The sequence below is a fragment of the Ranitomeya imitator genome, chromosome 5 (assembly GCF_032444005.1).
Source record: "Ranitomeya imitator isolate aRanImi1 chromosome 5, aRanImi1.pri, whole genome shotgun sequence".
Classification (NCBI taxonomy): domain Eukaryota; kingdom Metazoa; phylum Chordata; class Amphibia; order Anura; family Dendrobatidae; genus Ranitomeya; species Ranitomeya imitator.
The window spans coordinates 93,314,095-93,602,452 of NC_091286.1; the positions used below are offsets into that span (position 1 = coordinate 93,314,095).

Consider the following 288,358-nt stretch of genomic DNA (forward strand, 5'->3'; position numbering starts at 1 on the left):
TTCAGGCATTCCCAGCAAACAGCGCCCGTGATCGTTCTCACACGAGCTGCAGGGGGCAGCAGACCAGAGGTGTTAGAGGTGCAGAAATCAGAAGTGGCATTGGACAGAGGGGTTTTCTGACCAGGTTGTGGAGTGATTTTGCTATGACCGCAGACAGGACAGGTACTGCAGCATCAATTCAAAGTGACAGGAGACAACATTTGTCCAGTATGGTTACTAACTATTTTTCATCCCTTATCGATGTTCTCCCTCAACCATCATTACCATTTGATTACTGGGCATCCAAATTAGACACCTGGCCAGAATTGGCAGAATATGCATTGCAGGAGCTTGCTTGCCCGGCAGCTAGTGTCCTATCAGAAAGAGTATTCAGTGCTGCAGGTTCAATATTAACCGAAAAAAGGACTCGTCTGGCTACCCAAAATGTTGATGATCTAACCTTCATTAAAATGAACCACAACTGGATTTTGAATTCTTTTGCCCCACCTTGCCCGGCCGACACCTAGCTTTCCTATGAAAAGGTCTTGCCTGTGGACTACTCTGAATGACTTTACCAATCTCGTAATTTGCAGCAGCTGATTGTCCAGCATACGACATGTTTACACCTCCCTAAATGGCCAAACTCCCCACATGGGGCCATGGTATCGCCACTTGGCGCAAGCACCCGTGAGAGTGCTGTTTGTCTGAAGAGGTGGGTGTGCCCGCTTTTGGTCGACGGCACTGCCACTGGGTCCCTCATAGTACAATAAAGTGTCTCTGGCGGTGGTGGTGCGCACCCAACGTCAGACACACTGTTGTAACATGAGGGGCCCTGGGCCTGTACCGCTGGCCACAAGAGAGTTCCCCCACCCCCAGCTCAAACATTGCTCTACCACTTGCACAATTATCTCTCACAGTTCCACCAAAGTTTAGTCTATGCGCTGACATCCTTAAATTCCTGCCACTGACAATACAATTGTGTTGACATGTATGATGGTACTTAACATAGTCAGGGGCAGTGTCCTATATTTACCCAAGTAAATACTTGTGCCAAATTACTAGGTCTGAAACTACGCAGAGGAGCACACCCCTGTACCTAATGATTGCACCCTTTTGTGTTTTCGTTTTGTTGTAATGCGAGACATTAACATGTATTTATTGTTTGGGACTACTAACTGGCAGACACTCATTACAATCGGCCTCCGCTGACAACACCAATGCTGCCTGTGTACCCCTGCAATAGAATTCCAAGTGTCTACAGCCAAATTTTATTATGTTAGGCCTACTACGCCTGTCTGCGGTCCCTCCTTCCAATACTCCTCCTCCACTGACCACACCACTGCTGTCCGTGGACCCCTGGAACATATTTTTAATTGCATAGAGCATCCTTTTTTAATAGTAGGCGTACAAAGTCTGTCTGCGGTCCATAATTGAAATTGTCCTCCACTGACCAGACCAATGCTGCCTGTGTACCCCTGTAACCTTTTTTAAACTGCATTGAGCCACATTTTTGGTTTAAGGCCTAATACCTGTGTCTGTCTGCGCCACTCAATACAGCTGTCCTCCTTTGAAAAAAGCTGAGCGTCAATAGTCTGGTTTTCAGCCTCTAGGAATTTGAAAACTGCATTGGGGCTACTACTTCGGTAGGGCCTACTAACGGTGTCTGCTGCTCCAAGGTGTTCCCCAGGTTTCCTCTCCATTGCTTCGATCTTCTGACACTCGTTTAGTAGTTGTTGAAAACTACACTGCATTAGGCCTACAAATTGGGTATGGGGTGTAGAGACGGTGTGTTCCACTCCAAGTGTTCCCCAGGTTTCCTCTCCATTGCTTCGATCTTCTGACTCTCGTTTAGTAGTTGTTGAAAACTACACTGCATTAGGCCTACAAATTGGGTATGGGGTGTAGAGACGGTGTGTTCCACTCCAAGGTGTTCCCCAGGTTTCGTCTCCATTGCTTCGATCTTCTGGCTCTCCTTAAGTAGTTGTTGAAGACAACACTGCATTAGGCCTACTAGTTGGGTTGGGGCCTTCTATCTGTGTCTGCCGCTCCTTGCTGTTCTCCTACAGTGAACAAAGCTGTGCCGCCGGTTTACTACTGTTGCCAATTTTGAACTGCATTTAGAATACTTACTGATTTGGGCCTACTCTCTGTGTCAGCCTCTCATTCCAGTTGTCCTCCACTGAACAAAGCAATGCCCCCTGGTTAGTCCTGTTACCAATTTTAAACTGCATTTAGCCCACTTTATTCTTTGGGCCCATATCTGTTTCCCCCTCATCCTGCCCATTGCCCAGCCAGTGATAGATGAGTCTGCTGGTACATTAACCCATAACGCAACATTCCCCGTGCATGCTACACTGCAAGATTGTGACCCTGCTGAAAGTCAGGTCCCCCTTCCCGCATACCATACCACATTACACGGGGACAAAGAGGAAGGTGCAGATGAAGGTGCAGGTTCCTTCATCAGGTGGGGGGAGGAATACTCGTTGGTGACGTCACTGGCACAGGGCCTCTCATAGTACGCAAAAGTGTTGCTGCCGGTGGGAGGCGCCCCCGCTGTGCAAACACACCGCTGTACTTTGAGGGGCCCTGTGCCAGTGCCAATGCCAACGAGTGGGCCCCCCCTGCTTGCTCAGGATCACAGCACTTGCAAAGTTGAAATACTTACCTCTCCCTGCTCCACTGCCGTGACGTGGTCCAGATGTCCTGGGCCCACTAATTGCTTGAACCAGCCCTACCCCCCACAACTTTAGCCAAATGACCCCCAATTTCAAATGCCTTACAATTGTTATAAGCTAAATTACGATTGACAAGCTTCAGTAGCAAGAATGGATGTTTTTGCCAATACAATGGGCTCTGTACATGTTTTCCTGGCCTCTACTCACTGCCGACTATGCTCCCCCATTGACTTGCATTGGGTTTCGTGTTTCGGTCGATCCCCGACTTTTCGCGATAATCGGCCGATTCCACTCGACTCGACTTTTGAGATAGTCGAGTTTCGCGAAACCCGGCTCGACTCTAAAAAGGTCAAGGTCGCTGAACTCTACAGCCAACGTAGCATGTAACACAGCCCACGTAGTATATAACACAGCCAATGTAGTATATAGCACAGCCATGTAGTATATAGCACAGCCCGCATCTCCCCCCCCCGAGAATGACCCCACAGTCTAGTACAAACAAAAAAGCACACTTCTCACCTCTCCTTGTGCCCCGTGCTGCTCCCTGCTCCTGTCTCAGCGGCTGCTCTGCCTGGCACACAGTGAGTGCGCGATGACGTCATCGTGCACCCGCAGTGTCAGAGGCAGAGCAGGGAATGATGGGAGAGGGAGTGTCAGCTGATGTTCTCTCCTCCATCATTGCTTTGAACTGTACCGGCAGACGCCAGTATAGTTCAATGCGGCAGCGGTGGGGGAGTCGGCGCTGGCAGCAGGCGGACCCCCTGCCTCACAGGGGCCCCATAGCTGCTGCATGTGCCGCTAGCTGAGGGCCCCTGGGGGAGCGGGGGCCCTAGGCAGCTGCCTGCCCCTAATGCTGGCCCTGACTGCAGGAGCCCCCCAAATCTTCATTGTACAGTACCGTGAATGGGCCCCCCATCTCACCAGGGCCCCGGCACTTGCCCGGGTGCTCACGTCGGCCATGCTTCCCCCTTTAGATGTGGATGAATTGGACCTTAAACCCTTGCGGTCCAGTGAAGGAAGGAACAACACTGGGTGAGATTGTTCCTTTTCTGTGTCTTTTTACAATTAATACATTGATGTGTCTTTTGTTGCCTTCAAGAAATCGTGCCTATTTGTCATTTTAGTAGGGTATATGCTTGAAGTGGTAATTTTCCATTGTCCCTATCTATTGCTTTTACTTTGCATCACTGGGGTGAGTGTTGTTTATGTGATTTGTCAGTGCGTTGTCCTTGTTGATATTTTTTTTTAGCAAGTTTATGAACCCTACAGGTTCTTTTAGTAGTGGAATAATAAAAGTTACATTTTGAAGCTTTTTGTCACCCCTTATAGTGTTGTGTATACATTTCATTTGGCCTCCCATTGAATCTAATGGGGTTTGGGGACGTTCATGAAACAGGTCAGCAAACATGTTCGGCGAATGTCTAACATCTGTTGAATCGAAAGGTTCACTCATCTCTATTCTGCACCCCCCACCTGCGGCAATACTGTGCATTGAACTGCTGTGTTTACTCTGCACCCCCACCTGTGGGAGTACTGTCATTTAAAGGGAACCTGCCACCCCAAAAATCGAAGATGAGCTGCGGCCACCGGCATCAGGTGCTTATCTACAGCATTCTGTAATGCTGTAGATAACCCCCCGAATGTATCCTGAATGATGAGAAAAAGACGTTATATTATAGTCACCCGGGGCGGTGCCGCTGCGGTTTGGGTCTGATGGGCGTCGCAGTCCGGTGCCCAGCTTCTTACGATGACGTCCTCTTCTTGTTTTCGCACCGCAACTCCGGCGCAGGCGTACTTTGTCTACCCTGTTGAGCAGGGTGGATGGACTGGATGGACAGATGTATGCACCTATCTGTGATCACACCTCCTGCCGTGTTAAATACATTTTCTGACAGAACCCTTTCTGTAGGGCAGGCCAGCACTTCCAAAGTGTAAAGGGCAAGCTCAGGCCATGTGTCTAATTTGGTGACCCAGTTAAATGGGCCAGACCCATTAATCAGTATGTAGAGACATGTGGACATATACTCTTCCACCAAGTTGTTGTAACTGTCTTGCTCATGGATTTTATCCCTTGAGCTTGTGTTTTGTGGTCGGCTTCTCTTTCTGACGAACCATAGAAGACACACATTTTCTCTGAGTGTTTGAGTCTGTTATTTGGCTGCAGTCTTTCTAGCTTAACACAAGTGTATTCCTTTGTCCATCTATCACCTTTTGGGTGCAGCTTTATATTCTATCCCCCCAGAGGGTGTTTCCTCCTGATGATTGATTCATTTAGATGCTCTGACATTGTGTTGATGTCTGTGAGCTTTAGGCTAAGAATTTTCACCTTTTTTTCTTGCTATACTTTGCACCTCTTTATGTCTACACCTCTCTTCTGTTTAACTTTAGTAAGTAGGCTGTATATTTGCTAAGAGTGATTGCTTTATTATTTTATTGGTATTTTGTTTAATTTACTCACTGTAACATCTTTCCTTTGTTCAGCACACTTCTCCTCTTGAAGTTAGTTCACAATGTGTTGTGCCCAGGGCCGGCGGTAGGGGCAGGCAGACCAGGCAGCTGCCTGGGGCCCCTGCTCCCCCAGCTAGCGGCAAGTTATGCAGCCGCTATGGGGCCCCTGTGAGGCAGGGGGACCTGCCTGCCACCAGTGCCGAGTCCCCCGCGGCAGGGGGGCCCGCCTGCTGCCAGCGCCGACTCCCCCGCTGCATTGAACTATACCGGTGTCTGTCGGCACAGTTCAAAGCAATGATGGAGGAGAGAGCGTCACCTGACGCTCCATCTCCCATCATTCCCCGCTCTGCCTCTGACACTGCGGGTGCGCGTCATCGCGCACTCACTGCGTGCTAGGCAGTGCGGCGGCAGCCGCTGACAGGAGTAGGGAGCAGCGCGGGCATGAGGAGAGGTGAGGAGCTTGTGTTTTTTTTTTACTGGACTGTGGGGCCATTCTCGGGAAGGGAGAGGAGGGGAGGGATGTGGGCTGTGCTGCATACTACTGTGTAGGCTGTGCTGTATACTACTGTGTGGGCAGTACTGTATACTACTATGTGGGCTGTGATGTACACTACTGTGTGGGCAGTGCTGTATACTACTGTGTGGGCAGTGCTGTATACTACTGTGTGGGCAGTGCTGTATACTACTGTGTGGGCAGTGCTGTATACTACTGTGTGGGCTGTGCTACATACTACTATGTGGGCTGTTCTATATACTACTATGTGAGCTGTGCTATATATTATGGGGGTATATTATATTCTATGGGGGAGGCTGTGTTTATATACTATGTGGCTGTGTTATATATTTGGGGGGTACATTATATTTTATGGAGGAGGCTGTGTTATATACTATGGGGGCTGCATTATATTCTGTGGGGGGCTTTATTAGATTGTATGAAGGTTGATTGCATCATACTTTTTGATGGGGCTACATTATATTCTATGGGGAGGTGGGCTGTATTATATCCTGTTCGGGGCTACATTATATTCTATGGGGGGCTGTATTATATTTATATTCTATGAGGGGTGATTGCATCATACTCTATGAGGGGGCTACATTATGCTATATGGGGGGGCTGCATTATATTCTATGGGGAGGTTATATTATACTCTGGGGTGGCTGCATTATACTCTGTGGGGTGGTGGCTGCATTATACTATATGTGGGCTGAATTATATTGTATCGAGGACTATGGGGAATACATTATACTATATGAAGAACTATGGGGTGCATTATACTATGGGAAGTGAATTGTACTACATGGATGACTATGGTGGTGCATTATACTATATGGAGCACTGTGAGGAGTGTATTATGCTATATGGAGGACTGAGGAGTATATTTTAATATATGGAGGACTATGAGGAGTGTATTATACTTTATGGAGGACTATGGAAAGTGTATAATACTATATGGAGGACTATGAGGAGTGAATTATACTATATGGAGGACTATGGGGAACATTATATTATATGGAGGACTATGGGATGGGCATTTTACAATATGGAGGACTGTGGTGCACATTATAATATATGGAGGAGTATTGGGTGTATTATACTAAACAAGCAAAATGCTGAATATTTATTGGGTGATTGGATTGTTTATGCCGGAATAAAAATCACTGTTCTCAGCAAGACATCGGCGGTGTAAACTGTAGATGTGCTGCTGATAACATGATACTGTATGGTGATCTGTTAGTGATCGTTCTGTCCCCATCATTCTTTCTCAGACGGTGGAAAGAGGCCGGGAAACAAGTGTCCAACGACTTCAGTATTGCCAATCACACTCATTTAGTGGCCTGAGATCAGCGCATGTAAATTCAACCAAAATGCTTCTGTGTGATGTGCAATATGTTAGCGTTTGGGGCCCCATTTTAATCTTTGCCTAGGGCCCCACTTTGCCTAAAACCGGCCATGGCGGTGCCCTCTGGTTCTTTAGGAGGAACATGAAGCTACTTGATGGGCGTTAAGGTCTGAGTTGCCATCCAATAGTTCTTTGGTTAGGGCTATCTCTGTACCCACAGACACCACTAGGGACTGTGGTGAAAGGATATCTAGTCCGTACAGGAACAGGCAGGCTCATTTTTTGTGTGTGTCTAACCTATTATTCCCGAGTGAGTTGCTACACAGGCAGAACATAAACACTGCCCCCTGCTAATACAGATATCATCAGATGATGTTGCTGGATGTTGTGACATGCCAAGTAAAGTTTTACACAATTCTGTCATACCAACCTTCTCTTCCCAGCTGCATTGGGGACTTACTCCTCCTCTGTGCTTCCACTAAGCCCCCGCTGTAAGGTGAGGACACCGTCAGTAGTGCGCCTATCAGCGTGTGTCTGTATTTTCGCATTTTAGTATCACGCTCTAGTGACGGAAATGAGGATGGCATGTTGTGCTTGTAGTGGGGATCCAGTAGATTGACCACAAAGTAATCAGCACTTGTAACAATCTTGCCAACTCGGTGGTAATTGCACAGGCACAGCAGCATGTATTGCCTCACGTGTGCCAGGCTACCCAAGGCAAAGAGAAGCTGTCCTCAGTGGGAAGTGTATCATCTGTGTCCTCTCTATCGTCTGTATCCCTGCACACACACGCTAGTGAAGCACATGAGCTGTTTTGAGTGCCACCCTACTCTGAACACTATTATTCCTCATCCTCCTTCTCATCCTGCAAAACTGTCCCCTGGTGGACATTGTGTACCTTGCCACTGTTAGTATAGGAACTCATCCTCAAAGTCGTGTGGGCGCCTTGCCCAGGGGCGGATTATCAGAGGGTCAATATGGGCGGTAGCCCAGGGCCCAGTGGTCTGGGGGGGCCCTGGGCTACCGCACTGTTGACCCTCTGATCATCTGTTATTCGAATGCCGCTGCCGGCGGCCGCCGCCGGCATTTATGTGCCCGCCCCCGGCCCCCTGCCGTAGCCGGTGGGCAGAGAGAGGGGGCCCGCATGGGGCCCCTTCTCATCTGCTCACCGGGCCCCTTCCGGCGCTGCCTGCGGCGGTTTCCTATTGACGTGCGGGCACGCGCCCGCACGTCAATAGTTAACACCAGCCGCCAGCCAATTGGAGGCTGGCGGCTGATGTCGGCCGCAGGCGCACACGTCGCCGGCGTCTGACGTCATTGTCAGTCGCCGGCGAGTGTGCTCTGTTGGAGGGAGCTCACCGCGGCGCTGGAGCGAGGACAGGTGAGGAGACTTTGTTTTTTTTTTTTTTTTTTTTTTACAACGGTGGACTGGACACACTGAGGGCAATGCTGGAGGACACTGGGGCAGATTGCTGGAGGACACTGGGGCAGATTGCTGGAGGACACTGGGGCAATGCTGGAGGACACTGGGGCAGATTGCTGGAGGACACTGGGGCAGATGGCAGGAGGACACTGGGGCAGATGGCAGGAGGACACTGGGGCAGATGGCTGGAGGACACTGGGGCAGATGGCTGGAGGACACTGGGGCAGATGGCTGGAGGACACTGGGGCAATGCTGGAGGACACTGGGGCAGATTGCTGGAGGACACTGGGGCAATGCTGGAGGACACTGGGGCAGATGGCTGGAGGACACTGGGGCAGATGGCTGGAGGACACTGGGGCAATGCTGGAGGACACTGGGGCAGATTGCTGGAGGACACTGGGGCAATGCTGGAGGACACTGGGGCAGATGGCTGGAGGACACTGGGGCAGATGGCTGGAGGACACTGGGGCAGATGGCTGGAGGACACTGGGGCAGATGGCTGGAGGACACTGGGGCAGATGGCTGGAGGACACTGGGGCAATGCTGGAGGACACTGGGGCAGATTGCTGGAGGACACTGGGGCAATGCTGGAGGACACTGGGGCAGATGGCTGGAGGACACTGGGGCAGATGGCTGGAGGACACTGGGGCAATGCTGGAGGACACTGGGGCAGATTGCTGGAGGACACTGGGGCAATGCTGGAGGACACTGGGGCAGATGGCTGGAGGACACTGGGGCAGATGGCTGGAGGACACTGGGGCAGATGGCTGGAGGACACTGGGGCAGATGGCTGGAGGACACTGGGGCAGATGGCTGGAGGACACTGGGGCAATGCTGGAGGACACTGGGGCAGATTGCTGGAGGACACTGGGGCAATGCTGGAGGACACTGGGGCAGATGGCTGGAGGACACTGGGGCAGATGGCTGAAGGACACTGGGGCAGATGGCTGGAGGACACTGGGGCAGATGGCTGGAGGACACTGGGGCAGATGGCTGGAGGACACTGGGGCAGATGGCTGGAGGACACTGGGGCAATGCTGGAGGACACTGGGGCAGATTGCTGGAGGACACTGGGGCAATGCTGGAGGACACTGGGGCAGATGGCTGGAGGACACTGGGGCAGATGGCTGGAGGACACTGGGGCAGATGGCTGGAGGACACTGGGGCAGATGGCTGGAGGACACTGGGGCAGATGGCAGGAGGACACTGGGGCAGATGGCTGGAGGACACTGGGGCAGATGGCTGGAGGACACTGGGGCAGATGGCTGGAGGACACTGGGGCAATGCTGGAGGACACTGGGGCAGATTGCTGGAGGACACTGGGGCAATGCTGGAGGACACTGGGGCAGATGGCTGGAGGACACTGGGGCAGATGGCTGGAGGACACTGGGGCAATGCTGGAGGACACTGGGGCAGATTGCTGGAGGACACTGGGGCAATGCTGGAGGACACTGGGGCAGATGGCTGGAGGACACTGGGGCAGATGGCTGGAGGACACTGGGGCAGATGGCTGGAGGACACTGGGGCAGATGGCTGGAGGACACTGGGGCAGATGGCTGGAGGACACTGGGGCAATGCTGGAGGACACTGGGGCAGATTGCTGGAGGACACTGGGGCAATGCTGGAGGACACTGGGGCAGATGGCTGGAGGACACTGGGGCAGATGGCTGGAGGACACTGGGGCAGATGGCTGGAGGACACTGGGGCAGATGGCTGGAGGACACTGGGGCAGATGGCTGGAGGACACTGGGGCAGATGGCTGGAGGACACTGGGGCAATGCTGGAGGACACTGGGGCAGATTGCTGGAGGACACTGGGGCAATGCTGGAGGACACTGGGGCAGATGGCTGGATGACACTGGGGCAGATGGCTGGAGGACACTGGGGCAGATGGCTGGAGGACACTGGGGCAGATGGCTGGAGGACACTGGGGCAGATGGCAGGAGGACACTGGGGCAGATGGCTGGAGGACACTGGGGCAGATGGCTGGAGGACACTGGGGCAGATGGCTGGAGGACACTGGGGCAATGCTGGAGGACACTGGGGCAGATTGCTGGAGGACACTGGGGCAATGCTGGAGGACACTGGGGCAGATGGCTGGAGGACACTGGGGCAGATGGCTGGAGGACACTGGGGCAGATGGCTGGAGGACACTGGGGCAGATGGCTGGAGGACACTGGGGCAGATGGCTGGAGGACACTGGGGCAATGCTGGAGGACACTGGGGCAGATGGCAGGAGGACACTGGGGCAATGCTGGAGGACACTGGGGCAGATGGCTGGAGGACACTGGGGCAATGCTGGAGGACACTGGGGCAATGCTGGAGGACACTGGGGCAGATGGCTGGAGGACACTGGGGCAATGCTGGAGGACACTGGGGCAATGCTGAAGGACACTGGGGCAGATTGCTGGAGGACACTGGGGCAATGCTGGAGGACACTGGGGCAATGCTGGAGGACACTGGGGCAGATGGCTGGAGGACACTGGGGCAGATGGCTGGAGGACACTGGGGCAGATGGCTGGAGGACACTGGGGCAGATGGCTGGAGGACACTGAGGCAGATGGCTGGAGGACACTGGGGCAGATGGCTGGAGGACACTGGGGCAATGCTGGAGGACACTGGGGCAGATGGCTGGAGGACACTGGGGCAGATGGCTGGAGGACACTGGGGCAGATGGCTGGAGGACACTGGGGCAGATGGCAAGAGGACACTGGGGCAGATGGCTGGAGGACACTGGGGCACATGGCTGGAGGACACTGGGGCAGATGGCTGGAGGACACTGGGGCAGATGGCAGGAGGACACTGGGGCAGATGGCAGGAGGACACTGGGGCAATGCTGGAGGACACTGGGGCAGATGGCTGGAGGACACTGGGGCAGATGGCTGGAGGACACTGGGGCAGATGGCTGGAGGACACTGGGGCAGATGGCTGGAGGACACTGGGGCAGATGGCTGGAAGACACTGGGGCAGATTGTTGGAGGACACTGGGACAATGCTGGAAGACACTGGGGCAATGCTGGAGGACACGGGCAGATGGCTGGATGACACTGGGGCAATGCTGGATGACACTGGGGCAGATTGCTGGATGACACTGGGACAGATTGCTGGATGACACTGGGGCAGATTGCTGGATGACACTGGGGCAGATTGCTGGAGGACACTGGGGCAATGCTGGAGGACACTGGGGCAATGCTGGAGGACATTGGGGCAGATTGCTGGAGCTGGAGGACACTGGGGCAATGCTGGAGACACTGGGGGAAATGCTGGACTTACTGGGGCAGATTTCTGGACACACTGGTGGTAATATTCTGGACACACTGTCTGGGGGCAATGCTGGACGCACTGGGGCAGATTGCTGGACACACTGTCTGGGGGCAATGCTGGACACACTGGGGGCAATATGCTGGAGACACTGGGGCAGATTGCTGGACACTGGGGCAATATGCTGGACATACTGGGGCAGATTGCTGGACACAATGGGGGCAGGACTGGAGGCATGGGCAGAATGTAGACACGGGGCATGATTGGAGACACGGGGCAGAATTAAAGACATGGGGCAGGATTGGATCATGTGGCAGGATGGATACGATGGAGACATATGGGGCAGGATGTGGAGATCATATGGGGTAGAATGGATACTCATGAGGGCAGGATGCGAGAACATATGGCTGGAGCCAGGAATGAGACACACGGGGCCAGGATGTGGAATATTATTACCATAGGGGCAAATTTAGGGATATTATTACTGCAGTGATGTATTTATTTTATTTTTTGAGTATACTGTTTTAAATGGGGGGCGGTCCTGTTACTGTGCAGAGTGACACTATATCACCTTTTTTTCTTCATGTGGTGTAATGTAGAAGTTGTGAAAATTAAGTAATGTGTTCTGCAAGCGGAGCTCGAGATAACTGTGTTATTTCCTGCAGAAACGAGTCCTGGCTGGGAGAAATGATGGCGGTCTGTGCTGGCTGAAAGATGAAGGACTTCACCTAGAGACGTCACTGGTGAGTCAGTGTTACCTATACACTGACACTATACAATGTATACTATATTGAGCTCCTGTGTATAATACCACCAGTGATCTCTGTATTACCTCTACACAGACACTGCATACTAAGTACAGATCTCCTGTGAATACTGGCACTTATGGTGATAGTATTGTGTTGTTGTTTTTTACTGATCAGTATTGTAGTATTCAGTCACTATGTGGTGGTAATATGTGGTCTGGAAATGGTGTTGTGGTATTTGTCCCTTGTATGTGATATTATTCGATCACTGTGGTTGTAATTTGTGGTCTGGTCACGGTGCGGTGGTATTTGTTCCTTGTATGTGATATTATTCGATCACTGTGGTTGTAATTTGGGGTCTGGTCACGGTGCGGTGGTATTTGTTCCTTGTATGTGATATTATTGGTCAAAATATACCTAAATTGTATTGCAGATTCTAACAAATATTTAATAGGTTACAGTAGAGTAGGGCCCGGCCATTTTTCTGGAATAATCTGGTTCGGGTATATCATGACCCCCGTCACATGACCCCGTCACATGACCCCCGTCACATGACCCCCGTCACATGACCCCCGTCACATGAGCCCCGTCACATGACCCCCGTCACATGACCCCCGTCACATGACCCCCGTCACATGACCCCCGTCACATGACCCCCGTCACATGACCGGGGGGGGCCCACAGTGTCTGAACAGCCCGGGGCCCTGGCTACCCTTAATCCACCCCTGGCCTTGCCTGATAATGTTGTGAATGTTTCCTGTTCCTTATCTTCCACTTGTGCCACCATTTCATCCATCATCGCCTGAAGCTTTGTTTTTCTAGGAGGCATAGAACTGGGATAGTAATGCTAAGGAAGATGGCATCATCAGCGCTGGCCAGGTTGGTGTACTTGAAGTAGCGCAGCACAACACACATCCCGTATGGAAGGCCACTCGTTCGTTATGAAGTGACAACTTACCCATTCGTGCTGCATCTAAAACTCCAGTAATGCCTGCTGTTGCATGCACAGTGCACAGTCTCTCCAGCATATACAAGGTGGAGTTCCACCTTGTGGGTAAGTGATGTAAGATGCGGAGAGTGGGAAGGCAAAAGTGAAGCTGCAGCGCAGACAGGCAAGCAGCAGCAGGGTGAGAACTCCAAAAGCGCATATAGACTGCCCACACTTTCTGACCGAATGAGGTGACGGTGGAGGAAGCGGAGGAGTAGGCAACAAGGACAAAAACAGCTGACTTAACGGTTAGAGGCTGGCTGCGGTATCCAGTAGCAGCCAACTTAATAGCTAGGGGCCAGCCTCAGCGCTTTTGGTCCCCGATCCCTCTTTTGCTGTGCAGCTGGAACAGCATGACCACCACATCTTCCTCTGAACTGCCCTCATCACTCAGATGGTCTTGACTCAATGAGGGTTCTAGAACCTCATCATTCCCCATGGCATCATCGCACCTCTCCAGTCTGTCCTTAACTCTACAGCCCTACTAATCCACTTCTGTCCTCGATACTTCTCCCCTCTGCTAATCCCTTCATAGTCTCCCAGTTCCACAATGTATCCACTTCTAGGTACTAAAACTGACCTACAAAGCTGTCCATAATCCCCCATATATTGCTGGACTACGCTCACGATATCTCCCACCATGTAATCTCCCCCCCCCCAAGACTTCTTTGTGTCCACCACAATCGTACATTCCTCATCCAATCACCTGCAAGACTTCTCCCGAGTATCCCCCATGCTTTGGAATTCTATGGTACAAAAAGTTCAATTATCTACTACATTCTGAAATTTCAAGTGGATCTTAAAAGCCCATGTCTTCAGAACAGCTCACTACCTGCAATGACCCCGCTGCCACCTTACCACAGCAGAGCTGCTGCAGTGTCCGAGCCTACTGTTCCCTTTACCCTGTAGAATGTAAGGCTGCAAGGGTAGGGTCCTCACCCCTCTGTACCTGTCTGTCCCTATTATTTTGTTCATTGCAATTTCTATTTGTGTTTTGTATGTAACCTCTCCTCATATATAGCACCATGGAATCAATGGTGCTCTAAAAAAAATTACTCATAATAATTATCCTCTGCATGATGTTCCACCTAGTCCTCACCCATGCCTTCCTTGCCAGACTAAACATATCAGAAAGCTGCAGCAGTTGGCACCTGTGTTTCACCATCATCACATGTGCTGCGGTGGTCCGCTGGCCGTTTGCACTACCCTCCCATGTACTCCTACTCCAACATAACAAGTGGTTGGGCATCAGTGCATTCAATTTCTTCCAACAGTTCGGCAGGGCCAGGTGGATGGCTCATGAAACCACAGCCAGCAAAGTAATCAAAAAGCAGAAGTGACTGCAAGACTTGGGGCTCTGACTGCTTGCCTGATTTGCAATGGGGTGAGGTGGAAGACAAATGCCCATGGGCCTCAGGTGCAAAATCTGCGCTTTCAGCAGGAGACCGGGTCAAAGACCAAGAAAAAGAACTAAAGGCACTCTCCGCCAACCAATCCAAAACCACATCTACTTATTCTGACCTCACTTTTTGTCCAGTGATACTTATGCCTATAAAATTTACACAGAACGTCCTGACTCCTGCATACACCAGAGGAAGATGTTTCATTTGGGCACATAGCAAGCAGGGTTGTGGCAATGGTAAGCTAAACCTACGACTCCTGAACCCCCACAACAAAAACAAAACCAGTGTTAGCTACCTCCTCCTCATCCTCCTCCACCTCAATCTCCTCCTTCAACTCCTGGTTCTAGATTATTATTTTTTTTATTCTATGTTCTTTTAAGTCTGTTCCCTAAAAAACAAAAACAAACAAACACTAAAACAACGTTGAATACTTCCTCCACTGCCTCTTCCACCTACACAGCCATGTCCACCACCTCTACTTGGACCTCCGCCTCCTGGTTCAAGATTATTATTTTTATTCTGTTTTATTTTAAAATAATTTCCCTATACACATTTGTTTGCAGGGCCATTTTCAAGCACTAAAGTTTGGGTCCCCATTGACTTCTATTGGGTTCGGGTTCTGGTCCAGGGTCAATTTCGGACCCAAACCAAACTTTTTAGTGTATGTTCATCAAAACCGACCATCCGCAGGTTCGCTCATCTCAATTCACTGTCCTTTAAAAGCAGCAATATTACATCTAATAATAAAATATACACAGGTTGATCATTTCAAAATGCTAACTTGTTCAATAACGTACAATGGCGATATGCAGAAACCTAATGTGACCACGGTGTTGGAGAGCCAAACAAACAAGAGTAACTTAAAGAGCTTGTCCACTCCTGGTGAAGTGTCTGGCAAGTAATAATCCACACACCGTGAGGACTCTGCTGCCAGATCCAGCAATTTGCATACTGCCAACTAGAGTGTCAGCTAGGTCTCTCAAAAGAACACTGTGACACATGGCTGATACTCATGTCAGCACGTGACCACAGACATGCAAATCACATTCTTACAGTTAGGTGATGACTGCTAGAACAAGCAAGCAGCCAGTAAAGACCCAGCAAGCTGCAGAGATTACCTAAGGTTTCACCAGGTGTAGACAACCCCTTTAAAGGAAATCTGTAACCAGCTTTTTGCTACCTCATCTGAGTACAGCATAATGTAGGGGCAGAGACCCTGATTCCAGCAATCTTACTGGGCTGCTTACTGTCATTTTGATAAACTCACTGTTCTATCTGCTTCAGATCTTGTTGCTCTCTGAATGCTGAGCCCTGTCTAACCCCATGCACACCACTGATTGGCAGTTTTCTGATCATATATCGGCAGAAAACAGCCAATCAGTAGTGTGAGCGGGGTTATACAGAGCTCATGAATATGCTTGATTACCTGGCAGCACGTTAACTAGTCCTCTAGTGATAATTTCCTACTGATGTAATGTAGTTTTGATTAAGCGGCCCAGTAAGTGACACAATGGTGGAATCAGAGTCTTTTTCTCTACATTATGCTGCTCCCAGATTAGGTGGCAAAAACCTTGTTACTGATTTTCTTTAAGGCACTGGAGGTGCTACAGACTGTGCAGCAGTATACATGTCACATGCAGTGGGACTAAATCACTGTGCACCAAGTCCTCTGAGAAATGATTATATGAACCCCTTTACTACCATTCCCAATGGATTCTTTTTCGAGAGGAGACACAATTTTTCTCTATTTGGGGGGCTTCTGCACTTATGCATACTGCTCCGCTAATCATCCTCACTGCTGTCCAGCTCTTTTCATGACACGGAAGGTTTGAACATCATAAATACAAGGATCAGCACAATCTTACATTGTAGTTTGTTTTGATTACCTCTTTTTACGGCTTTTATTATTTATTACATTCTAGTTCTAACACTTCTCTAGCTTTGTCTTTGTTAGTTTATCATAAGCACTGCTCACATCGCCCTAACTTTTTTGTACTGATTCATAATATTTTATCCACTCCTTTGGGGTTCAGTTTCTATAATTGGTTTCAGCCTTCGATAGAGATCTTGAAGGATCTCACGTTAAGCTTTTCTGATGTCTCCTTTTTCATCTCACTAATTGGCACAGTCACATTTAGTCATGCTGTGTTTCTAGTTTTTTTTTATATGGTTTACTTTCATAGCAATTCTAGATAAATAGTACAGGATCGGTTGGAAATCCAGAATGATATTCAGAATTCATAGGTCCTGTTAATGATTTCACATTATGCCTTTTATACTTTTTTATACTATTTATCTTATGGGACTCTTGTACTGCACGCCCTTAAAAGGGATAAAAAAAATGATCTATCAGTGTGAAAATCGACAGCTTTTTTTTTTTTCCTTTTATTCCCTTCATGCAGTAAAAATTTCATTTTTTTCCTCCTCTTTTTCACATAGCCATAACTTTTTGATTTTTCGATCCACCTAGCCATATGAGGACTTGTCTTTTGCAGAACTAATTTTACTTTTGACTGACACTATTCGTGTTTATCATGTGATGTACTGCAAGGCAGGAAAAAAAATTCCAAGTGCACCAAAATTACAAAAAATAGTGTAATTCCAAAACAGTTTTGTGATTTTCTTATTTTCCATGTTCACGGTATGATAAAACTGACCAGGAAATATGATTCTCTAAGTCAAAACGATGACGCACATACCAAACATGCATACATTTTTTTTTATTTAAATGGTGGAAAAAAATAAATAAATAAAAATATCGAAACTTTTTTGATCGGTGTTACTATTCTCCGAGATCCGTAACATTTTTGATTTTTAGGATCTGGGGCTGTGTAAGGGCTTATCTTTTGCGCCCTAAGCAAATGTTTTCATTGTTAAAATTTTGAGGTAGATACAATTTTTTGATCGCCTCTTATTGAGTTTTATTGCACTGTTGCGGCGGCCATAAAATCGTAATTCTGGCATTGCAAGGTTTTTTTGTTAAGCTGTTTACTGATTGGATGAATTTACTTTATATTTTGATAGAACAGACTTTTACGAAGGCAGCAATACCAAACAAGTGTATTTTTTTTAATTGTGTAATTTTTACTGAGGCAAAAAGTGGGGGTGATTTGAATTTTCATATTTTTATTTATTTTTTAAACATTTTTTTTCTTCACTTCTTACTGTACTTTTTAAACCTTTTGTAGAGACTTGAATCTGTAGTCATCCTTTACTTGTACTATACACAGCAGTGCTACAGTACTATGTATAGCAAAAATCATGGTCTCCTATGAACGCCAGCTACAGGCTGGCTTTCACAGGGGTACAGTAACGATAAGCATGGGTGGAGGGGTCTTCAGCAGATCCCCAGCTTTGACGGAAACCCATCAACGTCCCACTATCACATCTAGGACTAGTGGATGGGCTCATAGAATGACATGCCCTCCAGCCGACGTGCGTTGAATGTTGGTGTCAGAAATTAGCAGCGACATTTAACAGGTTAACAGCCATGGGTGGAGCTCTGCTCCACTCGCAGCTATTAGGGGCAGATGATGGCCGAATAATTCAGCAATCATCTGCCAGGAAATATGTGGGCCCGGCTTGCAAGTCCGCATCAAAGTCAGGGAGCCGGCCTATGACGTAACTGTACATCATATGTCGGGAAGAGATTAATATAATGATATGAAACATTACAAGAAAATAAAAGATACCTTTAGCATAGAAACCTGATTTAAACAAGGGGTTATTTTTTAATGGGTCACTTTTAATGACACATCTCCTTTAAGGAAATCCATTGATTTTTGTTGTGGATGCAGCTGATTTCATAATGGACTGAAGATAAGATTGGGTGGTCTTAGTTCTCTTCTCTGGACAGCTACCATTTGGAGAAACCCCATACATATAAAACATTTAAATACAATAATCAAAAAGCACGATCTAATTTCAAAGGCCGAGAGTATAGTACAATTTTAACTCTCCACAAAAATGTATAAAAAAATATTATCAGGTGAAGTACTCCAATGATAACAAAATCAACACAAGAAAAAGGAGTAAACAAAAACACCACCAAAATAAAAGAAATGTTTTATTAAATAGTCAGACAAACAATCACATGTAACATAGCCGAAAAATCAAAATAAGAAAAGGAGGAAACAAAACAGGTACACTAAGGGAATGTTACAGGTGTAAAGTATGATATGGGGTAGCAAAGGTAATAGGCAGTCACATCCAGGTGCAGAGCATCATGCACATAGTATCACATATACTGTATACCACCAAGAAGTGTGATGCACCTATGTGCTGCCCAAACATAAACCGCTGCATTAAAGGGAACCTGTCACCCCGAAAATCGCGGGTGAGGTAAGCCCACCGGCATCAGGGGCTTATCTACAGCATTCTGTAATGCTGTAGATAAGCCGCCGATGTTACCTGAAAAAGGAGAAAAAGACGTTAGATTATACTCACCCAGGGGCGCTGCTGGTCCGGTCGGATGGGTGTCTCTGGTCTGCTGCGGCGCCTCCCATCTTCATTCCAAGACGTCCTCTTCTGATCTTCAGCCACAGCTCCGGCGCAGGCGTACTTTGTCTGCCCTGTTGAGGGCAGAGCAAAGTACTGCAGTGCGCAGGCGCCGGGCCTCTCTGACCTTTTCTGCGCCTGCGCACTGCAGTACTTTGTTCTGCCCTCAACAGGGCAGACAAAGAACGCCTGCGCCGGAGCCGTGGCTGAAGATCAGAAGAGGACGTCTTGGAATGAAGATGGGAGGTGCCGCAGCGGACCAGAGACACCCATCCGACCGGACCGCAGCGGGACCGCCCCTGAGTGAGTATAATCTAACGTCTTTTTCTCATCTTTCAGGTAACATCGGGGGCTTATCTACAGCATTACAGAATGCTGTAGATAAGCCCCTGATGCCGATGGGCTTACCTCACCCGCGATTTTCGGGGTGACAGGTTCCCTTTAAATGAGATGCTTGCCCATAGTAAGTCAGGACCTGAGGACGACCTTCCCACAACCCCTGATGCGCGTTTCGCGTGCTCGCTTTCTTTTTCTCACTTTCTGCCTATTATCTTTGCTTCCCCATGTCAAACTTTAGACATGTAACCTTCCCTTAGTGTACCTGTTTTGTTTCCTCAATTTCTTATTTTGATTTTTCAATTATGTTGCATGCGATTGTTTGTCTGACTATTTAATAAAATAGATTTCTTTTATTTTGGTGGTGTTTTCGTTTACTCATTTTTCTTGTGTTGATTTTTTTACATAAAACATTTAGCTGATTTATGAAATCACTGAATTTATGAAGTTGACGTTTTAACCTATGTAGTGTCAACATTATTTTCAGATCTGTTAAGGACTTAAGCACTACCAGAGATCTGGACAACATGATATGAATAAGGCTGGAGTCACACCAATGTATCACATCCGATGCGAGAGCATCGGATGCGATATGCTGATGACCCTAGGCCAGGGGTGTCAAACTGCAATCCTTAAGGGCTGCAAACAGGTCATGTTTTCAGGATTTCCTTGTACTGCACAGGTGATAATTTAATCACCTACACACATAATGATTACAGCACCTTGTGCAAAGCTAAGGAAAAATTGAAAACACGCATGGTTTGCGGCCCTCGAGGAATGCAGTTTGACATCCCTGCCCTAGGCTCCTGCTCTGCTCCGAGCAGGAGCCGAGTGTCATGCTACCGTGCTCCAATCATCTTGCACAGATAGGATCTGCGGAGGAGGAGGTGGAAAACTTAATTTCTCCATCTCCTCCACGGCCGGCGTTGATGTATATTGCACCTCACACTCGGATGATATCCGAGTGCTGTGCGTCGTGTTACTTGCACCCATAGACTTATATGGGTGCGAGTGAGCCGTGACTCGGCCGAGTGTCGGTGCAAATCGCAGCATGCTGCAATTTCGCTTGCACGCCAACTATTTCAGAGAAAAAATACGGTGATCTGGATTGTCCCATAGAGTAACACTGGGTCGAGTACTAGAACGATGTTTTATTCCATAGCACGCGGCTGTATTGTGCGGTAGTGTGTCTCCGGCTTTACAATACAATCCTACATTGGTTTTGTAGTTTAGGATAATCTTTTGTCTTACCTTTTTGTAAGTACTGGTAAAACCAAACAGAACATATGTGGTGGAGGCACAAGGCTAAAATCCACAGCAACTAGAAGCTGCTGGTCATCAAATAGATGATCACTTGATTTTGCAGGGGAACAGATGTTTTACTCGCAAAACAGTGCACTCATCACAATCGGCTGTGTGGTTTTGATAGTGAAACAGCGGTCTGCACAATCAATTGCTTTTAAAACCATGACAAAATAGCAGCGATTAATAGCTGCTGCTTTTTCCCTATTGTAAAACCATATTCACTAGTGAATGAAGCATGGACTGTGCTCTGATCGCAACACCTGGCCTGACCAGAAAGACACCGGACTTGAAATTAACGCCTCATAAGCAAATGTAAGGGTCTGAAGTCCCGCTGGTCTGGCAGGTATTGGGATCCAAACACGGTCTGGGCATCGCTGATGTGTGAATTCAGATGTTACAGAACCCCCAGCACCAAGAATATGTTATGCAGTATATATTATGTATAATAGGTTCCATGTGAAATGCATCAGTCCACAGGCTGCGCCCCTGGGCAGAGAGGACAAGATATTCCCCTTCTGTCCTCCCCCACCTTTGTAATTCCCCCAGTAAATATCAGCAGGCTCCGGCCCCCTGCGGCTATTGTAATGTATGTCTGGCCTGCTTTTTCTATTGGCCTGCCCTGTGTATCTGTGTTATATATTCTGTGTGCTGTAAATAAAGTGTGTTTTTTTAGACTGGAAATACGTGGGGTAACAGTCAGATTTTATATGCTCTCACCTAACCAAGGAATTCCAGCCAGCGTCCTTCATTCAGAATCCAGAAAAAGCAGAGTGGACCTCCTGAAACACGGGGTGGTACTGAAAGAGGTATCCCAGCTTGTTAGACCCTGTTACATCAGATGAGCAATGAAATCTGCAGACCAGTCCCATCCACAAATTGTGGACGTGATGCTCCATGTGCATTGAGTGGACTGATGCAGGAGCTGCCTACTATTTACATGCACTAAAGACACAAAAGAGAATGGTAAAACCAAAAACACTCAGTTTGAAAAAATGTTTGCAGTAATCCGCAAGTGCTAGTAAAAGATGTAAATAACAGGGTATTTGGTTGATACGTTTTTTGCAAAAAATGTATACTAAGCTGCTCTACCAATCTTCACGGTATACCCATATCAGAGCAGTCCTAACTAATGTATGCAATCCCTATCTGATGTATTTAAAAACCTGATCATCTGTATATTACCTGTGTGAACAGGGTTCAGAGAGGAAAAATCCATGTGTGCATACATTAGTATTTTTAAATACATCAGATAGGGATTGCATACATTAGTTAGGACTGCTCTGATATGGGTATACCGTGAAGATTGGTAGAGCAGCTTAGTATACATTTTTTGCAAAAAACGTATCAACCAAATACCCTGTTATTTACATCTTTTACTAGCACTTGCGGATTACTGCAAACATTTTTTCAAACTGAGTGTTTTTGGTTTTACCATTCTCTTTTGTGTCTTCAGGTTTCTTGGTGGTGTGTGAACATGTTCTTACAGACTTGTTCACTGTGCAAGTAGCCCATGTGTTCCTGTTTCCATGATTGTTCTCTTGTGTCTACAAGACTGGGGAGTTCCACCACTCCTCTTGGGCTAGCTGCACAAAAGCTGTTCTGCCCTGTATGCACACATGGATTTTTCCTCTCTGAACCCTGTTCACACAGGTAATATACAGATGATCAGGTTTTTAAATACATCAGATAGGGATTGCATACATTAGTTAGGACTGCTCTGATATGGGTATACCGTGAAGATTGGTAGAGCAGCTTAGTATACATTTTTTGCAAAAAACGTATCAACCAAATACCCTGTTATTTACATCTTTTACTAGCACTTGCGGATTACTGCAAACATTTTTTCAAACTGAGTGTTTTTGGTTTTACCATTCTCTTTTGTGTCTTCAGGTTTCTTGGTGGTGTGTGAACATGATCATACAGACTTGTTCACTGTGCAAGTAGCCCATGTGTTCCTGTTTCCATGATTGTTCTCTTGTGTCTACAAGACTGGGGAGTTCCACCACTCCTCTTGGGCTAGCTGCACAAAAGCTGTTCTGCCCTGTATGCACACATGGATTTTTCCTCTCTGAACCCTGTTCACACAGGTAATATACAGATGATCAGGTTTTTAAATACATCAGATAGGGATTGCATACATTAGTTAGGACTGCTCTGATATGGGTATACCGTGAAGATTGGTAGAGCAGCTTAGTATACATTTTTTGCAAAAAACGTATCAACCAAATACCCTGTTATTTACATCTTTTACTAGCACTTGCGGATTACTGCAAACATTTTTTCAAACTGAGTGTTTTTGGTTTTACCATTCTCTTTTGTGTCTTCAGGTTTCTTGGTGGTGTGTGAACATGTTCTTACAGACTTGTTCACTGTGCAAGTAGCCCATGTGTTCCTGTTTCCTATTTACATGCACTACTCTACTTCATAAATCACAGATTAGCGCGTGATGTGATTTTTTTCCCACATGGATCTTTGATATGAATGAAAACCATCCCATGTGCACTAGTGCATAAGCTAGTGTCAGAACTTGTGCAATTTGTTTCGTACACAAACAGCCAACGGCCCAAAATTACTGACTTTTGTAAAAGGATTGATCAAGGACTTGTGTGCAATCACTTCTTGCCTTAAAGGGGTATTCTCATCTCCAAGATCCTATCCCAATATATAGTAGGTGTAATAATCATAATATTAGCAAATACTTTTAATTTTGAAATGTAGAATAGTTTTTCCAATTCGCTATGTCTCTTTTCTCATGTGCAGGCATTGCAGGACCTTAGGTATACATGGTTACGACCACTAGCTAACGGTCACTTCATTAGTGAACGTAACCATGGATACCTAAGGTCCTGCAATGCCTAAACTTTATTATTATTATTTTAGCGTCATTTATTCTATGGCGCTTTACATGTGAGAAGGGGTATACATAATAAAAAAACAAGTACAGTAATCTTAAATCATACAACTCACGACTGGTACAGAAGGAGAGAAGATCCTGCCCACGAGGGCTCACAATAAACATGAGGAAAGAGACATAGGAAATAAAAAAAATATATACTATATTACTAATTGGAGGTATCTGCTAATATTATTATTATTACACCTACTACATATTGGGATAGGATCTTGAAGATGGGAATGTCTCTTTAAGACTGCGTTCATGCATGGGTTGAAGAAATCCGTACTGTGGTTGTTGGTTTGAAGTTTTCAGTTAATGAGATTCTCGTACTGTGGGGCGGCCTGTGAGCAGGGCTTTAATTGGTGCTCCCTGGCCTCATTTTACTGGTTGTGGGCCTAAATGACAGATCCCTGAACTTTCAGTTACCTGCCTCCCACTTGAAGTACAGTGCTTGCGCAATTTATCTTGTGGTCTTTACTAGTGATGAGCGAATATACTCGTTACTCGAGATTTCTTGAGCATGCTCGGGGGTCCTCCGAGTATTTTTTTAGTGCTCGGAGATTTAGTTTTCATCGCCTCAGCTGAATGATTTACATCTATTAGCCAGCATAAGTACATGTGGGGGTTGCCTGGTTGCTAGGGAATCCCCACATGTAATCAAGCTGGCTAATAGCTGTAAATTATCCAGCTGCGGCAAAGAAAACAATCTCCGAGCACTAAAAAATACTCGGAGGACACCCGAGCGTGCTCGGGAAATCTCGAGTAACAAGTATATTCGCTCATCACTAGTCTTTACAACAAAATATTAACTCCTGCAAAATGGCGCCGGTGGCTAAATTGAATTTTGTCCCTCATTTCAGTTCATTTTGTATTTTATTCCCCATTTTATAGTACATTGTATCGAAAAATGAATGGCATCATTCAAAACGATAATTCATCCTGAAAAAGACCAGCCCTGATATAGTTATGTCAACAGAAAAATAAGAGTTAAGACTCCTGAGAGGGTAGGAAAAAATAAAAACAAAATAACCGAAAATTGCCCAAAGTGGGAAATGCCTCATTCAGACATCTGTTTTTCACGTATGTGTTCTGTGATTTTCACTGATTGAATACGGATCTATTATAAAGCTATGAAGTTTTTCACATGTTCATATTTTTTAGCGGACCGTAAAAAATCATAGAGACATGGTGGCATCAGTGTAAAATCCTGCTCATGATTAACACTGTAATCATTTTTTTTTCATGTGTGAACATCACTGATGAAAATCTTGATGGTAGAAACTGACCAAACACTGATGACACTCATGTCCAAAATACCAATGAAACTGAAAAATCACCGATGCCTGAATGTAGCCAGTTTTGCCTATAATGCCTGTATGAAACTGATAATGGAGAGGTCCGTCCTGTACATTCGACTGATATACATATGCCCTTGCTTGATATTTTACACAACGGTCATTTTCTTACACTTCTTTCTCAATGCAATAATTAGGCTTCAAGTTAATGAATGAGAAATGCAATATAGCTGTTTGACCAGCAATATGTCAATGGCCTGGCGGTTCCCAAAGAAAAGTCAAATGGTAAATTCTACCCACTGTTAATCCATGTCAACAACCAACTTCCACAGGCTGTCAGAATAAGAAAAAAATGCTAGGCACTCTTGTCCTTGAGCCGAGTCTGGTATTACAGCACATGCTGCTCATTTAAGGAGGACCTGTCGACGAATTTTAAATCGTGTGTCCAATTCATGGTAGCTGCATAATTTCATCTCACACACTGAGAAACCTGTTTTAAGCTATTGTGGGGTGTGTTCTTTCTCAAGTGTATTGCTGCCTGCTCATGATTGGTCAGAATCACACAGAGGGAAGAAGTACACACCCCCAGAGAAAACTCTGATAACACACACTTGGACTTAAATTTAATTGATTTTTAATACCTTCGCAATGGAGAGGTGAGCGTAAAAGAAAACAAAAGACATTTCATTGCGCTATGCAAAATGAAAAATCCACTTTAAGGAAATCAGCAACACAGGAACAACACTGACCAAGAAAATAATGAAGCCTAAGTAAAACGCTAAAACAAGTCTATCAAACATAAAATGTTCATTCTCAGAGTTCTGTCCTAATTGAAGAAGTCATCAAAGTCATCGCCCACAACGTGATTTGCTTGAGGTCTTAGAATGGCTTCAATATCAGAGCTGCTGTCGTCCGATTCCCCCCAAAACGCTGCACAAAAGACATAAAACGGATTAACAATGTAACACAACAATGAACAATACTTGGGTGTATTAATGCATAAACACATAGAAAACTAAGGATTTTTGTCAGTCATGTCTAATAAAGCACTAGAAAACCTGAGAAAATACAGCAAATGCCTAGGTTCCTTGCAACATCTTATCACCTAGACAGGCTATGAATTACCTTGCTTCCCAAAAGCAAAAATGATAGTGTTGTAAGGTCACACTTGTAAGAATTGGAAAATAACTAGGAAACTGCTGAACACAATGCAAGGGAGCGTGTCACTCAAATAGCTGTACTATTATCCCACTGAGATTACACAGAATACGACTGAGTCGGTAACAAAGGAAATGTGCCCCTTACAATTAGGGCAGGATAACATGAAACGTTACTACCCTTGGAGACTGATGACAGACATTTGATATTTATTGTGTCGGGGGAACTATTTTAAATCCTAAGAAAGTGAAGGTATGAGCAGAAATGTGAGGATCACACGCAGAGAGGAATTCAGGGACAGACGGAATTCAGAACTAATAAAATAGAACATTATATACTCGAGGCTCTCAGACACACACAAAGCAGAGTTGGAGGCTAGCATCTTGTCATTGTTTCTTATTACATTACAACATTTTAGAAGTATGACTTATTGTTGCAGCAGAATAACCTAGATAACAAAGAGCTGGCGTCACATTACAGCCCATAAAAATATTAATTAGAAGCCGACATTTCTCTGAATAGGACAAAGTCTGCTTATGATGGAGATAATACAGTAAGGGAAATGCTTGGAGCAGCCACTTACTTACCAACCGATTGTTGGCCTTATGTACGGTCCAGCATTAATGCAATTTCTAGATTTACTAAAACAATCTAGGAATAAATGCAATGGCTTCCTCCATTTGTAGTGAACACGAGGTGATTAATAGTTCTGGCAATTTTCTTTCCAAGTGTTTTATTCATGATTTATCAGCTACATTCTAGTGTTCCAAGTCACATACAGGCATTTATGTGTGAACATAACATCAGTCTCTCTAGCCATTCCTATGAGATTAAAGGTCCCGCTCTCAAATTAGACAAAAGTATATGTGAGCACCGGACAATCCCCCAACATAAATAAGGATCAGGTGATTGGAAATCTTTTGTCTAATCCTTTTGTTCAGTGAGGAGATAAGTTGCTGCCAGATTATTCTGGCAGCAGCTCTTTCATAGAGAATAAAGGAATGCTCAGTTAAGCCAAGCGTTCTCGTGTTAAGGTGAGATGGGAGAATTAGCTGTCAACTTAAAATGGATGTCGAGTACTTGGACAACCCCTTCTTAAATACTATATTGCCCCGTGTCAAACAAAAATACTTTATACCCATCTCCCGTGCAAGTGACTTGCCAGCAATGTCGGATGTCCAGGAGAGATGTGAGAACGCAGCCCCAATCTGAGACCACTAATGGGCTGTAGGGCTCACATCTCTCCTAGACACCCGAGGTTTGTCCAAAATAAGTGAGAGCACAACAGTTCAATAGCACACGATAATTGGCTGCAGGGCTCACGTGGCATAACAATGTCACAGGAGCCCTGGAAGGAGATCCATCACCAACATCGCTGAATCGGTGCCGGCACAGCAGGCGAGTATATCTTATTTTTATTTTACATTGGGGAATTATTATAAAAATATCCTTTTTATATGATATGCTTTAATAAAGATTGTAAGTTGCAATCAAAATATGAACCTTACTTCTGGGACCATTGTACAAAAAGCCCCCAATGTAATAGAATTACCCGGATTTCCAAGATTTTACAAAATCTGCTAATCAGTAGAGTAGTGAAACAACCAGTATTTACTGCTTTATCTAGTGAATCCCCCGCAGCTGCGACGGTCCCACCGGTCCGAGCTGCACCATAACTCAGTCATCATACATATGACTCCTGCAGCTGATCACTGGTCTTAATGGTCACATACTGGAGTGGCTAATGTCACCACTGAGGCCAGGTATTGGCTGCAGCAGTCACACTACAAAAGTTATTACTGCAGGATCAGCAGAGAGCACCAGAGCGGTAGCACTTGAGTGGCGGAGGAATCAACCGGCAAGTAATGGTTATTGATTTGTGGAATATATATATATATATATATATATATATATATATATATATATATATCACTTCACAAATGCTCTTGTGTGAATCGGCAAAAATTCAGACATTCCAGAATCTTGTAAAAAGCCTACCCAAAAGATTGGAAGCTGTTTTACCTGGAAAAGAAAGAGGGACAACTGCATATTGATGCCCAGGTATTTAGAATGGGATGTCCTAAAAGCTCTTTTGGCTGTAATGTGTAGGTATCCCCGGAATTTTGCTTACCTGTATGATAGATGTGGGCTCCACCATTGGGGCTCTCATCAATAATGTTGCCTTGACATGCACCGACGTCAGTGGAGATGCAGCTGAGCATTCAAGACTAACTAAAATGATTTGTATGGGACTGCCGAAAATTGGTGATCATGATAATAAGATCACCTTGTCCCTTTGCAGCACAACTAACAAGGGAGCTGCAGAAAAGGACAAAAGGACAATAAACCTCATATTGTATTTTTCTACTGGCCAGTGTGAAAACAGAAATGGCTCAAGATTCTATATATATATATATATATATATATATATATATATATATATATGTATACACATATATACTGTGATGCACTGACCCCTGTTGCAGCTAGGGGGCGCTGTGTGTGCTCCTCAGGATATGAATGGAGGCGTATCTGTGGTTATAATGATGGTGAAACAGTGACTAGCAGAGTTGTAAATGACCAATATGTGTCGCAGAGGGAGTCTGCGCTGTAAGCCTGAAGTAATGTTGTTGTTCTGGGACCTGTAGTCCCACAAGTGTTTGTATATTAGTGAAGGGAGGCTTATTGGGCTAGTTCGAGAGCTGGGTGGGTTAAACTAGCCACATACACCTCCCAGGGAGTGGTTACAACTACATAATGTGACCATGGTGTGGTCACATGGTCGGTAGTGGTTCCTGTGTATGGACCTGAGTGGTCTCTGTAATGGACACTGTGTAGATTCTGGACGGCTTGTGTGTTGGTCCTGTGTGTGGACCGGATCCTTGAACAGCGCACTCTGAGGCCGTGGATCTGAAGACAGTTGGGACATCCTGGGAGTAGGATCTGATCCCTGAACAGCGCACTTAGAGACTTGTGTGTTGGACGGTCCCAAGTGGGGACGGACGTCCTGAATAGCGCACTGAGTGGCCTGTGTTGGAAGTCCTGGGAGTAGGATTCCTGAAGAGCACATGGGAAGGAGTGGATGCAGAGTCTGCAACGGCACTGCACTGGGGAGCAACAGAGTCTGAGGATCTGGACTGTCAGGTGGCCTAGTGAGCAAGGCATTGTCAGGGATGGTGATCCCAGTTCGGCAGTATCCCTGGAAGAGAGAGGGCTGACATCTCATCTCGGTACCTAATGGCAGTCAGGCTACCTCTGGTGAGCACATGGAGCGCTGTGTGGCCCTCCAAAGAAATGCCACCCCACACTATTACTGACCCACTGCCAAACCAGCCATGCTGAAGGATGTTGCAGGCAGCAGATTGCTCTCCACGGCGTCTCCAGACTGTCACATGTGCTCAGTGTGAACCTGCTTTCATCTGTGAAGGGCACAGGGCGCCAGTGGCGAATTTGCCAAACCTGGTGTTCTGTGGCAAATGCCAAGAGTCCTCCACGGTGTTGAGCTGTGAGCACAACCCCCATCTGTGGACGTCGGGCACTCAGATCATCCTCAGGGAGTCAGTTTCTAACCATTTGTGCAGACACATGCACATTTGTGGCCTGCTGGAGGTCATTTTGCAGGGCTCTGGCAGTGCCCCTTCTGTTCCTCCTTGTACAAAGGCTGAGGTAGCGGTCCTGCTGCTGGGTTGTTGCCCTCCTATGGCCGCTCCACGTCTCCTGGCCTGTCTCCTGGTAGCGCCTCCAGCCTCTGAACACTATGCTGACAGACAAAGCAAATCTTCTTGCCACAGCTCGCATTGATGTGCCATCCTGGATGAGCTGCACTACCTGAGCCATTTGTGTGGGTTGTAGAGTCCGTCTCATGCTACCACGAGTGTGAAAGCACAACTAACATTCAAAAGTGACCAAAACATCAGCCAGAAAGCATTGGTACTGAGATTTGGTCTGTGGTCCCCACCTGCAGATCCACTCCTTTATTGTGTGTCTTGATGATTGCCAATAATTTCCATCTGTTGTCTATTCCATTTGCACAACAGCATGTGAAATTGATTGTCCAATAGTGTTGCTTCCTAAGTGGACTGTCTGATTTCACAGACGTTTGATTTACTTGGAGTTATATTCTGTTGTTTAAGTGTTCCTTTTACTTTTTTGAGCAGTGTACTTTTCATGTAAGCTTCTCCTACTTATTAAAGAAAGTAAAAAAAATAACACAGACCCCACTACGATGATGCTAAACAGATATCATCTGAGTGCTATCAGTTTTCCCATGAACCTTTTTGACTGGAATAGGCGATTCTGAGCAGATTTTCAAAAAAATTTACAGACATCGGTCAAAAAAAAGAAAAGAAAGGCATTTAAAACATTCAGCTAAACTGTAACGGACACATGTCCTGCCTGTGAAAAACAGGAATAAATAACAAAAGTGAAACAGACATGTAAATGGGGCCTCACTAGTGGAGTATCACAGAGATAGAAGTGATGGGTCCTTTTCTTTTAAATTCATCTTGTAGAGGACTTACAAATAAAATTTCAACATCTAATAACTTTACCAAACTCTTGAAGATAATGAACACACAAGATAATACCAAGTTTCTGCCATCCATCTGAGAGCAGCTTAATGTATGTGAATTAAGCCGATTCCAGCGATGTATCACTTACTGGGCTACTAGCTGTCATTTTGATAAAATCCATATTTTATCTGCGGCATCTCTTGCAGTACTCTGAATGCTGAGCTCTGTATAACTCCGCCCCCAAACCACTGATTGGCAGCTTTCTTTCCATATACAGTGTACACAAAAAGCTGCCAATCAGTGGTGGAAGAGGGGTTATACAGAGAGCATGAATATAGAGGACTACCTGGCAGCAGGTTTACTAGTCCTCTAGTGATAATCTGCTGATAAAACAGTGATAATTATAAAACTACAGCAAACAGCCCAGTAAGTGACACATCGCTGGAATCAGGGTCTCTGTCTCTACATTATACTGCTCTCAAACTAGGTGGCAAAAAACCAGGTGACTTTTAAAGAGGGATTAGCACAAGTTAATGGTTTTGATGGAAAAGAGGTAAAGCAAGATTTTTTTTTTACTAACTTACAAATTACAGCCTCTTACATTAAATTAACAACTGTAAATCAATAATAAGAAGATATCTAACTTTATCAGCAAAAACTTATACAAACAGTTGTCAAAAAAAGATTTAAAAAGCCCAATTAAAAACCCAGATGGGGCAGATTGGTCATAAGGCCCACATAAACACCTAGCACGGCTGTAACTAACCAATATAACAATACCAGAGTAAACACAGGTCCACAAATAAGGGGATATTAGATATAACACCTACTAAACGCCATGTCAGGGGACCTTGTCACACATTGCCCAGTAACCCAAGTGGTCATGAGTACCACAGACATGACGTTTGGTGGGTGTTATTCCTAAGGTCCCCTTCCCTTTGGACTGATATTATAGTGATTAGCTATAGGCGAGAAAAGTGTTTAGTACACATGGGAGACTTGATTAGCAGGACACTGGCCCATCAGCCACGTCAGTACTCTGTGATCACTGGACAGGAGTTTATTATATTTTATATTATATGTTAACCGCAACTCTAATTCCTTTACATTCTAAGTGTAATAAAAGTGTATTTTGTGGTTTAAGGGTAATTTGTAGGTTACCATATACTCATCATTGGGACCCATTGCTATTAGTTTCTGCAGTAGTTACTTCTAATGAGGCTTTTAGTCCAGTGTTGGTTATTAAAGGGAACCTGTCATCCCCAAAATCGAAGGTGAGCTAAGCCCACCAGCATCAGGGGCTTATTTACAGCATTCTGTAATGCTGTAGATAAGCCCCCCGATGTAACCTGAAAGATGAGAAAAAGAGGTTAGATTATACTCACCCAGGGGCGGTCTGGTCCGATGGGCGTCGCGGTCCGGGGCCTCCAATCTTCTTACGATGACGTCCTCTTGTAGTCACGCTGCGGCTCCGGCGCAGGTGTACTTTGTCTGTCCTGTTGATGGCAGAGCAAAGCACAGCAGTGCACAGGCGCCGGGCCTGTCTGACCTTTCCCGGCACCTGCGCACTGCATTACTTTGCTCGGCCGTCAACAGGGCAGACAAAGAACGCCTGCCCCGGAGCCGCAGCGTGACTACAAGAGGACATCATCGTAAGAAGATTGGAGGCCCCGGACTGCGACGCCTATCGGACCGGACCGCCCCTGGGTGAGTATAATCTAACCTCTTTTTCTCATCTTTCAGGATACATCAGGGGCTTATCTACAGCATTACAGAATGCTGTAGATAAGCCCCTGATGCTGGTGGTCGCAGCTCATCTTCGATTTTGGGGGTGACAGGTTCCCTTTAATTGGGTGTGCATTTATTAGTCTGTAATGGTTCTATACCCTCGTTTTCTTATCTTTCAGGTTGCGTATTAGGAGGAAAGGAAAGAAACAATACCTAATTTTTTAATTAATTGAATAACTTTATTTTCTCCTTTACCTTTATTTTATATTCTTTTTCTGAATACAGAATATGTGAACTAAAGGTCATGATCCCTTATAACATAAATGCCACATTTTTTCAGCTGAATTTTTGTGCAGAAAATCTGATGTGTTGTTACCAATTCAGGTGGATGTGATATCACAAAAAAAACTCATGTTCTCTCCGTGTTTGCATGGGTTTCCTCCGGGTACTCCTGTTTCATCCCACACTCCAAAGACCTACTGATAGGAAATCTAGATTGTGCGCCCCATTGGGGACAGTGATGATAATGTCTGTAAAGCGCTGTAGATTTAATGGTGCTATATAAGCAAAGCATAATAAATAAATAAAATAAATAATGTCTACTTCGAGTTTAAAGGGGCCTGAAAAAAAAGCACTTTTTGGGGGAGTTTCTTTACCTTATTGGCAGAACTAAAAATCTGATTTGTAATTTCTTAACAATGGTGTATTTCTATGATACACAAAATGTAAACTGAGAAGTTACATTACTTTATGCAGTGCAAAGTGGGTTATCTGTGGTGAAAATCTGCCGTATAAGCCGACATGCTGAGAATGTAAAATCTGCACCACAGGATAGATTCTCTGTGCAGATTGCTTTACTGTGTCTGAATCAGATTTGTTAAAAAAATATCATCCACTTTGCTGGTGCTGTAATATATTAATGCCCCTGTGCAGATATTTTTATATGTTCACACTGTCTTATATTTCATCTATGTTTGTGTCACTTTGCATTCCCCCCCCTTCAAGTCGAAAACATAGGTAGTCTAGCTTGTAGAAAAAAAAAAATGTACCGAGGGATAAAATTTGCCAATTTGAAGTAAGACAGTGTCAGTTACCCATGTGTGGGTACATACAGTGACAATAAAACCTCATTTACAATGGTGATGAATAATTGTATTTAATAAACCACCTTCTTCAAATTCTATCTAAAGTTTTTTTAAAGGGTTCAAGTCAGGAGACTGACACCACTCCAGAATCTTCCAGAACTTCTTCTAAAACCAAGTCATCATGGACTGTGAGGTACGCTTGTGATTGTCCTTTTGGAAAGTTCAATGACGCCCAATTTTCAGCTTCCCCACAGAAGTCATGACGTTTTCTTGTAAGGTTTTCTGATACTTGATTGAATCCATCTTGTCCTCCACTTGTTGTAGGTTTCCAGTGCAGAGGAAGAAAAGCAGCCCCAGAGCATCACTGAGACCCCACCATGCTTCACTGAAGGCATCAAACTACCGCCATGTTCCACTGTAGGCAGCGTGTTTTTTTCAGCTTATACTCAGCCTTCTCCAGAAGTACTGCTGATCCAGAACCAGAAAAGTTCCAGTTTTGTTTCACTGCTCCACAGAATAGGATCTTAATACCTAATGTGCTTTTAGGTCAGTAGAGATGTACAGCCTGAAATTCAGGCATGGATACCTTCAGCGTTAGGGCTTGTTCAGAAGAGCATATCATACGTATGTGTGCTTTCTGTGTGTACCACAGACTGTACAAGGAAAGCACACAAACCTATTATAGCCAGTGCACATGGACGATTTTCCACACAGACCAATGGCCTGCAAGGTGAATAGATCATTGCATGCATTATTCTGGTCCAATTTTCGGTCAAGACTAATGCATGCAAACAGAATGCAGCTCTTACACTTGTCGACCACATGAACGAGCATACAGAGCTACACATGGAGCAGGAATTTATAGACTGGCCTGGTATTTAGTAGAGCTGTCTGAATCCCGAAATAACGTGCAAACTGAAACCTCAGTGCTTGCTGTCAACAAATCTGGCTGCAGGTCTTTTGCAGTCATTTTTGGGTGCCTCAGGAATCAGGTGGCCGCCAGTGACAGCTTACACTTTCTGACACATCCAGGTAGTATAGCTAGTGTTACTTTAAAGAAGACCTTTCACTGGATTTTATAATTTAAAGGGAAGGTGCCATCAAAAAAATTTTTTTTCAGAAATTGTAAAAATGTAAAGAATTAATGATTACATTTTCTTAAAAAATATTATCATTTGTTTATAATTTAGTAAAATATAAAAAATAATTTGAAAAGTTTTGGAATTTCCACTTTTAAACACTAGGGGGAGCAGCTGCTGAAATTTCAGAAAAACCTAGTGTACAACTAGCTCACATTACTGCACTGCAGTAATTATGGGCGGAGTCTGCTGACGTGTGTGATGTCTCCTCTCCTTCCCTTATGGGTGTTTGCTAAGGGATTAGAGAGGATGATATTCAGGAACCCAGTGAGCAGCCATTTTGTTGGTGACTGCAGAGTATGGCTGCCGTCACACTATCAGTATTTGGTCAGTATTTTACCTCAGTATTTGTAAGCAAAAACCAGGAGTGGAACAAATAGAGGAAAAGTATAATAGAAACATGTGCACCACTTCTGCATTTATCACCCACTCCTGGTTTTGGCTTACAAATACTGAGGTAAAATACAAACCAAATAATGATAGTGTGAAGGCAGCCTTATACTGACAAGTAGACAGTCACCAAGGATGGCAAGCAGCAAGGATTCTGGGAGATATGTCGTGGAGGGAGCAGGGTGACAGGAGCACAGAGTATTTCAGGAGAGCAGTGTGCTGGTCTATAGGGGCCCCCTGTTTGGTGCGCGGAGCAGCCAGGGATTGTACATAGAGCGCTGTCTTTTATACACATGGATGGACCGTCTGCTCCACAGAAATCCAGGAAACATTTCTGCGGATTGATGGCCTGGTCTGATCCAGACTTTGCATGCAGACCCCATTCCCCTCCTCAGATCCTGTCTTCCCCATCCTGTCCTGGTGATGTGTGAAAGCGAGGCGACAGGCGCAGTCTGGGGTGACGCTGGGAAGGAAATGTAGCCATATAGTAACGATAAAAATGAGACCCCTCTCTTCAGCTGCCTCACCAGCCTTCCCCTGACTGCACCTAACTGGAGGTCACGCTGCCCCCTCTATTACCCCAGACCCGCGTGCAGGTGCTCAGCCAGAACCACCATAGAATGGGTCCGCTTTCTGAAGATAATACTGCCATAGTGTTCTCACATAATACCGCCATATAGATCACACACAATACTATCAAATAGATCACACAATACTGTCATACAGTTCTCACATAATACCGCCATATAGATCACACATAATACCGCCAGTGTTCTCACATACCACCATATAGATCACACATAATACCGCCAGTGTTCTCACATACCACCATATGCTTCTCACATAATACCGCCATATAGATCACCCATAATGCCGCCACATAGATCTCACATGTATTGTAAATAAAGACTCGGCCAGAATAAAGTCCTTTATTAATCTTTTTTATACCATACCGAACGCATAATCCTCGACTCCCTCATCTCCCACAACAAAAATAATAAACCACAATGGGGAAAGACATGCAGGGGGGAGAGGAGTGCATAGGAGAGGATTAGATACTGACTGCTGAGCCGTGTATCTAATCCTGTCCTGTGTGATACTGTGCTGCACCGTGTATCTAATCCTATCTTGTGTGATACTGTACACAGGACAGGATTAGCTACACAGGACTAGATTAGCTACACAGGACAGAGGTAGCAGTGGTAGATGGTATATAGAGGCAGGCAGCAGTGGTAGATGGTATATAGAGGCAGGCAGCAGTGGTAGGTGGTATACAGAGGCAGGTGGCGGTGCTATACAGAGGCAGGTAGCGGTGCTATACAGAGGCAGGCAGCAGTCGTAGATGGTATATAGAGGCAGGCAGCAGTGTTAGGTGGCATACAGAGGCAGGTAGCGGTGGTATACAGAGGCAGGTAGCAGTGGTATACAGAGGCAGGTAGCGGTGGTAGGTGGTATATAGAGGCTGGTAGCAGTGGTAGGTGGTATATAGGGGCTGGTAGCAGTGGTAGGTGGTATATAGGGGCTGGTAGCAGTGGTATATAGGGGCAGGTAGCAGTGGTATATAGGAGCAAGTAGCAGTGGTATATAGGGGCTGGTAGCAGTGGTATATAGGAGCAGGTAGCAGTGGTATATAGGGGCAGGTAGCGGTGGTATATAGGGGCAGGTAGCGGTGGTATATAGGGGCAGGTAGCGGTGGTATATAGGGGCAGGAAGCGGTGGTATATAGGAGCAGGTAGCGGTGGTATGTAGGAGCAGGTAGCGGTGGTATATAGGAGAAGGTAGCAGTGGTATATAGGGGCAGGTAGCAGTGGTATATAGGAGCAGGTAGCAGTGGTATATAGGGGCAGGTAGCAGTGGTATATAGGGGCAGGTAGCAGTGGTATATAGGAGCAGGTAGCAGTGGTATATAGGAGCAGGTAGCAGTGGTATATAGGGGCAGGTAGCAGTGGTATATAGGAGCAGGTAGCAGTGGTATATAGGGGCAGGTAGCATGGGTATATAGGGGCAGGTAGCGGTGGTATATAGGAGCAGGTAGCGGTGGTATATAGGGGCAGGTAGCGGTGGTATATAGGGGCAGGTAGCGGTGGTATATAGGAGCAGGTAGCGGTGGTATATAGGGGCAGGTAGCAGTGGTATATAGGAACAGGTAGCAGTGGTATATAGGGGCAGGTAGCAGTGGTATATAGGAGCAGGTAGCAGTGGTATATAGGGGCAGGTAGCAGTGGTATATAGGGGCAGGTAGCAGTTATATAGGGGCTGGTAGCAGTGGTATATAGGGGCAGGTAGCAGTGGTATATAGGAGCAGGTAGCAGTGGTATATAGGGGCAGGTAGCAGTGGTATATAGAAGCAGGTAGCAGTGGTATATAGGGGCAGGTAGCAGTGGTATATAGGAGCAGGTAGCAGTGGTATATAGGGGCAGGTAGCAGTGGTATATAGGAGCAGGTAGCAGTGGTATATAGGGGCAGGTAGCAGTGGTATATAGAAGCAGGTAGCAGTGGTATATAGGGGCAGGTAGCAGTGGTATATAGGAGCAGGTAGCAGTGGTATATAGGGGCAGGTAGCAGTGGTATATAGGAGCAGGTAGCAGTGGTATATAGGAGCAGGTAGCAGTGGTATATAGGGGCAGGTAGCAGTTATATAGGGGCTGGTAGCAGTGGTATATAGGGGCTGGTAGCAGTGGTATATAGGGACAGGTAGCAGTGGTAGATGCATAAGAAAATAAAAACTCTGTACTTACCTTCAGTCTTCTTCCAGGAAGTGCTGAGTCATGTTCAGGGCAGAGCAGTGTGACGATCTCCCTGCTCTGCTCTGAACAGGTCGGCAGTGAGCAGTGATTGCAACCTGTGCTGTAATAATAAGTACAGGCTGCAATCTCAGCTCCTGGCTGCAGATACTCACCCCGAACCTCTCTTCCCAGCAGCAGCTTCTCTCTGGCAGCTCCTGTCATCGCACACACTGAGCTGTGTGTGCGATGACAGAGGAAAAAAACAAAATGGCCACGATCTCCTCTCACAGCTGTGACGTAGCAGCCCAGGGGGCGTGCCCAAGTCACAGCTGAGAGGCAGGAGAAGCGGTCGGAGCCCGACTGTTGGCTCCTATGCCCATGGCTGCCGTAAGTGAGGTGTGCAAGTGTCGTGCCCAGACACTTACACCCACACTAATGAAAATGGCGGCCTCCAGTGGCAAAAGTAAAAATGAATAAATCAAAAAGTATTAAAGTAGTACATTTACTTTTGTATTAAAAATAATTGATTATATAATCAATAATTATTAATACAAAAACTAAAATCACGGCACCCTCCCTTTAAGACGTGTCCCATTTCCAGTTGGTGCTACTACACTGATACTAAAACAGCTTTTCTTTTTCTTCTGAGCTCCTCAGTTACACAGTTATGGCCATGGAAATATAGGTGCAAATTTTCCCTTCAATCAACTAGGCATTTACCACAGAACAGTGGGGTGTTTTCTTTTTCTCCTCTAATGCTTGCCTAGCAAAACACTGCCTGCTACCATAGAGAAGTTCTGTTGTATACACCTAGTTGATTGATGGAAAAATTTGCACATTTACTTTCAAGGGGCTTAACTTTGGAATGGAAGCGCACAAAAGAAAAAATATGACTTGTTCCAGAATCAGTTGAGCAGCGGCAATAAAGGAGGTAAATTAAACTATGCTTACACTACTATTAATGCCTTTGTATCCTTGTTTTGGTTACCTTTTTAAAGGGAACCTGTCAGCAGTTTTGGTCGATATAAGATACGACCATCACCTTTCAGGGCTTATATACAGCATTGTAGAATACTGTATATAAGCCCCTGACCCGTAAGAACTGAAAAATAAGTTTCATTATAGTCACCTATGGTGCGGTCTGGTCCGATGGGTGTTGCTGGTCTTGGTCCAGTGCCTCCCATCTTCTTATGATCACCGCCCTCCTTGCTTCTTGTGGATGATGCCACCTTGCATCATCCACACAGACTCCCCTTTTGAGCGCAGAGCAAAGTACTGCAGTGCGCAGGTGCTGGAAAAGGTCAAAGAGCCCCGGCACCTGCGTACTGCAGTACTTTGAATTTGGAGAAACCACTTGTTATATTAGTTGTGGAAGAATTTTATATGTTCTTATTTGACGGTTTATTGCAAACAGCAGAAAGTTTGTAAATTTTACTAATAAACCCAATTCTCAAAGGTGCTTGAATAGTTTTGACGGGAACTGTACAGTCTCTGTAAATTACAGATATGGGGGTATAATACTCACCTTTAGACTTGATATTCTTTGGTCCTTTGGAAATCATCAGATTTGATGCCACCGTACTAGTGTTTTCTTTTCTGTAGAGAAAGATAACAAAAAACAGGGTGTACATTTAAAAAAAATGATTAATGTACACTGAGTTCAGCTAAAATTACATATAACACAATTTAAAGTTCATGTATATTTGTTTCCTCAATTTCATAATCTACCTTTACAATGGCCCAAGTTCCTTTCCTACACAGCATCTTCATGTCTCACAGTCATCATTATACATTTCAGGAGTCAGTGAATTTTCTTGTACACAAAAATAAGGTCCGATTTTCATCAGTTTTTGGTCTATCATCAGGGATTAATTTTTTTGTGTGTACAAGATTTTTCTCCAAGCTTCCACTATCCCAAATATGAAAATCAGACAACACACACAGATGGCATCCAAGGGCTGTATGATTTGTGCTCATCCATGCATTTGCGAGCCCAAAAATGTCAATGGACATGCCAACAGCCACTATATGAACTATATGGGTATAAAAATTACAGAAAGAACTTATACATGAAATACCAACATACGAGGGGCGATCCAAAAGTAATGATAATCGGTTATTTCTATTGCACACAGAAATTAAAATAAAATGTTTTCTTCTCTCTTAGGTACCCACTAGTCCAGGAAAAAAAAATTACTTAAATAGACCACGATTCCCGGGAGCTACATTCATTTGAATATGAACTGCCGAGGAGTGAACATCAAAATGGAAAAAAACGAGCTCAGAGCTGTCATCAAATACCTCTGCTTGAAAAAAATGACTTTCAAAGACATACACAGCGACTTGGTGGAAACATTGGGGGACTCTTCTCCTCCATATTCCACAGTTGCACGCTGGGCCAAGGAATTTAAGCTGGGAAGAACATCGACGGAAAATGAACATCGTGAAGGACGCCCATCCACGTCCCTCAATGAAGAAAACGTGAAAAAAGTTGAAGTTGTATTGGCAGATCGAAGAGTGACTATCAGGCATGTAGCTGAGGTCACAGGGATCTCATATGGCAGTATTCAAAGAATCCTTGCAAAAGAATTGCATATGAGAAAGGTCTCCGCGCGTTGGGTGCCAAAAATGTTAACCGACAAACAAAAGAAGAAACGAGTTGACATTTCAATAGCAAATCTCGAAAAGTTCCAAGCAGACAAGGAAAATTTTTTGTCACGTTTTTTGACCATGGACGAGATCTGGATCCACCACTTTGATCCCGAAACTAAACAACAATCGATGACATGGAAACGAGCCGACGAACCGACGCCGAAGAAATTCAAAGTGTCAAGCTCAGCAGGGAAGGTTATGGCGTCCGTTTTTTGGGACGCTGAAGGAATTATTATGGTGGACTATTTGGAGAAGGGAGCCACTATTACGGGCTCCTACTACGCAGAACAAATAAGAAGATTGCGGGAGGCTATCAAGGAGAAAAGGCGCGGCAAACTGCGGGCTGGAGTGTTGTTTCACCAAGATAACGCGCCGGCTCACAAAGCTGCTGTTGCCATGGCTACCATTCAAGAAGCGGGCTTTGAACTGGTGGAACACCCCCCCTATTCACCAGATCTAGCCCCCAGTGACTTCTTTCTCTTTCCTCGGCTTAAGGAACACCTCCGGGGCAAGAAATTTGACGACAATAGCGACGTGATAACCGCTGTTGGGGATTTTTTTGAGGGTCAAGATCAAGAATTTTTTTCGAAGGGAATTCTAAGTTTAGAAAAGAGATGGACTAAATGTATAGACTTGTTAGGAGACTATGTAGAAAAATAAATTTATTTTTTGACTATATTCATTGTGTTTAGTATTGAATATCATTACTTTTGGATCGCCCCTCGTATGAAAGGGGACAGATAAATGTCTCATCACTGCGGGCCACACTCCCTTGGCCCCCACCATCCTGATTGATAGTTTAACCAGTGCCATCGTTGCGCTGCTGGACTGAATTGTGCATTCCCTGACGCTGCAAGCAGAGGCAATTTTGCCTCTGCAGGGTCAGACAAATTCTCAGGCACTGAAGGTGGCCACATCCTGCCATCTGGTCAGCTTCAGAGCAGTGATTACATTTGTAGAAAAGAGCTTATAACTACAGCACTCCTTACCTAGGAGTCCGGCCACCACTAATATACTGCTGCGGTGGCAACAAGCCGTAAACAATAGCATTAACCCCTTCATGACCCAGCCTGTTTTGACCTTAATGACCTGGCCGTTTTTTGTAATTCTGACCAGTGTCCCTTTATGAGGTAATAACTCAGGAACACTTCAACGGATCCTAGCGGTTCTGAGATTGTTTTTTCGTGACATATTGGGCTTCATGTTAGTGGTAAATTTAGGTCAATAAATTCTGCGTTTATTTGTGATAAAAACGGAAATTTGGCGAAAATTTTGATAATTTCGCAATTTTCACATTTTGAATTTTTATTCTGTTAAACCAGAGAGTTATGTGACACAAAATAGTTAATAAATAACATTTCCCACATGTCTACTTTACATCAGCACAATTTTGGAAACAAATTTTTTTTTTTGCTAGGAAGTTTTAAGGGTTAAAATTTGACCAGCGATTTCTCATTTTTACAACGAAATTTACAAAACCATTTTTTTTTTTAAGGAACCACCTCACATTAGAAGTCAGTTTGAGGGGTCTATATGGCTGAAAATACCCAAAAGTGACACCATTCTAAAAACTGCACCCCTCAAGGTGCTCAAAACCACATTCAAGAAGTTTATTAACCCTTTAGGTGCTTCACAGCAGCAGAAGCAACATGGAAGGAAAAAATGAACATTTAACTTTTTAGTCACAAAAATCATCTTTTAGCAACAATTTTTTTATTTTCCCAATGGTAAAAGGAGAAACTGAACCACGAAAGTTGTTGTCCATTTTATCCTGAGTACGCTGATACCTCATATGTGGGGGTAAACCACTGTTTGGGCGCACGGCAAGGCTCAGAAGGGAAGGCGCGCCATTTGACTTTTTGAATGAAAAATTGGCTCCACTCTTTAGCGGACACCATGCCGTGTTTGGAGAGCCCCCGTGTGCCTAAACATTGGAGCTCCCCCACAAGTGACCCCATTTTGGAAACTAGACCCCCCAAGGAACTTCTCTAGATGCATATTGAGCACTTTAAACCCCCAGGTGCTTCACAAATTGATCTGTAAAAATGAAAAAGTACTTTTATTTCACAAAAAATTTCTTTTAGCCTCAATTTTTCATTTTCACATGGGCAATAGGATAAAATGGATCCTAAATTTGTTGGGCAATTTCTCCCGAGTACGCCGATACCTCATATGTGGGGGTAAACCACTGTTTGGGCACACGGCAAGGCTCAGAAGGGAAGGCGCGCCATTTGACTTTTTGAATGGAAAATTAGCTCCAATCGTTAGCGGACACCATTTCGCGTTTGGAGAGCCCCTGTGTGCCTAAACATTGGAGCTCCCCCACAAGTGACCCCATTTTGGAAACTAGACCCCCCAAGGAACTTCTCTAGATGCATATTGAGCACTTTAAACCCCCAGGTGCTTCACAGAAGTTTATAACGCAGAGCCATGAAAATAAAAAATAATTTTTCTTTCCTCAAAAATGATTTTTTAGCCCGGAATTTCCTATTTTCCCAAGGGTAACAGGAGAAATTGGACCCCAAATGTTGTTGTCCCGTTTGTCCTGAGTATGCCGATACCCCATATGTGGGGGTAAACTACTGTTTCGCCATTTGGCTTCTTAAATGGAAAATTAGCTCCAATCATTAGCGGACATCATGTCGCGTTTGCAGAGCCCCTGATGTGCCTAAACAGCAGAAACCCCCCACAAGTGATTTCATTTTGGAAACTAGACCCCCAAAGGAACTTATCTAGATGTGTGGTGAGCACTTTGAACCCCCAAGTGCTTCACAAAAGTTTATAACGCAGAGCCGTGAAGATAAAAATATTTTTTCTTTCCTCAAAAATAATTTTTTAGTCCGCAATTTTTTTATTTTCCCAAGGGTTACAGGAGAAATTGGACCCCAAAAGTTGTTGTCCAGTTTCTCCTGAGTATGGTAGTACCCCATATGTGGGGGTAAACCACTGTTTGGGCACACGTCGGGGCTCGGAAGGGAGAGAGCACCATTTGACTTTTTCAATGCAAAATTGGCTGGAATCAATGGTGGCGCCATGTCACGTTTGGAGACCCCTGATGTGCCTAAACAGTGGAAACCCCTCAATTCTAACTCCAACACTAACCCCAACACACCCCTAACCCTAATCCCAACCCTAACCCAACACACCCCTAACCCTAGTCTTAACCCTAATTCCAACCCTAACTCTAATTCCAACCATAACCCTAAGGCTATCTGCCCACGTTGCGGATTTGTGTGAGGATTTTTCCGCACCGTTTTTGAAAAATCTGCAGGTAAAACGCACTGTGCTTTACCTGCGGATTTACCGCAGATTTCCAGTGTTTATTGTGTGGATTTCACCTGCGTATTCCTATTATGGAGCAGGTGTAAAATGCTGCGGAATCCGCACAAAGAATTGACATGCTGTGGAAAATACAACGCAGCGTTTCCGCGCTGTACTTTCCGCACCATGGGCAAAGCGGATTTGGTTTTCAATAGGTTTACGTGGTACTGTAAACTTGATGGAAAACTGCTACGAATCCGCAGCGACCAATCCGCTGCGGATCCACAGCCAAATCCGCACCATGTGCACATAGCCTAATTCTAACCCTAATTCCAACCCTAGCCCTAATTGTAACCCTAACCCTAATTGTAACCCTAACCCTAATTCTAACCCTAGCCCTAAGTGCAACCCTAGCCCTAAGTGCAACCCTATCCCTAGGTGCAACCCTAACCCTAAGTGCAACCCTAAGTGCAACCCTAACCCTAAGTGCAACCCTAACCCTACCCCTAACCCTAACGGAAAAACAAAAATAAATATATTTTCTGCATTTTATTATTGTTCCTACCTATGGGGGTGATAAAGCGGGGGGTTTATTTACTATTTTTTTTATTTTGATCGCTGTGATAGAACCTATCACAGCGATCAAAATGTACAGGGAACGAATCTGCCGGCCCATGCGAGAAGACCGAAGACACCGGGAGGGACACCGGGACTAGGTAAGTATGGGGGAATGCGATCGGACAGCAGGGGGGGGGGGGTGGTGGAGGACGGCGGTGGGTCGGAGCGGCTGCAGATCACCGCCGTCAGTCGTGGGGGGGCCAGATTGGGGTCTCCAGCCATGGCCGATGCTATTGCAGCATCGGCCATGGCTGGATTGTAATATTTCACTAATTTTCATAGGTGAAATATTATAGATTGCTCTGATTGGCTGTTTCACTTTCCAATCAGAGCGATCGTAGCCACGGGGGGGGGGGAGGAAGCCACCCCGCCGGGCTAAACTACAACTCCCCCTGTCCCTGCAGATCGGGTGAAATTGGAGTTAACTCTTTCACCCGGCCTGCAGGGATGCGATCATTCTGTGACACAGCATATGCGTCACAGGTCGGATTGGCACTGACTTTCATGACGCATACGCTGTGTCACAGGTCGGGAAGAGGTTAAAAATTCTTTTGCTATTGGGAACAGATTTTAAATAAGTGAATTGCTTGGTGGCTCAGTGGATAGCACTGCAGACTTGCAGCGCTGGGGTCCAGGGTTCAAATTCCACCAAGGACAACATCTGCAAGGAGTTTGTATGTTCTCCCTGTGTTTGCGTAGTTTTCCTCCGGGTTCTCTGGTTTCCTCCCACATTCCAAAAAAAACATACTGATAGGGATTCTAGATTGTGTGCCCCATTGGGGACAGGGATGATAATGTGAGCATGCAAACTGTAAAGCGCTGCAAAATATGTTAGCGCTATATAAAAATAAAGATTATTATTATTATTATAAGCACTGTGCAATTTTACCCATTAAAGCATCACTGCAGCGTTTTTTTTAATTTTACCGCTGGAGTGGTGCTTCAAATCTAAGTCCTCTGCCCCGTTTTGTACTCGACTTCTGGCATCTTCATCTGTAATCACCGCTGCACCTATCGGTCTCCAGTAGTTTGTGAAAAATCTACTGCCAATACGGATGTGTTGGCAGGAAAGACGCCACTTAAAATAAGAACATTTTTATGTATATTTTGGATGTGTTGAAGCGTACTTGGGTTATGCAGCAGTAGAGTGATCCAAAACACACCAGCAAGCCCACCTCTAAATGGCTTAAGAAAAATAAAATTAAGACTTCGGAGAGGCCTAGTCAAAGTACTGATCTTAATCCAGCTGAGTTGCTATGGCATGACCTTAAAAAGGCCTTTCATTCTCGGAACCCTCCAATATGGCTGAATTACAACAATTCTGCAAAGATGAGTGGGCCAAAATTCCTCCGGAACGTCATAAAAAACTCATTGTCAGTTATCATAAACGTTTTATTGCAGTTGTTGCTGCTAAGGGTGGCCTAACCAGTTACTAGGTTTAGGGGGCAATCACTTTGTCACACAGGGCCCTGTAGGTTTAGATTTATTTTCCCCTTAATAATAAAGACCTTCCTTTAACCCCTTAACGACCACTGATACGCCTTTTAACAGCGGCAGTTAAGGGAGCTAATTCTTGAGCACCACTTTTTAACGCGCTGAGAAATAAGGGTATAGCGCTCCCCGGCATTGGAATCTCTCTGGAAAACATGATCAGGTTTTTACGTTTCCCTGTCATGTGATGGCCATTATTTACCAAATAACGGGGATCACAAAAAAAAAGTCTGATTTAAAATAACATTTTCTCTCCTCTGATATAATCTAGCATATCAGAGAAAAGAGAAATGGGGTCCCCCGAGCCTTCCGGTACTTCCTGCTCCGTCCCCCAACATTATCTTCCCGGAAAAAAATGCCCAGTGTGCCCGAGATCTGCTGGCCGGTACCCGGCAACAATATGGAATTTTTCTTGTTGGTTCCTTTCAGGGTGGATTTGATTTAAATCTAACTGATTTAAATCATGATTTAAATCACGATTTAAATCACTAGTCAGTAAGGCTTGATTTAAATCAGTGATTTAAATCAAAGTTTCTACCTAACTGAATTTGACTCCGCAGAGGTCCCAGCCTCTTCTTCACGGCAAAAATGTTACAACATGAACAGAGTTGAGAAAAAGACCTTAATCCTATTGTTCTACAAACCTATGAATACAGAATCAACCCCTTCAGTGCCAAGTCCAAGAAGTTAGACAATATGTTTCTGATTGTTTGGAGTGGAATAGATCTGCACAACACAAGAAGAATGTGAATCTAAGTGTGAGGAGGAGGAAGGGCAAGCAGACAAGAAAATGAAAGTGAAACTTTGAGCACAATACTGCAGCATAGCCACAGACAGACAAGTCTGGATCTGTTTGTGTGTACGATCTGAGGTTTATTACATTCTTTCCTTATAATGGCAGCAGGCCGTAAAAGAGACCCAGTTTGGGAATATTTTAATGAAGCTCCTTCGCCTATCAGTAAGGCAGTCATGCGTGCAAAATGCAAACGATGCAACAAAGAGATGCAAGGCCTGGTGGCGCAAATGAGGCAACATCATGAGAAGTGCGGTGATGAAGATGAGGCATCTTCATCACCGCACTTCTCATGATGTAGTACATCTCATGATGTAGAACATCTCATGATGTAGAACATCTCATGATGTAGAACAATAGGATTAAGGTCTTTTTCTCAACTCTGTTCATGTTGTAACATTTTTGCCGTGAAGAAGAGGCTGGGACCTCTGCGGAGTCAAATTCAGTTTTGAGAACTGCGTAAGTAAAGCGAGCGTCTGTGATAATATAGGAGAGAAACTGCCCACTAATCCTACAGAAACCTCTGGAAGAGCATGGCATTGTGAATGTTACACATATACAGCCTTTATTCTACTGAGTTAAACAACTCCGCTTTATCTCATGATGGAAGAACCTTTGGATGGTAAAATACTTTCCTCAAAAAGCAGTTTATTGAAAAAAAAATCCGATTTAAATAAAAAAAATCCGATTTAAATAAAAAAAATCAGATTTTTTTTTATTTTTTTTTTTAAAAAAACATTGATTTTTACCCTGGTTTTGATCACTGTGATAGACCCACAGTGGGTACGGAAATTATTCAGACCACTTTAAATTTTTCACTCTGTTTCATTGCAGCCATTTGGTAAATTCAAAAAAGTTCATTTTTTTACATTAATGTACACTCTGCACCCCATCATGGCTAAGAAAAACAAACAAATGTAGAAATTTTTGCAAATTTATTAAAAAAGAAAAACTGAAATATCACATGGTCATAAGTATTCAGACCCTTTGCTCAGACTCTCATATTTAAGTTACATGCTGTACATTTCCTTGTGATCCTCCTTGAGATGGTTCTACTCCTTCATTGGAGTCCAGCTGTGTTTAATTAAATTGATAGGACTTGATTTGGAAAGGCACACACCTGTCTATATACCTCACAGCTCACATGTCAGACCAAATGAGAAGTCAAAGGAACTGGCCAAAGAGCTCAGAGACAGAATTGTGGCAAGGCAGAGATCGGGCCAAGGTACAACAGAATTTCTGCAGTACTCAAGGTTCCTAAGAGCACAGTGGTCTCCATTATCCTTAAATGGAAGAAGTGTGGGACCACCAGAAGTCTTCCAAGACCTGGCCATCCAGCCAATCTGAGCAATGGTGGGAGAAGAGCCTTGGTGAGAGAAGTAAAGAAGAACCCCAAGATCACTGTAGCTGAGCTCCAGAGATGCAGTAGGGAGATGGGAGAAAGTTCCACTAAGTCAACTATCACTGCAGCCCTCCACCAGTTGGGCCCTTATGGCAGAGTGGCCTGACGGAAGCCTCTCCTCAGTGCAATGCATAGAGTTTGCTAAAAAAAAACACATGAAGGACTCCCAGACTATGAGAAATAAGATTCTCTGGTCTGATGAGACGAAGATAGACCTTTTTGATGATGATACTAAGCGGAGAAAACCAGGCACTGCTGATCACCTGCCCAATACAATACCAATAGTGAAACATGGAGGTGGCACCATCATGCTATGGGGGTGTTTTTCAGCTGCAGGGACAGGGTGACTGGTTGTCATTGAAGGAAACATGAATGCGGCCAAGTACAGAGATATCCTGGATGAAAACCTCTTCCAGAGTGCTCAGGACCTCAGAATTGGCAAGGGGTTCACCTTCCAACAAGACAATGACCCTAAGCACACAGCTAAAATAACAAAGGAGTGGCTTCAGAACAACTCTGTGACCATTCTTGACTCTCCCTGCCAGAGCCCTGACCTAAACCCAATTGAGCATTTCTGGAAAGACCTGAAAATGGCTGTCCACCAACGTCCCAACCTGATGGAACTGGAGAGGATCTGCAAGGAAGAATGGCAGAGGATCGCCAAATCCAGGTATGAAAAACTTGTTGCATCATTCCGAAGACGACTCATGGCTGTACTAGCTCCGAAGGGTGCATCTACTCAATACTGACCAAAGGGTCTAAATAGTTATGACCATGTGATATTTCAGTTTTTCTTTTTTAATAAATTTGCAAAACTTTCTACATTCCTACAATGGGCAGCACGGTGGCACAGTGGTTAGCACTGCAGCCTTGCAGCACTGGGGTCCTGGGTTCTAATCCCACCAAGGACAACATCTGCAAAGAGTATGTTCTCTCAGTATTTGCGTGGGTTTCCTCCGGGCACTCCGGTTTCCTCCCACATTCTAAAGACATACTGATAGGGATTCTAGATTGTGAGCCCCATCGGGGACAGTGATAATAATGTGTGCAAAACTGTAAAGCGCTGCGGAATATGTTAGCGCTACATAAAAATAAAGATTATTACATTTCTGGGTTTTTTTTCTGTCAAGATGGGGTGCAGAGTGTACATTAATGAGGGAAAAAAAATAACTTTTTTGAATTTACCAAATGGCTGCAATGAAAGAAACAGTGAAAAATGTAAAGGTGTCTGAATACTTTCCGTACCCACTGTATATACCATATATTTATATATACATTATATATTTTAATTGCACACACACAGATGCTCATATACACATACACTGTATATCATTCTGTTTATATAATTACTCTGCAAGTTCCTGTGCATTGTAAGCTCATGCGGAAAGGCCCAGGCTGTTTACAGCCTTTGATCTGAATTCATGCATATGGAGCGGAGACAAAGATTGTCTGGAGATGCCTGCTTTTGTGTGCACTGAAAGGCTTTTTTGAAGGTCACGTTGGAATTATTTTGATCTTTTGTGTCCAGTGTGTGTGTTATTGCTTCTCCAAAAGCATACTGTAACATATCTATTATACCCAGTTAATCAGGCATATGGATCTAGCAAATCTGGAATGAGCTGCATTTGTAAAATGGAGAAGAAATAGTCAGTGCTCTGGATTCATAGCTGGAGCAAGGTTTGTCCACTAATCACAATGGGAAGGTGATCTTGGTAATGAAGATGGGGCTTAGGTTATGTAGCAGACTTTAAAAATGTAACTTACTATAAAAAGATTGATACTTATAAATATTAATATAAATTAAGCAAAATAAATATATTCTACATTAGTGGATCCCATCAGCAGCAGAGCTGTGGAGTCGGTGTCCATTTTGGTGGAGTTGGTATAAAATGGACTGACTCCGACTCCTAAAATATATAATACATTGGGTTTAGTAGTACAATGCAGGATGTGCTGTAAATCTACTATATAATTGTCACATGAAGCAGAATTACCATGAGTGATAAACAGTTATGTCCATAAATTTTGTACTAAATGTCCAACTGGGGGTCTGTATGTGGGGGAGACAGGGCAAAAGCTTAGAACAAGAATGAATTCTCACCGCCACACAATAAGAGAAAAAAGAATGGATCTACCTGTGGAAATACATTTTTGTCTCCCAAATCATAACATTATGGACATGAAATTACTTGTGTTAAAAGGTAGCTTCAAATCTCAGAGAGACAGAAGAGTCTGGGAACCTAAACTGATGACGACCTTTGACAGCCTTAGTGCAGGAATGAATGTGTCGCATGGATTTATGTCTTTTTACATCAACTAAGGAACTTGCCCCTCAGACTATAAGGGGTCATCACAACAGAGACCCTAATCAGAGGACAATAAAACATTCTTTATCTAAGAGCTGGCCCAATAGTTATGGACATAACGGTTTATCACTCATGGTAATTCTGCTTCATGTCACCTGTCTTATCCATGGTTTTCCCCCTTTTTTTTTTCTCTGTGCTATGTTGTGCATAAATATGTGATTCTTCAGAATTTGTTTTAGTCTTTGCCTGATGAAGAGACATGTGTAGTCTCGAAAGCTTACAATTTGTTACCATCTTTTCAGTTAGCCATTAAAAGGTATCAACCACTGAGGACTCTCAATTCTAAGTATTTTTCTATCTACTGGCTAACACGGTACCAAGATATATTTCTTTCCTGTTTTTGCAATTCACAGCCAAACAGTGGCCTGAAAGTCTGCCGACTACAGCCGCCTGTTCATAAGTTATCAACATTTTGATGGTAAAAATACATTTTTTTAATTCCTGTCCTGTCACTATGCATTAATTCCTGAAAATCACCTGAAGGGTTAATAAACTACTTGAAAGCAATTTTAAACACATTGAGGGGTACTGTTTTTAAAATGGTATCACTTTTGGGGGTTTCTAATATATAAGACCTTCAAAGCTACTTAAAAACTTAAGCGGTCCATAAGAAAATAAGTTTTGTAAATTTCCTTGAAAAAAATGAAAAATTAATGCTACAGTTTTAAACCTTATAAAGCGCTAACAAAATAAAATAACATTTTACAGACGGTGCTGATGTAAAGCAGACATGAGGAAAATGTTATTTATTAATGTTTTGTGTAGTCTGACGATCTGGATTAAAGGGATAATCATTCAAAGTTCAAAAATTTGCTAATTTTTTTTGAAATTTTTGTAACATTTCTGATATTTTTACAAATAAATGTAGAAAATTTTGACATACATTTACCATTATCATAAAGTATAATGTGTCACAAAATCACTGGGAATATGTTGAAGCGTTCCAGAGTTATTAGCACATAAAGTCAGTGGAGAGACAGTGGAATTTTTTGTTCTGATGAAGAGGTCATGTGGAACCTTGAAACGCGTTGAGTTTTAAAACCTAAGGCTGTGTGCACACGTTGCGTTTTTCCGTGTTTTTCCGCTATAAAAATGCATAAAAAACGCATATGCATCCCATCATTTAGAATGCATTCCGCAATTTTTGTGCACATGATGCATTTTTTTCTGCGAAAAAAATCGCATCGCGGTAAAAAACGAAGCATGTTCATTAATTTTGCAGATTTTTTTGCGGTTTTCCCGCTATTTAATGCATTGGGAAGCTCCGCAAAAAAACGCACAAAAAAGCGTCAAAAACGTGAAACAAAAACCGCATGTGGATTTCTTGCAGAAAATGTCCGGTTTTGCTCAGGAAATTTCTGCAAGAAATCCTGAACATGTGCACATAGCCTAAATCTTTTGGATTTTACCTCTGCCTTGAGTGTTACCAGCAGCGCAGGTGAAATACACCACCGGCTTGCACATCTATTTTTCTTTTTACCACATAAAGTGACACTGGTCAGATTTTAAAAATTTGGCTCCGTCACTAAGGGGTTAAATGCACTTTTGCTTTTTACTTATTTAGTTACAGCAGGGTATATGATTATTTGGTTTCTTGTAGGTTTTGTCTGGTTAAAGCCGTGCTGGGTTTAGGCAGCATGAATTGAGTCATTAAAGGGAACCTAAGGTGTGCAAGTAAAAAATAGGCCCTCTTACTGCTGAATCGACGGACAAATAAAAAAGTTATGGCTCTTAGAAAATGTTCCAAATGTTCTTTTTTAGTTTTGTTCAGATTTTACATGTATATCAGTAAAATACTTTTTGCTCACTTATAATTTAACCCCTTAACATATAATGTACAGGGCTCGTCACATGTCGGGACCCTATCTTTGATGGCTCCTGAACCGCATCTTTGCAAGCAGATGATAGCTGTAGTAATCAGCCATCATCTGCCTGTAACAGCCACGGGTGGAGCGGAGCTCTTTCCACGGCTGTTAACCTGTCAAATGCCGCTGTTAATCTGTAATTGTTTTTTTTTTTACAAACTTTAAAAAAAAAAAAAATCTCACCGCTCTGATAAAAACTAAGCATGCTTGGCATTTGCGTAATTGTAAGTACTGGCCTAAAGAATCGAATTACCAGGTTGTTTTTCCCTTTAAAAAAAAAAACGCTGTAAACTTAAAAAAACAAACAAACATAATTTGGAATTGCGTTGCTTTTATTGCTATTTTGCCACACTTGGAATTATTTTCCTGGTTTCCAGCAAATCACATAAAAAAATGGATGGCGTCATTGAAAAGTACAACTTATCCGGCAAAAAAAAATCAGCCATCACAAGGCTATGTCGCCAGACAAATAAAACAGTCATGGTTCTTGGAATAAGGGGATGAAACAATGAAAGTGCAAAAATGAAAAATCACCTAGGCCATAAAGGGTTAACTAACATGAATTAGAGAAGCATAAAGTATTCCAAATAATGATGCAGAAAAATATCTCCCGCACATTAAGGCCATGTTCACACAGTGCGTTTTTTTCATGCGGAATTGCCGCGATTTTGCCGCTGCAGGTCCGCAGCTGTTTTCCATGCAGGGTACAGTACACTGTACCCTATGGAAAACAGGAACCACTGTGCACATGATGCGGGAATTAACTAAAAAAGCCGCGCTGAATAGCTGCGGTAAAAAAGAAGTACCATGTCACTTCTTTTTGCGGAACTGCAGCGGTTCTGCACCCATAGACCTCCATTGTGAGGTCAAACCCGCAGTAAAACCCGCAGATGAAAAAAATATCTGCGGGTTTTCTGCGGTTTGTGGTGCAGAAACACTGCAGTGTGGCTGCCCCCCCGTGCCCCAATCCCACCCCCCCATGCTCCGATGCCACCTCCCCCGTGCTCCGACGCCCCCCCCGTGCCCTCATCTCCCCCCCTTATACTTACCCGGCCTCCCGGTGTCCGTCCGTCCGTCTTCTCCCTGGGCGCCGCCATCTTCCAAAATGGCGGGCGCATGCGCAGTGCGCCCGCCGAATCTGCCGGCCGGCAGATTCGTTCCAAAGTGCATTTTGATCACTGAGATATAATCTATCTCAGTGATCAAAATAAAAAAAATAGTAAATGACCCCCCCCCCCCTTTGTCACCCCCATAGGTAGGGACAATATAAAAATAAAGATTTTTTTTTTCCCCCCACTAAGGTTAGAATAGGGGTAGGGTTAGGGGTAGGGTTAGGGTATTTTCAGCCATTTTAACCCTAAAAAACTTCCTAGAAAACACACAGACTCTGCATAGAAAACTGCATTAAAAAACGCACTAAAAAACGCATCAAAAACGCATCAAAAAACGCACCAAAAACGCATCAAAAAAAGGACCTGCGTTTTCTGCCAAGAGCTGCGGTTTTTAGTGCAGAAAAAACAGCAGGGAAATCAGGAACGTGTGAACATGGCCTAAATCACTGCTGCTTCTACACCAATGTAGTAAATAATTAAAATAAAAACACACAGACAAGACTAGAGGACAAGAAAGGAAATGAGCGGAACGGTGGAGAAGGAAATAACTAGAGTCTAGAATAACCAATGCCAGGTACGGTTCATAAATAAGTGACCGGATGGAGGCCAATTTGTGCATCTTATCCATAATAAAGTTCAGAATTATTTTTAGCCCCTGAAACAATAAAAATAAATAAATAAAAAACATACGAATTTCATATTTCCGTAATTGTGCTGACCTAGGAATTAAGTCGTCAGGTCATTTTTATCACAAACAAAACCTAAAAAAACAATGGCAGAACTGCAGTTTTTCACCATTTCCCCTCGGAATTGTTTCCTCATTGTTGTTAGCACATTATATAGTAAAATGAATAATGTCTTCAAAAGTTTTCCTGCAAAAACATTGTGGACAAAAAGAAAAAAATAAGAACAAAAGTTATGACTCTTAGAAGAATTAGAAGATAGAAAAAAAAGGGACAAAAGTGAAAAAATGCTTCCGGAGAGAAAGGGTTAATGAGGAATTTTGCAGTAAGATGGACATTGAACTGTATTTATTTAAATCAAATAATAGTAAAAAAAAAAAGATGTTGTTTGGAAATAGCACTCAGGAGAACACAACTATAAGGAAACCTTAGCAGAAACACTGTGTGGGTATATGGTGGGTTCATTTTATTACTGATGACCAAACAAGCAAGAGGAAGGTCAGCCTAAAGAAAGCTTATGGTCGTTTACTTTTTTAGTGCCATTTACTTCTATTTTGCTGTACAGATGAAAAAAACGAAGTTTAAATACATAACATGAATAAACAATAAAAACAAATAAATGTAATAAGCTGTGATAGTGAAGAATACAGGGCCCTACTCACGAGAGTTTACAATCTACGAAGGAAAGGGGGAAGAGAAAGAAGGTGAAAGCTGATGAAATAGTTATGTAAACTTGATGTTTGGACATATCTTGGTACTAAAGGTGCAGATCTACTAGCCGATGGGCAACCCCAACTCAAGAAAAATATGTATATTACTGCCATCTAATGGTAATATTTAGGAACTGCAAACAAGAGCGGGATTAATAGGAGGATGCAGAAATAATGCGACAGTCTACATGGATCCACAATTTTTGCTAAATGGTAATAATAAATGCTAAGTGGTAAACTATAAAAGCATAAAAAAACTATGTGTATGCCCAATTATTAAAAAACAAAAATGTTTTCATAATCTATAAATACTATACAAAATAAGTTGAAAACCTCTACAATTATGCGCAAAAGGTTTTAAGTTTTAGATTTAAAAATGTACCATTGATTATGTGAGAATGTATGCCCCCATTCCATGTAAGTGAAGATCAATATTATATCAACATATAAATACAAAACAGAACCATGAATAAAATGCCATAAATGTTACGATAAAACAGAGAATAATTGTAATACTATTTTCTTTGCTAGTTATTTCCAAGAAAACAGAAAGTATCTTACAGTCCATAAGAAACATGAATATACTATGGTTGTAATAGCATACATAGAGGAAAGTTATAATATATTTCCAAGACTGTTGTCTTTTCGGCAGCTTGCGTTTAGGTTGTTTGTTCAGCAGCCTGTGTTTAGGTTGTCTTTTCGGCAGGTTGCGTTTAGATTGTCGTTTAAGCAGGTTGCGTTTAGGTTTTCTTTTAGGCAGCTTGCGTTTAGGTTGTCTTTTCGGCAGCCTGTGTTTAGGTTGTTTGTTCGGCAGCCTGTGTTTAGGTTGTCTTTTTGTCAGGTTGCATTTAGGTTGCCGTTTAAGCAGGTTGCGTTTAGGTTGTCTTTTAGGCAGCTTGCGTTTAGGTTGTCTTTTAGGCAGCTTGCGTTTAGGTTGCCGTTTAGGCAGGTTGCGTTTAGGTTGTCGTTTAGGCAGGTTGCGTTTAGGTAGTCTTTTAGGCAGCTTGCGTTTAGGTTGCCGTTTAGGCAGGTTGCGTTTAGGTTGTCGTTTAGGCAGGTTCCGTTTAGGTAGTCTTTTAGGCAGCTTGCGTTTAGGTTGTCATTTAGACAGGTTGTGTTTAGGTTGTCTTTTCGGCAGCTTGCGTTTAGGTTGTCTTTTAGGCAGCTTGCATTTAGGTTGTCGTTTAGGCAGGTTGCGTTTAGGTTGTCTTTTAGGCAGCTTGCATTTAGGTTGTCTTTTAGGCAGCTTGCGTTTAGGTTGTCTTTTAGGCAGCTTGCGTTTAGGTTGTCGTTTAGGCAGGTTGCGTTTAGGTTATCGTTTAGGCAGGTTCCGTTTAGGTAGTCTTTTAAGCAGCTTGTGTTTAAGTTGTCATTTAGACAGGTTGTGTTTCGGTTGTCTTTTTGGCAGGTAGTGTTTAGGTTGTCTTTTAGGCAGCTTGCGTTTAGGTGGTCTTTTAGGCAGGTTGTGTTTAGGTTGTCTTTAAGGCAGCTTGCGTTTAGGTTGTCGTTTAGGCAGGTTGCGTTTAGGTGGTCTTTTAGGCAGGTTGCATTTAGGTTGTCTTTTAGGCAGGTTGCATTTAGGTTGTCGTTTAGGCAGGCTGCATTTAGGTGGTCTCATAGGCAGGTTGTGTTTAGGTTGTCTTTTAGGCAGATAGCCTTTAGGTGGTCTTTTAGGCAAGTTACGTTTAGGTTATCTTTTAGGCAGTTGGGTTTAGATTTTGTTTTGTGTTCAGAAATGATTTAGACAAACAAGTAAATAAATATGTTAAACATAAACAAAAAAAATGTTCTATAAAATAAGTAAATGTACTGTATATACACACATAGATTTGTCTACAAACACACACGCACACATGGGTTCGGATCTCCCAGCTCTCTCTGCAAGGCTCAGTATCTGGCGACCTCATCTGGCTTGTTCATTATTACACAGACAAAATCCCACACAAGTAAATTGTCTGGTAGCAAACGTTTCCAGAAAATCAGCCTTAATCCAAAGCAGTCAGTGAAGAATTTACCAGTTACTACACTATCTAACCAACACTGCTTCTGATTTTCTTGCTTTAGCTGTGTCCACTGATCATTTTACCTTGTGTTCATTTTGATAACCAAGGGTAAGTATTTTCCTGTTGGATTTATGTTTTTCGTTTTACAAATATTCTATGGGAAAGAAACAAAATGTGTTTTAATGGTGGAAGGCTGAACAGTGCGCACTGAAGAGGAGGAAGCTGGCATGTTCTCCTGCACAAAGGGGAACAAGTGGTCTTTACTCAGAGAGCAGCGTCCTATTAAGACTCACTTCTTTGCACATTACGCCTTTTATCCCCATTCAACCACAAAATGATTTTGCTATAGAAAATACAATGGCAGAAAAAGATTTACATTGAATGAATCTTTAATAATAAACTGTTGCAGATCTTGCTCTGTCCCTTGATTTATAATACAATAAACATCGAATTCTATTAAGTTTCGTCCTCTAAAGACATAGGACGGAGGGAAAAATGAATATGAAAGAACTCGATTCTTTCAGTCTCCAGTACCACAATGGTGAAATGAGCATGTTTAAATGTGCTAAGAGTATCTCTTTGCATCTTTTATAGCTCGTGTGTATTAATCTGTAAAGCTTATTAAAGCAAAGTCATTGCTATGCAAAGCAGCACCCAATCCCATTCTCTTGCTTTTCAACAGAGTACAGTGTTTAGCCAATAGGACTGGCCCCCTGCCCCTCATTCGGCATTCATAACATGCAACATTTGCACAATGTATCTCTCAAAGGCTTATGAATAGAAGGCCTTAATACTCATGTAAACAACTGCAAACCAATTACTTAATGAATCGGACCCACACATAATGAGGTGGCAGACAAAGAGCTATAAATGCATTTTTTTGCGCCCAATCCGCTGCTTTAAAGTAAAATCCCTCAGCTGTAGTTTGGACTTAACTGGCACATCATAATTATTGTCTCTAGGACATCAGAGGAAGCCATTTTTTTTTTTAATTTTGGTCCAGCGGGGTCTGCTTTGATGTCACTCATCAGCTCACTGACAAAACAGAGCAAAGAAGACTTTTTAAAAAGTACCGCAGCAGTAACAGCACTGTTATGTTTATTTTCAAGTACAGGGTTTTCGAGACCACTTGTAAAAGCAATAAAGCACAAGAAGTGACTGCCATAAGTGGAATCTTTAAAAGTAAGCCTGGAAGAAATTTCGCTGCATGTCAATCAGAAATAAGTGAGCACCTGAGCTCCCTGCTTTCTGTCTACACCAAGCGTCTCTTTCACCAACTTAATCTCTCCCTTCCAAGACTGATGTCAAGTACGCCAAACCATGTGCTGCTGCTAAACTTAAAATAAAAACAGACTATTATCCCTCAGCTGGTAGGGAAATAAAACTTCAAGGGTAACAAGGACGGCATTATGAGGCACTCTAAATGAGGATGAACCATATTACAAAGGATTGAGACAGAAAATCTAAATAAACTCACTTAACCAAGTATCTAGTGTGAACCCGTGGGAAGAGGAGCACGGCATTGTCATCTATTGATTGTCAGCATTTGGGGACATTTAAAAAAAAAAAAAAAATGGATTCCCAAGAGAAAAACACTGAAGGCATGGAAGGCAGATTGTGGAGCAAAACCGACAAGGACACTTGTGGGGACGGACAAAAAAGATGGCAAGTGTTTTCACAGATGGCATTTTATATTTTAACTTACAATTATTATTACATTTTTTTAAATAATATATTATATATCTTATGGAAATATCATTTGCTATACTAATTATACCCTGCTCAAAAAAATAAAGGGAACACTTAAACAAGACAATGTAACTCCAAGTCAATCACACTTCTGTGAAATCAAACTGTCCAGTCATGAAGCAACACCGATTGTGAATCAAATTCTCCTGCTGTTGTGCAAATGGAACAGACAATATAATAATAATCTTTATTTATATAGCGCCAACATATTCCGCAGCGCTTTAGAGTTTAAGGCTGTGTGCACACGTTGCGGTTTTTCCCGATAAAAACGCTATAAAACCGCAAAAAAACGCATACAATAAGCATCCCATCATATTCCGCATGTTTTGTGCACATGATGCGGTTTTTTTCCGCGGATTTCCCACTACAAAATGCATTGAGAAGTGTCCGGAAAAAACCGTGGCAAAAACGCATCAAAACCGCGGCAAAAACACGTCAAAATCGTGGCAAAAACGCATGCGGTTTTCTTGCGGATTTCTTGCAGAAAATGTCTGGTATTTCTCAGGAATTTTCTGCGAGAAATCCTGAACGTGTACACATAGCCTACATTTTCAAAAAGCAAGTAATAAATAACAACGGTAACAATACAATAATTAAGGCAAAATAAGACGACCCTGCACGTGAGAGCTTACAATCTACAATGAGGTAGGGAGATACAAAGCACAGGTGTGTATTTACAATGATGTATTTACAGTGATGGCCCAGCCATCTTCAGGGGGTGGGCGATAGATTGAGATAGTTAATGGGCTACACACGCGCCCTTACACATAAAATGACTGATTAGGGAACGTGATAGGCCGCTCTGAACAAATATGTTTTGAGGGAGCGCCTAAAACTATGCAAATTGTGAATGGTCCTAATATCTTGGGGTAGAGCATTCCAGAGGATTGGCGAAGTGTGGAAGATGTCTTGGGGACGGGAGTGGGAGGTAAGGATTAGTGCAGAGGTTAGTCGAAAGTAATTTGCAGAGCGCAGCGGTCGGTTAGGCCAATAGACAGAAATAAGGGAGATGTAACGGGGTGCCGCACTGTGGAGAGCTTTGTGGGTGAGAACAAGTACTTTGAATTGGATCCTATAATGAATGGGCAGCCAGTGTAACGACTGGCGAAGAGCGGCTGCATCTGAATACCAATTAGCCAGGTAGATGACCTTGGGGGCTTAATTAAGGATAGACTGAAGAGGGGAAAGTCGAGTAACGGGGAGGCCAATTAATAGAGCATTGCAGTAGTCCAGGCGGGAGTGGATCAAGGCGACAGTGAGAGTTTTTGTTGTTTCCATGGTGAGAAAAGGGCGGATTCTAGAGATGTTCTTCAGGTGTAAGCGGCACGAGCGGGCAAGAGATTGTATATAGGAAGTGAAGGAGAGATTGGTGTCAAACGTAACACCCAGACAGCATGCCCGCTGCCGTGGTGTTATTATGATGCCACCCACGGAGAGGGAAATGTCAGGTTTAGGGAGGTTAGTAGACAGTAGGAGCAGAAGAAGGTCAGTTTTTGAGATGTTGAGTTTCAGATAGAGGGCGGACATGATGTCGGAGACTGCAGACAGTCAGTGGCATTCTGTAGTACAGCGGGTGTAAGGTCAGGGGATGACATGTATAGTTGTGTGTCATCGGCATAAAGATGGTACTGAAAGCCAAATCTGCTGATGCTTTGTCCAATTGGGGCCGTGTAGAGAGAGAAGAGCAGTGGGCCAACGACTGAGCCCTGATGTACCCCGACAGTGAGAGGAAGAGGGGACGAAGTGGACCCAATGAACGAAACACTGAAGGAGTGGTCAGAAACATAGGATGAGAAGCAGGAGAGGGCAGTATCCTTAATGCCTAGTGACTGGAGCCCAGAGAGTAGGAGATGGTGGCCAACAGTGTCAAAAGCTGTATAGAAGTCGAGAAGAATGAGCAGAGAGTGGTCACCGTTACACTTTGCTGTCAGAAGGTCATTGGTCACTTTGATGAGTGCAGATTCTGTCGAATGAAGGGGGCAAAAGCTGGACTGTGAAGGGTCTAGGAGGGAGTGAGTGGAGAGGTAACGGGTAAGGCGGGAGTATATCAGGCGCTCCAAGAGTTTAGAGATGAAGGGGAGGTTGGAGACCAGTCTGTAGTTATTTGTACAGAATGGATCGAGAGAAGGTTTCTTTAATAATGGAGTAATGATACAGTGTTTGAATGAGGATGGGAAGATGCCCGAGGGAGAAATTAAAGATTGTAGTAAGGCGAGTTGTGACGCCTGGAGAGAGCAACTGGAGATGTGAGGGAATGGGGTCGGTTGTGCATGTAGTCTGACGAGAAGAGAGGAGACTGGAGACTTCTTCTGTGATGGGATCAAATGTGGAGAGTGAGCCAGGGAGATGCAGGGAGGAATCGGAGTCACAGCACTGAGTGGCTGGGAGCAGATTTTCTGTCGGATATTATCTATTTTCTCTATAAAGTGGGAGGCCAGGTCATCAGCACAAATGTCTGTTATACGGGCTTGTGCTTTTGGCCTGAGGAGGAAGTGAAAGGTGTCAAAAACTTTCTTGGGGTTGTTGGATAGTGAGGAGATCAGGGTGGTGTAGTAGGTCTGTTTAGCGAGGTGAAGGGCAGAGTTATAGGTCCTTAACAAATCTTAAGTGAATGAAGTCTTCTGGTGTGCAAGTTTTCCTCCATAAGCTTTCAGCACTTCTTGAGCATCGCTGGAGAAGCCGAGTTTGCGATGTGAGCCAGGGCTACTTTACTCTCTGCTTGGAGGTTCTGAGTGTGAGGGGCGCTACTTGGTCCAGGGTGCGTCTGAGAGTGTCATTGTAGTGGTGTACAGCCAGATCAAGACAGGAAAAAGAGAAGATTGGGGACAGTGATGAGTGTAAGGAGTCTGAAAGTATATGAGGGTTAATGGCGTGTAGATTTCTGAATGTGTGGTAGGTAGGATTGTGCTGGGGTGGGCGAGGGATTGGGAGTGCGAAGGAGAGAATGTTGTGGTCAGAGAGGGGAAGCGGGGAGTTATCTAGGTGGGAGATTGAGCAGAGCTGGGCGAAGACCAGGTCAAGGGTGTTACCGTCTTTGTGTTTCAGAGGTTGAGACCTGTGAGAGGCCGAGAGAAGTGGTTAGTGATTTAAGCTGGGATGTAGATGTAGAAGTGGGGCTGTTTATGGGGATGTTTAAGTTTCCCAGGATAAGGGTTGGGAGTTCTGAGGACATGAAGTGCGGCAGCCAGGCTGAGAAGTGGTCAATAAACTGGGTTGGTGAGCCTGGGGGCTGATATATGACCGCTACTCTGAGGGAGGGACAACAGGTAGAAATGATAGGCAATTAGCAAGACAACCCCCTATAAAAAGAAGTGGTTCTGCAGCCGGTGAGCACAGACCATTTCTCTGTTCTCATACGTTTTGGCTGTTGTTTTGGTCACCTTTGCATTTTGTCACCGCTCTCACCCCTAGAGGTACAGTATAGTAAGTAGCATGAGTCATTGTCTACAACCCACAGAAGTTGCTCAGGTAGTGCAGTTCATCCATGATAGCAATGCGAGCTGGCTGTGGCAAGGTTAAATAGCATGGAGCAGATATATGATAAGCCAGTACACCAGGAGATGTGGAAGGGGCATATGTATAGAAAGATATATAGCTATATATAGACATATACAGGGTGGGCCATTTATGTGGATACACCTAAATAAAATGGAAATGGTTGGTGATATCAACTTCCTGTTTGTGGCACATTAGTATGTGGGGGGAACTTTTCAAGATGGTTGGTGACCATGGTGGCCATTTTGAAGTTGGTCATTTTGGTTCCAACTTTATTTTTTTAATGGGAAGAGGTTCATGTGACACATGCAACTTATTGAGAATTTCCCAAGAAAAACAATGGTATGCTTGGTTTTAACGTAGCTTTAATCTTTCATGAGTTATTTACAAGTTAATGACCACTTAGAAAATGTGTTCTAAGTGCTGCCCATTGTGTTAGATTGTCAATGCAACCCTCTTCTCCCACTCTTGACACACTGATAGCAACACCACAGACTAAATGCTAGCACAGGCTTCCAGTTTCCGTTGTTTCAGATGCTGCACATCTGTATCTTCACAGCACAGACAATTGCCTTCAGATCATCTCAAAGATAAAAGTCTAAGGGGGTCAGATCGGGAGACCTTGGTGGCCATTCAACTGGCTCACAATACCCAACCCACTTTCCAGGAAACTGTTGATGTAGGAATGCTCGGACTTGACACCCATAATGTAGTGTGCACATACTTTAAGGGAGAGCCGCTGCCGGACATCATCTGTTTATCTCTTAGAGAACAACACAGGATCAGTAGTTTGTAATCAGACATTCTGGATCCTTATCTCACCCAACATCATCTATCAGGGAGAGTCCAGGGGCCCCTATAAACATTATACACCTGGTCGATCCCATCAATATCGATGTGATATCAATATCGATGGGTTCGGCTGATGTCAGTCTAACGTGTACCGTGGCCTTATATATCTGTGCATGGCTTGTCTGACTTCTCTAAGGGCATTACCACAGGACCTGTGCTCAGAGATGTCAATCACGCTATGGAAGGTGGGAATAAGGCATGGATAGCGTGACTACAGCTTTTGCATCAATGGACCTAAATAGCAAGTGGTATGTTGGGGAATTAAACTTTATTTTAAAATGTAAATAATATATGTTTTATTTTTCCTTTTGTGTACAAGATGGAGAAGAAATAACCATTCAGAGAAACAGACTGGGGCAACTTTTCATCATTTTTATGAGAGTAAATGTAACTTCCACCATTAGAAAAATGTAGGAGCAGTTATTGCAGCAAAATGCTATATAATAAACCCAGACACAAATGTAAGGGAAACGTACGATACATTTAAAGCAAACTTGTCAGCAGTTTTGGCTGATATAAGATACGGCTACTGCCTTTCAGGCCCAGCGCCTGCGCACTGCAGTACTTTACTCTGCCCTTAACAGTACAGATAAGTACACCTGCGCAGGAGCGCGATGCCGGGGAGCAATGAAGCAACAAGAGGGCGGCATCGCAAGAAGATGGGAGGCGCCGGACCTGGACCTGCGACACCCATCGGACCAGACCGCGCCCCGTGGGTGAGTATAATAAAACTAATTTTTCTTATATTTCAGGTCGGACTGGGGGCTTATCTACAGCATCATAGAATGCTGTAGATAAGCCCTGAAAGGCGGTGGCCGTATCTTATATCGGCCAAAACTGCTGACAGATTTACTATATTTGTAAATGTGATAGAAATTGTTGCTGTAGACGACCATATTGGTAACCCTTTCCTCCTTCTTGTTATTGTATAAGGTGCAGTCTGTTTTATAGCAGCTATAACGAACGGGAATTGATGGACTAAAAAAGTGTGAAAGAACTACAAGTGCGTCACACAAAATTAGAATATCATCAAAAAGTTCATTTATTTCAGTTCTTCAATACAAAAAGTGAAACTCATATATTAGAAAGAGTCATTACAGAGAGATCTATTTCAAGTGTTTATTTCTATTAATGTTGATGATTATGGCTTACAGCCAATGAAAACCCAAAAGTCATTATCTCAGTAAATTAGAATACTTTAGAACACCAGCTTGAAAAATTATTCTGAAATCCGAAAAGTTAGGCTACTGAAATGTATGTTCAGTGAATGCACTCAATACCTGGTTGTGGCTCCTTTTCCATCAATTACTGCATCAATGCAGTGTGACATGGAGGCAATGAGCCTGTGGAACCGCTGAGGTGTTATGGAAGACCAGGTTGCTTTAATAGCAGACTTCAGCTCGTCTGCATTGTTGGGTCTGGTGTTTCTCATCTTCCTCTTGACAATACCCTGTAGATTCTTTATGTGGTTAAGGTCAGGCGAGTTTGCTGTCCAATCAAGCACAGTGATAGTGTTTTTAAACAAGGTATTTGTACTTTTGGCAGTGTGGACAGGTGCCAAGTCCTGGAGGAGAAGGAAATTTCCATATCCGAAAAGCGTGACGGCAGAGGGAAGAATGAAGTGCTCGAAAATGTCTTGGTAGACGGCTGCGCTGACTTTGTTCTTGATAAAACACAGTGGAACTACACCTGCAGATGACATGGCTCCCCAAACCATCTCTGATTGTGGAAACTTCACCCTAGTCCTCAAGCAGCTTGGATTGTATGCCTGTCCACTCTTCCTTGGGACCTTGATTTCCAAATGAAATGCAAAATTTACTTTCATCTGAAAACAACACCTCGGACCACTGAGCAACAGTTAAGTTCTTTTTCTCCTTGGCCAAGGTAAGACGCTTCTGGCCTTGTCTATTGGTCATGAGTGACTTGACATAAGGAATGTGACACTTGTAGCCCATGTTCTGGATATGTCTGTGTGTGGTGGCTCTTGAAGCAATAACCCCATCAGTAGTCCACTCCCCCAAATTTTTGAATGGCCTTTTCTTAACAATCCTTCCAAGGCTGCGGTTATCCTGGTTGCCTGTACACTTTTTTTTTACCACACTTTGTCCTTCCACTCAACTTTCCAGTAATATGCTTGGAGACAGCACTCTGTGAACAGCCAGCTTTTTTTTAGCAATGACCTTTTGTGGCTTACCCTTCTGGTGGAGTCTGTCAATGACTGCCTTCTGGACATCTGTCCAGTCAGAAGACTTCCCCATGATTGTGATGCCTACTGAAACAGACTAAGGGACCTTTTTTAAATGCTTAGGAAGTCTTTCCAGGTGTTTTTTGTTAATTATTCTAATTTACTGAGATAATGACTTTTGGGTTTTCATTGGCTGTAAGCCATAATCATCAATATTAACAGAAATAAACACTTGAAATAGATCACTGTTTGTAATGACTCTATATAATAAATGAGTTTCAATTTTTGTATTGAAGAACTGAAATAAATTAAATTTTTGATGATCTTCTAATTTTGTGAGAAGCCCCTGTAATACATTCTCCAACAGCAGCTAGAGTTTGGTCTTCCCCAGGGACAAAGCACATCGGTGGAGATACATTCAGGGGCTCATCTGGATGTGTAGTGATACTATCTTTACACTAAATCCCCTGCCCTCTAAACATAATGACATGGTTCTGCTTATTCTGTAACAGTCTACACAACAAAGCGGAAAAAGAGAAACATGGATCAGAATTAGCTAACTGACTGTGCCCAAGTCACCAATTTAAAAACAGACATATTTTCTTTGTTTTGTTGTTGATATTTTGATTGGAAAAAATCTACAAGAAAACAAGCTTTATTATAAAAAGTTTCAGTTAAATGCTGTTATTTCTTTATGACACTTTCTAATGAATGGTATTGTAAAGCAGAAACATTAAAAGTGTCCCTGTAAAGCTAAACATTATTTGAAGGTTTTTATTTTTGGAACTGATGAGAAATAAGAAAGAGTGAGAAATAATAATGCACATGTTATATCTTCCGTAAAGTATGGAAGGCACACAGAATGAACTGTTGATCAATGTATTATAAATCGTTACTGATGTTTCCTGCAATTACATGTCTCCAGATCATACTTTTTATTGACTAATGTTGGATTTGCTTTTGATCCTGCTCATACATGAATCTGGTAAGTGGATGCGCCGTAATAGTTTAGTCTTTTATGACTACGCATGATTTATGTTGATCAGCAAAAGGAAATGGAAGCAAAAACAAAATAAAGGAAGCTCTATAGTCAGTCTTCAAGACGGCACAGAGGAATAATTGCAACTGATAAATATATCACTGTACTCCATAGACGAGTGCTATGGCTGTAGATCAAATTTTCATGCGTTTTGCTGAGTGTCTATGACTTGTACATTGTACTGTTGCTTTTCTTAGCTCATCTGGAAAGTCCATTAATTAAGTGGCAGCGATCAGTAATAATTAACATAGTGTTCTGGATGTGTAGGCATTGTAATCTTCACTTTACAGAGATCTTTCTTCAGTCACATATCTATACTCATCACTGTTGATATAATCCAAGAAATTCTACAACACAGTATGAAGAGCAGCTGACAGCAACCAGAAATTATTACATTTTCTCTGAGAATTGGGATAATTTAATAATACAACATACTTACCATATTCAATTCAAACTCAGTTGAGTCCACGAAATTGGGGCAGCAGGGTGACTCAGTGGTTAGCACTGCAGCCTTGCAGCGCTGGAGTCCTGGGTTTAACCCCTTAATGACCGCCAATACGTCTTTTAACTGACCTGAGATATAAGAGAATAGCCTCCCCATACAGATGACAATTCAGCATCTGTCGGTTGTACACTATAGCTGACAACTTGCTGTACCAGCCACGATCAGTATTTGCACCATCTAAATCTGTTTAACCCCTTAGATGCTGCTGTCAATAGTGACTACATCATTATAAATGGTTAACAGAGTGTGGGGGCTTCTTCTTTGTCACAATTGGTGCCCTCAGATCATGATTTTATGGTCCTGATGTTTGCCATGGCCATTCATGACCAAATCGCGGCCTTAGAGTCTGACGGCTGTAGTAATCTGTTTAGAAGTTAGCAACACTTAGGTGGTAAAAATACACATTTTCATTTCTGTCATACCACTTTGCATTAATTCCTGTAAAGCACCTGAAGGGTTAATAAACTACGTGACAGCAGTTTTCAATATGTTTAGGGGTGCTGTTTTTAAAATGGTATCACGTTTGTGGGTTTCCCAATATATGGGACCCCTAAAGTCACTTCAAACATGGATAAGTCCCTAAAAAAATAAATTTTGTAAATTTCTTTGAAAAAATGAAAAATTGCTGCTACATTTTTAAACCTCCTAAAATGCTAACAAAATAAAATAACATTTTACAAATGGTGCTGATGTAAAGCAGACATGTGGGAAATGTTATTTATTAATGGTTTGCTGTTGTATGACTATCTGGATTAAAGGGATAATCATTCAAATTTAGAAAATTGCTAATTTTTTAACATTTTTCTCAAATTTTTGATATTTTTTATAAATAAACACAAAAAATGTTGAACAAAATTTACCATTATCATAAAGTATAATGTGTCACGAAAAAACAATCTCAAAATCACTGGGATTTGTTGAAGCGTTGCAGAGTTATTACCACATAAAGTGACACTGGTCAGATTTCAAAAATTTGGCTCGGTCACTAAGGGGTTAAATCCCACCAAGGACAACATCTGCAAGGAGCTTGTATGTTCTCCCCGTGTTTGCGTGGGTTTCCTCCGGGTTCTCCGGTTTTCTCCCACACTCCAAAGACATACTGATAGGGAATTTAGATTGTGATCCCCATTGGGGACAGCGATGATAATGTGTGTAAACTGTAAAGCGCTGCGGAATATGTTAGCGCTATATAAAAATAAAGATTATTATTAAGAAGTTCAGATTCCCAAACATTCCCCTATTCGTCCATTAGCAATTCATCATTGGAATTGTTATGACTGTATAAGCACACTCACACGTGTTACATACAAATCAGGAGATACAAACACCTGAACCCAACAGGTCGCTGCTCAGACTAGGAGAGTCCTTAATCTGACTCGGATTTGTCCCTGGTTAGGCGCAGAGGTTGGCACCCTATGTTGCATTTTTTATACCATTAAACTAACAGAGGGAATGATAAATTCCACTCATGTCTACATTGAGTTCCATGTTAATGCTTCTAAATAGGGATTTATCATTCCTGATTTTTTTTCGTAGAATGTACAGATAGACTACAGAGATAGATAGCATATGCATCACGGAAAAATAAAAAATATTGAGATATAAGATATATGCAATATTGATGTGGATCCTCTTGGTCAATCTAGGAGTGTGTGGAGTTGGGTGACTGATTAACAGGCAATGAAGGTGACCAGTCTGAATTTGAAAGGAGCTAGATTAAGGGTTGTTGACCAAGAGTGTTTTATAGGTGCAAATAGCAGGAAAGAGGTCTCAAAAATGTATTTTAAGCCTATAAAATGATACAAAAAAAATGCTAGGCATTTTGAGTTGAGTTACATTGAATTTCACTGTTGTGTATTGGCATATTCCAAAGTAAAGTAACCAGATCATCTTAATGTTTAAGTAATGGGGCTGAGCTACAGCAGCAAAGACAGCCCATGGACAAGAAAGGTACTTTTTCTGGAAAAAACCCAAAAACATACACACTTCTAATTTTCTACAATTCTTTTAAGCTAGAATTACATTTTTTTCAATGCTTCATCTGGGTCTGTGTTTATGTCTCCATTTAAATAATCTGAAAAGAAAACCTCAGAATCACAGTAGATCCTCAAGTCAATTCAGCTTCAGAGATATCAATCTGTCCCATTAGGAAGCATAAGAAATTATAAACTCATTTCACCCGCCCTGGTAAAAAAGAAAGTGAGAACAGGAGCAGGCAACAAAAAGACAACCTATAAAGAGGGAATGGTTCTGCAGGTGGTGGCCACAGACAAATACTCTATTCTCTATCCCTCCTGACTGATCCTTCTCCAGTTTTGCATTTTGCTAGTGTCTTTGGCACTACTTGGTATCATCAGGCTATACCTGCATCCCATTCAGATTGCACAGGTAATCTACTTTCTCCAGGCATGTTCTATCACAAGAAGGTTTGTCCTGCTTCCCAGAACAGTCAAGACTTTGGAGCAGATACCAGGACAAGGCGCAAACACGATAATAGCCACACAGGTCCATAGAAGAGCTAGATCCATATCTTTTTGCATGTATGAAAAGAATGATCACTGCGAGAACCCAACAAAATGACCTCAAGTGGGATACTAATGTGCATGACTTATCTGTCAGAAACAAACTCTATAAGGGTGGATTAGGGCCCTGATGACTTGTGGTGGGACCAGTACTCACAGTCTAGCACCCTGCAGATTGGCATTTGCCATAACACAACAGAATTTGGCAGGTCTGGCATTAGCACCACATTCTCTTCACAGATGAAAGCAGGTTCATACTGAGCACATGATAGACATCAAAGAGAATGAAGATGTCATGGTGAACAAATGTCATCCATCTTGCCCCATTTAGTGATCATGTGGTTTGAGAGGCGTATATTTGTTGTGTCACACGAACCTCCGTCTAATAGCCAATGGTACACTGAATGCCGCCAAGTATTGCCACAGAAAGTCCAGGTGCTCACTTATGTCCTTATTCAGGCATTGAAGGAGATAATGAAAAAAATTAGCGAGGTTGCCAGCTCACGTTATGCAGTTCAACTCAACATGAGCACAAAAGTTTGTCCAGACCAAACGTAGAAATATCGAAGATAGGTTCCAACTCCAGTTCCTTTATTCAAATTGAATATAAAATCAATTGAAATCAATTAAGATATATATTCCATGAAGAAATACTGGGAAAGATAGATTAGAAAATAATATGCTGCAACTGCATCGCGTTTCAGATGTTCTCCGACATTGCAGTAGCAGCATATCTTAGTTTAAAAAAAATCTTCCCCAAGATTTTTTCATGGAATATATATTTTGAACGATTTCTAATCACTATTGTAACTGGAGTTGGAACCTACCTATTTCCTTGGATTGAAGAAGAAACTTAAGACACCATCTGCCATCTTATTATCAACATGCTCAGACATTGTCAGGAGCCCATACAAACACACGGGGCCATACAAATACTAAGTCACATTATGATTTGTTGTGATTAAATTCAAGCAAAATAGATCAGACTGAGTTAATTTTTTTACTTCGATATTCAGGGTGATTTGCAATCCAGCCATTTAAAGGGTTTGTCCTAGTACTGGACAACCCCTTTAATGGCTGGATTGCAAATCACCCTTCTTAAACTAAGTTTTTAGCCCCGATAAAATAATAAAACATCTATTCACCTACCAAGCCGGCTCCTTTCCAGCGGTATCGGCATTCGCGGTCCTAGGGCTGTGATGCGGTAGAATGAAACGGCTTTATTCTTTTATCATGGACCAAACATTTAGTTTAAGAAGGGGTGGTCCTAGTAGTGGGCACCCCCTTTAAATGGTTGATGATTTTGTTCATGGACCATTGTATGTAATATTGTTCTCAATGGATTGCACAATTTATATTAGTAAACATATTCAACATGAATCCTTCACTCAAAGAGATCCAATGTGTAAGTTAAGTGTCCCTTTAATTTTTTTGCCATCATGTATACAGATTAGGTAGTTATTCACGTTTTACATTGCAATATTTAATATTTGTTAGTATTCAGTGTAGACTCCAAGTTAATTAAATATTTTCATTCAATTAACACGATGACACTTATTGATTAAAAAAATCCACTCTTCTGTCATTCTGTCTTACATTTGGTAGGAACACCTAGGCGGCTGATTTAATTGAATAAATTAAATGGCTACAAACAGAAGAATTACTAAATTGGATATTAAAAGAGGAAGTGATATAAGTCCGGTAATGAATAACACAAAAAGAAAAATGCATTGAATGAAGCTTGGTTTACATTCTGTCAATATCAACTAGAATAAATACACCACTTTATTTCTTCAAGACTCTTGCTGCATTATGTCTGCTCTCTGCCTGACAACTGCCTTTGTCTGGTTTCTAAGTAGCCCTACGGAGAGCAGCTGTACACGTTAATTTGAGGTTCAGTGCAATGTCAATTGAGTCTTAAAATGAGAACACAACAGCTGCACAACAATACCTGGGCTTCGTGAAAAAATGTAGCCAAGCCATTCAAAACTTAAACAGTGATTTTAGATTTAGTTCACAGAAAGTCAAACTAAAAAGAAAAAGAAATAAAATACTAAAAAACAAAACAAAACTGGGTTTACCTATGTATAGGGCTTGGTTCACTTGAAGATACGGTGCCTTCTGAACTCCGCTTCTCCCATAAAATACCTTTTAAATTAGTACTGTCCGGCGTTAACCCTGGAATCCAAAGACAGTATCATTTTCTTAAACAGTTTACAATAGGTAAATGATGCTTAAATCAAAAGCATAAAATTCCAACATCTGAAAAAAAAAAAAACCCGGAAAATTAATTTTAGAAATGAATTAAAAGCAAAAGAAACAAAGCAAATGATAACTATTGCAAATAAAATCACCGGTTCAACCTGTAATAGTAAAACATGTAATAATAATCTCTATTTATATAGCGTCAACATATTCCACAGCGCTTTACAGTTTAACAGTTTCAAACACAACAGTCATAAGTAACAACGTTAACAATACAATAATTAAAGCAAAATAAGACAACCCTTCTCGTGAGAGCTTACAATCTACAATGAGGTGGGGGAGATACAAAGTGCAGGTGTGTATTTACAATGATGTATTTACAATGATGGTCCAGCCATCTTCAGAGGGTGGGGGATAGATGGGGATAGTGAATGGGCTACGCACACACACAAACAAACATAAAATGACTTTGATTAGTGAACGTGGTAGGCCGCTCTGAACGAATGTGTTTTGAGGGAGCGCCTAAAACTATGCAAATTGTGGATGGTCCTAATATCTTTGGGTAGAGCATTCCAGAGGATTGGCGCAGCACGGGAGAAGTCTTGGAGTCGGAGGTACGGATTAGTGCAGAGGTTAGTTGAAGGTCAATTGCAGAGCGCAGCGGTCGGTTAGGCTGATAGACCAAAATGAGGGAGGAGATATATGGGGGTGCCGCACTGTGGAGAGCTTTGTGGGTGAGAACAAGTACTTTGAATTGTATTCTGTAATGAATGGGAAGCTTGTGTAATGACTGGCGAAGAGCAGACGCGTCCGAGTAACGATTAGCTAGATGGACAACCCTAACTGCTGCATTAAGGATAGACTGGAGAAGGGAAAATCGAGTAATAGGGAGGCCAATTAATAGAGCATTGCAGTAGTCCAGGCGGGAGTGGATCAAGGCGACAGTGAGGGTTTTTGTTGTTTCCATGGTGAGAAAAGGGCGGATTCTAGAGATGTTCTTTAGGTGTAAGCGGCACGAGCGGGAAAGAGATTGTATATGGGAGGTGAAGGAGAGATCGGAGTCAAACACAACACCCAGACAGAGCGCCTGCGGCCAGGGTGTTATTACGGTGCCACCCACGGAGAGGGAAATGTCAGATTTAGGGAGGTTAGTAGATGGTGGGAGCAGAAGTAGTTCAGTTTTGGAGAGGTTGAGTTTCAGATAGAGAGCGGACATGATGTTGGAGACTGCAGACAGACAGTCAGTGGCGTTCTGTAGTACAGTGGGGTAAGGTCAGGTGATGACGTGTATAGTTGTGTGTCATCAGCATAAAGATGATACTGAAAACCAAATCTGCGGATGGTCTGTCCAATTGGGGCCATGTAGAGGGAGAAGAGAAGGGGGCCAGGGACTGGGCCCTGAGGTACCCCGACAGTGAGAGGAAGAGGAGATGAAGTGAAGCCAGAGAACAGAACACTGAAGGAGTGGTCAGAAAAATAGAAGGAGAACCAGGAGAGAGCAGTGTCCTTAATGCCTTGTAACTGGAGCCTAGAGAGTAGGAGAGGGTGGTCAACAGTGTCGAAAGCTGCAAAAAGGTCGAGAAGAATGAGCAGGGACTGGTCACCATTACATTCTGCTGTCAGAAGGTCATAGGTCACCTTGAGGAGTGCAGTTTCTGTCGCATGTAAGGGATGGAAACCGGACTGTGAAGGGTTTAGGAGGGAATGAGCGGAAAGGTAACAAGTAAGGCAGGAGCAGACCAGGCGCTCCAACTGTTAAGAGATGAAGGGGAGATTAGAGACCGGTTTGTAGTTATTTGTGCAGGATGGGTCAAGGGCGGGTTTCTTTAGTAATAGATAGTGTTTGAAGGAGGATGGGAAAATGCCAGAGGAGAGGGAGAGATTAAAGATTGTAGTTAGGCGAGTTGTGATGACTGGTTATAGACTGGAGGAGATGTGAAGGAATGGGGTCGGTGGTGCATGTAGTCTGACAAGAAGAAGAGAAGAGCTTGGAGACTACTTCTTCTGTGATGGGATCGAATGTGGAGAGTGAGCCAAGGGAGATGCAGGGAGGGATGGGAGCCACTGCACTTGGTGTCTGGGAGTGGATTTCCTGACAGATATTATCTATTTTCTCTATAAAGTGGGAGGCCAGGTCATCAGTACAAATGTCTGTGATAGGGGCTTGTGCTTTTGGCCTGAGGAGGGAGTGAAAGGTGTCAAAAAGTTTATTGGGGTTGTTGGATAGTGAGGAGATCAGAGTGGTGAAGTAGGTCTGTTTGACGAGGTGAAGGGCAGAGTTATAGGTCCTTAACATAAATTTGAAGTGTATGAAGTCTTCTGGTGTGCGAATTTTCCTCCATAAGCGTTCAGCACACCCAGAGCATCGCTGGAGAAATCGGGTTTGCTATGTGAGCCAGGGCTGTTTTACTCTGTGTTTGGAGGTTCTGAGGGTGAGGGGAGCTACTTGGTCAAGGGTGCTTCTAAGAGTGTCATTGAAGTGATGTACAGCCAGATCAGGACAGGAAAAAGAGGAGATTGGGGACAATGATGAGTGTAGGGAGTCTGAAAGTGCGTGTGGGTTAATAGCATGTAGATTTCAGAATATGTGGTAGGTAGGAGAGTGCTGGGGTGGGTGAGGAATTGTGAGTATGATAAGAAACAATGGAATGGCAATTATCAGTTTTTAACTACCGTACTTCAGAATTAAACATTTTTTTAAGGGTTTACCCAAAAACAACAGGTATAAAAGAAACAACAAGTGTAAAATGGCAAAAGCAGCTCAAGTCCCTCCAGGTGGCTATGATGAGGTTCATTTGGAAAGATGGTCGTCATCGGATCTCTAAGCGTGTCCTTGTCTCCCCTAAGTCAAAGGGAGGACTATCGGATCCAGAAATAATTAAATATTATTGGACTGCTCATCTTCGTAGAATCCCTTCGGGGCCTTGCTTTGGGCATAAAATAAATGGACAGAGATAGAGAAGTTGTGGCTGGCCCCAATCCTTCAAAATTTTCTGCGGTGGTCCCGGAGCTCCTTTTGGGCCCGATTCCATTTACAAGGGAAATCTGGCACTCATATATGAAGAAGTTTGCTTTAGCCTCTCAAAATTCACCTATGATTTCCTTCATATTCCAACCCCGGTTACCAAGCAGTCTTGAACATGCAATGGCCCATTCTTGGTCCTCTGCGGGTCTATTTAGATTTGCGGATGTGGTGGACGGTGACATGCTTGAGCTGCTTTCATTTGATGAAGTTAAATCTAAATTCTCCATTACTAATAAAGAATTTTACCAATACTTACAAATCATGCATTTTGCCTCCTCCCTCTTTGGCTCCTCGGGAATCTCTCTACCGACTGATTTTGAGAGGATCTGCAAGAGGGGGATGACGACTAAAGATTTGATTTCAGAAATCTATAAAATTTTCTGTTCCCCTCAAGATGGTCGTCAACCAAGGCATCCTTACAAGAGCAGATGGGAAACCATTCTGGGAGAGGAACTTTCGCCCCAAAAACGGCATATAATTTGGGAAAAGGCGACTAAATCGTCTATGTGTACCATCTATAAAGAGAATCAGTATAAGATATTAATGTTTTGGTACCATACTCCAGATCTTCAGAATAGACTGAACCCTGCGATTCCAAATGTGTGCTGGCGTTGCGGCCTAGATGTGGATACACTGCATCATATCTTCTGGATGTATTAGGAGATTCAGAATTTCTGGAGGGAAGTGGGTTCATTGACTTCCAAGGTGCTTTATGCTTAAGTTGGACTAGATTCGACTATATATCTGCTGAATCTTACCCCTAGGAGGATGGGGAAGAGGGCAGCAAAACTGTTACTTCACATTCTTACCGTGGCAAGATGTTTGATTGCTCTTAATTGGAGGCAGGTTTCTTCGCCATCTTTCCTCCATCTACTCTACAGTATTAATGACATTAGACGGATGGACTATATGACCATGGTACTCAATGCAAGGTTGGAGTGCTTAGACTCAGTCTGGGCTCCTTGGGACTACTTTTGGGCGCAAAGATCACAGTAGATCGAATATTTGTCCATTGTCCTCCCCTCCTTCAGGTGCTTACTTTTCCCCCTTCCTTTTCCTTCCCCCTCCTCCCCAATGGTGTGTCTCTTGTTTTTTTGTCTGTTCATATTAAGGATACAATTTTGACAAACTGCTTTAGTTTTTATTTTTATTTATTTCTTCACGTCCATGTGTTGGATGAGGTATTGACCCTCTTCCAACTTTCTTTGTCTTTGAATGTAAAAGATGTTTGTGACTGTTCTATATTTGTTATAACTGTTGTATCATCAATAAAAATTTAGTTAAAAAAAATGGCAAAAGGAGTCACTCACTTTCCCATTCCCCTTACTGCTGCTATTTCAAAGCTTCCTTGGCTCCCACTGGTCTCTGTTCACCTTGGCACCAGCAATGACTTGTCAAGATGACATGTAATTGTACTGCCAATCACTAGCCACAGTAGTGACAAGAATAGCGATACATCATTTCTACATCCAGTGATTGGCTTGAAAAGCCATTTGTAAAGCATAGTGAATAGAGACTGGCAGATGAATAGAAAAATCAGCACAAAAGCAACATGAATTCATAAGGCGAATATTACTTCATATTATTGCACACTGGTTAAAAAATGTGTGGCTGAATCCCTTTAAACATTTGTCGTCCAGAGTTTTTTTTAAGCCATGGTTTCCAAATGTTTTAAGCAATAGACTCCATAACAGAAGTTATGTCGCTTATCCATGTTATGTAAATAAAAGCTTATAACCTGACGTTAAATTACCGTAATCTATTGGTTGTATAAATTATTCTTTTGAAAGTTGAAACCCTCTGAAATGTGGTTTTGGTTAAGAAAATAAATTGGCATCAATGCAGAAATATTGATCAGTTAATGGACACAGAATGGTCACATTTTGGCAAGACAAAAGTTTTGTCGCCTGGTCATATAATGCACCCAATCTTAGTTTACATCGTCACCTGTGCTCAGTAAATGATTAGTTAATTAGTGTGTGTGTATAAAAAGAAACCTAGCACCCCAGACCTTCATTTGAAATGCAACTTGAGCTCTGACAACATGCCAAAAATCCAACCTGCGACCAAAGCCTGGATTATCAAGAGGCTGAAGACCAGATCCACTGCAGAGGTGGCTGGCACCTTTAATGTGTCTCAGCGTCAGTACAAAGAATTAAAAAAAGATTTGAAGAGACTGGAGATGTGATTGACAAGCCCAGGTCTGGCAGACCCCGCAAGACAACTGCTGAGGAGGAACGTTTGTTGGTTAGAAAATCCAAAGCAAGCCCCTCCTCCACTGTAGCAGAGCTCCAACATGCCTGGTCACCTCAAGTCCCTGTGTCAACTAGAACAGTTTGTAGGATTGTGTCTCGAAATGGCCTCCATGGTCGAATCAGTGCCCAGAAGCCAGCACTAAACAAAAGGCAAATAAAAAACCATGTGGCATTTACAAAGTCCCACAGCCTGCTAAACTGATGGACGCTGGATAAGTGGCAGAAGGTGGATTTCTGTGATGAATCTTCAGTAGAATTACACCACAGCTGCCACAAATACTGCAGGAGACCTACTGGAGCCCGTATGGATCCAAAATACACCCAGAAAACAGTTCAATTTGGTGGTGGAAAGATCATGGTCTGGGGTTACATTCAGTATGGGGGTGTGTGAAACATTTGCAAGGTGGAGGCAATATCAATAGACTAAAATATCAAGAAGTATCAGCGACATCTTATATTCCAAATCATAAAAGTGGTCAAATTGTGCTGCAGGATGGTGCTCCATCTCATACATCCATCTCTACAACAAAGTTCCTCCAGACAAAAAAGATCAAGGTGCTCAAGGACTGGCCAGCCCAGTCACCAGACATGAACATCATTGAGCATGTTTGGGGCAGGATGAAAGAGGAAGCTTGAAAGACAAAACCAAGGAATCTAGATGAACTCTAGGAGGCATGTAAGACTGCATTCTTTGCTATTCCTGATGACTTCATTAATAAACTGTATGAATCATTGTTGAACCGCATGGATGCAGTCCTTCAAGCTCATGGAAGTCACACAAAATATTAAATATGACTAATAGCACCACAACTTCATTCACCAATGTTATGCAACATATATTTGTATTTTAAGATAATTATTTGTTTGAATATCACATTACTGTTTGTAGGCGACAAAACTTTTGTCTTGCCAAAATCTGACCATTCTGTGTCCATTAACTGATCAATATTTCTGCATTGATGCCAATTTATTTTCTTAACCTAAACCACATTTCGGAGGGTTTCAGCTTTCAAAAGAATAATTTATACAACCAATAGATGAATTTAACGTCAGGTTATAAGCTTTTATTTACATAACATGCATAAGCGACATAACTTCGGTCAGGGAGTGTAGGGAACCCATAGCTTAGAAATTGTTTATTTTTTATTTTCATGACTTGTCCTGCTCTGTACAGCAGCCCTGTATGGGGCTTTATGTGTGGTGTGTAACCGCTGTGTTGAAGACAGTCAATAGTGACTATAAGGGCAGAGGTTAGCTGTTGCAATGTATACAAGCTTGAGTGTGGTGCCACACAGTTCCAGAGTGGGAGAAAGAATATATAGAAGTATAAGAAAACAGCCTGAATAGAGTAAGATGGGACAAGAAGCTGCACGCCAAATTGAAAGGAATCTGTTCAGAAAGGCGCCCGAGAACCATGCAAAGTGCAAATTGCCGAGCGTTCCAACATAGCTCTGCTACTAAAAACTGGTTGCCTGTTTGCCGAGATCTGCATAATATGTTGCCCAGCATGAGAAACATGATCTGTCAAAAACAGAATAGGAAAGGGAGGACCATAGAGCTGTGGACATAAAGGAAATGTTTGATGTATAATACAATTAGCAAATGGGAAATAACCACGTGTCCACGGTACAGAACACCGAAACAGAAGATAAACACTAGAAACATTTGCAAACATATACTGGAGAATAGGATATGTAGCGAATTAGTGAGGGCAAGTATTTTTTTCTATAAACAGTCGAGTCCTTTAAAAAAATATTTTATTTGCAGGTAAAGTTGGTGCAGCTCAATTTCCATATCCCAGTTTATAAGTCATGACAGTGGTCTGTCATCACTGGCCAGGAGCCAAGAACCGCCTTTTACCTGATGGCATTCGTGGCTTTTCTTTTGATTAGCTGGCTTGGGACGTTGTCACCATTACAGAGTGACGCCAGGTCATCTAATCAAAAGAAGAGCCAGGATGCCATCAAGAAAGGTGGTACTCACTCCCAGCCGGGGGCCACTAAGGGTTATCGTGGTCGATGGACTGGGATTGTGCAGATTGGTTCACACCAACTCTTTTTGCTGGACAACAGCTTTATGTAGATGAGAAGTTTATTTTCTTGTCATGTAAGCTACGTAAATCAAAGATAAGTAGCTATGTCACATATTTGATGGTGAGGTGTAGGTAAAATGCATTGTGCTTCGAAGTGTGATCAAACAAAACGACCACCAAGGATTAGCAACTCTTAAAGAGGTTACTCCAAAACAGAACCATATTAATAGAATACAGATGACCATAAAGACAACCCTAAAACACAGTGTTCATTTGAAACAACACCAGTCAAATCCTTCTAAAAGAGCATTAGTTTTTTAATAGCTTTAACATTAGTGATGTATACTCGTTGCTCGGGTTTTCCCGAGCACACTCAGGTGATCTCCGAGTATTTGTGACTGCTCGGAGATTTAGTTTTCGTTGCCGCAACTGCATGATTTACGACTCCTAGCCAGCCTGAGTACATGTGGGGATTCCCTAGAAACCAGGCAACCCCCACATGTACTCAGGCTGGATAGCAGCCATAAATCATGCAGCTGAGTCAACAAAAACTAAATCTCCGAGCACTTACAAATACTTGGAGACCACCAGAGCGTGCCCGGGAAAACCCAAGCAATAAGTATACTCACTCATCACTATTTAACATGTGAAATGTTGCAAAAAGTCTAATTAAGTTTGGGGTTCATTTATTTCATGACAATCTGACTTGTAGATAGATTTGTCTGCATGATATATTTTGTTTATATTTTATCATTGATTAGAGGCAACTGAGACAAGGAAGAAGCTGTGAAAGACCACAACCTTTCAAAATGACACGTGCCTGCCGGGTGTACGTACCCCCTGATCAATTTAAATTCTATTATTATAAGATACGAGCAGACATCTGTGTTTAACTTTATCCCTAAATCACTTCAACTTTAGGAACACGATTATAATTCTATGATCACATGAACGGCATAAAAGAAAACGGCCACGCGTAATAGCCATGAAATCAAGGCCACGCAGATCAGGTGGCTGGTACAGAGGAAGCTTTATATCTGTCCCGGTCTGCTGGAATAAGAAAAGGCACTAGAAGTGGATTATTAAATCCAGTAATCCTACCCAAAGTCATTGCCACTAGACACACATTGTTTATTTTATTTTTACGATTTTTGTACAAAACAAGTTTTCATAAATGAGACTGAAACAAACAAAAAAAAAAGCGAAGTTTTATCCAATTCCTTGACTGTGACATTATTATTATTTTTTTCTTCTTCAGGAAGAAGGATTGCATTGAAGTCTTCAAAAATACATGAAAGGTTTCCCCCTGCTGTTCTGGTTGCCCTGCCTATAAATCTAAGCTTGCATTGATGACCTCTCACTTCAAAGCTACTAAATTAAGTCATTAGTGTCACACTGACTGTGGCTGTTAAGTTCTCCCTAAGACCTCGCCATTTTCACAGGTGGATTCACAGATACATCACGCAGAAAAAAAAAGTCGTTTATTTACATGTTTTAAATGCCAGAGCGGGTGACAAACAAGTGACCTTGATACACTTCACTTTCTTAACAAAACGCTGCAGAATATGTTGGCGCTATATAAATAAAGATTATTATTATTAAAACCAATAAAACATTAGAGATATTTATGTATTTTTTTTTTTTAGAATCTAGACATAATGTATGATACGGCTGTATTTCATAAATAGCACAACTTACAATATACCCTACAACAACACATAGCAGAAGATTGGTAAAAATCATTTTAACCCCTTAAAGGCAAAGCAAATTTTGACCTAAATGACCGAGCCACATATTTCAAGTGACACGTGTCACTTTATGTAGTAATAACTCCAGCTAGCTTCAACATATTCCAGTGATTCTGTGGGTTTTTTTGTGACACATTTTACTTTATGTCATTAGGTTTTGCTTCTTTTAACCCCTTCATGACCCAGACTATTTTGACCTTAAAGACCTTGCCGTTTTTTGCAATTCTGACCAGTGTCCCTTTATGAGGTAATAACTCAGGAACGCTTCAACGGATCCTAGCGGTTCTGAGACTGTTTTTTCGTGACATATTGGGCTTCATGTTAGTGGTAAATTTAGGTCAATAAATTCTGCGTTTATTTGTGATAAAAACGGAAATTTGGCGAAAATTTTGATAATTTTGCAATTTTCACATTTTGAATTTTTATTCTGTTAAACCAGAGAGTTATGTGACACAAAATAGTTAATAAATAACATTTCCCACATGTATACTTTACATCAGCAGAATTTTGGAAACAAATTTTTTTTTTGCTAGGAAGTTATAAGGGTTAAAATTTGACCAGCGATTTCTCATTTTTACAACGAAATTTACAAAACCATTTTATTAAGGGACCACCTCACATTTGAAGTCAGTTTGAGGGGGTCTATATGGCTGAAAATACCCAAAAGTGACACGATTCTAAAAAATGCACCCCTCAAGGTACTCAAAACCACATTCAAGAAGTTTATTAACCCTTCAGGTACTTCACAGCAGCAGAAGCAACATGGAAGGAAAAAATGAACATTTAACTTTTTAGTCACAAAAATTATCTTTTAGCAACAATTTTTTTATTTTCACTATGGTAAAAGGAGAAACTGAACCACGAAAGTTGTTGTCCAATTTGTCCTGAGTACGCTGATACCTCATATGTGGGGGTAAACCACTGTTTGGGTGCACGGCAGGGCTTGGAAGGGAAGGAGCGCCATTTGACTTTTTGAATGAAAAATTGGCTCCACTCTTTAGCGGACATCATGTCACGTTTGGAGAGCCCCCGTGTGCCTAAAAATTGGAGCTCCCCCACAATTGACCCCATTTTGGAAACTAGACGCCCCAAGGAACTTATCTAGATGCATAGTGAACACTTTGAACCCCCAGGTGTTTCACAAATTGATCCGTAAAAATTGGCCCTTTTAGAAGAAAAGGTGCGGGGTCTGGAAGAAAGAATAGCAACTTTGAAACTCATCAAAGAGAATGAAGACTTTCTAGACAGAACAGAAGCATCTCTACTGGTCACAGAAGGTGCAAAAAGTGTCAGAGAACCTCCAAAAGCAGATGAGTGGAAGCATGTGACCAAAAGAAGCAAGAAGACCATGGAGAAATCACCAACCACACAACTGAAGAACCGATATCAAATCTTTGTAGAGGATGAAGATGGCACACCTAAGAATGAAGCAATACCAGCAAGCAAAAAAGAAAAGGGCACACAGCAACAAGTGACAGCAAAAAGTACAGCCAAGAAGCAACGAAGAGTGGTGGTGGTGGGAGACTCACTACTGAGAGGCACAGAAGCAGCCATCTGCAGACCGGACATAACTGCAAGAGAAGTATGCTGCCTTCCAGGTGCGATGATCAAGGATGTGACCGATAGGATACCAAAGCTCTTCAGCTCCAAGGACGTCCACCCATTTCTTCTGATACATGTTGGCACCAATGACACGGCAAGGAAGGACCTACCGACAATCTGCAAGGACTTTGAAGAGTTGGGGAAGAAAGTAAAGGAACTGGATGCACAGGTAGTTTTTTCTTCTATCCTTCCAGTAGATGGGCATGGCACCAGGAGATGGAACAGGATCCTTGATGCAAACAACTGGCTAAGACGATGGTGCAGACAACAAGGATTCGGATTCCTGGACCACGGTGTGAATTACTTGTACGATGGACTCCTCGCCAGAGACGGACTACACCTCAACAAACCTGGGAAACACACATTCGCCAGAAGACTCGCTACACTCATCAGGAGGGCGTTAAACTAGAAGAAGAGGGGACGGGAAGAAAAACATTAGACTCGAACAAAGACGACCCAGGAAAACATACTCAGAAGGGAGGTAAGAACATTTCTAAAACAATCCACAGTGAGGAGATTGGAACAAAACAAAATCCTCTAAACTGCATGCTCGCAAACGCCAGAAGCCTGACAAACAAGATGGAAGAACTAGAAGCAGAAATATCTACAGGTAACTTTGACATAGTGGGAATAACCGAGACATGGTTAGATGAAAGCTATGACTGGGCAGTTAACTTACAGGGTTACAGTCTGTTTAGAAAGGATCGTAAAAATCGGAGAGGAGGAGGGGTTTGTCTCTATGTAAAGTCTTGTCTAAAGTCCACTTTAAGGGAGGATATTAGCGAAGGGAATGAGGATGTCGAGTCCATATGGGTTGAAATTCATGGAAGGAAAAATGGTAACAAAATTCTCATTGGGGTCTGTTACAAACCCCCAAATATAACAGAAACCATGGAAAGTCTACTTCTAAAGCAGATAGATGAAGCTGCAACCCATAATGAGGTCCTGGTTATGGGGGACTTTAACTACCCGGATATTAACTGGGAAACAGAAACCTGTGAAACCCATAAAGGCAACAGGTTTCTGCTAATAACCAAGAAAAATTATCTTTCACAATTGGTGCAGAATCCAACCAGAGGAGCAGCACTTTTAGACCTAATACTATCTAATAGACCTGACAGAATAACAAATCTGCAGGTGGTTGGGCATTTAGGAAATAGCGACCACAATATTGTGCAGTTTCACCTGTCTTTCACTAGGGGGACTTGTCAGGGAGTCACAAAAACATTGAACTTTAGGAAGGCAAAGTTTGAACAGCTTAGAGATGCCCTTAATCTGGTAGACTGGGACAATATCCTCAGAAATGAGAATACAGATAATAAATGGGAAATGTTTAAGAACATCCTAAATAGGCAGTGTAAGCGGTTTATACCTTGTGGGAATAAAAGGACTAGAAATAGGAAAAACCCAATGTGGCTAAACAAAGAAGTAAGGCAGGCAATTAACAGTAAAAAGAAAGCATTTGCACTACTAAAGCAGGATGGCACCACTGAAGCTCTAAAAAACTATAGGGAGAAAAATACTTTATCTAAAAAACTAATTAAAGCTGCCAAAAAGGAAACAGAGAAGCACATTGCTAAGGAGAGTAAAACTAATCCCAAACTGTTCTTCAACTATATCAATAGTAAAAGAATAAAAACTGAAAATGTAGGCCCCTTAAAAAATAGTGAGGAAAGAATGGCTGTAGATGACGAGGAAAAAGCTAACATATTAAACACCTTCTTCTCCACGGTATTCACGGTGGAAAATGAAATGCTAGGTGAAATCCCAAGAAACAATGAAAACCCTATATTAAGAGTCACCAATATAACCCAAGAAGAGGTGCGAAACCGGCTAAATAAGATTAAAATAGATAAATCTCCAGGTCCGGATGGCATACACCCACAAGTACTAAGAGAACTAAGTAATGTAATAGATAAACCATTATTTCTTATTTTTAGTGACTCTATAGCGACAGGGTCTGTTCCGCAGGACTGGCGCATAGCAAATGTGGTGCCAATATTCAAAAAGGGCTCTAAAAGTGAACCTGGAAATTATAGGCCAGTAAGTCTAACCTCTATTGTTGGTAAAATATTTGAAGGGTTTCTGAGGGATGTTATTCTGGATTATCTCAATGAGAATAACTGTTTAACTCCATATCAGCATGGGTTTATGAGAAATCGCTCCTGTCAAACCAATCTAATCAGTTTTTATGAAGAGGTAAGCTATAGACTGGACCACGGTGAGTCATTGGACGTGGTATATCTCGATTTTTCCAAAGCGTTTGATACCGTGCCGCACAAGAGGTTGGTACACAAAATGAGAATGCTTGGTCTGGGGGAAAATGTGTGTAAATGGGTTAGTAACTGGCTTAGTGATAGAAAGCAGAGGGTGGTTATAAATGGTATAGTCTCTAACTGGGTCGCTGTGACCAGTGGGGTACCGCAGGGGTCAGTATTGGGACCTGTTCTCTTCAACATATTCATTAATGATCTGGTAGAAGGTTTACACAGTAAAATATCGATATTTGCAGATGATACAAAACTATGTAAAGCAGTAAATACAAGAGAAGATAGTATTCTGCTACAGATGGATCTGGATAAGTTGGAAACTTGGGCTGAAAGGTGGCAGATGAGGTTTAACAATGATAAATGTAAGGTTATACACATGGGAAGTGGGAATCAATATCACCATTACACACTGAACGGGAAACCACTGGGTAAATCTGACAGGGAGAAGGACTTGGGGATCCTAGTTAATGATAAACTTACCTGGAGCAGCCAGTGCCAGGCAGCAGCTGCCAAGGCAAACAGGATCATGGGGTGCATTAAAAGAGGTCTGGATACACATGATGAGAGCATTATACTGCCTCTGTACAAATCCCTAGTTAGACCGCACATGGAGTACTGTGTCCAGTTTTGGGCACCGGTGCTCAGGAAGGATATAATGGAACTAGAGAGAGTACAAAGGAGGGCAACAAAATTAATAAAGGGGATGGGAGAACTACAATACCCAGATAGATTAGCGAAATTAGGATTATTTAGTCTAGAAAAAAGACGACTGAGGGGCGATCTAATAACCATGTATAAGTATATAGGGGGACAATACAAATATCTCGCTGAGGATCTGTTTATACCAAGGAAGGTGACGGGCACAAGGGGGCATTCTTTGCGTCTGGAGGAGAGAAGGTTTTTCCACCAACATAGAAGAGGATTCTTTACTGTTAGGGCAGTGAGAATCTGGAATTGCTTGCCTGAGGAGGTGGTGATGGCGAACTCAGTCGAGGGGTTCAAGAGAGGCCTGGATGTCTTCCTGGAGCAGAACAATATTGTATCATACAATTATTAGGTTCTGTAGAAGGACGTAGATCTGGGGATTTATTATGATGGAATATAGGCTGAACTGGATGGACAAATGTCTTTTTTCGGCCTTACTAACTATGTTACTATGAAAAAGTACTTTTTTTTTCACAAAAAAATTCTTTTAGCCTCAATTTTTTCATTTTCACATGGGCAACAGGATAAAATGGATCCTAAAATTTGTTCAGCAATTTCTCCTGAGTACACCGATACCTCACATGTGGGGGTAAACCACTGTTTGGGCACATGGTAAGGCTCGGAAGGGAAGGAGCGCAATTTGACTTTTTGAATGGAAAATTAGCTCCAATTGTTAGCGGACACCATGTCGTGTTTGGAGAGCCCCTGTGTGCCTAAACATTGGAACTCCCCCACAAGTGACCCCATTTTGGAAACTAGACCCCCCAAGGAACTTATCTAGATGCATATTGAGCACTTTAAACCCCCAGGTGCTTCACAGAACTTTATAACGAAGAGCCATGAAAATAAAAAATAGTTTTTCTTTCCTCAAAAATGATTTTTTAGCCTGGAATTTCCTATTTTGCCAAGGATAATAGGAGAAATTGGACCCCAAATGTTGTTGTCCAGTTTGTCCTGAGTACGCTGATATCCCATATGTGGGGGTAAACCACTGCTTGGGCGCACGGCAGGGCTCGGAAGGGAAGGCACGCCATTTGGCTTTTTAAATGGAAAATTAGCTCCAATCATTAGCGGACACCATGTCACGTTTGGAGAGCCCCTGTGTGCCTACACATTGGAGATCCCCCACAAATGACCCAATTTTGGAAACTAGACCCCCAAAGGAACTAATCTAGATGTGTGGTGAGGACTTTGAACCCCCAAGTGCTTCACAGAAGTTTATAACTCAGAGCCATGAAAATAAAAAAAAATTTAATTTTCTCAAAAATGATCTTTTAGCCTGCAATTTTTTTATTTTCCCAATGGTAACAGAAGAAATTTGACCCCAAAAGTTGTTGTCCAGTTTCTCCTGAGTATGCTGATACCCCATGTGTGGGGGTAAACCACTGTTTGGGCACACGTCGGGGCTCAGAAGGGAAGTAGTGACTTTTGAAATGCAGACTTTGATGGAATGGTCTGCGGGCGTCACGTTGCGTTTGCAGAGCCCCTGGTGTGCCTAAACAGTAGAAACCCCCCACAAGTGACCCCATTTTAGAAACTAGACCCCCCAAGGAACTTATCTAGATATGTGGTGAGCACTTTGAACCCCCAAGTGCTTCACAGACGTTTACAACGCAGAGCCGTGAAAATAAAAAATCATTTTTCTTTCCTCAAAAATGATGTTTTAGCAACCATTTTTTTATTTTCACAAGGGTAACAGGAGAAATTGGACCCCAGTAATTGTTGCGCAGTTTGTCCTGAGTACACTGATACCCCATATGTGGGGGTAAACCACTGTTTGGGCGCACGTCGGGGCTCGGAAGTGAGGGAGCACCATTTGACTTTTTGAATACAAGATTGGCTGGAATCAATGGTGGCGCCATGTTGCGTTTGGAGACCCCTGATGTGCCTAAACAGTGGAAACCCCTCAATTCTACCTCCAACACTAACCCCAACACACCCCTAACCCTAATCCCAACTGTAGCCATAACCCTAATCACAACCCTAACCACAACCCTAATTCCAACCCTAACCCTAAGGCTATGTGCCCACGTTGCGGATTCGTGTGAGATTTTTCAGCATCATTTTTGAAAAATCCGCGGGTAAAAGGCACTGCGTTTTACCTGCGGATTTGCCGCGGATTTCCAGCGTTTTTTGTGCGGATTTCACCTGTGGATTCCTATTGAGGAACAGGTGTAAAACGCTGCGGAATCCGCACAAAGAATTGACATGCTGCGGAAAATACAACGCAGCGTTTCCGCGCTGTATTTTCCGCACCATGGGCACAGCGGATTTGGTTTTCCATAGGTTTACATGGTACTGTAAACCTGATGGAACACTGCTGCGAATCCACAGCGGCCAATCCAAATCCGCACCGTGTGCACATAGCCTAATTCTAAAGGTATGTGCACACACTGCGGAAAACGCTGCGGATCCGCAGCAGTTTCCCATGAGTTTACAGTTCAATGTAAACCTATGGGAAACAAAAATCGCTGTAAACATGCTGCAAAAAAACTGCACGGAAACGCAGCGGTTTACATTCTGCAGCATGTCACTTGTTTCTGCGGATTCCGCAGCGGTTTTACAACTGCTCCAATAGAAAATCGCAGTTGTAAAACCGCAGTGAAATGCGCAGAAAAACCGCGGTAAATCCGCCATAAATCCGCAGCGGTTTAGCACTGCGGATTTATCAAATCCGCAGCGGAAAAATCCGCAGAGGAACAGAATACGTGTGCACATACCGAAACCCTAACTCTAACCCTAACCCTATTCTAACCTTAGTGGGAAAAAAAAAAAATTCTTTATTTTTTTTATTGTCCCTACCTATGGGGGTGACAAAGGGGGGGGGGGGGGGGTCATTTATTATTTTTATTATTTTGATCACTGTGATAGATTATATCTCAGTGATCAAAATGCACTTTGGAACGAATCTGCCGGCAGATTCGGTGGGCGCACTGCGCATGCGCCCGCCATTTTGGAAGATGGCGGCGCCCAGGGAGAAGACGAACGGACCCCGGGAGGATCGGTAAGTATGATGGGGTGGGGGGAAACACGAGGGGGGGGATCGGAGCATGGGGGGTGGGATCGGAGCACGGGGGAGGTGGAACGGAGCACGGGGGGGGGGGGTGAAACGGAGCACGGGGGGGTGGATCGGAGCACGGGGGGTGGATGATGCACGGGGGGGTGGATCGGAGTGCAGGGGGGTTGGATCGGAGCATGGGGCGGTGATTGGAGCACGGGGGGAACGGACAAGAGCACGGGGGGAGCGGAGCACAGGACGGAGCGGTGCATAGGACTGATCGGAGGACTGGGGGGGCGATCGGTGGGGTGGGGGCACATTAGTGTTTCCAGCCATGGCCGATGATATTGCAGCATCGGCCATGGCTGGATTGTAATATTTCACCAGTTTTAATAGGTGAAATATTACAAATCGCTCTGATTGGCAGTTTCACTCTCAACAGCCAATCAGAGCGATCGTAGCCCCCTGGGCTAAACTACCACTCCCCCTGTCCCTGCAGATCGGGTGAAATGGGAGTTAACCCTTTCACCCGATCTGCAGGGACGCGATCTTTCCATGACGCCACATAGGCGTCATGGGTCGGATTGGCACCGACTTTCATGACGCCTACGTGGCGTCATGGGTCGGGAAGGGGTTAAGCAAGTATCTGAAATTTGATGACAATTCAGAAAAATTATAGAGATTTTTAAATTCTGAATGCTTATATCCTTAAAAGGATTGTCCAATACTCGTACAATCCCTTCTCAATTACAATATTTCTTAATTCTAGGATGAAAACACCTTATCCTCACTTCCGATGCCATTCAAGTGATGGGTCTCCCAGACCTCACGTGACATTGTTATGCCTTATTCTGATTTTTGGGAGGCAGAATGAACAAGTAAACAGCAGTTCAAGTTTTTTTTTTTAAGCTGTTCACTGTGCAATATAATTGATAAGACGATTTTATTCTTCGGGCAAGTTTGATTACAGCAATACCAGAGTTTTGCTTCTATTACTATTATTATAATTACACACAAAAATGCTTTTTTAAGCTGAAAATTTCCATATTCTGAGAGCTGTGAAATTTTTTTTCTTCTAGGCAATAGAGTGGAGGTTCTTAGTTCCATTTTAGGGAACATAACTTTTTTGATCAATTTTGTTGAAATTTTTCTGATGCAGAATGAACAAAATCTTGCTATTCAATTATTTTATACATTTTTTTTACTGTTCACCATGCGTAATATTGATAAGATAGCTTTATTCTTTGGGTCAGTACAAATATAGCGGTACTAGTTTTATATGAGGCTACCCTTGTACACTAAAAACTATTTACCGACAAATAATTTTGTTTTGCATCACTATATTCTGAGAACTGTACATTACTGAGTCATATGAGAGCTTGTATTTTTGTGAAACAAGTTGACGTTTTGTTCTATTACTTTTTTTTATAATACACAACTTTTTAATTAGCTTTACATTGCTTTTTTATGGTGTTTGCTGTATGGCATATGGCGTTGTTCCAGCGATAACAATTGTGTCAGTTTTTTGTTTAATTTTACATAAAAACAGTGTTTTTTTGCAGTGAAACTGCATTCTGTGATTTTTTTGTTTTATTGTAATTTTTTTACTTAGTCCCACTATGAAACTTCAATATTTTTATTGTGAGATTTGACTTGAGATTGACACAATCTGTTAGGTCCTGCTGATAGCATGGCTAAACAGGTCACTGTACCGTGAGGTCAATGACCTCAGGTGTCAATACGGTAAAAAGAAAGCCTCCATCTAAGGCTTCTTTCACACTTCCGTTGGTACGGGGCCGTCGCCAAGCGTCGGCGCGACGTACCGACGGATGTTGTGAAAATTCGGCACAACGTGGGCAGCGGATGCAGTTTTTCAACGCATCCGCTGCCCATTCTAAAGTCCCAGGGAGGAGGGGGCGGAGATCCGGCCGCGCATGCGTGGTAGGAAATACAGGACCCAACGTACGAAAAAACGTTCCCTTGAACGTTTTTTCGGGACGCCGGTCCACCAAAACACAACGCATCCAGTGCACGACGGACCTGACGTATGCCCATACGAGGCGATCCGTCGGCAATACAAGTCTATGGGAAAAAACGCATCCAGCAGGCACATTTGCGAGATGCGTTTTTTTTTTCACAAAACGACGCATTGCGACGCAAAGGCCACACGACGCAAGTGTGAAAGAAGCTTAAGGGGTTACACGACCTAGATGTGCCAATATCGATTTAAATAGAGATTAATGCTGCAAGATGTCTGCTGTCAAATATAGCTGACACCTGTAGAATTTTTGCCTATTGATGGCGCTATACAATTATTCCTCATTAAGGCCTTTTAAAGTCCACCGTAAAAAGGCGTATCTGCACTTGTTATGGCTTTCAAAGAGCACTAAAACAGAGAAAATGCACAAAACGGTAAAAAAAAAAAAAAATCATAATTCCTCCCTAAATCAACTCCTTTTCTTTGATTTTGTTTTGTCTCATACTAAAGTAAACTAAAAAATATGTAAAGAAATCTCTATGGGTGCCAGGAGTTCAGACACTAAGCCCAATATTATTCTATGGAACAGTTCAGATCTGCTATTATTTTCTCATGCCAGCTCGGCATGAGAAAACAATCGCAGCATGCTCCAAGAATTGGATCGCACGCACCCATACAAGTCTATGGGTGTGTGTGATACATTGGACACCAGCAATCGAGAAGGTGAAATTATTTTGTCCTTCTCCTGAGCACCTGTGCGGCAATGCTCTCATGTGAAAGGATGAGACGACAGAGCACCTGTCATCTATATCTATCTAGTTCATTCCTTCTATCTATTCTATCTATCATCTATCTATCTCTCATGCCTTCTATCTATTATAGCTATCATCATTCTATCTCATTCCTTCTATCTATAGATAGATAGATAGATAGATAGATAGATAGATAGATAGATAGATAGATAGAATGGGATAGAAGGAATGAGGTAGATAGATGACAGATAGACCTATAACTAGATCTATACATAGATATAGATATTATCTATCTATAGATCTGTCATCTATTTATCTAGCTCATTCCTTCTATCTATCTATCTATTCCATCTATCATCTATCTATCTCTCATTCCTTCTAGCTATCTATTATATCTATCATCTATCTATCTCATTCCTTCTATGGATAGATAGATAGATAGATAGATAGATAGATAGATAGATAGATAGATAGATAGATAGATAGATAGATAGATAGATAGATCTATATCTATCCATATATCCATCTACATCTATCCATAGATATATCTATAGATAGATATATGTATAGATATATCTATCTCTCATTCTTTCTATCTATCCCATTCCTTCCTTCCTTCTATCTATCTATCTATCGATTAGATAGAAGGAATTAGATAGATGATAGATAGACAGATAGAAGGAATCAGATAGACAGATGATTGAATAGATAGAAGGAATGAGATAGATAGATGATAGAATAGATAGATAAATAGAAGGAATGAGCTAGATAGATAGATGACAGATAGATCTATAGATAGATCTATACATAGATCTATAAATAGATAATATCTATCGATCTATCTATTATCTATCTATCCATCTCATTCCTTCTATCTATTCAATCATCTATCTTATTCCTTCTATATATCTATCATCTATCTAATTCATTCTATCTAATCGATAGATAGATAGATAGATAGATGGAAGGAATGGGATAGATAGAAGGAATGGGAGATAGATATATCTATACATATATCTATCTATAGATATATCTATGGATAGATGGAGATCGATATATGGATAGATATAGAAATACCAGCCCCCAGCCACCCCAGAAATGGCGCATCTGTGCCAATTACGGCACTTAGCCCCTCTCTTCCCACTCCTCTGTAGCGGTGGGATATGGGGTAATAAGGGGTTAATGTCACCTTGCTAATGTAAGGTGACATTAAGCCCGGTTAGTAATGGAGAAGGGTCGATAAGACGCCTCTCCATTACTAATCCTATAGTAGTGAAAGAGTTAAAAAAAAAAAAAAAAAGAAACAGGCAGCCAGAAAAAAGTATTTTAATATTCTTTCACCATACTTACCATACTCGACCGCCTGCAAAAAATTAAAAATAATAAACCAACCTTATACTACCTTTTCGCTGTAGTCCAATTAATAATGTGTGTCCCACGACGATCTCCCCTATAGAACAGTGACATCGGGTGACGTCACTGCTCTATAGGGCCTCCAGTGACACACTGACAGGAGACAATGGCTCCTGCAGTGCATCACTGAAGAGGTTACCTGAGTTCATTGGTCTCACTTTATGGCAAAGCTGCATGGGAATTTTCCTATACAGCAGGGCCACAAGTGAGAGTAGGAACTATTTCTCACAGAGGCGGAGGGATACAGTGCAGAAGGATACTTTCAATCATTGTGTCCTGGAGCCCCTGGAGAGCGGTCGCATCAGCTGATGTGGCTGCTCTCCAGGGGAGATCGTCGTGGGACACTCAAATTAATTGGATATCTGCAGCATAGGTAGTATATTGTTTTTTTATTATTTTAATATTTTTTACAGGTGAGCAATGGCTTCGGGGATCAAGGTGATGGTGAGTATGTACTCTATGTTGTATTTACTGTATGTGTTGTGTATATGTACTGTATGTTGTATGTACTGTATGTTGTATATACTGTTGTATGTACTGATGCATGTTCTGTATGTCATATGTTGTATGTACTGTTACATGTTATATGTTGTATGTACTGTTGTATGTTCTGTATGTCATATGTTGTATGTTCTGTTGTATGTTGTATGTACAGTATGTTGTATGTACTGTTATATGTTGTATGTTTTGTATGTCATATGTAGTATGTTTTATGTACTGTATGTCTACAAACACAGAGGGTACCAGTGTTATGGAAAACTTCCTGTCTGGTGCCGGTACCCAAGACGACTTCTCCTGCAACCCTAAATGACTATCGTCCTGTAGCCTTAACATCTCACGCTATGAAGGCCTTGGAAAGATTAGTTCTTGCTCACTTAAGACCGAGGGTCAATGCTTTTATCGATCCCCTTCAGTTTGCTTACCGACATAGATTGGGGGTGGATGATGCTATTCTTTCTCTGTTACATAGGGTACATTCATTTCTGGAGACTGACGGTACCATGGTGCGAGCGATGTTGTTCGATTACTCGAGTGCATTTAACTCCCTGCAGCCACTTTTACTACACAAAAAGATGACTGATATGAAGGTGGAGGTGGGGATGAGAAATTGGATAACTGACTACCTATCAGATCGGCCACAGTTTGTACAGATGGGAGCAGTGGTGTCAAGCAGATTACTGAGCAGTGTAGGTGCCCCCCAGGGAACGGTGCTTGCGCCCTTTCTATTCACACTGTATACTTCAGACTTTCAGTATAAATCTGAACTTTGCCACCTTCAAAAATTTTCGGATGACTCTGTGGTTGTGGGATGCATTAGGGGAGATCAGGGGGATGAGGAATATAGAAGGGTGGTGTCGAATTTCGTGGATTGGTGCAATGGTAACTATCTACAACTAAATGTTAAGAAAACTAAGGAGTTGGTGGCCAACTATAGCAGGATTAAGTTGGAATGCTTACCGATCACTATTGCTGGTCAGGAGGTAGAGCAGGTGGAGAGTTACAAATATTTGGGGGTCCATTTGGATAGCAAACTGGACTGGAGATGCCACTCAGAATTTGTCTACAAGAAGGGGATGAGCAGATTGTATTTCCTAAGGAAACTGAGGTCTTTTAATGTGTGCAGCAAAATGTTAGAAATGTTCTACCAATCTGTAGTGGCAAGTGCCATCTTTTTTGCAATCACGTGCTGGGGTAGTAGTGTTCGGGCCTCTGATGCTAATAAGCTGAATAAGATTATTAAGAAGGCAAGTTCTGCTGTGGGCTGCAATCTGGACTCTTTTGGGGAGGTAGTGGAGAAAAGAACTCTGAGAAAGTGTATGGCAATTATGAACAATAATGCACATCCATTATATGAGCTATTCATGAGACAGAAGAGCACCTTCAGTAACCGGCTAATACTTCTGAGGTGTAAGAAGGAAAAATATAGGAAATCGTTTGTGCCAACTGCCATGGGAATGGCATACAAACTCTTTGCAGATGTTGTCCTGGGTGGGATTAGAACCCAGGACCCCAGCGCTGCAAGGCTGCAGTGCTAACCACTGTGCCACCGTGCTGCCTGGCTAATGTGTCAATCACTGTCACTGTAGCAGGCATAGCCCGATGGGACTTTTAGTCCCACCGGACGATGCCTGCACACACACACACACAAACACACACCCGGACAGCGCCGGACAGCCCCACACACACCCGGACATCCCACAGACCCCCCCGGATGCCCCGGCAGACCCACGGACAGCCCGCAGACCCCGCCAGCACACACATACACAGTCACCGCCCACAATCCGCCTACACACTTTCCTCCTCCCGATCTGCAGCGTTTCCCCCGCAGCTAAACCGCAGATCTTTTCTACATCTGCGGTTTTGCTGCGGATGTGCCCGACTCAATGCAAGTCTACGGGTACAGAAATAATGCAGATCCGCACAAAGAACTGACATGCTGCGGAAAAACAACTCTGCGTTCACTCGTGTTTTTTTCCACAGCATGTGTACAGCGGATTGGGTTTTCCATAGGTTAGCATGCTACTCTTAAACGCATTGAAAACTGCTGCAAATCCGCAGCGTCAAGAACGCTGCGGATCCGTGGGAAAATCTGCAACGTGTGCACATGACCTAAGGAAGAAATTCCTGAAAGGTCTAGATAACAGAAGAGAATTGGAGTGCTAACTTCATAAAATAAGACATGATTTTATTATTACAATAGCACATAAAGTGTGACAAAAACATATCACACATAAATACAGAGTTTGGTAAAGGTAGGATTCACAATTACAACCGCAGGAATAGGAGGTCGGGTAAAGAACAGTTCCAAATTGACCACTAGTATATAGTATCAGAAGTGTGATTTAAACAATTACTCTATATGTGCAAGTAAATGAGTCTGGCTATTCACATGGGCAAGAGGAAAGGATAAAGTGCTTGTGCTGAGAGATGGATGTTCTATTGTTTACTTTTGAAAGCTAATGAATCATATAATAAGAGTATTGCAATAGTACCTAGTATCAAATAGACTTACCCATTGTGTAAACCTCTATCTCCAACATCACTGAAGGAGAGATTACTCACCTCCTTTACAAATCACACCTCACCACCTGTGCATCTGACACCATCCCTTCCCACCTGCTCTCCAACCTCACTAACAAGCTCATTCCAGCCCTAACCCATCTTTTCAACCTATCACTATCTTCTGGTACCTTCCCCTCTGCCTTCAAACATGCCACCATCACACCCATCCTCAAAAAAACTAACCTTGACCAAACTACTATGCCCAGCTATCGCCCCATATCTCTGCTCCCGTTTGTTTCAAAACTCCTTGAGCAGCATGTCCATGTTCAACTTTCCTCCCACCTCTCATCTAACTCTCTCCTTGACAACCTCCAATCTAGCTTCTGCCCCCACCACTCCACTGAAACTGCCCTGACAAAAATTAAAAAAAAAAAAAAAAAAAATTGTAAAACTGTTGGTCTGGTGTATCTTTGTCAGTGTTCTTGTCCCAAGGATTATGTTGGAAAGACCAAACGTGAATTTCGGGTTCGCATTAGCGAGCACCTTGGAGACATTAGACACGGGAGAGACACACCAATAGCGCGACACATCAATGTCGAACATGGGGGTGACACTGGGTCTCTATCGTTTAGAGTCATCGAAGTTATTACTCCCTCGGCTAGACTAGGGGATTTGGATAGGAGAATTTTACAACGTGAGTCTAGGTGGATTTACCTGCTAAAATCTATGAGTCCTGTAGGCCTGAATGAGCAGTTATCCTTTGCTAGTTTCATCTAGTCTTTTTTGGTGGTTTTCCTGTATTTGAACATATGGCCGTATATATTTATATAGTTCATAATGAGTTCTATTTAGTTTACTCTTTCTGAATTTTATTATTGTCTGACCGTGTATTTTTGTTTTGTTCAAATGGCCACTTTCCATTATAGTTACTTCAGTAGTGGCTGTAATACGATATATCATGTTCTAGTTTTTGCTTACCGCTGGTATTTTTTGCCTGTAGTAGCACTTTAAGAGGCATCGCCTAGCATCAGATTAGGCGAGCAATACTTATGGCTGCAACTGCTATTTACTTGTAGCGATACGTAATTGCGCCTCTATCCTCTATGAATCCACTATTTGCCTATGCGCATGCGCGGCGGCTATTTGGTATGCCGCTCTAGTGTGTGATGGCTGCAGCGGCCATTTTCTTGTAGCCGTACATAGATGCGCCTTTGTTCTCTATTAATCTTCCTATGCGCATGCGCGGTTGGTACGGCTATTACAACGCGGTAAGCCGCTTTATGATGTAGCAGTCGCTACTGTGTGACGCTGGATTCGGGCGCCGCACGTCATTTCCGGCCCACTCCACGGTTATCGGCACTATTCTTTAGTGTATATAAAGATCGATATGGTGAGTGGCATACACCTTAAACAGCTCCTCTATTTTGTGTGTGGCTGCTTACCCCTGATGAACCCCCGTCATTCCCTATGGGGGAGAAACGCGTCGGGCACTGTTTGGGGACAACATGATGACAGCTGATTTCGGCTACTTATAATGAACCATCTGATATTCCGGTAGCTTAGTGATCTACACCTCGGGAGACCCCAGTGAATAGGATAAGTACATTGGTGGCTGTATATCTTGCTGCTTATCTTACTGTACTAATTGGATAATAGAGTGCTTTTTCTTCATTTGTTTGCATGAAGGAGTCTCTCCACATGTGTATTGGGTGTGATCTTTATCAATTTCTTTTGCTACCGTGAAATTTCTGTTACCTTAGTCCACGTTTTTGATTTAACACTGCTATATTTATGTAGTGTGACTAGTGTGAACATATTGTCTGCTACTTTATTTGCTTGTTGTCCATTTTTTCATGATTATTGACAAAGATTACTTTGTCTATTTTGGAGGACATGTAATAGTCTGTGCTCTATATCTATCACTGACATACTAAGACAGTGGTACAAGTGTGGACAACATTTAACAAGATTAATGTGGACCAGACATAAACAAGATCAATGTGGACGTTACTGAACAAGATATAGGAGTGTTTATAATGATATCTTATTGCTTATTGTAGGCATTAATATGCTATTTTATCCTTTTTGGACAAAACATATTTTTTCAACACTCCGTGTACCCGCTGGGTTTAAACATCTGACTACACCCTATTAGGTGGGCATGGCTCGTTTAGTTATTATGCTTCACAGTGCCTTTGTTCCTGAACTCAGGTTAATTATATTTATTTATATCTATAGTGAGGTGAGGCGTTGCTTTGTTGAACATTGCACCTTCCATTGCCCCCTCTGATACATTGACAAATTATACATATTTATATATTTATTTGTTTTGTGTTTTTTTGCATTTCTGTACTGCTTTTTGTTTTTCTTCTTTTTTCTCACGGGTATTGGAGTGATTAGTGGGACATTATCTTTTGTCTATATCTTTATTTAGGGATTGTTAGGGACCCTAGGGTCAGCCGTCGTTGAGTGGGGGCGCCTACCGCAGTAAATTAGGGTGCCAACCTCCACTGTCAGGTAGTTGTGTAGTGTTAGGTTCTTATAGGGCCCACCAGCTTTTCTGTATTATAGGTATCCTTTAGGGCTTGGTAGGGTGAGCCGTCGAGGAGTGGGGGCGCCTACCGCAGTAAATTAGGGTGCCAACCTCCACTGTCAGGCAGGGCTTATTGTAGTTCGACGTAGGGTCTCTATAGGTACATTTAATACTATTTTATCTTATATTTTGATATAGAACGGTCTTTTTAGATGTATTATTAAAAGTTATTTTTTAGGATCTTTGTTTTTTTTGGTTTAAACCCTGACAAAAATTACTAATGACTTACTCACAGCCAAAGCTAACAGACAGTTCTCCATCTTCCTCCTTCTCAACCTGTCCTCTGCCTTCGACACAGTCGACCACTGCCTACTGCTAAAGATTCTGTCATCCCTTGGAATCAAAGACCTTGCCCTGTCCTGGATTGCCTCATACCTTTCCGACCGCACAGTTAGCGTTTTTCACTCCCACACTACCTCCTCATCAGGCTCTCTCTGTTGGAGTCCTTCAAGGCTCTGTCCTAGGGCCCCTAATGTTTTCCATCTATACCCTTGGCCTAGGACAACTCAAAGCCCCATGGCTTCCAGTACCACCTGTATGCGGACAACACTCAGATCTACCTCTGGCCCAGATGTCACCTCTCTGCTGTCCAGAATCCTGGAGTGTCTGTCAGCCATATCCTCCTTCTTCACCTCACGCTTCCTAAAACTCAATGTAGACAAAACCGAACTCATCATCTTTCCCCCATCTCACGTATCCCCCTACCTGATCTATTATGGTTAATGGCATCACGCTCTCTCCCGCACCTGAAACCTGCTGCCTCGGGGTAACTCTCAACTCTGCCCTGTCCTTCAAACCGCACGTCCAAACTCTTGCACCTCCTGTCGCCTCCAACTCAAAAATATTGCCAGAATCTGTCCATTCCTCAGCCCACAATCTACCAAAACTCTTGTGCATGCCCTCATCATCTCCCGCCTCGATTACTGCAACACCCTCCTCTGTGGCCTCCCCGCTAACTCTCTTGCAGCGCTCCAGTCTGTCCTCAACTCTGCTGCCCGGCTAATCCACCTCTCTCTCCTCGCTACTCACCTGCTTCTCCCCTCTGCAAATCCCTCTAATGGCTCCGAATTCCCCAACAAATCCAGTTCAAACTAATAACACTGATCTACAAAGCCATCCACAACCTGTCCCCTCCGTATATCTCTGAACTAATCTCCCAATATCTTCCCTCACGTAATCTCCGATCCTCCCAAGACCTCCTACTCTCCTTCACACTTATTTGTTCCTCACACAACTGCCTCCAAGATTTCTCCCGAATATCCCCCATCCTCTGGAATTCCACGCCTCAACACGTCCGATTATCCACCACTCTCGGATCCTTCAGACGGAACCTGAAAAGCCATCTCTTCAAGAAAGCCTACAGCCTGCAATAACCATTCTGCCGCCTCACCACCACCCGAGCTGCCACCTCACCACCACCCGAGCTGCCACCTCACCACCACCAGAGCTACCGCACCCCCGACCTTCAGTCTCTTCCTCCTTATCCCATAGAATGCAAGTCCGCAAGGAGAGGGTCCTTTCCCTTCTGTACCAGTCTGCCATTGTAAATTTGTTTACTGTAAACAATATCTATAACTCGGGACGTAACCCCTTTCTCATGTACAGCACCATGGAATTAATGGTGCTATATAAATAAATAATAATAGTAATAATAATAAAGTGCACGTGCACAGACCAATGGATTCCCAGGGGCCAACCAAAACGCAACTTTCACATACACTGTCTCAATGGGGAATGAATAGCTGATATCCCGTCTGTCCTTTTAAGCCCTGAGTTGTAATTAGCCCTTGTGTTTAGCGCATGTGGCGTGTTCTTCCCACCGGATGTTACTATCACATGTCCGGACCTCTCTGGGAGAGCGCACATGAGGGAAATCCCTCAGTGACATCATAGATGTGCGTTCCCACAAGTTGGAGGTCAGATGTGATTGACAGTAAGCGGATTTACATGGCGCATAAGCACACCAGACGCCATGTTTTGGAAGCCTATAGCGAGTAGCCATTTTATGTGAGAAATACGACGTCTGAAAGTTTTGCCACATGACACATGCATAGAGTGGCAGTCGCTATTGAAAACATGCTGTAAGTGGCCATTATGTGCTAAATCCAAGACAAAGTTATATAGTAAATATATACTATATAATCAAAAGGAATCAAAAAAGAGTAACACACATTATAGGGAACTTGTCAGCAGATTTTGCAACTATAAGATGTGGCCACTAACTTTCAAGACTTATCTACAGCATTCTATGATGCTGTAGATAAGCCCCTGGTCCTACCTGCAAGTGAAGAAAAATAAGTTATATTATAATCATCCGAGGGGCGGTCCGATCTGATGGTTGCTTCAGGTTCGGGTCCGGCTCGTCCCATCTTCTTGCGACGCCGCCCTCCTGCTTCTTCATCACTCCTCAGCATCGGTGCTCCTGCGCAGGAGTACTTCTCTGCCCTCTTGAGGGCAGAGTAAAGTACCGCAGTCCGCAGGCGCAGGGAAAGTTCAGAGAGGCCCAGCGCCTGCGCACTGCAGTACTTTACTCTGCCCTCAACAGGGCAGAGATACGCCTGCACAGGAGCGCCGATGCCGGTGAGCGGTGAAAAAGCAGGAGGGCGGTGTGGCAAGAAGATGGGAGGCACCACAAGGACCAGCGACACTCATCGGACCGGGCTGCACCCCCTTCCCTTCCCAGGAGCTGTGGTATGATCAGACCATGTTCAGACACAGCCATTACAGAGTACACATCAGGTGCACATTTATAAGATGATCTCAGCACAGGTACATTTTATTTAAACACATCCAATTGTGCACTTATTATTCCAAGATCCATTGATTAAAATTAACTTTTGTTCATGGGAAAGCCCCTTTAATAACAATGCCAATGATATTACATGTTATATCACAAAAATAATAACACTGCTTAGCAGAGGTGTATCTAAAAGTGGCACATGTGGCACTTGTCCCTGGTGCATTAGACACAACAAAACCAAAAAGGGGGCTAACATCTACTGTTATATACATTTCTTTCAATGTTTACCATATAGTTCTATATACAGACTTGAACCAGCAATATTCTGATTGCTTATAATATAACTAGATTGTGGCCCGATTCTAACGCATCGGGTATTCTAGAATATGCATGTCCCCGTAGTATATGGACAATGATGATTCCAGAATTCGCGGCACACTGTGCCCGTCGCTGATTGGTCGAGGCAACCTTTATGACATCATCGTCGCCATGGCAACCATTATGTCATCTACGTCGATACTGTGCCCGTCGCTGAATCAGAAACGTGAGATGTCTACGTCCTTTATGACATCATCGTCGCTGTGCCCGTTGCTGATTGGTCGAGGCCTGGTGGCCTCGACCAATCAGACGCGGGATTTCTACGTCCTTTATGACATCATCGTCGCTGTGCCCGTTGCTGATTGGTCGAGGCCTGGCGGCCTCGACCAATCAGAGACGCGGGATTTCTACGTCGATGCTGTGCCGGTCTCTGATTGGTCGAGGCCTGACGGCCTCGACCAATCAGAGAGCCGGGATTTCCAGGACAGACAGACAGACAGACAGACAGACAGACGGAAAAACCCTTACACAATTATATATATAGATACTGGTGCATTGCAGTATATAGCATAATTGTGATTTTCCTACGAAGCCCAGTCTCGGTCTAACATTCACAGGAGTAACATAGTAGTACCTATCAACTCTCAATAGAACCGGGGAAAGCTCGATATGAGCTGGTGATCAACAGCGGCACCTAAATGATTAACAGAAGTGATTGCTCAAGACGCTGCTGTTACAGGCAGATGCCGGTAATGTAATACAGCCAGCATCTGCTGTGTATAAAACAGGCTACATATACTCCGCAGGGACCTGTAAAGTAAATGTAATTCACAAATCGCTTATGGGTTAATGTACACTGTGTATAGGTTACAATTACTTACCAGGAATTTCAATATCCGAAACATCACTAAATTCCTCAATGTTATTTTCTTTCTTGTAAACTTTCTTCTTTACATCTTGTAACAAAACAGTTGACCTGCCTGAAAATAAACAAACAAAAAAAAAGACAGGGCATTTACAAAAATGTTGTAGAAGAGAGCCAGAAATATACATAAACTACCGTTCAACCATCACTCCATTGTTTTTACGATACTTTGTGTTTGCTGTGTAAGGCTACTTTCACACTAGCGTCGTTTGGCCTCCGTCGCAATGTGTCGTTTTGGAGAAAAAACGCATCCTGCAAAGTTGTGCACAGAATGCATTTTTTCTCCATAGACTTTCATTAGCGACGCATTGCGACGGATTGCCACACGTCGCATCCGTCGTGCGACGGATGCGTCATGTTTTGGCGGACCGTCGGCACAAAAAAACACTTTGTGCGTCATGTCCGACATTTCCGACCGCCATTCGCAGCCGGAACTCCGCCCCCTCCTCCCTGGACTTTATAATCGGGCAGCGGTTGCGTTGAAAAACTGCATCCGCTGCCCCCGTTGTGCTTTTACTTCACAGCATGCGTCGGTACGTCGGCCCGACGCACTGCGAAGGGCCCGTACCGACGCTAGTGTAAAAGTAGCCTAAGAAGGCTAATGGATGGTTAGAATACCCTTGAAAACCCTTGTGCAAGTATGTTAGCACAGCTGAAAACAGTTTGGCAGATTAGAGAACCTATAGACCTGACCTTCCTTTGAGCTAGTTGAGAATCTGGTGCATTACATTTGTTGGTTCCATTAAACTCTCAAAATGGCCAGAAAAAAACAACTTTCATGTGAAACTCGACAGTCTATTCTTCTTCTTAGAAAGGAAGGTTATTCCATGCGAGAAATTGCCAAGCAACTGAAGATTTCCTACAACGGTGTGTACTACTCCCTGCAGAGAAGAGTGCAAACAGGCTCTAACCAGAGTAGAAAGAAGTGGGAGGCCACGCTGCACAACTGAGCAACAAGACAAGTACATTAGAGTCTGTACTTTGAGAAATCGACGCCTCACAGATTCTCAACTTGCAGCTTCATTAAATAGTGCACGCAAAACGCCAGTGTCAACGTCTACAGTGAAGAGGCGACTCTGGGATGCTGGCCTTCAGGGCAGAGTGGCAAAGAAAAAGCCATATCTGAGACTAGCTAATAAAAGGAAAAGATATGGGCAAAAAAACTCAAAACATTGGATAGAGGAAGCTTGGAAAAAAGTGTTATGGACAGAGGAATCTAAGTTTGAGGTGTTTGGCTCACACAGAAGAACATTTATGAGACACAGAACTGAAAAGATGCTGAAAAGATGCTGAAAGAGTGCCTGATGCCATCTGTCAAGCACGGTGGAGGTAATGTGATGGTCTGGGGTTGCTTTGGTGCTGGTAAATTGGGAGATTTGTACAAGGTAAAACGGATTTTGAATAAGGAAGGCTATCACTCCATTTTGCAACGCCATGCCATACCCTGTGGACAGCATTTGATTGGAGCCAATTTCATCCTACAACAGGACAATGACCCAAAACACACCTCAAAATTATGCAAGAACTATTTAGGGAAGAAGCCGGCAGCTGGTATTCTATCTGTAATGGAGTGGCCAGCGCAGTCACCAGATCTTAACCCCATTGAGCTGTTGTGGGAGCAGCTTGACCATATGATATGCAAAAAGTGCCCATCAAGCCAAACCAACTTGTGGGAAGAGACTTCTGGAAGCATGGGGTGAAATTTCTCCAGATCACCTCAGCAAATTGACTGCTAGAATGCCAAAGGCCTGCAATAATCTACCGTAATTGCTGCAAAGGGAGCATTCTTTGACGAAAGCAAAGTTTGGAGGAGAAAATTATTATTTCAAATAAAAATCTATTTTTCAAACCTTGTCAATGTCTGTACTAGATTTTCAATTCATTTGGCAACTCATTTGATTAATAAAAGTATGAGTTTTCATAGAAAAAACAAAATTGTCTGGGTGACCCTAAACTATTGAACGGTAGCGTATATACACACAGAAAATGAAGTATTTTTCACAGAAAATTTTGAAATTACAAATGGTTTGTTATACATGTTTATTTCAGACAAATTGGACATAGCTTCACACAAAATCACAAAAATAGGCCAGAAAAAAATTGTCAGCACCCTCATCTTCAAATTTGGTTGCACAACCATTGGAATAATGAACTGCAATCCATCTCTTCCGTTAACCATCAACAAGCTTCTTACACCTCTCAACTGGAGTTTTGGACCACTCTTCTTTTGCAAACTGTTCCAGGTCTCTCATATTTGAAGGATGCCTTCTCCCAACAGCAAATTGTAAGATCTCTCCACAGATGTGGGAATTAGATCCTGATTCATTGCTGGCAACTTCAGAACTCTCCAGTGATTTGTTTCCATCCGTTTCTGGGTGCTTCTTGAAGTATGTTTGGGGTCATTATCCTGCTGGAAGACGCATGGCCTACGATACACACCCAGCTTTCTTACACTGTTAACTACGGTGCAGCCCAATATCCTTTGATAATCTTCAGATTTCATGATTCCTTGCAAACAGTCAAGGAACCCAGTGCCAATGCAGCAAAACATCTTTGAACTTCCATCATATTTGACTATAGGTTCTACAGGCCTCATTCCGTTTTTGGTAAACAGCAGAATGATGTGATTTACCAAAAGGCCCTATCTTAGTGTCATCTGTCCACAAGATGCTCTCCCACAAGGATTTTGGGCTTAGGCTGGTTTCACATTTGTGGTTGTGTCCGCAGCATCTCATCCACATACATCCCCATGCGTCTTGATTTCATATCTTTTACATTGTGGACGCAGGTACATGCGTTTGCATGCGTTCGCCTGCGTTTGCTAGGCATGCTTCGTTTCGTGGTGTGCGGCTAGCGCACCATGTTGCAATTTTTGAGGAGTCAAATTTCCATCAAATATGTGCAGGTGTCACGCTCATGCCCTGACTGGTGGGCGTGAGCTCGGGGGTTTGTGGCCCCACTGTGCCACAAACCAGACTACCCTGGAAGGGGCGTGACTATGACAGCTGCCTGGGTTTTCACTGGAGCCTCTGATGGTGAGGTCAGGCTTGTGCAGCAGGCAGCTGCCAGGTGCTACTCCAGAGTGGTGTCTGGCTGTGGCTGCTGATCCCACTTGGGAGACAGGAACACCAGGATTGGTGCGGGCATCAGGCAGGACTGGCAGAAGAGCACGGCTGGAACTCAGACGAGTAGGCTGGCAGAGACACGGCAGAGAACACAGGACTGGCTAGGACAGCAGGAACACAGGACTGGAGGGCAGGGCAGGAACGGCAGGAACACAGGATTGGGAGGCACTGCAGAGAACACAGGACTGGAAGGCACTGCAGAGAACACAGGACTGGAAGGCAGGGCAGGAACGGCAGGACTGGCAGGAACACAGGATTGGTTGATGTGGTATATGAAGGAACAGGTAGGGGCCTGTTCACACTCGAGGTGCAGGTACAGATATGTAGTTTGGAGGAACAGGTAGGGGCCTGTTCACACTGGAGGTGCAGGTACAGATATGTAGTTTGGAGGAACAGGTAGGGGCCTGTTCACACTGGAGGTGCAAGTACAGATATGTAGTTTGGAGGAACAGGTAGGGACCTGTTCACACTGGAGGTGCAGGAACAGATATGTAGTTTAGAGGAACAGGTAGGGACCTGTTCACACTGGAGGTGCAGGAACAGATATGAAATATGAAGGAACAGGTAGGGGCCTGTTCACACAGGAGAGGAGTGCAAGACTGCAGATAGGAGTGGAAAAGCAGCAAGAGATAGCGGTGCAACAAAAGCTGAGCAGAGCCACAAAGAATGTGGAGAGAAGCTGCAGCAAGAGATACTGCAGAAGCTAAGCAGAGTGGAACCGCAAGGATTGCAGAGAGGAACTGCAGAAAGAGGTTTCTGCAGCAACGAGAGCGGAGCAGAGTAGAACGGAGCAGAACCGCAGGAGTGCGGAGCAGCGGCAAAGCCACCAAGATACAGAGCAGGCAGAGCCGCAAGAGTGCGGAGTGTAAGCAGACTGAGAACACAAGGAAAGACACAGCAGGGAAGGAAGCCACAGACGAGGAGACCGAGATAAGACTAAGTACAGACAAGGCAATGGAACAAGACACAGGGACAAAGACACAGGGACAAAGACACAGGGACCAGGATATTCTGCCTCCTGGAGGGCGGACTACAAGATCAAGGCAATAGCACAGAGAAAAGCCTCCAGAGAGGGAGTAACTCAGAGCAAGGCCAGGCAAACTCAGCAGCTAAACACTAACTGAGCTAACACATTGCACAGGCCCAGACCACAGGGTGGAGCTGCACTATATACAGGAGGCCTCTTGGTAATTGGTCAGGAACTGATTAGACAGATGCACCTGATTCCTATAAGAACCAGAGAGTTCAGGCGCCGGCCCCCTATACACATAGCCATGAAGCATGCAGAGAGCAGAGGCACAGAACATGGAGCTGGCATGAAACAGAAACCACATCATGACCTGGAGCAGTGGGTAAGATAGTGTGAGAGATGTGAGGCCATGACGTGATGCCAGCAGAGTTGTTACAGTAGGCATGCGCATGAGTGCATTAAAAAAGCATTACTGCCTATGGGAACGCATGCGTACGCAAGGACATGCGCACAATTGCATTTATGTTTGCATACGTTTTTATGAGTAAAGATATCCAGGAACTGGTTTTGAGCCACCCCCCAAACAAAGCTTTTAAAAGAGGGTACTCTCCAGACTGTCTGCAAATGGAAGAAAGCCAATTCTGAGGGAAGACTCTGCTATTCTTAACAAAACGTGAGTATACAAGCTAATGTCTGCCTTTTTTTGTTTCTCCATGCAGTCTGTACACATTTCTGTCTCTTTCTTGCAGAATTCATCATATCACCATGGACTCAAGTCCAGAACACAGCAAACATACCGGACAGGAGAGTGAAGTGCGTACATTTGGTAGTGATTGGTAAGTATTCACTGTCACTATATGTGACAAAATAACGTATTTTCTTTTACAGAACACAAGTGCAGAGGAGCATGAGCAGCAGACTTCGGCCCAAGTTGCAGTGGCTGTCCACTGCCACCATCAGGCCGGGTCCAGATCCTGCATGGCTGCCCACCGCCACCACAAGGCCGGGTCCAGATCCTGCATGCCCTGCTGACCCCACCACTCCCACCCTCCCAAGGAGAAACAAAAAAAGGAGGATGTCACAAAAAAAGTGGACATAAATTAAAAAGGACTAAAAAAGGACTTTTAAAAAGGACTAAAAGTGTTGTGCTACCTCCACCCTCACCTCCCAATGTGTCTGTGTTGTCCAGTTTGTCTCTCCCTTTCAACGTGTCTCTCCCGTCCCATGCTTCCACTCCTAATGTGTCTACTTCCATCCTTGACCTCCCAGACACAAATGTATCACCCCTCATTTGGGCAACTTCAACTGTTGTCCTGAGAGAGTGATGATGGTAATCTGGCAATGGGTTACAAATAGGTTCATCAAGTTCAACGTTGGGTCATTCTTTAGCCATTATGTAGTTGTGCAGAACCACACACGCTTTGACCACCTCATCGACTGTCTCAATTTTGAGATTAATGGCTGTCCCTAAAATGCGCCATTTCGAGACAAGCATACCAAAGGCACACTCAACTGTTCTTCGTGCCCTGGTCAGTCAGTAATTAAAAATCCTTTTTGTGCGTGTCAAGTCCCGAGTCGAGTATGACTTAAGGAGGATTCCACACATCTGAAAGGCCTCATCCTCAACCACAACAAATGGCATTGGCGGGCCTTGAATGTTGGGAAGAGATCGTGGTAGGGGAAAATTGAAATGACCGCCAAACAACCACTGGCCCATGTCCGAGTTTATAAATGTCTGGGAGTCATTACCACAGCCGTAAGATCCAATGTCCAAGGCGACAAAGCTACAGTAAGCAGCTGCAATTGCCATGAGCACTATGGAAAAATATTTTTTATAATTAAAGTACTCGGATCCAGTTCCAGCCAGTTTGGTAATTCTAATATGTTTTCCATCCACTGCTCCCAAACAGTTGGGGAAATTACAAACTTGGAAAGAAGGAATATAAACCAGATCACCCGTGATTCATAAACCAAACCTCGGGAGCACGGACCTGCTGTGTCCAGGCGTATGAAGTCCAGAAAAGAAGAGAATGTCCAGCTTCACCAAATCCGTAAAAAATAGTTTTCTTTATTCACAAACTTTGAACATGGAGGATACAGACTTCAGCACGAACCACCGTAAGAATCTCAACACGTCTCTGGAGACTAAGCTCCCTTAATCATGACAACTGTAATGACTACCTCCAATCTGGCTTCCGCCCCCACCACTCCACCGAAACTGCCCTGACAAAAATTACTAATGACTTACTCACAGCCAAAGCTAAAAGACAGTTCTGAATCCTTCTTTTCGACCTGTCCTCTGCCTTTGACACAGTTGACCACAGCCTACTGCTACAAATTATCTCTTCCCTTGGCATCAAAGACCTTGCCATGTCCTGGATTGCCTCATACTTTTCTGACAGCACATTTAGCGTTTCACACTCCCACACTACCTCGTCATCCCAACCTCTCTCTGTTGGTGTCCCTCGAGGCTCTGTCCTGGGGCCCCTACTTTTTCCCATCTATACCCTTGGCCTAGGACAACTCAAAGCCCCATGGCTTCCAGTACCACCTGTGTGCTAATGAAACTCAGATCTACCTCTCTGGCCCAGATGTCACATCTCTGCTGTCCAGAATCCCAGAGTGTGTATCAGCCATATTCTCATTCTTCAATTCTCGCTTCCTAAAACTCAACGTAGACAAAACCGAACTCATCATCTTTCCTCCATCTTGATCATCTCCCCTACCTGATCTATCTATTATGGTAAGCGGCATCACGCTCTCTCCTGCACCTGAAATCTGCTGCCTCGGAGTAAATCTTGACTCAGCCCTGTCCTTCAAACCGCACATCCAAACTCTTGCCAAACTATTGCCACCTCCTGTAGCCTCCAACTCAAAAATATTGCCAGAATCCATCCCTTCCTCAGCCCTCAATCTGGTAAAATTCTTGTGCATGAACTCATCATCTCCCGCCTCGATTACTGCAACACCCTCCTCTGTGGTCTCCCCGCTAACTCTCTTGCACCACTCCAGTCTGTCTTCAACTCTGCTGCCCGGCTAATCCCCCTCTCTCCTCGTTACTCCCGTTTCTCCCCTCTGCAAATCTCTCCACTGGCTTCCAATTCCCCAACAAATCCAGTTCAAACTACTAACACTGACCTACAAAGCCATCCACAACCTGTCCCCTCCCTACAGTTGTGGCCAAAAGTATTGACACCCCTGCAATTCTGTCAGATAATACTCAGTTTCTTCCTGAAAATGATTGCAAACACAAATTGTTTGTTATTATTATCTTCATTTAATTTGTCTTAAATGAAAAAACACAAAAAGAATTGTCCTGAAGCCAAATTGGAGATAATTCCACACCAAACATAAAAAAGGGAAGGATAAAACTATTGGCACTGTTCGAAAAATCATGTGATGCTTCTCTAATTTGTGTAATTAACAGCACCTGTAACTTACCTGTGGCACCTAACAGGTGTTGGCAATAACTAAATCACACTTGCCGCCAGTTGACATGGATTAAAGTTGACTCAACCTCTGTCCTGTGTCCTTGTGTGTACCACATTGAGCATGGAGAAAAGAAAGAAGACCAAAGAACTGTCTGAGGACTTGAGAAACCAAATTGTGAGGAAGCATGAGCAATCTCAAGGCTACAAGTCCATCTCCAAAGACCTGAATGTTCCTGTGTCTACCGTGCGCTGTGTCATCAAGAAGTTTAAAGCCCATGGCACTGTGGCTAACCTCCCTAGATGTGGACAGAAAAGAAAAATTGACAAGAGATTTCAACGCAAGATTGTGCGAATGTTGGATAAAGAACCTTGACTAACATCCAAACAAGTTCAAGCTGCCCTGCAGTCTGAGGGTACAACAGTGTCAACCCATACTATCCGTCGGCGTCTGAATGAAAAGGGACTGTATGGTAGGAGACCCAGGACCCACTTCTTACCCCGAGACATAAAAAAGCCAGGCTGGAGTTTGCCAAAACTTACCTGAAGAAGCCTAAAACGTTTTGGAAGAATGTTCTCTGGTCAGATGAGACAAAAGTAGAGCTTTTTGGGCAAAGGCATCAACATAGAGTTTACAGGAGAAAAAAAGAGGCATTCAAAGAAAAGAACACGGTCCCTACAGTCAAACATGGCGGAGGTTCCCTGATGTTTTGGGGTTGCTTTGCTGCCTCTGGCACTGGACTGCTTGACCGTGTGCATGGGATAATGAAGTCTGAAAACTACCAACAAATTTTGCAGTATAATGTAGGGCCCAGTGTGAGAAAGCTGGGTCTTCCTCAGAGGTCATGGGTCTTCCAGCAGGACAATGACCCAAAACACACTTCACAAAGCACTAGAAAATGGTTTGAGAGAAAGCACTGGAGACTTCTAAGGTGGCCAGCAATGAGTCCAGACCTGAATCCCATAGAACACCTGTGGAGAGATCTAAAAATGGCAGTTTGGAGAAGGCACCCTTCAAATATCAGGGACCTGGAGCAGTTTGCCAAAGAAGAATGGTCTAAAATTCCAGCAGAGCATTGTAAGAAACTCATTGATGGTTAACGGAAGCGGTTGGTCGCAGTTATTTTGGCTAAAGGTTGTGCAACCAAGTATTAGGCTGAGGGTGCCAATACTTTTGTCTGGCCCATTTTTGGAGTTTTGTGTGAAATGATCAATGTTTTGCTTTTTGCTTCATTCTCTTTTGTGTTTTTTCATTTAAGACATATTAAATGAAGATAATAATACCAAAGAATTTGTGATTGCAATCATTTTCAGGAAGAAACTGAGTATTATCTGAATTGCAGGGGTGTCAATACTTTTGGCCACAACTGTATACAGTGAGGCAAAAAAGTATTTAGTCAGTCAGCAATAGTGCAAGTTCCACAACTTAAAAAGATGAGAGGCGTCTGTAATTTACATCATAGGTAGACCTCAACTATGGGAGACAAACTGAGAAAAAAAAATCCAGAAAATCACATTGTCTGTTTTTTTTAACATTTTATTTGCATATTATGGTGGAAAATAAGTATTTGGTCAGAGACAAAATTTCATCTCAATACTTTGTAATATATCCTTTGTTGGCAATGACAGAGGTCAAACGTTTTCTGTAAGTCTTCACAAGGTTGCCACACACTGTTGTTGGTATGTTGGCCCATTCCTCCATGCAGATCTCCTCTAGAGCAGTGATGTTTTTGGCTTTTCGCTTGGCAACACGGACTTTCAACTCCCTCCAAAGGTTTTCTATAGGGTTGAGATCTGGAGACTGGCTAGGCCACTCCAGGACCTTGACATGCTTCTTACGAAGCCACTCCTTCGTTGCCCTGGCGGTGTGCTTTGGATCATTGTCATGTTGAAAGACCCAGCCACGTTTCATCTTCAATGCCCTTGCTGATGGAAGGAGGTATGCACTCAAAATCTCACGATACATGGCCCCATTCATTCTTTCATGTACCCAGATCAGTCGTCCTGGCCCCTTTGCAGAGAAACAGCCCCAAAGCATGATGTTTCCACCACCATGCTTTACAGTAGGTATGGTGTTTGATGGATGCAACTCAGTATTCTTTTTCCTCCAAACACGACAAGTTGTGTTTCTACCAAACAGTTCCAGTTTGGTTTCATCAGACCATAGGACATTCTCCCAAAACTCCTCTGGATCATCCAAATGCTCTCTAGCAAACTTCAGACGTGCCCGGACGTGTACTGGCTTAAGCAGTGGGACACGTCTGGCACTGCAGGATCTAAGTCCACGGTGGCGTAGTGTGTTACTTATGGTAGGCCTTGTTACATTGGTCCCAGCTCTCTGCAGTTCATTCACTAGGTCCCCCCGCGTGGTTCTGGGATTTTTGCTCACCGTTCTTGTGATCATTCTGACCCCACGGGGTGGGATTTTGCGTGGAGCCCCAGATCGAGGGAGATTATCAGTGGTCTTGTATGTCTTCCATTTTCTAATTATTGCTCCCACTGTTGATTTCTTCACTCCAAGCTGGTTGGCTATTGCAGATTCAGTCTTCCCAGCCTGGTGCAGGGCTACAATTTTGTTTCTGGTGTCCTTTGACAGCTCTTTGGTCTTCACCATAGTGGAGTTTGGAGTCAGACTGTTTGAGGGTGTGCACAGGTGTCTTTTTATACTGATAACAAGTTTAAACAGGTGCCATTACTACAGGTAATGAGTGGAGGAAAGAGGAGACTCTTAAAAAAGAAGTTACAGGTCTGTGAGAGCCAGAAATCTTGATTGTTTGTTTCTGACCAAATACTTATTTTCCACCATAATATGCAAATAAAATGTTAAAAAAACAGACAATGTGATTTTCTGGATTTTTTTTTCTCAGTTTGTCTCCCATAGTTGAGGTCTACCTATGATGTAAATTACAGACGCCTCTCATCTTTTTAAGTGGTGGAACTTGCACTATTGCCGACTGACTAAATACTTTTTTGCCCCACTGTATATCTGAACTAATCTCCCAATATCTTCCCTCATGTAATCTTCGATCTTCCCAAGACCTCCTACTCTCCTCCACACTTATTCGCTCCTCACACAACCGCCTCCAAGATTTCTCTTGAATATGCCCCATCCTCTGGAATTCCACGCCTCAACAAGTCCGATTATTATTATTTATTTATATAGCACCATTGATTCCATGATGCTGTACATGAGAAGGGGTTACATACAAGTTACTGATATCACATACAGTAAACAAACTAACAATGACGGACTGATACAGAGGGGCGAGGACCCTGCCCTTGCAGGCTTACATTCTACAGGATTATGGGGAAGGAGACAGTAGGTTGAGGGTTGCAGGAGCTCCGGTGTTGGTGAGGCGGTAGCTTCGATAGTGATGAGGCGGCAGCGGTGTCAGTGCAGGCTGTAGGCTTTCCTGAAGAGATGAGTTTTCAGGTTCCGTCTGAAGGATCCGACTGTGGTTGATAGTCGGGCGTGTTGGGGCAGAGAGTTCCAGAGGATGGGGGATATTCGGGAGAAGTCTTTGAGGCGATTGGATGAGGAGCGAATAAGTGTGGAGGAGAGAAGGAGGTCTTGGGAGGACCGGAGATTGCGTGAGGGAAGATATCGGGAGATTAGTTCAGAGATATATGGAGGGGACAGGTTATGGATGGCTTTGTAGGTCAGTATTAGTAATTTGGACTGGATACGCTGAGGGAATGGGAGTCAGTGAAGATATTTGCAGAGGGGGGAAGCGGAGGAGTAGCGAGGAGAGAGATGGATTAGTCAGGCAGCAGAGTTAAGGATGGACTGGAGAGGTGCAAGGGTGTTAGCAGGGAAGCCACAGAAAAAGATGTTGCAGTAGTCAATGCGGGAGATGATGAGGGCGTGCACAAGCATTTTAGTAGATTGGGGGTTGAGGAAAGGACGGATCCTGGAAATATTTTTGAGCTGGAGGCGACAAAAGGTGGAAAGAGCTTGGATGTGTGGTTTGAAGGACAGGGCAGAGTCGAAGGTTACTCCGAGGCAGCGGACTTCGGGTACGGGGGAAAGCATGATGTCATTGACTGCGATAGATAGGTCAGGTAAGGAAGATTTGTGGGATGGAGGAAAGATGATGAGTTCAGATTTGTCCACATTGAGTTTGAGGAAGCGAGAGGAGAAGAAGGAGGATATGGCTGATAGGCACTCTGGGATTCTGGACAGCAGAGCGGTGACGTCTGGGCCAGAGAGGTAGATCTGAGGGTCATCAGCATAGAGGTGGTACTGGAATCCATGGGCGGAGTACAGAGTATTGTCCAGTAGCTTTGGCGGTAAGTAGGTCTTAGTGATTTTGGTCAGGGCAGTCTCAGTTGAGTGATGGGGGCGGAAACCAGATTGTAGATTGTCGAACAACAAGTTAGATGAGAGGTGGGAGGAGAGTTCAGCATGGACGTGCTGCTCCAGGAGTTTGGAAGCGAATGGGAGCAGCGATATTGGGTGATAGCTGGACATAGCAGTTGGATCGAGGGTTGGCTTTTTAAGGATAGGCGTGATTGTGGCATGTTTGAACGCAGAGGGGAAGGTGCCAGAAGTTAGTGATAGGTTGAAGAGGTGGGTTAGGGATGGGATAAGTGTTGTGGTGAGGTTGGGGAGGAGGTGGGATGGGATGGGGTCGAGCGCACAGGTGGTGAGGTGCGATTTGGAGAGGAGACAATTAAGCCCCCCTTCAGTGATGTTGGATATGGAGGTTATGGGGTTTGGGCATTGGTCTGGTATACAAAGGGGTTGTGGTGGTTGAACAATAAAGATTTGCCGTGTCTGGTCGATCTTATTTTTAAAGTGTGTGGCAAAGTCCTCAGCAGAGATGAGGGAGGTTGGAGGGGGCGGTGGGGGGCGGAGGAGGGAGTTAAAGGTTTTGAATAACTGTTTGGGGTTGTAGGATAGGGAAGATACTAGGGTTGTGAAGTAGGCCTGTTTAGCAGAGGTGAGTGCAGATTTAAAAGCGAGTGTTGCTTGTTTGAATACATCTTGCGAATGTGTTTTCTTCCAACGCTGCTCCGCAACCCTGGACACTTGCCGGAGCTTTTTGGTGGTGTTATTGTGCCAAGGTTGTCTATTGATACGTCGCACTCTGCCATGGACGAGAGGGGCAACCGTGTCAATAGCTGATGCGAGAGTGGCATTGTAGAAAGCAGTGGCAGTGTCTGTGCCGTGGAGTGAGGATATGGATGCCAGTGGTAGGATGGAGTCAGAGAGTGTGTGGGTGTCTAGGTGTGCAAGGTTTCTGCGTGGGTGCGCATGTTGCTGGACATGGATGACTGGTGAGGAGGACAGGGATGAGAAGGTGAGCAGATGGTGGTCGGATAGAGGGAGAGGGGAGGTGGTGAAGTTAGATAGAGAGCAGAGACGGGTGAATACCAGGTCTAGTGTATGCCCGTCCGTGTGGGTGGCTGCGGATTATCCCTCGGATCCTTCAGACGGAACCTGAAAACCCATCTCTTCAGGAAAGCCTACAGCCCGCAACAACCATTCTGCCGCCTCAACACCACCAGAGGTGCTGCACCCCCGACCTTCTTGTCTCTTCCCCATTATACCGTAGAATGTATGTCCGCAGGGACAGGGTCCTCTCCCCTCTGTACCAGTCATTGTAAAATTGTTTACTGTAAACGATATCTAATTCTGTATGTAACCCCTTTCTCATGTACAGCGCCATAGAATTAATGGTGCTATATAAATAAATAATTTGTCACCTTTTCAAAGACAATACTGTCGGAAATTGGTACCCAAAAATAGGGATAAGGTCTTGGGGTTACCAGAACACACTGGTGTCATCAAACAAGAGCCTCCCACTCGGGATATTTTAAAACCCTATTGAATTCCTGAGGCCCACTGAGAGGTAGTCTCAGAGGAGGCAATACAAAACTGGCCACGCCCACTCACAAAAACAATGATGGTAAAGTAGCCCCCTGTGGGCACAGGGGAATTTGGAAGATCATGTGCAGCCCTCAGTTCTGGGTAAAGGGGTGGGGCAGTATGTATCAATGCCAAATAGACTAGGGTTAAATCCTAGTTTTGCAGGCTTTGATTCGTACAACTGGCTAGCTTTGCATACAAACAGGTGTTCATTCATTAAGACAGTATGCTGGGGAGGCGGAGCATACTAGATGTATCTTGAAGTTTTAGAGATAAACAAGTCAGAATCTCTTTAAAAAGAGTCTGGACAGGCCTTGTGCATCAAATTAAAGAGACTGTCAACTACTTGGTCAACCACTTTTTGACCTATATATAGGTCCCTCATTTTTTCATGTAATAGACAGTTGAAAAAGATACCACAGATTAAAAAATATACAATCACAGTTCAATATTGGAAAATCCAAACACCATATTGCAAAAATGTCTCAGGAGCTGTGACTGAATCATTGACATGCTGATGACACTTGGTGGTCATCAAGAAGAACGGAAGAGTCAAGACTAGAGATGAGCGAACCTTTCAAGGTTCGGTTTCGCCGAACGGACCCATGTTCGCTATACAGTTCATTGAATGTATCCAGACCTCATTGAATTCAATGATATGCAAAATCAAATGCACAGACAACACCTTCAGAAGGGCACACATCTACCCAAAAAACTCAAATTAGGGGCAGGCACCATGAAAAGAGGCATCAATTGACCTACGGTAGAAATGCTATAATGGCACAGCAGTCAGACATGGGCCATGCATGAGACAGGGTCTGAGCCAACATTTTCAGCTTGGAACTGAAGTTTCAGTTAGGACCTGGTGGTTAAGGGAGCACAATTGTAAGGGTGATTTCACACTTGCGTTTGGCTGGTCTGTGTATGGCTGTGTACATCCTCCCTTAAGCGCCGCCTTCTTTCACATGAGTCCTGCTTTGTATGCGAATGCGTCTGCATGCGGTATTTTGATTTGCCCGCCGACCGCACGGGAACGCAAGTTTTGAGCTCAGTGGCAACCCAATAGTCAGCACTATTTCTAACCTTAAGAACTTAAGAATACGGGCATCGTTTTGAAGATAGTGCAGCATAAAGGTGCTCATATTCCTTAAATTCCAAGCCCATGCTGTATTGATGACCAGGTAACACTCAAGGTTGCTTCTTCCGTCTCCTCCCGCCAACCACAGAGAACAGATCATTATACTCTTCATCTCCTGACTTTGTTCTCCATTTGTTCCTCGGCTCCTGCATCTTCATCATCAGTTTGTCTGGTACCATGAGACCACCTTGATCGCTGTAAGCCACCCTCCTATGGCACCCGCCTGTGCGACGACAGTCCGGAAATTTGAGATATTGTTATCCTTTCCACATCTTCCTCTGCTTTCAACTCTTCCTCTGGGACCATCACCTCCTCACACAGACTATTCAAACTGTGCTCAAGTATGTAGATGACCGGAAAAGTGATGCTGATGACAGCATCGTCAGCGTTAACCATTTTAATTGCCATTTCAATACTGTGCAGAAGTCCTTCACTTGGGCCCACTTCGCAAGCGTGATTTGTACATCTTGACTGCGTTGGCCCAGGCTATGCAAAAGGACATACTGCACCAGAGCTCGTCGCTGCTGCCACAGCTGCTTCAACATGTGCAGAATGGATTTCCACTGTGTCGGAACATAGCTGATCAAACGGTTAACCGGTAGGCTGAAAGACGCCTGTGAGAAAGCAGCAACCGTACTTTATGCAGCAGCGCATCCAGGCTGGGATAGTGGCTGAGAAATTGCTGTACCACCAGGTTGAGGACGTGATCCATGCAAGGCATGTGTGTGATGTTGCTACAGCGTAGGGCCGCCACCAGGTTTGTTTGTATTGCTATTGAACACGACCTTCCCTGGCTCCAGGTTTAGTGGAGACAGCCATTGCTCTAACACGGCCTGGATACATGTCCACAACTCTGGAGCTGTGTGACTGCTACCCCCAAGGCATAATAATTTGCTTGACTGTGGTGAGCCATGGCTGCGCAGTACGGAGGTGGGAGATTCTATCTGCACTGTTGGAATACGTGTTTGATTAAGGGAGAGGTTGAGGGCACAAGTGGAGGCCCTATAGGAGGTGGAGGAGGCAGAAGCAGTAGAAGAACTGTTAGATACAGAGGTTTGACTTGTGGAGCAGCCCCTTGACTGCCTGCTCCCATAGCCACCAGTCACCCAGTGAGCAGTCAGTGAGATGTAATGCCCCTGCCCTTGTTTGCTCGTCCAGGTGACAGTGGTGAAATGCACCCTGGCAGACATAGATTTTTTCCGGGAACGGGTGATTTTGTAGGCGAAATGCTGGTGTAGCGCAGGCACAGCTTTCTTAAAGAAATAATGGCAACTGGTACTGGAGGACTGAGACAGCCATCAACTTTCAGAAACAGTCTGTATTCACCAGGCGGTTAGGCAGCATTTCCTTGGAAAACAGAGTGGAGATGGTGGAGTTCAAGCTCTTAGCTTTTGCCATGTGTAGGAGGATACATTCTTTTACGTGACCACAAATGCGGGACAGAGGACTGGCTGCTGTGCTGAGAGAAGGCAGAGTACGAAGAACAGTACAAACTGTTGGACTGTGAGGTGCAGGCAGAGATGTTATGGTGGATGGAGAAAGATGTGTTGTGATATGTGACACAAAAGCAGCAGTCATATCTACTTCCATAACAGCTGACTGGCTCTCACTCACCCCGGTGGGTAAGCAATTGTAGTTTCTGCGGTCAGAGACCTGTTTGTGAAGACTTGGAATGGTGACAGAGGAGAAGGAAGCAGCAGATGGGGTTGATGGGACGGCCAGTGTTTGGTGAGGCCAGTTAGTCTACATTTTAAGGCAAAGAGATTCCCACACTAAGACATGTTAATTACGCATGTGCCGGTTCATGCATGTAGTTGTCAAATTATTACAATTTTTGCCTCTACTGAGTGTTTTTTTGCAATTTGTATTGGGTCATCCTTTGCAGTCTCAAAAAACGCTCAGGTGAGGCAACCATTGCCACCCCTGCGAAATGCACACTTGTGACCGATGCTGGCCACAGCCAGAGTTGGGGCTGAGGGTGCAGTGTTTGTCATGGTTGCATCAATTCTTGTCTGTGTGGGAAGCTGCAATGTAAAATCATTTTCCTCCTCCACCTTCCTCTGCGGTGTACCTCTGGGTTGACACCAAGTGGGATCTACAACATCTTCGTCATCCACTATGCTCTCACACTCCTCACCCTGTCCTGACACCACAGTACAGTCCGCGTGCACCTCAGGTATCCGAGTCTCATCAGGATCACCTCCGCTCTTGGTGGTTAACGTCTGGCGACAAGTGTTTGGATTCTACTCGGACCCTACTTCGTCTGGACCCAGATCCAACATGAAAACATTTTCGGCATTGTTGTAGATGCTTTCCTCCTCTGTGAATCTTCGGAGCAAGCCTCTGAAGCCCATGGAATAGCATGTGTGAACAGCTCTTCAGAATGGCCCATCTGATGTTCCCCACAGTCTGTTGGGCGTTTGACAATATCTGACGGGGAGGAAACCATGGTGATTGGGGTGTCACCTCTGAGGACTGTATGGTGTATGATGTTAAGATGGAGAAAGAGGAGGAGAGGCAACTTGATACACCACTTGCCATCCACTCGAGCACATGCAAAGGGAGCCAAGTAGCCTGGCCAGTAACAGATGTTGTCAGTGGTTTTTGGATAGGACTAGACTGTGTTTGTTTAGTTGAGCTTTCATTCACATGAATACCTAACCCACGTACACGTTGAACACCAAGCCTATTCCCCCTTCCACCACAACCTTGCTTTTTCCTCACTCATTGTAAATAGCCTTTCCCTCTTGTACCCTGCTGTTTCACAACCTTAGGCCCACAACTGTCAGTCACCTAAATGAACAATTACTATTTATTTTCTTATATAGTGTGCCTGAACAACACTGTCATCCCTAATGATTTTTAAGTGAAAATCTGGCCTTCTGATTTGACACTGAAACACAGATTTAGCATAAACGATTAGGAATAGCTAATTGGGCATCATTGCTGCATCACTATATTAGGCCTAACAATTTTTATGTGGAAATCTGGCATTCTGATTTGCCACTAAACACAGTTTTAGCACAAACGATTTGGAGTAGCACATGGGGCTTCTGGAGACTGCCACACAGTTTTTGCACAATGTACTCTGATGCTGTAAGATCGTTTTCACACAGGACAGGATCCTATCTATTTCACGGACAAGTTCACTTTCAGCACCAGGACTAGCACAAGAGTGACCTCTCTGCACTGTGACACTGAGCAAATGGTGCCAGCAAAATCAGATGTCCACTTTTTATATGGTTAGGAACATGTGACTTCAGCAGCCAATCATAGAAGACCTTGCATCATTATGTTGTGGATGGTTTCGGTGCCCTGATTGGTTCCCGGAATAAACACACAAAGTCAAGGGGTAAAAGAAAAAAAAAAGCGAGCATCACTCCTGTAATCTCTTCAGACGCTCCTCTAACCTCTCCACACCCCTCCCCTCATCAAACACATCCGCCTCATACCTCCCGCTCATCATACAGCACCACTATCATAGCCATTGTAATAACAAAAGCATTAGTGGAAATGCAATGATTTACCGAACTGTGACTGGTTTTTGACAACTTTGAGTAAAAATGCTCGTGAAAGCGAACATGAATCCTAATGTCCCACGTTCGTGCCATCAGTTCAACTCAAGTCAAGACTGCTTCAACCCCAGTTGTAACAGCAAATCCATCTATTATTTTTTTCTTCCAAAAAAGAGGAGAGTAGAAATTAGAACTTATACTAGAGAATAGTAGAAATTATCAGTTATACTGTAATTAAGTTTCATTTACAAAAAAATTCCCTATTCTATTGTTCCTTCATGCCAAATAGTAGCTTCTTGTACTCCCAACTAATAAAATTTGATCGCAGATAATAAACATAAATATCAGTTCCTCTGTGCTAAAAAAAAGTGGTTAGTGTTTTGTACCGTGTGAGGTGATATCTTACATTCAAGGAACAGTTGACAAAATGTTTGTCTTCTGTGCAAAAAAAAATATTGGCACATCTTTGGCTCTTCAGTAGTTCCTGCCGAGTACCCAGCAGTCATATTTTACGAGTAGAGTGAACACAGTCAGCACCCATAGGTTTAAAAAGCATTTCTGACGATAGCCTTATCATTATATTCCCAAGACATTTCCCAGCTAACCTCATACATGGACAGGATTTTCAATACCTGTTCAACAATCGTCCAGGTTTTAAAATCAAAGTATTTTATCTTTGAGAACTACTATACTGGTCCATTAAAGGTTATTACCAACTGCAATCAATCTGTTCTTCTCAGGACCAAAATAGCAATCAATACTTCCAGTACTTAAAGGCACATAAAATGCCCAATTTCTCTCTTAACCCTAAACAAAGAGTTATATAAGTTAACAGTGTTTAATATTGGCAAATAAAAAATGAAATACTTGGTACAGCCACAGACATAAAACGGTGCAGGCCTGGTGCGTAGCATTGCTATACTGCTTTTATTACATATTTCACCATCACTGTATGCTTTAATAGAACTATCTTTAAAGAATTCTGTACTTCGAAAATGTGCTCTGTCGCTTGTAATTAAAATTTTAATAAGTGAGAGATTTTGTAAGTAAGAATCAGTTTTATTAAAAGTAAAAAAGCTAATTGACAATGCAGTGCTCTTGCTGCGGCTCCCTGGGGCACCCTACTGCGCTTTGCTCCATCTTCAAACACAAAGCAAGGGAAAAAGTGAGAGACTATAGCTGGAATAGGGAATGAGGGTATATTTCCGCAAATCATTATTTTAATTTAAAGTCCAAAGTAGTCAGGCAGACTCGCCGCTTATAATTCGCCACATGTATGTCAACGCACCGTGTACATACATATTACATGCATTTATGCGGTCATTAATGGAGAGGTGCTACAAGGACATATCCTTCATCTGAAAGGGGGACGTGGGTGGATCTAGGACTACTTGCTAACGATGTGTATGTTTTCAGAACTAGATCTAATTAACACTTTCCTCGTTACACACAGCACATAACCTTACTAATTGCAAACTCTAGTTTTTACAGAGTCATTATAAAGTATCGGCTGGATTCTCAATTTAGATATTTTCTTTTTCTAAAGAAGAGTTGGTTATGTTCTTGTATAATAAAGGGCACAGGCCATCTGTAAAGAGCAATTAAATATCAAACGCATGCTTGCAATTATCAACGAATGTGATTTGGTAAAATTCCCAACATTTGTTGCAAGTGCCTTGACATATGCACATCAACTTCTAGGACACCTAAAACTGCGTGTCAATATTACGACATTCAATTAGAAAGGTTATTATAGGTGTCTGGCATACCGCTCATCTTCCGTGGAAAGTACTCGTATCTGCCAAACTAACTTATTCATGAGGACGATGGCCACTTAAAGTGGGCTTTAATTTCTTATAAAGTGACGGTATATTGCTAGGATATACCATCACTTTATGATCAGTGGGGATCTGACCTCTGGGATGCCAGCAGATCCTGAGATTGAAGGCGAAGTAGAGTTGATGTAGTGCTAAATCCCCTTCTAATTTCTCCCTTCACTTCAATAGGGTGAGCTGAAATTTTCTGAATTGTCGGACAGCTTGGGACCATTATGCAAAGGAAAACAGTGAAGTGGAGGTCGCAGCTCAACACCAGTGCTGTATCCCCTTTATTCACAGGATGGCTAGTAGACTCAGAGGTGTGATCCAAATTACCGTAATCATAAAGTGATGCCATATCTTAGCAATATGAAATGAGAAAACCACTAAAAAGATCTTTTGTTTAAATAATTTTTGTGTAGGACAACCTTAAAGTAAACCTGTCCGATGATTTTTTTTCTCCCCTATTTTAGAGTGGCATAAGCTGAGCTCTTTGATGTATACATTTATATAATTTGGATCAGGATTTCTAAATTAATAAAAAGCAGAGTAAATTGTGGCAGGACTTCTAGGAGACAGTGAGAGCCCTGCTAATCTCAACCACACAGAAATGCGTGAGAGCGAAATAAGCAGGACTCTCACTGTCCTCCTAAATGTCTTGTGTCAATTTACATTGCTTTTTTTATGTAGAAAACCTGATGTAAATTATAGAAAAGCTACATATTACAGATATTAGCCACAACAAATGAACAATTTCAGCTTCTGAAATCATAGTAACAATATTTTTTTTGTCATGATTACATCACATTGTTAAATGTAAAATCTGATGCTTATGGAAGTATTACAATACCTGAAGAATGGCTAAGATGCTCAGCCAATTTTTGCATAATAACAGCATAATGGGGGAGGGATAAATAAACAAACTTGAAAAGAGGAACTTTGAAATGTCCAGAAAAACAATACATAACAAATGAGTTTTAACTAGTCTCATGGTCGCAATAGAATCTGTTAATTTATCAGTTTTCTTTATTCCAAACTGAACAAATATATACTTCCAAAAGTCTACCCACAAAATAAAAGTGCCAGCTTTGTAAATCTAAATCTCACGGTCCTTGTGTCAATCACTGTCATATGATGGCTAAAAAATGCTAAACTTCTCTATAATAACATAAAAAAATAAGTAATTACATATTTTTTATGTGTTGTGGATCATACATAAAACATTTATATAAAAGAATTCTTCACCCATAAAACACCAGATACTTGCTTCACAAATGCTTCACCCTTAATGAAGCATTTGTGAAACGCGCGTCGGGTGTTTGGTGGGTGAGCTCCTTATTATCAAGTATATTCTGTCTTTACCCCTAATTTTGGACTCTTTCTGTGGGCCAAATTATGGCTGTATACTCTACCTTCATTATTGTATAATATATTATATTGTAATTGTCATAATATATTATATTGTCATCACAGTATTACTTTTTTATACACTATTAATTAGTTGGGGTCTCTTCATTTTTGGAAGTTCCCACGGTACTGACCCACCAATCTGTCTTATGAGTGTATGTTGTGACTTGGTTTGTATGTTCTCTTTAATAATTTATTCCTAATAAAGTTAAAATATTTTAAACAAATTTTTTATATAATTTCATTCCTGGCACATGTCCTGTATAGGTCTTCCGCTGCCGTTTGGGACATCTTTCCCTATTACATAGTAACATAGTAACATAGTTAGTGAGGCCGAAAAACGACATTTGTCCATCCAGTTCAGCCTATTTTCCATCATAATAAATCCCCAGATCTACGTCCTTCTACAGAACCTAATAATTGTATGATACAATATTGTTCTGCTCCAGGAAGACATCCAGGCCTCTCTTGAACCCCTCGACTGAGTTCGCCATCACCACCTCCTCAGGCAAGCAATTCCAGATTCTCACTGCCCTAACAGTAAAGAATCCTCTTCTATGTTGGTGGAAAAACCTTCTCTCCTCCAGACGCAACAGATCCTCAGCGAGGTAGTTGTATTGTCCCCTTATATACTTATACATGGTTATTAGATCGCCCCTTAGTCGTCTTTTTTCTAGACTAAATAATCCTAATTTCACTAATCTATCTGGGTATTGTAGTTCTCCCATGCCCTTTATTAATTTTGTTGCCCTCCTTTGTACCCTCTCTAAAACTGGACACAGTACTCCATGTGCGGTCTAACTAGGGATTTGTACAGAGGCAGTATAATGCTCTCATCATGTGTATCCAGACCTCTTTTAATGCACCCCATGATCCTGTTTGCCTTGGCAGCTGCTGCCTGGCACTGGCTGCTCCAGGTAAGTTTATCATTAACTAGGATCCCCAAGTCCTTCTCCCTGTCAGATTTACCCAGTGGTTTCCCATTCAGTGTGTAATGGTGATATTGATTCCTTCTTCCCATGTGTATAACCTTACATTTATCATTGTTAAACCTCATCTGCCACCTTTCACCTTACAATTTTTTTGTAGCTGCTTATCCCATCCCTCTTGCACAACAAAAATGTCTTAATGTTGCATTCACTAAGTAAAAATATCCTACTCAGGTAGAACGTTTATCAGAATAGCTTTTATATTGCACAATGCTGTATCTTATACTAATAATTACACCTTGTGATAATTTATAGTGTTTATGAATTGTAAACTGTCCCTACAATTCGATCTACATTCCTCAGTATATGAAATGCAAAGCATAAATGAGAGAGAAAAATAAAAAAAATCTGACTCTTCCGATTCCCACCCATTGAGTTTCTTAGAGTCAGCTTAAAAGCGAGGCTTATTCTCGTATTTGACCATCTCATAACCGATAGTTATCCAGTTACAAAAGACAAGTAGCAAATTAGCAACATCTGCAGTTTCCAGGGTAATTACTGAAGCAAGCTTACAAGCATTAATCATTCTAAAATATCTACAAATAAAGTAAAAACCCAAAGGTCAGGTGATTTTCACTCGGCAACAGTGGAACTCGCCTTCCAGCATCTCTTCCTACTCGTTAGTGCGCGATCACCTTTGCTTACCAGGCATACATTGTATTTAGTAATATCAGCTCATTTGTTTTAATACTCTCGTGGGCGTTGTTGCCTCTTTCTTTCATCTCGAAATGACTTTTACCTGATGCACGCTTTTTCTCTCCAAACTTTCCGTCTCGGCTGTCATCTTCACACGAGCTTGTGTCATCTGTATGTTGAGACAGAAAATAATGAAACATATCAAAGGCGTGATGACCAGGCTGGCTTAGTTCCAGTTAAACCCTGCTCTTTGAGTATATTTTTTTTGCCTTATACGGTTGTTATCTAGTGTTTATTGATCTTGTCTTCTACTTTCTGGTTCTCAAAAGAAAAGCCTACTGTGAACTTTTTATCAAATAGGTTTCTTCTCGGCCTTCTTCAGCTGCCATAAAAAAAATGATTGAGCCAAGCAGGCTTCTTAAATTATTTATGCTTTAACTAGATAAAATAAAAAAAAAATAAAAAAGCAAGAAAAATTGTATATAAATACCAACAGTGTCGCTCTGAATAGCAGAACATGTGCAAAAAACCCAACAAACTTAATTAGCTGGAATCAAAGTTGCTTTTTCCACGGAGAATAAAGCAAGCATGCACTCAAAAGACCTAAATCAATGTGCCCAGCTTAATCATATAAAGGGTTTTTCATCCTAATTGCCGAGCTCTTTAGATTTTGATGAGATGGATACTGAGGAAGATAACCCAGCGAGTGTATATTACCCAGTCATTATCCCAGACTAAACTTTGATTATTAAAATGGATTCTTGGTGTATATGGCTGGCATAATTGCTTTGTCTATGGTCTGCCTTGACATAATTAAAACAAATCATGTGGTGTTCATCACTGCGGTTATTTTGCAGAAATGGAGGAAAAATTAAAAAAAGCACTTCATGTAACATTTCAATTTGGTTGATAATATATCGTGGAAAACATTTGCAGGTTTCAAAACATCAAAAAGATAAAAGGGGTTAATTACTCTGCCATGTTATAGCTCACCTAAGGAAAATGCATGCTCCTGCCCGAATGTTTCTCGCTAGCATCTGGAGGCATTTTATGCTTCTTCTCTAAGGAATTTTTAAAATAAGCGACAGAACGATAAGGCAAAAAACATGCATGGTTTTACGGCGAATTGCAGCAGTTTTGTAGTTTTATAGGGCTTCACTGCTTACCACGGCACATCTACCGCATTTGTTTTTGGTCTTCCTAAGGATCAGCAAGCTGACATTATAAGTTGAACTTCATGGACTTTTGTCTTATTCCAACCTTAAAACCATGAAACTATGAAGCGTAGTTGACAATTTAACCTTTGCCAATGGCCAGTTCTAGAACTAAATGTAGGCAGTGCTTGTTCTGTAGACAGCTCCACCTACCTGGAAAACACTAATAGGCAGCGGTGAACAAGTTAATGTAAACTTTAGGATTCAGTGAAATCAATCCTGAAGCCATCTGATTTCTTTAGTAGTCATAAAATTAAAATGCTCAGACATCAATAGAATTAACTTGTAGCAGCAAATTTGTAGGAACCACTAGCCACTGCTTCTTGTCATTGCAGAAGAAAACACCATCCACAGATGTAAAAGAGTTGCAGTTTAATGCAATACTGCAAGTAACATTACTCTCCAGGCTAACAAAACAAGTAAAGAAATCTTGGAGAACTATGGCAGTGAATCTTTAAGACATGCAAGAATAAGATGCATTGAATTAATTTAGAGGCACATACCACTTAATGAATGTGGTACATCTTATCACTAGTAGGCACCTCAGTGTGCTTCACCAAAAATGTTACTGCAGTTAAAGTCTGGAGTAACATTTCTGGTTTAAGCAACACTGCTACTTTTGAAGAATTAAACAGGTAGGTGGGTGTAGCCATCCCTCATCCCGGTTCATTCCTAGCTCTAATCGAAACCACTGGGAAAAGTCCTGAACTCTTTTGTCCATCTTCACTTTAAAAAGTCACAACATAAACCAGGTTGTCTTTTGGCGTCCTTGACGAAGCCATTCAAAGCGGCCACTAGAGTCTCTAATATTACATTACCTGATGGCTCTATCACCCATGACCCAATTCAAATCTGTGCGATTTTTAGAGATTTTTACGCAGATCTTTATAGCCCATCCCTAGACTTCTGGGAGGATGGATACAAATTTTTACATAAGGTTGATCCGCCCAAACTTTCTGCTTCCCAAAGGGAAATTTTAAATCAGCCAATCTCTCCTGGAGAAGTGGGATCAGTCATCAAGTCTTTAAAGTTGCTTAAAGCACCCCGGCCCGGATGGGTTTTCTGGGGAATTTTATAAAATGCTACAACCTTTATTTACCCCTCACCTAACTTCTCTTTTCAATCATATTATTGATTCAGGTTCTATGCCTGACCGATTCAACAAGGCTTGTTATTTTTAATTGCTTACCAAAATCATGGCTAATAGACTTCAGCCAATTCTTCCTGATATTCTTACCCCATCTCAAACGGGCTTTGTTCATGGTTGGTCTATCACTTATAATATTAGGACAGCATTGGCTGCCATTATACATAGTTAACAGGCTAAAGCATATACTGGTCAGCCTTGAAAGCTTTTGATCGAGTGTCCTGGTCTCACCTCATTCGAACACTTAAGTATAGATTGTTTGGCTTTACGTGATCTTTAACTTAGTAAGGACAATTTACACCAACCCCCAATCTTCGTTATGGCTTAATGGTATTCAGTCAACTTCTTTTTCCATCCTCGGAGGTACGAGGCAGGGATGTCCCCTGTCACCTCTGTTATTTAATATTGCCCTCGACCTTTTGCTGAGATACCAGGAGATGATCCCTTCCTTTGGGGGTATTGAGATCGGCCACCATACAGTTAAAACATTGGCATTTGCTGATGATATTTTACTCATGATAGCCAATCCTAAAGAATCCTTTCCTTTTATAATGGATGCTTTTAATGAGTTTGGAGCAGTTTCAGGATTTTGCATAATTATGATAAATCTCATACTTTAGCTATCTTCAAAGCTGATCAGAAACGTTGGTCATTCCCTTTCCCCTTTCAGTGGAAGAGAGATTCCTTGAATTATCTTGTGGTATATTTACCCTCATCCTCATGACATTTTTTAAACTAAATGTTCGACCCCTCATTCCTGCGGTTATACAGGAAATACAATCCTGGAAATCTCTTAAATTATCCTTTGTGGGCAAGGCCAATCTTACTAAAATGATCTCTTTCCCTAAAATACTTTTTCCCATACAGACTTACCAGTTCTACTATCTAAAACTGATGACAAGCTTTTGACAAAAGTCTTCCGTCAATTTTTGGGGGGGCTCAAATTGGGGCTCCAGAATTAGTATTTTTAAGTTGCAACAAACTAAATCCCTTGGTGGCCTTAATCTCTCTAATCTACGCATATATAGTATACCAGCTGTTTTCCGCCACCCCCTGGATTGGATCTATGCCTTCACTCGCTTTACTAATACTCCAGTAGATGAGGCGATGTGTACTTTTGTACTTTTAGTCTTCCTGCTATGCTTCATCTACGTCAAGCTGAGGTCCCAGTGGAGGTTAGGGATAACCCCCTACTATAGTCAGTAATCTCGGGATGGTGTCATGCTAGAAGAATTAGTGGACTAGACGCCGATATCTCAGTGTTTCTTCCTTTCCGAAGCAACCCCTCTTTTCTACAGGGCAGGCCACCTCCCATCTATCGTGTGCTTGAGAATAATGGTTGTCGATTGTCTGTTAACATGCCTCAGACCAATCAGTGTCCTCTTACCTTGAAAGACATGGTCTTTAACTCCTTTCTGTCCTCAGACGGAATAGTTTGTCCGAGGACAGAACCCCGGCGGTGAGCCCGCATCAAAGCCGGGACATGTCAGCTGTTTTGTACAGCTGACATGTGCCCGCAATAGCAGCGGGTGGAATCGCTGACAGCGGCATTTAACTAGCGCTTCCAGCCATCGGGCCAAAAATGAGCGCATCGCTGACCCCAGTCACATGAACAAAGAGAAATATACTGAACGTTTTTTCTTTACATGGTCTTCTTTTATTAATGCCCAGACATTATAACGCCAGGTGATTCATGATTGCTTCCAATTCACAGACTGGTGTATGAGAGAGAGAAAATGGACAGCAGAACTCCTGTTAGGCTTAATTGATGCTATTTTATGAAGATGCAGCTGTATGACGGGAGGGAGTTGGTTATAATTATAATACACTGTCTAATGTTTAAAAGTACTGTACAATTCTATTTATTGGATCCTTTCTGATGCTTTTGAACTCTTTGTTTATTGTTCAATAAAGATGGCTTAACCCCTTAATGACCACCAATACGTCTTTAAACTGACCTGAGATATAAGAAAATGGCATCCCCATACAGGTGATAATCCAGCAGCTGTCGGCTGTACACGATAGCAGACAACTTGCTGCACTAGCCACAATCAGTGTTTGTACCGTCCAAATCTGTTTAACCCCTTAGATGCTGCTGTCAATAGTGACTACATCATTCTAAATGATTAACAGAGTGTGGGGGCTTCCTCTTTATCCCAATTGGTGCCCTCCGATCATGATTTTGTGATCCTGATGTTTGCCATGGCAATTCACGACTAAATAGCGGCCTTAGAGTCTGACGGCTGTTGTAACCTGTTCAGAAGTTAGAGGCATTTAGGTGATAAAAATACACATTTTCATTTCTGTCATACCACTTTGCATTAATTCCTGAAAAGCACCTGAAGGGTTAATAAACTACCTGACAGCAGTTTTCATTATGTCAGGGGGTGCTGTTTTTAAAATGGTATCACTTTTGAGGCTCTCCCAATATATGGGTCCACTAAAGGTACTTTAAACATGGATAGGTCCCTAAAAACATACATTTTGTAACTTTCCTTGAAAAAAAATGAAAAATTCCTGCTACATTTTTAAACCCCCTAAAATGCTAACAAAATAAAAGAACATTTTACAAATGGTGCTGATGTTAAGCAGACATGTGGGAAATGTTATTTATTAATGTTTTGCTGTGGTATGACTATCTGGATTAAAGGGACAATCATTCAAAGTTTGAAAATTGCTAATTTTTTAACATTTTTCTCAAATTTCTGATATTTTTTATAAATAAACACTAAACATATCACCCTAAATTTACCATTATCATAAAGTATAATGTGTCACGAAAAAACAATCTCAAAATCACTGGGATTTGTTGAAGTGTTCCAGCGTTATAACCACATAAATTGACACTGGTCAGATTTCAAAAATTTGGCTCCGTCACTAAGGGGTTAAAAAAAAAACCCAGTCACAACATTGTTGCACAAATTGTTTTTCACCTAGTTTTCTGGCGTAAACATTTTGATGTGTGTTTTATATCGTTACATGTCATAAAACAGAGTTTTCTTCTAATGAAGAGGAAGTAAGAAAAGGAAGGTGAACTTGCAACACAATGAAGAACAAAACAATGCGCTCATGTCACCAAAAGTAGCAGAGCCTGGTGACAGAATTAAACAGCTTTGATCTTGTTACAAAGTTCACCTCCCAATCTCTGCTAATGCTCCTGTTTTCACATTTCCACAGGGATCTCATCATAGCACAACGGACAGGTCAATGTCCGGTGTATTGATTAGAGATCCATGTTACCTAGCAATATTACCCAAGGGTGCACCTGTGTTGTCTTTTTTTTTTTGTAGTGAATATATAGAGTGGTGTATTCAATAACATAAGAAAAACTCACCTTGATTTTGTATTCTATTGCGCTCACGTTTCAGCATATGATTATAGCGCTCATCTACAGTTTGATCCCTCTTCAGAAGGTTGGAGCTTTGTTCGTCTGTGCTGGAAACTGAGGTAGGATTGTTCAAATCTCCTGCGGTATTCAGGTTACCCTACAATGACAGCACAGGGATGACTGCAACGTGCTCATTAGCACAGTACGAGTATCAATTCAAACACAAAAGAAGCAATATAATCATGTAGAGGTCCTCAAGACGCGCTTATGCTTGGAGAGGTGCGAGTCTGTCACTTGGCCAAAACCGATCATGAAGACAGCAGTTTCCTTTTACAGTAATTTGCACAGTATTGTTAAGAATTTAGTATCGAGATATTACAAGCAGATATATTAAATGATAATTCCAGATGTACACATTTCACCAACTAGTAAAGCTGCCTCCAAAAAGAAGAACAAATGAATTAAAACTGACCATACACAACAGATGGCTGTCAGCCAATTAATGATTCGACTAACAGCCATCTAAGCCGAATGTCCCACTCTTGTGTGCTCTATGAGAAAGCTACTGACTTATATGTCGGCTGGCGGCTTTTCTCAGAGAACAATGCAATTGGCGGTCCGAAATTGGACATCCATGATCAACATCTTTCCCAACCATCAGTTGGCCAGCGCCCCCAGTACACATTAGATTGTAGGCTGACCCATCGATAACGGCAGGTTAAGCAGACTTTAGAACTAGTACATTTAGGAACTATAATGATGCCCCACCATGTCCTAACTTTTAAAAACATAATTTACTAATTCCCATCACCAACAGAAGAATAGTAGACTTTGTGACTTTTTTAATGTCATCCATAATCTGTACAAACACATTCAGAAGCAAACAGAAATAATTTTGTGGGAGGAAATAAAAATAACAAAACTAAAATTATGTGGTTGCATAAATGTGAACTGTAAGTGTGAAAAAAGAATTGGTGTTTTTGAAAAAAATAATAATAGAGAATAAAACTGAAAATCGCCTATGTTTTTTAATAAAAAATCTAGATTTTAAATTTAGACAAAAATACCAAGCGCCATGTACAATTATTATGCTATCAGAAAATGATGTGCATCTGAACAAATAGTTCTACTCTTCCCTGTAGCGCTGTTCCACGTCTCCTGTCTGCTATCATGGAGCTATCTGGTAATAAAAGATAATAAATGATGCCATGCCTCAAGGGGAGAAGTTAGAATTGTTGTTCTAGATGACTTATTAGGATAAAGGGTCATCTATGTGTACATGAACTATAACAATATTTCAGGCCAATGATATGACCAGGCTGTTACTCACTCATGAGGGTTCCTAGGCCGGGACTCTGCTCTCTTCTATTACGTCTGTTGCCCTTTGTTGTGGTTCAAGCCAGGTTTCTCAAATAGCTTGGCAAACTCTTGTAACATCATCACTCCTAGGGCCTCTAGGCCCAACTCAGATAGCTGTGTATGTTCAAGTGTTCAGCTTTGTATTCAGTTACTTTGTGCTTGCAGTTTGCCTCATTATCTATTTCTCTCTGCTGGAAATCATCTCTTCAGCAAACTTTGCTTTGCTTCTCAAAGATCTGCATCTACTCCCTGACTCAGACCTGCGGATTAACCCTTTATCTGCTATAATAAGCATACTGAACTCTTCTCTGGTGCTGTTCACACAACAAACACTGCCTGAAACAGTGTGTATCTTGGCTACCAGCAAGTATTTAGAATTTTATAAGCATTGCCTATTTTATAATTGCTGCCGACATCCTGCATACAGTTCGGTCTTTAACCATTTGTTTGCTGCAAGTCTTGTGTATAGCTACCCTTTTGGCTCTGTGTCTTTTGGCCTTTCCTACTCCACGTGACAGCCTACCATACTCTGGTCCTCGCTTATTGACATGTAATCCAGCAAGTTCTTACCAGTGTGCCATCACCATTGGGTCCTTTTTGCTTACCTTACCCTATGGCTTAAAGCATCCACCTCAACAGGTGAGCCTATAACAATTACATGTTTCACCAAATGTCCATTCTATAGGCTATATTTCTAAGTCTTAGTTTTCCTTGTATTGAATGTGTGTGTTGACAATCTGCTCTCATACAAGGGACCATAGAGGAGCAGATCCTGCTCTGCTTGCAGCATATTCACAGAAGTAGCAGCATAGCAGAAATAATACTGCAGTACTGATCAATATAGATGTGTTTCTCCGCATCTGTATTTTTCTGCAGCTGCTTTTTCTTCCTCTCTCCTTTACATAGACTTCCATTGGCAGCATGCAAATTGATCCCTCAGTGAGCCAATAATTACGGTAATCTAGTCTCTTAAGATGGATTTTGGAAGCTTTTTCAATTTACTACTAAGTTCAATTTCCTAAGGGTGGAGAAGTGCGTCACAGGTAAAGACATATAACAAAGTTTCCTATACTATTGGATTACAAAAGGTTTATTAAAATAACAGTGACAATTTATCTATTTTTAAAGGCCACAGTCCATTTTAAACTGCAGTTCTTGTTTCCTGCTTTTTCCGAGGCATGGTTGAATTCATCAATTGGAAACATAGCTGCTCTTCAGTATTATACTGAAGTGTTAAACGGACCTATCTGAATGAAGAAATCGTGTCCATGTCACATTACATCAGGATTCTCTGTAGGGGAAAGAAACTAAAATACAACCTGACCTGCCCACAAGACGAGAAAAGCAGCTACAGATTTCAGAAGGAAGAGGACTGAAACAGTTTTGAAAAGGTAAATAAATATAAACATTATTGTTGCTGATAAGCCACATTTAAAAAGAGTATATATGTCACTTTACACAAAAAAAGACAGGTTTTTGCAATTTACCTGCCTGTTGTGCACGGCGCCGTTCTTCCACAGCACATTGCGGTCTCATACCACTCCTGCCGGTGATTCAGCTGCCTCTGCTGATGTGACGGGGCGGGACTTCCAGAATAATCCTAAGTGACAACTGGCTCCCCAATTAGGCAACGGGGATCCCGGCTGTCAATCAGAATAACGCCGATAGTCCTGCCCCGTCGACAAAAAAGAGCAGAAAAGAAGCCTCAGGCTCTGTAAACGTGACGTCAGCAGAGGCTTCTGAATCCCCGGAAGGAGCGTCTGTGACCACTTTGTGCCGGGGAAGAATGGTGCCGTGCACAACAGGCAGGTAAGTTGCAATTACTTGCCTGTTAGAACTTAGATACAGTATTTGTTTTTTCGTAAAGTCTCGGATATACTCTTTACGTTACTGAGAAACGTAGGCTGTTCAGTGTGCCAGGAAAGACGTTTCTTTTCTGCTACATGAAAACAGGGTTTTCGAAAACATCTTTTACACCTATTGCAGAGTAATTTGCTCAGCATTTATGATGGAAATTCATCATAGGAAAGCTACGGCAAATTCGTGCCTAAAAATGGTTTAAACAGAATTTTTTATTATAAAATAACTACCGTAAATACTACACTACAGGCCACATGATGGCTTATCAAAAATGGCAAAAAGTAAACAGGTTTACCATAGAGGCAGATGGATTATCTTTTGGCAGAAATTGAAAATTTCAGTTTCGAAACACAAGTACAGGCAAAGGTGTGTCATATCGGTGTATTCATCTGGCACATTTTACACCAACAAGGTATGATATATAAAACAGTCCTGGTAAATCTGCCCCATATGATTGTTATACATAGCACGCAAGGTTTAGGCTTGTAGTCTTCAAGAGACAGCCTAGTTTAGGCTTTGACGATGCAGATTTTTTTCACTATTAATATTATTCATCTTTTTTTTTATTTTTATGTCAACGTGGCCATAAGATGAGTTGTTCAGGTTCTCTTATTTAGTACTTGAATGAAGGCCACAAGAGATCAAAACAAAAACCAAGAGGGATTTTTTTATTATAATTCAAGAACAAATCGTCACTGTACAAATGCACATGAGCTTCATTCCAGTTTTGATGGGAATTCTATCCTCTTGATAATGAAGATAACTGCCTTGCATTACACAAAGCTAGTACAAGCATCTGCTATAGTGGAATGATTCATTCTTGCTTACTTCTAGACACATTCCACTGCTGTCACGCCGCTTACAAAAGGCACCAATACAAGGTTAATTTGTTTCCCTCCAAAGGTCATATTCCAAGGCTACTCTCCTAGTTAGGAAAAGACTCTAAGACTAGTCTATTAAAAAGTGAAGAACACTTTAATAAGCTATTAGAGGACAATGTCAAACTAAAAAATACAAATGAAAGTGAAACCATACAAAATCACAATGGGCGGATTTATGTATAAATAGATTAATGGTTCTGAACACCACTCAACTTTCTTGTATTACTTTGCGGAGGTCTGAATAACATACAGTATCCAAGTATCTCCATTTGTAGCTTTTTCTGCAAATCATAAAATGATGTTACATGCTTTAATAACTCGTAAGGACACAGCCTTGCATGGGCCCTCAGGGAACGTCTTCATGAATTCTTGCATGAAAAATGTTTATTTTCTTTGCCAAAATTTACACAAAGAAAAATTCCAAAACAAGTCCTATTGCTTTTAATATCAAAAGCACATTGCTGTTCATAAGGCATAATTTTTTAAAGTGTATGTAAAAATTAGGATTATGTGGCGAACAACATCAAAAGGCCTTTTTGAGGGAACGTCACCCGTTCCTATTCCTTGGATTGCTTTGCATTAATTTGGTCATGGAACGAGTGGTATGGCCATTTCTCCAAAGTGACCCATAAGCCATTTCTCAAATCAACAACACCAGGCCTCATATTGCTTGCGCTACTGTGAGCAGCCTTCATTTACCTAAACGTGTTACAATCATCTGTAGCTTGTACGGACTTGTGTCACAACAAGCACATCTGGGACGTCCTTGGTTGGCAATTGCCGAGGGAGCTGCCAACAATGGATCTTAATGATTTGCCAAAATGCATTCTACGAAGCCCCCTTTCATTTAAAATAAGGTCTGGAGGCAGATTCTGATGCCGATCAGTGTCGAGTGTCTGGAACAGCTATTTTACATGTAAGAATCACAGATATCAAGGTATTTTATTCAAGTTTCAGTCACCTACATGCCCATATAGACAGCTTAGAAGAGTTGATCCTACTGACAGATTCCCTTTAAGTTTTCCGATTGACTGTTTGAACTTTAGAAAATAACAGAAGATGTTGTTCCATGGTTTGAAAAATCCTCCTCTCTCTGACCATTGCTTTCAGGATAATAAGAAAAGGAGAAGTCCAAAAAATCTTCAGAAGCTAGAACAAGATAGTCTTAAATTCTTGGATAGTAGGAAGAACTGTAACAAAGTCAATTCATATTCTGGAGCAGGGTTCTTGAGGAATGGGCAATGATTGTAAGGGATGAAAAGACACCTGACGAGAGGACCTGAACTGAGTGCATTGAATACACCCAGTGAGCCACCAAGAAAATCAAGAAAGGAGTTCAGCAATTAGTTTGGTTCAAGATGACCGGAGAAGAAAGAGGAAAGTGCCCAAGATGAGACCTTCCAGCGATATTATTGGAAACAAATAATTTTGGGTTTGATGGAAGACACACTGGGTGAACACAAGAATATGCTTAGATTTTAAAAAGTGGGCAGGAGTGTCTTCAGATTTGTCAAAAGGATTGAAGGTTCAGGAAAGTAAGGCAGCTCTACTATTTTTCCCTGCAGGACCATAGGGTAGAATAAAGTGTGCTCCATGTGCTTGAAACAATTCAATTTAAGGTCAGATGGTCATATTCCAGATTTTTATGGAAAGTATACATTGTTACTGGAAATGTTGCCTTTTTGAGAAAGTGGCATCACTGCTTGTTGTTAAATTTCTCTAAACAGGAGAACATTTCTTAGAGAAGAAGCAGCAGGGATCATTCTTAGTTTCATGTGACTGTTGCGAAAGTACAACTCTTACTCCTGTGACACAAGTATCTACCTCAAAAAAAAATTGTTTGTTAAAGAGGACCTGTCACTTGCTCAAAATTTTGAGTTAAATACCAGTAGTTAAATTCCTGAGCAACCATGATTCTACTGCTTTTTTCTTTTTTTTGTACTGCGTAGCTCCATTGCAGAGATATTCACATTTATTGCTCTTGGAAAGGAATATGTGAAATCTCTGCTTGTAATCCAACTTGGTATTCATACAGAGTTTCTTCACTTACCTCCAAGACGCTACTAATCACAACTCAGCAGCTTCTAATACTGTTAGATCTGCTGATGAGCTGTGATTGACAGCATCTGGGAGGTAGGGGTGAAATGACATATCCCCAGAGATGATTCTTAAGAAACACCCAATTGGACTGCAAGCAGAGCTTTTATGAGGTGGGATAATAGTCTAGGCAACTCTCTGAGATCAGTTGACAAAGGTAAAAGATGTCTCCATACCTTTAGAACCCATGGCTTGAGTACACTGTTATGTCTTAACTGGTAAAATGGATCCCCAAAGTCCGTGGTCCATATGAGCAACATAGACAGGTTGCATTGCCCCAACCAGAAGGAAGAGTTGAAGTGAAGTGGTGTTACAAATTTAACAGGCTGTAAAAGGAGGAGCTGAACTGGTATTGAAGAGTAGGAACAACGAAAGCCAATTTAACATAGCTGGAACAGAAATGACTGATGAAGCTAAGCTGCATCAACGACTCAAATAGCAGGTCGCCCATGTAGCAGTGCTAAAACGATAACCGGAATAGCAGTGTTTCTGCACTAGTGGTTGATGTAGCAAAATTGTAATCATCACTGGAATAGCAGAGTTGTAGCCGTGGTGGCTCATATAGCAGTGCTGGAACAAAGACCAGAATAGCACCGTTTCGAAGGGAGAATGGATGGGGTCATGTATCGCGAGAATTTGGCCAACAACCTTCTTCCCTCAGTAAGAGCATTGAACATGGGTCATGGCTGGGTCTTCCAGCATGACAATGACCTGAAACACACAGCCAGGGCTACTAAAGAGTGGCTCCGGAAGAAGCATGTCAAGGTCCTGGAGTGGCCTAGCCAGACTCTAGACCTAAACTCAATAGAAAATCTTTGGAGGGATCAAAAACTCAGTTGCACAGCGGCAGCCCTGAAACTCGAAAGAGGAGAAGCTCTGCATGGAACAGTAGGCCAAAATTCTTGCTGCAGTGTGTGCAAACTTGATCAAGAACTACTGGAAACGTCTGACCTCTGTAATTGCAAACAAAGGTTTATGTACCAAATATTAAGTTCTCTTTTTCTATTGTATCAAATATACTCATTTCATGCAATAAAATGCACATTATGTATGTAAAAATCATGCAACGTGATTTTCTGTATTTTTTTTTTTTTAAGATTGTCTCTCATAGTTGAAGTGTACCCAACATAAAAATTACAGACCTCTCCATTTTTTGTAGGTAAAACTTCAGAAATATGCAGTGTATCAAATACTTCTTTTCCCCACTGTATGTAAACTGTATGTAAACTCTGTATGGGTTTGTAGCAAACAAGTCATGCCAAAATAATCAAATTACCTTCAATGAAGGCATCACTGACTGAGTAGATCAGGGAAACAGCAGATATAGCATATCTCAACTTCAACAAAGCATTTCATAAAGTATCTCATACTATCCTTATTGAAAAAAAAATGACAAAGTATAGGATTGACAAACCTATGGTTAGGTGGATTCATAACTGGCTCAATGATCTCAAAGTGTGTTAATAAATGGTTGCACATCCAATTGGAAGAGTGTTTCAAGTGGGGTACCACAAGGGTCTGTCCTGGCCCCAGCGTTGTTCAACATTTTTATAAAAGATCTAGATATGGGAACTGAAGGTAAAACTAATGAAATTTGCTTTGCAGGCTTCCACGAGAGGTGGGGAGTTCTCCTTCAATGGAAGTCTTCAAACAGAGGCTGGAAAAACATCTGTGTGAGATGGTTTAGGGAATCCTGTGCTGCACTGAGCAAGGGGTTGGAGAAGATGACCCTTGAGGTCCCTTCCAACTCTTACAATCTATGATTCTATAACATTTGGAGATAACTTGGACGTGGAACACAAGAAAGGGCGGTGGCCATAGGAGAAGAGAACAGAGCCCAACCTAGGACACAGTTGTGTAACAGAACCCCTCTTTTAGGACCCCTTACAGAAGTGTCAGTAAATGAAGAAAAAAGGGTCAGGTTGCGGTGGTAACCCGATGTGCAGTAGAGGAGACAGCATCAGCTGGAGAATAGACGCACTGCAACACTCAGGACTGGAATTGGAACAGGTGAGCAACAATAATTTTACAATAAGTACAAAATAAGTGAATTGCGTTGCCAAGTTAAATAGTGCTGTATCCATAGAAAGGACTGAACAGCAAATTATCAGAGCAGCTTCACAGTTTGAGAAGCACTATCCACATTGCTAATTTCAGAATGCTATAACTAGTACGTGTCTTATACAGATGTGCATGCATGTCAGTGTGGAAAGAAGTAGAGATGGATAGACATCTTTACAAAGGCAGATGTCACAATATTATTACAGTTATATTTCATCTTATTATTCCCAATGTGCTCCAAAAATGAGCTGTCAGAAAAATAGTTAAACATGGAAGACTTCTCTCCTCGCAAAAAGTGTTGCAACTTGTCAAAATAACAAGGCACATTGATTATCAAAATAGGCATCTCCTACCTGCTGAGATTTCATTTCATCATGCAGCATCAATAAAGTAGAAAAACCCGCTGGTACACCGCCTTTCAAAATCCCACGTTCTTTCAAGAAAGCTATATGGCCAAGCAGATGCTCTTGCAATGATGTTGAGATTTTCCTGTAAAGAAAAAATAAATAAAACCGTTAAAAAAAAAAAAAAATAATAAGATCTCAATCTTGTGTATTTGTACAATAACGTATTAGCCATCTAAATTAAAAATCTGATTTATTTTGGTGTCTTTTGGAGTTGAAAAATAAAAAATTTAAATGTGTTGATGCTATTGTCTCCCATCTCAGGTAGTTTCTGTCAGTCAAGATTTTCAGTACTTTGTACTCAAATATCCGATGATCTAGATTCAGGAGCGTTAGCACTTTGGGGAGTTCGGTAATCTGAATCAAGTAACAAACCCATTCACGCAATGATTAATTTACTAAGAAAGTGCCCCATTTGTAAAACAAATAATTAAGTAAATAAAAAATACAATAAGGCATATTTAGCAATATTGTCTAGTTATTAGAATCATAAATCACAGCACATTCCAAAGTTTCTATGCAATTGGGAGTAGCCTTCATTTACAAATAATTACAATTAATGAAAAAGCAGGTAGTTCGCCAATATGTGTCATGAAAAGTCAAAAACTTTGGTTCTCACAAGCCTTATTTACACCTGTCACTGGAAAGCAGGAATTCACAAAACCAGCAATCTATATACAATACTAGATTGCCAAGTCTTTGCTTTTAAATCGGGGCTTTAACTCAAGGTAATTACATACATAATAGTGAACCACATATACTTTCATTCTATTACCTATTCTGTCATGTCGTGTGCACTGGGAAGAGTTTCCGGTGCCAGGAGCGGGCAGTCATGTGACCACAAGTATGCCATTTGCATTCTAACTAGACTTGACGTGCAATACATTAGCTTTGAGTGAGGCCTCGCATGTCGAATTCACAAGTCTGCAGACACAAATGGTGACGGCAGACTTGTAGCCTAAAGCCGTACAACCCCTTTTAAAGAGAAAAAAGAGAAAAAAAAAAACACACACTGGCGCTCAGTGAGTGCTGGTATAGTGAAGCTCCTGGTTGTGAGGCAGGCTCTGTGTGCTAGCGCATACTCGGGGTCCTCCGAGTATTTTTTAGTGCTCGGAGATTTTCTGGCCGCAGCTGAATGATTTACATCTGCTAGCCAGCATCAGTACATGTGGGGATTCCCTAGCAACCAGGCAACCCCCACATGTACTTATGCTGGCTAACAGATGTAAATCATTCAGCTGCAGTGATGAAAACTAAATCTCCGAGCACTAAAAAAATACTCGGAGGACCCCCGAGCGTGCTCGAGAAATCTCGATTAACAAGTATATTCGACCAAGTGGTTTATAGGTATCTTCACCAACAATAAAGAGTAACTGGTGCCCACAATGAAAATAAATTAAAATGAAAATAAGTTAAAATAAAAATAAGGTTGAGGGGATCAATGGCCTAAGGATGTCCCCTAATCCACCACAAGGAGACTGTTTCAATACGATTTTCCTAAGTATATGCAGCAAAGTTTCAAACCAACGCTTTTCGTAGGAGAAGAGGTCCTTCTTCCTCAGAGTTCTTGAAGAACGACCACGTCTCCTTTGAAACGCGTCGGTTTGTGGCTGCACCAAGGTCCTGTAGCTTTGTCGTTAGTGATGTCACATTTCTTACGCCCCCCCCCATACAGCAGTGCTTCCAGCTGGAGCGCGCTGCCGTCTTAGCATCTCCTGACAGGCACAGGAGAGGGGCATCCACGGGGGGATGTTCCCGCATTGGATTCACCCTGCAATAGGAACTTACTATTATTACAATTCTGGACTGGGAGCTGGATTACTGCTACCCTTAACTACATTACTTACCCCAATCATAGGAACCAACTTTGTTGCATATAATTTGGAAAATCGTATTTAAACCGTCTCTCTTGAGAATATTTAGCATAAATGAATTGGCCAATTTAAGCGCTAAGTATTCTCAATTTTTCCTATTTTCTAGAGCAGTAATGAAATTCAAATTTCATATATACTTCCTGTTTGCATGCTATAGCGCTACAGAGTGCTACTTTATTTGTTGGTCACACATGGGGAGACATGGGTAAGAGATGATCGTATCCTGGTGCAGACTATTGTTTCTACTATTTTGTATACAGTCTTTTTTTGTAGCATTATTATATTGCAGGCTGTACATACCAATGGCTGCTATATACGGGCTATTAACATTTTTTGATCTTTGATTTGTTAGATGAGAATTTTTGCATTTATTTTTTGCTATGATATATCATTATTATTTCAGCTCTGGCATTTGATAGCATTCTATTACTTGTAATGTGATATACTCTCCCTCCCCAGTATATATATATATGTAGACCACGTGCCACTAATACCTGGGTCTATTCGGCCACGGACTTTATTTTTATATATGTATATAATGGTTTGCTAGATCTTTAGTATAAACTAATAAAATTACATATACATTTGTGGACTATCGTCTCCATGTTTTCAGTAGTATATTACATGTTAATATTTGGTGGGATTAGAATATGAATTCATTTTCTACATCACTTCGAAAGCACTGCAGCCAATCAGTGAGTTAAGTGGCTCGGTCTACGATCACAACCAAAACTACTAAATTATTGGCTGGCGCAGTTCTTGTTTATGTTAAAAAAAAAAAAACTGTGGGGGACAGGTGTTTTCTGAAACAGGAAAACCCCTTTAAAAGTCCAATATTATGAGGCAAGATCTGAAAGAGTTAAGAAAGATGTCCAAACAAAATATTAGGGGTCTAATCACATGTCTCCGCTTGAGTAGACCTTATCATAAATTATATTCTTTCTTTCTCTACCTTAAAGGGACTCTGTCACCTCAAATTGGCGGGATATTTAAATGAGTTTTTACCGGTCCAATGGGCGGCGTTTCCTCCATTTCTCCACCCCGTCCGCCCCTGTTGTCCGCAATATGTTAGTGAATTAGAGTACGTGTGCTCCATAGTTGGCACGTGCGCAATGCAATCTTCGGTGGTAAAAACTCATTTAATTATCCCGCCAATTTGAGGTGACAGGTTCCCTTTAAGTTAACACTCCTTGTCTGACCCAATCTGAATCTGAAATTCTGACTATTTCATGTTGATGGCATTGCGGGCAATAGTTGATAGTAAACTGGTGTAAAATTCACTGTGGATTACATGTTTGTCTTCCCTTTGTACTGTCCCCTATCTTTTGCTTGTCTCCCCCTATGTTAAAATTTGTATTTGTTCATTATTGAAATTTACACCTCCCCTGCGTGGAAGAACCTACCCAAACTGTTGTATACTTTCAATATGTTATTTCTAAATAAAACCTATTGAAACTAAAAGGTCAATATAGCTATTTGGGACTTTAAAAAAACATAAATGAATCACTTGAAAATTAGACAGGAAAAAAGAGCTTACTTATTTTTTGAACTTGCTTAACACCACCATTCATTTTCACAGTCATCAACGTCACTGTCCCCGATGGGGCTCACAGTCTAAATTCCCTATCAGTATGTCTTTAGAGTGTAGGAGGAAGCCGGAGAACTCGGAGGAAACCCAAACAAGCACGGGGAGAACATACAAACGCCTTGCAGATGTTGTCCTTGGTGGGATTTGAATCCAGGACTCCAGCACTGCAAAAGCTACAGTGCTAACCACTGAGCCACTGTGAGATTGAAAATGAATATACTAGTATATTACTATAAAAAAAATAAAAAACAATTACGGTAAAAAAGTGTATAAAACAAGAAAATGAGATATGAGATGAGAAAGTCATCAGTATAAAGATTTTGAAAGAGAAAAAACTTCTGTTCAAATCAGAGATTTCGCTGCTTGTAGATGGCACTAATAGCAGAGTGTGCAGTACTATACCTGCCGTAAAAACTAGAAACCCCATCGTGAGTTCATGAGTCAATCAAGATTCGCTAGTATCCATTTGTAAATCAATCCTTCATAGTTTTGTGATGGATAGGAGCCATGATGTCAGTGTTGTCCATCTCCCCCCTATCTTTTTTGGGATCTAGGTCACTCTGGGCCCAGTTTAAGAAATGGAGGAAAAGATCAATCCCTTTGATACAATTAGTGTTAGGAACTAAAAAACAGTATAATCTCTGGATTATGAGATACCTAAATGGATATGAATGATATTAGTCAAATCTGATCACTGAAATCCAAATACCACTGTTACATTTATCTAAACTAAGCATCATAAATACAAGAAAAGACTTGAGTTCAGTGCAACTGTCTGGGTTTGCTGGAAGCTGTAGTTTGGTAACAGCTTGGGGCTACAGATCAGGGACTGCCGATCTGAAATACATTCAGGTCACTACATAAACAGGATTATCAAAAATTTATTTTTTAATTATAAAAAAAAGGTTTCTTTTAATTGGGGTTTTTCACCTTAAACTAGGACCAGAACACAGTGTTCAAGTATATATGCGCAGAAAAGGAACAAGCTACATTAACTGGATATTACATTCTTTGTGACAGACAATGACCGAGAACGATAATAAACAGGCATTGTATCTGCAAATGGTACAAAACAAAAACTAGGAAACCTTGAGTGACGATCCCCATCCATTGTACCGACGATACAAGTAAGAGCATGGGAAGACCGTTATTCATTCCATGATTGTTTCTGCGCTCTTTCTTCACTGCATTCAGATGGATCATTGTATGATCACCCGAGACTGACTGTATTGAACCATGTGCAATCCTTCCCAATCTACTCGATTCAAAAGGTTTTATCCGCACACATGTACAAATGAAAAATAAAATATATAAAAAGAATACGGTTCATGTATATCATTATGTCACAATAACAAAAGCAACTATTTCTACTGTTCACAACAAACAAGTTCATAACAATAGGGTCTAAATATAAATAGTAGCATTATTTGTTAGTAAAGATCTGAACTGTCGCTTTGGAAAACACGGTATTTAAGGATCATGATGGCACTCGAGCTCACTGATATGATGGATGGATAATACAATACCATGCTTGTTATATTGCTTTAAATCAATGAAAGTAAATGTTTAATCAGAAAATTACATGATATAAACTGGAATTTTTTTTATTACGGTACCTAAGTTTTGAAAAATATGTTCACTCATTTCCTTACTAGTATATTTTGTGGTTTAGAAAAAAAAAAAAAAAATAATAAAAAAAAAAATTTATATATATATATATATATATATATATATATATATATATATATATATATTAACAATAATAATTTTGAGCCATTTCTGTTTTCACGTTTTCACAATGGCCAGTAGAGAAAAGACAATATGAGGTTTATTCCCGTTTTCTGCAGCTCCCTTTTTAGCTTTGCTGCAAAGCCTGGGACAAGGTGGTCTTATTATCATGATCACCAATTTTCGGCAGTCCCATACAAATCATTTTAGTTAGTCTTGAATGCTCAGCCGCATCTCCACTGATGTTGGTCGGTGCATGTCAAAGCAACATTATTGATGGGAGCCCCAATGGTGGAGCCCACATCTATCATACATTAGGTAAACAAAATTCCTGGGACACCTACACATTCCAGCCACAGGAGCTTTTAGGACATCCCATTCTAAATACCTGGGCATCAATATGCAATTGTCCTTTTTTTTTTACAGGTAAAACAGCTTCCAATCTTCTGGGAAGGCTCTTTACAAGATTCTGGAGTGTGTCTGAATTTTTGCCAATTCACACAAGAGCATTTGTGAAGTGTTCAATGAGGTTGAGTCCGAGCCCTGTATGGGTGTCACGAGGCTACAGCGACAGAGAGGTTCCAGAGAACCGCATCGCTCTGGGCCTCGTTCACACACAGTGAACAAAGCTCTTCTCCTGTATTCTGACCTGGCTGCTTTGTGCCAGCAGTGCAGGAGTTAACCTTGTTGCTGAGTTGCTGAGAGCTGCGTCTCTCAGCTGAAGTGGATTTTGTAATCTCCTCCTCTATATAGACCGAGCCTTGACTACAGCTGTTGTCAGTGATCAGTTCTGCTGCCTGGCTTGGAGGTTGAAGGAGCGTGATATTAGGAGCTTGGAGGTTTATTTACAGAGATTGGTGTCTGCTGTTTTGGTTGCATGCTAAAACTGTTTTCCTTCCTAGTTTTTTTCCTTCTCTTCCCTTCTCTGTGTTACCTCTGTGGTTGTGTGAGCATTTCGTGAGTTTGAGACTTTTAGTTACCTTGTCTGTATACCCTGTTAATTGTTGTATTTATACACTGGTGAAGGCCACCTCCCTTGGGGGGAGAGGGGGCCATTAATAGGGTCTGCACCGGAGACAGGGATACGCTGGCGGCTCAGGCCTCCTAACCATCATAGGTACCCCTGAGATAAGGGAAAGCCAGAGCCCCATTATAGTAGCAGGGACAGGTGCGGGTCCCAGTACGCCGTCCTGCCCCTTTATCGCCTTTAACGGTGTGACAATGGGCCAGTCAAGGTCTTCCACACCAAACTGTACATGGACCTTGCAGAGGTGTATTTTCCTCGGCGATGGAGCTGGCACTCTACTCCTTTATACCGCATCAGGATGCTGTTTCTCTGAGCCACATGTGTTTATCTGATGAAGGTTGGTGAGACTGAAACGTCATTCGTATTCGTCTACGCACATTTCAATTGAATAATTTGAACCATAAACCGCATTATTTTGAGTGCCGGGTTCCTTTTTGAAATTTTCAGAGGGTTGGGAATGCTATTAGCACACCTAAAAGTTGGTGGAGTGACGTACAGTCAGGCAAATTGCAGTCCGGCACAATGGAGTCCGGCACATTGGAACCCGACACACTGGAGCCCGGCACATTGGAGCCCGACACATTGCAGTCAGGCATGTTGGCACATTGCAGTCAGGAACATTGGCACATTGCACAGCACCGGCTGCAGAATGACTTGAATAATAGAACACAGAGATGCAGGAGAAGTAGTTAGTCGCTACGTGACTGCCAGTCGATGTAGGCAGCTTTGCTTCTGCAGCATAAGAGGAGCGCAGAGAAACTGATAGTAAGTTTCTCTGCACTAATAGTCAGACGTAGCGATCTAACGAGCTCCAAAGTGATGCAAACATTTGTTTGTTTTTTTAAGCATAGAGCCTGCAAGCTTTGTGCGCTCTTTACCTAGCTAACTGGCCACTAAGGCTGCAGTATAGTCTATAACATAGGCACGACCTTTAACCTATAAAATTAAAAATCTCTTGAGGTATGTTGCAAAACTACTGGTTTTCACAAGCACTTTGCAATTTTAACCATTTAAGAACTTGAGACAACCCCTTTAGGGTTTGTTCACTGCTGGACTCCCCCCTACTTGATCAAATTAGAGACCCATAGAAAATAAAAACAATGGATACTCACCTTTTGCAGTGGTTCCATTCCTGCAATATTGGGTCTGCGGGTCCCGGTGGGTGTCAAGACGATGTTGTGTTATGTGACTGTTGCAGCTAATCAACGGTTGCTGATTGGCTGCAGTCTTTACCATTTTGTCAGAGCAAACATCTGATCTGACAGAATATTGATAAACTGTAGCAAAGCATTCACCACTGATTATTGTAACATATGACCGCTGTAGCCAATGTCACGTGACCCACCAGGAATAGTAGGGCTACCATTACTGGAATGGGACAGGTGTATGCATTATTTTATTTTCTATTGTCTGAATAGTTTACGCAGGGGCTGTCCTGTAGTGGACGACCCCTTTGTCTAGCAGTCCGTCAGTCAGCCTAATCTGGCATATCTCACTCTCATCTGTCTTTTGCAGAGCTTCTGTCAGTTGTTTTTTTTTTATCACATGAAAGGTCATCTCTAATATGATGTGATTACAAATTAATTGAAAGGACCTCAGTAAGGCTGTGTGCACACGTTCAGGATTTCTTGCAGAAAATTCCTGAGAAAAACCTAAAATTTTCTGCAAGAAATCTGCATGCGTTTTTTGCCGCGTTTTGGTGCGTTTTTTGATGTTTTTTTCCAGACATTTCCCAATGCATTTTATAGAGGGAAATCCGCAAAAAAAAAACACAAAATTAATGAACATGCTGCGTTTTTTTACCGCAATGCGTTTTTTTCGCAGAAAAAAACGCATCATGTGCACAAAACATGCGGAATTAATTCTAAATGATGGGATGCATATTGTATGCTGTTTTTTTGCGGTTTTATAGCGTTTTTATCGTGAAAAAACTGTGAAAAATCAGCAATGTGTGCACACAGCCTTAAAGTCAGACAAAATAGTTACCAACTCCCCATCATACCGACCTCACTGACATATTCTTACTTAGTAGGGTTAGTTATTGAAAAAAAGTAGTGCACATCAATAGTTTAACCATATTTATGCAAAAGAAAAAAAAATTTACAGTTCCATGTAATTTTCCCCCCTTTCAGCCTCTGCAATTTTGGTCACTTCCCTTTCTGTGCTTGGGCAGCAGCTTGTACCATGTGACAAGGAAGAAACTTGAATTTTAATGAATTGAATTGATTACAGCCACCTCCCATTGTTATGACTGCGGTTGAGCTAAGTAAAGATATTTAAAAAAAAAAAAAGTTTTGTGATGTAATTTCTTGGTTCATCACCACCTTTTTCATTCTGATGCAGTGGCATCAAGGTAATGGGACTAGGGCTTGGTTTCAGCCGCTGTCATTGACACCAAGCCCTAGGCTTAGTAATGAAAAGGTGTAAGCCCAACACCTTCAATACTAAGTCGGTAACTAAACAAACACAAATAAACACACACAAACAAACACACATTGTCACCAGCCTATGTAGGAGTGTTAACAGAACAAACCTACATAGGCTGTAACCAAACAGCAACTCTTATGGTATGTGTCCACGATCAGGATGGCCGGCGGTTTAGTCGGAGCGGCAAACCTGCTCTGCGCTAAGCTCTGCCCCCTTTCTGGGACGCGATGATGTCGGATATGTTCATTGCACACATCCGGGATCATCGCACCCCACCATAGGGCCCTGTGCTATACCTTGTGGCGACGCAGCGTCGCCGCAAGGTATACGGACATGCTGCGATCTTAAAAGACGCGCCGCATGTCCGGAGTCGCAGGGCCACCGCGTGCGTGTTACCACGCATAGTGGAGACGGGATTTCATTAAATCCCCTCCACTATACTGTAACATCTGGACGCTGCGTGTTTGACGCTGCGGCTCTATACAGCGTCAAACACGCAGCGTTTCCTGCACGTGGAAACATACCCTTAAATTTAAAGAAAAAAAAATTCTGTGGGCTCCAGAGAAATTTTAATAACCAGCAGAGGGAAAGCTGACGGCTGATGTTAATATTCTGGGAAGGAGTCAATAACCATAAATGCTCCCACACTATTAATATCAACTCTCAGCTGTTTGCTTAGCCTTTACTGGTTAGTTTACAGGGGGACCTCAGGAAAAAATTGACATAGGGTCCCCCTATAAAATCTAACCAGCAAATACTAGGCAGACAGCTGCGGGTTGATATAAATAGCCTAGGAAGGGGCCATGGATATTGGCCCCCTCCCAGACTAAAAACATCAGTTCTAAGCCTCCCCAGAAAAGGCGCATTTATAAGTTACGCTAAATCTGGCAGTTAGCCTTGCTCTTCCCACTTGCCCTGTAGCGGGGGGTTGGTGTCACCTTTGTATTGTCAAGTGACAGCAAGCCCACAGGTTAGTAATGGAGGTGTCTACAAAAATAAAATAAACCACAATATTCCTCACTTGTCCGCAGAGAAGATAATCAATAATGTCCCACGACAGTCCTGATCACTTTAAGAGCAGTCAGTGATGTGACTGCTCTCAAAGACAGCCTGCGATAAAAGTGTCAGGAGGTAATCGCTCTTGCAGTGTATCATTGAGCTGTTGTGAGAGAGGTCTCATGCAGTGGTGCCGTGAGTGAGAACACTGAAGCTGATCAGCTGATGAACTCCAGTGAACGCCCTCACGGAAGCTCAGTGATACAGTGACAAGAGGTAATCGCTCCCGCAGTGTATCACCAGAGGCCAGGTAGAGCAGTCCCATCTTCCGATCGTGAGATCGCCATGGGACACTTGAGATTACGTGGACTACGGCAGACAGGTGAGTATATGGAGGTTTGGTGGTTTTACATTTTTTGTAGGAGACGAGGTGTTAGGTGAGAATAATTTTTCCCGATGGGAGCAGTAGTCTCATCAGCTCATGCCTGCTGACCTGCGGTAAGCTTTTTACCTCAGGTCACAGCTGTGGGATCACGATGACATCTGACAGCATGACCCCCGCAGAACTCTAACCGATGGTTTTACCGGTGGTAGCATTACTGCGGATAAGAACCAGTGGGCCGGTGTTTCCCACGCTGTCACACAAATGACAGCGTGGGAAACAACATTGAAAGCCCGTAAATACGCAAACAAAAACTCAGCAAATCGGTAAACATTTTTATACCTGCGTTTTTGCTTTGGATTTGACTGACTCAATTGAAGTCAATGGGTGAAAAACTCTACAGAAACGCACAAAGAATTGACATGTTACAGAAAAAAATGCACTGCAAATACTCAAAGGAAATTTAATTCAGGATTGTCATTGAATTACCTTGCATATATTCCATAGCATTTTGGGCCCGTTTCCGCATGGAAAAATCACAGCGAAAACACATCAAAAATGCACAGTGTGCACACAGCCTAACACTCACACGGGGATGAACAAACCAGGGGAGATGTAAAACCTGCACACCACAGGTTCGTATATAGACTGGGAAATCCATAATCTGCCCCTAATTTGTTACTGACTGACTGACTGCTGAGGTTGGCATCCTAAAATTACACAATGGCACCCCCACTCACAGTTGGTTGACCCCGAGTGTCCTTAACTGCACCTTCAAGAATACATAGAGAGTACAAAACCTACAAGTAACAAAATGAGCAAAAAACTCTGCTGTAACTAAATAACTTTTGTCTATTTTATGGCCAATGTGAACATGTGTTTATGTGCTGCATGTATACCAACTTAATCCAAGCTCAATTTTTGTGTTTTCCTTTATACATAGAGTGTAACCCAAAACCACAACAACAAAATGGAGTGCACACAGACAGAGGGCGAGACAGAAAGCTAAGGACATGTTCACACAGTCATTCTTGAAAGGCGAAAGGAAAAGAAATGACCCCGAAAAGACCTTTGGTAGACGTGAAATTCCCCAAAACGAGAAAATGAAAACACCTTCATAGAAGCAAAACAGCAAAGCAAAGACAAGAGCATTATCAGCAGTTGGACAGAGACAATACAGGCTGTGGTCCAACAGATAGGGAAAATGACTCACAGCCAGAGATCACTGGATCAGGACCTGGAGTCGCACCATGACACACATATTGTAGTTCTCCACCCATTACTACATAGAATCAGCCCACTTACTGTCAGATCACTACGCTGAGTGAAGAGGAAGAACAAAGCAGAGAAGCTACTGAGCATGTGTGAAGGCGGACCTACGCTCCAGCCACATAAGCAGCAGCATGGGGCACCATCACAGATGACAAGGTCATGCATTTACAAAACCACACCATATGTTTAGTTGACGCATATTGCAAAAACACTTTTTACAAACCTCTACTGAATTTTGAACAAACGTTTTCATGAGATAACCCCTTTAATCTCAGTCTGCAGCCAGCAACGAGCAGGGAAACAAAAAGTCTTTAAGCTAGAGAGTGCAACATTTTTAAGAAAATCCAACTGCAACAATTTTCATTAGAAAAAAAAAAAGTCCATATCGTCCAAGTCTTTGACAAGCCCTTTAAGTTTTCACACTTAGAGTATAATATCCTACCTAATCACAATGACTTTTTTGTCAATATAATAACTAAGAACTACATTTAATGTATAGATCTATACATTCTGTTTACACATTTGCTACCATACTATTAATTGCACCACACGTCTTGATTAAGATACGCAATTTGCACAATTAATGTATCCCAGTGTGAAATGTACATGTCAGACTGACAATTAAACAGATCTATTAATATTCATACATTGATTTTTATCTCCCTGAAGATTTACAAGAAGTGTTTCTATGGTTACAACGCCATTGTTTTTACAGTAATCCCATGTATTTTATATAGGAATTGAAAATGATAATGGACGTGTCCAGGAATGTTTGTATTTGGTTTTGGGCCAAATCCTCCCAGCTTAGGAAGTAGCAGCAAAAATAATGAGATCACATCTTTATAATAACGGACTAATCGCATCTACAGTGATCAGCGTTACAGATGTGATTGTTATAAAGCAAGCAATGGGCAAGATAATGATAGCGGATATATTATTATAACTGGTCATCCCCAATCTTGGCATGGAAAAGTAACCCAGAAATAAAGAAAACAGATCAAAGTCACCACTACACTGATCATAGAGAAACAGTTAATGGGGCGGGGGAAAACATGGCGTCACCTATCTACCATAGTTTGGGGATAGCTTGCTGATCGCTGGTGACAGGTGATAGACGGGTGTTCCAGTGCAATCAAGTCAAGAGACATTTATGACTTTGTAAACTAGAGGCTAATGCTGACCATACATTTTAGATTAGCCGAGTGAATTAATCAATAAGACGGGGGAGGGTAAAGGAATCTGACATGTTAGAGGGAATCCGTCAGGAGGATTTCCCCTCCCAGAATAGTTCTAGATGCATAGCAAGTCATACACTTCATACACATATTTCTTTTGTTAACCATAGTGGGTGGTTATAAGAGAAACAGCGACCATTGGAAGCGCAGGTGTTTTTATGATTTATATAGATGCATGTTGCTCCCACCAGTTCCTTTACATGGGCAGCACATTCCTCCGTTACTGAAAATCGGAGTTTCAATTGATACGCAAATTAGGCCTCTTTCACACATCCGTTTTTTACAGTCACCATCCGTCAAAATGTTGAAAAGACAGATCCTGTGCAGATTGTAAAAAAACGTATGCACTGGGTCCGTTTTTTTGACGGATCCGTTGAGGCCATGTGCAGACGTTGTATATGCGTCTTTGCCGCGTTTTTTCACTGCGAAAACGCATGCACAAACCATGTTAAAAATAATTTTAAAAAATTAAAAAATCGTGATATTCTTACCTTCCGGCGTCCCTCGCAGCCTTCCCGATGCTCCTAGCAGCTCCCGTTCCCAGTGATGCCTTGCAAGACAATGACCTGTGATGATGGTCTTGCGAGACCGCTACATCATCGGGTTATTGTCGCAAGGCATTACTGGGAACGGGAGCTTCCGGGAGAATTGCGAGAATCGGGAAGGCTGCGATGGATGCCGGAAGGTAAGAATATTACGATTTGCTGGATGCGTTTTTTTTTTTTTTTCACAAAACGATGGATTTTGATGGAAACAAAAAGACGGAAGTGTGAAAGAGGCCTCAGTTTCTTGCGACTGTTGTGAAAGGCTGAAGAACTATTTGTAGCTCTGAAGCCTATGTCACTCCAGCTCTATTCCCAACCCAGCGCCACCTCCTCCTACTTGACTGACAGCTTCTGACATGATAGATAGATAGATAGATAGATAGATAGATAGATAGATAGATAGATAGATAGATAGATAGATAGATAAAGATCGATAGAGAAATATGGGATAGATAGATGATACATAAATATGGGATAGATAGATGATAGATAATAGATACATAAATATTGATAGATAGAGATCGATAGATAAATATGGGATAGACAGAAGATAGATAGATAGATAGATAGATAGATAGATAGATAGATAGATAGATAGATAGGTAAAAGCAAACCAGTGAAGCATATCATGGAAATACCTTTAGCATAGAAAATAGAAGTGGTTTGGATAAATATAGGAATTACCTCTAGAAGTACGGGGAAGCAGGGATAAAGTTTAAATGAAGGATCTCTTCTTCACTAGAAAGGGGACGTGGGTGGTATGCTTTGCATATGTAAGTTGAACTGTAGATGATAATTAACGCTTAATGCTAGCTATCTGTATGTCCTCTATACCATGGAAACACCTTTAATATACACGATAGACATGACTTGGATACATATAGGAATTGCCCCGAGAGGGGATATATTCTAGGTTTACATTACAATTAACAAATACTTAGTGGTTAGCGCTGCAGCTTTGCAGCGCTGGGGTCTTGGTACAAAAATAGGGATTTTTGGTTACTCACCGTAAAATCCGTTTCTCCAAGACGCTCATTGGGGGACACAGGACTGTGGGTGTATGCTTCTGCCGCCAGGAGGCTGACACTAAGTAAACTTGAAAAAAAAAAGTTAGCTCCTCCTCCATCGTATACACCCTGACACTGGCTACCAGAGACTCCAGTTTGGTGCAAAAAGCAGTAGGAGAACAAAAAACAAAAAAAATAATATAACAGCATAAGTACAGAAACTTTATGTCTAGAAAAGATCCTACTGACTAATGTAATCAGATATAACCAAAGCAGCCATCAGGCTACCAGGGAGGGAGCTGTGTCCCCCAATGAGCGTCTTGGAGAAAAGGATTTTACGGTGAGTAACCAAAAATCCCTATTTCTCCTTCGCCTCATTGGGGGACACAGGACTGTGGGATGTCCTAAAGCAGTCCCTGGGTGGGAAAAATCACTCACCAGAAAAAGACAGCCAGATAATGTTTGTCTATAAATGCGCCACTGCCGCTTGAAGAATTCTTCTACCCAGACTTGCGTCTGCAGAGGTCTGGGAATGGACATTATAATGTTTGACAAACGTATGCAGACTAGACCAGGTCGCAGCCTTGCAAACCTGTTCTGCTGAGGCCTGGTGCCGAACGGCCCAGGAAGCCCCCACTGCTCTAGTCGAATGAGCCTTGATTCCGGCCGGAACCGTCATGCCCATGGAGCGATAAGCCTCCTGAATGGTCGACCTTATCCATCTGGCCAGGGTAGATTTTGAAGCCGCGCATCCCTTCCTGCGACCCTGCGGAAGGACAAACAGAGCATCCGTCTGGCGAAAGGGGGCCGTACGGGAAACGTACCTCCTCAGAGCCCTCACCAGATCCAACGTATGGAGAGCTTTTTCAACACGGTGCGTAGGTGCCGGACAAAAAGAGGGCAGAACAATATCTTCATTAATGTGAAATGATGAAAGAACCTTCGGCAAAAAGGACGGTGCTGGTCTGAGCACCACCTTGTCCTGATGAAATCGCAAAAAAGGAGGACGACAAGAAAGAGCTGCCAACTCCGATACCCGTCTTATGGACGTTATGGCCACTAAAAATACGACTTTCCAAGAGAGAAACATCAAAGAAACCTCTTGAAGAGGCTCAAAAGGAGCGTCCTGTAAAGCCCTTAAGACCAGATTAAGGTCCCAAGCTTCCAAAGGAGTCTTATAAGGAGGGACCTTATGAGCGACTCCCTGGAAAAAAGTCCTGACTTGACGATTAGGAGCAATCCTGCGCTGAAAAAGTACTGATAAAGCCGAAACCTGCCTTTTAAGGGTACTCGGAGCAAGCCCAGAATCCAGGCCTGCTTGAAGGAAGGCTAGAATGTTTGGAACGGAGAAACGCAGAGGGGGCAGCCCGCGTTCTCTACACCAGGAAAGAAACACCTTCCAAGTGTGATAATAAATCCTGGCCGAAACCGACTTACGTGCACTGATCATAGTATCAGCCACTTCTTGAGAAAAATCAGCCTGAGTTAAAACCCAAGATTCAACGGCCAGGCCGTCAAACGTAGGACCTCTGAGTTCTGGTGGTAGATCGGCCCTTGAGATAGAAGATCTGGCCGATCGGGGAGCCGCCAAGGAACCCCGGCTAGAAGTTGTACCAGGTCTGCATACCAGGTCCGTCGTGGCCAATCCGGAGCGATCAGGATGGCCGGCACTCTCTCTGATTTGATCTTCTTGATTACTCTCGGGAGCAGTGCCAGAGGAGGGAACAGATAAGAGAGATGAAATTGGTTCCAAGACAGTACCAGCGCATCCACGGCGATAGCCTGGGGATCTCGGTACCGAGAGACAAAACTGGGCACCTTGGCATTCACCTTGGACGCCATTAGATCCACGTCTGGAGTTCCCCAAAGATGGCATATCTGCAAAAAAACCTCGGGGTGGAGAGACCATTCCCCGGAGGCTAGACCCTGACAGCTTAGGAAATCTGCCACCCAGTTTTCTTCGCCCGGAATGTGGACCGCTGAGATCACAGAGTGATTTCTCTCCGCCCAGAGTAGAATCAGTTTTACCTCCTGCATGGCTGCCTTGCTGCGGGTGCCCCCCTGGTGATTTAGGTAAGCTACCGCTGTGGCGTTGTCCGATTGAATCCGGACAGGGCGACCCGCCAGAAGATGGTGAAAACGTAACAAGGCTAGCCGGACCGCTCGAATCTCTAAGATATTGATGGGGAGTTCTGATTCCTGAGGAGACCAGCGTCCCTGAGCTGTGTGATGGAAGAACACTGCTCCCCAACCCAGGAGACTGGCATCTGTTGTGACCACTAACCAATTGGTTGGGGGAAAGGGCTTCCCCCTGAGTAGAGATGAGCTGTTTAGCCACCAAGCGAGAGCCTGTTTGGTCTGGAAAGACAACCGAAATTTGCGGTTGAGAGAGAGAGGATTTCTGTTCCATGCTGATAGGATTGCACGTTGTAGGGGTCGAAGATGAAACTGTGCAAACGGAACCGCTTCTATGGTTGCAACCATCTTCCCTAACACCCTCATCCCGGACCGAATCGTATGAGGGTATGGTTGTAGCAGGTTCCTCACTTCCCGCCGAAGGGCTAGGACCTTGTCCTGGGGAAGGATAGTTAAGGCTTGAGAGGTGTCGAAGATCATGCCTAAAAAAGAGATTTTTCGAGACGGCCGTAGAGACGACTTCCTTAAATTTACCAACCAACCTAGACGGGAAAGGGTGTCCAGAGTGATGTCGACATTTTCCTTGCAAGACTGAAATGTCGGTCCCTTGATCAGCAGATCGTCTAGGTATGGCAAGATGACAATACCTCGGGAGTGTAGAATGGACACCACAGTCGACATGACTTTTGTGAACACCCTGGGAGCGGAGGCCAGTCCGAAAGGTAATGCCGTGAACTGGAAATGTAGATTGTTTACGGCAAACCGGAGAAATCTTTGATGGAGCGGAAAGATGGGAATATGAAGATAAGCATCCTGAATGTCTATTGAGGCCAAAAATTCTCCCTTTTCCAGAGAGGCGATGACCGACCGCAGAGACTCCATACGAAAGTGTCGAACGCGGACAAACTTGTTTAAGAGTTTGAGATCTAGGATAGGCCTCACTGCTCCATCCTTTTTGGGCACTACAAAAAGATTGGAATAAAAGCCCTGGAATCTTTCTTCCTTTGGAACAGGAGAAATGACACCGCTGATACGGAGAGACTCTATGGAATTGAACAAGCTTTGACGAAGAGATTTGCACTTGGGAAGACGGGATGGGAAGAACCGGGGAGGAGGGAGACAGACCAGCTCTATTTTGTAACCTGAAGATATGAGCTCTGCCACCCACTGGTCGTGGATTACCTGAAGCCAGACCTGGCGAAATAAAAGTAGACGTCCGCCTACCTTTCTGGAGATGCCCGGAAGAGGCCCCCAGTCACTTGGCCGAAAATCTTTGCGTCCTAGATCCTCTAGATCTAGAAGACTGGGGACGCATTCTTCCCCCCTGGCTGGCCGTATAAGGGGTCCGACCGTCTCGGTCCTGATTGGGCCGACCCTGCGCAGGAGAACCTGATGCTGGGGCCCATCTGACATAGCGAAAGGTTCTAAAGCGAGCCTGAAAATGGCGCCGAAAAGGCTGTCTGGCCCTCTGCTGAGGAAGGAACTTACTTTTCCCTCCTGTAGAGTCAGAAATGAGCTGATCCAGCTTTTCTCCGAACAAACGACCACTCTGATACGGCAGGGATGTAAGAGATTTCTTAGAAGTAGAATCAGCCCGCCAGGACCTTAACCAAAGGGCCCTTCTGATGGCAATAGCATTAGATGCAGCCGAGGAAGCACAATCTGCCGCATCCAGAGATGCGTTAATCAGATAGCTACCGGCCATAGCTACCTGAGATGACATTTCAGCCAATTCTGCTGACACATTACCATCCTGGAGAGCCTTAGATAACGAGTCAGACCAAGATATCATAGCCCTGGCAACCCAGGTTGCCGCAAAAGAAGGAAAAAGTGCTGAGCTTGAGGCCTCAAAGACGGAACGAGCCAAGCTCTCTATAAGACGATCCGTAGGATCCTTAATCGATGAGCCATTAGGGAGAGATAGTAACGTGTTAGAGGCTAAACGGGACACTGGAGGATCTACAGAAGGATTTTCTGCCCAATCACTACAAAGTTCCGAAGCAAAGGGATACCTAGCCTTCAGAGCTCTTTGCCCTGAAAAGCGTTTGTCCGGGTGCTCCCTATTGCGTCGAATCAGGTCCTCGAACTCAGGATGAGAGGAAAAAACCCTATGGGCCCGTTTAGACCGCTTAAATGAGACCTTATGATCAGAGGAAGAGACGAGCTCGTCTTCTATCCCCAAAGACTGATTGACAGCTTCAATTAGGCTGTCTACTGACTCCTGAAACCCAGGTTTATCAAAATTAAGAGACCCTTCTGACTCGTAGTCAGTCTCAACTTCACCGCTTTCTGCAGGGGAAGGAGAGCGAGATACGGAACTCCAGGATGCGGAAGCACCTGAGTGCCTGGGAGACGCTTTGCGAATCCGCTTTCCATGCGTCTGTCGAGTGAGAGCGCGCCCCCTGCAGGCCGAAGACTCCTGAGACCCCGAGGCCCTCTCTAAGACAGGCGGACTACTGGTCCCGACCGCCGGGGTCTGCAGAGATTTGATCACTTCAGTAAGGGACGCCATGGATTGTGACAAAGACGTGACCCATTCCGGTGGAGCTACCCCAGCATCTGCTTGAGGGACCGGAGCCGGAGAGACTACTGGAGAACTGGCAGGGGGGGGGCTCCTGGACGCGTTCAGAGTCACAGGCCTCGCAGAGGCGATTACTTTGGGCGTGCGGAAAAAGGGCACTACAAGATACACAACTGGTAAAAAGAACCGTGTGAGTCTTAACCCTTCTAGACATAATGATCCGTAATGCTATACCCAGGGCCAGAGACTGGGAAAAAAGGAATGCTTCAGCCAGATGAAGGGAGAAGCACTTACCCCAGTCCTGTGTCCCCACGAGTACCGAGATGGATCTGAAAGCATGATGCTGAGCCCAAAAACGCTGTTTTATATGCATAGCCGGCCTTAGGGGGGAGGGACCGCCAAACGATGCTGCGGCCTGGAGCAGGCCCGAAGCCGGGGCCTCAATTTTTCCCCCCTTAGAGCGAGGAGAGCCGGAACCGGAAGTGACGCGCCGGAAGGGGCAGAGCCTCCCAGCGCGGTCCGATGGCCGGAAGTCCCGGCTCCAGGAAGCCGCTCCACGCCCGAAGCGGCCAGGCAGAGCCGAAGCCTCTGGGGGGACAGCGGCGCTGAGCCTAACGCCGCGCGCCACAGGACCATGCTGCAGCGTAGCTGCGCCACAGCGTCGCCCGACATAACAGCGCCGGACAACGCTGCAGCGCCGCCGATCCAACGCCCCAGCGCCGGACCACGCCGCAGCGCAGCAGTCCCAATGCAGCAGCGCCGGATCACCCCGCAGCGCCGCCGTCCCAACGCCAGAGCGCCGGACCACGCCGCAGCGCCGCCCCGGCCTCAGCAGAAAAAAAGGCACCGCACTCCCGGAAGACACAGCCACAGGAAATGCCAGGAGCCCCCCAATCATACCGCACTATCGAGGGGTAGAACCAATGACGGTGCAGGAACCCTATCTCCATTATCCCCAGGATAAGGAGAGGGACCGTCCACCACCCCAGCTAACACCGCAGGGGTGTAGAATTCAGGGGGGAACACACGGACATCTTATGAGCACCTGTACAGCCTGGAGTCTAGCTACCTCAGGGTGGTCAGGGCTAGTCCGGTGAAGAATCCCACGTCGCGGGGAAGGATACGTGGAGACACATCGCACGTACTTGCCCGTTGATGGTTTGGGGAGATCGGACCCTCAAAAAGGTCCGTCGCCCCTTCAATCCAAAGATGTTGAAAAATCGGGTCCAACGATCCAGGACCCAGAGATGTGCCTCCTTGAGACACTAAGCATAAACTGGAGTCTCTGGTAGCCAGTGTCAGGGTGTATACGATGGAGGAGGAGCTAACTTTTTTTTTCAAGTTTACTTAGTGTCAGCCTCCTGGCGGCAGAAGCATACACCCACAGTCCTGTGTCCCCCAATGAGGCGAAGGAGAAATCCCATCAAAGACAACATCTGCAAGTAGTATCTCTTGTAGTGAAGCATCTCATAAGCGTGTGCAAAAGTCATTGTGAAGGGAAGGGGAGCAGGGTCAGCCGTGACACTGTCTAATGTGATTGCTGGATTCGGTGTTAATAGCAATAAAGAAGTAGGGAAACATTTATTTCTCTATTTTACCAGTATTGTTCCTATTTAGTGTGTACCACTACCATACATTGCCAAGACTTAGAGAGAAAAAAAGAAGTATGAGAATAAAACTTAGGTTTTATTATTTCAAAAGTTAAAAAGTTAAAATAAAAAAAAAAACACTTGAAATAATAAAAGATATATTTCCATTTTTTTCTACTAGTTTTGGCAGTGGATCCCGAGTTATCAGCATAATGAGACTGCTCACAAGTCTTCAGTAAATAACGAAGTAGGGGTCTAAAATAGTTGCAATGACCAGTTTGAAAATTACAAGATTTCTAACTTTTTTTTTTGTTTTTTAATACAGATTCGATATGAAACAAAAAGGCATCAACTAATGAAAAAAAACTTGTTTTAAACAATAGGTCACTTTCTGATGATACACTGCCTTTATCGGTCTTTCTTTGAGAATGAAATAAATGTGGTAACTTGCGGATAATCTCGATACCTTTTTTCATCTTGGCCAGGACTGATTTCTTTGTATAAGCGTCTTCCACTGTCTCCCCGGAGCTGATGGGTGACAAGTGCGGCGCAGGCCTCGAGGTCTTCGGTTTTCAGAGGTTTCATCTGATTACAAAGACTAGAAGATAAAGATGTGTTACAATGTCGGGAACATACAAGGCTAGGAAATATGGAAATATTCTAAATCCATAAAGATGGTTTTTTATCATTATTTCTAAAGTTTAAAGGAAAGAGTAAAATATGGGGACTGAAATATCGCCCACATAACAAGTAGCACAGAGCTATGCAATGCAGCACAGATAAAAGGCAACAATGACATTATCAGTGCGAGCACAGACCTTTTACCGAGTGAGATTCATTTATTGGTACCATATAGAGCTTAAAATATTTTTTGTTTTATCACTCCGCAATGCATTTTTGGAATAGACAATAAATAGAAAACCATGTTAGATTTGTTGTTTATTCACCGTACCGGATAAAGAACACACTGATTTTACAGCAAGGGTCGTTATGGCTGCAGCCAATCATTTTTTTTTTTTTTTTACATCATGAAGAATTTTGTAATTAGGGGAAAAAAGGAATTGAGATTTTGTTTCTTACGCAATATATTTTTGAATCTCACTTTTGACCCATTCGTGGTCTTGTTTGATCGCGGATGGATTACACCGCGACACTTCTGTGAACCCATCAGCACTTGGCACTGCAAAGCACCGATGAGGCGACTGAAGGAGCCGTCTTCCTCTGTCTAACTGCCTAGATGCCACAGTCACTGGCACTGAACCGGACATCGAAGGGGTACAATGCCCAGTATCGCAGCTTTCTCTGTTCTCAATAGTTACGGCAGAGTGCCCGCTGTAACATTCAGCAGAAACTCCCGCGATGTGTGGGCGCAGCCAATTTACGCCAATCAGCAGTAATTACGGTGCATAGGGACAGCCCCATACAAAAGCAGCTGCTGCAAAGGAATTAATGAGGAAAATATATAGGCATGATGAAAAGATTCAGTATAAAACTTGCATTTTATGCAGGGAGTCCAGTGGGCGGTCCTACTCAGTGACCGGTCGCGCTGCTATAGAATGATCACCAAGTTTACGGTTACAGAAGCATCCAGCCTTCTTCACATTTCATCATAGTGTTTCATTGGAACGCATCTCCTATACATCACATATAGATCATGCAGTGATTCTCCAAAAAGATACCATACCTTATGAGGTAATCCCTCCTTTTGTGGCCGAGACTACTATCCTGGTACAAGTGAGTAGGAATAGGTTCCATACGTTGCAGCATATCTTCAATGGATTGAAGCAAATGAATAAATCCTTCGGTAGAAAGGCTATTTCTATAGGGGGAAAAAAAAAAAACACAAAATAATTACAGCCAAACCCATTAGTTCAGCCAACCCATCTGACAAAAATAATCTTATGCTAGATTAAAGGGAATCTGTCAGCAGATGTTTGCTACCCCATCTGAAAACAGCATCACAGAGAAAAGCTGATTCCAGTGATGTGTCACTTGCTGGGCTGCTTACTTACATTTTGAGAAAATCACTGTTTTCTGTGCTGTAGAGCTAGAGTGGTTATTTGACTGTAGAACTGGGTATAACCCCGCCCACACCACTGATTGGTAGCTTTCTGCCCATGTAAAGTGTACACAGAAATGTGCCAGTCAGCGGTGTGGGCGGAGTTATTCAGAGCTCATGAATATGCTTGACTACCTGACAGCAGATCAAGTAGTCCTCTAGTGATAATCTACTGCTGATAAAACAGTGATTTTATGAAAACCACAAGAAGCAGTGAAACATCGTCGGAATCAGGGTATCTGCCTCTACATTATGCCACTCTCACATCTACTATAAAATTGTCTAAGGGTCACTTCCGTCTTTCTGTCTGTCTTTCTGTCACGGATATTCATTGGTCGCGGCCTCTGTCTGTCATGGAAATCCAAGTCGCTGATTGGTCGTTGCAAAACGCCCACGACCATTGCCACAACCAATCAGCGACGGCCATAGTCTGGCAGCGAAATGGCCGCTGCTTTACTGCCCTGCAGCGCTCACACAGGGATAATGCCAGCGTTAACGGACCGCGGTGTAACGCACTCCGTTAACGCAGCTATTAACCCTGTGTGACCAACATTTTACTAATGATGATGCGTATGCAGCATCAATAGTAAAAAGATCTAATGTTACAAATAATAATAATAATTAAAAAAAAGGTTATTCTCACCTTCTGACGTCGCGCACTGTCCTCGGCAGTGCAAGCGGCAGGTTCCGGTGCCAAGGATGCTATGCGAGAAGGACCTGCCATGACGTCAAGGTCATGTGACCGCGACGTCATCACAGGTCCTGCGCTCATACCAACCCTGGGACCGGAAGCTGCCGCTTGCACCGTACACAGGCGCCAGGACTACAAGGGGCCTTCAGAAGGTGAGTATATGTATATTTTTTATTTGAAGTCTTTTTTAACCACGCATATAGTGCCCACATTGCTATATACTACGTGGGCTCTGTTACATACTGCCTGGGCTCTGTTATATATTACATCTCTGTGCTATATACGGTACTATGTAGCCGGACAATATACATCGTGACTGTGCAATATACAACGTGACTGTGCAATATACAACGTGACTATGCAATATACTACGTGCTCTGTGTTATATACTATGTAGCTGTGCAATATACTATGTGGCTGTGTCGGTAGAGATAACTTTCCAGCGATCATGTACACTGCAGCGTTCTCACAATCAGCTGAACCAGAACCAGACTAGTGACCGGAGATAACTTATCTTACTGCGAGAACTGCAGTGCATGTGACCGGGGGTTATCGCGAGAAGTGCAGTGGACGCGGACTTCCGGCGGCGGGACAGGCAGGAGCTTATTTAAATTAGGAGACATGCGTAGTAGGCTGCCTTTGCGCAGTTACTACGCCTGTGACTAATCATTAGATGTGATTTTACCGCATCTAATGACTATCTATGGGAAATTTACGGCGCGGCAATGGAGCGTCGCCACTTTGTAAACAGACATGCTGCGTTCTGAAAAGACGAGCCGCATGTCCGTTTACGCGGGTATGCCGCATGTGTGTTTTAACACATTCATCCACCTCTCGTGTCTCCCCTTTTCCTCATAGTTTGTAAGCTTGCGAGCAGGGTCCTCATTCCTCCTGGTATCTGTTTTGAACTGTATTTCTGTTATGCTGTAATGTCTATTGTCTGTACAAGTCCCCTCTATAATTTGTAAAGCGCTGCGGAATATGTTGGCGCTATATAAATAAAAATTATTATTATTATTATTATATAGTGGAGATGGGATTTCATGAAATCCCCTCCACTATGCTGTAACATTTGGACCCTGCGTGTTTTACGCTGCGGCTCCTAGGGTATGTTTGCACGGTCAGGAAACCTTCAGGATTTGCTGCGGATTGGATGCTAGGTACAGTCGCAGCTTCCAATTTGCAGCGTCCAGAGGTTACAGCATAGTGGAGGGGATTTTATGTAACCGGACATGCAGCGCGTCTTTCCAGACCGCAGCATGTCTATTTATCTTGCGGAGACACTCCGTCCATACATGACCTCATGAAGCACATACACCACTTTTTTTATTATGCCAGATAGTGTCAAGAGTAGGGAACCATGGGCAGCCTTGCAGCGCTGGAGTCCTGGGTTCTAATCCCACCTTGGACAACATCTGCAAGGAGCTTGTATGTTCTCTCTGTGTTTGCGGGGGTTTCCTCCGGGCACTCCGGTTTCCTCCCACATTCCAAAGACATACTGATAGGGAATTTAGATTGTGAGCCCCATCGGGAACAGCGATGATAATGTATGCAAACTGTAAAGAGCTGTGGAATATGTTAGCGCTATATAAAAATAAAGATTATTATTATTATGGGCAGAAGTGATTATCTATTGTTTTTTGCTTCGTTTTTTTATAAAGACCACCATGAGACAATTTGTAATGTAAATATTGGAGTGGACAATCCATGTAATATTTTCATCAGTCGGTAGAACCTAGTTTTGTAATGCTAATATAATTTGCTAGGGGTAATGAATAAGCCTTCAGGAGCCTATGGTAGAAATAAACCTGTAACAACAGCGATGGGAATCACTAGTGTAGGCCTCTTGTACTCAAGTGGACTTGAAAATCTTAATATGTTTGCCTGTCATGAACCAAGTTTACTAAAAATATGATGAAGGATCATGAAGCATAAATCCTTCAAGCATAAAGAGGCCAGCTGATAATTAATAACTGGTAGAGGTGCCCGGGTAATTGCCACGGCATCGGCCAGGAGAGGCAGGCCCAGCCGATCAGTATGCCGACTATCTCTTGGTTTCTGGAGATCAGATCTCCCAGACCACCTGCAGACACACACATCTACTTGTTGTGGTGGACAAATGAGGATTTGGTGAAGGCTTCAGTTGTTTAATAATGCAAATTAAGATTTAAGCATCGTAACAATAGAAATCTGTTAATCCTTTTTACAGCGTTGTAAATGGCCATTCAGGCTTCACTTCCAGACCGCCTGCTTTGTGTAGGGTTTAACATAGGCACTACAAGAATCAGCTATCTGCCCAGCCACACAGAATCCTGGCCGGCTTTCAAGCCATTTTTGGATGGGAATTATTGAGAGCATCATTTGACTTTTCTTTACAAGCCCATTCGCACAATAGATACCATTAGCACTAAAGAATAGATTCCTATATCTTCCAGGACAGAATATGACAATAAACCCAGGGCAGAGTTTGCCGGCAGCTGTACATCCATCACCGCACTGTTTGTTTTAGCTCCACTAGAACCCCGATTCAGATAAGCAGGGCTTTTCTTCGCTTTCTCCACCAGTCTCACCAAACCTTTCTTTCGGAAGATAACTCATTTTTCTCCATTGTGATTACATCTGGGTGGTCTTTCTGGGTGCCACTTGAGGGGACGGCGATAATAAGGAGGAGGCGGAGGAGAAGGAGAAGGATGGGACACCAGTAGAAAGAAGGACAGAATTTATGACAATCTGCAGCAGGCGTGGGATCAGAGGTCAGCAAACAAGGGGTTCCTCTCTTTTACAGGTTGCTTCCTGGTAACGGTCTGATTAGGCCGACAGCGTGAATTGTACATGTGACAATCAGCCGGGGCCTGCTCCGCTCCAGGCCGGCAATGCACACGTCTGATACTGAATATACTGCAGACACACATCCCTGGAAATTTACTTTTTAGCTTTTAAAGAGTCACCGCATTTTCCGATAGAAAAGGATTGTATCCCGGCAAGATTACAATACAATGAAAGAACATCTCCATGAACAGAAGCCTTCCCGTAGTTCCAAAATTCATGGACTACTTTTCAAGAAATTAATCTTTGAAGCATTATGCAAATTAAATGCTTAGTGCAATGTGGGTGGTCCTGAGCACCATTCCACAGTCAGTCACCCAGCGTCTCACCACCCCGTCACCAGTTCGCTGTCAATCAATGGAGCAGGGAGAAGCGGAGCAGATTCATTGAGGGATGGTGCTAGGGACCACCCACATGGCACCTCATTTGCATATTCGTCCATGGGATTTGGAAGTACTGATATGCTTCTCAGGGTCAGCTTCCCTACATGGCTTTATGCCTATTGTAATTTTGCCTGACAGACTTCCTTTAAGTATCTCAAACCTGATGTACTTACTTTTTTTAAAAAAATCCTACTGTAAATGACTGTGAGCCTTTTTGAAAGGATTCCATGCTCAAGCTGGACTAAAAAAATGCTCACTTTAATTTTAGGCTCATATAGACATTGTGACATGGATTTTCAAAGTAAGTCCAACAGCTCTATCAGGTCTAAGACACCTATGCAATAATATATGTAGCTTGTTTTCAGAAATCTGGTGACTAAGCCACTTTATATACATAATGTACATAATACTACACATCCCTCATACCTAAAGAAAGCCTGTCAGCATGGCTGGCCTGTTTTATTCAATTATGTTTCTTATAACAATTATATATGTTTTGTGTTATGCTAAATCACAACCTGGGATTTCATAGTTTTTTTTTTGAAGGTTTGTGTCAGTTCATGGAAAGAACATGCCTACAATTGTGAACATTCGTATTGTTTGCTTCAAAATAAAAAAAAAACAAACGGGACAAAATGTCTAAAAAAATTCAGTGTGCATAACTATTCACACCCCTAAAGTCAGTACTTTATAGAGCCTCTTTTTGCGGCAATTACAGCTGTAAGTTGCTTTGGATAAGTCTCTATGAGCTTTCCACATCTTGCCACTGGGATTTTGCCCATTCCTCAAGGTAAAACTGTTCCAGCTCCTTCAAGTTAGATGGTTTCCTCTGGTGAACAGCAATCTTCAAGTCTGACCACAGATTCGCAATGGGATTCAGGTCTGGGCTTTGACTAGGCCTCTCCATAACATTTACACGTTTCCCCTTAAACCACTCGAGTGTTGCTTTAGTAGTAGTATGCTTTGGGTCATTGTCATGTTGGAAGGTGAACCTCTGTCCCATTCTCAAATCACTGACAAACAGTTGTTGGTCAGGATTATCCCTGTATTTCGCACCATCCATCTTCCCCTCAACTTGGATAATTTTCCCTGTCCCTGTGGCCAAAAAACATTCCCACAGCATGATGCTGCCACAATCATGTTTCACTGTGGGGATGGTGTTCTTGGGGTGATGACCTGTGCTGGTTTGGCTACAAACATAGCATTTACCTTGATGGACAAAAAGTTAAATCTTTGTCTCATCCGACCTCGGCACCTTCCTCTATACATTTGGAGAGGCTCCCACATGTTTTTTGAAACTCGAAACAAGCCTTCCAACTTTTGTGTGTAAGTAAAGGGTTTTTTCTGCACAATCATCCATAAGGCCACCTCTACGGTATGTACAGCTTACTGTGGTCTTATGGGCAGATATTCCAGTCTCTGCTTGGGAACTCTGCAGCTCCTTCAGGGTTACCAATGGTTTCTGTGCCGTTTCTCTGATTAATGCCCGCTTTGCCAGGCTGAGAGGTTTGGTGGGCGGTCCTTTCTTAGCAGGTTTGTTGTGATACCATGTTCTTTCCATTTGATGTTCATGGATTTGATGGTGCTCCGGGATCATCAGATATTGGGATATTTTTTATAACTTAACCCTGACTTGTACTTCTCATCAACTTTGTCCCTGACTTGTTTGGAGATCTCCTTGGTCTTCATGGTGTTTGGTTAGCAATGCCTCTTGCTTAATGGTGTTGCAGCCTCTGTGGCCTTTCAGAAAAGGTAAAATGTATATACTGACGGACCATGTGACAGTTAGAGTGCACACAGGAGGATTTCCTTTCATTAACCAATGTGACTTCCGAAGGTAATTGCTTGCACCAGGAATTGTTGGTGTCTTCAAAACAAAAGGGGTGAAAACACATGCACATGCCAATTTTCAGTTATTTGATCCCATAAATTTAATTTTTGTCTGTAATTTTCTCACTTCACTAACTTAAGAATATTTAGTGCTGATGCATCACACACAAATCGGATTACAAAAATATTTAAACACAGGTTGTAATATAACCAAATAAGTAATACTTTTACAAGCCGCTGCAACTTTTTATAGCCCTGGTAGTGAATAGCAAATTCTTACTATAACAGACAGCTCAGGTGTAGTGACTGCTCCTCCTAAAACATGTCTGCTTAAAGTGAACATGTCAACAGGATTTTGCTAAGTAAACTACAGACACTGTCAGGTTGGCAGTGTTAAACCGATTAAAAGAATTTGTGAGGTGAAGACATAAGTCTTGTGGTTCTTGTGTAATCAGTGTTAGAAGTTTTCAGTTAATGATATGCCCATGCTCCGGGGTGGGACTGTAGGCGGCAGCGTCTTATCTTCCTGATCTAAGCCAGAGAATCCAAAGAAAGACCTACCCACAGGCCGCCCCGAAGCACAAACAGTCTGTATGTATGATAAAGAACATGTTTGTTTGTGGATGCCCCCTATATTTCCATTAACAGATGATGGACAGGAGCTTTTTTTTGTGGACTGAGTTGAAGCTTTGGTTGGGACATTTTACACAACATTTGGGATCACATTTATCTGGCGCTCTACGCTGAGCACTTACGTTGGGGTTTCCATCTAAATATCTGAGTGATGTGATTCAGATGATATCCCCAAGAGATTCATTCACTACAATGAGGCAACAGCATTACTCTGGACTCCGTCTGGCCTATGTTCAATGTTGTCTTTTTTTTTTAGACGTGCACAAAACTATGGCAGACCATGCTTTTATGCACGCCTAAAAAGATGGATACCGCTGGATCATAGGCAGCCAGACAGCATCCATAGTGCCTCCATCTGCCTCATTATAGGGAATCTTCCGCCGGGGGTTCTATCTGAATCACGTATTTTACAGATTTACACGGAAACCCCGATGAAAGCGCTCAACGTAGAACACAGGATAAATGTGTGCTGTGCCTTACTGAGATCTCTGGGAGGTAGAATGAACAAATCAACAGCACGTAAAGAATCAGTATTATTTATTTTTTATGCCATTTCTCGTGCGGTGTAAGTGATTAAACGACTTTATTTTCCGGGTCAGTGCGATTACAGTGATACAAGATTCATGTTGGGTTTTTATGTTTGGCTGCTGTCACACAATAAAATATGCTTTTATTGCATTGCCATATTTTGATAGCCGTGATTTTTCCATATTTTGGCAGACCAAGTCATGTGATAGCTTGTTTTTGGCGGGACAAGTGGACTTTTTTTATTGGTGCTATTTTCGGGCAAATGACATTTTTTGATCGCTTTGTATTATGATTTTTGGGGCCACAATGAACAAATTCCAGCAATTCAGGAATTATTTTCTGGGGGGGGGGTTAAGGGGTAGTAAGATTATGCCTCTCTGCATGTGATAAAATTGAAAAGGCAGCTTTTATTCTTCGGGTCAATATGATTACAGCAATACCTCATTTACATCATTTTTTAATGTTTTTGCGCTTTTACACAATAAAAACTATTTCATAGAAAAAATAATTGTTTTTGCATCGCTTTATTCTGAGAGCTATAAACTTTTTTATTTTTCCACAGATGGAACTGTATGGCGGCTTCTTTTTTTTGCGAGACAAGATGACGTTTTCAGAGATGATATTTATTTACATTCATCTTTTTGATTGCTTTTTACTCCACTTTTTGTTCGACGGTATGATGATAAAGCATCATTTTTTACCTAGCTTTTGATTATTATTTTTTACGTTGTTCACTAAAGGGGTTAATTAGTGAAATAGTTTTACAGGTCAGGTCATTACGGACACAGCGATACCAAATATGTGTACTTTTTTATTCATAAAAATATTTTTGGGGGCAATATACCATATATATATAAATATATTTATTTATATTATTATTATTTTGTGATATAAAAAAAAAATAAGATTTTTCTCCCCCTCCTATTATTCCTATGCTTTACAAACTGTCAGCGCTGCACTGACAGAAAATTTTGCTGCATCCTGCTCTGGGCACAATCTAGCAAGCTTGCTAGCTCTTGCGACCTGGATGTCGTCATGACGATATCAGGTCAACATGGCAATGATCGGCCCCTCATGATGACATGACAGAGGTGCCAAATCAGTGAGCAGAGGGCGCTCCCTTCATATGCATGCCTACTAAATGCTACAATCGATATCGATTGCAGCATTTAGCAGATTAAAGTGCCGGGAGCTGTACGGGCACGGTGTGCCAGCTGTCAGACTCAGATGACACCCGGCGGCGATCGCCCGCACACAGCCTTCTGTGCATGGGAAATTGCCATGACGTATATATAATACAATTGTCGGGAAGAGGTTAATATAGTTTTGTTTTTTTTATTTAGATGTTTATTTAAAGCAGTGTACCCAATCTGCGGCCCACAATATCCTTCCTTGCAGCCCTCAAGCATCTGTATATTGTCTGGTCACATGTCTTTTCGATGTCATGCAGAAGACCAGTGACACATAGAGACATTTAATACATATAGGAAGTAATACTTTTGTAATATTGTGGCCCACTGGTTTAATTCAATCTCACAATCTGGCCTTTGAGCCCAAAATGGTTGTGCACAGAGAAGGGGTCAGCATGATTTAGCAATGTAAAGCACAGGAGTTCCATAAAGGTGCTGTTATACAGAATAAAATCGATACCTTTAGTGAAGACATCCCCTCTGTGGTTGTTTTTATATCCACATTTTAATTTTTTGGGCCATTAGCTTAATTTCTTGATGGTGTTGTGGGTAGGGATTTTGGCTCCTGTCTCGGCCCATCTGCCTGCTTCGGGTGTCTGTATGACAGGCCATAGCTTTGTGAGTGACCTTCTTCCTATTTAAAAGTTTGCGCCAGTGCTATCCTTGTAATGGTCAATGTGTGCAGGCACTGCCTTTAAGGCGGTCCTCAAAAAAAAAAAAAAAAAAAGGTGCGGATGGAGATGCTTGCGCAGACTTAGATATCGGCTCAAATAAATCTCTAAAGGACAGCACTGAACCGAGCTCTCAATCTGAAAATGCGACGCCACTGGCGCCATTTTGTTGAAGACCGATGGGAGATCAATCTGTGTACACGCCACTTGAGGCAAGGATGGTGCTGGCATAAAACTTCAAACACGAGGCATGTGACTCCCGAATCAGTGACCTGTCAATACAACACTAAAGGCGGCAGAAGGAGGGATCGGGGCAGGAGCCGAAGACACTACCCACGGTCCAGCAGAGGGATTTCATAGATTTTAGTGAATGCTTACAACATGTTTGTCTGTAAAAGAATCTGTGTGCACAGAGCCTAACCTTTACTTTACTCCCACCGGTAAAACGTGCACTTTTATGTTTTAACGATGGATTTTAATAGTTATGTTCTAATTAGGTGGAGCCATTTGTACAGTCAATGAGTCACCAGGGCTCCTTGTCTGTGATACTGGAGATGTTGGTGGGCCCGCGTCACCCTTATATTACACAGGAGCCAGATTTCCCTAGCAAAGTTTGCCGTTTGCTGAGGGTGCTGGCGTAGGGTGCGGACAATAAGCGGATCATGTCTGTGACGCCACAACCGTTTTATGGAAAAATTATTTAGGACTTACTGACTAATCGAAGAGATTGATGAAGAATCCTCATAGGAATCACGTTCTGGGGAGCTTATTAACGTGTTGCATGTCTTCTTGTCAGATGCAAGAGGTTTCGCCTCAAGTTCATTTACTTCTTGAATTTTTTTCCCATCAATAACATCCAGCAGATCTTCAGCGGACAGGTCGTCTGATTCGGTAATGGACACCGTGAGGTCACTGCTGCTGTCAAAAACATCACTGTCTTCCTTTTTTGAGGCTGGATGAGAAGCTGTAGAAAACAAACAATAGCTGGACACTTACTTACATTCAATCAACACTTTCTAGATCCCCGGAAAACCCATGAAACGCGTTAGTATTGAGTGAGCAGAGCAGAGTGTGAGGTGGCGAATAAATGCTCCAAACTGAACTTCAGGAATGGAAAAGCCTTCAATTAAACCATTTCAGCAACTAAGATTTTCCACTCAAATTTGGAGCAGAAAATCCACAACAGAATAAAGCACCAGCAAAGTGGATGGGGTTTGATCAAATTTAAAAAACATTATTTTTGCTGATTGCCAGCAGATTACACTCATTGAGGATTACTCTTGCAGCTAGGTTTAGTAGAAAAAAAAATGTCTGCATTCAAAAGATTTATCGTAAAAAAAACCTATAATAACCACACCCCTGAGCTTCCATAACAATACTCTTATGCCCATTGGTCCCTGGCATTCAGGGTCAACACATGACTGCTGCATCCAATCGAAGGCTTTGTACATGTCCATATAGAAACAGTAAAGCCGCACAGCTGTCAAAGAGTCCGGGATCAACCGCAGTCAGTCCAAGGCATGTTACACAGGAGCCCGATATCCAAATAGAGGTGCCCACAAGAAAAAAGGTTTACAACCAATGGCAACGTACAGAACAAAGCGGCAACACTCACCGGTCCAGGTGTGGTCTGAATCCTTTATTAGGAAATATGAAAAGACATCGTCATCTTCACGGCTCGGGACAACAAACAGGGAAGGAGGTGAGCAGGATGCGACGACGGCTGTTTCGCGCCGTGGAAGCGCTATCGTAGGCGCGAAACGGCCGTCGCCGCATCCTGCTCACCTCCTTCCCTGTTTGTTGTCCCGAGCCGTGAAGATGACGCTGTCTTTTTATATTTTCTAATAAAGGATTCAGACCACACCTGGACCGGTGAGTGTTGCCGCTTTGTTCTGAACGTTGCAATCGAAGGCTTTGTAGCTCACATATGACGACAAATCATTGCTGGAAGTTTTGTGTAGAAGGATCGGAGAGGATCAGGGAAGCCCTGAAGCCATGAAAGCAAGCATATTTTTTTTTGTTATACACACACACGTGCTCACCTATTTTTTTGGGAACAAAATGGATGAAAAAAAACTAGTGATTATTTATCATTCTGATTTCTCTGCGTGTTATGTATGGGTTTGTGGCGGAAACTTTCAATGTCTCCACGTAACCCATCTGTACATTGAAGAGGAAATCTACAGTGAGACAATCCTATTCAGTGTCTTCTGAATTAATAATAATAATAATTTTATTTATATAGCGCCAACATATTCCGCAGCGCTTTACAAATTATAGAGGGGACTTGTACAGACAATAGACATTACAGCATAACAGAAATCACAGTTCAAAATAGATACCAAGAGGAGTGAGGGCCCTGCTCGCAAGCTTACAAACTATGAGGAGTTAGCCGGAGAGTTCTTCACCAGCAATGTCCACGCTTCTGCCTTAAAAAGCCATCTACCATAGCACAAACAAATGCAAGTACCATCAAGGTGGACAACTAGAGGGATACAAAAAATGGTGTAATCGTAAATTATAGGATACGTTTACTACCCAAATCAAACAGGCCACCATCCACAGACATACCAGACACTACCCGAGACATCAGTCTAAAGTCCTCCAAGACTTCCAGAGGCAAATACAGAAGGACTAGCTCTGAATGACAACTCCCTGAGGCAGGGTCACTTTTGCAGGTGATAAGCAAGTAGTTAAAAAGCAAATTATACATAATCGAAAACTGTAATTTTTTGTGCTGGACTGAAATTTTTTTTATAAGGAGGATAAGAAAATACTAAATTTTGAGTATATAAATATAAACCCCCCCATAAAATATCAAAAGTTAAACAAGCAAACTTATCCAAGAATCAAAAACTAAGTATAAGAACAAATGTTTCTTCTGCTTCACTTTCACTCAGAAGATTACCTGCTGCAGACCAAGGACAATAAAGAACATATCAAAGAAAATGGAAAATAGTATAGGATAAAGGAAAAAAATAAATATGTAAGTGAAGGCATCATACCTGACAGATTTTCACCGGCGCCCGAGCTATCTGATGTTTGGTTATTTATGTAATCACAGGCATCAGGTGGAGATCCGGAGGGGCTCGCGTGTGGAAATCTCTCTTCATTAGGAACCAGCCGTTCATACATCAATGAATCTTCCACCTTGTTGCCTGGGCTGTCATTCTGTAAATCCCCTGTTCTGTTCTCTGGACTTAATCTTTTCAGAGTCTGTGCGCTAAGTTGTGCAGATTGCCTGCTTTCAACTAAATGTTTCCTAGCACTTTGAGTCTTGTCGATCTCGGCGCGGTGTGTTCTCGCATCCTCAGAAGAAGCGATGGATGTGACCGGCATTTTTTGACTAATCTGGAAGGATGATGTCTCCCCATCTATTTTGTCAGGCTTATTTAAGCACTGAGTATCACTATTAGCTGGTACTACACAGCTGTCTGTCACATTGCTGTTTATTGCTGCCTGTCTGGCTGAATGTGGGTCACAAATAGAAAAGCTCTTTGTGGGCTGGGGAGATTTCCTCTGTGTAAGGCAATGTTCAATGCTTGAGTTGGCTGACATTTGGCGGCCCATGAAGATTGTTGCTGGATGATAGATTCTTCTTGACATGTCGGCGCTTGTGTTAATTTCTGCCTGTCGTGAAACTTGCGGCATCTGGAAAATAGAGGTTGTGGGGCTTTAAGAAAGAATTGGAAGCCGAGAAATTGTTTTTCTTTCCTCCTTCAAAATGGAATATCTTTTGTTTCAAAAACAAGTATTAAAATGCTTTTAGGATGCTGGATAAAGATTCCATACGGTTCTGTAAAGGGCACCGAATTTTACGGTTTATTTTCTCGACCAAAGAAAAACCCACGAAAACAAACTGGAGAATTTATCATCATTTCAAGACAGTTTTTCAGGGCATTAAAACTCAAACTCCGGCGTGTTACATACGAACAGCAGAATTGGTGACTTTTAGGCCATGTTCACACGTTCCTGATTTCCCTGCTGTTTTTTCTGCACTAAAAACCGCAGCTCTTGGCAGAAAACGCAGGTCCTTTTTTTGGTGTGTTTTTTAGTGCGTTTTTTAGTGCAGTTTTCTATGCAGAGTCTGTGTGTTTTCTAGGAAGTTTTTTAGGGTTAAAATGGCTGAAAATACCCTAACCATACCCCTACCCCTACCCCCCTAACTCTACCCCTAACCCTACCCCTGCTCCTACTATTAAAACAGTATCAGGGTCAGTTGGTGGGGAACAGCGAGAGGCATGGAAAACAGTCCCATACAAAGATTACATATAAAACCAAACTGGAACAAATCTACACTTATTACTAGCAGGAGGAATAATGGTGGAGGGAAAAGAATAGATCCAGCAGGTAAAGCAACACACAATGTGGTGTGCACCTATATACTGAAGCTCAAAATATCATATGTACTAAAGGGTACAAGAGCCAGAAGTGTAGAGTGGAACAGGGAAAAGGGTCATGTATAGTATTGCTTACCCATGATAAGGGAGGATCAACACAATCCTGCCACCACAGCCCCGACGCGCGTTTCGCATGTAGCTTTGCAGATGTTAAGCTCTTACAAGCAGGGTCATCATTATTTTGCTCTAATTATTGTATTATGAACTGCTGAATTGTAATGCGCTGCAGAATATGTTGGCGTCATATATAAATATTATTATCATAGCTTTCTCAAGGGGACACCTCCCCTTGAACAACACATTGTGTGTTGCGTTACTTGCTGGATCTACTCTTTGCCCTCCACCATTATTCCTCCTTAATTTGACATATTTATATACTGATGGTATTTATATTTTATGTATTGTTTCAATAAACTGTTTTTAATTTATTGGTGGTTTGTGGCTACTCCATTTTTGTTTGATCAGTATTACGCTTTGAGTACTCCATCGATTGATTAGACAGTATTGGTCTATTATGTAGGAGGACGTTATACTCTAGTCCTTTACCTCTATAATGTTTGTTAGCCTTATGAATTTTTGGTCATTAGCATGCATAGATTTAATTTTCTGGCTTTACAAGAGTTTTCCAAGGCGGCAATATTGATGGTGGGCACATTGTTATCAGACGTCGGCTACGCTGTCCATAAAGGGAGATAGTCATAAGCAGCAGCTTAAGACACCGATGGTGGTAGATGACCTCCCTTGAGAGAAAGGGGATGTGAATGCTGAAATACAAGGTGCTTACTTGCCTCGAGATCTGCCATCAATAAAGGATCGAGTCACCCATGTACATCAGGTGGTCTGTTGGCACATCCCCGCATCCTCCCGGGTGTAGACGAACATTTGTAGTTACCTCTACAAGAAGGCTCTTTGCAGACACATACAGAATTTCAATGTAATGTTTTAAATGTGTTCCTTTTGCAAGTATGAAGGGCAAAAATCCTGAAGCCAATTTCTGCAAACGAAGCTTCTGATTTTGCTAGCCAATCATATGGCAAGGCCCTTTAAAGGAAAATTGTCACCAGTTTTTCGCTATCCCATCTGAGAGAAGCATAATGCAGAGGCAAAGACCCTGATTGCAGCAAAGCATCACTTATTCGATTGCTTGCTGTAACTTTGACACGGTTTGCTCTACTCAGATCTACCAGATCTCTGTAAGTTAAAGTCTGTATAATCCCGCCCACACCACTGAATGTCAGCTTTCTGTGTCCACTGTGCATAGGCAGAAAGCTGCCAATCAAAGTTGGGGGAGTGGTTGGACTACCAGGAAGCAGATCTACTAGCCCTCTAGTAATAAAAGTTTATCAAAACTACAGCAAACAGCCTAGTAAGTGACAATGCTGGAATCAAGGTCTCTATCTCTACTTCACGCTTCTCTTACATTAGGTGGCAAACGTCTGGAAACAGATTTCTTTTACAGGATAAACATAGACTTTAGGGATTGCTACCTCCAGTTGGTAGCACTAGAGATCCTGTTCTCTTCCTTTTTGAAAAGGCTGTTTGCATATTCCTTTGAATAAATCATATTTTCAACATTTCTTTGGACCTTTTACGGTCTGAAAAGTTAAAAAGGTTTGACTGACTTTCAAAGACTTGTACACACAGGCAGGGATTGATATAAAATAGTAAATAGTTACCCTCACCGATCCCTGCAGCAAGCAATTTCAGTGCTCTCCACAGGAACAGGAAATGAGGATCTCCCATTCACTTGTCTGTTAAAGGGAACCTGTCACCCCCAAAATCGAAGATGAGCTGAGCCCACCAGCATCAGGGGCTCATGTACAGCATTCTGGAATGCTGTACATAAGCCCCCGATGTATCCTGAAATATAAAAAAAGAGGTTAAATTATACTCACCTGGGTGGGCGGTCCGGCCCGATGGGCGTCACGGTCCGGTCTGGGGCCTCCTATCTTCTTACGATGGCGTCCTCTTCTTGTCTTCACGCTGCGGCTCCGGCGTACTTTGTCTGTCCTGTTGAGGGCAGAGCAAAGTACTGCAGTGCGCAGGTGCTGGGCCTCTCTGACCTTTCCCGGCGCCTGCGTTGTTTTGTGAGTACCCTGCACTGAAGAGCAAATTTGGGTGCACATATACTGGCTTAGGGGTTGAAGAGGTAAATTAAGTAGGGTACGGAGGAGACAGGATGATACTGCCAGACAGAGGGGGTGCTTGAAGCTAGATGTGATAGTATGGCGGGAGACCTTCTGAGAATATAAAAAAAAGCAATCCCACAATTGATTTTTATTTATTTATTTATTTATTTATTTATTTTTTGGGGGGGAGGGGGTTACTCCATTCATTGTGCTGTAAAAATGGCCTATCAGTATGACTTTTCAGGACAGTAAGATTTCGGCAATGCCAACTAGCATAGAGCTTATTTTTATATAAAGGAATTTGGTCATCAGAATTCTCAGAGCAGTATAATGTAGGGGCAGAAACTGTAACTCCAGTGATGTGTCACGCTCGCGGGTGGCGCATGTGGTTCGGGGACTAACAGTGTCATGGTGGAGACAGACTTGAGCTGCAGGGAGCCGCCAGGTACGACTCCTAGTCAGTCACCGGTACCACTGCTGCCGACCCCAGGAGGAGGGTTCGCTGGACTGGGACAAGGGAGTGACTGACAGGCAGGGTAGTGAGACTGATAAACAGTCTGGACAACGTTGGATTTGGGATTAGGTTCTCGTTCAGACACACGAGTCCCGGGAATACTGTAGGTTGAAGTACCGGCGTAGTGGCTTGAGGGTCACGTATACACTACACAGGACTACAGCAGAAGGGAATAACTATAATAGAGGACGGGGGACCTGGCAACATACAGCTGCACATACACTATCATTAAACTAAAAGAGGTTGCTCAGGCACCTCCCAATTGGGCAGAGTGCCTTTTATACAAGATGCCTCCCAGTTATTGGCTGGGGCCATCTTTGCAGGGAAGAAGAGCGAAAAAGGTGCACCTCTGTGAGGCGTGAACAGAGGAGTGCGAGGACGCTGCAGGGGCAGTGAGTATATCATGGAGAGACCAGGGGAATCATGTGTGGACGCCGGCGATACATGTTACAGGCCACTTGCTGCAGTTTTTACAAAATATGCTGTTTTATTTGCAGCAGACCTATCAGTTTTCTGAATATTTAGCTCCGTATAACCCCATTCCCACCACTGATTGACAGATTTCTGTGCACACTGTGCATATGCAGAAAGCTGCCTATCAATGGGGGGGGTACGGTTCGACTATCAGGTAGCAAGCCAAGTAGTCCTCTAGTGATAAAAATCAAAGTTTTATGAGTAGGAGATTATCAAAACTAGACTAAGCAGCCAAGTAAGTGACACATTGCTGGAATCATGGTCTCTGCCCCTACATCATCCTTCTCTCATTCTCTTAGGTGGTAGTGCAAAAACCTGGTGACAGATTAACAGTGCAAAAAAATTTGAATTGTGTCATCATATTGGAGATATGTCTTTTGCCTCATGTGCTATCAGTTTTATTCACACCCTTTTGATAGCGTTTTAATTTTTTTTTTCTGGGGGGTGAGATGTCTAAAAAAAAAAAAAATTTAATTTGTAATTCTGGTGTTAAGATTTTTTTGTTCACTTTACGTCATTTACGATATGGATTAATTTTATATTCTGACAGATATGATTTTTACTGATCCAGTTATAACAACTATAAACAGTCACGGCAGAAAGTTTTGGCACCACTGAAATTGTTCCAGAAGATGAAGTATTTTCTCCAGACAATTACATATGTTTTGCTATACATATTTATTTCCTTTGTGTGTATTGGAACAACACAAAAAACAAACAAAGAAAAAAAGGCAAATTGGACATAATTTCACACAAAACCCCAAAAATGGGCAGCATACAATTGCTGGCACCCTCATCTTAATATTTAGTTGCACACCCTTTGGAATAAATGACTGCAATCAATCGCTTCCTATAATCAACAAGCATCTTACTCCTCTCAGCTGGAATTTTAGATCGCTCTTCTTTTGCAAACGGCTTCGGGTTTCTCATATTTGAAGGCTGCCTTCTCCCAACAGCAATTTTAAGATTTCTCTCCACAGGTGATCGATGGCATTTCCATCCGAACTCATTGGTGGCCACTTGAGAACTTTCCAGTGCTTTGTCCTGCTGGAAGACCTATGACGCAAACCTAGCTTTTGACACTGGCCACTACGTTGCGACCCAAATCCCATGGATTTTTTCTTCCGATTTCATGATGTTTTGCACCCAGTGGCAGAAGCAGCAAAACAACCACAAAACATCTTTGGGGCTGCTTGTCCACCATCCGGACTATCCTGAGTTGCAACCTTTCATCAATTTTTGTCTTCCGTCCACGTCCAGAGAGATTAATTACAGTGCCATGGGTTGTAAACTTCTTGATTATGATGTGCACAAAGCAACATCAAGATCTCTGGAGATGGACTTGTAACCTTGAGTTTATTGATATTGTTCAACAATTTTGGTTCTCAAAACAGTCTTCTCTTTCTGTTCTCCAAGCCTAGTGTGGCACACAATGCAAAGATTGAGTCAACGTCTTGATTTTTATCCGGTGTCAGCTGTGATTTTCATACTGCCTACACCGGTTACTTGCCACAGGTGAATTTGAATGAGCATCACATGCTTCAAACAAAGTTGTTTAACCACCATTTTGGAAAGGCGCCAACAATTTTTGTCTGGCCTATTTTTGGGGGTTTTGTGAGAAATTATGTCCAATTTGCCTTTTTTTTCCCCTCAGTTTTTCTTCTACTGCACTAATACACCGAAAGGAAATAAACATGTGTATAACAAAACATGATTGATTGCATTTTCTGAAAATTTTAAGGGTGCCAACACTTTCAGCCATTACTATTTTTTTAATTTCTATATTTTTCATAAGAGAAAAGTGTGGCAATTACATTTAAACATTTTATTTTTTTTGACTCCCTTTAGGGGATTTTGAACCTGGTGCCATGCGATCACCTATACTATTTACTGAAATGCCACGGCACTACAGTATGCAGTGAAAATCACTGTCCCCTATGAAGCTCATCTTGTAGCTAAACTTCACTGGACTACTGTCATGATTCCAATGGCAGGGAATCACAAAAGGACAAGCACCAACGTGCTCTAGGGTGATGGAACCTGAGCTGACCGCGACCCTAAACCTGAACACACAAATAACAATAGCCGGGGAACGTGCCTACGTTGATCCTAGACGTCTCGCACCAGCCGAAGATCTAACTTCCCCTATTAGAAGAAACACAGACCTCTCTTGCCTCCAGAGAAATACCCCACAGAAATAGCAGCCCCCCACATATAATGACGGTGAAATGAGAGGAAGGCACATACACAGTATGAAATCAGATTCAGCAAAATGAGGCCCGCTAAAACTAGATAGCAGAGGATACAAAAGTAAACTGCGCGGTCAGCAAAAAACCCTTCAAAAAACCATCCTGTAATTACTTGAACTCATGTTCCAACTCATGGAACATGAGGAGCAATTACAGCCCGCTAGAGCAACCAGCAGCAAAGAAACAATTATATGCAAGCTGGACAAGACAAAAATAAATCAAAACGTGGAACAAGAAAATCAAAAACTTAGCTTGTCCTGAAGATTACTGAAGCGAGAAGCTGAGGTAACAAAACACTCTGATAACCTTGATAGCCGGCGGGGAAATGACAAGAAAGCCCGGTTAAATAGGAAACTCCCAAATCCTAATAGAACAGGTGGACACCAGAGACAGCAGAACACAAATCACCCAGTACCATCAGTAACCACCAGAGGGAGCCCAAAAACAGAACTCACAACAGTACCCCCCCCTTGAGGAGGGGTCACCGAACCCTCACGAGAACCACCAGGGCGACCAGGATGAGCCCTATGAAAAGCACTGACCAAATCATCAGCATGAACATCAGAGGCAACCACCCAAGAATTATCCTCCTGACCATAACCCTTCCACTTGACCAAATATTGGAGTTTCCGTCTGGAAACACGAGAATCCAAGATCTTCTCCACAACATACTCCAATTCTCCCTCCACCAGCACCGGAGCAGGAGGCTCAGGCGAAGGAACAACAGGTATCTCATACCTCCGCAACAACGACCGATGGAACACATTATGAATAGCAAACGATGCCGGGAGATCCAAACGAAACGACACAGGGTTAAGAATTTCCAAGATCCTATAAGGACCGATGAACCGAGGCTTGAACTTAGGAGAAGAGACCTTCATAGGAACAAAACGAGAAGACAACCACACCAAGTCCCCAACACGAAGTCGAGGACCCACGCGGCGACGGCGATTAGCAAACTGCTGAGCCTTCTCCTGGGACAACTTCAAATTGTCCACCACATGACTCCAAATCTGATGCAACCTATCCACCACCATGTCCACTCCAGGACAATCAGAAGGCTCCACCTGACCAGAGGAAAAACGAGGATGAAACCCCGAATTACAAAAGAAAGGAGAAACCAAGGTAGCAGAACTAGCCCGATTATTAAGGGCAAACTCGGCCAGCGGCAAAAAGGTAACCCAGTCATCCTGATCAGCAGAAACAAAACACCTCAAATAAGTTTCCAAGGTCTGATTAGTTCGCTCCGTCTGGCCATTTGTCTGAGGGTGGAATGCAGACGAAACGGACAAATCAATGCCCATCTTAGCACAGAACGTCGGCCAAAATCTAGACACAAACTGGGATCCCCTGTCAGAAACGATGTTCTCCGGAATCCCATGCAAACGAACCACGTTCTGGAAAAACAGAGGGACCAACTCAGAGGAGGAAGGCAACTTAGGCAAGGGTACAAGTTGAACCATTTTAGAAAAGCGGTCACACACAACCCAGATGACAGACATTTTTTGAGAGACAGGGAGATCCGAAATAAAGTCCATGGAAATGTGCGTCCAAGGCCTCTTCGGGATAGGCAAAGGTAACAACAATCCACTGGCTCGAGAACAGCAAGGCTTAGCCCGAGCACAAACCTCACAAGACTGCACAAAAGAACGCACATCCCTAGACAAGGAAGGCCACCAAAAAGACCTGCCCACCAAGTCTCTAGTACCAAATATTCCAGGATGACCTGCCAACGCAGAAGAATGGACCTCAGAGATGACTCTACTGGTCCAGCTATCCGGAACAAACAGTCTCTCAGGCGGACAACGATCAGGTTTACCCGCCTGAAACTCCTGCAAAGCACGTCGCAAGTCTGGGAAGACGGCCGACAAAATCACCCCATCTTTAAGGATACCAGTGGGCTCAGAATTTCCAGGGGAGTCAGGCACAAAACTCCTAGAAAGAGCATCCGCCTTCACATTCTTTGAACCAGGCAGGTATGAAACCACAAAATTGAAACGAGAGAAAAACAGTGACTAAATAGCCTGTCTAGGATTCAGACGCCTGGCAGACTCAAGGTAAATCAGATTTTTGTGATCAGTCAAGACCACCACACGATGTCTAGCACCCTCCAGCCAATGACGCCACTCCTCAAATGCCCACTTCATGGCCAAAAGTTCCCGATTACCCACATCATAATTCCGCTCAGCGGGCGAAAATTTTCTAGAAAAGAACGCACATGGCTTCATCACCGAGCAATCGGAGCTTCTCTGTGACAAAACCGCCCCCGCTCCAATCTCGGAAGCATCAACCTCAACTTGGAAAGGAAGCGAAACATCAGGCTGACGCAACACAGGAGCAGAAGAAAACCGGCGTTTAAGTTCCTGAAAGGCCTCCACAGCCGCAGGAGACCAATCAGCAACATCAGCACCCTTCTTAGTCAAATCCGTCAAAGGCTTAACAACACTAGAAAAATTAGTTATAAAACGACGATAGAAATTAGCAAAGCCCAAGAACTTCTGCAAACTCTTAAGAGATGCAGGCTGCGTCCAGTCACAAATAGCCCGAACCTTGACGGGATCCATCTCAATAGTAGAAGGGGAAAAAATATACCCCAAGAAAGAAATCTTCTGGACTCCAAAGAGACACTTTGAGCCCTTTACAAACAAGGAATTAGCCCGCAGGACCTGAAACACCTTCCTGACCTGCTGAACATGAGACTCCCAGTCATCAGAAAAAAACAAAATATCATCCAAATACACAATCATAAATTTATCCAGATATTCACGGAAAATATCGTGCATAAAGGACTGGAAGACTGAAGGAGCATTAGAAAGTCCGAAAGGCATTACCAAATACTCAAAATGGCCCTCAGGCGTATTAAATGCGGTTTTCCACTCATCACCTTGCTTTATTCGTATAAGATTATACGCACCCCGGAGATCAATCTTAGTGAACCATTTAGCCCCCTTAATGCGAGCAAACAAATCAGTCAACAAAGGCAAAGGATACTGATATTTTACGGTAATCTTATTCAAAAGACGATAATCTATACAAGGTCTCAAGGACCCATCTTTCTTGGCCACGAAAAAAAAAAACCTGCTCCCAAAGGGGACGAAGATGGACGGATATGTCCCTTTTCCAAGGACTCCTTAACATAATCCCGCATAGCAGTATGCTCTGGCACTGACAGATTGAACAAACGACCTTTAGGAAATTTACTACCAGGAATTAAATCTATAGCACAATCGCAATCCCTGTGAGGAGGAAGCGAACTGAGCTTAGGCTCCTCAAAAACATCCCGATAATCCGACAAAAATACAGGAACCTCAGAAGGAGTAGATGAAGCGATAGAAATCGGAGGTGCATCATCATGAACCCCCTGACATCCCCAGCTTAACACAGACATTGTTTTCCAGTCAAGGACTGGATTATGAGTTTGTAACCATGGCAGACCAAGTACTAGAACATCATGTAAATTATACGACACCAGGAAGCAAATCACCTCCTGATGAACGGGAGTCATACGCATGGTCACTTGTGTCCAGTACTGAGGTTTATTCATAGCTAAAGGTGTAGAGTCAATTCCCTTCAAAGGAATAGGGACTTCCAGAGGCTCAAGACTAAACCCACATCGCTTGGCAAATGACCAATCCATAAGACTCAGGGCAGCGCCTGAATCTACATAGGCATCGACGGAAATGGATGATAATGAGCAAATCAGAGTCACAGACAGAATGAACTTAGACTGTAACGTACTAATGGCAACAGACTTATCAACCTTTTTTGTGCGTTTAGAGCATGCTGATATAACATGAGCTGAATCACCACAATAAAAGCACAACCCATTTTTCCGCCTATAGTTTTGCCGTTCACTTCTAGACTGAACTCTATCACATTGCATTGTCTCAAGTGCCTGTTCAGAAGACACCGCCAAATGGTGCACAGGTTTGCGCTCCCGTAAACGCCGATCAATCTGAATAGCCATAGTCATAGACTCATTCAGACCCGTAGGCGCAGGGAACCCCACCATAACATCTTTAATGGCCTCAGAAAGGCCATCTCTGAACTTTGCAGCCAGGGCGCACTCATTCCACTGAGTAAGCACTGACCATTTCCGAAATTTTTGACAATATATTTCTGCTTCATCTTGCCCCTGAGAGAGAGCCAATAAAGCTTTTTCAGCCTGAATCTCTTGGTTAGGTTCCTCATAGAGCAAACCCAATGCCAGAAAAAACGCATCCACATTAAGCAACGCAGGATCCCCTGGTGCCAATGCAAATGCCCAATTTTGAGGGTCACCCCGCAGGAAAGATATAATAATCTTAACCTGCTGAGCAGGGTCTCCAGAAGAGCGAGATTTCAAAGAAAGGAACAGCTTGCAATTGTTCCTAAAATTCAGAAAACTAGATCTATCTCCAGCAAAGAACTCTGGAATAGGAATTCTAGGTTCAGACATAGGAGCATGTACAACAAAATCTTGTATATTTTGAACCTTAGCAGGAAGATTATTCAAGCTGGAAGCTAAACTCTGGACGTCCATGATAAACAGCTACGGTCAGAGCCATTCAAGGATTAAGAGGAGGAAAAAAAAAAAAAAAATCAGCCAGGCTGCAATTAGGGCTAGGCAACAACCTCAGAGGAGAAAAAAAAAAAAAAAAAACTTCCTCAGACTACTTTTCCTCCTACTTCAGCCCAAACATTTTTGGCCGGCTATACTGTCATGATTCCAATGGCAGGGAATCACAAAAGGACAAGCACCAACGTGCTCTAGGGTGATGGAACCTGAGCTGACCGCGACCCTAAACCTGAACACACAAATAACAATAGCCGGGGAACGTGCCTACGTTGATCCTAGACGTCTCGCACCAGCCGAAGATCTAACTTCCCCTATTAGAAGAAACACAGACCTCTCTTGCCTCCAGAGAAATACCCCACAGAAATAGCAGCCCCCCACATATAATGACGGTGAAATGAGAGGAAGGCACATACACAGTATGAAATCAGATTCAGCAAAATGAGGCCCGCTAAAACTAGATAGCAGAGGATACAAAAGTAAACTGCGCGGTCAGCAAAAAACCCTTCAAAAAACCATCCTGTAATTACTTGAACTCATGTTCCAACTCATGGAACATGAGGAGCAATTACAGCCCGCTAGAGCAACCAGCAGCAAAGAAACAATTATATGCAAGCTGGACAAGACAAAAATAAATCAAAACGTGGAACAAGAAAATCAAAAACTTAGCTTGTCCTGAAGATTACTGAAGCCAGAAGCTGAGGTAACAAAACACTCTGATAACCTTGATAGCCTGCGGGGAAATGACAAGAAAGCCCGGTTAAATAGGAAACTCCCAAATCCTAATAGAACAGGTGGACACCAGAGACAGCAGAACACAAATCACCCAGTACCATCAGTAACCACCAGAGGGAGCCCAAAAACAGAACTCACAACAGACTACCAAGATGAGAGCGATGGAAGCTTTCAGAGTGCCACCAGCTGCCATTGTAACTTAATGGTGCCTTTTAATTCGCAATGCGGTGGTAAATGCGAAACTCTGCCCATGCAATGGCACCACTTTATACACCAATGTCAGGATGGCCTTCATTAGGCCCCTGGCTACCAAGGCAAGTGATTGGTACCAGGTAATAAAGGGTGGGAGGAGGTCACTCATTCTAACTGCCTAGATTCTGTGGTTACAGTTGACCACTGCATCTAAGTTGATAAACTGCAGCAAACTGAAGCTAACTGCAATTTGCTTGAAGGAGGCATGTGCCAGCTAGAAAAGATTAGATTATCAGGCTTAGCTCAGTCCACTGTGTGGCTCCATCAAAACATGATATTAAGAAAAGAATTAGCCGATTTCCGATTATAATCGCAGCATGCTGCGAGTTTTTTCCAGTCCGATTGAGATCTCATCTGAGCTGGAAAAAAAAACGCAGATGAACACACTCGCACACACTCGCTTCCTCAAACTCAATGTGGACAAATCTGAACTCATCATCTTTCCTCCATCCCACAAATCTTCCTTACCTGACCTATCTATCACAGTCAATGACATCATGCTTTCCCCCGTACCCGAAGTCCGCTGCCTCGGAGTAACCTTCGACTCTGCCCTGTCCTTCAAACCACACATCCAAGCTCTTTCCACCTCCTGTTGCCTCCAGTTCAAAAATATCTCCAGGATCCGTCCTTTCCTCAACCCCCAATCTACTAAAATGCTTGTGCACGCCCTCATCATCTCCCGCCTTGACTACTGCAACATCCTTTTCTGTGGCCTCCCTGCTAACACCCTTGCACCTCTCCAGTCCATCCTTAACTCTGCTGCCCGACTAATTCATCTCTCTCCTTGCTATTTCTCTGCTTCCCCCCTCTGCAAATCTCTTCACTGGCTCCCATTCCCTCAGCGTATTCAGTTCAAATTACTAATACTGACCTACAAAGCCACCCACAACCTGTCTCCTCCATATATCTCTGAACTAATCTCCCGATATCTTCCCTCACGTGATCTCCGGTCCTCCCAAGACCTCCTTCTCTCCTCCACACTTATTCGCTCCTCGTCCAATCGCCTCAAAGACTTCTCCCGAATATCCCCCATCCTCTGGAACTTTCTGCTCCAACACGTCCGACTATCAACCACAGTCGGATCCTTCAGACGGAACCTGAAAACTCATCTCTTCAGGAAAGCCTACAGCCTGCACTGACACCGCTGCCGCCTCATCAGTATCGAAGCTACCGCCTCACCAACACCGGAGCTCCTGCAACCCTCAACCTACTGTCTCCTTCCCCATAATCCTGTAGAATGTAAGCCCGCAAGGGCAGGGTCCTCGCCCCTCTGTATCAGTCCGTCACTGTTAGTTTGTTTACTGTATGTGATATCTGTAACTTGTATGTAACCCCTTCTCATGTACAGCACCATGGAATCAATGGTGCTATATAAATAAATAATAATAATAATAATAAAATAACACTGGTCCGAATGCAAATCAGACTTTTTATTGGATTGCATTTGTCCGAATTAAACGCAAGTGGGAATGAGCCCTAAGGGCCCGATTCATATAGGGGTTTCTGCCATTTTGTGGTGTAAAACACTTTCATAATGTGACAGGAATTTTTAGTCAGCGTCACCAAAGAGGGCAGAGGTGGGAAGGAATGGGGAGTGGTAAAGCCCACCTAACAAATTCATGAAAAAGTTGAGACATACCTAACTCCAGAAATATTATTTAAGGCAGGGACTGGAGTAACAGTCCAGGAGGAGGTTCATGCCTAGTTGGTTTAGTGGCCCCTTTAAATATTAGATACATCTGCCATGGTTTGTCTGGGTCGGTTCTTCTAGGGTTAATTCCTGTAGCCTCACACTGATCCTGGGTGGACTTTTTATAGCCTCCATCTGGGAATTTCCTTTGTCAGTGATAACTTCACCCTTGGCGGAGTGTGTTGACCCCTGAGTGTGTTTTGTGCAGAGTGCTGGTTTGCCTGATTCTTTGGTTTTTGACTCGGTCTGTTCTCTGGATACTGTTTGTTGGATTCTGTCTCTGTCTGTTTGGTATTGACCTCTGCTTGGCCCCTACTATCCGTTCTGTCTAGTCCCTCGGTACCGTCGCGCTATCCTGTGCTCTGACCCTGGCCTAATCTGGTTTTCGTCCATGTCTGTGCCCCTTGGTAGCTTTATCCTTTAGTTACCTTTCTAGCAGTCTTCCTTCAGCTCCTAGCTCTCTGGAGCTTAGGCCACACACCCCAGCAGTCAGGTGATTCAGGTCCTGTCAGACCAGAAGCAATCTCTCTCCAGTCTCACTTGCCCCGCGTTCCTGGGAGCCTGAGACTCTCTCCGGGTCCCGTCTTCCCAGGAGATTGCATCGGTGAGTGTCACTTACAACTCCTCCCGTGATACATCTTTCCCCAGCGCATCCATCATTAACACTGGCATGCACAATGCCAGTCTTAATGAATTGGCCCATTGAAGTCTATTTTTTTCTCTCTTAACAGATCCATTTTAATATATTTATATATATATATATATTTTTTTTTTTTTAATACATCTGTATCCTAAGAAATGAACAGTCTTGTATAGTAATGAGGCCTTACCAGTCATTGTCTACATCCAAATACAAAACATAAAATAGAGAAACAATAATTGTCAGCGCGGTTATCTATGGGTCAGTGGAGTGCCATTTGTACCTTTAAAATTCTGCTCATGAAAACAAGCAGGAAATTGCTCTTACTTTCCCTCCTTACAAGGACTCTTTCCGATCAGTATCTATGCAATAACTGATTAATTTCTAAACTAAGTGGGAGAAAGTTCAGTTATTCTGTCCTTGATGTAACTGAAATCAGCTCTCTATGCACAGACTTCTTGTGCTTATACACAGCAGCCAATCACAGGAGGCAGAGGGGAAAAAGAGAAGCAGTCTGAACCAATGATGAGTCAGGAGGCGTGTCCCAGACTATAACAGACTCCCTGTAGGCATTGCAGCTAATGTATAGTCACAGATTACAGCTCTGCCCCAATGGAACTGAACTTAAAAAAAAAAGTAGAGCAAGTTCTGAGGATTAACAGTAAGTAAACACAGGGTATGTATACATACATATTTATACACTTTTTGAGCACAAGGCTGGACAATCCCTTTAAATTTCACGTACTCATACTGCTTCACTGGCATAGAATAGAAGCAATATGTAGGTGTTTGAGCACCTAGGGATACTTTCAATATGTCCACTAATCAGCATATGAAACGTTCTGGCCTCCTTAACTACCCATTTCCTTTGATTATACAGAAATCAAAGATTTTTTTTAATGTTTCACAAACATACCCTAGCTTGTAAAAGTCACCCAAAACTTTTAGTATCCTCAAAGCAAAAAAAAACGAGCATGGACAACTATGGAAAGAACTTCCTACAAAACGGTATATATGCCAACTAGAGTTCTAAAAAGGAAAAAAAAGAGAGAGAAAAAAAGAAGGCAAAACCTCAAACCTTATTTCTACTTTAAAAAAAAAACCGTATGGCCTCTGTTTCTTTTCTGATAAGAGTCTTAAATACCAAACAGTTAACTGCACAATAACATTCACTGGCAGCTCGGCTGCCTGCTTGGCAGATATATAAAGCAGGTAAAAGGAGGAAAAGGTAATTTCTTGGCTGAATGATTCCATCGGTAGCTATAGGGCAAACTAGAAAGTCTTTCAGTAAAGTAGCAGTAGATTCTTCTATCAATCTGCAGCACACATACTCTTCCAAGGGGATGCATTAAATATGAAAATCATATCCTGTTATCATCTGTTTCCAGCTTTCAGCCCAGTAAGCTTTCCTTAATGAATGCCGCAGCCTAAGGGACAAGCACGCTGTTGGCTCCTCTGAATAATGGAGAGATGTTACCAGTTCTGCTTATTACAATATTGACTTGCTGAGGGGGATTCACGCAGTCACAAGTGACTACACTTGCCAGCATGCTCCAAGTTATTACGCCATGTTTTTAGACATTTCATCTGAAAGGGCTTTGCAGGGTTTTTTTTTCTATTTATTTATTTCTTTTTTTTAAAGTGAAGAAAGAAGCAATGGCCTAGAACGGCATCATTTATATGGAGATAGTAGGAGGGATTAGACGCCTGCATTACTACAGATACATAACCGAACACATTTCAGCTTTTTCCGGCAGACTTCTTTTTTTTTCCCCCCCCTTCTGTCAGTCCCGGAGATATGTAATCGGCTTCTTCTCCTTTGTAAAAGAGGGAGAATAAAGTAACACAACAAACAAATCGAATTGCTGCCTTCTGCTGTGCTTCGTGGCGTGGCATAATGATATTCTGGAATGTGTGTTCATAACGCAAATACGCCAGATCACGGCCCATTAAAGGCATGAAATATTCTAGGGGGGGATTACCAGACACATTCATCCTATTTACTAAGAACTCAAAATAGACTTTATTTTAAAAATAAAACTTTTCCAACTAAGCCAAGCTGAAATAGTGAGTCACAAGATCAGAAAAGGTTAAGTTAACTCAACACCTAACAATATGACATTTTAAACTTTTTACTCATCAGTTCAAAAAGTTTTATTTGTTAAAGGGGTCCGAAAGAATGGACAGAAAAAAAAATCCTTTTTTATGAAAAAAAATACTTTGTATGGAAAAAATAAAATAAATAATCCCTTGGTCTCTGCTAGAAACTAGCTAACAATGATAGAAACCTACACAGAAAGCAATGATGATGTGCTCTGCAGAAGATACAGTGGGGCAAAAAAGTATTTAGTCAGTCAGCAATAGTGCAAGTTCCACCACTTAAAAAGATGAGAGGCGTCTGTAATTTACATCATAGGTAGACCTCAACTATGGGAGACAAACTGAGAAAAAAAAATCCAGAAAATCACATTGTCTGTTTTTTTAACATTTTATTTGCATATTATGGTGGAAAATAAGTATTTGGTCAGAAACAAAATTTAATCTCAATACTTTGTAATATATCCTTTGTTGGCAATGACAGAGGTCAAACGTTTTCTGTAAGTCTTCACAAGGTTGCCACACACTGTTGTTGGTATTTCCTCCATGCAGATCTCCTCTAGAGCAGTGATGTTTTTGGCTTTTCGCTTGGCAACACGGACTTTCAACTCCCTCCAAAGGTTTTCTATAGGATTGAGATCTGGAGACTGGCTAGGCCACTCCAGGACCTTGAAATGCTTCTTACGAAGCCACTCCTTCGTTGCCCTGGCGGTGTGCTTTGGATCATTGTCATGTTGAAAGACCCAGCCACGTTTCATCTTCAATGCCCTTGCTGATGGAAGGAGGTTTGCACTCAAAATCTCACGATACATGGCCCCATTCATTCTTTCATGTACCCGGATCAGTCGTCCTGGCCCCTTTGCAGAGAAACAGCCACAAAGCATGATGTTTCCACCACCATGCTTTACAGTAGGTATGGTGTTTGATGGATGCACCTCAGTATTCTTTTTCCTCCAAACACGACAAGTTGTGTTTCTACCAAACAGTTCCAGTTTGGTTTCATCAGACCACAGGACATTCTCCCAAAACTCCTCTGGATCATCCAAATGCTCTCTAGCAAACTTCAGATGGGCCCGGACATGTACTGGCTTAAGCAGTAGGACACGTCTGGCACTGCAGGATCTGAGTCCATGGTGGCGTAGTGTGTTACTTATGGTAGGCCTTGTTACATTGGTCCCAGCTCTCTGCAGTTCATTCACTAGGTCCCCCCGCGTGGTTCTGGGATTTTTGCTCACCGTTCTTGTGATCATTCTGACCCCACGGGGTGGGATTTTGCGTGGAGCCCCAGATCGAGGGAGATTATCAGTGGTCTTGTATGTCTTCCATTTTCTAATTATTGCTCCCACTGTTGATTTCTTCACTCCAAGCTGGTTGGCTATTGCAGATTCAGTCTTCCCAGCCTGGTGCAGGGCTACAATTTTGTTTCTGGTGTCCTTTGACAGCTCTTTGGTCTTCACCATAGTGGAGTTTGGAGTCAGACTGTTTGAGGGTGTGCACAGGTGTCTTTTTATACTGATAACAAGTTTAAACAGGTGCCACTACAGGTAATGAGTGGAGGAAAGAGGAGACTCTTAAAGAAGAAGTTACAGGTCTGTGAGAGCCAGAAATCTTGATTGTTTGTTTCTGACCAAATACTTATTTTCCACCATAATATGCAAATAAAATGATAAAAAAACAGACAATGTGATTTTCTGGATTTTTTTTTCTCAGTTTGTCTCCCATAGTTGAGGTCTACCTATGATGTAAATTACAGACGCCTCTCATCTTTTTAAGTGGTGGAACTTGCACTATTGCTGACTGACTAAATACTTTTTTGCCCCACTGTAAAATCAGCCAGGCAGAGTACTGTACAGGGGAAGACAGTGTACAGGAGCAGAGTGTACTCTAATGGTAGAATATATTGTGTGTCATAGTTGGAGATTAAAATTTGGTTTTTGTCCCTTGAAAAATGTGTTGGTATTAATATAAAACTATTTGGAATCCCAAGGCTCTTCACTCCCGCAGCGCGGCCGGCCTAAATGTGACAGTGTCCATTTTTGCTAAAGTTAGGGATGTTTTCTCAGGAGGGCTGCATTAGTAAAATTAAAACGAATACATCTAATAGTATTACCACCTCAGAATTTGGCAAGTGGAGCATTGTCACCACTTCAGTCCCACATGTTAATCTGAAATTTACTTAATAAGTACTGGTTCATTTTGAAGGGTGATCCGATCCTTTTGAGACACCTCCCTCCTCACCCCAGAACTATTTTTTAGAAGAAGGAAAAAAAAAAAAAAAAAAAAAAATCGCACACTTTGTAATTTTCCATTGTACATGAAGCAAAAGAATTTAGATAAAAAACTACGAGCATCAGTTATAAAATGAAGCGTCATGTAAGCTGCCTATCAATTTATGTGATTTATCTAATAGAATGTACCTGTGGCCTCCAATATTTGGGTCGTACCATTCAACCCATGCATGCTCGCCTAAATAAACACAGCGGAAATATCCGCAATGGCTTTTTACTACACAATTTATCCAAACACTTTGCTATCGCGCATCCAGAAGCATCCAATATTTTTAAGGCTCATTGTCATTAACCAAATTCCAGACAACGTCCCCGATCTAATTAATAGAGCGCGCTATTGGATATTCAAATTAGGCACATTAGCTCCAGAGGGTTTGAACCTCACCGTTGAGAATGTGGCTAAATAATTCAATTGTTCTTTATATATTTCTTTATACATTATTAATAATTTTATTATTGTTTTTAATTGCTTTTATTTGTTTGCTTTTATCCTGAGTTGTATTTATTTCATCATGTTTACTTTGTATATGTATTCTATTGAGTGTTTTCCATATTTCATTGATTGTAAATTGGTAGACTGCCTTCTTGTTTTTATTGGTTGCCCTTGTTTTAAATATCCCCTCCCTCCATCCTAATTATCTTGGCCCCTGATGAAGACGATGACTTGAAACGCATTGTAGAATAAAGAATTTGCCGTTGCGACCCAGTCCTGAGGGCTCCTTTGACCGTGTTTACCTGCATCTTACTTCATCACAGACTGCACAGAGCTCCTCTTCCTACAATGGCCGCTGATGAATGATCATGTGCCCGGACCTGTCCATTAGCCTCCTCCAATGAAAACACTTCAACTGCTTTTTTAACTGATGGGTCACACGTTTCTCTATCAGCGACCATTTTATGGGCAGATCAGATTTGTCTCGGATGAAGGCAGCAGAGCCTATATCACTTATTCATATATTGGCAAGTGTAAAATTCCATCCAGATCACATTCTTATGTACTTATATGACATGTTTAACAGGTACATCATATGAAGTTTTTTTTTTTAGAAAAAGCATGACACGCATTCGAAGTATCCATCACCTACAGACTATTATGCATTGGTTACATTTATAAATGTACAGCAAATATATTTTTTCACAGAGTTCGGTTTATGGAATAGTATTGTCTACTCTGTTATTCCGTACTTTATTTCCTGCATTATACCAACATGTATATCAGGCTCAAAGAGGCCAAAGACAGAACAAGTTCAGCATGTATGCTAAGAGCTATCCTGGCATACTAGCCAAATGTGTAGATGAAGAGAAGACATTGTATGAGCCTAATCTCATACAACCCCTTTAATGGCTCTTTAACATGAAACAACTTTTTAAACCAACAAGAATCAAAAAGTAAAAAAAAAAAAAAGTATTTTCTCATGGATATGACCACAACTTCCGTACTTGTACCCCACCAATCTTGTGTGGACATTGTTACCTAGTCATTGCCTGTGGAAATGGAACATTTATTGCTTGTGCCACAGAAATTCAGGAGTTTTACAGAGCTGAGTGTGGATCCCTGATCTTATTGCACATTTACACCGGTCAATTATTGTTATGGTTTATCAAAATTAGCAATTCATTATAATATTTGGCAGGTGTAATACTTGTTAATAACAGGAATCTACAAATCGTTACAAAGTGCAAATATAAACAAACACTCAGTAATGATCACACGTTTGCATCAAGTGCAAGAATTCAGTTTTGAAATCTAATAACTTTTCCTTTGCCACACAGTTTGTTCATTTCAGGAGATAAATTGTCTTTATTATGTGTTAGGATAAGTTGACATGGCAACAATAACAGTAGAAACAAAGGAGGCTAACGAGTGATAATTTCGGAGTGGATGAGAATTTTCTGAAAGGTTTGACCCGACTTCTAATTGTGCATTGTAGATTGATTCACAGCCCAGATTTGATTTTAAAGAAGAATTTTATATACATAAAAATGTAAATAATCATAACTGAAGAGAATGAATCCGGCTGACTACAGAACTGTGGCATAGGGGCTATTAAAAGGAATCTGTCAGCAGGATTTTACCCCCCACACCCAAACTGCTTATATGCACATGTAGCTCGTGCAAAGACAAGTCCATCCATACCTTTAACTACTTAGTCTGGTTCTCTGCTACCAAGAAATTGCCAGCTGAATCAATATACAAACGATGCTTAAGTGCTTTCGGCGCATGGAAGCTCTTCCCAAGACTTTGCCACTCCAGCTCTATTCCTCACCTTTCTTCTACTTGACCAACAGATCCTTTGCTTGAAGTTACATGGCAAAAGAGCAGTCAGTCAAGCAGAGGGTGGCGCTATAGAGCCAGAGTTACATAAGTTCAGGAAGAGCTTTCATGCGCCGAAAGCACTTCAGCCTCATTTGCATATTGATTCAAATGGAAATTTCTCGATAACGGAAGAATGTACTGGCTAGGTAAACACATGGATAGACATGTCTATGCGAGAGTTAAATGTGCATGTATAACAGTTTGGGGGTGTGAAATCTTCCTAACAGATTACTTACAAAGGAAACATTCACGGGGTGTATAATCTTCCTAACAGATTACTTATAAAGGAAACATTCACTTACACAATGAAAACGTAATAAAATCTTGTGTACACCTGCAAAAAAAAATAAAAAATCAGCTTATATGCTCTATAAATACAAACACTACAAACCGATTGGTCAAGATGGATCACTTGGTTAGATCATCAGCACAATGAAGATACTCCTTAGAGGAAAAAAAACGGAAATATTGTAAAGGGTGTGTGTCTCTCGCTTTTGGAGAGCCCATGTATCACAGACACCAAATTACTCAATAAGTGTTACATAAAACTACATTTTCAATGCAGATCAGCCTCAGAAAACTGAGTGGTCTTAAGTAGACGAGCCCTTGAAGCAACCTGACTGCATTATGCAGCTGCAAACGCTGTTTAACCCCTTCATGACCCAGCCTATTTTGACCTTAAAGACCTTGCCGTTTTTTGCAATTCTGACCAGTGTCCCTTTATGAGGTAATAACTCAGGAACGCTTCAACGGATCCTAGCGGTTCTGAGATTGTTTTTTCGTGACATATTGGGCTTCATGTTAGTGGTAAATTTAGGTCAATAAATTCTGCGTTTATTTGTGATAAAAACGGAAATTTGGCGAAAATTTTGAAAATTTCGCAATTTTCACATTTTGAATTTTTATTCTGTTAAACCAGAGAGATATGTGACACAAAATAGTTAATAAATAACATTTCCCACATGTTTACTTTACATCAGCACAATTTTGGAAACAAAATTTTTTTTTGTTAGGAAGTTATAAGGGTTAAAATTTGACCAGCGATTTGTCATTCTTACAACGAAATTTACAAAACCATTTTTTTTAGGGACCACCTCACATTTGAAGTCAGTTTGAGGGGTCTATATGGCTGAAAATACCCAAAAGTGACACCATTCTAAAAACTGCACCCCTCAAGGTACTCAAAACCACATTCAAGAAGTTTATTAACCCTTCAGGTGCTTCACAGCAGCAGAAGCAACATGGAAGGAAAAAATGAACATTTAACTTTTTAGTCACAAAAATTATCTTTTAGCAACAATTTTTTTATTTTCCCAATGGTAAAAGGAGAAACTGAACCACGAAAGTTGTTGTCCAATTTGTCCTGAGTACGCTGATACCTCATATGTGGGGGTAAACCACTGTTTGGGCGCACGACAGGGCTTGGAAGGGAAGGAGCGCCATTTGACTTTTTGAATCAAAAATTGGCTCCACTCTTTAGCGGACACCATGTCACGTTTGGAGAGCCCCCGTGTGCCTAAACATTGGCGCTCCCCCACAAGTGACCCCATTTTGGAAACTAGACCCCCCAAGGAACTTATTTAGATGCCTAGTGAGCACTTTAAACCCTCAGGTGCTTCACAAATTCATCTGTAAAAATGAAAAAGTACTTTTTTTTCACAAAAAAATTCTTTTCGCCTCAATTTTTTCATTTTCACATGGGCAGTAGGATAAAATGGATCATAAAATTTGTTGGGCAATTTCTCCCGAGTACGTCGATACCTCATATGTGGGGGTAAACCACTGTTTGGGCACTCGGCAGGGCTCGGAAGGGAAGGCGCGCCATTTGACGTTTTGAATGGAAAATTAGCTCCAATTGTTAGCGGACACCATGTCGCGTTTGGAGAGCCCCTGTGTGCCTAAACATTGGAGCTCCCCCACAAGTGACCCCATTTTGGAAACTAGACCCCCCAAGGAACTTATCTAGATGCATATTGAGCACTTTAAACCCCCAGGTGCTTCACAGAAGTTTATAACGCAGAGCCATGAAAATAAAAAATAATTTTTCTTTCCTCAAAAATGATTTTTTAGCCTGGAATTTCCTATTTTGCCAAGGATAGTAGGAGAAATTGGACCCCAAATATTGTTGTCCAGTTTGTCCTGAGTATGCTGATACCCCATATGTGGGGGTAAACCACTGTTTGGGCGCACGGCAGGGCTTGGAAGGGATGGCACGCCATTTGGCTTTTTAAATGGAAAATTAGCTCCAATCATTAGCGGACACCATGTCACGTTTGGAGAGCCCCTGTGTGCCTAAACATTGGAGATCCCCCAGAAATGACACCATTTTGGAAACTAGACCCCCAAAGGAACTAATCTAGATGTGTGGTGAGGACTTTGAACCCCCAAGTGCTTCACAGAAGTTTATAACGCAGAGCCATGAAAATAAAAAATTATTTTCTCAAAAATGATCTTTTAGCCTGCAATTTTTGATTTTCCCAAGGGTAACAGGAGAAATTTGACCCCAAAAGTTGTTGTCCAGTTTCTCCTGAGTACGCTGATACCCCATATGTGGGGGTAAATCACTGTTTGGGCACATGCCGGGGCTCGGAAGTGAAGTAGTGACGTTTTGAAATGCAGACTTTGATGGAATGCTCTGTGGGCGTCACATTGCGTTTGCAGAGCCACTGATGTGGCTTAACAGTAGAAACCCCCCACAAGTGACCCCATTTTGGAAACTAGACCCCCAAAGGAACTTATCTAGATGTGTGGTGAGCACTTTGAACCCCCAAGTGCTTCATAGAAGTTTATAATGCAGAGCCGTGAAAATAATAAATACGTTTTCTTTCCTCAAAAATAATTATTTAGCCCAGAATTTTTTAATTTTCCCAAGGGTAACAGGAGAAATTTGACCCCAAAAGTTGTTGTCCAGTTTCTCCTGAGTACGCTGATACCCCATGAGTGGGGGTAAACCACTGTTTGGGCACACGTCGGGGCTCAGAAGGGAAGTAGTGACTTTTGAAATGCAGACTTTGATGGAATGGTCTACGGGTGTCACGTAGCGTTTGCAAGCCCCTGGTGTGCCTAAACAGTAGAAACCCCCAGAAATGACACCATTTTAGAAACTAGACCCCCCAAGGAACTTATCTAGATATGTGTTGAGCACTTTGAACCCCCAAGTGCTTCACAGACGTTTACAACGCAGAGCCGTGAAAATAAAAAATCATTTTTCTTTCCTCAAAAATTATGTTTTAGCAAGCATTTTTTTAGATTCACAAGGGTAACAGGAGAAATTGGACCCCAGTAATTGTTGCGCAGTTTGTCTTGAGTATGCTGGTACCCCATATGTGGGGGTAAACCACTGTTTGGGCACACTTCAGGGCTCGGAAGTGAGGGAGCACCATTTGACTTTTTGAATACGAGATTGGCTGGAATCAATGGTGGCGCCATGTTGCGTTTGGAGACCCCTGATGTGCCTAAACAGTGGTAACCCCTCAATTCTACCTCCAACACTAACCCCAACACACCCCTAACCCTAATCCCAACTGTAGCCATAACCCTAATCACAACCCTAACTCCAACACACCCCTAACCCCAACACACCCCTAACCCTAACCACAACCCTAATTCCAACCCTAACCCTAAGGCTATGTGCCAACGTTGCGGATTCGTGTGAGATATTTCCGCACCACTTTTGAAAAATCCGCGGGTAAAAGGCACTGCGTTTTACCTGCGGATTTTCAGCGGATTTCTAGTGTTTTTTGTGCGGATTTCACCTGCGGATTCCTATTGAGGAACAGGTGTAAAACGCTGCGGAATCCGCACAAAGAATTGACATGCTGCGGAAAATACAACGCAGCGTTCCCGCGCGGTATTTTCCGCACCATGGGCACAGCGGATTTGGTTTTTCATATGTTTACATGGTACTGTAAACCTGATGGAACACTGCTGCGAATCTGCAGCCAAATCTGCACCGTGTGCACATAGCCTAATTCTAAAGGTATGTGCACACGCTGCGGAAAACGCTGCGGATCCGCAGCAGTTTCCCATGAGTTTACAGTTCAATGTAAACCTATGGGAAACAAAAATCGCTGTACACATGCTGCGGAAAAACTGCACGGAAACGCAGCGGTTTACATTCCGCAGCATGTCATTTCTTTGTGCGGATTCCGCAGCGGTTTTACAACTGCTCCAATATAAAATCGCAGTTGTAAAACTGCAGTGAAATGCGCAGAAAAAAACGCGGTAAATCCGCCATAAATCCGCAGCGGTTTAGCACTGCGGATTTATCAAATCCGCAGCGGAAAAATCCGCAGAGGACCAGAATACGTGTGCACATACCGAAACCCTAACCCTACCCCTAACCCTAGCCCTAACCCTAACCCTAGCCCTAACCCTAGCCCTAACCCTAACCCTATTCTAACATTAGTGGAAAAAAAAAATTTCTTTATTTTTTTATTGTCCCTACCTATGGGGGTGACAAAGGGGGGGGGTCATTTATTATTTTTTTTATTTTGATCACTGAGATATAATCTATCTCAGTGATCAAAATGCACTTTGGAACGAATCTGCCGGCCGGCAGATTCGGCGGGCGCACTGCGCATGCGCCCGCCATTTTGGAAGATGGCGGCGCCCAGGGAGAAGACGGACGGGACCCCGGCTGGATCGGTAAGTATGATGGGGTGGGGGGGGGGGGACCACGGGGGGGGTAATCGGAGCGCGGGAGGGGTGGAACGGAGCACCGGGGGGCGTGGAACGGAGCACGGGGGGGCTGGAACGGAGCACGGGGGGGGGGGGGGGTGGATCGGAGTGCAGGGGGGGTGATTGGAGCACGGGGGGAGCGGACAAGAGCACGGGGGGGAGCGGAGCACAGGACGGAGGGGAGCCGGAGCAGTGTACCGGCCAGATCGGGGGGCTGGGGGGGGCGATCGGTGGGGTGGGGTGGGGGCACATTAGTATTTCCAGCCATGGCCGATGATATTTCAGCATCGGCCATGGCTGGATTGTAATATTTCACCCGTTATAATAGGTGAAATATTACAAATCGCTCTGATTGGCAGTTTCACTTTCAACAGCCAATCAGAGCGATCGTAGCCACGAGGGGGTGAAGCCACCCCCCCTGGGCTAAACTACCACTCCCCCTGTCCCTGCAGATCGGGTGAAATGGGAGTTAACCCTTTCACCCGGCCTGCAGGGACGCGATCTTTCCATGACGCCGCATAGGCGTCATGGGTCGGATTGGCACCGACTTTCATGACGCCTACGTGGCGTCATGGGTCGGGAAGGGGTTAAAAAGTATGTGCGCCCGGCGGCTTTTTCTGGTGGATTCCGCCCATTGCGACTACAAACTATTCTAGTGATAGTTTTATGGTGGTTTCACAATTTGCCATTTGTGCAACTTACTATTTTGAACTCTTAGTAAATCAGGTCTGATATAAGAAAAGTAAATGGGTCCATATATTTTACCTTTGCCGCTTGCGATGTCCTGGAATTCGATACGAGAAAACGCAAGCGAGCTTCGATGCTTTTAAAGTCCTGCAGGAAGGTTTCATTTCGGAGCCGAGCCTTCTTCTCTTTCTCACAAATTTCGCTCAAAGAATTTTTTAACTTTACACACTGCCGACGACACCTTGAAATACAGGAGATACATGACCGGTTACCTTGGAGCCATTTAGGAGCGATGTAGCTGCACGCTGGCCTATTGTTGTGCTTAAAGGGGTCATTACTTTTATTAAGGGGATAAGAACTTGCTGGCAGGTAGATGCTAACTACTAGTCTGTGCAGAGATCTCTCCATCTCAGCCGGCGATTCTACGCCTTAATCTGACCTCATGTCAACAGAGCAGCTCTTCCTCTTCCACTGTTATGATTTGGTGGCCTAGGAGCAGCATGAGACGGACTCTGGAGAAGGTGGTCCCTGTACTGACCGCAAACCCTGAACCTAGCAGCGCAACTAGAAGTAGCCGTGGGGGGTACCTAACACTCCCTAGACCCCTCGGCACAGCCTAAGATCTAACTACCCCTAAAGACAGAAACAGGAAACCTATCTTGCCTCAGAGAAAATCCCCAAAGGATAGATAGCCCCCCACAAATATTGACTGTGAGAGGAGAGGAAAATAACATACGCAGATATGAAATCAGATTTTAGCATAGGAGGCCATACTAGCTAAAAAGAAAGAAAAGAACAGAGTACTATGCGGTCAGTATAAAAACGCTAGAAAATATCCACCACAGAAGATACGAATCACCACATCTGACTAAAGACATGGGGGGTATATCTGCATCTCCAGAGAAATAGTCAGGCTGCAAAAAATCCTTCACAGACAAAACTGGACAAGGCAAAAACATGAACGTGCACAGAACTATTAAGGTCCACAGCAGGTGGACAGCAAAAACAAAGCCAGGACTTATCTTTGTAGAAAAGCACAGCAAACTGGAGAAACCAGCAGGGAAGTGAATCCTGCAAGAACAATGAACAACTGGCACTGACTAAAGGATCCTGCAAAGCTATATACCCCAGTCAGTCCTGCAATTAGTAGAGATACATGTCCACTCCTGCAATCCAGGCACAACTGCATTACCCTCTACAACCACCGGAGGGAGCCCAAAAGCTGAATTCACAACATTCCACGCCGCTCTGTCAACGGGGCATCACTGCCGTCATGCTGATTGACAGCCAGATCCCCAATGTTGGACAGACTGCTCTATCAGCGTATATCGGCAGTAACGGCCCGTCCACAGAACAGATCAGATGAGAAGCTCTATCAAAGTAACGTCACCAGAAGCAGGAAAATCACCGTCAGGAGCGCCCTGTAGGGAAAAAAATATCACAAGGTTCCATATAACCCCAATAAAGTTGAATAATTCAATGACACTATTCTTTGGTGCATATTTTTGGGGATTTATTTTTATCAGTTTATGGGGGGAGGGGGGGTTGGAGAAGTAACAAAGTAACACAATATTTAATAAAGAGGAGTGAGGGTCTGCTCACAAACGTATAATATATAAGGAAGTAGGGATGAGACCAGACAGAAAGTGCTTGGTCCAGCCATCTTTATGATAAACTAGCTGAAGAGCCCGGCGTTGCCTGGGCATAGTAAATATCTGTGGTTAGTTATAGCACGTCACTTCTCTTATTTTCCCATCACTCCTCTCATTTTCCCAATCACATCTTTAATTTTCCCCCTCACATCTCTCATTTTCTCCCTCACACCTCTCATTTTCTCCCTCACTCCTCATTCCCGCCAAACACTTGTCATTTCGACCTCACATCTGTCATTTTCCGATCACTACACTATTTTCCCTCACTCCTCTCATTTTGCACTCACACCTTTTCATTTTCACCTCACACCTCTCATTTTCACCTCAGTATATACATGTTTGTCATCTCCCTTATATATAGTATACACCTGTATGTCATCTCCTGTATATAGTATATACCTGTATGTCATCTCCCCTGTATATAGTATATACCTGCTGTGTGTCATCTCCCCTGTATATAGTATATACCTGTATGTCATCTCCTCCTATATATAGTAAATACCTGTATGTCATCTCCTCCTATATATAGTATATACCTGTATGTCCTCTCCTCCTATATATAGTATATACCTGTATGTCATCTCCTTCTATATATAGTATATACCTGTATGTCATCTCCTCCTGTATATAGTATATACCTGTGTGTCATCTCCCCTGTATATAGTATATATCTGTGTGTCATCTCCTCCTGTATATAGTATATACCTGTATGTCATCTTCTATATATAGCATATACCTGTATGTCATCTCCTCCTGTATATAGTATATACCTGTAGGTAATCTGCTCCTGTATATAGTACATACCTGTGTGTCATCTCCTCCTGTATATAGTATATACCTGTATGTCATCTCCTCCTGTATATAGTATGTACCTGTATGTCATCTCCTCCTCTATATAGTATATACCTGTGTGTCATCTCTCCTGTATATAGTATATATCTGTGTGTCATCTCCCCTGTATATAGTATATACCTGTGTGATCTCCTGTATTAGACCTCGTTAACACGTTATTTGCTCAGTATTTTTACCTCAGTATTTGTAAGATAAATTGGCAGCCTGATAAATCCCCAGCCAACAGGAAGCCCTCCCCCTGGCAGTATATATTAGCTCACACATACACATAATAGACAGGTCATGTGACTGACAGCTGCTGTATTTCCTATATGGTACATTTGTTGCTCTTGTAGTTTGTCTGCTTATTAATCAGATTTTTATTTTTGAAGGCTAATACCAGACTTGTGTGTGTTTTAGGGCGAGTTTCGTCTGTCAAGTTGTGTGTGTTGAGTTGTGTGTGGCGACATGAATGTAGCGACTTTTGTGAGATGAGTTTTGTGTGGCAACATGCGTGTAGCAACTTTTTGTGTGTCGAGTTGCATGTGACAGGTTAGTGTAGCAAGTTGTGTGCAGCAAGTTTTGCGCATGGCGAGTTTTGCACATGGTGAGTTTTATGTCTGGTGCCTTTTGAGTATGTGCAAGTTTTGTGTGAGGCAACTTTTGCATGTGTTGCAAATTTTGTGCATGTGGCAATTTTTCCGCGTGTGCAAGTTTTGCGTGTGGCGAGTTCTCCATGAGGTGAGTTTTGCACTTGTGGCGAGTTTTGCGTGAGCCTAGTTTTTGCATGTGGCGAGTTTTGCGCGTGGTGAGTTTTGAGCGGCGACTTTTGTGTTTCGACTTTTATGTGGCGAGGTTGGTGTATGTGTGGTGAAATGTGTGCTGAGGGTGGTATATGTGTTCAAGCACGTGGTAGTGTGTGGCGCATTTTGTGTGTGTTCATATCCCCATGTGTGGTGAGTATCTCATGTCGGGGCCCCACCTTAGCAACTGATCGGTATATACTCTTTGGCGCCATCGCTCTCATTCTTTAAGTCCCCCTTGTTCACATCTGGCAGCTGTCAATTTGCCTCCAACACTTTTCCTTTCACTTTTCCCCATTATGTAGATAGGGGAAAAATAGTTTGGTGAATTGGAAAGCGCGGGGTTAAAATTTCACCTCACAACGTAGCCTATGACGCTCTCAGGGTCCAGACGTGTGACTGTGCAAAATTTTGTTGCTGTAGCTGCGACGCCTCCAACACTTTTCCTTTCACTTTTTTCCCCATTATGTAGATAGGGGCAAAATTGTTTGGTGAATTGGAACGCGCGGGGTTAAAATTTCGCCTCACAACGTAGCCTATGACGCTCTCGGGGTCCAGACGTGTGACTGTGCAAAATTTTGTGGCTGTAGCTGCGACGGTGCAGATGCCAATCCCGGACATACACACACACACACACACACACATACACACACACAGCTTTATATAGTAGATGAGCGTATTCACGTAAAGCTACACGAGCATCTGTGTACGTACAGATATAAAGTGCTACTGAGTGCATACAGGGTGGAGGAAGCTGATGAAAAGAAGAGATAAAGTTTTGAGAAAACAAAAAATGTAAGAGGGAAATACAGAAATGTGAGTTTAGTACAGTGATACACCTGCCTAAAAAGATGCATTTTATAAGCAAGCGCAAAAATGTGTACAGTAGGAATAGCTTTGATTGCCTGGGGTAGTGCATGCCAGAGAACTGATGCAGCACAAAAAAAGTCAGGAAGTGGGAGGTTCATAATATGGATGAGGTTTAATGCAGACCATTACGTGGGTAGGGTGGATTTTTAATATACGCTGCTGATTTAAACATGATCCAAGAGATCATGGGAAAAAGTGGTTTATTGTCAAAGCATTTCAGGGTATGTGCACACGCTGCGGATTACTCTGCGGATTTTTCCGACTGATTTTGGTAAATCCACAAGTAAACCGCACTGCGGATTTCCTGCGGAATTACCGCAATTTTTTGGCGGATTTTGTGCGGATTCCACCCGCGGTTTTACACCTGCGGATTCCTATTGAGGAGCAGGTGTAAACCGGTGGCAGAATCAGCACAAAGAATTGACATGCTGCGGAATAAACAACGCTACGTTTCCATGCGTTTTTTCCCGCAGCATGTGCACAGCGGATTTTGTTTTCCATAGGTTTACATGGTACTGTAAACTCAGGGAAAACAGCTGTGAATCCGCAGAAAAATCCGCAGCGTGTGCACATAGCCTCCGAGTCCATCTGATGCCTTCCTCAGGACTAACCTTTGTTTGTGGTTGTCCTAAGGAAGGAGTCAGATGGACTCTGAAACGCATTGACAATAAACCAATTTTTCCTGATATCTCTTGGATCGTGTTTAAATCAGCAGCGTATATTAAAACTCCACCCTACCCTGGTATCTTTATGAAAACACTTGTGGATATTGCAGCAGCTGACATTTTCGCCTTATCACTTGTGTCATACACAACCTTTCCAGGTGAGATTAAACTCCTTTTTTCCTCACTAAATTACTTTGATAAGACCCTATTGAGCTTTGATTTTTTTATCCACTTGTAGACCAGGGATGTCAAACTCAAATACATAGAGGACCAAATTAAAAACTTGGACAAAGTCGCGGGCCAACCTTGATATTTATTAAAAACATATCTACAACTGAGGATGTTTTTCCTCATCATTCCTAATATTGTGGGCATGGGCGGACATACCGCCAGTTCAACCGGTGCGGCTGCACCGGGGCCTGGAGACTCCGGGAGGCCCCTGCAGGGCGGATAATAATGAGGGCAATCTGGCCAGTTTATCCGGCCCGAGGCTCCAGGGGGCCCCTGGCCAGATTGCCCTCATGTGCGGCGGGCAGGGAGCAATCCCTGCAGCTCCGCTGCTGGCAAGAGAAAATGGCAGCGGAGCTGCAGGGAATGGATCCATCCTGTTTCCTGCCCACACTTCCTGTCACACAGCAGCGGCTGAATGACATCATCATTCAGCGCCACGGCTGTGTGAGACAGGAAGATACCGTGCACAGAGGTGAGGTGTGTGTGTGTGTGTGTGTGTGCAGAGAGGTGACTAATGATGTGTGTGTCTGGGTGTGTGTGTGTAGGTGGAGGAGAGGGGTAATGATGGGGGTGATAGGGCAGCTACCAAATGTAAGCTTACCATTTAAACATGTTTAAGTAAACTAATATCCATAAGGTCTCCAAGGGTCAGTCGCCGTTGAGTGGGGGCGCCATATCCGCTGACAAGTAGGGCGCCAACCCCCACAGTCAGGCAGGTTTTGTTACCAGCAGGGAACAGAGTTAGTGAGATTGTTTTTATTCACGAGCACTTTTTGATCTTTGTTTTTGTCCGTGTCTTTCACCCTGCCGCAATCTAACCTTCAGTCAATATCGGCTTTTATAAATCCCTATCTAATTTTCCGGTCATGCATATCTGATGGTCCAAATGAGACACTAAACTAGGATGCATGTAGGAGATATAGGGTCAGCCGACGTTGAGCGGGGGCGCCAATCTCGCATATTTATACGTATCTACTATATAATTGTCTAAGGGTCACTTCCGTCTTTCTGTCCTTCTGGCTGTCACGGATATTCATTGGTCGCGGCCTCTGTCTGTCATGGAATCCAAATCGCTGATTGGTCTCGCCAGCTACCTGTCATGGCTGCCACGACCAATCAGCGACGGCCACAGTCCGATTAGTCCCTCCCTACTCCCCTGCAGTCGGCGCCCGCTCCATACTCCCCGCAGTCACCGCTCACACAGGGTTAATGCCAGCGGTAACGGACCGCGTTATGCCACGGGTAACTCAGTCCGTTACCGCCGCTATTAACCCTGTGTGACCAAGTTTTTACTATTGATGCTGCCTATGCAGCGTCAATAGTAAAAACATCTAATGTTAAAAATAATTTAAAAAAATAACATATCATTATATACTCACCTTTTGCGACGCTCCGGTGACCTCCGGCAGGTTCCGGTGCCAAGAATGATATGGGAGAAGGACCTGCCATGACGTCACGGTCAAGTGACCGCGAAGTCATCACAGGTCCTGCGCGCCTGCACGAGAATGACCTGCCATGACTTCACGGTCATGTGACCTCGACGTCATCACAGGTCCTGCGCGCCTGCGCGAGAATGACCTGTCATGACATCATGGTCATGTGACCGAACTACAAGGGGCCCTCGGAAGGTGAGTATATGTTTATTTTTTATTTTTTAACCTGTGACATACGTGGCTGGGCAATATACTACGTAGCTGGGCAGTATACTACGTGGCTCTGTGCTGTATACTACGTCGCTGGGCAATATACTACGTGGCTGGGCAACATACTACGTGGCTGGGCAACATACTACGTGGCTGGGCAACATACTACGTGGCTGGGCAATATACTACGTCGCTGGGCAATATACTACGTGGCTGGGCAATATACTACGTGGCTGGGCAATATACTACGTGGCTGGGCAATATACTACGTGGCTGGCCAATATAATACATGACTGGGCAATATACTACGTGGCTGTGCAACATACTACGTGGCTGGGCAATATACTACGTGACTGGGCAATATAATACGAGGACATGCATATTCTAGAATAATATATATATACACACACTTGTGGCTATAGCTATAATATATAATAATAATCTTTATATAGCGCTAACATATTCCGCAGCGCTTTACACTTTGCAGACATTATCATCACTGTCCCCAATGGGGCTCACAATCTAAATTCCCTATCAGTATGTCTTTTTGAATGTGGGAGGAAACCGGAGCACCCTGAGGAAACCCATGCAAACACGGAGAGAACATACAAACTCTTTGCAGATGTTGTCCTTGGTGGGGTTTGAACCCAGGACTCCAGCGCTGCAAGGCCACCGTGCTGCCCTATACTGGTGCATTGCAGTATATAGCATAATTGTGGTTTTCCTACGAAGCCCAGCCTAGTCCTCCATATAGTATAATAGCCCCACATACTCCTCCATACGGTATAATGGGCCCGCATAGTCTCCCATAAAGAATAACAGGCCCCAAATAGCCCTCCATACAAAATAATGGGCCCTAAATAGTCCTCCATATAGTATAATAGCCCCAAATACTCCTCCAAACGGTATAATGGGCCCAACGTGAAAAATATGTATGAAATACATCTACCACAGGCCCCCAGTGATCCGGACTCTGCAGCTCTTCACAGTGGGAGCAAACAGTGGCATCATCGTGCCATACACAGAGGGCGAATGATGGAGGAGGGAATGTCAGCTGACGGTGCCCCCTCTTCCATCACTGCTTCAACTGTATAGAAGGTGCAATGTCGGGGGTGGGGTTAGTGTCATGGGCCAAATATAATCACCCTGCGGGCCAAATTTCACCCATGGGCCAGAGTTTGACCTGTGTTGTAGACCAGTGCAATGGCTGGCACAGGGTGGAGGCATCATTATAGTGGCTACACAGGAACATGACCCTGGCTGCTGCATTCGGGATAGATTGGAGAGAGCACACTGCGCACAGTTGGGATTGTCTGGTGCTGGCAGCAAGGAGGCCTTGCTCATTAGTTTTTATTTAGCGAAGCCGTGCACGTGGAGCCGGAACATACTTTCAGCCATTCGCCCGCCCATTCCTGGCACCAGACAATCCTGACATGCAGAATTAGCAAAGCGTGACTGCGGAGTTGAATCCCAAGCCTGTACAAGCCCTTGAAAATTGATAAAGTAGTGACTTTAAGATTAAGGATAAGTTCACACTTGCATTTGGCTGGTCTGCGCATGGCTGCGTAGTTCCTCCCTTAAGCTCCGCCTACTTCCGCATGCGTCCTGCGCACCTATCTTTAACATTGGGTATGCAGGGACATGCATTGTATGAAACCACATGCGGTGTTTTTTGATGCGCCCGCCGACCGCACGGGAACTCAACTTTTTGCGCTCCCATGCGGTCAGTGGGCACGCCAAAACACCGCATGCAGACGCATCCGCATACAAAGCATGTCCCTGCATACCCAATGTTAAAGATAGGTACGCAGGAAGTAGGCGGAGCTTAAGGGAAGAACTGTAAATAACGGTATGAAATGTTTTTGTGTTTTTTTAAGCAATAGGGTTAAGATTACATGTCTGTAAGAGGCAGAAAAGCAGAATAGAGAGAGGTTATGCACCTTAATTAGACGGATAGTTCCATCAGTGAGGGGAACTGAAGGAGGTGTGAGGGAGTAGGGTCCCTAGTGCCATTAGTAGAGAGAGAGGAGAAAAAAAATAAAAGAAGCCTGAAAATGTATTTTTCTGTGACCTGGTCGAAGCTGAAGGCTGCTGAATATTGTTTTTTTTTTTTTTTTTAAGTGGCCAGAAGATTAGCGCTGAAACTGGTAATAGGGGCCTGAACAAAAGGGCTGACGGAGTGAAAAATGTCAGAGTCAATGCAAGTTGCTGGATAAAGATGATGGTGGATAAGGGGCAAGGTGAACTACAAAGCTATAGCAGGAGCTAGTAGTGCTCAGTGGTTTCTCTAATGGTGGCGCACACACATGGACTGAGCTCCACATGCACGTCATTGTGCCTCCATTGATGCCGTCCATGACAGACTCAAAGGTAACAGCTCAACAAGGGGTACGGTAGATAGGGCCGTATGTCGCCAGGGTGAATCATCAAACCGGGGTGCTGGGAATCCTAGTTTTCATGATAGATGAGGATACCAGAGGTATGATCTGCATTTACACATCGCACTCGGACCAATGTTATTAGATCAGGTAGTGCAGATGAACGATTTTTTCACTGACTTTATCAATGTATGATGAAAAAAAAAAAAAACTGATGCCATACAGAGCCACAGCATAAGGGTATGTGCACACAATGCAGATTTAGTGCAGAACTGCAGCAGATTTTTCTGCAGCAGAAACGCTGCAGAACCGCACTGTGATCACAGTACAATGTAAATCAATGTGAAAAAAAAAGCTGTGCACATGGTGCAGAAAAATCTGCGCAGAAACGCTGCAGATTTCAAAGAAGTGCACGTCACTTCTTTTGTGCAGTTCTGCAGCGTTTCTGCACCCCTCCATAATAGAAATCCATTGGTAAAATCTGCACAAAAAAACGCATCAAAAAACGCACCTGCGGATTCTGCCAGGAGATGCAGATTTTATGCAGAAAATTCTGCACCAAATCTGCATCGTGTGCACACAGCCTAACATCTGTTTTTTAAGGATACATTGTAACTTTGTAACATAGGAAACTGTAAATGGTTTTGTAAATTATTAATAGCTGCTGCACACGGATGATGAGTGTGAAAAAAAACAAACGTCCAACTGTTTGAATGACAATTTCTCAACAATGATTATGTCCGGCAACTACCAGAGCTGATAATAGCTGATTGGTGGGAGTGCCAGGTGTGGAGAATTAGTGAAAAACTCCCTCAAATTGAAGATTTCAGCAGGATTTCACACCCAAAACTATTCATACAGTATGTGCATGTAGTTCTTTCAAAATCAAGTCCAGTAATACCTTTACATGGTCCATTCCTCTGTTACTGAGAAATCAGCATTTGATTTAATATGCAAATGAGGCTGAAGAGCTATGGTAGATCTGAAGCTCCTGTCTCTCCAGCTCTATTTTTTCTAAGCCTCACAATAGCCAACAATATTATACGCATAATCAACAATGTTATCAACAATATTTTATGCATTATGTAAAATAAGGAGCAGATCAGTGAGGGATCAGTTACCTGTCATAAGCCATAAAGATGCAAATGCAAGCAGAGCACCACATAAAGCCTGGAACACAGGCCGCCCCGAAGCACAAGAATCTCCTTAACTGAAAATAAAGATTAAACAACAACCACAAGACGGATTTCATCACCCAGGTATCATTTTCCTCAGTATAACGGTGCCGACCTGACACTGTCCGTAGGTTACTGTGCACAATCCTGCTGACAGGTTCCCTGACGGGGAATAGAGCTGGATTCACAGAAGAGTCAGATCTACAAGGAGCTGTTCTGCCTCATTTGCATATTAATGCAGGTGCTGATTTCTCAGTAACAGAGGAATGAACCGGCCATGTAAAGGTATTTCTGGACATGTCTTTGAAAGAGCTACATGCACATATAAATAGTTTTGGGGGTGAAATCCTGATTACAGATTCCCTTTAAGTGCTTGTGCACATGCAATAAAAATATTTGAAGGGTTTCTGAGGGATGTTATTCTGGATTATCTCAATGAGAATAACTGTTTAACTCCATATCAGCATGGGTTTATGAGAAATCGCTCCTGTCAAACCAATCTAATCAGTTTTTATGAAGAGGTAAGCTATAGACTGGACCACGGTGAGTCATTGGACGTGGTATATCTCGATTTTTCCAAAGCGTTTGATACCGTGCCGCACAAGAGGTTGGTACACAAAATGAGAATGCTTGGTCTGGGGGAAATTGTGTGTAAATGGGTTAGTAACTGGCTTAGTGATAGAAAGCAGAGGGTGGTTATAAATGGTATAGTCTCTAACTGGGTCGCTGTGACCAGTGGGGTACCGCAGGGGTCAGTATTGGGACCTGTTCTCTTCAACATATTCATTAATGATCTGGTAGAAGGTTTACACAGTAAAATATCGATATTTGCAGATGATACAAAACTATGTAAAGCAGTTAATACAAGAGAAGATAGTATTCTGCTACAGATGGATCTGGATAAGTTGGAAACTTGGGCTGAAAGGTGGCAGATGAGGTTTAACAATGATAAATGTAAGGTTATACACATGGGAAGAGGGAATCAATATCACCATTACACACTGAACGGGAAACCACTGGGTAAATCTGACAGGGAGAAGGACTTGGGGATCCTAGTTAATGATAAACTTACCTGGAGCAGCCAGTGCCAGGCAGCAGCTGCCAAGGCAAACAGGATCATGGGGTGCATTAAAAGAGGTCTGGATACACATGATGAGAGCATTATACTGCCTCTGTACAAATCCCTAGTTAGACCGCACATGGAGTACTGTGTCCAGTTTTGGGCACCGGTGCTCAGGAAGGATATAATGGAACTAGAGAGAGTACAAAGGAGGGCAACAAAATTAATAAAGGGGATGGGAGAACTACAATACCCAGATAGATTAGCGAAATTAGGATTATTTAGTCTAGAAAAAAGACGACTGAGGGGCGATCTAATAACCATGTATAAGTATATAAGGGGACAATACAAATATCTCGCTGAGGATCTGTTTATACCAAGGAAGGTGACGGGCACAAGGGGGCATTCTTTGCGTCTGGAGGAGAGAAGGTTTTTCCACCAACATAGAAGAGGATTCTTTACTGTTAGGGCAGTGAGAATCTGGAATTGCTTGCCTGAGGAGGTGGTGATGGCGAACTCAGTCGAGGGGTTCAAGAGAGGCCTGGATGTCTTCCTGGAGCAGAACAATATTGTATCATACAATTATTAGGTTCTGTAGAAGGACGTAGATCTGGGGATTTATTATGATGGAATATAGGCTGAACTGGATGGACAAATGTCTTTTTTCGGCCTTACTAACTATGTTACTATGTTACAATAAATAATTAAAAAAAGTAATCTATAGACGTGGTCTTGTATTTTGAGGGATGGGAGACCGTTTTCATTGGTAACATTTGGTTTATATACAATTAATTTGCTGATTTATTCATACTTATAATAGCAAAAATATAGAAATTATAACAAATGTGTGCTGTAAACCAGTATAAATAATAAGTATCAACATTCCACTATTCTCATTGCATCAGTAACAAATATGTTGTTTATTTTCCTAAAATATTTCACAATTTCGGAAGGAAAAGGGGCAGACTTTAATTTATTTTTATTTATTGAATTTCATTTCACTTTACCATTTTTCCTTGAAGCAGCTATTACTTGACAGAAGATTAACATCTGTGATGCAGTGACCCCTGTGAGTGCTCTTTGGGATGTGCATGGAGGCATATCTATTGTGATAATCGTGGTGAAACAGTGACTGGCTGTGTTGGGAATGGCCGATATGTGTCGCAGAGAGAGTCTGCGTAGTAAGTCTGATGCAAGGTTGTTGTTCTGGGACCTGTAGTCCCTCAAGTGTGTATATGTGTGGTGTAGCTGTAAGGGAGACTTACTAGGCTAGTTGTGTGAGATGGGTGGGACAAACTAGCCACACATTCACATTCCCATCCAGGGGAGTGGTTAAGGGTATATAATGTGACCAGGGTGTGGGTCACATGGTTTTTCCTGTGTATGGTCGCTGTGAGTGACCTGTGTGGTTCCAGTGGCAGGTCCTGGAGAGCCTGTGTGTTGGGAGGTCTTGGGAGTAGGACTGGATCCCTGAATAGCACACTGAACCCATTGTGTTGGACGAGGTCCTGAATAGCACATGGTGGGGCTTTGGACCTGGTGAGCCGGGTGTGTTGAATTTCCTGGGAGTAGGAGTTCTGAAGAGCACATGGTGGGCTTTGGACTTGCTGGTGGCCTGGGGTGTTGGACGAGGTCCTGAATAGCACCTGGACAGGTCACATGTGCGGTTCATGTGGAGAAGCAACCGTCCTTCGGTGGGTCTGGACTGACTAAGATATGCTGCAAAGGCAAGTTGGTGATTCCCGTGAGGCAGCAGGTGGAGCAGGAGCTCCCGTCAGGTACTTGTACAGACTGTTGGTACCTGTGTAAAATTAACTGTGGTAACCCACGGCAACTGGTCAGGGGAGGACCAGCGTGTTTAGTTGCTGCAAACCTGTAATGTCGTATGTTGGTGCCTGTTGTGCTCAATGGACATTGGTGAAGTGTACGGCATATGGACACCCATGGTAACTGGGCGAAGTGAGAGGCCCAGCATGTTTAGTGTCCGTGAAACAAAGCCGTAAAAGTGTTTAAGTCAAAGCTGCAAGTTAATATCACCGGTTGGTGCCTATTGTGTTTGATGAATGTATAATATGAGCTGTGCATAACCCGGTTTATGACCCTTTAATAAACCGTATGGACTGTTTTGTGTTCAAAAATCGTGCCTGACTACGTCAATCCCGTGCCAAGCGAGTGTCCCCCAATACACTTGGTGAGAGCAATCTTACACATCTTAGATGCCGCATTGTATTCACCAAGGCACCTAAGTGGTTAAAGGAAATCTCTGACCCGGTTTTTGCTGCTAAATACTAGGCAACATAATTTAAAGATTCCAGCGATGTGTCACTTACTGGGCTGCTTGCTTTAGTTCTGATGAAGTCACCAGAAGATTATCACTAGAGGACTAGTACATCTGCTGCCATGGAATCCCCATTATTCATGAGTGCGCTCTATATAACCCTGCCTCCACCAGTGATTGGCAGATTTCTGCCTATGAACAGTGTACACAGAAAGCTGCCAATCACTGATGGGGGCGGGGTTATACAGAGCTCATCATTCAGAGATCTGGAGCAGACAAAACAGTGATTTTTATCAAGGCTGCAGCAGGCAGACCAGTAAGTGATACGTCCCTGGAATCAGGGTTTCTGCCCCTACTTCATGGTGCTCTCAGATGGGGCTGCCAAAACCTGGCAACATGTTCCAAAAAGGTTGGGGAGGAGGTTTTGCTGACTCATGCATTCATCAGCACGCACAGATTTCTATGCCATACATGTACAGCATGACTCTTAGACACTTTTAGGGTATGTGCACACGATGCAGATTTAGTGCAGAACTGCAGCAGATTTTTCTGCAGCAGAAACGCTGCAGAACTGCACTGTGATCACAGTACAATGTAAATCAATGTGAAAAAAAAAAAGCTGTGCACATGGTGCAGAAAAATCTGCGCAGAAACGCTGCAGATTTCAAAGAAGTGCCTGTCACTTCTTTTGTGCAGTTCTGCAGCGTTTCTGCACCCCTCCATAATAGAAATCTGCAGGTGCGTTTTTTATGCGTTTTTGATGCGTTTTTTATGCGTTTTTTGTGCAGATTTGTGCTCAAAAAAACGCATCAAAAACGCATAAAAAACGCACCTGCAGATTCTGCCAGGAGATGCAGATTTAGTGCAGAACTGCAGCAGATTTTTCTGCACCAAATCTGCATCGTGTGCACACAGCCTTAGACAACAATTCAATGACATGCCCGTACGTATGGTGTTAGAGGATACACGTGAAGCATACTTACATGTATGTATTGGATAAGGAATATTCAGACATCTTTTTTTCTAGTTGTAGTCTTTTTAATTCACTGCAAAATACGAATAAAAATCACAAAACAGAATTAACCCTTTGTCTGATTAAGCCTTGGAATAAACTCTGTCTCAGAACATTATCATATGACAATCCCTTTAATGTCTCTTCTTAACAGAGTAAATGTTGTTTTAAACCCTTCGTGCCATGGCCATTTTCTGGTTTGTTTGGGGTTTTTTTTGCATTTTAATTTTCTCATGTGACGCTCCCTCTCCCATCTCTCCTCCTCTGCCTCTGACCCAGCAGTGGAGCGGATGAGATGCTCTGCAGAAGCCAGAGCAGCAGGGATACAAGGAGGAGAGGTAAGTATTGTGTGTGCTGCACTATACTGTGTGTGTTTGTGGGGGGTGCTGAATTACCGTATATACTCGAGTAAGCCAGCCGACAATATCAGCCCATTTTTTTTAGGCTGAAATTGCCCCTCTCGGCTTGTATTCGAGTCATTCCCAGTGGTCGGCGGGGGAGCGGCAGCTGTGTAATAATACTCGCCTGCTCCTGGCGCGGTCCCTGCATGTCCCTGGTTCTCCGGGCGCTGACAGCTTCTTCCTGTATTGAGCGGTCACATGGTACCGCTCATTACAGTAATGAATATGTACCTCACTCCACTCCCATAGGGGTGGAGCCGCATATTGATTACTGTAATGCGTGGTACAGGTGACCGCTCAACGCTGGAAGAAGCCGTCAGCGCCTGGAGTACCAGGGACCTGCAGGGCCCGCGCCAGGAGCAGGTAAGTATGGCGGGGCAGTGCGCTATATACAGGTCCTTCTCAAAAAATTAGCATATAGTGTTAAATTTCATTATTTACCATAATGTAATGATTACAATTAAACTTTCATATATTATAGATTCATTATTCACCAACTGAAATTTGTCAGGTCTTTTATTGTTTAAATACTGATGATTTTGGCATACAACTCCTGATAACCCAAAAAACCTGTCTCAATAAATTAGCATATTTCACCCATCCAATCAAATAAGTGTTTTTTAAAAACAAACAAAAAAACCATCAAATAATAATGTTCAGTTATGCACTCAATACTTGGTCGGGAATCCTTTGGCAGAAATGACTGCTTCAATGCGGCGTGGCATGGAGGCAATCAGCTTGTGACACTGCTGAGATGTTATGGAGGCCCAGGATGCTTCAATAGCGGACTTAAGCTCATCCTGAGTGTTGGGTCTTGCGTCTCTCAACTTTCTCTTCACAATATCCCACAGATTCTCTATGGGGTTCAGGTCAGGAGAGTTGGCAGGCCAATTGAGCACAGTAATACCATGGTCAGTAAACCATTTACCAGTGGTTTTGGCACTGTGAGCAGGTGCCAGGTCGTGCTGAAAAATGAAATCTTCATCTCCATAAAGCATTTCAGCCGATGGAAGCATGAAGTGCTCCAAAATCTCCTGATAGCTAGCTGCATTGACCCTGCCCTTGATGAAACAGAGTGGACCAACACCAGCAGCTGACATGGCACCCCACACCATCACTGACTGTGGGTACTTGACACTGGACTTCAGGCATTTTGGCATTTCCTTCTCCCCAGTCTTCCTCCAGACTCTGGCACCTTGATTTCCGAATGACATGCAAAATTTGCTTTCATCAGAAAAAAGTACTTGGGACCACTTAGCAACAGTCCAGTGCTGCTTCTCTGTAGCCCAGGTCAGGCGCTTCTGCCGCTGTTTATGGTTCAAAAGTGGCTTTACCTGGGGAATGCGGCACCTGTAGCCCATTTCCTGCACACGCCTGTGCACGGTGGCTCTGGATGTTTCCACACCAGACTCAGTCCACTGCTTCCTCAGGTTCCCCAAGGTCTGGAATCGGTCCTTCTCCACAATCTTCCTCAGGGTCCGGTCTCCTCTTCTCGTTGTACAGCGTTTTCTGCCACATTGTTTCCTTCCAACAGACTTACCATTGAGGTGCCTTGATACAGCACTCTGGGAACAGCCTATTTGTTGAGAAATTTCTTTCTGGGTCTTACCCTCTTGCTTGAGGGTGTCAATGATGGCCTTCTTGACATCTGTCAGGTCGCTAGTCTTACCCATGATGGGGGTTTTGAGTAATGAACCAGGCAGGGAGTTTATAAAAGCCTCAGGTATCTTTTGCATGTGTTTAGAGTTAATTATTTGATTCAGAAGATTAGGGTAATAGGTCGTTTAGAGAACCTTTTCTTGATATGCTAATTTATTGAGACAGGTTTTTTGGGTTATCAGGAGTTGTATGCCAAAATCATCAGTATTAAAACAATAAAAGACCTGACAAATTTCAGTTGGTGGATAATGAATCTATAATATATGAAAGATTAATTGTAATCATTACATTATGGTAAATAATGAAATTTAACACTATATGCTAATTTTTTGAGAAGGACCTGTATTAACCTGTTCCTCAATCCACCGTCGGCGCCGCTGTATCTTCTGCGTCCTCTGCAGTGACGCTCAGGTCAGATGACGTGATTAGTGTGCGCGCCGCCCTCTGCCTGAGCGTCAGTGCGGAGGACGGGGAAGACACACGGGGAAGACACAGTGGTGCCGATGGTGGAACGGAGGACAGGTGAATATAGCAAGTGCCGGGGGCCTGAGCGACGACACGTGAGTCTTTGGGGCCATGTGCAGCGTTATATGGGGGCAAATATCTCTATGGAGCATCTTATGGGGCCATAATCAGCATTTGTGCAGCATTATACGGGGCATATTTTAATATGGAGCATCTTATGGGGCCCATCATAAACTGTATGGAGCATTATATGGGGCTCCTGATTCAATATGGATATTCAAAAACACTTAACCTACTGATGTCTCAATTAATTTTACTTTTATTGGTATCTACTTTTATTTTTGACATTTACCGGTAGCTGCTGCATTTCCCACCCTAGGCTTATACTCGAGTCATTAAGTTTTCCCAGTTTTTTGTGGCAAAATTAGTGGTCTCGCCTTATACTCGGGTCGGCTTATACTCGAGTATATACGGTATACTTTGTGTGAGGTGGCTGCATTATACTGTGTGTGTGTGTGTGTGGGGCTGCATTACACTCTCTAAGGGGCTGCATTATACTGTGTGTGGGGGCTGCACTATACTGTGTAGGGGGGCTGAATTATAATGTGTGGGGGGCTGCATTATACTCTTAGGGGGCTGCATTATACTGTGTGTGGGGGGGCTGAATTATAATATGTGGAGGGGCTGGATTATATTCTGGGGGGGCTGCATTATGCTCTATGAGGGGACTACATTATACTCTGAGGGGGGCTGCAGTATACTCTGAGGGGGCTGTATTACACTCTACGAAGGACTATGGGGAGTGCATTTTACTATATGTACTATGTTACCTCCGTTATACTGTATTGAGGACTATCTGTACCAATCATTTTTCCTCAGCCGGAGTAAGGGTAGGTGCACAAAGTCAGTAAACGATGTGGGTTGGACCCTGTGGACTTGTGCAGCGTTCAGATCTTACAGCATAGTGGATGGGATTTCAAGAAATCCCATGCCCACTATGCGTGCACTGATGCCCGCGGCTCACCTGTGGAGACAGACATGCGGCGCGTCTTTCCAGACCGCAGCACGTCTACTTATCTTGTGGAGACGCGAGTCTCCGCAAGATACCGTAATTTTCACCAGTATAATGTATTAGACGTGGTGAATCCGCACAGTTCAATGAACGCATGCGTTATCATCTGCATTCAATAGCTGGCAGTGCTTTGGACGGAGTGGCCATGTGCTGCGTCCAAAGCGCTGCCAATTACTGAACATGTGCACCTACCCTAAAGAGGCCGGGAAACAAGCGTCAAACTACTTCAATAATGTCGATCACACTCGCTTACCGGCCTGAACTTAGCGCTTGTAAATACAACAGAAATGTATCTGTGTGATGGTGCAATATGTGAGCATTTGGGGCCCCACTTTGTCTAAAACCGGCCCTGCATGAGGCAGAGGTGCATTCGCAGCTAGGACTTGGTGTGTGTAGAAGGTTCAAAAGCCCCTGTAGCACATAAGACACTAGTATTATAACTTGATTTCATCCCGCCAAACACCCCTGACACACCCCAAATTACTTCTAACTTAAAGAACTTTCATATCTTAAAGAAAAATAAAAAAATAGCGCACAAAATATTGATCTTCCATGAATGAATAGTAAAGGAGAATAGCTTGCAGGCAGTGTTCTTTATTTATATATAGTATAGGAGACAATGGGACGGAACATATTGATGACAGATGATACTTTATGGGTGCGACTGGTCCATCACTTAGGATCACCTTCTCTTCCTTTACTCCACATAGAGATGTGGCAGGCATGTGCAGGACAATGGAAGCAGACACTGCAGTCCTAGCGCTCATGCAATGTCACTTTCACCGGGTTTTTCACCCATACAAAACAATGAGTGCAAAAAAAAGCAGCAAAACCCCCACAGATTTCAGGTTTTGCTGTGTTTTTAGTGGGGGGAAAAGAGCACGTACACCACTATGTGAAACACATCATTTTTGTGATTTTCCCAAGTTTAAACTATAATGTCTTGGTCTCCTCACCTGAGATTGGCAGTCAGGATTAGAACGGGTTAATTACATTAGAGGTGCGTGCAAATTAAACATTGGCCGACCAGGGTGTGAAACTGAACAATACCTGACCAACTCTAGGGCTGACCAAAGCGTGAGAGTAATCTCTTAGATGCAGTCTACTATGTCGGGGTGTGTCCGCCTCCTGTAGGCATAAACGCCCGGAAAAAGTCCACGTCGGAGTGCACGTTCGCTTTGCTGTCACCATTGCAGTCTACTGGCCCCGTTCTGTGGGGATTTCGGATGTATGCCCCGACGGGGGCACAGAACACTATATGAAAATACCATTAGATGATGCTTATAAGTCATCCTGACAAGAAGGCTGCGGGTCTATCACACCAAAGCAGAAGCTGGAGTGCTACTAAGGCCTCAGCCCCGAACTGTCCTTATAAAGGTGACGTTTCTCCTCTCTCTCCCGGGGTGCTCAGAGCAGGACCCCTGCAGGCGATCAGAGACGGCTGGTCACCTCTGTGGCCACGGATTGGCTGCAGCGATCACGGCTGACTGAGCCAGAATGCCCCGCGAGGGCCCGGGCAGCGGGTGACTTTACAGCACACTCAGGCCCTTTGTAAAACAAAAAGTATACGGGGGTGGACGACCCCTTTAACGGCGGCCCCCCATGGCAGATTCTGTCACCTTCATGTGAGTATGGCTTGTAGGAAGGAATGCAGCCAAATTCTCGTGTTGTGAGCAGGCACAGACTCCATGTCAGGACACTCAGCTCATCAGTAATGACCAGAACTAGGAAGCTGGCCCTAGCAACCAGCTGCCATTGGTTGCTAGGGCCGTTTCCCTGGCTGTACGGATAGCAGAGATGGACACAATGCCTCTGCACGCAGCGGCGGTCAGTACCGGGCCTGTGGTGCTGCTCCTCCCGCACTCACCAGTCTCTCAGGCTCTTCCGCAGTTTCGTCACTTGTTTCTCATACTCGCCCCCCGCTCCGTCCTCCATCATCCCCGGAAACACCGGACGCCGTTACAGTAGAAGAGACCGTGTCTCAGTAGCGCTCGCAGCCCAGAATGCAACGCGGCGCATCATGGCAGCCGGGAACCATAGCAACTGAGGAAGCCAAAAACCGTCACGTGGTAAGTGTCAGGTTGTCACGTGACGCACATAGTTACTGTAGGAGGATTCGCTGCCGGCTCCCGTGCTTGCTGCGTCAGAACGGTCATTACCGGCAGCCACCTCTGATTTACAGGAACGTTTTCCTGTTCACACTTTCAGTATTTTACATCAGTATTTGGAAGCTAAAACCAGGAGTGGGTGATAAATGCGGAAGTGGTGCATATGTTTCTATTATACTTTTCCTCTGATTGGTCCACTCCTGGATTTGGCTTACAAATACTGAGGTAAAATACTGACCAAATACTGATAGTGTGAACGTAACAGCAAAATGAATGCGATTTCTAACAACTCATCCGCTTGGTGCATTTTCTTCCTTGGATTTTGTGACCTGTGGTGCTTTTAGCATGTCAATTCTTTCAGCATTTCTTTTTACTGCAGTTTTTCCCCATTAAGATCAGATGGCAAAGCATATGTAATTTACGCTGCATCCCCCCAAGTTAGCCCACCCGAAACGTGCGTCGGGGCATGGTGTCCCACATGAGGAGATATGGGTAAGAGATGATTCTTTTCTGTGGCTCAGGATAGCATTAGCTTTCCTAATGATTTTTTGCATCAGAGCATAATAGCGGTTGCTACATATGGAATGGACATTTTATGGTCTATACTGACTAGATTAGACTAGCTGCAGGAGATTTTTCCTATGACACTTTAACCCCTTAACTCTGATACACTTTTTAACAACGGTCATTAGGGGCCGTTTTCCTCAATAACGCTTTTTACGGCCTTGAGGAATAAGGGAATAGCGTCATCTAGTGGCGGCGATTCCTGTGGGTGTCAGCTGTAGATGACAGCTCACACCCTGCAGTATGAGCACTGACTGGTTTTGGGGCAATTTAACCCCTTAAATACCACTGTCAATTGTGACAGCGGTATTTGATTGGTTGCAGGGGGGTCACAAGAACCCCCTAGTAACCATCAGACCCCTGATGGTTACCATGGTATCCCGAGGTCATGTGATGACCTCAGGGAAAGGTGGCCTGTGATATCCAGCTACAAGCTGGGTCCCACAGGATGTCGGTGACTCACTGACAGTCTCATACATTGCAGTGCACGAGTACTGCAGTGTATCAGACCAGTGATCAAAATAAAAATTATATGTCCCACAGCAGGACTAAGTGAAATAGTGAAGAAAAAACGCACAAAAAAGTGCACTCATCATGAAAAGCCGTTTCGCCAAGAAAACACAGCGTTTGTAACAACACAAAAATAAACAAATGAAAGTACATATAATTGGTATCGCTACGTCCGGAACAACCTGCTGTAAAAAAAAAACATGCCAAAAATGTCACTTTTTCACCATACTGACTCTCGAAGAGTGAAGCGATCAAAAAGTTTGTATGTAAAAAAAAAAAAAAATAGTATAAATATAAACACGAAATCGGCCCTCAAAAAACATGCCCTAATATAGGTCATTCAGCAAAAAAAATAGAAAAGTTACAGTGGGAAAAAATGTATTTAGTCAGCCACCAATTGTGCAAGTTCTCCCACTTAAAAAGATGAGAGAGGCCTGTAATTGACATCATAGGTAGACCACAACTATGAGAGTCAAAATGAGAAAACAAATCCAGAAACTCACCTTGTCTGATTTGGCAAGATTTATTTTGCAAATTATGGTGGAAAATAAGTATTTGGTCACCTAAAAACATGCACGATTTCTGGCTCTCACATACCTGTAACTTCTTCTTTAAGATGCTCCTCTGTCTTCCACTCATTACCTGTAGTAATAGCACCTGTTTGAACTTGTTATCAGTATAAGGGTATGTTTCCACTATCCGGATTGCCGACGGAGTGGAAAACTCGCTCCGCCCAAAGCGCCGCCCGCTTCTATACGGCATGGCAGCATATAAGGGCAGCACGGTGGCGCAGTGGTTAGCTCTGCAGCCTTGCAGCGCTGGGGCCCTGGGTTCTAATCCCACCCAGGACAACATCTGCAAAGAGTTTGTATGTTCTCTCCGTGTTTGCGTGGGTTTCCTCCGGGCACTCCGGTTTCCTCCCACATTCCAAAGACATACTGATAGGGATTCTAGATTGTGAGCCCCATCGGGGACAGTGATGATAATGTGTGCAAAACTGTAAAGCGCTGCGGAATATGTTAGCGCTATATCAAAAAAAAGATTATTATAAGATTATTATACGCGCGGTGATTCCGGATGTGTTCATTGCACACATCCGGAATCTCCGCAACCCATTCATAGGGCCCTGTGTTTTACCTTGCAGCGATGGAGCATCGCCGCAAGGTAAACAGACATGCTACGATCTAAAAAGACGCACCGCATGTCCAGATACGCAGGGCCGCTTGAAAGACACCTGTCCACAACTTCAAACAGTCACACTCCAAACTCCACTATGGTGAAGACCAAAGAGCTGTCGAAGGACACTAGGAACAAAACTGTAGCCCTGCACCAGGCTGAGAAGACTAAATATGCAATAGACAAGCAGCTTGGTGTGATGAAATCAACTGTGGGAGCAATAATAAGAAAATGGAAGACATACAGGAACACTGATACTCTCCCTCGATCTGGGGCTCCACGCAAGATTTCACCAGGGGTCAAAATGATCACAAGAATGGTGAGCAAAAATCCCAGAACCACAAGGGGATCTAGTGAATGACCGGCATAGAGCTGGGACCACCATAACAAAGGCTGCCATCAGTAACACACTACGCCGCCAAGGACTCAGATCCTGCAGTGCCAAACGTGTCCCCCTGCTTAAGCCAGTACATGTCCAGGTGGAGCGCCCCCATGGGCAAGGGGTACTCGGTACCGGGTCCTTCGGTTCACAAGGGGATGTCACGGTGGCAGACCCGGCCCATGGCCCTTGAAACGTCCGTGTAAAAGGGAAAGGTCTTTAAAGGGAATGTTCGTGACGCCACCTGTGGTATTCGGTCAGGGTGACCGACGCTGCTATGGGGTCCGCTGGGCTGATGTTATGGCAGCTAGATGGTATACCTTCCCACAAGTGAAGTATGTCCCCAGGGCTTCCCAGTGTGTAGATGGTGGATGGTGAGAGGCGCAGTGAAGAACGAGGACACAAGGTTGCATTCTCTTTACCTTTTACTGAAGGCTTCAGCATCCACAGTCCAGAGCACAGACCATGGGGCAGGCAGAGTCCGGCCGGTTTGGAGGCAAGTCCAGAATCCCCTTATCCAGGTAGAAATCAGTAGCCTTCCTCTAGCGCCGTGTGTTGTAGTACCTTACTGCTAAGCACCTTACTGCTAAGCGTCTTATAAGGTCCTCACAGCTGTTGAAGATGTTACAGATGTTATGTTTCTCTCTGTCCCCTGGATAGGATAGAATAAACCCGTATGACCGGTGGTTTGAGGCTTTTTACAGGGACTCTATCATGCCCTGGCCTCTAAGCGGTGCCACCTTGCCTCCTGGGTGTAGGGGCGGACAGGTAACGTGAAATTAGCTGTCCTGCCGGTCTATGGAGCAAGGCATAAAGGACTGTTGCTCCCTCGGTGTTCTGGCTACCGGGATGTTACGCCTCAGAAGGAGGCAGCCTGTGCCGGGCAGAACTCCTCTGATATCCACTCCTTTGCCACGACTTCTTCACCATCTCTACAATACAGTTCCCTTTCTGTGTCTCTTTCTGGGAAGCTGCCGCACTCAGGGCAGGCACAGCTCCGTGTCCTTCTGTCTCGGCCTCTGACAGGATCCCACCCCTGTCAGGGACCAACTACCTGAGCAAAGCTCAGCCAGCAACTCCCTAACTTCCTGCCCAGGCAACCAGTTTTACCTAAGTGTGAAGAGTGCCCTAATAAATAGGAGCATAGCTCCCCCTGGTGGCCTGGAGTGCGAAATGTGTTGTATGTTTGTGATACCTGGATTCAGTTGTCTTTCATTGCCTCCAAACGTAATATCACTCCCCCCTAGAGGAAAATGACATTACTGCAACGACCAGGACCCTGGGGCGCTGCACAGGTCGGTCTGAAGTTTGCTAGAGAGTATTTGGATATTTCAGAAAAGTATTGGAAGAATGTCATATGGTCTGATGAAACCAAAGTAGAACTGTTTGGTAGAAACAAAACTCGTCGTGTTTGGAGGAGACAGAATGCTGAGTTGCATCCAAAACACCATACCTACTGTGAAGCATGGGGGTGGCAACATCATGCTTTGGGGCTGTTTCTCTGCAAAGGGACCAGGATGACTGATCCGTGTACATGAAAGAATGAATGGGGCCATGTATCGTGAGATTTTGAGTGCAAACCTCCTATCAGCAAGGGCATTGAAGATGCAACATGGATGGTTCTTTCAGCATGATAATGATCCCAAGCACACTGCCAGGGTAACGAAGGAGTGGCTTTGTAAGAAGCATATGAAGGTCCTGGAGTGGCCTAGCCAGTCTCCAGGTCTCAAACCCACAGAAAACCTTTGGAGGGAGTTGAAAGTCTGTGTTGCCCAGCGACAGGCCCAAAACATCACTGCTCTAAAGATCTGCATGGAGGAATGGGCCAACATACCACCAACAGTGTGTGCCAACCTTGTGAAGACTTACAGAAAACATTTGACCTCTGTCTTTGCCAACAAAGGATATATAACAAAATATTGAGATTAACTTTTGTTAATGAACAAATACTTATTTTCCACCATAATTTGCAAAATAAATCTTGCCAAATCAGACAAGGTGATTTTCCGTATTTGTTTTCTCATTTTGACTCTCATAGTTGTGGTCTCCCTATGATGTCAATTACAGGCCTCTCTCATCTTTTTAAGAGGGAGAATTTGCAGAATTGGTGGCTGAATAAATACTTTTTTCCCCACTGTATGTCTCTCAGAATATGACGATGTAAAAATAATTTCATTTTTGTAAAACATTGCTTTAATGTGTAAAAAAATAGCAAAGCATTAAAAAAAACTGTATATACTCGAGTATACGCTGATCTGAGTATAAGCCGAGACCTCTAATTTTGCCACAAAAAACTGGGAAAACTTAAAGACTTGAGTATAAGCCTAGGAAATGCAGCAGCTACTGGTAAATGTCAAAAATAAATATACGGTAGATACCAATAAAATTAATTGAGACATCAGTAGGTTAAGTGTTTTTGAATATCCATATTAATAATAATAATCTTTATTTTTATATAGCGCTAACATATTCCGCAGCGCTTTACAGGTTGCACACATTATCGTCGCTGTCCCCGATGGGGCTCACAATCTAAATTCCCTCTCAGTATGTCTTTGGAATGTGGGAGGAAACCGGAGTACCCGGAGGAAACCCACGCAAACACGGAGAGAATATACAAACTCTTTGCAGATGTTGTCCAGGGTGGGATTAGAACCCAGGACTCCAGAGCTGCAAGGCTGCAGTGCTAACCACTGCGCCACCGTGATATTGAATCAGGAGCCCCATATAATGCTCCATAAAGTTTATGATGGGCCCCATAAGATGTTCCATAGAAAATATGCCCCATATAATGCTGCACAAAGGTTGATTATGGCCCCATAAGATGCTCCATAGAATATTCTGCCCCATATGCTGCTGCTGCGATTTACAAAAAAAAAAATGACGTACTCACCTTGTCCTGAGCAGGCAGGGACACCGGCACTTGCGATATTCACCTGTCCCCGTTCCACCGCCGCGCGTCGCTGTCTTCCAGCTTTCTGCAGTGACTGTTCAGGCAAAGGGCGGCGCGCACACTAACCATGTCACCGCGCCCTCTGACCTGAACATCACAGCCAGAGGACGCGGAAAACGGAGCCTGGCGGTGGAACATGGACAGGTGAATTTCGCAATGCTCACCCTCCCCCATCATACTCACCCTCCTGGCGCGGTCCCTGGCAGCTTCTCTGATGCGATGGTCTCCGACGTGCGCCGGCAGCTTGTTCCTGTGTTCAGCGGTCACTGGTACCGCTCATTAAAGTAATGAATATGCGCTCCACCCCTATGGGAGTGGAGTCGCGTCCATATTCATTACTTTAATGAGTGGTACCAATGACCGCTGAACACAGGAAGAGCTGCCGGCTCCCGGAGACCATTGGAGAAGCAGGGACATGCAGAGACGTGCCGGGAGCAGGTGAGTATGATGTGACAGCTGCCGCTCCCTCTCCCCCACCGACCACCTGGGACAATGACTCGAGTATAAGCCGAGAGGGGCACTTTCAGCCTAAAAAAAAATGGGCTGAAAATCTCAGCTTATACTCGAGTATATACGGCAAATCTTGTATCGTTGTAATCGTACTGACCTGACGAACAAATCTGTGATATCACTTTTACCGCATAACGAACGGTATAAAGAATAAAAACAATAATTGAATTGCTGGTTTTTGTTCATTCTGTGTTTGAAAAATCTGAATAAAAAGCGATCAAAAGATATTATATGCCCCAAAATGGTACCAAAAAATCTGCACCTCGTGACACAAAAAATAAGCCCTTGTACAGCTCTGTTAGCCAAAACATAAAAAAGTTTCTGCTCTCAGAATATGGGGACCAAAAAAAACTGCTTTTTATATAAAAAAAATTTTACTGTGTGATAGCAGCAAACCTAAAAAAATCTGGTATCGCTGTAATTGCACCTACCTGAAGAATAAATCCGCCTTATCAAAAGGTACCATTACACTTAACGATTTACCAACGATCACGACCAGCGATACGACCTGGCCGTGATCGTTGGTAAGTCGTTGTGTGGTCGCTGGAGGGCTGTCACACAGACAGCTCTCCAGCGACCAACGATGCCGAAGTCCCCGGGTAACCAGGGTAAACATCGGGTTACTAAGCGCAGGGCCGCGCTTAGTAACCCGATGTTTACCCTGGTTACCATTGTAAATGTTAAAAAAAAAAAAAACAGTACATACTATCATTCCGGTGTCTGTCACGTCCCCCGGCGTCAGCTTCCCGCACTCACTGTGTCAGCGCCGGCCGGCCGTAAAGCAGAGCACCGTAAACCTCGCAAAAATAAAAATAACAATTATTCTTATACTGCTGTCTAATTTTTCATTCTACCTCCCAAAAATCAGAATAAGGATCCCCTCACATTTATCCTACGCTCTTCGGTGAGCGCTTACGTCTCGGTATCCTTTTAAATTCTTCAAAACCGCAATTCAGACAAACCCCCCACCAATGGAAACACTCACTTTTAAGGCAGATGGAATCCCTTTGGACTGGTTTATGTTCCAGCGGAGTTCAATCGTTTTCAGCGTCTTTAGCACACAAGAGTAGTTAACCACAGATTTGTGCACATCTAAAAAGATGGATACCACCGGAGCAGATGCCAAATGGAATACGAAGTGTCTCCATCTGGTGGGTGGTTCCGTTGGGTGTTTCATCTGAATCGCATTTTTGTGAGATTTACACAGAAACCCCAATGTAAGTGATCAGCATAAACCACAAGAATGTGATCCAGTCTTATACTGGAAGCAAAGAATGTTGTGTACCCCAAAATGTTACCAAAAACCCTAATATATCCCGCACAAAACCAGCCCCCACTCAGATCCATCATCTGTCACTGGTAATATAGGGGGTCCCCATATTACTGGTAGAACAACGACATGGGAAAAGCAACATGGCTCAAGCCCCCTCAAATAAAATCCTGTGACATAGTGTTCCCAAATCCAAGTGCCCCCCTCCTTCTGAGCCCCACTGTGCCTAAACCACTGTGGCTACATGTTTGAAGTTATTGTAATTTAAAGAAGGCACTTAATAATTTACAAGTGCATATCGCCTGAAGAACAATCTGGCACAATATATGGGGGTGCTACAATATATGGGGGCACAATGTATGGGTACTAAACATGCATATTTATTATTATTATTATTTATTGTTATAGTGCCATTTATTCAATGGCACTTTACATGTAAGGAGGGGTATACATAATAAAAACAAGTACAATAATCTTAAACAATACAAATCATAACTAGTACAGGAGGAGAGAGGACCCTGCCTGCGAAGGCTCACAATCTACAAGAGATGGGTGAGAATACAGTAGGTGAGGGTAGAGCTGGTCATGCAGCGGTTTTGTCGATCGGTGGTTACTGCAGGTTATAGGCTTGCCGGAAGAGGTAGGTCTTCAGGTTCTTTTTGAAGGTTTCGATGGTAGGTGAGAGTCTGATGTGTTGCGGTAGAGGGTTCCAGAGTAGGGGTGATACACGAGAGAAATCTTGTATACGATTGTGAGAAGAGGAGATAAGAGGGGAGTAGAGAAGGAGGTCTTGTGAGGATCGGAGGTTGTGTGTAGGTAAGTACCGGGAGACGAGGTCACAGATGTATGGAGGAGACAGGTTGTGGATGGCTTTGTACATCATGGTTAGGGTTTTGTAATGGAGTCTCTGGGCAATGGGGAGCCAGTGAAGGGATTGACAGAGGGGAGAAGCTGGGGAATAGCGGGGGGACAGGTGGATTAGTCGGGCAGCAGAGTTTAGAATAGATTGGAGGGGTGCGAGAGTGTTCGAGGGGAGGCCACAGAGCAGGAGGTTGCAGTAGTCAAGACGAGAGATGATGAGGGCATGGACTAGGGTTTTTGCAGATTCTTGGTTGTGGAATGGACGGATTTGTGAAATATTTTTGAGTTGAAGTCGGCAGGAAGTGGAAAGGGCTTGGATATGTGGTTTGAAGGAGAAATCAGCATCAAGGATTACCCCGAGGCAGCAAGCTTGTGGGACTGGGGACAGTGGGCAGCCATTTACTGTAATGGATAGATTCGTTGGGGGAGTCACATATTTGCGATTCTCCAGAATAAAGCATAGCATGGATGTTCTAAAATAGTCACTGCAGCTGTAGATGCATTCATTAAGAGGTGCAATTTCTACAATGAGGTCACTTTTGGTGTTTTTCTGCTATTCTGTCACCTTTGGGCTCGGCAAATGTCGCCCGTCAAGTATGCTAGCAAAATCTGTGCTCTAAAAGCTGATTAGCGCTCCTTCTTTCTCAGCCCTGACGTGTGGCCTAAAAGTAATATCTGACAACATACGGGACAGCAACGCATTTTGGAGAAATTGCATAATAAATTGTGGGGTCTAGTTTCTCCTATTAACCCTTGTGTCCCTAACAAATGTGCAACAAATACAAAAATTCCAATTTCACCACTATTTGGAAGTGCATTTGAACACCAAGGTGGATTGCTGTTAAGGGGAACTAGAGAAAAAAAAATATCAATAAATCTTCAGCATAGCGAGTGTGAGCGAGCTGAGTGTGACCCGAGTGTAAGTGTGAACGGCGGTAAGTGTGACTTGTGATTCAGTGACTTTAGATTCAGGGAGTTTCCAAGGGAGGAATTGCTGTCTGTTTTTTATTAATACTTTGCATTTAATTATTTATTTCTTTTTTATTATTATTTAACTTTTCTGTTTGGTGCAATCCCCATTAGGAAATGTGCTCCACTATTGTTAATGCCATCCAGTGCACATCTTGCCACATGTATGCAATCCTTGAGCAGCCGATCAAAGGTGCATACTGCTGTGCGAGATGTGAGCACGTTGTGCATTTGGAAACCCAGATTCTGAATCTAAATGTGCAGCTGGCAACACTGAGATCCATAAACGATATGGAGAGGAGTCTTCTGCTCACTGAGCAGACGCTTAATGGGATAGATGAAGGGGGATGGTAGGATGGAGCTGCAGGACGATGAAGTAGCAAGCTGGGTGACAGTTAGGAAGCGGGGTAGAGGGAAGAGTATTTTATCTTAGTGCATTGGTGTACCACACGGCCAAACCCTTATTGAAGGCTGGCTGTTTCATTAGGTATTGCACCTGTGCATTTGCTATTTTGTTTGGGTCCGCTGCACCCTGCTTGTGCATTTGTATTGAGGCCTATTTAGACAGGTAAGCATCTTTGCCTGTTTTTGGTGTTTTTTCTTGAATGTGTCCCTTTTTGGTGTTTTTCATGTTAGAGTAGGACTGGCAATACGTAAGGACCCTTGGCGTGGGTTGCCAGCTTCCATATTATGGCCCTAATATCAACTATCAACTAATACCTTACATATATTTATATGTTTTTTTTTGCACGTATATTTTCTGCTGCAGGGTGCAGCTGGGCCCAAATTGTTCTGTACACTGTGGCCTCTGTTCACACGGGATGCATTTTAGCACTGGGCAGCCCGCCATAGGGCGTTATTAATAGGCTGTAGCCAGATGCTTTGTATTCCTTGTGTGAACACGCCACATACAGAGTATTTTATCTTAGTGCATTGGTGTACCACACGGCCAAACCCTTATTGAAGGCTGGCTGTTTCATTAGGTATTGCACCTGTGCATTTGCTATTTTATTTGGGTCCGCTGCACCCTGCTTGTGCATTTGTATTGAGGCCTATTTAGACAGGTAAGCATCTTTGCCTGTTTTTGGTGTTTTTTCTTGAATGTGTCCTTTTTTGGTGTTTTTTCAGGCTAGTCCTGATCTGGAACACCCCAATAAGTTTGCTAAGTTGGCAGATGAGGGGGGTGCCAGTACAGGGGTAGCACTGATGCAGCCAGGCATGTCCTCTGAAAGCCGGGGGAGTGACTGCTCCAGTAAGGAGGGAAATAGGAGAGCAGGGCAGGCCAGACAGGTGCTGGTAGTGGGAGACTCAATTATTAGGGGAACAGATAGGGCAATCTGTCACAAAGACAGGGATCGTCGAACGGTGTGCTGCCTACCTGGCGCTAAAGTCCGACACATCGCTGATCGGGTGGACAGATTACTGGGAGGGGCTGGTGAGGACCCAGCGGTCATGGTGCACATTGGCACAAATGACAAAGTTAGAGGTAGGTGGAAGGTCCTTAAAGATGATTTCAGGGAATTAGGCTGCAAGCTGAAAGCAAGGACCTCCAACGTGGTATTTTCCGAAATACTGCCTGTACCACGTGCCACACCAGAGAGGCAACGGGAGATTAGGGAGGTTAATAAGTGGCTCAAGAATTGGTGTAGGAAGGAGGGGTTTGGGTTTCTTCAGAACTGGGCCGACTTCTCAGTTGGCTACAGGCTCTACGCTAGGGATGGACTGCACCTCAATGGGGAAGGTGCAGCTGTGCTGGGGGAGAAAATGGCTAGAAGGTTGGAGGAGTGTTTAACCCCTGTACCCCCAAGGGTGGTTTGCACGTTAATGACCGGGCCAATTTTTACAATTCTGACCACTGTCCCTTTATGAGGTTATAACTCTGGAACACTTCAACGGATCCCGGTGATTCTGACATTGTTTTCTCGTGACATATTGTACTTCATGACAATGGTAAAAATTCTTTGATAGTACCTGCGTTTATTTGTGAAAAAAATGGAAATTTGGCGAAAATTATGAAAATTTCGCAATTTTCCAACTTTGAATTTTTATGCAATTAAATCAGAGATATGTCTCACAAAATACTTAAGTAACATTTTCCACATGTCTACTTTACATCAGCACAATTTTGGAACCAAAATTTTTTTTTGTTAGGGAGTTATAAGGGTTAAAAGTTGACCAGCAATTTCTCATTTCTACAACACCATTTTTTTTTTTAGGGACCACATCTCATTTGAAGTCATTTTGAGGGGTCTGAATGATAGAAAATACCCAAGTGTGACACCATTCTAAAAACTACTAGTTTATTAACCCTTCTGGTGCTTCACAGGAATTTTTTGAATGTTTAAATAAAAATGAACATTAAACTTTTTTTCACAAAAAATTTAATTCAGCTCCAATTTGTTTTATTTTACCAAGGGTAACAGGAGAAAATGAACCCCAAACATTGTTGTACAATTTATCCTGAGTACGCCAATACCCCACATGTGGGGGTAAACCACTGTTTGGGCGCATGGCAGAGCTCGGAAGCGAAGGAGCGCCATTTGACTTTTCAATGCAAAATTGACTGGAATTGAGATGGGACGCCATGTTTCGTTTGGAGAGCCCCTGATGTGCCTAAACATTGAAACCCCCCACAAGTGACACCATTTTGGAAAGTAGACCCCCTAAGGAACTTATCTAGAGGTGTGGTGAGCACTTTGACCCACCAAGTGCTTCACAGAAGTTTATAATGGAGAGCCGTAAAAATAAAACAAAAATTTTTTTCCCACAAAAATTATATTTTAGCCCCCAGTTTTGTATTTTCCCGAGGGTAAGAGGAGAAATTCGACCCCAAAAGTTGTTGTCCAATTTGTCCTGAGTACGCTGATACCCCGTATGTTGGGGGGAACCACCGTTTGAGCGCATGGCAGAGCTCGGAAGGGAAGGAGCGCCATTTGGAATGCAGACTTAGATGGAATGGTCTGCAGACGTCACATTGCGTTTGCAGAACCCCTAATGTACCTAAACAGTAGAAACCCCCCCACAAGTGACCCCATATTGGAAACTAGACCCCCCCAGGGAACTAATCTAGATGTGTTGTGAGAACTTTGAACCCCCAAGTGTTTCACTACAGTTTATAACGCAGAGCCGTGAAAATAAAAAATCTTTTTTTTCCCACAAAAAATATTTTTTAGCCCCCAGTTTTGTATTTTCCCAAGGGTAACAGGAGAAATTGGACCCCAAAAGTTGTTGTCCTATTTGTCCTGAGTACGCTGATACCCCATATGTTGGGGTAAACCCCTGTTTGGGCACACGGGAGAGCTCGGAAGGGAAGAAGCACTGTTTTACTTTTTCAACGCAGAATTGGCTGGAATTGAGATCGGACGCCATGTCGCGTTTGGAGAGCCCCTGATGTGCCTAAACAGTGGAAACCCCACAATTATAACTGAAACCCTAATCCAAACACATCCCTAACCCTAATCCCAACAGTAACCCTGTTGTGAATTCTGTGGCAGAGCTCCCTCCTGTGGTCACAAGTGGTACTTCGGCTGATTCTCTCTGGGAGCTTCCGTTTGTGGAGGAAAGTGGTACTGCGGCTTCTGAGTTTCCTCCCTCAGGTGATCTGGTGAGGTCGTTAGGTGCTTCTCTACTTAACTCCACCTAATGCTTTGATCCATGCTTCCTGTCAATGTTCCAGTGTTGGACTTGTTTTTCCCTGGATCATTCCTGTGGCCTGCTGCTCTGCATAGCTAAGTTCTTCTTTGCTATTTGTTTGCTATTTTTTCTGTCCAGCTTGTCTAAATTGTTTTGCTGGAAGCTCTGGGACGCAAAGGGTGTACCTCCGTGCCGTTAGTTCGGTATGGAGGGTCTTTTTGCCCCCTTTGCGTGGTTTTCTTTAGGGTTTTGTGTAGACCGCAAAGTTATCTTTCCTATCCTCGCTCTGTTGAGAGAGTCGGGCCTCACTTTGCTGAATCTATTTCATCCCTACGTTTGTCTTTTCATCTTACTCAGTCATTATATGTGGGGGGCTGCCTTTTCCTTTGGGGTATTTCTCTGAGGCAAGGTAGGCTTATTTTCTATCTTCAGGCTAGTTAGTTTCTCTGGCTGTGCCGAGTTGCATAGGCAGAGTTAGGCGCAATCCACGGCTGCCTCTAGTGTTGTTTGGAGAGGATTAGGGATTGCGGTCTGCAGAGTTCCCACGTCTCAGAGCTCGTTCTATTATTTTGGGTTATTGTCAAATCACTGTATGTGCTCTGACCGCTATGTCCATTGTGATACTGAATTGCCTATCACAACATAACCCTAACCACACCTCTAACCGTGACACACCCCTAACCCTAATCCCAAACCTATTCCCAACTGTAAATGTAATCTAAACCCTAACTGTAACTTTAGCCCCAACCCGAACCCTAACTTTAGCCCCAACCCAAACTGTAACCCTAGCCCTAACCCTAGCCCTAACCCTAATGGGAAAATGGAAATAAATACATTTTTTTTTAATTTTTCCCCAACTAAGGGGGTGATGAAGGGGGGTTTTATTTACTTTTATAGTGGGTTTTTTAGTGGATTTTTATGATTGGCAGCGGTCACACACTGAAAGACGCTTTTTATTGCAAAAAATATTTTTTGTGTTACCACATTTTGAGATAATTTTTCCATATTTTGGTCCACATAGTCATCTGAGGTCTTGTTTTTTGCGGGACGAGTTGACGTTTTTACTGGTAACATTTTCGGGCACGTGACATTTTTTGATCGCTTTTTATTCCGATTTTTGTGAGGCAGAATGACCAAAAACCAGCTATTCATGAATTTCTTTTGGGGGAGGCGTTTATACCGTTCCGCGTTTGGTAAAATTGATAAAGCAGTTTTATTCTTCGGGTCAGTACGATTACAGCGACACCTCATTTATATCATTTTTTTTATGTTTTGGCGCTTTTATACGATAAAAACTATTTTATAGAAAAAATAATTATTTTTGCATCGCTTTATTCTCAGGACTATAACTTTTTTATTTTTTTGCTGATGATGCTGTATGGCGGCTCGTTTTTTGCGGGACAAGATGACGTTTTCAGCGGTACCATGGTTATTTATATCTGTCTTTTTGATCATGTGTTATTCCACTTTTTGTTCGGCGGTATGATAATAAAGCGTTGTTTTTTGCCTCGTTTTTTTTTTTTTTCTTACGGTGTTTACTGAAGGGGTTAACTAGTGGGCCAGTTTTATAGGTCGGGCCGTTACGGACGCGGTGATACTAAATATGTGTACTTTTATTGTTTTTTTTTTTTTTTTTTATTTAGATAAAGAAATGTATTTATGGGAATAATAATTTTTTTTTTTTCATTATTTTGGAATATTTTTTTTTTTATTTTTATTTTACACATTTGAAAAAATTTTTTTTTACTTTGTCCCGGGGGGGGACATCACAGATCGGTGATCTGACAGTTTGCACAGCACTCTGTCAGATCACCGATCTGAGAGCAGTGCAGGCTGCTTCACAGTGCCTGCTCTGAGCAGGCTCTGTGAAGCCACCTCCCTCCCTGCAGGACCCGGATCCGCGGTCATCTTGGATCTGGGTCTGGAACAGGCAGGGGAGGGAGGTAAGACCCTCGCAGCAACGCGATCACATCGCGTTGCTGCGGGGGGCTCAGGGAAGCCCGCAGGGAGCCCCATCCCTGCGCGATGCTTCCCTGCACCGCTGGCACATCGCGATCATCTTTGATCGTGGTGTGCCAGGGGTTAATGTGCCGGGGTGGTCCGTGACCGCTCCTGGCACATAGTGCCGGATGTCAGCTGCGATAGGCAGCTGACACTCGGCGGCGCTCCCCCGTGAGCGCCGCCGATCGCGCTGGACGTACTATCCCGTCCATGGTCATAGGGGCCCACCCCACATGGGCGGGATAGTACGTCCGATGTCAGAAAGGGGTTAAGCATTTCAAAAATTTTGTATGTCTTTTGCTGCAATGTAATGTTGTTCTTCTTCCCAGTCCAGTACTGGATTTAACAGGGGGGGGAGTGCAGCGCCCCAGAGATCTGGCCGTTGCAGTATGACGCTCTGCCACTAAGGGGAGTGATGGTACGTCTGATGGCACTGAAGGAGTTCTCCTGACTAGGTATCACCAGAACACATTAAACTTCACACTCCGGCCACTAGGGGGAGCAAAAGGCTTTATTTGTTGGGCCACTCCTCACACTGGTAAAACTAGGGGTTGGGGAGGAAGTTAGTCAGAAGCTGACTGGGTTGGATTCAGGCAACATCCCGTGGCAGGGGGTGTTGCAGGGAGAAGACACAGGGGGGTCCCTGTCAGGCGTGGGAACCTGGCAGGTGCCTAGCAAACAGAGCAGAACGGAACGGAACTGCGTCTGCACACCCCACGGCGGTATCCAAGAGAGAGACACGAAGGGAAGGATATTGTGGAACAGTGTAAACGAGATCAAGCACAAAGGAGTACCTGTAGGAGTTGTGCCGTGAGACTGAGGCAACATCCTTCTGAGGCGCGTAGCCGGTGGCCAGAACACTGCAGGAGTAACTGACTCTAGGCCTTACTTCGAACTCTGCAGGACAGTTAATTATAGGTTGGCTGTCTACCTTACTACACCTACGAAGACATAGGGGGCAACAGTGGGAGAGGGGCGTCTCTAGGCCTTCCCGTCATACGGGTGCATCCTAGCCATAACATACCTGGGGGACATTGAAACTAGAAACATCTGGAACCAAAAAGAGAGAGAGAGCTGTAGAGAACGAACGAACGAGAACAGCAGTTGTGAGGACTATTCCGAATGCTCAGCAGGGTAGGACTACAACACACAGGCGCTAGTGGTAGGCAACGATTTCCATCTGCGAAGGAAACTCTGGATGTGCCCATCGGACCGGCCGGTCTCAGATAGCCCTGTTAAGCGTGCTCTGGATTGAGGATCCTGAAGTCTTCAGTAAAGAGACTCCAACCCTGTGTCCTCGTTATTGACTGCACCCTACACCATTACCATCCACCTTATTGGGAAGCCCTGGGGACATACTTCACCTGTGGGAAGGTATACCATCCAGCTGCCATTCTATCACCCCAGCGGACCCCACAGCAGCGTTGGTCATCCTGACCGAACACCACAGGTGGCGTCACAAATCCCTGACAGACTGCACCACTTTTATTGGACGCCCCTTAACAGGGTCGCGGACCGGGTCTAGCCACCGTGACAGCCTCAGAACCAGAGAGGCCCGGTACCGAGAACTCGTGGCCCTGTGTCTGGGGGCGCTCCACTTGTTTGAGGGCGTATCGTGTAGTCCTGAAGAAAACACCTGGCACCACCACAGTAAAAGCAGAGTCCTCAGGTAAATGGACAGTTTCGGAGGGCATGACAGAATCCCTATGTCGCTCATCACGCCTTTCCCAAATTCTGGGATCCAACTGAATAGCCTGGGCTATGGCCTCCTCCAAGGAACAAGGTAGAGTATGTAAAACCAGAGCATCCTTGAGAGTATCTGAGATTCCTCTGCAGAACTGGCACCTGAGAACTGCATCTTTCCACAACACTTCCGTGGACCATAGCTGGAATTCAGTATAATAATCCTTAGCAAGGTAACCTTCCTGTGCCAGATTAATAAACTTTGCCTCTGTGACCTGGATCCTGTCAGGTTCATCATAGATTAATCCTAACGTGTTAAAAAAGGCATTAACCAAAGACCATTCTGGGGCTTGTGGGCACTAAGAGAATGCCCAAATCTGAGGGCCTCCTCACAGTAGTGACATAATTATTCCCACTGGCTGGAACTAATCCCCTGAAGTTTGGGGTCGTGGGGAAAACAATAACCTACAGATTTCCCTAAATACTCTGATCTGAACACCCTGAACTGCAGTTTATAGAAAAGATTAAAGAAACCATGCTAAAGGCGCTTCCACTCGATGATACCAAGGCTTCAAAAATATGTGGTGAATGAAAGTATTTTATTTGTAAAAGGCTTCTAACATAAAAATGTTAGAGAATGTAAAAATACTCTAAAACACAATGCGTTTTGGCTAGCCACCCTTCATCAGGTAATATGTCTGGTTTGATCCATAAAACCTATTTATACCTTTCACTAGTATTGGAGAGGACGGACATATTTTTGGAAACTTGGTATCATTGAGTGCAAGCACCTTTAGCTTGGTTTCTTTCAACTTTTCTATTCACAACACGTTGGAACCTTTTCAAGGAAGTGTCCCCAGTTACCACACTGGCAGCAAATCCGCACTAAGGATCAATACTGGAGATTTATTCTTTCCAGTGTTATGCCTGTTCGCACAACTCTACAAGGTGAGCAAAGCCTTTTCTCAACTTATTCTGGCTATACATCTTTTAATACTACACTTAGATAGTACTCCCTTATTTCACCTAATCTCTCAGGTAACACCCTACTCCCCTTAAAATTTATCAGGGAGAGCAACTATTGATTTGTGAGAGACCGACTGTACATCAGAAAGTACAGCCGTCATAGCTACTTCTGTCAGCGGAAGATTCTGAGTAGCACCAATCACACTGGAATACTGACCCAGGAGCTGAGACTGTGACACTTCTAATTTCTGGTGCTCACTGGCCAGATCCTGAACCATCTGGGTCAGATTTGTCATCTGATCACAAAGTGTGCGAATTTGTTCCATACTGGTGGGAGAAAGAAAAACTAAGCAATGTATCACTAGTCACTACTCAGTGTGATGCTAGTCACTACTCACGGTCTTACAATGAGGCAGGATAGTGAAGAGGCCTAGAGTCAGTACCAACAGGGCTTATAATATACAAAGGGAAAAGATAAAAACAAAATCAGGTAACAGTCCGAGGTTAGAGTATCAGAAAGGTAGCGGATCAAGACAAAGGGGTAAGTCAAATGGATGGTCAAAAGTAAATCCAAGGTCAGCAACGGAGATCACAATACAACTCAGAGCACAGAGCAAACATACACACCACTTGAGCAAAGCTGCAGTTGGCAATGGTCTGTCAATTGTCAGAGTGCTAAATAGCCCTGTAATCACCCAGAATAGATGACACCTGGAGGAGATCTCAGCCAGACCTAGACAGATAGGATGACTGAGGTGTCATTCACAAAATTTACACCTCTGCCTCAGATTGGGCGGTAAAGTTGTCACTCACAATCCTGACAGCTCAGTAGGCCCTCAATCCCATGGGGCAGCAGAACTGTCATTCACAGCATCCAAAGGACACCATGAGTGGTGGAATCGTGACAGTTAGTTACATGTCTCATATTGGTAACTCTTTCATTTAAAATAAGCTATGGAGGCAGATTCTCATGGAGATCAGTGTCTGGCCCATAGCCATAGTCCTGAACAGCTCATTTATATGTAAGAAAAAGTTAATTTCTCTGGAATAAGACATCAGATCATAGACACAGTATCAAGATATCATTTTATTCAGCTTTCTATGACCAGCATGCCCATGTAAGCGGTTTATGAGGGTTGGTCCTATTGACATATTTACTTTAAAGGAATTACAGTATATATGCAGTTATTTATATGTTGCCTATTTTGGACATGTGATTCTTACATTGTATTTTCATCTTTTGCGTCTTTCTCAAAGGTTGCCAAGCGTGGAATATACATTGCTGCAGTGAGAGAATACTGCTTTTACTTATGGAGAAGATACTGCTTAGTACAAAGGCTATGAAAATTGTATATTATGCCTAACCGTCCGCATCCTGTGGCAAACCATTGCTAAACTGCGCCCTGTCAATACTAAAGTGTCCATAAGTAGTCTTGGATGCTAATTTTCCCAGTGCCTCTTCCAGGGATGCTCAAGTGAGCGGAATAGTCCTTGACGCACTACACTCAGATCTACAAGTAAGCACAGAGATCAGCCACCATGACAGCTCAAGGGCTGCTGGTCTGAGAGAACAACATAACTTTTTACCTTGTATATTTCATAAAACAAATCTCTAGCTCAGTAGGGATGTTATAAGGTTGTAAATTTAGTTTGTGGCTTACAGACAATAGATCTATCTCCTGGTACAAATGTGAGGCAGATAAATATCCAGCATCAATCAGAAAACTATGTAATAATAAAAATACTTTATTTCATACAATTATAACATAGTACAAAAAATCATAGAAAACTGGATTATGTGTTTAGATCCTCGAGGATCTTATACTAATTATGGAACGTAATTCGCAACGCATAGGAAGTCTCCTATGGTTTTTATGTATCTAACATGTTTCTAATTCTATGAAATTAATTTTTATATATAGAAAGGCCAGTAGCGCTTCTAACCTTAAGAAACCCACAGCAGATAATGATACAAGTCCACCCTTTGTATCGTAATCTATGAAAGTACTAAATAATATTATACCTGCGCAGAGTAAAGAAGTCCTCCATACATTGCGACCTAGTGCTACCCAAAAGGAGGTGTACAATTTGCCAGACACTAACCGTATTATTAGACTGACCACAATGTGGAAAAGGTCCTGCTGTATAAAATGCCATAAACGTTGTATTCCAGAATAAATAAATGTAGCAAGTTATTACCTTTGTTTACAACAACGCTGACTTGCAGGCTCCTTGTAAAGTTCTTGCTGAACAGTATCGGCTATGTCCGCAATTCCGGTGAAGATCTTCAGGTAGAGCTGCTTTGGGCGCTGCCCCGGCCGGTGGCAGAACGCTCCAAGCCCGCCTACCACGCGGAGTGGATGAACGCTGGAGTAGCCGCTAGGTTCTCTGCCGAAGCAGGACCTTCCGTGACGTCACGATCACGTGAGTATACACGTGACTGGGCTAAGGAAAGCGGAGAGGCTCCTCCTTTTGGGTAACACTAGGTCGCAATGTATGGAGGACTTCTTTACTCTGCGCAGGTATAATATTATTTAGAAATTAATTATTACTTTTTTATATATTTTTCTAACAGATGCTGAATATTTTCCTACCTTACATTTGTTTCACTTGCTTCTCCGACATGGGGATTCCCTCTGTGCATCGCCCATGAGACATTGGGTCTGCTGCCTCATGAGTTGGTGGGTGAGCTGAGTTTTATTTCCTTTTTTTCCTCTACCTTTGAGTTGTAGAAATGAAAGACAGTGTGAAAATAATCCTAAAATACAAGAGTACTCTGGTTTGAAATTATTGTAATAAGGAGTGCCAAGAATCTAGTTAGGAGACTTAGCACAGCAGGAGAAGAATGGAAAAAGTGAAATCTCCATTCATACTGGCTCCGAAACTCACTTTCCTCTATGATAGTAAAAGCAGTTACCTGACTTTTTCAACAGATCAATATTAAGGGTGTTTTACCACGCCCCATCTTTTTTTTTTATTTTAAACTTTTACAACCTTAATAAATCTTTGGTATATTCCTTCCTTCCCAATGCAGGCTTCATCCTCATTTTCTGACTCCCGTGGCTTGGGGATGTTTTCTCCATGATGCAAAAGAAGAAATGGGCAGCCCATGTTAATTTGCCAATTGTTGGCTCATCTACGTGTATCTTTTGGGTGTGTTCACAAATTCCCCTCAGACTGCGAGGGTGGATGTGAACATTAGACTCTAACCTGACATGAATTATGTTTGCTTTAGAATCATGGATTTAGGAGCAATTAGCACAAAGTAAAACTGACATTTTTCAGTAATTTTGTGATAATTTACGCAAAATGCTGAACCCACAATTTTATTATATTCTTGTAAGGTTATAATGAAAGAACATATTGTGTAAGTGCTAAAGTAATTATCTGCATAGGCAGTGCGGACAAACTAGAAAGAAATTACGCAAGTTCGTTCAGTACTATGAGAACTACCACAGGAAATAGGACATACCCTATGGCACCTGTGCATGCAATGTCTTTGTTGTCTTTGTTCTTATTGTAATATACACCTTGTAGATTCAGAATAAAGGCAGAAAAAGACACAGAGATGCATGTGGAAACAAGAAGTAAAAAAAAATGTGCAACACAAACCAGAATGTGTGTTAAACCTTAGATTCCTTTTAGTACCCCCTTTGACGCTGTTGACCACGTTACACTCCCTTGGTATTCTCAAAAGCAGATTCATCAGGCAACACCTGGAATGACTTTTGAGATGCTGATCACTTTTTTGCTGCTTTGTCTTCACTCTCTGATCCAGCTCATTGTAAACCATCTAAATTGGGTTGAAGTTGAAATCCATATCATATGACACAGATCTCTATCCCTCTCCTTGGTCACATAGCCTTTACATAGCCTGGAAATATGTTTTGGGTCAATATCCTGTTGCAACAAAAGTGATGGTCCCTGTAAGCACAAACATATGATATGGCATGTCGTCGGACAATGCTGTAGTGGCCATGCTAGGTAAGTTTACCCTGAATATGGAATAACTCACTAATAGTGTCACCACCACATAATCACACCTTGCCTTCCATTCTTCACGGTAGGTAACACATGTGTAGAAACTATCTGCTCACCTATTCTGTGACTCACAAAGGCATAGCGATTGGCACCAAAAATCTCAAATTTTGACTCAACAGGCCACAGTACTGATTTCCACTTCTAATGTCAGGTCTTTGCGTTGCTTGGCTCAAACAAGTCTCTTCTTGTTTGCGATCCTCAATAGCGGCTTCTTTGCAGAAATTCCACCATAAAGGCCTGTTTCTTGCAATCTCCTCTGGACAGTTGATTTTGGGTTATGTTTGCTACCTGATATCTGTGCATTTATGAAGGCTGTTATCTGAAGTGCTGTCAATTTGTGATTTCTCAGTCTGGTAACCTTAATGAACTTATCCTCTTCTGCAGAGGTAATTCTGGCTGAGAAGAGTTATGGAATAAGGATCAGCCCTGTATGGAACTGTGCACCAACACTGTCTCTGTAAAACACACTAACTCCTAATGAGAATCCATATCTGGATGCCATTTGAGGTGACCACCTGATGAAGCTACTTTAGAGAATGTCAATGGTATGTAAAGCTGTCATCAGAGTAAAACGACAATACTCTGAAAACTATAATGTTTAATACATGTTCTGGTTATACATGTATTTCTTTAGAACTTGTTTCCATGTGTTCTCTAATGGTTTTGCTGCCTTCCGTCTGAATATAATCATTTTCCATTAAGATAAAGTAAATCAATGTGAGAACAAGTGTGTATACAGATACAGTGTGCAAAAATGTTAGGCAATTTTTATTTTTGATGATTAATTTTGTTATTGAACAATTGTAGTGATGTTGGTCACTCAAAAAGGTTAATAAGCTTGAATACTTGAGGAAAGTATATGTGCTATGTGGCATAATTATTGGGAAACTGTGTGCAGAATTATTAGTCATCTAAATGAAAAATGTAAATTTTCCCATCTCAATTGTTTATTTCATGGTTAGGACACGTGAGGAAGGAGCTATGCCATTATTCTTTCTTCTTTAAGGCTTTTACTGGCTAGATTAACAGAGGAGTACTTTATTCCATGTGATGAAGTATTGTCTTGCATAAAAATAATGGTTTTGTTGAAAGATGCAGATTTTTTCCTGTATCATTGCTTGAAGAAAGTGTCTTCCAAAAATTAGCAGTTTTCTATTGAATTGATTTTGAGTCTAACTTTAACCTTTCAAAGGTCCAATGAGCTCATCTTTAATAATACCAGACCATAGTAGTACTCCTTCTCCATCTTGCTGGTGGAAATAGACATCTCTGCCCATTACTGATCCAGCCACAGGCCCATCTATCTGGTCTGTCAAGAGTCACTCTTGTGTCATCAGTCCACAAAACCTGGACTTCAGATATTTCTTGGCACAGTCTTGATGTTTCACTTTCTATGTCTTGTTTAGTGGTTCAGCCTTCTTTACCTTGGCTATGTCTCTGAGCACTGAACACCTTCTACTTCTGATTACTCCTGAGAGGTTGCAGTTCTGGAATATAACAGCACTGGAGGATAATGGCTTCCTGTGCTCTTCATATACTTGCCAGAGTGCTGCATCCTTGTGTAAGACTTTTAACAATTTTTGACTTTTCAGAGTAGGTTAAATATCTTTTTTTGGCCAATTTTGTCTGAGAAAAACATGCTGTTTGACAATTCTGCACACCTTGATAAAGGGTGTGTTACATGAGCACTGTTAGTAGTCACCTGGCCGTTCAAAAATGGCAACCATGAACAGGCTTGGCGCAAGCTACTCCATTTCCCAGATCTAGACTTACAAAGAGGTCCTTAAGCAAGGGCCACAGAGTGAGCTGCTGTTTGGTGGCGCAAGCTGGCAAGAAGAGTCGTCAAGCAGGGTCAAAGCCAAGAGGTCACGTCAAAGACAAAACACGTAAAGTAGGCTGGTAGTCAGAAATCAAGCTGAGGTCAAATAGCAGGAATAATCAGAATAAACAGGATCAGAGCACAACAGTATACACCAGGACAGCAATACTATTGACTGGCAGTGAGAACTGTCTCTCAAAGTTTTATATAAAACAGACCCACCCAGTGCTGACAGCAGATAGAAACCAAATTAACAAGATTAACCCTGCAGCTTCGTGAGTGGTCAAAGCCAAAAGTAACTGGCATAAAATAGGATTGATGCTATTAAGCATCACCAGCAACAGCGGTGTAGCGCCGGCTATTGGCCGAAGCAGAGGCCGACACAGTTGTTAAAGGGTGTTGATATCCTTAGGCCACGCCCTACATCAGTACACCAATGCACATCTCCTGATCTGCTTCATCCAATAAGCATTCAAGTTTATACGGCTTGGATTTGGAAAATCTGCATAAAAATTATGATATATGATATATACTGTATATGCCCAGTAATGGGAGACAGGGAGACATCCTTCATGATTTGATGCTATTCTCAGTTTTCTTAGAAGTCAACTAGGACAATGAATAAAGACTGGCAATGGATCTCAGCATCCCTGAACATGAGACGCCCTTGAAGTGCCTAGAATATTTTTAAAATAGATTTATTTGTTGCTCAGCAGGAAGGTCACAAGGTCTTACATAAAATATGTCCTGTGCCCTAAAGAAGATGCCTCAGACTCTTTGTTGTAGTACTGCAAAACATGTCCAAGACATCTTGAAATAGAGGGATACTAGGATTTTAGTTCATTGTATTAAGAAGTGCTTGGAATCTGTTTGTGAGGCTTAGACCAGCAGGAGATGACAGTAATAAATTCATATTGACATCCAATAAACACACAAAAAAAACACTTTCTCTCACAAAAGCAAAGACAATTTTATGAATAGATCAGTATTTTGATATATGAAACAAGAACAGCAAAACATTTTTTGAATAATCAAGAAATTCCTAATTTTTACTTTTTTCCAAAGATGTTCAGTTTCACTGAAAGCATCCGTTGATGATTCAGTTTTTCGATACTGGAGTATTCCTAGAATCAGTGTGGGGGTGCACTGTGTTTCAAATTTAAAAAAAGCCATCTTACAAATACACCTAATTTTCCAAAGTGTAGCATTTCTCAGCAATCATCCCCAACCCCAAACAATATTTACTTGGTGATAATAATGGAGAAGTCCTCCGGTAGTTCACAGGACCATACAATCATAATAAGATGTCTCTGTCACCAGACCAATATTTGAGAGTTTTTTAGACCCTTGCCATATGCTCAACTTGCACAGGTGGTGCCCGTTTGAAAGTTTGTGCACTTATTCCATCAAGATTTGTTTGAGTTGCTTTTGTTCTGCAATTTTCCAAATGTGCTTGAAAAATCACTACATTTTTACTGTGTTTTCAGAAGATCATGGCAAAAAAAAATGCAAAGCAAATGCACCATGCGAACACAGCCTTATAAGGTGTATTATATGTGAGACGGGAATTCCTCTATTCAGCTCCAACCACTGGAGGTGGAGCTAGGGAAACAACGAAGGTTGGCTGAGTGTAGCTTGCTGTGGCTGCAGTAAGGCATGCATGCATGCACCCAGGGCTGCCACTAGAAATTTCGGGGCCCCATACTGGCAAAATTTTCGGGGCCCCCTTGAAACTCCGCCCAGGCTCCACCCCAGCCCCGCCTCCAGGCTCCACCCCTCGAACTGTCCACAGTCCCACCGCTCTCTCTTGGAAAATCTCCACTTCTCACCTATCACACATTGACAGTTCCCATCACCAGATCACACATATAGCCGGCAGCTTTTGTTTTGGCCAAAAGATTTTTTAAGCCGCCACCATAACACGGTAGACACTTTTGGCCGGGCCCTACTCTGCTGTAACCTATTAAATATCTGTTAAAATATGCAATACAATTTAGGTATATTTTTATTTATTTTTCAATTTTTAAAATGACCTAAATGAGTAAAGCTGGACACAGGGTGGGGGTCGGGGGGCAGTAAAGCTGGACACAGGGTGGGGGCCGGGGGGCAGTAAAGCTGGACACAGGGTGGGGGCCGGGGGGCAGTAAAGCTGGACACGGGGGGGCAGAGTGCTGGGCAGAGTGCTGGACAGAGATGGGGCAGAGTGCTGGACAGAGATGGGGCAGAGTGCTGGACAGAGATGGGTATATAATGTATAGGTAATACAGTGATCACTGGTGACATTGTACACAGGACCTCTGTATATAATATAGAGTGTATAGTGTCAGTGTATAGGTAACACTGACTCACCAGTGACGTCTCTAGGTGAAGTCCTTCATCTTTCATCCAGCACAGACCGCCATCACTTCATCCAGCCAGGACTCGTCTCTGCAGGAAATAAAACAGTTATCTCGAGTTCCGCTTGTAGAACACATTACTTAATTTTCCCAACTTCTACATTACACCACATGAAGAAGGCAACATAGTATCACTCTACACAGTAACAGGACCGCCCCCCCATTTAAAACAGTATACTCAAAAAATAAAATAAATACATCACTGCAATAATAATATCCCTTAATTAGCCCCTATGGTGATATTCGCCATCCTAGCCCCCGTGTGTCTCATTCCAGGCTCCAGCCATATGTTCTCCCATCCTGCCCTCATGGGTATCCATTCTGCCCCATATGATCTCCCCATCCTGCCCCATCTGTCTCCATCGTATCCATCCTGCCCCATCTGTCTCCAATCTTGCCCCATCTGTCTCCATTCTGCCCCATCTGTTTCCAATCCTGCCCCATCTGTGTCCAGCACTCTGCCCCATCTGTGTCCAATCCTGCCCCATCTGTGTCCAGCACTCTGCCCAGTCTGTGTGCAATCCTGCCCCATCTGTGTCCAGCACTCTGCCCCATCTGTTTCCAATCCTGCCTCATCTCTGTCCAGCACTCTGCCCCATCAGTGTCCAGCACTCTGCCCCATCAGTGTCCAGCACTCTGCCCCATCAGTGTCCAGCACTCTGCCCCTTCTCTGACCAGCACTCTGCCCCATCTCTGTCCAGCACTCTGCCCCATCTCTGTCCAGCACTCTCCAGCACTCTGCCCCCACCTTGTGTCCAGCTTTACTGCCCCCCGGCCCCCACCTTGTGTCCAGCTTTACTGCCCCCCGGCCCCCACCCTGTGTCCAGCTTTACTGCCCCCCGGCCCCCACCCTGTGTCCAGCTTTACTGCCCCCCGACCCCCACCCTGTGTCCAGCTTTACTGCCCTGGCCCCCCCCCCCCCCCCCGCATCGCCGCTCTCAAAAAAAAAAAGTTCTACTTACCTGCCGCGCTCCTCTCTCCACGCAGCTGCACCGTGCACTCGCCGGCGACTGACAATGACGTCAGACGCCGGCGACCTGCATGCTGCGGCTGGCGGCTGTTAACTATTGACGTGCGGGCACGGGCCCGCACGTCAATAGCGTACAGCTGTAGCGCCGGCCGCCGCTAAGGGCCCGGTTCAGCCTGCGATTCGGGCCCCCTCTGCTCACCGGGCCCCATACGCCAGTCACGGCTGTAATGCCCTGATGGCGGCCCTGCATGCACCAGTGATTACATCATTGCAACTACTGTCTTACTGTCTTTCAAGCAAAATAATCTCTCTACTGCCTAAAAGCATCAAATAGTGCAAAGCCTTGAACAAGGTATGACAACATTGAATATTTCACAAAAATCTATGCGTGATCATTGTACTGTGAAGAGATTTGGGGCTGATACAGTGCACACATGGGTTTGTGCAGATAAAGGCATAATAAGGAAGGTTTCTGCAAGACAAAATCATTGGATTAAGAGAGCAGCTACCACCGTTACAAAGCAGCAAACAGGTATTTGAAGCTGCTGGTTCCTCTGTAGTCCTGCGAACCTCAAAGTGTTCAATCATCCAGAGACTTACAGTTGTTCATAAATCACCCTTAAATAGTGCTCACAAGCAGAAATGGTAACAGGTGGCCAAGACATACATGAAGACTAATGAACTAATGAAGAGCCTTGTTCACTGATGAGTGCCGTGCAACCCTGGATGGTCCAGATGGATATTGAAATATCTCCAAGTCATTGGCTGCTATGTTTAAAAAACAAGAAAAGGTCTGATATGGTCAACATCTTCTCCTGACCTCAACCCTATTGAGAACCTTTGGAGTATCCTCAAGCAAAAGATATATTAAGGTGGGAGGCAGTTCACATCAAAACAGCAGCTCTGGGAGGCTATTCTGGCATCCTTCAATAAATTCAAGCAGAAACTATCCAAAAACTTACAAATTCAATGGATATGAGAATTTTGAAGGTGATATTAAAGAATGGGTCCTATGCTAACATATAACTTGGCTTGTTAAGATGTACGCTACCGTTCAAAAATTTAGTCACTTAAAAATTTCCTTATTTTTGAAAGAAAAGCACAGTTTTTTTCCAATGAAGCTAACATTAAATGATTCAGAAATACACTCTATACATTGTTAATATGGTAAATGACTATTCTAGCTGCAAATGTCTGGCTTGTAATGCAATATCTTCATAGGTGTAGAGAGGCCCATTTCCAACAACCATCACTCCAATGTTCTTATGGTACTTTGTGTTTGCTAACTGTGTAAGAAGGCTAATGGATGGTTAGAATGCCCTTGAAAACCCTTGTAGAAGCACAGCTGAAAACAGTTTGACTGATTAGAGAACCTATAAACCTGACCTTCCTTTAAGCTAGTTGAGAATCTGGAGCATTACATTTTTTGGTTCCATTAATCTCTCAAAATGGGCAGAAAAAAAGAACTTTCATGTGAAACTCGACAGTCAATTCTTGTTCTTAGAAATGAAGGCTATTTCATGTAAGAAATTCCAAGAAAATCAAGATTTCCTACATAGGGTGTGTACTACTCCCTTCAGAGGAGAGCACAAACAGGTTCTAACCAGAGTAGAAAGAGAAATGCGAGGCCCCACTGCACAACTGAGCAATAAGACAAGTACATTAGAGTCTGTAGTTTGAGAAATCGGCGCCTCACAGGTCCTTTATTAAATAGTGCACGCAAAACACCAGTGTCAACATCTACAGTGAAGAGGCGACTCCGGGAGGCTGGCCTTCAGGGCAGAGTGGCAAAGAAAAAGCCATATCTGAGACTGGCTAATAAAAGGAAAAGATTAATATGGGCAAAAGAACACAGACATTGGACAGAGGAAGATTCGACAAGTGTTATGGAAAGACGATTCCAAATTTGAAGTGTTTGGATCACACACCTGTGATCATGTCACCTGTCTTATCCATGGTTTCCCCCCCTTTTTTTTCTCTGTGCTATGTTGTGCATAAATATGTGATTCTTCAGAATTCGTTTTAGTCTTTGCTTGATGAAGAGACCTTTGTAGTCTCGAAAGCTTGCAATTTGTTACCATCTTTTCAGTTAGCCATTAAAAGATATCAACCACTGAGGACTCTCAATTCTAAATATTATTCTATCTACTGGCTAACACGGTACCAAGATATATATCTTTCCTGGATCACACAGAACATTTGTGAGACGCAGAACTGAAAAGATGCTGGAAGAGTGCCTGACGCCATCTGTCAAGCATGGTGGAGGTAATGTGATGGTCTGGGGTTGCTTTGGTGCTGGTAAAGTGGAATATTTGTACAAGGTAAAAGGGATTTTGAATAAGGAAGGCTATCACTCCATTTTGCAATGCCATACTCTGTGGACAGCGCTTGATTAGAACCAATTTCATCCTACAACAGGACAATGACCCAAAGCACACCTCCAAATTATGCAATAAATAATTAGGGAAGAAGCAGGCAGCTGGTATTCTATCTGTAATGGAGTGGCCATCGCAGTCACCAGATCTCAACCTCATTGAGCTGTTGTGGGAGCAGCTTGACCGTATGGTAAAAAGTGCCCATCAAGCCAAACCAACTTATGGGAGGGGCTTCTGGAAGCATGGGGTGAAATTTCTCCAGATTACCTCAGCAAATTAGCTGCTAGAATGCCAAAGGTCTGCGATGCTGTAATTGCTGCAAAGGGAGCATTCTTTGACGAAAGCAAAGAATGAAGGAGAAAATTATTATTTCAAATAAAAATCTTTTTTTTGAACCTTGTCAATGTCTGGGCTAGATTTTCAATTCATTTGGCAACTCATGTGATTAATAAAAGTATGAGTTATTATGGAAAACACAAAATTGTCTGGCTGACCCTAAACTTTTGAACGGTAGTGTATTTAAGTGAAAAAAAAGTTTTGATTTTAGTAAATGTGACCTCTTAGTACTACAAATTCAACAAATGATGATTTTCAGTTTTTTACATCCTATACAATGTTTGGATACTTGGTTGTGCATAATAATTTGGAACAGTGCATTATGAATTTTTTTAGTTTTGAAAGAAATCCTGTTATCATTGAAAAGTTTTTTTAACAATATGATTTGATTTATACCCTCACGGGTGATGATTTGAACATTATACTGACTCATTTACATCAACCATTTAGGAAATTCAGAGAAAAAAAACAGCATTTGCGTAATAATTTGGAACACGGTGTACACAGTCACGTACTTGTGAATGTTTGAGAAAGATCTTTTGGGACCAACACGTCACCTTGTACACTACACTTCTATACCTAAGATTATACAAAAAAATATTCGCCATCAAGAGTGCCGGATTCATTCTAGATTTTAAGTTACGGAGTGGGATCCTATCTGAGGAACTGTGTATCTTAGGACTTCTGTATTTTCTTAAATATAGTTATTCCTGTTTCAGCCATGAAAGGATGAGATAGAAATAACCCTGTAAATAGTTATTAATTTAAAAGTTTGTTTTCTTTGTTTTCATAAAGCAAATCCACTGCATTTTAGTTTAGAGTAGGGGTATTATACAAGTGCTTGTCACAAAATTAGAATATCATCAAAAAGTTAATTTATTTCAGTTCTTCAATACAAAAAATGAAACTCATGTACAGTTGTGCTCAAAAGTTTACATACCCGGCTGAATTTTTGTTTTCTTGGCCGTTTTTCAGAGAATATGAATAATAACATCAAAACTTTTCTCCACTCATGGTTAGGGATTAGGTGAAGCCATTTATTGTCAAACTACTGTTTTTTCTTTTTAAATCATAATAACAACCCAAACATCCAAATGACCCTGATCTAAAGTTCACATACCCCATTTCTTAATATCGTGTATTGCCCCCTCTAACATCAATGACAGCTTGAAGTCTTTTGTGGTAGTTGTGGATGAGATTTTATATTTTCTCAGATTGTAAAGCTGCCCACTCTTCTTGGCAAAAAGCCCCCAGTTCCTGTAAATTCCTGGGCTGTCTAGCATGAACTGCGTGCTTGCGATCTCCCCAGAGTGGCTCAATGATATTGAGGTCAGGAGACTGACATGGCCACTCCAGAACCTTCACATTGTTCTGCTGTAGCCAATGACAGGTTGACTTGGCCTTGTGTTTTGGATTGTTGTCATGTTGGAACGTCCAAGTATGTCCCATACGCAGCTTCCTGGCTTGTATTGAAGAACTGAAATAAATTAAATTGTAAATGGTCATAGTAACTGTCATGGGAGATTGTATAGAGGGGCTGAATTCTTCTGGTTGTATTACCTCCCATATGATTACTTTCAGTAGTGTGAATGTGGCTGACATAGCATGAGTGTTGCTTTCTTATGCTTGGAATCTAAATAGCTTTGCTTTTAATAAAGCACATTTATATTATATTTAGATTATATTCTTTAGCATTAAATTTCATTATATGTATATGTCTATTCTTGGAATTGGCCTACACCCCTTGTTCCATAATGACTTGGGCACTCTAAATTAGCGAATTTTAACCCCTTCGCGCCACGCGCCGTACTAGTACTGCGCTGCCGGCACTGCATTTGTGCCAGCAGCAGTACTAGTACGGCGCACCGATCACCGCGGTCTCGCGCTGAGCGCCGCGGTGATCGGGTGCGGGTGCCAACTGTATATGACAGCTGACACCCCGCAGCAATGCCCACGATCGGCGCTATCGCTGATCGCAGGCATTTAACCCCTCTGATGCCGCTGTCAGTAGTGACAGCGGCATAGAGGGGGATCGCGCAGGGACGGGGGCTCCCTGCGCTCTCCCACCGGAGCAACGCAATGAGATCGCGTTGCTCCGGTGACCTGGAAGGAGTCCCCGGATCCAAGATGGCCGCTGGACTCCTTCCGGGTCATGAAATGACCTGGCTAGCCGGCGCCTGCTGAGAGCAGGTGCTGGAAAGCCAGCTACACTGCCTGTCAGATCGTTGATCTGACAGTGTGCTATGCACAGTGTCAGATCAACGATCTGATCTAATACAGAGATGTCCCACCCTGGGACAATGTTAGAAAGTTAAAAAAAAAATAGAATGTGTAAAAAAAAAAAAAAAATAAATTAAAAAAAAAAATAAAAAAAAAAATCCCCAAATAAAAAAAAAAAAAACATTTCCCAATAAATCCATTTATTTATGTAAATTAAAAAAAAACAATAAATGTACACATATTTGGTATCGCCGCGTCCGTAACAACCCGCTCTATAAAACTATCCCACTAGTTAACCCCTTCAGTGAACACCGCAAAAAAAAAAAATAAAAAACAAGGCAAAAAACATTGCTTTATTATCATACAGGCGAACAAAAAGTGGAATAACACGCGATCAAAACAACGGATATAAATAACCATGGTACCGCTGAAAACGTCATCTTGTCCCGCAAAAAAAAAGCCACCATACAGCATCATCAGCAGAAAAATATTATAGTGTTAGCTCTCAGAATAATGCGATGCAAAAACAATTATTTTTTTATATAAAATAGTTTTTATTGTGTAAAAGCGCCAAAACATAAAAAAATTACATAAATGAGGTGTCGCTGTAATCGTACTGACCTGAAGAATAAAACTGCTTTATCCATTTTACCACACGTGGAACGGTATAAACGCCCCCCCTAAAAGAAATTCAGGAATTGCTGGTTTTTGTTCATTCCGCCTCCCAAAAATCGGAATAAAAAGCGATCAAAAAATGTCATCTGCCCGAAAATCTTACCAATAAAAACGTCAACTCGTCCCGCAAAAAACAAGATCTCACATGACTCTGTGGACCAAAATATGGATAAATTATAGCTCTCAAAATGTGGTGATGCAAATACTATTTTTTGCAATAAAAAGCGTCTTTTAGTGTGTGACAGCTGCCAATCATAAAAATCCGCCAAAAAAAACGCTATAAAAGTAAATCAAACCCCCCTTCATCACCCCCTTACTTAGGGAAAAATAATAAAATGTAAAAAAATTTATTTATTTCCATTTTCCCGTTAGGGTTAGGGTTAGGGTTAGGGCTACGGTTAGGGTTAGGGTTTCAGTTATAATTGGGGGTTTCCACTGTTTAGGCACATCAGGGGCTCTCCAAACGCGACATGGCGTCCGATCTCAATTCCAGCCAATTCTGCTTTGAAAAAGTAAAACAGTGCTACTTCCCTTCCGCGTTCTCCTGTGTGCCCAAACAGTGGTTCCCCCCATCATATGGGGTATCAGCGTTCTCAGGACAAGTTGGACAACAACTTTTGAGGTCCAATTTTCCTGTTACCCTTGGGAAAATAAAAACATAGGGGATAAAATATCATTTTCATGGAAAAAAAAATGTTTTTTAATTTCACGGCTCTGCGTTATAAACTGTAGTGAAACACTTGTTGGTTCAAAGCTCTCACAACACATCTAGATAAGTTCCTTGGGGGTCTAGTTTCCAATATGGGGTCACTTGTGGGGGGTTTCTACTGTTTAGGTACATCAGGGGCTCTTCAAATGCAACATGACACCTGCAGACCAATCCATCTAAGTCTGCATTTCAAATGGCGCTCCTTCCCTTCCGAGCTCTGCCGTGCACCCAAACAGTGGTTCCCCCCAACATATGGGGTATCGGCGTTCTCAGGACAAGTTGGACAACAACTTTTGGGGTCTAATTTGTCCTGTTACCCTTGGGAAAATAAAAACGTGGGGGCTAAAATATCATTTTCGTGGAAAAAAAATATTTTTTAATTTCACGGCTCTGCGTTATAAACTGTAGTGAAACACTTGTTGGTTCAAAGCTCTCACAACACATCTAGATAAGTTCCTTGGGGGTCTAGTTTCCAATATGGGGTCATAACATTTGTGGTCCAATTTCTCCTGTTACCCTTGGAAAAAAAAAATTGTGGGCTAAAACATCATTTTGTGGAAAGAAAAAATGATTTTTTAATTTTCACAATGCTACATTCTAAACTTTAGTGAAACAATTGGGGGTTAAAAGTGCTCACCACACATCTAGATAACTTCCTTAGGGGGTCTTCTTTCCAAAATGGGGTCACTTGTGGGGGGTTTCCACTGTTAAGGCACGTCAGGGGCTCTCCAAATGCGACATGGCGTCCGATCTCCATTCCAGCCAATTTTGCATTGAAAAGTCAAATGGCACTCCTTCCCTTCCGAGCTCTGCCATGCGCTCAAACAGTGGTTTATCCCCATATATGAAGTATCGGCGTACTCAGGACAAATTGCAAAACAACTTTTGGGGTCCAATTTATCCTGTTACCCTTGGGAAAATAAAAAATTTGGGGCAAAAAGATCATTTTTTGTGAAAATTAATATAAATTTTTTTTTACGGCTCTACATTATAAACTTCTGTGAAGCACTTGGAGGTTCAAAGTGCTCACCACACATCTATATTAGTTCCTTAGGGGGTCTACTTTCCAAAATGGTGTCACTTGTGGGGGGTTTCCACTGTTTAGGCACATCAGGGGCTCTCCAATCGTGACATGGGCTCCGATCTCAATTCCAGCAAATCTTGCATTGAAAAGTCAAATGGCGCTCCTTCCCTTCCGAGCTCTGCCATGTGCCCAAACAGTGGTTTACCCCCACATATGGGGTATCGGCGTACTCAGGACAAATTGTACAACGACTTTTGTGGTCCAATTTCTCCTGTTACCCTTGGTAAAATGAAACAAATTGGACCTGAAGTAAAAATTTTGTGAAAAAAAAGTTAAATGTTCAATTTTTTTAAACATTCAAAAAATTCCTGTGAAGCACCTGAAGGGTTAATAAACTTTTTGAATGTGGTTTTGAGTACCTTGAGGGGTGCAGTTTTTAGAATGGTGTCACTTTTGGGCATTTTCTGTCATATAGACCCCTCAAAGTCACTTCAAGTGTGAGGTGGTCCGTAAAAAAATGGTTTTGTAAATTTTGTTGCAAAAATGAGAAATCGCTGGTCAACTTTTAACCCTTATAACATCCTAACAAAAAATAATTGTTTCCAAAATTGTGCTGATGTAAAGCAGACATGTGGGAAATGTTGTTTATTAACTATATTATGTTATATAACTCTCTAATTTAAGGGCATAAAAACTAAGAGTTTGAAAATTGCTAAATTTTCATAATTTCCAACAAATTTTTGTTTTTTTCACAAATAAATGCAAGTCATATCGAAGAAGTTTTACCACTATCATGAAGTACAATATGTCACGAGAAAACAATGTCAGAATCACCAGGATCCGTTGAAGCGTTTCAGAGTTATGACCTCATAAAGTGACAGTGGTCAGAATTGTAAAAATTGGCCCTGTCACTTAGGTGAAAACAGGCTTTGGGGTGAAGGGGTTAATGGCTGTTGAACCTTTTCATTGTACCACTCACTATTGATGAAAACCCCCTCCATTCCATATTATTTTATTAACAGCCTTATTGGTAATATGATTGGGGCCTGGTTAAACATATAAAGGACCTCGTAGCTGTCTTTTCCGTTTGCTTGTTGTAATGGAAGACCTATGCTTTACCAAAATGCAAATAAACCAAAAGACCCTTAGTCAACAGCTGAAGAGTAACTTGGAGGTACACAGCAAAAAAACATGGAGAATGTGAATGTTACTAAACCAGACATTGCTGGTCATCAGAAATAGCCATGGTATTAGAACATGCATCGGTGGTGGTCTTTCTTGATCAGGATCAGGGGTCGATTAGGTGTTTTGACCTTTCAGTTCATTTGAAATTGAGTTGGATTGCCCTGACTGGCGTATGGGGCCCAAGGATTCAGTTAAACTGTATTGTTGTGCAGGCCCGGGCCCGCACGACAATAGTCAATGTGCATGTCGCCGGCGTATGACGTCATTGTCATTCGCCAGCAGGTGCACGCTGGAACTGCGAGGACGGAACTTCGCCGCAGGAGTGCGGCAAGGGGCAAGGTACGAAGAAAGTTTTTTTAATTGTTATTATTTATTGAAAGCGGCCCGGGGCAGGAATGGAGACACGGCGGCAGGAATGGAAACACTGGGGCAGGAATGGAAACACTGGGGCAAGAATGGAGACACTGGGCAGGAATGGAAACGCTGGGGCAGGAATGGAAACGGGGCAGAAATGGAAACGCTGGGGCAGGAACGGAAACACTGGGGTAGGAATGGAGATGCGGGAGCAGGAATGGAAACACTGGGGCAAGAATGGAAAAACTGGGGGCAGGATGGGAGACACGGGAGGCAGGAATGGAAACACTGGGGCAGGAATAGAAACGGGGCAGGAATAGAAACGGGGCAGGAATGGAAACACAGGGGGCAGGAATGGAAACACTGGGGGCAGGAATGGAAACACTGGGGGCAGGAATGGAAACACAGGGGGCAGGATGGGAGACACAGGGGGCAGGAATGTAATCACTGGAGGCAGGAATGGAAACACTGGGGCAGGAATGGAAACACAGGGGGCAGGAATGGAGATGCGGGGGCAGGAATGGAAACACTGGGGGCAGGAATGGAAACACTGGGGGCAGGAATGGAAACACAGGGGGCAGGATGGGAGACACAGGGGGCAGGAATGTAATCACTGGAGGCAGGAATGGAAACACAGGGGCAGGAATGGAAACACTGGGGCAGAAATGGAAACACAGGGGGCAGGATGGGAGACACAGGGGCAGGGATGTAAACACTGGGGGCAGGAATGGAAACACTGGGGTATTAATTGAGACACAGGGGGCAGGATGGGAGACACGGGGGCAGGAATGGAAATACTGGGGGGCAGGGATGGAAACACTGGGGCAGGAATGGAGACACTGGGGGCAGGAATGAAGACACAGGGGGCAGGAATGGAAACATTGGGGCAGGAATGGAGACACGGGCAGCAATGGATTGTGTATTGTGGTTTTTTTTTAATTAATGATCAGTATTGTAGTATTCAGTCACTATGTTTTGATAATATGTTGTCCGGTCATGGTGTGGTGGTATTTGTTCCTTGTATGTGGTATTATTGGTCACCATGTGGTGGTAATATGTGGTCTGGACATAGTGCTGTTGTATTTGTCCCTTGTATGTGATAATATTTGGTCACTGTCATAGTAATATGTGGTCTTGTCATGGTGCGATGGTATTTGTCCCTTGTATGTGATATTATTGGTCATTTTAAAAATTGAAAAATAAATAAAAATACACCTAAATTGAATTGCATATTTTAACCAATGTTTAATAGGTTAGAGTAGAGTAGGGCCCGGCCGAAAGAGTCTACCTTGCTGTGGTAGAAGTAGAAATAGCAAAGGCGTGCACTCTGGTCAATGTAGAAAGGTGCAGGCTGAACCAAGGTAACTTCATAAATAAGTAAACAACAGCCGCACTCGAATTATTGTTTTTTTCATATGCAATAAAGTAATTTATTATGTTCACCACAGTGGTATTGCGAAGCTGGGGTCACCACAATCATATATAGGTACTGAGGTACCTATATATGATTGTGGTGACCCCAGCTTCGCAATACCACTGTGGTGAACATAATAAATTACTTTATTGCATATGAAAAAAAACAAAAATTCGAGTGCGGCTGTTGTTTACTTATTTATGAAGTTACCTTGCTGTGGTGGCGGCTTAAAACTTTTTTGGGCCAAAACAAAGCTGCTAGCTATATGTGTGTGATCTGGTGATGGGAACTGTTAATGTGTGATTGGTGAGGACGTGGGGTGCAGATGTGGAGTTCTTCTATGAGTGGGCGGTGGGACTGTGGAAGGTTCGAGGGGAGGAGCCTGGGGGGAATCTCAAGGGGGCCCTAAAAATTTTGCCAGTATGGGGCCCCAAAATTTCTAGTGGTAGACCTGCTTTGGAGTGTGGGAATAAACCGGAGAACCCGGAGGAAACCCACGCAAACACGGGGAGAAATTACAAACTCCTTGCACATGTTACAGGTCCTTCTCAAAAAATTAGCATATAGTGTTAAATTTCATTATTTACCATAATGTAATGATTACAATTAAACTTTCATATATTATAGATTCGTTATCCACCAACTGAAATTTGTCAGGTCTTTTATTGTTTTAATACTGATGATTTTGGCATACAACTCCTGATAACCCAAAAAACCTGTCTCAATAAATTAGCATATCAAGAAAAGGTTCTCTAAACGACCTATTACCCTAATCTTCTGAATCAACTAATTAACTCTAAACACATGAGGCTTTTATAAACTCCCTGCCTGGTTCATTACTCAAAACCCCCATCATGGGTAAGACTAGCGACCTGACAGATGTCAAGAAGGCCATCATTGACACCCTCAAGCAAGAGGGTAAGACCCAGAAAGAAATTTCTCAACAAATAGGCTGTTCCCAGAGTGCTGTATCAAGGCACCTCAATGGTAAGTCTGTTGGAAGGAAACAATGTGGCAGAAAACGCTGTACAACGAGAAGAGGAGACCGGACCCTGAGGAAGATTGTGGAGAAGGACCGATTCCAGACCTTGGGGAACCTGAGGAAGCAGTGGACTGAGTCTGGTGTGGAAACATCCAGAGCCACCGTGCACAGGCGTGTGCAGGAAATAGGCTACGGGTGCCGCATTCCCCAGGTAAAGCCACTTTTGAACCATAAACAGCGGCAGAGGCGCCTGACCTGGGCAACAGAGAAGCAGCACTGGACTGTTGCTAAGTGGTCCCAAGTACTTTTTTCTGATGAAAGCAAATTTTGCATGTCATTCGGAAATCAAGGTGCCAGAGTCTGGAGGAAGACTGGGGAGAAGGAAATGCCAAAATGCCTGAAGTCCAGTGTCAAGTACCCACAGTCAGTGATGGTGTGGGGTGCCATGTCAGCTGCTGGTGTTGGTCCACTGTGTTTCATCAAGGGCCGGGTCAATGCAGCTAGCTATCAGGAGATTTTGGAGCACTTCATGCTTCCATCAGCTGAAATGCTTTATGGAGATGAAGATTTCATTTTTCAGCACGACCTGGCACCTGCTCACAGTGCCAAAACCACTGGTAAATGGTTTACTGACCATGGTATTACTGTGCTCAATTGGCCTGCCAACTCTCCTGACCTGAACCCCATAGAGAATCTGTGGGATATTGTGAAGAGAAAGTTGAGAGACGCAAGACCCAACACTCTGGATGAGCTTAAGGCCGCTATTGAAGCATCCTGGGCCTCCATAACATCTCAGCAGTGTCACAGGCTGATTGCCTCCATGCCACGCCGCATTGAAGCAGTCATTTCTGCCAAAGGATTCCCGACCAAGTATTGAGTGCATAACTGAACATTATTATTTGATGGTTTTTTTGTTTGTTATTAAACACTTTTATTTGATTGGATGGGTGAAATATGCTAATTTATTGAGACAGGTTTTTTGGGTTATCAGGAGTTGTATGCCAAAATCATCAGTATTAAAACAATAAAAGACCTGACAAATTTCAGTTGGTGGATAATGAATCTATAATATATTAAAGTTTAATTGTAATCATTACATTATGGTAAATAATGAAATTTAACACTATATGCTAATTTTTTGAGAAGGACCTGTATCTTTGGTGTGATTTGAACCCAGGACCCCAGCACTGCAAGGCTGTAGTGTTAACCACTAAGCCACTGTGATAAGAAAGTCTTGATGATGATAATCAATCCTCAGAACATGTAAGATTAAAGGAAAAATAATATAGTGTAGCTGTCACGATTCACACCGTGACTGTCACCCCTATGTCACGGATCAGGGTGACCTTAGGCCAACAGACGGCTATCACATGTGCAGGGGGGGCTTATCTTAGTTATCCCTCCACTGCTACGTGATGAAAACACACACAAGGCTGTTGACCTCTTAGTTTACCGCAGGGGCTTATTTTAGTTATCACACTGCTCTGCAATATAACACGAACTGCAGGGATTTATGTATATCCCGCTTTACAGTTCCGCTTGAAAACTTGCAGCTCTCTGGCGCCCCCTTACCCTCAGGTCAGATTAGGTACAGCACCTAGGGTAATTAGTCGCCAGAAAGGCTGCCTGCTATGTACTGGCTATTGGGCACGCTGCAGCGAGGTGATATAGCTACTCCCATTCGGGCAGGAACAATAATTATCAACGCCGCCGTCGCTACAATGACTCCCAAATACCCAGAACAAGGTATGCTGCCACCAGCTTCGATTAAACGGGTTCGAAGCTAACCCAAAACAGTAGCGTAATTCCCTTCAGAAGGCTTAGGGTACGTTTTAGAGCAGGAAGAACGAAACTAGTAATTTAAATATTTTACTCCGAAAGATTAGGCAGTGTTTATCAAAATTATTACAAGGATGTTACAATAAGAGACAATTGAAAATATGTACAAGGTAATTATAAAATAATAGGGGTTAAATGAGAAATTAACACTGTGTTCAGGTCATTTCAGGCAAAACCAGGCTAGTAGGCGGAGCTCCAAATATCCCAGTTCATCAGGGCTGGCAGTAAGAGCCCCTCAGGTAAGACTAACTGCTAGGTGCCTTGCAGAAAACTTATAGCTGCAGCCTGGTGACGTCACTAAAAGGGTTGAGTTAACATCGCCCTCCCCTCTCCTCAGCTGTACAGTTTTCTCCAACAATTCTTATAATTCTTGTATTATCGCTCCTGAACGTGTCAGAATCATAACACACCCAGCATTCATCTTATTTTAAAATTGGCTTTCTAACGAGACCAAATTTGTCCTAGTTGTTCCACACAGTTGAGGAGAAATCCACACTTTGCACTCATTGGGCCAAGCTGCACGCTCTTACAGTGGATGATAGATCTGCCGATGGAGATTCGCAACATGGACTTCTCCTTTTCCTAGCCCAAATCGGTGGCCCAATATCTTATTATAATGGAACAAAGGACTTCCTGTATTTAGAGAAATTCTGTACCTGTACTAGCTGATTCTAGATGGGAGGAGGGAGAGTGAGCAATGTAGGGAGATCGGCTTACAGCTCCAAGCGAAATAAAAATTCTTCTGGTTGGGGCATGAGGGGTTAGGGATCTACACATACACATCTCAGCAATCAGAAACACACAGAGAAGGGTTTTTTTTTAGCCCACATCATGGGTGCTAACACGCAAAGCTACATAATCATATTGCATTTCATACAATATCGTGACAGTAGCTATCATCAGCTCAAAAGTGGTCAATTGTTGCTCCTATTTTATCCCCACAGCTCCCTGAGAATTCCTTTTTCTGTTTTATTTAAATCTGCCATACAGTTCCTGAGATATGGGCCTTTTTAATTATTGCACCCAATATTCAAATTTTTATGGTCTTTACCAAATTGGCGTTGATCACAGGGTAATTTTGCAGAGCAGCTTAATGACATGTCCCCAAGCTAATTTTGTGAGCCACATCTCCATGGTAAACAACATAAAAATTAGCAATAAATAGAAATGTCCATATCTCTGGAAACGTATGGCAGAATAAGAAAAAAACAATGGAATACTCATGGGAACAGCAGGAATTGGAAGGAGCAAAAACTGGCCACTTTTTATCTGGTCACAAATTCTCTCTAAGCATTGGATATGATCATTCTTTGAGCAATGTGTCCCTGATGTGACAATGATCGTTTTGCAGTGTTGCTGTTGGCTCTCATCTTACCAAGAACATACGGGTACCCCAAAAAAACCTATCCATAGTCACAACAACAGTGCAGCTACTGTGCCCAGGTTCATAAGTGTACTATATTGTCATCGTCATGCCATGGCAATGTAGAATCTGCATCAATTGCTGCTAGTAATAAATGTAGGTAATAAGGGTAAGTAGCATATTGGGGATCTCTCGGGATCATGAAACAGTATTCTACACCTCCTTCTCGACTCCCTCCAGAAGCCACTTGCCATTTTTGCCACATGGGTAAGTGTATGGTTGGGCTGTTGGTTGGTGGATCGGGCACATAATTGTCCCAATGGTGATGAGCGGGTATATACACTATGTGGGAACTACAGGAACGTCTTACCACTATTGATAAAGACTAACATTAAAAGAAGCTACATAAATTAGATTGTCATAGGACTTGTGACAGAAGAAAACCTTTTCAATCCAGAAAGAACATTGGGGAAAGTGAAAGTTTGCTCAAAAAGACCTAGGCAAACACTAGTATACCATGGAAATCTGTGCTCTGAATAAAGAGGAACATGTTATTTGGTAATGGTACCAATATGTTTGTTGAAAATCAAAGGCAAAATTGACAAGGAGAACCTGATAAAGCATGTTGGAGGAAATGTTTGATTTCAGGCTAATTTGTACAATTGGAATAAGCAGCTCACCATCATCCACCAGGAATTGTTTATTGTACCAGAGGATGCTAAAGAATAACCTTTAGAAGATTGTAGCTCATCTGAAAATGGACTCTAAAATACCAGTAAATCCACGAAGGAATGACTGAAAAAAAAATTAAGATCTTTAAATAGTCGTGGCAACACCAGGTTCTAACTTTCATGGACATACTGTGGATGGGTTTTGAAACTGTCTGTGAATGTAAGAAACATCCTAACAAACACACAGCTAAAAAAAAAAAAGAGTAAAACTTTCCGTATATTTCCTTTTTCCACTGAAGTAATTGCAAAGTATCTGTTTTTTGCTGTTCACTAAATGATTGCTATTTTGCATGGTCACTTTGTTTTCTGACAACTTCATCACATTGAATAAATAATGTGATAGACAATCTGCAGATCACATCACGTAAAATGATCTTGCATTAAACCCAAAATATTGGTTCAAAGCGCCGGCCACTAGGTGTTTCTTTTCTGACTTGTCTACTACAAGTTGTCAAGAATAATCCATCATTAGAAGCAGAGACACAGTGCTGGGTGCAGGAAGTGGGGATAGGCCGTTGTCTTTCTGCTCCTGCTCTCCTGTCTACAAAACTATATAGAAACATATCAGAGAGGCGGGCATTAGGTCCAGGACAAGCAGAGCAATGCTGGGAGGTCAGGGAAAGGCTGTTGTGGACAAATACAGTACTGGCATATTGCTGTTAAAAAGGAGTAGATGGCAAGTTACAGAAAATGATAAATTATAGAGTATGATAGTTCCTGGACATATTAAACTGGTATATACACCGAAAGCAGTTTTAAGCTGTTGATGGGGATCAAGGCAGCAAAAATATGCTGCTTAACATGACTTGTTACTGTCACGCCGTTCTGTCTGTATCTGGTTTTCGGCATGACAATGCATGTCTTTGCTTTAACCCTTTGCTCCTTTCCCCCTAATTGAGCTGGGATACTGCTCGCTGTTACCTGTATGGAGCCTTCTCAGTTCCCAGCTCTGCTGCGTAGCCGTACATGGGTGGTTAGGTCTTTGCTCTGCTGCTTGACCATCCGCTTGTGCGGTCCCTGGTTGCCGCTGTGGAAGCTGTCCACAGGTTGCGAGGTCATTTGCAGCTCGTGCATGACTTTCCACGTGCCTTGGCTTGCAGTCACAGCCAGGTGCCCCGAGCCACAGTTCCTGCACTGACTGTGCTGAAATGGTTTCTGTTTTGTGCTAGGGCATGCGCGGCCACACCTCCCCTGCTTTTATCAGGGTTAGTGTCTATACTTGAAATGCTGTCCCCAGCCAATTACTGAGGGGCAGCTCCTATATAAAATTCCCCTGCCCTATGGGCGGGGCCTGAGCTACTCACAAAGCTCCTGAACTTTGCTATGTGTGTTTGTGTTCCTGCACCTCTCCTGTCTTTGTTTTGGTACCAAAGTCCTTACCTTGATATCTGTTTTGTCCTGTTTTGGCGCCTGTCCTGGAGGTGGTATATCCAGGCCCGAATCCTTGATCCTGTACCTGTCCTGTACCTTAACCTGTCTGAACTGTGTCTGCTGTGATTATGTTCCTGGAATCCCTCTGCATCTGGAGCCTCACACCCAGTGACTTTGAGTCTCTTGTAATTGGTGTTTCTGCTGAGCATCTACTACTCTGTGCTCTTACTACCATGCGGTGTTAAACCCGTCTGACCCATGTCCAGCACGGCGGTGCTTGCACCATCACGCTTGAGTTCCTTCCTAGGTCCGATGCCCGGAGCCTGACGACCGCAGTCTGGAACCTGATGACCGTTGCCTGGAGCTTGGAGCCTGGTGACTGGTGGTGCCTGTAGGTCGTGTCGGATGTCTGGAACCGAACGACTCCTGTCTGATGTCTGCCGATGACCCTGGGTCCAAATGTCCTGTCTATACTCTGTAACCCTGCCTGTGTCCTGATGTCCTTCCTGTGTCCAATGCCCTGATGTAACTGATTCCCTGGGCTGCCACGCCAGTGTCCCAGCCGATGCCCTGGGCTGCCACGCCAGTGTCCCAGATGTCTATCCGGTATTCCTGATGTCATGCCTGTGTCCTGATGTCCTTCCTGATATCTTGTCTGTACCCTGACGTCTTGCCTGCATCCTGATGACCTTGTTTACCCTGATGTCCTGCCTGTGTCCTGATGTCCCACCTATATGTGCCTCGGTGATCCGTTGGGGCCTTGAGGTCCACTTGGTGGTACCCTTCTGGAGGTGTGGAATCGGGAGCCTGGCATAGTCATGTTGGGTTTATGTACTGTGTGACTTTACTTTAGTAAACTTTACTTTCTCTATACCTGAAGTTGTGCGGTGTAATAAAGTCCTACGTGTCTCTTTCCTTGTCTACATGCTCCGCTGTCACAGAACCCAGGTCTCTGCCCTCCCCTAGTTCGGGTCCCCCTCTGCGGTATAAAGGGTCCGTATTGCGTCCCCGGGGGACGCACGCCCGATGCCTAATAGGTGGTCGGCTTGGGGATGTCTATGGGCTGGGCCGCATAAGCCGCTGCAGCTGATCGTGACAGTTACATTACTGCATCACATTTTATTATTATGTCACATTATATTGTTGCGTCACATTACTGCATCACATTAGATTACTGCATCACATTAGATTACTGCATCACATTTTATTATTGCGTCACATTACATTGTTGCGTCACATTACATTACTGCATCACGTTTCATTATTGCATCACATTACATTGTTGCATCACATTACATTACTGCATCACATTTCATTATTGTATCACATTTTATTATTGCACCACATTACATCACTGCATCACATTACATTACTGCGTCACATTACATTACTGCGTCACATTACATTACTGCGTCACATTACATTACTGCATCACATTACATTACTGCATCACATTTCATTACATAGTAACATACATACATAGTAACATAGTTAGTAAGGCCGAAAAAAGACATTTGTCCATCCAGTTCAGCCTATATTCCATCATAATAAATCCCCAGATCTACGTCCTTCTACAGAACCTAATAATTGTATGATACAATATTGTTCTGCTCCAGGAAGACATCCAGGCCTCTCTTGAACCCCTCGACTGAGTTCGCCATCACCACCTCCTCAGGCAAGCAATTCCAGATTCTCACTGCCCTAACAGTAAAGAATCCTCTTCTATGTTGGTGGAAAAACCTTCTCTCCTCCAGACGCAAAGAATGCCCCCTTGTGCCCGTCACCTTCCTTGGTATAAACAGATCCTCAGCGAGATATTTGTATTGTCACCTTATATACTTATACATGGTAATTAGATCGCCCCTCAGTCGTCTTTTTTCTAGACTAAATAATCCTAATTTCGCTAATCTATCTGGGTATTGTAGTTCTCCCATCCCCTTTATTAATTTTGTTGCCCTCCTTTGTACTCTCTCTAGTTCCATTATATCCTTCCTGAGCACCGGTGCCCAGAACTGGACACAGTACTCCATGTGCGGTCTAACTAGGGATTTGTACAGAGGCAGTATAATGCTCTCATCATGTGTATCCAGACCTCTTTTAATGCACCCCATGATCCTGATTGCCTTGGCAGCTGCTGCCTGGCACTGGCTGCTCCAGGTAAGTTTATCATTAACTAGGATCCCCAAGTCCTTCTCCCTGTCAGATTTACCCAGTGGTTTCCCGTTCAGTGTGTAATGGTGATATTGATTCCTTCTTCCCATGTGTATAACCTTACATTTATCATTGTTAAACCTTATCTGCCACCTTTCAGCCCAAGTTTCCAACTTATCCAGATCCATCTGTAGCAGAATACTATCTTCTCTTGTATTAACTGCTTTACATACTTTTGTATCATCTGCCAATATCGATATTTTTCTGTGTAAACCTTCTACCAGATCATTAATGAATATGTTGAAGAGAACAGGTCCCAATACTGACCCCTGCGGTACCCCACTGGTCACAGCGACCCAGTTAGAGACTATACCATTTATAACCACCCTCTGCTTTCTATCACTAAGCCAGTTACTAACCCATTTACACACATTTTCCCCCAGACCAAGCATTCTCATTTTGTGTACCAACCTCTTGTGCGGCACGGTATCAAACGCTTTGGAAAAATCGAGATATACCACGTCCAATGACTCACCGTGGTCCATTGTTGTGTCACATTACATTACTGCGTTACATGACATTACTGCATCACATTTCATTATTGCGTCACATTACATTACTGCGTCACATTACATTATTGCATCACATTATTGCATCACATTATTGCATCGCATTACATTATTGCATCGCATTACATTATTGCATCGCATTACATTATTGCATCACATTACATTTTTGCATCACATTACATTACTGTGTCACATAACATTACTGCATCACATTACATTATTGCATCGCATTACATTATTGCATCGCATTACATTATTGCATCGCATTGCATGCACTTTCAGAAAGGAAATTTGAATAATAATGGGGCACACGAATTTGACAGGTGTAAAAGCGCTATGTCTACAGTCATCTTTATATGGATCCTGACCCTGATAGAAATTGTTGCAATCAGTTCAATGAAAATAAACAGATTTTGAATTATAATATTAATATGTAAATATTAATATTATTGTTTATAGGCATGTACAACCCAAAAGGATATTTTATTGCGATGACAGAGACAGGTGATTAGGTTGGGAAAGGAAGCACTTCAGTGCAGGCATATTTAGAACATGCCTCATACAGCTTGACATTAATCAGCCTGGAAAGTGGTTAACTATCCGATCTCCCATCTCAAGGCAAGAAAGACTACTTGACCTGCATGTTGAGATTAAAAAAAATAATAAATCATATTACAAATCAGACTATTGACTGGATTATAATAAAGCTGGAGAAAAACGCTCCATGGCACATTTATTTTTTTATTTGTAATTCTTTAACTGCTATGAAATAACGTCACTTAAAGAGAAAATTACTAAGTGTTGCTGTTACATCTTGGGTTAGCGTTTATTGCTATATGCTGTACCATAAAAATGTGTTCATGTACATTCCTATATATAGCGTACATACTCAAACATTTCTGTGTCTATATCTATGATATAATGTAAAAAAAAAAAAAAAACCCCGCACCTTTACACGAGTGTGAACAAGTTCCTGAGTTCTTACTCCAAGTCCACTAGCAATAAAACAAAAAGGCAGCACTTCAGTCCAGTATAGGTGAAAAAAATGTGTTTTATACACCCATACGTGAGCGGCGGCCAGGATCTAGACACACGAGCAGGCATAATGTGCACAGCGTCAACTACAAATAATATCAGAAGATTAATAACGGAATTGACAACATATAGTGTATGCTTAAGCAAAATATCTGAACTGCAAAGGGCTGCGGATTATGTGGCTGCTTTAGAAATAAAATGATTACTATATTAATATATTTATATTTAAAAATCTAATATTCAGATTTTATACATAACTGCAATAAGCAAATAGGACATTGATAAAAGTCTCCAAATCCATAGAATAATATAAAGAGCTATAATCATGTTGTGACTAGTATATGCAACACACCTGTGTAACTATATCATGTGTGTGTGTTAATAACCTCACCGACAAGCGGAGTCATCGGTGTATATATATATATGTATGTGTATATATATATATATATATATATATATATATATATATATGTGTGTGTGTATACACATAGATATGCATGTCTAATGTACAGTATGTTAGCATAATAAACATTGTGTGCTTGTATGCATACATTTATATGTGTGTGTATATGTATATACATGTGTGTATATATATTAAGCTATATTATGTAGGTGTGCTATATATATATATATATATATGAGTATATAACTTGCTATGTATATATACTCATGTGTCTATATGTATGCATGTATATGTGTATGTACAGTATATATATATATATATCAAACAGTATGAAATACCGCTTCTCCATTGTGTACATGGTTTGCGGTCTGCATTGCTTGACTGTTGCCCGCAGTAGGAATATGGCAGAAGGTTGTGAGCTTGCTCTGAATGGATCATCTGCCTTCTCCACCTGGATGAAGAGGCATCATGTATTTCACCTCAATGACTCTTTTAGCTAGAAGACCCCCAGTGCTGACCACAATCTGGAGCACTACATATATCAGCAGTGTAAACATAATAATGCATAATGGAGCATAGTGATAGACAACTGACTCAATCCCTCTCACAAATGACTGCTGTGAACTGTTTGTGTGAATTCACAAGTGTATGGGAAACAATTATTACCCCTGCTAAATATATTACCATTTTAGCAATAATAATTATCCAGAGGGCGTTTGTTTCATAGCCTATATGATATTTTATTATTTCCTGCATGCTATATATATAGTATTTACAGACATATACATTGTACTATAGCAATATATTGATGTATAGTTATAAATACATTATGATATGTAAAAATAAAGTAATGCAATCACATTTACACGAAATGACCAATGTGGATAACTGCTGCTCATCCCCACATGGGCACAGACACTGGCACACAGGCCCTATACATTGCTGTACAGTATAGAACAGCAGCAGGGATGACAGCAGCGCCATGAAGTGCAGGAAGCGGCGCAGGGAGACGGATCCGGCGACAACCAGACGGATGCAGGCTCCGCCATGACACCGACCTCCTGCGTCCTCGTGGAGTGAAGCACCGTCTCTCCTTCCAGGAACATCCTTCCTCAGCAGTCACAGCAGCGCACACGGCGGAGCCGGCGGCCGGGGAGAGGTAGGACCGCGGCGAGGAGCAGCTCATTATTGTCAGGATCGGAGAGAAGAAGCCCCGATCCGCACACTGCTCTGTGCCGCAATGCCCAGCAATCCACCCGCAGAGCGGATCGCCCGATCTCCTCACATCAGATCTCCTGACATCACAGAGGGGGATCATGCGATCAATGGAGACGGCTACTGCAACTCCAGCTCCCTATAGAAATGTAGATGTAGCTATATCTGTATAGCTATATACTGTAGTTCTGTATATATATATTTATAATCGTATAATCTACAGTAATACAATCAATACTATGGCACAAGCGAATTCAACGCTAATAGATTCATTAAAAAAAAGTGTAAACTTTACACTCCTCAGATAATTCTACAAATATTAAATCAAGATCAACATAGGCAAAGCTAGAATTAAACGTCATGATTATCCCAAACCAAACCTATATAATATCAATACGTTTTACTTTTAGAAAGGATACTAATGCTATTCTTGTGCTTGTGCTCGATTTTTCGTAACGTATCTGCATATAATTACTCTAAAATCATGCAGTATGCTGTACAAATATATATATATATATATATATATATGTAAAAAGATATAAATTATGTGGGTTCACATTATATACACACACATGAATATATATATATATATATATATATATATATATATATATATTATAGTGTGTGTGTTTGAGCTTGATATATCTGATTCAATGTATATACATTTGTATTGTTCTCTGGATTAAAGAAAATTATATTTGAAAAATATATATAGTAAATGAATATATACTGTCTATATATATATATGTGTATATTTTAATATACGCATGTATACATACACGTAATGTAAAATTCTTCTTGTCTATAAAACATATATGTATATGTGTATATATATCTATATATATATTTCTAGATCTCATCCAATACATGTCAATCTATAATTAGATGTAACCCCATCTGCCGTTGACGGGAAAACAGGGGTTAATAAGACCTTCTTTTGAGACGAAAAGGACAAGTTTGCAGCCTTTGTTCAAGGTGGTGTTGTCCCTCCAGTCTGGGCACTCCACAGTGAATGCAGGACTATAGGACCCAGGAAATTAACTTGTTAAATGCTGAGTTTTGTGTTTGATTTGTCTGTATTTTCAGCCCAGCCAAGTGAATGTCATTAAAGGCCAAGATTGAGTCTAATGGAAATATCATGAGGAGACAATTACCCTTAGAGGCTATTCACTTCTCCTGGCAGACACTGTCATTTGAGAAATGGGATCATTTCATTTCATATAGCACTAAATAACACCCAACCGCTTTAAATTGCCAGTTTCTTAAAAACCACCCATTGGAATAAATTGCTGCGTTTCTCTTCCCCTTTTCGCAGGAACATTATGTGTATATCCTAAGAAAGTGGGGGAGACCTGGGCTTTACCGTAACTACAGCCTTTGCGGTAACATTCTTTTCTTTGTGTTAATAATAAATCTACTTGCGTCTCACCTTGTGTTACTGTAATGTGAGAATAGGAAATGTCAATCGTGTCGGCCCATAGAGAACCAAATGAATCGCTCAGCTCCGGTAGATAAACCTTGTGTTCTCGCATTAACCCTAAAGAGCTTCAATCCCTCATATTTCTAATGTGTTGTCAATCAGAATCCTCCTGACTGTATTGGTTAAGCTGTGGAATATCCTGCCACGAGGGGTAGTAATGCAAAATCAATAGGGAAATTTAAGAAAGGACCAGACACTTCTGACTAATAGTATCAACGGTGTTAATAGAAAGAAGGTATAGAAATCATCTGAGCCAGGAAATTGATCTGACTGCTCTTATGGATACCGGAAAGAAATATATCTTGGTACCGTGTTAGCCAGTAGATAGAAAAATATTTAGAATTGAGAGTCCTCAGTGGTTGATACCTTTTAATGGCTAACTGAAAAGGTGGTAACAAATTGCAAGCTTTCGAGACTACACAGGTCTCTTCATCAGGCAGAGACTAAAACAAATTCTGAAGAATCACATATTTATGCACAACATGGCATAGAAAAAAAGAAGAAAAAGGGAAAAACCATGTTTTTTTCCCTTTTTTTTCTCTGTGCTATGTTGTGCATAAATATGTGATTCTTCAGAATTTCTTTTAGTCTTTGCCTGATGAAGAGACGTATGTAGTCTCGAACGCTTGCAATTTGTTACCATCTTTTCAGTTAGCCATTAAAAGATATCAACCACTGAGGACTATCAATTCTAAATATTTTGCTCTTATGGAGACATTCATTGGTCATACCAGACAAAATTGGCCACAATTGTCCAGGCTGGGAGATGGGAATTGTGTTTTCCCTTCTGGACCAAATAGCTAGATGTGTGAGTGATAGACCTGATAGAAGGGTCTGATAACTATGTGGCTACTGTCCAGGTATTACACACTTGTAGATAAAGGATCAAGACTTGAGTATTTTAGGAAGATGCCAATTTTACTTGTCACAGATAAAACAGACACATGAGTTCTGCAATGCCCATGTAGATATTTGTACCTGTATATTGTCCCTCTTTCATCATAAAACGTGTTCACTATATATCTAATATACTGTGAATGTTACTTAGATGGCACTGCTGAACCAATAACATAAAGTTTATTACCTGTAAGGCGCTTTTTTACGTGTATTCTTCTTTTTTTCTATTGGTCCGAATTGATTACACAACAAATCCGTAAAACGAATCACTTTGTTAGTCTGTTTTCAATCCAAAGCACAATAAATGGACCTTTTACTAGGATCATGGAATAAGAACATATTAATCAGCTGGTTTTAAAAGTCTACGAACTTTAAAGTTAAGAAATCAGATCCATCATTTTAACTTTACTTATTGATACAGTTATTTTGGGGGTTCCAAAATGGAAAAAAAAGATATTGAGTGAATGGTTTTCAAAACTGATTCTTATTTTTATGGAAATGTTTTAATTTTTTGTTTTTTAAAGGAAATGGCCTTTAAATAAATCGCAGCAAGGAAAACTGTATTTGTGTCTGTCATCTTGCTTTGCTCTATGGACTTCACACTAGGTATCGTTCATGATCTGCGGATACGGTTACAATTAACGTTTGTCCACATTGGTACAAGCTTCGTTAGTCTTCAGACATCAAAAGACGTTCACCAATGGAATGTAAATAAATCGAAATGTTAACACACGACTAATGGATTTTCCAAACGACTCTAAGCATTTGGATGTGATGCAATACTTGAGAACATTTTTAATGTCAATTAATGCAAAAAATGAATAAGAATTGTTTTTCATTGTTCCAACATAAATGTATGTTCTGACAAGTTAGACCTTCTAAAAGTCAATAAAGATGCTAGCTGAAATCTCCCAAAGTAGTGAAAGTCCCGTAAAGCAGACACATATTTATCTAACTATTCACATTCCCAATGACCCCACTTATCTATTCTCTTTAAAAAAGAAATTGGACAACAGCTGATTGAATAGTATTTAGCCAAAAATTTAATTTTGCTCAATTTTTCACGTTATTTCTGCACTGTACACTGCCATTTGGAGACAGCGTATACACAAGACCAAAGACAAGGAAAAGCCTGACATTAAAGAGGAGATTCAGGATTATAAAAACAAGATTGTTTCAGAAAAAAAACAGCAGCAGCCCTGTCTACAGGTTGCATGTAAAAAAATTGCAGCTCAGTGCTCTACAGTAGGCTGTTTCCAAGATGAGTGTTTGGTCAGTTTTTGATTTGCAGAAAATCTGCACACATTCCTGCACCTATTAAGTATATTATTTACGTTTTCTCAGTGCGTTTTTAAGTCCATTTTTTATTGCGTTTTTATTCATTTTTTATGCTGCAGTTTTTGTCTCTTTTTGATGTCTCATGTTTCAAATACATCTAGTTTGTATTTGATACATCCTGGTATTTGACCTTGCCAAAACTTTATTGATACATGTGCGGATTACATGCGTTTTGAGTGCGTTTCATGCTGTGGAAACACACTAAAAATGTATTAAAGTTTTGACTTGTGGATTTCCTGCATCTGTTGCACTTCTATAGGGAAAATCTGCACATAAAACTTAGCGTACCTGCAAGAAAAATTGACATGTGGCGGATTTCAAACACGCACCACAGTTGAGTTTACGCAGCGTAAATAAAGCACAGTGGGCAGGAGACTTCTCTAAATCCCATTCCATTTGCTGGAACTGTATGATGCTGTGTTTTTAATGCAGCAAAAGTACGCAGCGTCAAAAACTCATGAAAGGGAATCTGTCAGTAGGATTAACCCTTCCAAGCCATCTGTATGGGCATGAAGGTCATAGGAAGCTGAATACAATGATATGTTGATATCTGTGATCTGATGTCTAGTTCCAGAGAGTTCCAAGTTTTTCTTAATCTGTAAATGAGCTGGTAAGATCTATGGGCCGGACACTGATCTCCTGAGAATCTGCCTCCAGAAATTATTCTAAATGAAAGGGAAGAGTTACCAGTGTGAGACTTGTAATGACTGACATTATGCTCTCCTAATCTACATGTCTCACACTGGAAATGTCCCATTTAATTTAAAATAGACTCTGGAGGCAGATTTTTGGGGAGATCTATGTCCGGTCCATAGATCTTAACAGGTTCTGGATTTCTCTGGAAGAAGACACAGGATCACAGATGTGTTATTCAACTTTCTATGGTCTACATACCCATAGAAAGTTAGGATGGTTTATCCTACTGACCAGTTCCCTTTTACCTTATAGTGAATGAGCCTGACCAGCCATACTTTACACAACTTGTAGACAGGTGGGACACTATGAAAGAAATCAGCCATGCTTTTCTAATTCTGGGCAACCACTTTAGAGCTTCATACTTAAAGATCACATCTTAAAACTTCAGTATGTTCTTTTGAATCTTATACCTCATATGTTTACACACACAATCAAAAACTTGATGGAACCTTTATTCTCAAAGCAGAGCCTTAACAGTGGCGCATAGCCCCTGCAGTTTCATACCAGGCAGTCCTCTTACTGCATTACAGCATGCCTTTTAAATACAGCATCCAGTGGACTGTGCAACAACATGGAGAACATGGTGGATCTCATATATGCCTCATTGAAATACAAATTGGAAGCACAACTGAACCAAATTTTCAATAAAAACCAAAGATTTTTTGATCTTAGTAAATCCATTCTTTGAGATTTTTGGGGCAATGTGTAAATATTTGCCACACTAGCAATGTACAAGACTTGTATGTAAATTAACTTGACCCATATATTTCAATACAGTGAATATAGACTTTAGGTTTAAGTAAAACTTTATAGAAAACTAGAGTTTTGTATTATTTCTATTTTAATCATTTTTTGTTAAAAAATTTCCAAGTTGGATTTTACTTATAACATAAAATATTCTACAAACATATACCCTTTCTAACTACATGCCCCATGTGCATACTGGTTCATATATGTGCCACTAACTCATAGTAAAAAAACTCAAGAACATGTATCATGTAATATACAGTTAGGGCCAGAAATATTTGGACAGTGACACAATTTTCGCGAGTTGGGCTCTGCATGCCACCACATTGGATTTGAAATGAAACCTCTACAACAGAATTCAAGTGCAGTTTGTAACGTTTAATTTGAAGGGTTGAACAAAAATATCTGATAGACAATGTAGGAATTGTACACATTTCTTTACAAACACTCCACATTTTAGGAGGTCAAAAGTAATTGGACAAATAAACATAACCCAAACAAAATATTTTTATTTTCAATATTTTGTTGCAAATCCTTTGGAGGCAATCACTGCCTTAAGTCTGGGACCCATGGACATCACCAAACGCTGGGTTTCCTCCTTCTTAATGCTTTGCCAGGCCTTTACAGCCGCAGCCTTCAGGTCTTGCTTGTTTGTGTGTCTTTCCGTCTTAAGTCTGGATTTGAGCAAGTGAAATGCATGCTCAATTGGGTTTAGATCTGGAGATTGACTTGGCCATTGCAGAATGTTCCACTTTTTGGCACTCATGAACTCCTGGGTAGCTTTGGCTGTATGCTTGGGGTCATTGTCCATCTGTACTATGAAGCGCCGTCCAATCAACTTTGCAGCATTTGGCTGAATCTGGGCTGAAAGTATATCCCGGTACACTTCAGAATTCATCCGGCTACTCTTGTCTGCTCTTATGTCATCAATAAACACAAGTGACCCAGTGCCATTGAAAGCCATGCATGCCCATGCCATCACGTTGCCTCCACCATGTTTTACAGAGGATGTGGTGTGCCTTGGATCATGTGCCGTTCCCTTTCTTCTCCAAACTTTTTTCTTCCCATCATTCTGGTACAGGTTGATCTTTGTCTCATCTGTCCATAGAATACTTTTCCAGAACTGAGCTGGCTTCTTGAGGTGTTTTTCTGCAAATTTAACTCTGGCCTGTCTATTTTTGGTATTGATGAATGGTTTGCATCTAGATGTGAACCCTTTGTATTTACTGTCATGGAGTCTTCTCTTTACTGTTGACTTAGAGACAGATACACCTACTTCACTGAGAGTGTTCTGGACTTCAGTTGATGTTGTGAACGGGTTCTTCTTCACCAAATTAAGTATGCGGCGATCATCCACCACTGTTGTCATCCGTGGACGCCCAGGCCTTTTTGAGTTCCCAAGCTCACCAGTCAATTCCTTTTTTCTCAGAATGTACTCAACTGTTGATTTTGCTACTCCAAGCATGTCTGATATCTCTCTGATGGATTTTTTCTTTTTTTTTCAGCCTCAGGATGTTCTGCTTCACCTCAATTGAGAGTTCCTTTGACCGCATGTTGTCTGCTCACAGCAACAGCTTCCAAATGCAAAACCACACACCTGGAATCCACCCCTGACCTTTTAACTACTTCATTGATTACAGGTTAACGAGGGAGATGCCTTCAGAGTTAATTGCAGCCCTTAGAGTCCATTGTCCAATTATTTTTGGTCCCTTGAAAAAGAGGACGCTATGCATTACAGAGCTATGATTCCTAAACCCTTTCTCCGATTTGGATGTGGAAACTATCATATTGCAGCTGGGAGTGTGCACTTTCAGCCCATATTATATATATAATTGTATTTCTGAACATGTTAAACAGCTACAATAACAAAACTTGTGTCACTGTCCAAATATTTCTGGCCCTAACTGTAGTTGTACAGTAGAACTGAAAAGCATATATGACATCTATGCATATACATATATCAGCGTATACTGACCAAACGTGTGCCAAATAGAAGGCCAAGACACATATTAGTGGTAGACGTCGTTTAAACCAAATGCCTAAACATGGTGTGAACCTTCTCTTAAAGATCCTACACACTTTTGGAGCAAAGCTGGCTGAACCTGCCGATTTTGGTGAGACCAGCTTATTAATGTCTATGGAGGCCTCCTACATCTGCCCCCAAAGATGATGTTGAAATAAGAAGACATGTTGATTTTTAACATGTCTGAGCCTAGATGGGATAACCCACAGAGGTGTCCGGCTTATGTCCCACTCCACATTCAGAACACATGCAAGTGAATGGAGAGGACGAGAGGGATGGCAGTCAGCCGAACAACAGCAGCTATTGAATTATGGGAACCTGTAGTCAGATACACAAGCGCGTCTACTTTTTGTTGCGCTCAATGGGATGACCATGGACATGATAAGATCTAAAAGCTTTGTAATTTATATGACTTTCATTTCCTTTATTATAATAATCTGTTTGTATTGTGATTCCGTTATTTCTCATCCAGTGTATATTTTGCTTATTTCTTTAATATATATTTCTTTTATATTTATAGTTGCAAAAGGAAATTAAGCCTTTCCCAGTAGAAAACTAAAAAGAATCTGCATGTCGAGGGCAAGTCTACTACAACAGGATGCTATAGTAGAACCCAGGACGCCTTCAATACATATATTCTAGATTCATAAATGTAATAAAGTGTTTATTAAGATTTGTGTTTTATGTTTCTGCACATTAATATAACATTTTTATGTTTGACCGAAAATTAGAAAATCACATTCACACTACAATCAAGTGAAAATAATTCCATTGCCTACCCTCCATTCACATTTTTTGGGAAGGATTTTAAATGTATTTTAATAATTCTTTGTGGGCGTAAAACAAATTAAAAAATTGGGAAAGACAGACACATATTCCTTTATTTTCACTTCGATATCACTAATTATCAGCAAAAAAACTACTTGAATATCATACAAGAATATTTTCTACAGCTCTTTAAACTGCATGAATGAAAAAAAAAACGAAAATATGCCTGGTCAGGAACGGGCATTAGCAGCTCACTCTTGAAATGGTTAATGAATCAACTACCCTAGAATTTGAACAGCATGGTGACATCTGCAAGGAGTTTGTATGTTCTCCCCGTGTTTGTGTGGGTTTCCTCTCTGGTTTCCCACACGCCAAATACATACTGATAGGGAATTTAGATCGTGAGCCTCAATGGGGACAGCGATGATAATGCCTGTAAAGTGCTGTGGAATTAATGGCACCATATAAGTGAGTAAAATAAAATAATTTCACAGCCTCACTACATCAATTAAAAAATAAAATAATTGGCTACAAAGTTTTCATGCAAGATGTGAATTTTGCATTTTAATTTGCATGAAATATGGCATAAATATCTACGTATGTACGTTGTGTAGGGCTCTTTTTCAGAGAAACACATCCCAGGTGAGTGTCCTTAGGTAAATATTTCCAAGGCCAGTCTCACACGTCCAGATAATTCCGGTACCGAAAAAATCGGTACCGGAGTTATCCATGTCCGTGTGTCCACAGAGGCCATCTGTGTGGCACACGTGTGCCGCCCATGTGCCGACTTGGTACCACACGGAGCGTGCAGGAGACAGCGCTAGAGATAAGCGCTGTCCCCTGCATCTGGTGCTGACGCCGCCATTCATATCTTCTCTCCAGCAGCGTTCGCTGGAAAGAAGATATGAAAAATCCTTTTTTTGTGTGTTTTTTCGTGTTTTAAATAAAGATCCCTGTCCCCACCCCCTGTGCGCCCACCCGCTGGTAATAAAATACTCACCCGACTCCCTCGCAGCGTCCTGTCCTCCCGCAGCTTCTCCTGTATGAGCGGTGACATGGTGCCGCCCATTACAGTCATGAATATGTGGCTCCACCCCTATGGGAGGTGGAGCCGCATATTCATGATTGTAATGGGCGGCACCACGTGACCGCTCATACAGGAGAAGCTGCGGGAGGACAGGACGCTGCGAGGGAGCCGGGTGAGTATTTTATTTCCAGCGGGTGGGCGCACAAGGGGTGGGAGGGGGGTGGGGACAGGGATCTTTATTTAAAACACGAAAAAACACAAAAAAAAGGATTTTTCATATCTTCTTTCCAGCGAACGCTGCTGGAGAGAAGATATGAATGGCGGCTTCAGCACCACGTGGGGGGGACAGTGCTTACTGTAGCGCTGTCTCCTGCACGGCATACGGACTGCACATGGACAGCGTCCGTGTGCAGTACGTGTTTTACACGGACCCATTGACATTAATGGGTCCGTGTAATCCGTGCCCTCCCACGAACACTGACATGTCTCCGTGTTTTGCACACGGACACACGGTCCGTGAAAACACGCTGACATGTGCAGAGACACATTGATTTCAATGGGTCTACGTGAGTCAGTGTCTCTGGTACGTGAGGAAACTGTCACCTCACATACCGGAGCCACTGACGTGTGAAACCGGCCCAAAGGAAAGGGTTTTGCTGTTTTCTATGCTGATATTAATTTTAATGAAAATAGCATAAAGATAATCGGGGTCGTAGATGTGTGTTAAACATGATCTTCTGCACAAACACTCATCATTTATTGTGTTTTATGTGCCATTTTTGATTTGTGGTCTTAGTATCATTTATACATTTCTTACCAACAGAAGATGACCCCATCAGAACAAAATAAGAAATCCTTTTAGTAGAAAATTCTTAGCAGGTTGACTCTGCTTCAGGTGCGCTCTGTAACAGAAAGTTCAGTGCTCATCGGCTGCTATTATTTTCTGCTCCCGCTATCTTGGTTGCACAAAATATCATTTCACCCAAGAACAATCATTCGCTCATTCGTTGGGTGAGTATCACGACTATCATGGAACAAGCATTCCTATAAACATGCATGATAATCGCGCATGGTCAGCAATTAATAGCAACAGCAAATTCTATCAACATTGCATGCCTAACAGCAGACAGAGCTATGAAACTGTAACTGGCCAGTTGCAGCAGACTGCCTGGGGATTTAAATAGTGTGTGGCTCCACACAAGGTTATTAGCAGAGAGCTATATACATCTGATGATCAGCTCACAGGCTGACCAGCTAGAGAGACCATAAGTTTGAGCTGTACTAAAACCGAATCAGGTTTATGCTGACATCTGTAGTGTAAGTGCCGTACCATTTAGTGACAGAGGCACGGGTTTTAGGAGTGTGTTCAGACACAGATTTAACAGTATGGATGTTTTGTCTGACAATATGGCATATTCTTAAGGAGGTGTTCTTTGAAGAAAGTCCATTTTCCACAGCACCTATGGGGTCCTAATGCAGATACTGAAGGATTCTATGTGCCACAGTGCACGGTCTTAGCATATAATGCTTTTTTTAAACATGGATTTTGAAACGAACCTGTATTAGCAGACTTTTAAACGGCTACCAATTGGCAAGCATGCTGCACTGTAAATACACCTTTACTACTATTGTTCAAAGGATTCTGTTCTCCTGGTTTTGACTTTTACTATTTCTTGACTTTGACCTTGTCCTTGAATTCTGATTTTGTCTTGTTTTTACCCTTTCTAAGTTCGACCTGACTAAATGACACTCTTATTCCAGCTCACTTCACCAGCCACTCAGTGCACCTAGCTCTGGGAACTCTGTATGCCCAGATCCCCTATAAGGATTAAAGGCTGAAGGCCAGGGTTCCTATGGGATCTGCTAAGTGGAGTGGCTTAAGCAAAGCCTGTTTGTGGAAACCCTGTTAAAAGCTGCCTGGCTTCCTTGTACAGATTACCTTTCACATGTGTCACTGGATAAAATGGGAGTCACACAAATGTACAGTGGGGATCAAAAGAATACTATCTGCACAGTTTTCACAGTTTTGCAAATCTACTCTAAAAAGTTACGTGATAGAAATGTGCATTAGGTGGGACATTTTCCAAAAGTTTTTGTTAAAGTATGTAATGTTGATCTCCCTTATTATGGTCCAAATGAAATCAGTTTATCATCAGTTTATATACAGCTCTGGAAAAAATTAAGAGACCACCACATCAAAACCCTGTCATGGGCAGCCCAATCTCCAGACCTGAACCCCATTGAAAACCTCTGGAATGTAATCAAGAGGATGATGGATAGTCACAAGCCATCAAAGAAGAACTGCTTACATTTTTGTGCCAGAAGCAGCGTGAAAGACTGGTGGAAAGCATGCCAAGACGCATGGAAGCTGAGATTAAAGATCATGGTTATTCCACAAAATATTGATTTCTGATCTCCTCCTGAGTTAAAACATTAGTATTGTTGTTTCTAAATGATTGTAAACTTGTTTTCTTTGCATCATTTAAGGTCTGGAAGCACTGTTTTTTTTTTTATTTTGACCATTTTTCTTTGCCAGAAAAAAAATACAAAATTTATTGCTTAGAAATTCGGAGACATGTTGTCAGAAGTTTATAGCATCAAAGAACAATTTTTAATTTTACTCAAAATATACCTATAAAGAGAAAAATCAGACAATCTGAACATTTTGCAGTAGTCTCTTAATTTTTTCCAGAGCTACTGTATATATATTAGGTATGAATCAATATTACTGCATTTTCAACACTCTCATTTCAATGGACGTTTTCCTCTCACAGGTGAAAGTTGCAAATGTTATATTTTTAAATTAGAGCGAATCTATCAATAGGTTTTTGCTAAATTCATTGACTGAAGTGAACTGAAGATGTGCACAAATATTAACTCTTATTTAAATTATGAAAAATATATAATTCTTCATATCCACCGTGCTTTTGACAGTTTATCCACTCTGACCTATTAGATAAGCATCAAGGTCATATGGTGAAAAATAATAATAAGAATCATAACAGTGTGTACCTGTTTTATTGTTGTTACTCTTAGAAGGGAGCTGTATAGTATCCCAACCAATAAGGGATCCTTCAGGTTAATACTGTATCTGATTTTGTGTTTCTTCACAGAGGATTTTCACTCAGAATCTAATCAGATATTCTATATTTACCGAAATTTTATATTTCTTGCACTTTCCCAATCAGCCACAAGTGCTCAACATCATCCCAAGTATATATATTCATAAATCTGCTTAATATTAATTCACAGAGAATTTAAAGCCATATTTCAGCTTGTAGGGATTTATTCAGTGCTCTTTGCCCGGTCAGCTCCAGGTGCTCCACCACATCACGAGTATACACACGTATAGTATCGGCATAGCCGTGCGGTCTGGGGTCACGAGTGGAGTTTTTATAATATATATACACACATGCTCAAAATTGTTGGTACCCCTCGTTTAATGACAGAAAAACCCACAATGGTCACAGAAATAACTTGAATCTGACAAAAGTAATAATAAATTAAAAATTTATGAAAACTAACAAATGAAACTCAGACATTACTTTTCAACCATGCTTCCACAGAATGTAAAAAAAAAATAAAACTCATGAAATAGGCCTGGACAGAAAGAGGCCTGGACAAAAATTGTAGGTGTCTACAATCTTGGAATCAGTGAGTGGGCCTGTATATAGGGCTACAGATACTCACTGTGCTGTTTGGTGACATGGTGTGTATCACACTCAACATGGACCAGAGGAAGCAACGGAAAGAGTTGCCTCAAGAGATTAGAAAGATTAGAAGTTAAAGACAAACATGTTAAAGGTAAAAGTTATAAGACCACCTCCAAGCAGCTTGATGTTCCTGTGACTACAGTTGCACATATTATTCAGAAATTTAAGATCTATGGGACTGTAGCCAACCTCCCTGGATGTGGCCACAGGAGGAAAATTGATGACAAATCAAAGAGACAGATAATACAAATGGTAACAAAAGAGCCCAGAAAAACTTCTAAACAGATTAAAGGTGAACTTCTAGCTCAAGGAACATCAGTCAGTGTCAGATCGCACAATCTGTCACTGTCTGAGCCAAAGTGGACTTCATGGGAGACGACCAAGGAGGACACCCTTGTTGAAAAAAAATAAAAAAGCCAGACTGGAATTTGCCAAACTTCATGTTGAAAAGCCACAAAGCTTCTGGGAGAATGTCCTATGGACAGATGAGACAAAAATTGAACTTTTTGGCAAGTCACATCAGCTCTATGATCATAGATGAAAAAATGAAGCATATCAAAAAAAGAACACTGTCCCTACTGTGATACATGGAGGAGGCACTGTTATGTTCAGGGGCTGCTTTGCTGCATCTGGCACAGGGTGTCTAGAATCTGTGCAGAGTACAATGAAATCTCAAGACTATCAAGGGATTCTAGAGGGAAATGTGCTGCCCAGTGTCAGAAAGCTTGGTCTCAGTTGCAGGTAATGTGTCAGCAGGATAATGAAAATATTGGACTATTCTGAAGGGGCCTTCTATGAGCCCCGACCTTTATAAATCCTATTGAGCATCTTTGGAAAGAGCTGAAACATGCCATCTGGAAAAGGCAACCTTTAAACATGAGACAACTGGAGCAGTTTGCTCTTGAGGAGTGGGCCAAAATACCCGTTGAGAGGTGCTGAAGTCTCATTGACAGTTACAGGAATCGTTTGATTGCAGTGATTGCCTCAAAAGGTCATGCAACAAACTATTAAGTTAAGGGTACCATCATTTCTATCCAGGCCTATTTTATGAGTTTTTTTTTTTTTTTTTAATTCTGTGGAAGCATGGTTGAAAAGCAATGCCTGACTTTCATTTGTTCATTTTCATAGATTTTTTATTTATTATTACTTTTGTTAGAATCAAGTTATTTCTGTGACCAATGTGGGGTTTTCTGTCATTAAACGAGGGGTACCAACAATTTTGATCATGTGTGTTTATATATTCTAAAAACTTTACTCGTGACCCCTCAGACAGCACCGCTATGCCAATACTTTGTACTTCTAAGCAACAAATTAAAACAAAAAAGTATTTGCTACATACAACAAGGAGTTCCTTCCGGTCTTGTAATTCTTTCATTTATTGCAATAGGACACGGATTGTTTATGGTTATTAGATTCCCCAAAGAAATCCTCTATCTTGTTAGACTCATAGGTTACATTGTTCCACATTCATAAACTGCTGATGAAAACGTTTCTATTGTGCTAAAGCATAGGTGGGGAATCTTTTTTGTGCCAAGGGCCATTTGGATATTTACACCATCCTTCAGGGGCCGTATAAATTGCTCACTAGCTCTGCCCACAAAGTACGACCTGATGCTGGCGCTGAAGTCAAGTTGTAATCTTTCATTGAATGCACCTCAGTGTTCAGTAGTGAACACTACGTGCATGTGCTCACAGAGTAAGAAGAAATTAAAGGACTGTCAAAATACAGCTGCTGACCCAAGCAATGTGGTCCCCGGAAATCTGCCCAGGGACCAGATAAATGGTCATTGAGGGCTGTAAAAGGCCTGCAGGCCTGAGGTTCCCCACCCCTGTGCTGAAGGATGAGCCACTAATGATACATACAGATATCCCCTAGACATACAGTACAGACCAAAAGTTTGGACACACCTCATTTAAAGATTTTTCTGTGTTTTCATGACTATGAAAATTGTACATTCACACTGAAGGCATCAAAACTATGAACTAACGTGGAATTATATACTTAACAAAAAAGTGTGAAACAACTGAAATTATGTCTTATATTCTAGGTTATTCAAAGTAGCCACCTTTTGCTTTGATGACTGCTTTGCATACTCTTGGCATTCTCTTGATGAGCTTCAAGAGGTCGTCACCGGTAATGGTTTTCACTTCACAGGTATGCCCTGTCAGGTTTAATAAGTTTCAAAGAGAAAAAAAAAAAAAAAACTCCAAGTAAATGTGGCGCTAAGCACCTACGGATTTTTTTAATTCATCCACTTCAAGTGAAAAATGTTAAAAAATTCATTTATTTTCTCAAAATAAAATATATTTAAAAAAATCCGTAGGTGCTTAGCGCCACATTTACTTGGAGTTTTTTTTTTTCTCTTTGAAATTGCCACCTATGTGGATCTGAAGCAGGATCAACACATAGTTCTCCAAAGTGAGCTGCACACCTTATTGGATTATACAACATACGAAGAAGAGTTGCCTAAAGAATTGATTCCTTGAGAATCTCAACGTGCATTTCTTACCGATAGAAGGTGAGCATAACTACAAATAAAAGAAATGTTTTTAACTTGTTGGTAAAAACGTATTACGCTCAGAGGAAGCGCCGCACTTGTCTCTTTTTTTTTTTTTTTTTTCCCCTCTTTCCCTAAACCAGGGTATTTCTAAAGAGGTTTAATAAGTGGGATTTCTTGCCTTATAAATGGTGTTGGGACCACCAGAAGTCTGGTGGATACACAGTTGGTAGTCCTACTGAATTGACTGTTAGAATTTGTATTATGGCAAGAAAAAAGCAGCTAAGTAAAGAAAAATGAGTGGCCATCATTACTTTAAGAAATGAAGGTCAGTCAGTCTGAAAAATTGGGAAAACTTTGAAAATGTCCCCAAGTGCAGTGGCAAAAACCATCAAGCGCTACAAAGAAACTGGCTCCCTTGAGGACCGCCCCAGGAAAGGAAGACAAAGAGTCACCTCTGCTTCTCAGGATAAGTTTATCCGAGTCACCAGCCTCAGAAATTGCAGATTAACAGCAGCTCAGATTAGAGACCAGGTCAATGCCACACAGAGTTCTAGCAGAAGACACATCTCTACAACAACTGTTAAGAGGAGACTTTGTGCAGCAGGCCTTCATGGTAAAATAGCTGCTAGGAAACCACTGCTAAGGACAGGCAACAAGCAGAAGAGACTTGTTTGGGCTAAAGAACACAAGGAATGGACATTAGATCAGTGGAAATATGTGCTTTGGTCTGATGAGTCCAAATTTGAGCTCTTTGGTTCCAACCACCGTGTCTTTGTTCGACACAGAAAAGGTGAACAGATGGACTCTACATGCCTGGTTCCCACCGTGAAGCATGGAGGAGGAGGTGTGATGGTGTGGGGGTGCTTTGCTGGTGACACTGTTGGGGATTTATTCAAAATTGAAGGCATACTGAACCAGCATGGCTACCACAGCATCTTGCAGCGGGATGCTATTCCATTCGGTTTGCGTTTAGTTGCACCATCATTTATTTTTCAACATGACAATGACCCCAAACACACCTCCAGGCTGTATAGGGGCTATTTGACCAGGAAGGAGAGTGATGGGGTGCTATGCCAGATGACCTGGCCTCAACAGTCAGCAGACCTGAACCCAATTGAGATGGTTTGGGGTGAGCTGGACCACTGAGTGAAGGCAAAAGGGCCAACAAGTGCTAAGCATCTCTGGGAACTCCTTCAAGATTGTTGGAAGACCATTCCCGGTGACTACCTCTTGAAGCTCATCAAGAGAATGCCAAGAGTGTGCAAAGCAGTCATCAAAGCAAAAGGTGGCTACTTTGAAGAACCTAGAAAATAAGACATAATTTCAGTTGTTTCACACTTTTTTGATAAGTATATAATTCCACGTGTTAATTCATAGTTTTGATGCCTTCAGTGTGAATGTACAATTTTCATAGTCGTGGAAATACAGAAAAATCTTTAAATGAGAAGGTGTGTCCAAACTTTTGATCTGTGCTGTATATTGCCACTTCTTATCACCAAGAGGCTAATGAATTTTCTGCATCACTGAAATAAGCCAGGATCTTAGTTTACAGATCCGTATACTGTATATTCAAGCTCCTTGACATGTTTCTCCCGTCACTATACTGTGAATGGGCACATCAGGAGGCTTACTTAATTATTTGTGCTATTGATGTATCAGCACAGGAGCTCTTACTCCCAGCCGTGAAGAGAGCCGCGTGCGACGGAACGAATGTCCGACATTTATAAAGAATACTCCGCCTCCCCTCTCTGATGTGCACTCACTGTAGCCAACCCCCTTTCGCTCCATTCAGCCTAAAACAATAAACAAAAAATCAAACCTACACATATTTGGTATCGCTGCGTTCAGAATCAATAAAACAAAAGGATTAACCTGATCGCTACACGGTGGAGCGAGAAAAAAATTTAAAATGCCAGAATTACGTTTTTTGGTCACCGCGACATTACGTTAAAATGTAATAGTGGGTGATCAAAAGAACGTATCTGCACCAAAATGGTGTCATTAAAAATGACAGCTCAGCACGCAAATAATAAGCTCTCACCCAACCCCAGATCATGAGAAATGGAGACGCTACAGGTATCGGAAAATTGCGCAATGTTATTTATTTTTTTAACAATGTTTGGATTTTTTTTTCACCACTTAGATAAAAATGAACCTAGACATGTTTGGTGTCTATGAACTCGTAATGACCTGGAGAATCATAATGGCAGTTTTAGCAGTTAGTGAACATGGTAAAAAAAAACAAAAAACGTGTGGGATTGCACTTTTTTTGCAATTTCACCGCACTTGGAATTTTTTTTCCTTTTTTGAGTATGCAAAAACGAAAATGGGCTCCGTCTTGAAGGGTACCTAATAAATGGTGGATTTTATCTTTACTCACCTGCTATCTCTCTGGAATTTCTTTTTACCTGCTACATGATTCTGCCTGATCCTGGGTGACTCCATGCAAGACCATCAGCTGGTTCCTGCTGCTACACTACCAGTGAGCTGACTTTCCTTCTCCCCTTCCCTCATTAGCTGCATATATACATTATATACATTATATATATATATACAAGATACATTATAGAAGCTACATAAGGACTAGAATAATAAAAATGTGTAAATATATACCCTAAAGTTGTGCCAGGTTTTTGCTACCCTATCTGAGAGCAAAATAAAGACAAAAATTCATAAGGCATAGAAAGATTATCTGAGAGCAGCATGATCTGTGTCAGACAACTTGATTTCAGCGATGAATCACTCAGGCTGGGTTCACATTAGCGTTTCTGTGCGCAGTGTATCATCTGCATGCACAAACACATGCCAAAATGCATGCAAATGCTCCCGCATCATGTTACGCATGACGCATAAAAAAACCGCGTGTGCGTGCGTTTAAATGCGTTTTGGCATGCGTTTGCGTTATTTATGCACATGGTGGAGGTGGTGAAATAATTTCCTGGACATGCGCAGTCTGAAGTACGCATGCGTATCATACGCATGCGTATGCATGTCCTTGCATACCAATGCATTCCCATAGACAGTAATGCGTTTTTTACGCACTCATCCGCATGCGCATGATTGCGCAATATTTGAAGCCTCAAAAAATGCAACATGTTGCATTCGCCGGACACAGTGAAACGCATGTCCCTGCGTACACCATGTTAAAGATATGTACGCATGACGATCTATGCAGATCATACGTTGCACACAGATACGCTAATGTGAACCCGACCTCACTGGGCTGTTTGCTGCAGTTTTGGTAAATCTCTGCTTTCTCTCCTGCAGATCTATCAGTTCTCTGAATACTAAGCTCTGTATAACCCCACCCACACCAGTGATTGGCAGCTTTCTGTCTATGTATAGTGCACACAGAACGCTGCCAATCAGTGGTTGGGTGGGGTCATACAGAGCTCATGAATATGGAGGACTATATGGCTGCAGGTTCACTAGTCCTCTAGTGATAATCTACAAAACAGTGATATTATCATATCTCCAGCAAGCAGCCCAGTAAAGTACACATAGCTGGAATCAGGGTCTCTGCCTCTAAATGATGCTACTTTTAGAGCAGTTGTCAAAAACCTGGTGACAAATTCCTTTTAAAGGGTGTGTCCAGTACTGACGAATAATAACTAATAATATCTTCATGGCCGCACTAAAAATAAAAACAGTGGATACTCAGCTCCTGCTCCAGGATGTCCCAGCCATGTTGGCGCCGCTTCTCCCGGTGGGTCCCATGTGATTGTTGCGTCACGGGTCTGCTGCAGCCAATCGGGAACCAACGAAATAGTAAAGGTTGCAACAACCATCGGCCACTAATTGGCTGCAGCAAATTTGTGACACAACAATGACACGTAACCCGCCAGGAAAAGCGGTGCCAACATTTCTGGAATGGCGCTGCTACATAAGTATCTGCTGTTTTTACTTTAAATGGGGCACAGAAATTGTTAAGCTGGGATTACCTAGTAGTGGACAAGCCCTTCAAAGCAAGATATTATATATCCAGGTGAATAGTCCCATTAATTAACATTATGTATTACAGACCAAAAATATTGACAAGATATTGATAAAAAAAGCTTGTATGGAAGCATATATTGACGTTGGAGAGCTCAGTTTCTAACGAAGGAGACCAAAGAGTTTGCACATGTAGGGTCACGGGCCGGTGTCTGAATAGTCGGACCCCTGTCCTGCTCTGCCCTTATCTACATTGAGGTCCGCTGACACACGGTGAGGTTTTAATGCTAGAGACAGGAAACGACTTTCCTGTTGGGTCACCTTGTCGCGGTAGGATGGTTTTTACGTTTTTTTGATTAAAAAAATGTTATTTACATGTGCTATTTACTTGCTACAGGGTATATGTTAATTTTGTTTTGTCTGTGAAATGTTCACAGTGTGAATGTTCTCCTAAACAATGCACATATACAAACTACTAGATGGTGGCCCGATTCTA

The 288,358-nt window shown here is 42.9% G+C and overlaps 1 protein-coding gene and 1 long non-coding RNA gene across 2 annotated transcripts; one reads left to right on the forward strand and one right to left on the reverse strand.

Annotated features, from left to right (window-relative positions):
- Positions 1-25,709: 25,709 nt before the first annotated feature.
- Positions 25,710-220,004, reverse strand: KIZ (kizuna centrosomal protein). Its single transcript, XM_069768928.1, has 14 exons — positions 219,850-220,004; positions 214,357-214,419; positions 199,866-200,028; positions 173,086-173,731; positions 170,792-171,044; positions 160,954-161,088; positions 159,736-159,867; positions 138,892-139,027; positions 130,287-130,437; positions 124,695-124,760; positions 101,651-101,749; positions 71,214-71,310; positions 39,355-39,425; positions 25,710-26,022 (listed from the first exon to the last, which is right to left on the reverse strand). Exons 1-14 carry the CDS (start codon positions 219,918-219,920, stop codon positions 25,919-25,921), a joined length of 2,187 nt encoding a protein of 728 aa, XP_069625029.1. The 5' UTR covers positions 219,921-220,004; the 3' UTR covers positions 25,710-25,918.
- A 48,454-nt stretch (positions 220,005-268,458) lies between these two features.
- Positions 268,459-276,593, forward strand: LOC138680553 (uncharacterized). The gene is made up of 3 exons (XR_011321653.1): positions 268,459-268,683; positions 270,055-270,121; positions 276,441-276,593. It is a non-coding gene; the product is annotated as an uncharacterized lncRNA (long non-coding RNA).
- The last annotated feature ends 11,765 nt before the right edge of the window (positions 276,594-288,358 follow it).

Excerpts from the sequence above, each read along its gene's own strand:
- KIZ (XM_069768928.1), bottom strand. The coding sequence starts at position 219,920 with ATGATGGAGGACGGAGCGGGGGGCGAGTATGAGAAACAAGTGACGAAA. Across the intron at positions 171,045-173,085 it reads CGCCGGTGAAAATCTGTCAG|CTTCTCATCCAGCCTCAAAA; the intron begins GTATGATGCCTT and ends TGTTTTCTACAG. Across the intron at positions 101,750-124,694 it reads AGAGAAAAAGCGTGCATCAG|GCAGGTCAACTGTTTTGTTA; the intron begins GTAAAAGTCATT and ends GTTTATTTTCAG.